This window comes from Pantherophis guttatus, chromosome 10 (genome assembly GCF_059756535.1).
Source record: "Pantherophis guttatus breed Tessera chromosome 10, ASM5975653v1, whole genome shotgun sequence".
In the NCBI taxonomy this organism is placed as follows: Eukaryota; Metazoa; Chordata; class Lepidosauria; order Squamata; family Colubridae; genus Pantherophis; species Pantherophis guttatus.
Window position 1 is genome coordinate 12,217,753 of NC_142072.1, and position 244,666 is coordinate 12,462,418.

Consider the following 244,666-nt stretch of genomic DNA (forward strand, 5'->3'; position numbering starts at 1 on the left):
AACTCGGGTGCAAGAAGAGAGAACTTTCTGCTAAGAAATAGTGAAGGAGTTAAATATAATTGCTCTGTTTGAACTGAACATAAAACATCAGTTCAGCTCTGAGGCTCAGTATTCCAGTTCTCCTCCAATTCGGTTGTAAATAATTTATTGCTTTAAGCCCGCTGCAGTTTTTCATGCTCTCCAAATCTGTCAGAATTATGGCTGGTTTTAACTTAGGCTACCTACTCCAAATGTGCCAACGTGAAACCAGGGTGTGTGAAGGTTTGTTTCAGCAAACTTAATCTTAACTTAAACCTAGGAGGCGGCCTGGATGCCATATCAAACACTGGCTAATCTAAAAAGAGACGTTTTGGAACTCCTCCTTATGACCGCATTGGAAGAGAGTAAGGATAGGACACGCAAATCCTCGATTCACTGACTGGGCTCATCCATGATTTACAAACTATAAGTGCCATGATTTACAAAACTACAATAAGGAAAACTCAAACAAGTCATTTTACAATCCACCGTGATGCATGAAACTGCTCCTTATGTTTTATTCCTTCCAGGCCAAACAACAGGTTGTCCTCGGCCTACAACCTTTCATTTAGTGACCATTCGAAGTTACAAGGGCACTGAAAAAGGCGACTTATGACCAGTGGTGGGCTGCAACCAGTTTAACAATCGGTTAAGTGCGCGGGTTTTGCATGCGCACATCTAACGTGCTTGCGCGCAGCATTCAAAATACAGCAATTTGAAGCTCAGCTGCTTACCTTCTAAGGCAACCCCAGTAAGAAGAACAGTGGAGGTGCGGAAATCAGCTGTGCCACGCAAATCAGCTGAGCCAGAAAGAAGGAAATTTAGGATAGGATAGGGCAGGTGCGGGTGAGCGGGGCCAGCTGATCGTTGGAACTACAGGTTCGCCTGAACCTGTCCAAACCAGCAGCAGCCCACCACTGGTTATGACCATTTTTCACATTTACGACCACTGCAGCATCCCTATGGTCAGGTGACACTTGGCAATTGGCTCAAATTTATGAAGGTTGCAGTGTCTTGGAGTCATGTGATCTACCTTTTGCAACCTTCTGAGAAGCAAATCAATGGGGAAGCCAGATCCACTCAACAACCGTGCCAGCAATTTAACAACCAGAGTGATTCATTTAATAAATTGTGGCAAGAAAGGTTGCAAAATGAGTCAAAACTCACTGAACGACTGTCTTGCTTAGGAAAGGAAAATTTGGCCTTAATTGTGGTTGTAAGTCGAGGACGACCTGTATGAAGACATGCGGAGATAGTCCAAACAGTTAGGGAATGGGAAGACTTTAGTAACAGGTTACTAGAAGCAAGAGTGATGGTAATCCAGTGGATTTCATCATGCTGGATTTTCGTAGCATACCAGCAGTGGTCACCACTTGCTGGTACGCTAAGGTTTTCTACAGAGTCTAGCCCAGTCAAATATCTACCATTTACATTTACTGAGAAACTGCAAATAATTCTGACTTCTACAACTCTACCATGGGGACAATCCATAGAGGGAGGGGGGATGCCATCATCATTTGGCCACTTTTACAGGTGAGGCAATAAAGTCCTCTGATTGTTTGGTATTTTCCTGAAAGGCAACTTGGAAAAAGAGACCCATGCTATCATGGATTGGTTTTCCTGTATACAAATCGTTACCTCTAAATATGAATCACTCTTACAACAAAACCTGGTTTGGTATTTCATACTTCATCCACACTAAATACATCATATGACACACATTTCAATTAACTCAAGAGACCAAACCGCTTTCAAAAGAATGGTCTTTAATGGCGAGACAGTATATCAAAGGGCTTAAACGGTGCCTTTCAGAGACGGCAACTCTAGTAATAAATCACTTTGAAAACAAAAAGCTCTCCACTCACTTTCAAGTCATCAGCAGTTTGGAGGGAGAATTCTTTGGCCTGCAGGTGGATAGAAGCGGGGGAGGGGGCACCCCAAAATACCAATGGAAATGCTCATGAGCTAAAACACGAATATCATCCCTGCACACTGATGAAACCCAGTAATCAACTATAAAGATTTTTGCAAAGTTTTGCAAATGCTTCTTTCTTTTTCAACCAAAAGCTGGAGGGACGAGTATGGAAAATCTAGAATTATTCTACAGAACCTGTTCGATTGCATAAATTAGGGGATGCTCAAAAGTATCCATTCATTTCAAATTCAAAACAGGTTCACATGGTCTGCCTCTGCAGCTGTCTTGAGCTCAAAACTGGCTTGATTTTTTGAGCATCAAAAGGATCCTCTTAAACTTCATGTTTAGGCCAGCTTGGGTTAAAACATTTTTATTGACAAATCCTAGGTATGAAATGAACGGTATTATAACTCAGATATTTACTCTGAAATAAATCTTAGGATGGGGGTGAAATTACCTCTAAAAAGAGGCTGTTCATAGCAATGAGATTTTGTTCAATTTTCCTAGTCTGAGATGATAAGGGCCAGCTAGTCAGGTCTCCTAAATCTCCTTATAGCACCACAATGTCGTGATTGACCCAAAAGTTGACTTTTAATGGGGCGATTTTAAGTGCTTCCGGTGAAGCACTTTCTTAAGGCTTTGCTAGGTCTGCCTAGAGTGCTCAGCACCATACAATTTGAGCCCTTATTGTGTTGAGTAGCTTGCTGTCAGGGAAGCTAACTCCATCTGGCCAACCGATGCACTCAGTTGGCCAACAAGAAATGCCCTAGAGACCCAGAAAATTACATGGCTGGCAAAAGAAAGGAAAAAAAGTGACGGGAACCAACTGCTCTCATTTATTTTTCCTGTATCACAAACTAAAAGCTTTTCAACACACGTCTTTAGTTGGCCTGTGATTAAATAGCCATAGCACTTAAGACTTCTATACCGCTCCACAATGCTTTACAGCCCTCTCTTTAACAGTGGTTTACAGAGTCAGCAAAATTGCCCCCAACAATCCGGGCCCTCGTTTTACCCACCTCGGAAGGATGGAAGGCTGAGTCAACCTTGAGCCTGGTGACAATCGAACTGCTGACAGCGGGCAGAATTAGCCCCGCAATACTGCATTCTAACCACTGTGCCACCACGGATCACATTAGGAAAATTAGCGAACCAGGCAAGCCGAGATCTGCTTCTGTATTTACAATAGATGCTCATTATGCAAAAGGGTCATGTCTTATCAAACAAGTTAGAGGTCACAACTTAGTGGCCTCTTAGGTATTTAGGATTACAAGCCTTAACAGACCCCCCTGCTACTGGCCATGCAAGCTAGAGCTCATGGGAGCTGAAGCCCAAAAGCAACTGGACGACGTATAAACTATGCCATGCTAAGATCAAAGTGAGGCTGCTGGTAGAAATATCCGGGATCTAGGCAAACTAGGTTCTCAATCAGGAAATGAAAAGAAGGAATTCAAGTAGAGCCTGCTAAATTCGAGAACAGGTATCACAAAGTTACAATGCATTGCATAGTGTGTTGGGTCTTCTGCTATTCCGTCTATGCTAGGAACATTGTGGCCCCAATAAGAGATCTCAGGATCCGCCTCCCCAAACTAAAACGCCCTCACAAGCAACATACCAATATATACAGTGGTTAACAACCAAGCCTCCTATCAGTGGATAAAAAATTCACTTCCATCTGCAGAGCGCTGAAGGAAGAGAGAACAGCATCAGAAGGAAAAATAACCACACCCTAATGATTAATGTTACCTCCGGGGATCTAGATTCCACCACAAATCATAGAATCCGTTGGCAAGGTAAAAAGAAATGCCCCTTCCGTTGTGTCTAAACGAAAAGGGAGGTGGAAACAGGGTGGGAAAAAAAGCTAAGAAAACAGAAAAACCCTGAGCGTTGTGGTGCATTTGATCTAGCCCACACACCCCCCCAAACGAAACCAGGCACAGTTAAAGCAATGAATGGATCAAAGACGTGAGCATGTCCAATAATGGCTCGTGTACACTTAACAATACTGAAAACCATTTGGTCCATAAAGAGCTGCATGGAAAGCCAACTGGGGAAGGAGGAAGGAAAAGGAACGATGCAGGAATTCAAAGCCTCGGTGGAGATGAAATACTGTTGTCCAGCAATTGCCACAAGAGATGATGATTGCTTCTTCAGTGCTGGACGGGATTAGCGGGGAATCTTCTGAAGTCAATACAAGCTAGTGACACTTCCTGTTGGTTCGATCTATTCTAGTTAATCCAGTAGTTAGATGTTTGTACCCCGTGAGATACCCCCTGACCTCCTTCAAAGTCTTGCTATAGATGCTGGATTCCAGTGCAAAACACAACAGCACCATCAATCCCGGACTTCAGCCCCAAAAGAGGTATCGGAAGCAGAAGTAAACAAAAGGGGGAGAAAAAGGTTGAAGACTTCCCGTGGAGTTTTTCAGTGAACTCTGCAATTCCAGGGGTTGGTTTGGTCTCTTTCATATCCACAACGTCAATGTTACCTTGACTTCGACGCACGCAAAACCAGCCAAAGAAACAAACAAACAAAAAAAGGCCTTAAAACATCCCATTTTCATAAATTCCTTAACACAACACAGAAAACGATATACCTCAGATTATTTAACCCATCCTGTGTTCGTCATCTATGCAAAACCCAATAGAGTCCATGGCTTTATCAAGCCAGCTTAATCAAAGGAATTCATTCAGGATTTATTTATTGTTTTCCTTCTTCTTCTTTTCCTGTTTGGGGGGAAATGAGAGAAGTATGCACAGAGTAAATTCAGAACATCTCAGAGAGTTCTGAACTGGTCCACTGGATAAACATTTGTGGATCTGTTGCAAGGCTGGTGAATAGGGAGGAAGTAGGGGCTGGCTTCACTTTGAAAAGCATTTCTACAGACTCCATACAGACTCTTCAAATAAACGCCGAGCACAGACTTTTATCGGAGTAAAGACTTCTTTTTAACAGTTGCACTTTAAAAATTGGTACGAACAAGGCAGAATTGCATGACACTGGCATGATTTATACGTGGCACCAGTTGGTTAGGCGGTTGGGCGGGCACTTTTTAAAACTGCTCTTTAAAAAAAAAAAAACTGGCTAAATATTCACCACTGCAAATCACGTAGATGTGAAATTTGGCTCTCCTACCTCACCAGGGGTTTGCATTGATTCAAAAAGTTGGGAGGATAAACTATGCAAAAAAAAAAAAAAAACCAAATTCAAAGAACTTAAAATTTCCTGCTTTCTTCGTTTAGTCCGAATATTTTTCCTACTTTATGAGGACTTCAAGGAATGCCGTTTTCAGTTTTTATGGTCTCTCATCTCGCAGAACCCCTGCTGGTTTTGAAATTACAGCTAGTCCTCGACTTACAAACGGTTCATTTAGTGACCATTTGAAGTTAACAAACAGCAGCACTGAAAAAAGTGAGTTATGACAGTTTTTCACTCTCGTGAATGCTGCAGCATTCCCCCCCCCCAGTCACCTGATCAAAAGTGAGATGCTTGGCAACTGGCTCTCATTTATGACAGTTGCGGTGTCCCAAGTCAACGGAGAAACATGGAAACGCCCATGTTAATAACTGCAGTGATTCACTTAACAAATGTGGCAAGAAAGGTCGTAAAATGGGGGGTGGGTGGGTGGGAGCCTCACTTAACAAATGTCTCACTGAGCCACAGAAATGTTGGGCTCCATCGTGGTCGTAAGTCGAGGACTATCTGTATCCAACCTCTTTGGAGAGCATCAAGTTAAGCAACACCGCCTTTCAGAGAGAGACGATCTAATCGGGACGAACCTAGCATGAAATCAGAAACAGAACTATAGCAGGTGCAGATGTAAGCACTTAACCTGGGCTGCTGGGAAGATCCTTGCCAGTGGCTTGCACCATTGCTAACGTCCTGGTTCAATACCAGTAGTGGGTTTCAAATCCCGTTGCTACCGGTTTGCTTGCGGGTGCGCTCGTGCGACACTTCTGCACATGCGCAGAGACGTCCGGGCGGGTGGGCAGATCCTCCCGCCACCGGTTTGCCCGATCTGGGGCGAACTGGTAGCAACCCACCAACACGCATCATGGGTTTCTCAGAGCTTGCTCGCCTACATGTGCACGGTGCAGAAGAGGCTCCAATGGAATCTAAATTGGAAATTAAAGATTTCTTTGTTCTCTGCACTAGTTTTCAGAAACGGAAATGGGTCCGATCCGGATTTTATTAATTATCATTTTTTTTGGTATAAGAAACTTGGGGCAATATTTTTTTTTTTTAAAAAAAGGAGAGACCTATTTCCAAATCTGAGGTTATGAGAGCCCATTTTCGAACCCCGAGATCCCAAGAGCAGAAGGAGAAAACAAAACAAAACGAAGATTCTTCGTCTCAGTTTACCAGCCAACATTTTGTTTAACCAGCCAACTTTCGTGGTGGGTTTAAAAAGCACCCTTTTTTTAAGGATTGTGTGCACATGGAATTTAAGCAGCAGTAGCGACATGGAATGTCAGCATTAAAGCAAGAATGGCTGCCAGAAAGAACAGATCCACACCATTCTCAGAACGTATTTTTTTTTTTTTACATTCAATATATTTCTATTTCCTTCCAATTTATTTTATTTTAATTTTATTTTTTTCTCTTAAAAGGGGCTAACCCTTCATATGTCTATGTGTCCCTTTTTTTAAAAAAAGTGCTTTTGTGGGTTGAATTTAGGGAGGCACCTGCTGAGATCGCCACTCTCTCTCCCTCCCCCTCCCCTCCCCTCCCCACCCTCCACCCCACTTTTTAGGGCAGGCAGAATTATTGTCACTGCCATGAATACCTCCCCAAAGTAAGTGCTAATTTCATCAACAATTCAAGGGTAAACACTTCTCCCCCCTCCCTACCCCCGAATCAGAACAGTCACAGCTGTCCTTAAAGCACATTTACAGGCAATCAGAATAATGCAAATAATAATAATAATAATAAAAATAAAAAAAGAACCATTATAAAATAACAAGCACTTCACCACATATTAAATAAAGCATGTAATAAATAGGGGTGGAGGGATTATAACTTCTGTACAGGGGGAGCGGATTTTTTCTTCTTCTTCCTTTTCTTTTTTCCTAATCAGTATGTATCTCTGAAAAGGCGTCGATTTTCCTAGAAGTTTTTCAGTGCATCCTTCGGGGGAAAAAAAGATTCTTGACTCTTTCCTGTCTGCATTTATCGGAGCCTGTTGGAACAGATGTGGTTATAATGGCAAATGAAGGGGGCATGGGTGATGGACTCCTTTTCAAGAGTAGTAAAACACTTGTAGCTTCAGTTTTGTATGTGTGTGTGTGTGTATGTGTGTGCGTGTCAGGCAACCACAACAAAAAAGGGGGCATTGATAAAGGCACAAGTAAATGTGAAAGTAAAATGGAGGGCGGGAGGATGATTTCTCTACACCAGAGAGATTTTTTTTTTCCTTTAACGACCGATTCTTCTAAAACCAACACAACAGCACTGGCCAAGGGTCTGTTGTCTAACATCTGAAAAGTGGTTGACAGGACCCAGCCAAGGGCTTAAGTATCTCCTGTATGGTTCTCCACTCGGCTTTGAGCTAAGCCGAAGCCTGCAGCATGTTCTAAGGATGGACTTCTTCTCCGATAGGCCCCTGCTTGTGGGGCCGGTTCTCCCGACAGGTTCCTTCTCCTGGTGGAGAGCCGGTGAGAGGACTGGCTGGATGAATGTTCCAACAAGCAGCCCATGCTGTTGCTTCGGTCCAGTGACTGCGTGGGGATGCTTGAAATAAAAGCGCAGGTGGATTTGAAAGTAGTGCACGAGCTGCCGCCGTATTTCTTCCCCTTCTCGGTGAAGGGTCCTTCTTCCCCATGAGCCAAAGGCTTTGGAGGACACTCCCCCTTTGAGCAGGAACTCATCATCGGGGAGGCCGTACAGCTCTCCTGCTCTCCTGAACTACACTTTTTTACCCTGTAACCCTTCTTGGAACATATTTGCTGAAGCTCGCTAGTCCTTGTTTTCTCTTCCATGCAGATGCCGCTCCGAAGCGGCGAGGCGGCTGACGAAGGAGGAGCTTCGTGTCTGTTTGGAGTTTCTTTGCCCCTGGCTTTCATTGGGCTGAATTCAGAAGTGCTACCACCGAGTTCAAAGTAGCTGGCCTGCAGGGACATCACTGATCCATGCCCCAAGCTGGGATGGGTGCTGGGTCTTGCCTGGACCATCTGGATGCCCCCAATGGGGATCATCGGGCAAGGGCTCCTGGGTAACTGCTGGGAGTGCAAAGGGAGGTGGCTGAAAATATGGTCTTCCACTCGATCCGGAGCATGAATGGGTACTTGGTGGAGCGACTGCAAAGGTCGGAAATAGAGATGTTGAATGATGCCTGGTGACACTGTTGGGTTCCTGGACTCTGTCTTCTGCAATGACAAAAGGCATACAGAAAGTCAACTCTTTAAGTTTGGAGCATACAGCTGTGGACACAAAACACTGCCTTACTTTAATAAGGAGTTCTTAATTTTTATTTTTTTTATTTTTTTTTTTTAAAAAAGATGACTCAAAGGAGTCAAATTAAAAGAACATATTCCATTGCAACTGGTCCATTGCAATGATGGAATTCACGTTTTTTTATTACCGGCGTGGCTTGGTGGGTGTGGCTTGGTGGGTATGCCAGGGTAAGGAGACTGCAAAGTCTCCATTCCCATCCCAGTTCAGAGGAAGAATACTGCAAAATCCCCATTCCCAACCCACTCTGGGGCCAGCCAGAGGTGGCATTTGCGGATTCTCAGAACTACTCAAAATTTTTGCTACCAGTTCTCCAGAACCTGTCAGAACCTGCTGAATAGCACCCCTGGTCCATTGCATCCTTCTCTCTTTCTTTGCTCTCTATTAAAACACAGCAAAACAAATATTTACACCTCAAAAGAACACATCATGAGAATGATACGTTCTGGATCTTAACCCAAGCAATATCCATTTCCAAGTTCTTGAACCCACCATTGGTAAAGCAAAGGTGTAAAAAAACAGGGATGGGCAATATAGGGATCTTCCATATGGCCAATGATGTGAGACAACAGATGTTGCAGTGGAGAAACATCTGGAGCACCAGATTTTTACCCATCTCTGAGCACAGCTTACCAGTTTAGGGTCTTCATGCAGCTCCGTATCTTTGTCAAAGGACCTGTGAGGTAGAGGCACTGAAGATGATATTCCATGTGGAGTTTTATGTAAGTTTTGTACTTTTTCATCTACTACCACTTGGCTATGAGAAGGCCTATCCTCTCTTCCTGGGGATGGATACCGTGAAGGTGGCTCTGAATAGCTCTGGGACAGCATTTTCTTCAGAGATAAGTATCTAGATGATGACATTTCCCTGTTTGGAGAGATGCATCTCACCGGAGAAACCCCTCTTGCTGGCGGAAGGTATAAGGAGGACGAGAGTTCTCTCTTTGAAGAAAAGTATCTGCTTGGTGAGATCTCAAGTCTTGGTGATGAATTACAGAGGACAAATGACTCTCTCAGAGCTTGGTGACTGGAGGGCATTTCTCCCGTGTAGGACAAACTTTTTGGTGAAGTTTCATTTTTGGTTAACAGATGCTTCCGAGCCAAGGACCGGTTGTTTCCACCGCTGCTAAGCCCAGAGTCCTTGCTTGGGGAACATTTCCTTCTAGGCATGAGATCTTTGGAGATAGACAAATCCATTGCTAAGAGCATCTGCGGTCTTCTCACAGATTCCTTCTCAGCTGACGTTGAGAGCGCACTGGAGGACAGAGCTGGTCGGTGAAGTCTTAACAAGCTGTGGCACACAGCAACTTCACAGCTGTCGGCTGACCATTTCATTTCAGGCTCTAAGGAGGCAGTCTGGGAACACCGAACGGTACTTTCATTGCCAGAGGAAACATCTTCCACTGTGGACAAGGTTGTCTTGGTGCCTTTCTCCTCAGAAGAGAAAGAACTTCTTGAAGAGTTCCCTGGAAGAGAAGTGTTCTTTGTTTCAGAAGGCTTTCCGAGTGATTCCTCTTGGTTTTCGTCTTCCTCCTCTTCCTCTTCCTCCTCCTCGTCCTCTTCTTCCTCATTGTCATCATCGTCATCAGACTCTTCCAAGTCTGAAAACTGGTGTTCGGGTAACTCAGATCCCTCCTGTCCTTCTGAATCTTGGAAGAGATCTTCAGTGGTTCCTAAAAGATGGAAGCAGAGCAAAACAATTTATCAGAAAAGGATACATAATACATGTACACATATTCATATGCACACACTAGCTGGAGGCCCATGCTTCGCTACAAAACTATGTGCTCGGTCTTGATAAATTGACACTTAAAGCCTGAAACTTAATATAGAACGTGTCTGCGTTAATGAGGAAGCACACTTCCAAGGAAATTAGAAATGTAAATGTCATTAAAAGTGCCGGTCCATCTCAGACTGTTTTCAGCACAATCTAAGGACTAAGATACTGCTTCTACCACTAATACAGATTTTACCTATAAAGGACACTTATTATTATGGGTTTTTCCCCATCTTCCCTTTCCCATTCATGTTAGGTGGAAGCAGAGAAAATAAACAGGTCTGGAGATAGTTCAAGGAGGATCAAATGAGGCTTTAATATACACAATTCAAAGCTTCCTACCTCCTGAAATACCATGGAAAATTGAGATAGAATTTTGTCAATTCTCAATCAATATGTAGCTTATAACAATGAAGTGTCTTGGCAGTTCACAACAAAAGGACCATTGAATTAAAATGGTCATGATGAGAGGCTAATGAAGTAAAATATTTATATATTACAACGAACATTCAATTGGTTGTATAAATTCCAGGGTGGATAAAAATCAATGATTTTTTTAAAAGAATCAAAAAAATCAGATTTTTTTTTTATTTAAATCGGATTTTTTTGATTTTTATTGAATTTATTTTAATAAAAAATTTTTGGGGTAAAAATCTGTCATAAGATAGTTTTCTATTTAAGATACATAAATAATTTAGTTTATTCAGCATGAAATGGACCTTAGTTATGTAGCATGAGGCTGTATATTCTGCAACACTGGGACTACCGGTGAGTCAACAGTGGGTCAAAGGAGTAGCAGAGATGACAGCTGCTCTTTAAAAATTATGATTTAAATCGAGTTGATTTAAATCAAGCCTTTTTACTAGTGATTTAAATCATGATTTAAATTGTGATTTAAATCAACTCGATTTAAATCAAATCCACCCTGATAAATTCCCATAAGCTATCTGAAACCGTTCCGTTTTCAATAGTCTCTGGAAAACTAGTAATTTGGGGGCAAATATGTTCTCCAATGAAAGAGTTAGTGGTAAAAGGAAAGCATTAAAGGCCATCAAAGAATAGGGCTGGATTAGGATTGAATCAGTATCCACCAAGAATTTTCAGATATTTTCTCTACTAGGAGTGTTATTCACTTCTTTTCATTCTTGGGGCATTTCACTTATTTATCTACATAACAGATGGATGATTTATGAGCCTGTCATTCTTTGGAACATTACTCCCCAACAGAAATAAATAATACATTACATGGAAGGCAAACTAAGCTGTTGTGGGAAGACCAATTGAATGGAGATATTTCAAAAACGGAGGTGTGTGGATGGAGGTAGGGAGGGGAGCAGGAATTAAATAGTTTTGATGAAGAAATATAGCAAATGGGTCAACATTTCTTTAAAGCAGGGGTGTCAAACTCAAGGCTGGGGGGGGCGGAATCTGGCCGGTGGGGTGCTTAGATCTGGCCCGCAGGCCCACCCTGGAAATAGTGAAGGACTGGCCCATGGTGGCTTTGCCAGCAAATATGGAGCTTGGGCGGGCTGCTTGGGTGGACCGCAGGCTCCATTTTCAGCTGCAACAGCCTCCTGCAGCCCTCTGCCACTGAAAATGGAGCTTGGAGAGGCCGCACGCAACACACCCAGACTCCGTTTTCAGCCATGACAGCCTCCTGCAGCCCTCTACCAGCAAAAATGGAGGCTTGATGAGTGACGTCGAGCTGGCCATGCCCACCCTGGCCACGCCGCCTGGCCACACACCAATATAGGTTAACCCTCCCGGCACCCCAACGTCAAACTCAACCCTGATGCAGGTCTCAGTGATATTGAGTCTGACACCCCTGCTTTAAAGGAATGAAACAGAATCCTAGGACTGGAAGAAACTTTAGAGGTCTTCTAATCTTCTAAGACATGATAGCAGTGTTCCAATATGTCAGGGGCTGCCACAAAGAAGGATGAGTCAAACTATTCTTCAAAGCACTTGAGGGTAGAACAAGAAGCAATGGGTGGAAACTAATCAAGGAGAGAAGCAACCTTGATTAGTTCTAACCTGAGAGTTAGAACAATTAATCAGTGGAACAACTTGCCTGCAGAAGTTGTGAATGCTTCAACACTGGAAATTTTTAAGAAGATGTTGGATAACCATTTGTCTGAAGTGGTGTAGGGTTTCCTGCCTGGGCAGGGGGCTGGACTAGAAGACCTCCAAGGTCCCTTCCAACTCTGTTATTCTATTTCTATTTCTAATCCAATCACTGCCCAAGCAGGGATCCTCAGACCATCCCAAACAATTGTTCATCTAACAGAGATGGAGCAACCATGACTTCAGGAGGGAGGTTTTTTCCACTGTCTCATGAAACCCATTCGTTCAAGTTTGGAGCTCTCTCTACAATGCATTGACTGGATGATCCTTGTGCTATACAAGTACTCCTCGACTTACAACGGTTCATTTAGTGGCTGTTCAAAAACACAAGGACAATGGGAAAAAGTGGCTTATGACTGTTTTTCACACTTACGACCGTTGCAGCATCCCCATGACCACATGATTAAAACTCAGATGCTCGGCAACTGACTCCTGTTTATGAAAGTTGCACTGTCCCGGGGTCATGCGATCACCTTTTAAAACCTTCTGACCAGCAAAGTCCATGGGGAAGCCAGATTCACTTAAACAACCAAGGGCCATATTTTCGGAGTATAAGACGCACCGGATTATAAAATGCACCTACCTTTTTTGGTGAGGAAAAGAAGAAAAAGAAATCTGCCTCTACCTCCCGGCAATTTTGCCTCCTTGCAGCAAACAGCAAATAGCCTGCTATACTTTCACTTTCGTTTTCAGCATAGCTTGATTAGCACAAGGGAAAAAAAAATCTGCTCCAGCAATTTACCTCTTTGCAGCAAGCAGCAGAGGCCCACACAAAACAGCTGAGAGCAAAACAGCTGAGAGTCGGGAGTCCGATCCAATCAACTTGTGCTAATCAGGCTGTGCTGAAGCTGAAAGGAGCTGTTTCTTCTTGCTGCTTGCTACAAGGAGGTAAATTCCTGGGAGGCAGAGGCCAAAGGGTGGGGGCCAGTGGGTGGGCGGGGCTACATTCAGTGTATAAAACACACCTAAATTTTCACCCCCTTTTAGGGGGGAAAAAAGGTGCGTCTTATACTTCTATATACGTCTTATACGTCTTATACGGTACCTCATGTGTGGCCAGAACTTGAAAGCAACATTTAATACAGCACCATTTGGTGACTAAAGTGGTCTGACTGAGATTGGCATATGTGGGCCTGATTGGGGAAGATTGCAGGGGTGATACAGAAATATAATTTTCCGTTATTTTATTCTATTTTATGTATTAAATTATTGTATTTTTATCCCATAATTATTGTATTTTAACCTGTTCTTATTTTAAATAGTTTTTACAGGACTTTATTGATAATATGTTGTGAGTTCCTGGCTCCAGCCTTCCCTGTCCTGTAGTTCTCTACAGCACCAGCCAGAGTCACAATTTCCAGCAAACCCTCGAGTGAACAGATCTGTCCTTCATTCCCTTTCTCTCCTCCTTTGAAAACTTAGAATTTATATATATATATATATGATGTCATGGTTTGGCCGGGGCCACCCAATGTCTCAAAATGCCCCTGAAAGCAACCCAAAGGTAATCCATCTAAAAGGCAAAGAACCATTCTGGGAAAGCTCCCTTGAAGCTCATCGGTTATTCTGAGTAAGTTAACAGACTCGAAAACTCCTCCGGCAATTTGATGCCAGAGCAGATGTCCATGGCTGACACATATGAGTGCACCTCCCTTGTGACTGACACAATACTGTTCCCTCGCCCTCCCTTGCCTGCATGTGCTTTCATCCCCAGGGGTGAAACTCTGGCAAGGCACCAATGCTTCCAAACACAGCTTTTGCCTGTTGCAAAGCAAAAAGAGGGAAAGACACACATCCACAGAGGTGGGGGGGAGAGGGAGAGAAGGGAGAGTGGGGGAGAGAGAGAGGGAGACAGAGAGAGACAGAGAGTACATATATACTGTGTGTGTATATACACACAATCTCTCTCTCTCTCTCTCTCTTTCTACTCATGTTTCCCCCAAAATAAAACCCTGTCTTATATTTTTTGAACCCTGAAATAAGCGTTTGGCCTTATTTTCGGGGAGGTCTTATTATTTTGGGGGACGTGGAGGAAGCCAGAGGAAATGGCAGGAACCAGCTGTGCATGTGTTTAAATCTTTTCAGGGAGGGCTTATTTTTTGGGGGGGGGCTTATTTTAGCGCATGCGCTCAAAAGCCTGATTGGGCTTATTATCTGGGGATGTCTTATTTTTGTGGAAACAGGGTATCTCTATCTCTCCCTCCCTCCCTCCCTCCTTCGTTCTTCTCCCAAGCAGACAGAACTTGGGGAAATGATGGCCCAAATTGATCTCTTGCAGATAACTGTTGAAATCTAACGAAAAGCCTTATGCAGCTCAAAAGCCACATTTGCCCCCCACTCTGTCTCAAATCGGGGTCGACAACTCTAAAAATATAAAAACAAAACCAGTGCTGTGGAGACGGAAGCTCTCCTAACGATGGCGGTGGAGGTTGTGTTCCACCAAGAGGCCATTTATCGAAGAAGAAGCCACACAAGCAGAAGTTCCCATCTACTTGTTAGAACAAGGAGTCCAATGTCCCCCCGCAGATCTGTATCTCTACTTAGCATCAAGAATGGTGTCTGGGGGGGAGGAGCAACCAAGACCCTTGAGATGATTCCCATCACAACTGTCATAATCTCACAGCTGTGGTCGTGCTTGGTGACTCTGGGCATGCGTGGGCACTCAATCCCAGCCATGTGGAGAACATCGAGGTTCCATTCCCCCAAAAGTACAGTCCAGTGGTTGAATTCAATTTTTTTTTATTACCGGTTCTGTGGGCGTGGCTTGGTGGGTGTGGCTTGGTGGGCATGGCAGGGGAAGGATACGGTAAAATTTCCATTCCCCCCCCCAACTCCAGGGGAAGGTTACTGCAAAATCCCCATTTCCTCCCAATTGGCTGGGACTTGGGAGGCAGAGAATAGATGGGGGCGGGGCCAGTCAGAATTTTTACTACCGGTTCTCCGAACTACTCAAAATTTCCACTACCGGTTCTCCAGAACTGGTCAGAACCTGCTGAAACCCACCTCTGATTCCCTCCCCACTCCAGGGGAAGAATACTGCAAAATCCCCATTCCCACCTTATTCCTGGGGGAAGGATACTGCAAAATCTCCATTCCTACCTCACTCTGGGGCCAGCCAGAGGTGGTATTTGCCGATTCTCTGAACTACTCAAAATTTCCGCTACCGGTTCGCTGAACTGCTCAAAATTTCTGCTACCGGTTCTTCTTGTCAGAACCTGCTGAATTTCACCCCTGGTCCAGTCCCAAATCTTTACCTTCCTCTGGTTCCAGCTCCCCCGGTGAAGACGCCAACACACCCATCTCCTGACATTTTTTGCTGTGGGCTTTTGACTTCATATGTTTAGTCAGATTCCCTGCAAATGAAAACAGAACAGGCACAAATGGTCAGCTGTTGTTTGCTAGCTACACGCAGCAACCGGTTAACGTCTATCGGCAAGCAATGCTTTACATTCCAAGGCCAGAAACAGAAAGCTGCTATACTCTTGATATCAAGCAGCTGCCCTGAGTGGCTAATTCATTCTCTGCTTCTCCCAGTTACTACAGAATTGCTTTTCACAACTGCTAGCTCTCATGCAAGGCAGGAAAAGCCAGCAGGCGCATGCTTTGCAAAAACAGGGAAAGCCCTACTCAAAACTCTTCCCTGCGACATGCAAAAGAGGCGGTAGGTACTGGATACTCATTGCCAGAGTGCGTAAAGCAGAGATGGCCACATCATGCCTAAGGGGTGCCAGGTGGCGGCAATTCTTAAGGTGACGATGATGGAATCCCCCAAATCAAATATATCCAAAAGCTCACAGATTTATTTATTTAAAAAAAAAACCACAGAATTATTACCTTTGGTTGCCTTTTTTGTCTGAAAAAAAACTACTGACGTAGGACATTAACACAATCGTAAATTCTGCTCCAGAAATTAGCAAAGAGAGAGATGTCAAAGGAGATCTGGGAGTGGAGTAAAATGAAGAAGAAGCCAAAGCTCTCCTAGGGTATGACTAAATTCTCATTTTTTAATTTAGGATAAGCTTTACGACGGCTCTTTCACCTCTTGCTTTATCCTTACAATTTTTTTAAAAAAAATTTTAAATGCACAGAGTTTGCATTCTGAAGTCTGTTTTTCAAGATCTCTGCTACCACGCCAGTAAAACCTCAGCCAATTTTTATATTCTCCCAACTTCTGGAAATCACTACTCAGATCATTTAACTCAACATCTTATTTATTTAGTTTTAAACAAGGAGTACTGTTGTCTTTTTTTCAATTGCCAAATCATGTCCAACTCTTCACGACTCCATAGTCCATAGCACGCAATCCTCCCCACCCTCCACTGTCTCCTGGAGTTTGCCCAAATTCATGTTTGTTGCATCAATAACCAGGGGTGGGCTGCTGGGGGTTCGCACTAAGATTCTATGCAGTTCAGAGAACCCCCAAATCCCACTCCTGGCTGGCCCCGCCCACCCTGACCCTCCCAGGAGTCCCCACGCGGCCTGTTGTGGATGCAGGTAAGTGCAGGGCATGCAGGGAGGCTCTGGGAGGGCAAAAATGGGCCTACGAGAAGTTCAGGAAGGCCAGAAACGGGCCTGTTTCTGGCCTCCAGAACCTGGGGAGGCCATTTTCGCCCTCCCAGAAGCTCAAGGAAAGCCTCCGGAGCCTGGGGAGGGCAAAAACGCCCCCCCTCCACCGTGATGCAGGAGGCCAACTAGGCCACACCCACCATGGCCACGCTCACCCGGCAACTGGGCAGAGAACCCCTTGCTAAAATTTTTGAAGCCCACCCCTGTCAATGACTATCTAACATCTCATCCTCTGTTGTCCCCTTCTCCTTTTGCTTTCCATCTTTCCCAACATCATAGTCTTTTCCAATGAATCCTCTCTTCTCCTTTGGTGGCCAAAATATTTGAGCTTCAACTTCAGTCTTTCCAAAGAACAATCAAGAGTTGATTTCCTTTAGGATCGACTAATTTGATCTCCTTACAGTTCAAGGGACTCTCAAGAGTCTTCTTCCAGCACAAAAAAAGAAAAAAGAAAAAAAAGAGTGCCTCCGTGCAAAGTTTGCTCATTTAACATTAAACCATGATCTGAACCCAACAGCAAGCAAATATGAAACAGAAAGAGGTTTTTATCTAGACAGAATTACCCTAGTTGTCTTGCATTTGAAAGCAAGATAGATTTGCTACAGACACACGGACTGCTTCCAAATATAGGCTATGCTTTTGGAATAATGTCTACGTGTCCAATAATAAATCAAAACAGGTCACTGCTCAGCTTCCAGGTGATCAGGTAAATGTGACTTTTGGGGCCCAGACTGGGGAATGTTGCAATAAAGCAGCAGAAGAACATGATGAGGGGCTGAGCTAATGAATCATTGGAAAACTTGATAAGAGCCACATGGCTCTATGCATTAAGGATCATTAAAAAAAAAACCAACCCCTTCAGTTTAAGTCTTTAAATTGCAGTTGTTGCTTAACCCAACCATGGAAGTTAGTTACAAGTCTCAGAGGATGAAAATTCAAAGGGATTGCATGATGTGCTTTTTGGAGATTGCAACAATGAGCGTTTACATCCTACTAGTCTTCGGTGAATATTTTTGCACTTCATAATGTTAAGGAAGGGAGAAATTCTGAAACATCCAAGCCGGAGAAACATGTGGGAATCTAACAGTAGCTTTATTATGAATCCTAGGAACCTGTATCCAACAGCAGATTGAGGAAATCAATTTTAATCAAGTCCTGAGTAACCAATTTCTCCACTGAAATCACCAGAAGTAAATGCCTATTCTCTCTTAAACAGCAACATAGAAAAGGTACAACAGCGGGGAAGACAGGGCTATGAAAGAGATGTAATTGGACTGGCACTGAAATCAAGCAAAATCATGTTTAATTTTTTGTTTAATCTGATTCCACCCATTTTTTTTTTGTCCTGATTCAATCCACATTAGGCAAGTACAGTGCACATAATCTTACTCAAAGGATTAGGGCAGCCTTTATCTTGAAAAATATTACGTATTCTTGAACTATAAGATTACAGAGACAAATAGCCATGAGGTCAATTGTTTCTTCTCTGAGCTACCTTACCTAGAGAAAAAAACATGTTTTTGAGCAGTAAATTTGTAAAAAACCATTGTTCCAATTATTTAATGTAGAAAGACTTGAACTTTCTGAATTAGAATAACTACTGGATTATCTATGTCCAAAAATAGGATTTCTTCAAATCAAAGGGTTTGAACGAGTCCTAGATACAACCTCAAAAGTTCTTTTTCTCACCAACAGCAAGCACTCTAGCATATATCAGACTCCCAAATTCCCTTTTAGGATTAGACTTATATTCATCAGGCTGCTTAGTCTTGACATACTTTTCAAACTCTAGATTATTGAGGAATTCTGGAGAATTTGAAAGTTTGCACCTTATTTCATGACTCCAAATTAATATAAACCGTGTTTTCCTGAAAATAAGGCCCTGTCTTATGTTTTTTTTTTGAACCCTGAAATAAGCGCTTGGCCTTATTTCCGGGGAGATCTTATTATTTTGGGGCATGTGGAGCCAGACGGGGCTCCTCTTGCCGTCTTACCTGATTTCTAGCTCTGTCTCCCTAACCCTAACCAGAGGAAATGGCGGGGACCAGCTGAGCATGTGTTTAAATATTTTTGGGGAGGGCTTATTTTCAGGGGGGGCTTATTTTCAGGGACGGCTTATTTTGGCGCATGTGCTCAAAAGTGTGATTGGGCTTATTATCAGGGGATGTCTTATTTGCAGGGAAACAGGGTGTTACCCTAATATAGAGGTTAGAATTTATCCAGATTAGTCCAGACTGTTCAGAACATGGACACGTGATAGTAAAAAGTTCAGAGTTCGAAATTGGTTAATTAGTTTGGACAGTGATTCCAGCTTTTGCTTATGGATCAATGTAATGGCATCAGACAAAACTCCTTTTTATATTCCTCTCCTTGTTCCTAATATGAAAGTGGTAATGAATAGAAGTTATTTTTGCTATAGTTACAATTATCTAATCAAGAAGAACCATAAAATAGTTGGCATATTACACCATCTAAAGAAGAATGAATTCTTAATAATTAAAAAAAGCAACATGATACATTGAGGTTTATTCATTGTGGAGGTATGTTTTCAATGAATTGTTACACTTCAGTCCCCAGAGGAGATACCTTCACATATATCATAATGTCTAATTATATCAAAGTGGGAACAATGGAAGAGTTATTAAATAATGGATTATATTATTCCCAATGTGAGTTAAATATTGGTACAAGTTTTCTTGTTAGTGCCCAAGTTTGATTTTGTCTAGTCTCCATTTCTTTTTCTTTCTTTCTTTCTTTCTTTCTTTCTTTCTTTCTTTCTTTCTTTCTTTCTTTCTTTCTTTCCTTCCTTCTCTTTCTTTCTTTCTTTCTTCCTTTCCTTTCCTTCCTTCCTTCCTTCCTTCCTTCCTTCCTTCCTTCCTATCACAATCCTCTTTATAATATTTGCAACTAAGTCATAGGGTATTAATGCTATAAATAAAGGATTTTGTTATCCAGGGGAAAAAAATTAAGGACAGAAATGAGAAGGTGAAACCATACCAACTGATCACAGCCCCACATCTGCTCATACATGACTAGAGATAGGAAGAAATGTCAGGTTTTCCATCTCTTCCAGTTACTCACTAAATGATAAATCAGTCCAGAAAGGGCTTTTCAGTTCTAAGGGATTTTTTTTATCCCACCTTTATTACTTTATAAGTAACTCAAGGTGGTGAACATATCTACTACTCCTTCCTCTTCCTATTTTCCCCACAATAACTCTGTTAGGTGGGTTGGGCTGAGAGAGAGCGAGTGGCCTGAAGCCCCTTAACCAGCATTCATGCCTGAGACAGGACTAGAATTCACTGTCTCCTGGTTTCTAAGCCAGCACCTTCACTACTACCCCAATCAGTTTGACAACATTTATTCTTTCTGGGTAGCCACAGAATTTGGCCATCCAAATCGAGCATAGCGAAATTTATGCCAAGATCATTAAGTGCAGCAGATCAAACAAAATAACATTGCGATGGCCTTCTTTACTACATATTTATGTATCTCTGTGTTTGCGTATCTGCATAATAGGCACTTTTAGGATCAAGCTCAGGTTTAATAATAAATTCTGTTTGCAACAAGCTACCAAAGCAGAAAGAAAAGGGAAAGGAAAAAAAATGGGGAAAAGGCCCGTTCACTATATGTGAATAATACAACCCAAACAAAATGGACTTTCCATTCTCATTTCCTTCAGTTGTAGAATGAAGTGTTGTTTTTCCTCAGCCCTGTAATTGGATTCTAAGTGGCTTAGATGGGCTCAAATAATTCGATGGCAGAGGATAAGCTTTTACTGGATCTTAAAACACACATGAATCGTATAGCTAATCTTTCCCCCACCTTTTAAGGTGAATATTTGAAATTGCTTAAATTCACTTCAAAGGCTACATCCCACTTATCCATTATAACAAGTGCACTGAAAAGTACCTCAGATTTGTTTGTGCAATAGAACTTGGTTTCTTTCTAGAAAGCAAGCACACAAGCAAGAAAACTCTGGGAAGGAGGGTATAATTCAGAGAGGGAAAAGCTTTTCCCAATGAACTGACTGAAGGTCAGACCTCTCCAGAAGCTGGGTTTCCTTTGCAGAAGGAATAAGTGCTATTCTACCTTGTGACACAATGACTAATATTGCTTACACTATTTGACCAGTATCTGAGATTTCTGAAGGACACAAATCTGACTGCAAATTATTTCCCAACTATCTCATTTTCCAAAAGCAGAATAGCATCAAGTTGAACAAGTCAAGTCCCATAACGCTCTTATTTAGATATCTTATCTTATCTTATCTTATCTTATCTTATCTTATCTTATCTTATCTTATCTTATCTTATCTTATCTTATCTTATCATAGAATAGAATAGAATAGAATAGAATAGAATAGAATAGAATAGAATAAGAGTTGGAAGGGACCTTGGAGGTCTTCTAGTCCAACCCCCTGCCCAGGCAGGAAACCCTACACCACTTCAGACAAATGGTTATCCAATATCTTCTTAAAAATTTCCAGTGTTGGAGCATTCACAACTTCTGGAGGCAAGTTGTTCCACTGATTAATTGTTCTAACTGTCAGGAAATTTCTCCTTAGTTCTAGGTTGTTTCTCTCCTTGATTAGTTTCCACCCATTGCTTCTTGTCCTGCTCTCAGGTGCTTTGGAGAATAGCTTGACTCCCTCTTCTTTGTGGTAACCCCTGAGATATTGGAACACTGCTATCAAGCTATCGTCACTCAAAAACTTTTGATAATACTACAGATACTAGGAACATTTTGCTAGTTCAAGCTTCAGGATAAAATCCCAGAAAAATTGTCAACAATCTTTTCTCCCAAGCTTATTACTTTCTCCAAAGTTAGATTATAATAAGTTTTACAAATCGACAAAGTTGGAACAGAATAGAAACAATGTTCTATCTCTGCTTTGATAGATTTCTGTTATGCAGTCATTTTTTTTATGTGCAGAAATGAGGACCTACATTTTTATCATACGAGCATTATGATGTTCCTTGAACCGAGACTCAACCCAGAAAAGATTCAGGGGACAGGTGAGTTGCAAATCTCCATCTGATCAAGAGAAATCAGAGCTTTCCTCTATGCCCTCCTTATATGAAAATGCAATCCTCCCTTCCACCTCAAATTCTGATTACTACAGTATAACCCTAGGGGGTTTCTATTATTTTTCAGCTACACAAGCAGCATGAAACTACAGTAATTGCCTTGAATTGTTTTAAAGATTGCTGCCATCATCCCCCAGGAATTAAATAAATGACTAGGTTCTGTCTGCATTTTTAGACACTATATTCTCGGCTAGGACAACAGTTTTTCCTTATGAAGTTGTCCAAGGTCCTGAAAATGCTGTAATTGTTTTTACTGTATATGTTCTGCACACTTGTGCTCTGTGAGGTTTAGACTTCTGGGCAGAGCCACAATAGATATTCAGGGACTTATACGAGCAGCTTCCAAGAAAAGCTTGCCAAATTTTAAGAGCTGATTTTTTCCCCCTGTCTCAGATTAAAACCCTAGAGAAGTGGGGGAGGGGGGATGGCTGACTTTCTGTATAACCTTGTATCTCCCCACATAGGACACACAAGCACGTTGATGTATGATGTACAAGAGGAAAAAGAATAAGGATGGAATCAGAAAAGATATTTTACTCCTCCTGTATGCTATCTGTATTCTTGCCAAGAGTTGTGGAAGGTAATGAAAAGGAATGGATGCTGGGGATTGAGAGGATTGAGAGCAAGACTTTTGAGATCATAGGTAGGTAGGTAGGTAGCAGTGGTGGGATTCAAACATTTTTACTACCGGTTCTGGGGCTTGGTGGGCGTGGCAAGGGAAGGTTACTGCAAAATCCCCATTCCCTCTGGATCAGCTGGGAGGTAGAGAATAGATGGGGGAGGGGCCAGTCAGAGGTGGTATTCACCAGTTCTCCGAACTACTCAAAATTTCCACTACCGGTTCTCCAGAACTGGTCAGAACCTGCTGAATATCACCTCTGGTAGGTAGGTAGGTAAAGAGGAAGTGGAGGAGGGGAGGAAGGAGGGAGAACCAAATTCCAAACGTCTAATTACTTTGGAAAAGAAGTTCAATTCTTTCTGATTTTCTTCAGGAAAAATACTTCTAAACTAAAGAGGCACATTCCCCCACGCCTATGTTTCATTGAACTGAACAACAAGCTCTATATACAGTAGTGGGCAAAATTGTGGAAAACCTTTTGGGAAAAGTATATTTTTGAGGTTTGATGGCTAATAACACCATTTTTTGTGGGGGGGGGGAGTTTCAAAGATGATCCTATTCTGCTGCTGGAATGGCCTGGGAATAGTCCAGACCTTAACCCAAGTGAACATCTATGGAACCGACTAAAGAAACTTGTTAGTCAGAAGCAGTGGTGAAATCCAAATTTTTGGATTCGGTTCTGTGGGCATGGCTTGGTGGGTGTGGCAGGGGAAAGATACTGCAAAATCTCCATTCCCACCCTACTCCAGGGGAAAGATATTGCAAAATCTCCATCCCCACCCCACTCTGGGGCCAGCCAGAGGTGGTATTTGCCGGGTCTTCCAACTACTCAAAATTTCTGCTACCGGTTCTCCGGACTGCTCAAAATTTCTGCTACCGGTTCTCTGGACTGCTCAACATTTCCCTATCGGTTCTCCAGAACCTGTCAGAACCTGCTGGATTTCACCCCTGGTCAGAAGCAACTCAGCAATAAAACCCAGTTAATAGAAGCAATGATTCAATCTTGGTTTCACATTATAACAGCTGCAGAACTAAAAGGCTTGGTTCACTCCATGGGAAGACGTTGTAAGGCCATAATTCATGCTAAAGGTTACCCAACTATTAACTGACATGGTGATCATTTTTGTATATCTCGTTTTTTCTATGTATTTCACTTTTCTTCTTTATACTGTAACTGCTATTCTAATAGCAAATCCTTCATAAAAGTTATTGCATTACATTCTTGATTAAATTATCTTTCTATTGATATATAATTTTATGGTACTATTGCAAAAAAAAAAAAGTGGTGTTATTAGCTAGTTTTAGAAAATACACTTTCCCCAAAAGATTTCCAAAATTTTGGCCACTGTATGTACCTCTCAGAATTCAGATGATGAACTCTAGACCAGAACTTACATTGTTTCACAATCATTCCATCCCACTTTTCAATTATATCAAAGAAGAGTTCCAAATACTTTTTCCATACCCATTCACTTGATCCTTCTGGGCAAGCATTGTATGCCAATTGAATATCTCTTTTCAAAGCCTTGGGAAGAGGTGGTTACCAGTTTTGCAACCTGTCACCTGTCAAACTAAGGCACTATGTGAATTCAAACACGGAGCTAATGCTTTGATGAAGACCCAACTGCGACTTTTGGTTCTAGAAACCAGAAATGAGAATCACCCAAGAGAGGCATTCGGAACCCTTGAATTTACACTTCAAATGGAAGCTGATTTCTCTTAAGCAAAATATGCATATTTCTCATAGCAGTTTCTGATATCCTAGGTAGAGGTTTCTATACTTGATCAAGGTTAGTACAGGCTAATTGACTAAAGAAATCTTTGGCAAAGCTACAGATCCCATGTAACACTGATGATTTTTGGGAATATTATCACTATGACTTGCAGAAACATCCATACCAGTTTAAGTTAAAGTGCCACTTCTCCAAATCTGACCACATGTTACCTTCTGCAAATTTCTCAACAACATAATGGCTGGTAGCTAAGTTCCCGTATGCCTGTAATTGATTCAAAGTAATTGATTCATGCAGCAAACGGGAACCTCATGAGCTATTTCCACTGAAAAAAGGGGGATATTTTGCTCTTAAGAATATTGCACACATATACTTCCAATTTACCCATACTAAAAGATAAAGGTTCCCCTCGCACATATATGCTAGTTGTTCCCGACTCTAGGGGGCGGTGCTCATCTCCGTTTCAAAGCCAAAGAGCCAGCGCTGTCCGAAGACGTCTCCGTGGTCATGTGGCCAGCATGACTCAATGCCAAAGGCACACGGAACGCTGTTACCTTCCCACCAAAGGTGGTCCCTATTTTTCTACTTGCATTTTTTACCTGCTTTCGAACTGCTAGGTTGGCAGAAGCTGGGACAAGGAATGGGAGCTCATCCCATTACGTGGCACTAGGGATTCAAACCGCTGAACTGCCGACCTTTCGATCGACAAGCTCAGCGTCTTAGCTGCTGAGCCACCGCGTCCTTCATACTACTATGTTCTTAAAAATAATTGTATATTTTACTTTAAGTCATCCCTCTTCCGATCACATTCAGCAATTTAAAAAAGCTGCAGCTTGCTCAGATTTCATATTATCTTGGTTTATAAACCTTCTGTCTGCAATTCAGTCATGCTTTCAGCATTATCTTTATTTCAAGAATTGAAACTATTTCTTATCTATCAAAAATGGGAAGCAATAAAGCTAACAGATCCAAAAGCTTAAAGAGATGCAGGGCAGGGAATAAGCGTTTTCAAGAACTGACAAACCCACAGATTTGGATTGGAAGTACGGTCCTTTGGGAGAATACAGGTAAGTTCTTGACTTACGACCAATAATTGAGCCCAAAATTTCTGTGGCTAAGTGAGACAGTTGTTAAGTAAGTTTTGCCCTATTTACAACCTTTTTTTTTTTTGCCACAGTTGTTAAGTAAATCACTGCAACTGTTAGTAACAAGGTTGTTAAGTGAATCTGGCTTCCCCATTGATTTTGCTTGTCAGATGGTCACAAAAGGGGATCACATGACAGTGCCGGGACACAGCAAAGGTCATAAGTATGAACCAGTTGCCAAGCATCTGAATTTTGACCACACGACCATGGGGATGCCACAACAGACATAAGTGTGAAAAATGTCCGTAAGTCACTGTTTTCAGTGCCATTGTAACTTCGAACGGTCACTAAATGAAAGGTTGTAAGTTAAGGACTCCCGGTATGTTTCTTTGATGTAAAATTGCCAATAAGAGTAGGTCAAGGATAAAAATGGATAGCATATGTTAGGTTTGAGAATGCAAGCACATAATGCTTAACAGACCTATAGAAATATGGCTCTGGATGGCTTTTCCCCTGTAACAAGATACTATTTGATTGCCTGTTCAATTAATGAATAATAATTAATAGATGCTCATTGTTCAAACATGCTTTCAGTGAAGGAACAAGGGTGATTTACAGTCGTGGCCAAAATTGTGGAAACCTTTTGGGAAAAGTGTATTTTTGAGGTTTGATGGCTAATAACACCACTTTTTTTTGGAGTTTCAAGATTATCCTATTCCACTGCTGGAATGGCCTGGGAATAGCCCAGACCTTGACCCAATTGAAAATCTATGGAGCCGACTAAAGAAACTTGTTAAGTCAGAAGCCACCCAGCAATAAAACCCAGTTAATAGAAGCAATCATTCAATCTTGGTTTCACATTATAACAGCTGCAGAACTAAAAGACTTGGTTCACTCCATGGAAGACTTTGTAAGGCCATAATTCATGCTAAAGGCTACCTAACTAAGGATTAATTGACATGGTGATAGTTTTTGTATATCTCATTTTTTCTACATATTTCACTTTTCTTCTTTATACTGTAACTGCTATTCCAATAGCAAATCCTTCATAAAAGTTATTGCATTACATACTTGATTAAATTATCTTTCCATTGATATATAATTTTATGGTACAACTCCAAAAAAAAAAAAAAAAGTGGTGTTATTAGCTAGTTTTAGAAAATACACTTTCCCCAAAAGGTTTCCACAATTTTGACCACTACTGTATGTCAAAATAGCTTCCTCTAGCTTGGCAGCCATTGGTTCTGATCTCCCTGGCCTCAAACGTTATACAGGTAGTTCTCAGCTTACAACAGTTCATTTAGTGGCCATTTTTCAGCACTGAAAAATGTGATTCATGACCGTTTTTCACAGTTCTGACCTTTGCAACATCCCCATGATCGTGTGGTCAAAATCCAGGAGCTTCGTCCCTGGTTCCTATTTATGACCGTTGCCGTATCCCAAGGTCCCTTTGGCGACCTTCCCACAAGCAAAGTCGATGGGGAAGAAGCCAGATTATTAGTAACAACCAGGTTTATTAATTTATTGACTGCAGTGATTCACGGAACCGAGGTGGCGCAGTGGTTAGAGTGCAGTACTGCAGGCTACTTCTGCTGATCACCGGCTGCCAGCAGTTTGGCAGATCGAATCTCACCAGGCTCAAGGTTGACTCAGCCTTCCATCCTTCCGAGGTCAGCAAAATGAGGACCCAGATTGTTGGGGGCAATAGACTGACTCTGTAAACCACTTAGAGAGGGCTGTAAAGCACTGTGAAGTGGTATATAAGTCTAAGTCTATATAAGTCTAACTCCTATTGCTATTTTCCTTCCTTCCTTCCTTCCTTCCTTCCTTCCTTCCTTCCTTCCTTCCTTCCTTCCTTCCTTCCTTCCTTCCTTCCTTCCTTCCCTCCCTCCCTCCCTCCCTCCCTCCCAGTGGTTAGAATGCTGTATTCCAGGCTAACTCTGCCGGCTGCCAGCAGTTCGATCCTGACCGGCTCAAGGTTGACTCAGCCTTCCATCCTTCCGAGGTGGGTAAAATGAGGACCCAGAGACCCAGATTGTTGGGGGCAACATGCTGACTCTGTAAACCACTTAGAGAGGGCTGTAAAGCACTATGAAGCAGTATATAAGTGCTAGTGCTAGTGATTCCCTTAACAACTGTGGCAAGAAAGGTCATAAAATGGGGCAAAAACCTAACAAATGTCTCATTTAACAAGAGAAATTTTGGGCTCAGTTATGGTCATAAGTCGAGGACTACATGTGCTAAAGGCATACTCCTGTGACCTGTTTACCCAGCGGATGACAGCTTTGCTTTTGGCGTCATGCTTCAGCCAACTTCAGCCACTTTGAGGTTCTAGAGGTCTTCTCCAAAGGAGCTTTAAGCCCCTGTCTGCTGCTGCCCCCGAAGGAATGTCAACCAGCAAGCCAATGCACTAGGAAGATGAGCTCAGAGCTGACTGGTGCTTACCTTTGGTTTTAAAAGCAAAGTTACAGTACTTGCAGACATAGGGCCTGACGTCTGTGTGCGTGCGAATGTGTTTCTTCAGCATGCTGGGTTTCTTGCAGCGAATTCCACACTCCTCACATACATACTTCCCTCGTCCACGGCCTCGCACATACACATACTCTTCGTTTGATTTGTACCTATGAGCAACAGGGTGTCATGGTAACAGAAGCAAAAGATTCCCACCTTAACATAGCAAAGTCTCCTTGAAAAGAAAAAATAGATAAGCATAGAACCAACACACAATCCCACTGCATTATTCATGGCTGCAGATTTAAAAAAATGCACTGAGGGAGAACCATGGGTGTGCGGGTGGAGTCCTCCAGAACCCAAAAGATGTAGATATTTCATTTATAGCCACAGCACTTCTACATCCTTTAATGGAGAATTATCAATCTTGGTGAAGAGTTTCCTTCTTTTTCCAATTCAAGGAAGCCAATGTTAGACAAGGAAGGCAGAAGGTCCCCCGCATATCCCATGCAGTTCATGTTAGGAAGATTACATTTTTTTATTTATTAGTTCAATTTATATGCCGCCTTTCTCCAGAGACTCAGGGCGGCTACATTAGCAAGAAGAGAACCATGAGTGGTATCCTAACTCCTCAGAGGAACCAAACGATTAAACACATTTAATAAAACAAGGGACTTCACTTTCCTGACAGTTTACAGAGATGAGGGGTCCTTGATGCTCTCTGAGCTGGCTTGTTTTCTTGCAGATGTTTCGTTATCCCAAACTAGGTAATCTCACCACTAGCGTTGATGATATTACCTAATTTGGGTCATGAAACGTCTACAAGAAAACAAGCCAGCTCAGAGAGCATCAAGGACCCCTGATTTCAACCCTGAGCTGCAAATATTCCCCTTTAATGTACAGAGAGTTCCATGCAAGGAAGGGATTTCCATGCCCGTCATACTAAGCTCAGATCTTCAGCCTTGTTTAATTAACAAGCACCCTCTTCCCAAACAAACAAACCCCTGAAATTTCTAATCATCTTCAGCCATGTGTCTCATGAATGCCTTTTACCGAAATCTAAACATTACAGAAAAAAGTTTGTGAATTGAAACCCTGTGGCCAGAAATTCATGTGGAACATGTCAGGGAAAGATATCCCCACTTTTAAACATTGTTAGCTTTTGGCTTAGCCTAGTAATAGGAGCTTCTCTTTCTCACTAGAGCAGTGGTCCCCAAACCTGGCAGCTTTAAGACTTGTGGACGTCAAGGAATAATAGCTTGGGAATCTGGGTCTGAAACATTCAAAGGTTTAAAAAAAATAACTCGGAAAGGGTCTAAAAGAGGAAAGTGAGAAAACTGAACAGAAGCTGAGCAATTCTATGGGCTAGTAATCTCAAGCATGCTCTACAGAGAAAGAAAGTAAAGAGAAATATCAGTTTTTAGTTTAATCGTAGTTCATTTACAACAAAAGATAATAAATCAGCGGGAAAGGCCAAGGATAAATCGAATATGTTGGAAAAATATTAGTAAAAGCCAGTTAACACTAATACATTTCAAGGAAGTCCAAGAACTGATGTGCCTACATACAGTACATCTACTAAATAATTCACTGAACAAGAACTTTTATATAATATACACCTGTACAACAGGGGTGGGTTCTACTTACCTTTACTACCGGTTCGCAACAGAAGTGCGTGCGCACTTCTCACTTTATTCTGCACTTCTGTACATGCACAGATTGTCCATGATGATGTCAGGTGTGCAGAGCCTCCCGCCACTTTTACTACCGGTTCGCAAGAACCGGACCGAACCGGGAACAACCCACCACTGCTGTACAAGAGGGAGGGAGGGAGAGCCAGAAACATCAAGAACCCTAGAATCAGGGGTGAAATTCAGCTGGTTCTATCCGGCTCTGGCAAACTGGTAGCGGCGGCTGTAGGAGGCTCCGCCCACCCACCCAGATGACATGACATCCCTTTTTTTTCGACTATTTCAGCCTCTGCGCATGCACAGGATACACACATTTGGGAACCGGCAGGGAAGGTAAGTGAATTTCACCCCTGCCTAGAATCCTATCTCTTAATTGTTCATTGCAACGCTGGAAAATGTTAATCTCTTTGAAGCAAAGCAAAAAAGAAGAAATGAAAGAGTCCTAACACCCCTCACTCTCTACCCAAGAATAAAATTGCAATAGGTATTTTTTTTTTGGTCATCAGAAAGAGATGTGGTTGGAAGCCACATCTTGCTTCTGTGGGCCAGCCACAGAAGGCATTCCAATAATGCAGAAAGCCATAGAGCAAGCACATGCCGCTTGTTCATTTTGACAAAACGAAGCAAGCAAGCTTTTGTTTTTTTCTAATTATCTTCTTAGTTTCTTCCCCTTCTCCCCTCCCCCCCCTTTTTTTCTTTATGTCATTTTACTGCTTTCCGTTTTTCTTCTGTATATAGTTTGGATAATTTAGACTGAAGCTTGTAGGCGCTCCATGGTTACAATGGCTACTGTTCACATAAAAGTCAGTAAAACTATCATTCGTCGGGCCCTAAAAACTCATCTCTTTCAGTTAGCCGGTCTCTCTTGATTTTATGATTTTATGGTTGATTTTAAATTTTGATATGGATTTTAAATTGATAAATTTTAAACTATGGGCCAAATTTAATTATTTTAAATCTATTTTTAATCGTACTTTATGTGTAAATGTTTTATTTTGGCTGTTCACCGCCCTGAGTCCGAAAGGAGAAGGGCGGTATAGAAATTTGAATAATAAATAAATAAATAAATAAATAAATAAAATTAAAAAACAAACAAAACCACAGATCCTGGGAAATCAAGGAACCCCAAAGGTTGACACCCTCATTTGCACCCAGTGGTGAAATGTAAAATTTGTTACTACCGGTTCTGTGGGTGTGGCTTGGTGGTGGTGGTGGTGGGTAATATGACTGAGTGGGCGTGGCCAACTTTTTATTTTTTTTTACTTTTAAAACCATTTTTTCTACAACCTCTTCAGCTGAAGAGGTGGTAAAAAAAATGCTTTTAAAAGCCTTTGACGATCCCAGCTGACTTGCCTGATCTGCAGAGGCTTTGTTTTTACTTTTAAAAGCATTTTTTCAGCCGAAGAGGTTGTAGGAAAAATGCTTTTAAAAATAAAATAAAAAGCCTCTGATAATTGTGTGGTTCAGCTGGGCATGGGGGTGGGGAGGGATTTTTGGTACCGGTTCTCTGAACCACCCGCCACCATCGCTGCCGGATTGGGCAATCCGGTCCGAACCGGGAGCACCCCCATTCCATTGCATAGCTATACTGTTGCACAGCTATATGTCAGACAGAGTGAACTGGACCTGATTATTTTTGCTAATGCAGACAATTTTTCTGGAGTAGCTATTAGCTCCAAAAAAAGGCGGGGGAGAGAAAGGAAATGGACTGCTGGGCAGGTTGGCTAACTCCAATGAAAAAGGCGTATTATTACTCTTTGCTGTCAGGTTCAGGTTAAAAATCCAAAGGAAAAGAATGTCACAATAGCCCCAATATTGACAACACTGACCGATCGAGTGGATTCCTGCAAAGCCACTCACTCATTCAAGTAGCTGATTTGAGAAATGAGGTCTACAAATATTGTACCTTTGCTTTTCCCCTATTTAAAACAAGGTGGGCCTAGAGAATCCCCCACACCCAACTTTTCACCGGGTTTTCCTTAGATCCAGCCATTCTCAAGCTATCGTTCTCCAAGGCAATTGCAAAGAAGTCATACACATGAAGACTGGGAACCCAGTCAGGGTCAGGGAATTTTGCCAAACTGTCTGTTCCCAGATGCTGCATTACACCCACATGCAAGATTGGAGCCACAAACAGCTGGGAAACTTGACAAAACAGGAAAGGAATCCCTTCCAGACCTTAAATACACACCAAAAGGACAGGGTTGCTGAATGAGCATTGAGAAAAGAATGATTCCCAGGTTAGTTATGGGGGGTGGGGAGAGGGGGAGGACATCTTTGGGGGGTCTGGCCAGCTCTCTATCCAAATCCTACTGGGGCTATGAAATTGTCTTTTGGAAGCTTGCCTACTGAGCAATGGAAAACGGGAGCCGAGAGCAAAGCAATGAAAAGAAATGGTTTCTCACAAAGAAGCAACAGATTTCAAAGAATTTGGCCCAAGAGAACTTGCCTGTTGGAGATATATCTCCTCCTCCTCCTCCTCCTCCTCCATCATCATCTCTTCCTCCACCACCATCATCATCATCTCCTCCATCATCATCATCTCCTCCTCCTCCTCCAAAATCAACATCATCTCCTCCTCCATCATCATCTCCTCCTCCTACTCCAAAATCATCATCATCTCCACCTCCAACCAAATTATCATCATCTCCTCCTCCTCCATCATCATCTCCTACTACTACTCCAAAATCATCTCCTCCTCCTCCAAAATTATCATCATCCCCTCCTCTTCCATCATCATCATCTCCTCCTCCTCCATCATCTCCTCCTCCTCTTCCATCATCTCCTCCTCCTCCTCCATCATCTCCTCCTACTACTCCAAAATCATCATCTCCTCCTACTACTCCAAAATCATCATCTCCTCCTCCTATTCCAAAATCATCATCTCCTCCTCCTCCATCATCATCTCCTCCTCCTCCATCATCTCCTCCTCCTACTCCAAAATCATCATCTCCTCCTCCTACTCCAAAATCGTCATCATTTCCTCCTCCTCCTCCATCATCATCATCTCCTCCTCCTTCATCTCCTCCTTCACCATCATCATCTCCTCCTCCTCCTCCTCCAAAATCAACATCATCTCCTCCTCCATCATCATCTCCTCCTCCATCATCACCTCCTCCTCCTCCATTATCATCATCATCATCTCCTCCTCCTATTCCTACTCCAAAATCATCATCTCCTCCTCCATCATTATCACCTCCTCCTCCTCCTCCATCATCACCTCCTTCTCCTCCTCCTCATCTCCTCCTCCTCCTCCTCCTTCTCCTCCAAAACTGACATGAAAGTGTTCCTTGTCCCAACTTGATATATTCACAACAATCTTGCAAAATAAATTAGGTCAAAAACGCATAGATGTGGTCCTTATGGCATTTTATGCATCAAGTGATAACCTCTGATTTGCCCAAAGCTTTAAATGCAGTAAACAAAATCTGGTCCTTCTATTGTTGTTTGTCCAATGCTGGGAAATTTGAACTGCTAGGATTTCCCCCTATCAAACAAGACTGTCTGCATTATTCTTCTGCTTAAACTATTTTTAACCTAAGAATGCTTTGTATTGCTTAATGTCAGTATACGTAATAGTGACAGGGAACTTATTAAGAGTAAAATGAATAATAAAAGATGAAGGAGGAGATGTTTTATAGTTGAGTTTAATTTCTGGAGATTATGAAGGTAGGTTGCGATTTCTTTCAGCTCGATGAGTTTTCCAACTTTTCAGTCTAGCTCACCATGCCATCAGAATTCTCTGGGCATGTATTATCCATGTACTAACCCAGCGTGACCCTGACTATGGAGATTCTCAATCATCCAGATCATGATTGTCCCAAAGGTCCTTTTTCAAAAGGCAACTGGGTTTTGTTTTTCTTTGAAGACATTTCGCTTCTCATCCAAGAAGCTTCTTCAGTTCTTCAGTCAGAACCAAAGAAGCTTCTTGGATGAGAAGCGAAGCGTCTTCAAGGAAAAACAAAATCCAGTTGCCTTTTGGAAAAAAAACACCTTTGGGACAGGCCTGACCCTGTTTAACTCTTGAGCTCAAGTGATGTTGGTCAGATGCTGCCACCTGTTGAGCCATAAACAGATTAAATCATAACAAATGCCAAATCAAGAAGAAAAAGAAAACTCATCTGAAATGCATCTATAAAGAACATTTCCTTTCTGAATAGGTCAATGAAGGTTCTCAGCCATCCAGGTAGAGTTGTCTGAAAATGGGAGTCATGGCAACTGGAACTTATTTTTGTTAATTTGAGATGTTTGGCGACTCATCCAAGCAGCTTCCCTCAGTCTGAGCAAGTTGGTTAAGCAGACTCGTCGCAATGGACCAAGCTCAGGGTTTCTTCCCCCAAAATGTGCGGCAATTTTCAGATTTCATTCTGAACTGAATTTAGGAGAAGTTGGTCGGTGTCTCTGCTGCTTCCAGATGCCCTCAAATGTAGGCAGTGGTGCAGCAGTGGGTTTCACATTTTGTTACCACCGGTTAGCCCCATGCGCGCATGCTCACTTTGTGTGCGTGCGCACCTTCTACGCATGTGCCTGGCCTTCCGTGCATGTGCTTTGCTTATGCACGTGCCTTCTGCACAGAAGTGGGTTTCAGCAGGTTCTGACCAGTTCTGGAGAACCGGTAGTGGAAATTCTGAGTAGTTCGGAGAACCAGTAAATACCGCCTCTGACTGGCCCTGCCCCCATCTATTCTCTGCCTCCCGAATCCCAACTGATTGGGAGGAAATGGGGATTTTGCAGTATCCTTCCCCTGGAGTGGGGTGGGAATGGAGATTTTGCAGTATCCTTCCCCTGGAGTGGAGCGGGAATGGAGATTTTGCAGTATCCTTCCCCTGGAGTGGGGCGGGAATGGAGATTTTGCAGTATCCTTCCCCTGGAGTGGGGCGGGAATGGAGATTTTACAGTATCCTTCCCCTGCCACGCCCACAAAGGCATGCCACGCCCACCAAGCCACACCCAAAGAACCGGTAGTAAAAAAAATTGAAATCCATCACTGACCTGGCCTCAAAAACGTATCTAAATAGGACAGCATAGAGCCGGGGCTGGTGGGAGGCACCCGTGATTTCTGCTACGGGTTCGGGTAAATTGGTCCGAACCGGCTGAATACCACCTCTGGCAGTGGGGATGATAAAGCAAATCCAAGGTGAGCATGGTAGTAAAATAGAAAGCCAGGTTGTTTCCAGAATCTCAGAGAAAAATGCATAACAGATGAAGTGTCTTATGAAAACGCATACACCAGTACAAAAGACTGCTAGCTTTCTTCCAAATCTTTTTTTTAAATTATTTTTTACATCCTATAATGAAAAGCTGTTGTCAGAAGGGATTTGCCTTGACAGAACCATCTGCATTTTAGATAGAAACCATACCAATGAACCTCTTGGATTGCACTCCAGATTTATCATCCGGATGTGACCCTTTGTGTTAACTGTTTTTCAGCAGCTCTGATGACCCAGGCCCAAAGAAGTGTGGTTGCACAGAGCTGACTAATTGCATAATCCTAACATTTTTGATCTGGCAGAGATAGACAAGTAGCTGTCACCCACAAGAACAGGAATGCTTGGGAATTAGCCGATATTTTACCATTGTTGCTAAGACACAAGATGTTACATAACGTCACCCAGGGGGGAAAAAAACCCAAACTCCAGCAGTTGCCACATCTCTCTTCTTCCCACTGAGACAACATTTGAGCATTTTGCATCAAATAACAAGCGAATGGCTCAGAAACTCATTTCTGAGTATTTCTAACAAACAAACTGCCTCTCAACTCAACAGTATTAGAAGCCACGCTCAACCAGGGCATAGCAATAGCACTTCAGATTTACATACCGCTTCACAGTACTTTATACCCCTCTGAGCGGTTTACAGAGTCAGCATATTGCCCCTAACAACCTGGGTCCTCATTTTAATGACCTTAGAAGGATGGAAGGCTGAGTCAATCTTGAGCTGATGAGGATCGAACTCCTGGCAGTGGGCAAAATTAGCCTGCAGTACTGCATTCTAACCACTGCGCTACCACGCTCATTGAGCAAGCATAGAAGGTCAATGGCTACCAATCTGCCTTCCATTGAGGACCTGTATACTGCACGAGTCAAAAAGAGGGCTGTGAAAGTATTTACAGATCCCTCGCATCCTGGACATAAATTGTTTCAACTCCTACCCTCAAAACAACACTATAGAGCACTGCACACCAGAACAACTAGACACAAGGACAGTTTTTCCCCCAATGCCATCACTCTGCTAAACAAATAATTCCCTCAACACTGTCAAACTATTCACTACTATTACTATTAATCTTCTCATCATTCCTATTACCCATCTCCTCCCACTTATGACGGTATGACTATGACTGATTGTTGCTTGTATCCTTACCATTTATATTGATACTGTTTCCTGATTGCTTATTTGTACCCTATGACTATCATTAAGGGTTGTACCTTATGATTCTTGACGAATGTATCTTTTCTTTTATGTACACTGAGAGCATATGCACCAAGACAAATTCTTTGTGTGCCCAATCAAACTTGGCCAATAAAAAATTCTATTCTATTCTATTCTATTCTAATTACAGCAGGAATTTGGTTAATTTGTAATTATTACCCGTTAAATACGGTTGCTATGTAAGCCAGGTGTGTGGAAAGCAATTAGGGGTTAACAATGTTAATGTTTTGTTAAACTATATCACCCAAATTTGAAGCATTTTAGTCTAAGAAGAACCAGATACATCATGAATGGACAGCTGCAAAAAAAATGGTGATTATGTACTCCTGGAAAAATGCTGGTCTCCCAGACTCTAAAAATTCATTTAACATCTGTCAGCTCTCAGCCGTAGAATTAGCTTTGTACCAAAGAAAAGACTAGGCTAGACAATACAATTCCATGTGGTTTAAGTTTGATTCATTCTTTAAAATGGAATCATAATGATGAAATATAAGAAAATTGTATTATTTTAATAGCCTGAGAAGGAATGGATGGATGATTGGATAGGTGAAATATGTATTCTGTCTTAATGGCCTTTTAAATATTTAGGATTAGAAATAAAGTAGTTTTATGGGTTTTTAGTTTAGGAGTTTTTAGTTTAGTTCAGGTTTTTTTAAGATTTTCTTTTGGTTGTGGAGTTTTTAAACATTTGTTTCCTATCCCTCACCTTTTGTGTATTTCAGATAGGATTTTTTTTTTTACTTTGCATTTTTTAAATATAATAGATTTCTTTTTTTAAGTGTACCATCTTTCCAAATATTTTAAATGGGACAGAGTCATATCCTCAGTAATTCAAATTCCCATTTGACATCTATGATTGTGTAGTTTTTCAGACTCAAGATTTTTGACTTTGGAATACCTTCAATTTCTTAGCCAAGACGAATGTGTATGTCAAGTTTCCAAAAACTACCCTAATTAATTCATGAGCCATGATCCAAACTTCAAAGGAAATATATTCATTTATTAGGAGCAACATTCCGGCAATACTCGGATGCAGTTAGGACTGATCCTACGTAGATTTACGTTCCCCTATGACCTTGTCTCTCCCCTCCTCTCTGGCCATGTCATAAATCACATTCTCCAATTAACCACTTTGGCTGTCTGTGAAACCTAACGCCCTTCTTCTGATTGCGCTCAGAAAGAATGTATGGAATTCACTTCAGTTCTCCCTCCCTCCTGCTCATGGCAACTTGAAAGCTTTGCAAGTTGACAGTGTATTTGTCTACAAACAAAAATAAGTATATTTAGCATAAAACACAGAAAATAAAAGAATCAAGACAAGAAGACCAGCCTGTCTTAAGCAGATCATCTATCGTAATTATACCCTAGGATTGTGATGGCGAACCTATGGCACGCATGCCACAGGTGACACACAGAGCCATATCAGTGGGCACGCAAGCTCAGCACCCGGCCAGCTGATTTTTGGGCCTTCTGGGCCCACTGGAAGTAGGGAAACAGGCCATTTCCAGCCTCCAGAGGGCCTCCAGGGGTGGGTGGGAAAGGCCGTTTTCCCTAGAAAGGCTCTGGAGCCTGGGGAGAGAGAGAAAAACGGGCCTACTGTGCCCACCGTGCCATCACGTGCCAGGAGCAGGGGGTCACGCACGCATGTGCAGGGTGCATAGAATTATGTATGGTCACATGTGCTCATGACTCCCCCTCCCCCCCCCCGCTCCTGGCACACGATGGCAAAAAGGTTAGCCATCACTGCCCTAGGAGGTTGGGGGTTATTATTTTATTATTTTCATTTTTTATTCTTTTTATTTCTTTTATATTGTGTATTCCACCTTGAGTTCCCACGTGCAAGTAGGTGACAATATAAATTGCCTGAATATATTAATTTCTAAATTTTCTAAATGAAAAAAGTAAATAAAATAAATTTCCTCATATCCTTTTTTCCCCCACTATCTAGTATAGTAAACCGAACGGCCCTTCTCATGCCCTTTTCCCAAAAGGTAAAATACATACAAGAAGCCTATTACAAACTGACAATATTTTAACAAATTAACAAAGTTGGAAGGGACCTTGGAGGTCTTCTAGTCCAACCCTCTGTTCAAGCAGGAAATCCAATACCATTTCCCTAACCCTAATCCTTCCCCCAAAATCCAGCCCTTGCTTATCAATGGAGACCGAGTGGAGCAAGTGGCCAGTTTAAGTTTCTGGGTGTTAACATAAAAGAGGACCTGCCCTGGGGCGCTCACATTGCAGCCCTGGTCAAAAGGGCCCAGCAGAGATTATACTACCTGAGACTTCTCAGGAAACAACAACTGAATGAAAAACTGCTGGTGACCTTCTACCTCTGCGCCATAGAGAGTATTTTAACTTACTGACCTGTGTATGGTTTCCCAATTGCACAGTGGCAGATAGGACAGCGCTCCAGAGGGTCAACGTCATTGCCCAGAGGATCATTGGTTGCCCTCTCCCCTCTTTGGAAGAGCTTTATAACTCCCGCTGCCTTAAGGAAGTTCAAAACTAAGAATGCACCTGTACCGTCTGAGATGAGAGCCATCTCATCCTGGGCACCCTTTTTTTGAACGATTACCTTCTGGCAGACTGTACAGGATAATAAAAACAAGGACAAATAGGCTGAAAAACAGCTTCTATCCCAGGGCAGTCACTATACTGAATTCTACGGTATAGTGCAATATCGGGCTTTCAATTTCAATTATATAGAATGTAAAGGATGTATGTTTGTGTTTTCATTTTTTATAGTTATAATGTACACTGAAGACAGCATTTAATTTCGTTGTACCATGTGCCATGACAATAAAGTAAACTAAACTAAACTAAACTAAAAGGTAAAATGTATTCTCTGCCAAGGAAGGAAACAACACCGTTTCCCAGTTAGCAATTCTTTTCTTCTTGTCCCATACAGTGTGTGGAATTGCACATCATACTAAGTCTTGCTTGTTTGTTAGATCAGCCAAAATAAGCAGGTTCACATACCTGCTGAGCGATAAATCATGATTTACAAAGGCTTGTCCAAAAGAAATCTAACAAACCACATTATTGCCTATGGTAGAGAAGTTAAACCCAGCAGTCATGATTTTCCACCAGCTGTGAAAGGAAGAAGTGGGAAGTCAAAGAAGCAGAACAATTAGAGCAGTGCTTCCTGAGTTCAACAAACTGCAGATGTGTGGACTTCAACTCCTAAATGCCTCCAGCCCGGAATGGGACTTTTCATCTCCTACCCTTGACTGTGCCTTCTTCTCCCCCAGTGTTTCTCCTCGGGCAATTCTCCTCTGACTTTTCTTCTCAGCTGACACGTCCCCACTCATTCGCCCTGGGCAATGGGCCATGGCCCTTCTGTCCCCACACACTTTGATGTGGCCAATTCACCGAAGGAGTATTCATCCTGGGTTTTTCGCTGCCCGGGACAGTTAGCCACCAACCAATTGGCTAGCTGCCAATAAATGGCTTTAGAAAAGCCAAACACTTGTTAGGAGAAGGAACAGGAGGGGGTGGAAACTCCCCTGTACCTGATCGTGCCTCCCTGATAAAGAACAAACTAACACTATCAGTACCGTACAAAGAAAATATCTATAAGATGGCATCTCCCACTGACATGGATCTCCAAAATGTTCCCCAATACATCTTCACTCTGCTGGAAATGCAAAGCACAAAAAGGGACATACTACCACATGTGGTGGTCATGTCCCAAAGCCAAACAATTCTGGAATAATATCAAAACCCAATTGGAACAAATAACAGCTCAAAAAGTACCACTAAGACCGGAAACATATTTATTAGGCATCTTTAAAGGTAATTATGATAGAGAAATAATATATTTGATCACACATATTTTGACTGCCTCAAGGATCACTTATGCACAAAATTGGAAGTTGGAAGAAGTCCCAACACAAGGTAGAATAATATCTAAAGTCATGGAATGTGCTGAGATGGACAGACTCACCAGGGAAATTCAAGGAAAGGAAGAATCTGACTACTACCTGGTTTGGCAAAGGTGGTATCAATGGTTAGAGGGAAAAAACAAAACCAAAAGAGGATCCTAAAAGAGTAAAACAAAATTCTGTACCAAATAAGATATAACAACGCATAATTAAATATTAAAAAATAATATCGTTATATAAGGCGAGAGGAAGGAATACATATCGAGGAATTTAGGTTATTGATGTCGGAGGAAATCAGACATTACATTTAGATGTTATTTATGTTATTAATGTCGTATTTGTCGCATTTGTATGTGTATGTGTATGTGTATTTTGTGTGTTTATATATGTAATAATAATAATAAAAAGAACGAACGGGAAGGGAAGAGCGAGGGGAGGAGCGGTAAGTATGCCAGCTTCATCCAAAGGGAAGGGGGGAGAGAGAGAGAAGGGAGACAAGAAGGGGGAAAAAAGGAAAGGAAGGAAGGAAGGAAGGAAGGAAGGAAGGAAGGAAGGAAGGAAGGAAGGAAGGAAGGAAGAGGGTGGGAAGGGAGAAAGAAAGAGAAAGACAAAAAGAGGGAAGGAAGGGAGAAAGAGGGAAGGGAAGGGAAAGTGAACAAGATAGGGAGAGAGAGAAAAAGGAGAGGAAGGAAGGACCACATACCCTGGCACTAGATGCAGCTTCAGAGGATGCTTTAAAACAGCCTGTCTGTCCACTGTTGAGCTTTCTGGAGTTGGATTTTATTTATTTGGAACTACCAAGGTTAGGCAACACTGACCTTGTTTTCTTGTTATTTGCTAAGAGCTGGTTCTTCTTCAAGGTTTTTTTTATAAAGCCTTATCCCTACTCCCAGACTTCTGAGATTCAAGCAGACTGTAGGTTCAGAATTCAATTCACTCTTTTAATATTATTATTACTGTAGTTGGTCACACTGCCAGCAGATATTTAGACTGGATTTGGCATTTTTATCCTCCTACCCAGTAATTTCTTATCAACAATTGTTAAAATCTGGAATGTTCTGATGCTTCTCTGTTTGAATTCTAAAGGCCAGAATATTTTGGCTTAGTTTTCTATTATATAGTTTATTTTGTGGTCCCACCAATTTTTGCTTGGAGTTGACCGGTATGTCTTGCAGCTATTCCAATGCACCACTTCTGCTACTTTGTCAAGCCGTTATTTGTAATCAGTATTTTAGCTGAATTCACTGTCACATGTGGAAAGTTTACAATAAATTTGCTTCTTTCCAGCTCTAGACAAACTATAATATTCTGTTAGACATATGAATAATGGTTTGCAAAGTTATGATTTGTTTCCCAGCTAAGACAGGGAATTTTACCTACCTGTTAAAACAGATATGCTCAGAAATGTCCCCTACCCAAATAAGCAAACAAACAATATAATTGAATTCATGACTTTTAGTGCAGAACAATTCAGGTATGTTCTGGGAATTAAAATATAATTTAAGTAGGTAGCTAGTTACAATAAGAAGCCAGATCATACAAGAAGCCAGTTACAAGCTGACAACATTTTAACAGAATAACAAAGTTGGAAGGGACCTTAGAGGTCTTCTAGTCCAACCCTCTGTTCAAGCAGGAAACCCTACACCATTTCAGACAAATGGTTATCCAACAACTTCTTTAAAACTTCCAGTGTTGGAGCATTCACAACTTCTGGAGGCAAGTCGTTCCACTGATTAATTGTTCTAACTGTCAGGAAATGTCTCCTTAGTTCTAGGTTGCTTCTCTCCTTGATTAATTTCCACCCATTGCTTCTTGTCCTGCCCTCAGGTGCTTTGGAGAGTAGCTTGACTCCCTCTTCTTTGTGGCAGGCCCTGAGATATTGGAACACTGCTATCAGGTCCTTCTTTTCATTAAACTAGACATACTCAATTCAATATTTTAAAGTATTATTCACAAACTTCCTGCTTCCAACTGCTCCTAATTGTGGCTACATGGAGGTGTTCACAATCCCCCTTTTTTTAAATGTGAAGCCCTTTTTTGTGGCCTCCATACATTCCTCTAATTACTACTATAGAAAACTAACGACATGAAGGTGGGAATATTTCTCAGTGGAGATTCCACCATTTGTAATGCAACTGATGTTGATTATACATGATCATCTCATTGTGTGACTTTGATGATCAGGGGTGGAATCAGTAGTGGGTTGCTCCCAGTTTGGGCCGGTTTGGGCGAGCCGGTAGTAGTGATGATGTGACATCAGTGAACCAGTTCTCTATGACTGTGAGCTGGGCCCTCTCGCCCGCCTCCGCGTTATACCTACCTTTATTTGTCGTTTTTTAGCTTAGCTGATAGGCATGGCAGAGTGGATTGCTGTGCCTCAGCTGGGCAGAAATCTAATGCGCTTTGTGACGATTGTGCGCAAAGCGCATGTGTGAAGAGAACCGGTGGTAACACTGGTTGGAACCTACCACTGGGTGGAATGCCTCAATGATGCCATCATATGAGAGGCTGATGTTCATATATTATGGAATGGTACATGCTCAGATGATTTGAAAAGGGGAAGTATGTATGGAATCAACAGATAAACACTACCCCTCACCATCACTAAAATCACTGTTCTTCTAACATTATTTAGGTCTGTGAGATTACCTAGATCCAGTATTTGTCACTACAGTTCTTTACACTATACATATTCTTCTCATAACTAAGAATCTTGGCTCAACTTGATCAAAGAAGAATGACGCAATAAGCTGCCTGATTGCTTCCATTTAATTCAGTTTAAGAAAAATATCCCCTCTATGCTTCGCTTGCCACGACAAGTCAGGATCGCTGCTTTATCTCTCAAACAAAATACAAAATTGGACAAAGATACCATTCTCAGCTGGTTTTTGTAGCAGAAGTTCTGATTCTAGTTCTTAAATCAGGATAAACTAAAAGAAATTTGACAGCTTGTTTAGATATGAAAGTCCACACAAGCACGAGTTTGGAATATGGGAGCAACTGGAAGAATCCATATTCATTGTAAGCTACAACTGTTGGATATCCTGACTTATTATGACATACAGACTCTTTTCCATGTCATTTAAATGAGTGAAGCAGTATCTCACACCATCTTATGCAGAAAATACAACCTTAAAAACAAAGCAATTGCACAGAATTTGAAACATCACTTTAAAAAAAAAAAAGCCATCTACAGGATCAATTTGGGTAAAAGCTCATAAATCATTGCTCATTTCTGTTTGTGTTGTGCCCTGCAGATTTGTATTGTCTGCTTATTTATGCTCAAGGCAACCTGCTCACTTTTCACCAATAGCAATGGGGGGGAAAAGGTAATAAAGCTATAAACTGAGCTTCTAATTTTATGTCTGTAGCTCCACATTTGGCTATTTTTATTAGGAACAGAAAGTTCTACCTAATCAAGTTGAAAAAAGAAAAAAAAAGAGAAGAGTGTTTAATTATACATATACCAATCTATGACTTTCTTAGCTGAGCCTATATTTACATACTTTTTAAAAAGCCCATCATATCAATGTGTCCTTCTAGATAAATAAATCTTGGGAAACATACAGACATCACATTTTATGTTTGGTCTTAAATAACCACAAAACTCCATCCACTGGCAATATTAAGACTTAACTCTGCAGTTTAGACTGTAAATTCATGGACAAAGGTGAACTCCTTTAAAAACTGCATAAGCAGATGCTAAGAAAAGGTCAACGCTGGCTAGTGAATAATATAAAGTAGAATAACATATTGAGCTACAATAGCATTTTTGTTAACCACCGTTATTAGATCAGCTTCAATAGCTGCTAAAGCCATCACCTTGACTACGAACACAATAACTAGATCTACATTGTCATAGTAAACCAAAAACCCACAACTGGTTTAGCAAGATATGAGAATCCTGCCACTGACAGAGAATAGTTTTCTATAAAGAAGAGCAGAAGGTGTAAAACAGTATCACTCAATATTAACTCAAAAGTGAGGAAACTGTGTTTCTCTAATCAACATTTCTCAGCCCTGGGAACTTTTAAGATGTGCAGACATCAACTCTCAGAATTCTGGCTGAGTGGAGAATTCTGAGAGTTGAAGTCTGTAGAGCTTAGAGTTGCTGAGGTTGAGAAACACTGCTCTAGACACTGTGAAACTCTCTCATTCCCATGATTCCTCACTATTGGGCAACCTTGCTGTGACTCTTGGGAGTTGTAGTTCAGTAAGATCCGGAAAGCCCCAGTTCTTTTACCACTGGGAATACCTTGCAGCTTTCATCCCTAAGTCAACCAGACTGGTTTTGCACTATTTCCTGAAGTTATTGTGGCTGTTGCTAATTCAGTATCTGAGATCAGAATGTCAGTATCCACTAGAGCAGTGATGGCAAACCTTTTTGGTGCTGAGTGCCCAAAACGCACATGCGTGCGCGTGAATGTGCATGCGTGCATGTGTACATCCCCAAAATGCAATGCGAGCACCCCCGTGCATGCACCCTGCCCACCCATGCCCATTTTTGGCTTCCAGGTTGGTGCAGGAGGCCTTCCAGGCCCAAAACGGGGTGCAGGGCACAGACACACGTATCCGCCCTGTCTCCCATGCATGTGTGGCAGAGACCGAAGGCCAGCTGGCTGGTGGGAGGCGTGCACACATGCACGGTGGAGCTGGGCTGGGGCGATGGCTGGCATGCCCGCAGAGAAGGCTCTGTGTGCCACTTGTGGCACCCGTGATGGTTTGCCATCACGGCACTAGAGGTTAAACTAGTTGGGGTTCTGATAAGAACCATCAGACAGTGGAGAACGAAAAGGAGAAAAATCCCTTCCATTTGATCTAATCTTTGACAAGGACTAAAACTTCTCTCTTCCGAGAATCCCAAACTTCAAACCAATGTTTTCACTTTGAAAGATTTCAAATTAAAAAATGCTTCATATCTCCCTTACTTTCTGCCTGATCAGAAACCCAAAGTGGAAATATGAGCAATTTTGGTGGCAAACTGCTACTGATACATTATGGCATCATTATAAGTTTGGGCTCATAATCTTGTATTGATGTCTGGAGCTTCGGCAGCTATATTAAATTTTTCAGGAGCAGTTCAGAGGTATCTCTTTGTATGCAAGTTAAACATCATGCAGCCACTGGAATAATCTTTTCTGAATGGTAAACTATCCACATCTGGGTAAGAAATCAGAAATAAAGCTTTCTGGATTTTATGGGAGAGGACAAGATCAAACTGTCAGAGGAAACAGCAAATGCAAACATATATACACCCTTACCCATAGAGAGAGAAAAAAATTCAGAACTAAACAAAAATAAACCCAATCAATTTAAAAAATCTTATGTGCTAATGTATTTTTTTCTTCCCTCATCTGCTATCAACTTTACAGCTATAATTAAAGGATAACCCCTTCTGGAAATCATAATCTCATGCAGGTCTGTATCCTAACCCTGTAGAAAACTCTAATTTATTAAGCATTATTGGTGGTCAAAGGTTTACAATAAAAGAACAATAAATTCCTCCTATGAGAGAGAAAAAGAGAGTAGGAAATACCTGTTACACATTGATATTAATGGTCTACACTTTTCAAAATACTTAATTGGTGAAATCTGAAAATCTAGGCAAACAGGCATGCACACTCATACAAGATATATATATATGCACATACACCCAAATACAAAATACATTTGCACGCAATGTCTATGGAGATTCTCAGTCATCTAGGTCCCAAAGGTGCTTTTTAAAAGGCAGCTGGACTTTCTTTCTTTGTTTTTTCTTGAAGACGTTTTGCTTCTCATCCAAGAAGCATCTTCAGTTCAGAACTAAAGAAGCTTCTTAGATGAGAAGCAAAATGACTTCAAGAAAAGCCCAGTTGCTTTTTGTCTGCACTCAGTTGGATCAAGTCACCTACCGCAGCGCTCATTCCAGACCTACACAGATAGTCTCTCCACAGGCTGAACAATCACCCAACTCTTCTAAGTATTTTGGGGAAGTAGGGGGGAGGGTTCTGGGTTTGAAAAATAATAGGGTTTGGCTGAACTGGCAAGAAGGTTTATAGACTTCCTAAAGGGCCCCCTGTTATTTTCTTTTTCCCATCATTTGAGCACCAACAGGTGCTCTCCATAGCTCCAATTATATGGCTGCAACAGATAAAATAATTAACATTAAAATTAAAGTAGGTTCCATTTCAACATTAAGCACCCCAATCTAGAGCATCAGATCTAAGCACAGGGGAAAAAAGAGCCTATATCTATGGAAAGAGGGCCACGGCTAGAAATTGGACTACAGGTAGTCTTCGACTTACAACAGTTCATTTAGTGCAGGGGTGGGTTCTAAATTTTTTTACTACTGGTTCTGTGGGCGTGGCTTATTTTGTGGGTATGGCTTGGAGGTCATGTGACTAGGTGGGCGTGGCTAGCTGGTCAGAGTCATTTCTGGAAGGTCCTCGCACTTACGACCAGTCCTCGCACTTACGACCCAGCTCATTTGTTTGCTTTTAACACTGATCAGCTGTAGGACGGCCCTTTGAAGCCCCGCGGCAAGAGTTTAAACAGTTTTTTTCCCTCTAGTCATCAGCTGGGACTCAGGAGGCAGCAATAGATTAGGGGTGGGACCAAATAAAAGGTAAGAATAACGTGGGGGGTGGGGGGGAGGGCGGGGGGGAGAACCAGTTTGGTGACGTCATATCGTCACCGCTACCGACTCGGCCGAACCGGACCAAACCAGGAGGAACCCACCACTGATTTAGTGACCATCCAAAGCTTACATCGGCATTGAAAGTGACGTATGACCGTTTTTCACACTTAAAGAGCGTTGCGGCATCTTCACAGCTCACAGGATCAACATTCAGATGGTTTGGCAACTGACTCATATTTATGACAGTTGCAGTGTCCCGGAGTCACGTGATCCTCTTTTGTGGCCCTCTGGCTAGCAAAGTCAATGGGGAAGCCAGATTCACTTAACAACGGTGTTACTGGCTTAACAACTGCAGCGATTGACTTAACCGCCGGGGCAAGAAAGGCCATAAAATCGGGCAAAACTCTGCTTAACAAATGTCTCGCTTAGCGCAACATAGATTTTGGGCTCCACTGTGGTCGTAAGTCAAGGACTATCTGTACTACATGTACAATATTATACACAGATGAGCAACAGACACATTTGCACAAGATTGTATGTACGTTATTTTGGACAGTCAGCCATAGGTGAAACTGAGGTGAGCCCTCGTGATCTATCTTTCTAAGCATCAAACTCTTATCCAACCTATTGAGATGCTTGAAACAACTCAACCCAACTCAAATCTTCCGGGAAAAAAAAAGTCAAATAATCCAGCTCCAATCAAGTCTTTTATTACTGCACGGGTAATATTTTAGAAAATGAGAAACATGTCTACTATCTATCTCTCTTGAAACATGAAGCTACTCACCTGGTTTATGAGTTGCTAGAGCCCAGGACCATAACGGTGATGACAGAAAGAGAGACGAAAGAGTAAAAACAACAACAACAACTAAGCCTAACTGGAGCTAATAAGGGACACCATGGCATTTTCCCCTACCAGTTGTTTTTAGAATCAAAGCTTCCCATCCATCAAACACTATGGAATATGAGAACAACATAAATACTCACCCTCCTTCAAAGATCTTGATCCTGGTTGGTTCTCCTCGCTTGGTTACAGGAATGTCATCTTCAGTTTTTCCTCTTTTATCCCTTTCCTTAATGGTTTGCATTGCATCTTTCTGGCCTTCATTAGGAAGGAGTGAGGAGGGCAGATGGACCTATCTCCCCAAAAAATCAAAGTAGTTTATTATTCTTTTTAAATAAAAAATGAAAAGGGGAGGGGGGATGGTTACTGATCACAAACATATTGCTTCAATCTCTTCCTGGGAAGTAAAGAGTGGACAGCTATTTCAGGCATGGACTGTACCAGTGGTGAAATCCAAATTTTTTTACTACCGGTTCTGTGGGGGTGGCTTGGTGGGCGTGATTTGGCTTGGTGGGTGTGGCAGGGGAAGGATACTGCAAAATCTCCATTCCCACCCCGCTCCAGGGGAAGGATAGTGCAAAATCCCCATTCCCTCCCCACTCCTGGGGGAAGGATATTGCAAAATCTCCATTCCCACCCCACTCCGGGGCCAGCCAGAGGTGGTTCTCCGAACTACTCACAATTTCTGCTACAGGTTCTCCAGAACCTGACAGAACCTGCTGGATTTCACCGCTAGGCTGCACTGAAATCAAATTTGGTACCTTCTCTTTTTAAGGTGACTTTAAATGTCTTAGTGTCTTTCAGTGAAACTGAAGTGCAATGAGTAGAGAATAGGTTGTGCCATAACTGCACTGTTGAGCTGTACTCCCAGGGTTCCAACCTTTGGTTACATTGTGGGCTGCTGTCAGTTGTGTTTCATCAATTTCTAAAGCAGGGGTTGGGAACCATGACACTTTTATGACTTGCGGACTTCAAGTCCCAGAATGCCTGAGCTCAGGAATTCTGGGAATTGAAGTCCACAAGTCCTAAAAGGGCCATGGTTCCCCACTCCTGTTGTAAAGGGACACGGGATGTCCATCTCTGCTAAAGGTTTTGGATGATCCATTCTGGAGCATAGAAATACCAATCATAAAATAAAATAAATAATAAAAAGGAAAAATCTAGTATTACTAGATGAGACAGGACAATTATTTATGTTTTGCCAAGAAGCAATGGTTGGAAACTAATCAAGGAGAGAAGCAACCTAGAACTAAGGAGAAATTTCCTGACAGTTAGAACAATTAATCAATGGAACAACTTGCTCCAGAGGTTGTGAATGTTCCAACACTGGAAATTTTTAAGAAGATGTTGGATCACCATTTGTCTGAAGTGGTGTAGGGTTTCCTGCCTAAGCAGGGGGTTGGAATAGAACAGGGCTCTCCAACCTTGGCAACTTTAAGACTTGTGGACTTCAACTCCCAGAATTCCTCAGCCAACAAAGCTGGCTGAGGAATTCTGGAAGTTGAAGTCCACAAGTCTTAAAAGTTGCCAAGGTTGGAGACCCCTGGACAAGAAGACCTCCAAGGTCCCTTCCAACTCTGTTTTCTGTTCTGTTCTGTTCTGCTCTGCTCTGCTCTGCTCTGCTCTGCTCTGCTCTGCTCTGCTCTGCTCTGCTCTGCTCTGCTCTGCTCTATTCTATTCTATTCTATTCTATTCTATTCTATTCTATTCTATTCTATTCTATTCTATTCTATTCTATTCTGTTCTATTTCTCAACCACATATAAAAGTAATTTGAAATCTCATGAACAACATTCCTGGAATTAATTACCCCTCATCTATGGATTTGGAACTAAATCCTCAGCAGCAGCGTATTCCAACTCCTAAGAATGGACAGAACCCAGTTATATGTTTTTTTAAATTGGATATGATTTCTCTATGGGAATAAAGGAGCAAGCTTGTCTCTCTTTTCAGAGCTTTCTTCCACGGGCCCTTAAAATCTACTTCAGAGGAACCCTCAGTCGCCAGAATGGATTTTGGAATTCTGCTAGGAATGAGAAGTGTTTTAGGTGAGGAAGGCACATGGGAGCGCAAAGTCCCATTGTGCTACCAAAAAGTCTGGTGGTGATGCTCCATTCCATCCATTATCATATAATCAGCCAATGAGAAGACAAAAAAAAGAAGAACAAACATGCAAACTGTGCCAAGGAATCTCAGTTTGATAATTGTTTTAACAGGATGGAGGAGGAAGGAGGTTATATGTGACTGGAACTACTTTCCAAAAACACGAATCTGGTTTTCATCTAATTTTTTTTTTTTTTTAAAGTCTGCTTTCAAGTTAAGCAGTCTGACTTGACAATCATCCCAGCATTATGCCAAAAGGCACCGTCTTTGTCCCTGCAGGTGTTTCTGAGTATGCAGCCTCCTTTTCATCTCAGGGCTGACTGCTTCGTGCTGTCTTCAGCCCAAAACACTAAAGCTTTTCTCCAGGGTAAACATGAGACGCTATGATTTTCATACAACTCTGTTAAGATGTTACGCTTACTCCTCTGCTAAACAACATGCAGTCTTTAAGCCAGACTCCACCATCCTACCTCAAAGCATTTTTAAGACCCTAAAAATCCCACCAAGCTCCTGTGATGAGATGTGCAATGAAAATATAATAACATTAAAACGATCTGCTCTTTCCTAAGGATGACTAAGAGTTGTATAGGTAAAGGTAAAAGTAAAGGTTCCCCTTGCACATATGTGCTAGTCGTTTCCGACTCTAGGGGGCGGTGCTCATCTCCATTGCGAAGCCGAAGAGCCAGCACTGTCCGAAGACATATCCATGGTCATGTGGCTGGCATGACTAAACGCCAAAGGCGCAGGGAACGCTGTTACCTTCCCACCAAAGGTGGTCCCTATTTTCCTACTTGCATTTTTTATGTGCTTTCGAACTGCTAGGTTGGCAGAAGCTGGGACAAGGAATGGGAGCTCACCCCGTTACGCGGCACTTGGGATTCGAACTGCTGGACTAAGACCTTTCGATCGACAAGCTCAGCATCTTAGCCACTGAGCCACCGTGTCCCTTAAGAGTTGTATACAGTACATAAAATAATGTAAAGCACCATACTTTTTACTTCTACTTCTTTTGACAGAAACCACTGCAACATTTTAATTTAGCAGCCTTCCAAGACTCATCACCAAAGATTGCCACATTCCAGACAAATGTAGTGAATCCCACTGCCCGAAGAACAAAACTATAATAATTTCCAAGTTTGATCAGACACGACTAATTTCAGGGCCAAACTCCCCCAATAACTGGGTTGTGTTTTTTGGTTTTTGGTTTTTTTTTTTTCATCGTTCTTTGCATGATTTCACTTTTTAGTGGAGCCCTCAACCACTTCAAGGTAGTTTCAATCAATGATCTGTCTGGCTTTGAATCGATTTAACTGCTAAAACATGTAATTGATTTTACATACTACACAAGAAAGTAAAGTTTTATGAAAAGTGTCCATGCTCATTTTGTATAAATTGCCATGTATTTGGCGCGCCAGTTTTAGGGAGCCTTCTATGACTTCTATTACCAACTATTCACAAGACCACTGTGTGATAGCTTGCCTCCCAATAAACGGAACAGGACAATTCCCTGTGGCCAATTCACCATCGCCAACTCTCTGTGGGACAATTGAACAATTCAATTTAATTATTTAAAGTAAATAAAAATTATTTTAATGTTTGTCACTTGCATTTCATTTTGTCCCTCCTTTTTCACCCTTTCATGATTCCATCCCACCATTTATCTTATATTAGTGTTAACTCTTGTCCTGCAGCAAGTTGGCCATGGTGAATTGTCATAGATGTCCCAATAAATGCATTGAACTGACTTCAGGAGCAGCTGCATATATTTTTCTCTGAGCTGGGAGAGACATTAACTTGTCCAATTTCATTGTGCGGAATAGTAAAACTCACTAGCTGAAACCTAGCAACTTACACAGAGGATGCTTCCACACACTGGTCACTCACAGTGTTGGGAATAGACAGCGTACAAATGTCTCAGCACTGTGATGCTTATTAGGAAGCAAGGCGTTTAATGCAATTTCCATGGCAAGGATCGATTCTACAACTTGATCTGCACAGCAAAGCCAATGAGGAGCTGCATCAGCAGCCCATCCCTTGGGCTGACCGCACATGATAAGGCTATAAAATGGATCAGGCTGGCCTTCCCCCCCAAAGCAGAACCTTTCAAAACTGTTGACTTTACTCCTGTGATGTTTCCTAATCATTGGCAAGTCTGAAAGTTGCAGCTCCAACATATTCAAAGGCACCAGACTGGGAAATGACAGTAGAAAGCAACCCTGTTGGAGAATCCAATACAGACAAGCGTGTCGTCTTTAACTATTTTGACACCAAGTTTATTTTAAGCCACGGAGTTGGGGTTTGAGAGCAATTTTCTCCAGCCTGGGGTCTTTCCAAATACATTGGGCTGAGAGCCTCCAAAACCTCTAGCCAGCCTTGCTTTTGGGAGCCAGTTCTAGCAGCCATGACCCAACTCAGCTGGATAACATGCTGAGCCAGTTCTTTGAAGCCTGGCAGCCATGCTGTCCAATCCTTAAACAAACAGATGAGGGCCAAAGGAAAAAGTGATTTTCCTTACCTCTGACATTTTGGGGTTCCTGGAACTTGAGGGTACAAGCCTCCCTGTCTCTGGACGTGGAGCAGTAGCCATGGTGTAGGTTTCTTTGCTCACCTTTTGCTTGGAGCGTAGGAGTGACAGGGCAGCTTTAGTAGATATACCGGGGAGGTTGGGATTATACAGACTAATGCACCAGCTGGCATACACCGAGGAACTGTGATCAACTTGCTGGCTGTGATTTGGTTTTGTGTAATTTAAATAGCACCAACTGACATTAGTAGTTGTGTGGAGACTGGGGAACAGAAGTACCTTCTTAACGTCTGCACTGTCCTGAGACTTCTTGGAGCTTTGAGCAACCTCTGAGGAACATGCTGAGCTCGGAGGACTTGCCACCAAGGCTTCGGCTGGTTCTTTCAAATCCTCCTCCTTCACTTTCTCGGGAGCATGCTTGCTGCTCCCAGGCTTCTTTCCAGCTGGCTGCTTACATTCCTTTCGGACTTCAAAGCTGGAGGCCTCAGACTGTGGCAAGACCAGGTTTAAGGCAGCCTGGCCTTTTGGGGATTCCGACTGTCCAGACAGTATATCAGGGAGTGTTTCTGCCTTGGCTGCAGTTCGATCACGTTTCTTCCCTTCCTCTATTGTACTGGATGCCATCGCTATTTCCAGCTTCTCTTCTGTCTCGGAGAACTCTTCTTCTTCTTCTTCTTCTTCCTTCACCCGTTTCTGCTGCTGTGTTTCCATGGTGAGCTCCAAACTCCCAGCTGGAGAAAGCATCCTCTTGCTTCCTCCAACGTTTGATGGGATCCCTTCGAGATCCAAGACGCTTTCAGACATGGGGCCCAGGGGAAAGTAGCCTTTCCTCTCCGACAGAGAAAATGGCAGCCGCAGGTACGGACTGTGGATCAAGGTCTTCTGCTCCTCTGTGATCATTTGTGCCAAATCAAGACCGACGCTGTGAACATTAGCAGTGCACACCAGAGTACCCTTGGTCTGATAGTCCTCAAATTTTGGCAGCAGGATTGAAGAGGCGCTACAGTGGGACTGAGTGACTAAGATTTGGGAAAGAGTGGTATACATTGCGCTTCCGTAGGATGGCATGTTCGCCTGAATGCGAACAGGGACAACCAGAGATACCACAGGCTCCGAACAGGCAGGGACCACCAACTGAGAAATGGAGATAGAAGCAGAGGGGCTACTTGGCCGCGTTAAAATATGCAACCGGCTCTCAGTGCCATAATCTATAGACGGGGAGAAGGTACGGCTTCCGATTTCAGGAGAGAGGCTGGATTTGAGATGGGGCAAGTGGGCACCAATGTCGCTTGGCAGCTGGAGAGCCAGCTGTGACTGAAGAGGCAGAAACAATGCAGACGGGAGTGGTGAGGATCCTGGGTAATGCAAGGGCAAGATTGATGGGCTCTGCCTGATGACGATATCGGCTGGGTGCGACAGCAGTGGAGGAGCAATGTGTAACTGGCCTGGATGAAGCAAAGCTTCTTGGAGAGGAAGTGCCGCGCTCTGAAATAAGGAATGAGGGACGTGAGGGATGGCATATTGAGTGGAGAAGATGTCTGCCATGGTCTGAGTGGAGAAAAGCTCAACTGAATGCTCCAGAGGTGGCAAAAGGTGCTGGAATGGTAAAAGAGAGATTTGTGGGCCCATATACTGTTTTTCATGGAGGGTTAAACGGGGGACAGGCGGATGGACCACTTGCAGAGCTTCAGTGTAGGGATATGTACATGAGGACTCGGGACAGTCTTTTGGCTGATCCTTGTCAGCTGGGTACCCTCTGTGAGAAGAGTAAGAAGAGGAGGAGGAGGAGGAGGAGGAGGGAGGCAGCTGTTGAGGGGGCAAGCTTGCGGCAGGAGACTGAGTTGAAGGTTGCACGGATTCCTCTGTCTCAGCTGCTCCTTTGGAGGCAGAATCTGGCTCATGCTCTGGATGCCTGGTGAGAGATGCCTGCCGGACCAAAAAGCATTTTCTCCTCTCCGGTGGAGCAGTTGTTGTTGTGGTTGGAGTTTGGGATGTAGAAGGAGACGAAGACAAGCTGCCGTAGTCAAAGGATTTGCTGCGAGTCTCTGACATTGGAGAGGAATGTGAGACATTGGGCGTCTGTTCAGAAGCAGACCTCCTCATTTCTCGGGAATGATGGTGATGGTGGTGGAGATGGGAACTCGGTACTGTCAACATGTGGGGGCCAGGGCCAAGGCCAAGGCCAAGAGGTTTACCATGGGACTCAGAGGACTGAGAAACAGTTTCCTCTCGCTCAAAGGAAGCTGAGTGACTAGAAGCGTGGGAGATACTGCTTTCCTGACTTGGGCTTCTGATGGACTCAAAGCTGGATTCTCCAGAAGACTGGGCCATTTCTGCTAGCCGTAGCCTCTTCTTTTTGGGTGGCAATTTCTCCGCAGGAAGTTGGGAGAGAGACTGGCTTCTCTGCGGCCATTGAAATGTCTCCATCTTTTCTGGCTCTTTTGGTGGAGGTTCTGGTTCCATTTCTGGCCGATCGGGTTCTTCAGTGACCAGAATCTCAGGGACTTGAATATTAGGTTGACGCACAAGCTTTGGCTGAAGGGAGTGAGTTGGTCGGCCAAGTTGGATTTCTGGTTGGGAGGCATAAGGCAAGAGTAGCTTTTCTTCTCCTTCTAAGCTACTCTGCTGTTCTATGGAATCGGACTTCTCAAAGGAACTCGTATGTTGGATGACCGAGATCTCCTTTGAGGTTGTTCTCCTCTCTTTGCCTTCTGGAGTAAATGGGGGGTTTGCAGTCCTAGGATGAAAACTTGTACTAACATCGGAAAGAGGCACAGATTGAGTGGGATCCACTGCTGGCTTCACAGACTTGGAAGTGAGGTTCAAGGCCACGTCACTGGATTTCAACCCAGTAAACTGAGTGGCTGGTCCACTTCTAGAAAAGGATGGTTCAGTCAACTCAAAAGCTGGTGGATCTTCATCATCACCAAGACTCTTTTCTTTCCTCCTCTTCCTCAGTGGAGTCAGTTCTAAACTAGTTCCCAGCTTGTAATGCATCACTTGTGGCCCTGGATCAGATTCCATCAACCCTTTCTCCATTTCGGACAAAGTATATGAACTGGAAGAATGAGGTTTGGAGATCTGAAGCTCTGAACAATAGTACTTCTTGTGGGCTTCATAATTATCTCTTTTCTTGTACCGAGCACCACAGATGTTGCACTCGTACATAAATCCTTTTGTTTTGGTACCCTTCCTTGACTTTTTGGTCAACTCACTCTCCTTGGTCTCTTGTTCTTCTGGAGGTCTGGAAAAGCTTTCTTTGCCTGCTATGCCAACCTCTTCTGAGCTGTACTCCATTCCCAATGGTAGCTCAATAGCTGGCTGCCGTTTTAGCATCCGGGGGTGGGAAGACATCGGACTGCGGCTTAAGACCTCTGATTCAGCAATGTGATCATCGAAAGAATAGCTACCTCTAAAGGAGTGAGAAGAACTCATAGTGCATACAGCTGAAGGCATAGAGTGGCTTCTTAGAAGAGGCACTGTCTCCGTGGCACTGTGGGATTGTTGGAACGATAACAAGGATGGTTCAGGCTTCATTTTTTCAACGTGGGATGTCAATGATTTTGATGGATCTGGTTGGCTACTGGAACCAGGTTTGATGTCCAGCTGAAATGATTCTCTGTAAGAGCCAGGCTTTGGAGATTCGATACTGCTCCGTCTAGACAAAGAACTCCTTCTCGGTTTAACGCTATCAATTTCACTAGTATCAACAACCGCCTCGTTGATAGTGATCAGCTTGGTGATATGTTCAATAACCTGTGTCCGAGGCACAGACAAAGGAACAGCACTCAACTTTTCTTCAGATGATACTGGGGGAAATTCTTGGGCGGTAGTTGTGGCCAACATAGCAGTCCGCTGGCCTATCCTCCCACATTTGCCAAAAATGATTTCTGCGTATGATTTCGCGTTAGTATTTGGTGGACTGATCTGTTGCTCTGCACTCTCTGATCTTGAGAAGTAGCCTGATTCGGTGCTTCCTTTACTGCCAGGACTAAGGAAAGCCTGTTCCTCAATAACTTTCTTCCTCTCACTTAGACGGAGGGCAAGCTTTTGTTTGATCGTGTGTGTTTCTTCTGATTTATGACTTTGGGCAAGGTCTGGTGATGGCTCTACAAAAGCACTGCTGTCGTCAAGGGATTGAGACAAGCTAGAATGGGGGAAAGAAGAGCTTTCTTGGCTTGAACCTTGACTTCCTGCCCCATACAACATGGTTTGCTTTCGCCTGGTTGATAGTTCCAACAAATGGCCTGGGGTGCTTCTGGTCTCCTCTTCAGAATCTGTGCTTTCTCCTTCTGTAGGCTCTTCAAATTCCTCCCCACCCATCTTCTCCACCTCCAAGCTGGAAGGGTACAATTCTGTAGCAGCCCCTGAAGATAACCCAGCTTTGATGCGATGGGCATGAGATTTTCGGTGCTTGTACAAGTTGCTTTTGGTTTTGAAGGAAAAGCCACAGGGAACACATGGGTAGGGTCTCTCACCCGTGTGGGATCGGATGTGTTTCTGGAGAACACTTGGTTTGGCACAAGGCCGGCTACAGTACTGGCAAATGTATTTGCCTGGCTTCTGTGGCTTCTTTTCCTTCTTGTGTCCTTCTTCAGATGGTTTCAGAGAAACCTGCAAACTACGAGGGATGTAGACCTTTTGAACGGGGGGCTTGTCTTCTTCAGTAGAAACCGAAGAGCAGGATGGCAAGATCTGACCATGACTGGAAGGGAGGGCAGAAGAAGGAAATGAGCTAGAAGGAACTGATCTTGCTGGATCGACAAGCTGCCAAGTAGGGCCTTCAAGAATGTGCTCTTGCTTTCGGGGAGTCCTGTATGCTGATGACAACGAGTGCTGTTGAAGTTGGGCCACATGGGATGGATGCTCGAAAGAGGAATGCTTGGGTTGAGCTTGTCCCACCTTCTCTTGAGCCGCCTCCTCCCTTGAAAAACGTTGCTGGAGTGCAACATCATGATGGGGAGATCCTGGCAGCAGAGCAGAGCTGCTTGGATAGGGAGTCATGGAGGAGACACTGCTTTGAAAAGCTTCTCCTTTCACGAGCCTCTTCCTTGGAGCCTCGTCCCCCTTTTTTGTGCTCCTCTTGCTTTGTTCAGGATCCATGGCCTTTGAAAGGGGGAGCAAGGTGGGGAGGGGTTGGAAATGCTATTTCAGGAAACTGTCACCAGGCTTCATTTACAGCAAAGGGAGGTCTTCCCTATAGCTTTCTGCTTGGCTTGCATCGGAGATGAAAGTAGAGCTGCCCAAGGGCCGCTGTCGATTCAAGATTTCAAAGTGTCACAAGTTGTTGTTTGATTCAAGGAGGGGAAGGGGGGAAATCCTGAAGTAATAGGGGGAAAGGAGGATGAGGATGGGGATGTGGGTCAACAGAGTTCACACTGGTAAAGCATGACAAACTACTTCAAAGCAGGAAAAACTGTCCAAAAGTTGCAGTCCAAATATTTTCCTTGCGAATTGTGCTGAAGCTTTAAACCGAGCCATTGCAGTGCCGTTTGACCGTGGCAAGTCTTCAAAGACAAGAAGCAGCCCAGGAAGTGCCTCCTGTTCTTTTCTCATGCAAACCTTTGTAACCTCGAGGCTCCTGGGTTCATCTTGCAACCATCCCTCTCTGTGTCTTTCCTTGGCTTGGGGAGGGGGGGGGGAAACATGCACGGCAGGCCACAGCTTTCTCTTTGTGAGCATGTGCGGTGCGATTCTCTCTTTTGTCTTCCTGCTCTTCCACTTTGATGTTCAGAGGCCTCGGAAGATGTTACCGCTCACCTTTCTGAAACGACAACAAAGAGAGGGACACATTCAATGACTGTCATTCCCAAGTCTCCTATTTTAAAGCTGTCAAAAAGGCAGAGATTTGAGTCCTTTTCAGGTAGCCAGCTGGACATGTGACAGACCAGACTTGGACAGGGGTGGGCTTCAAAAATTTTAGCAAGGGGTTCTCTGCCCGGTTGTTGGGTGGGCATGGCCATGGTGGGCATGGCCTAGTTGGCCTCCTGCACCACAGCGGGGGGGGGCATTTTTGCCCTCCCTGGGCTCCGGAGGCTTTCTTTGAGCCTCCGAGAGGGCGAAAATGGCCTCCCCAGGCTCCAGAGGCCCTCTGGAGGCTGGAAACGGGCCCATTTCCAGCCTTCCCAAACTTCTGGTAGGCCCGGTTTTCACCCTCCCTAAGCCTCCACATGCGCCCTGCACTTACCTGCATCCAAAACGGGCCACATGGGGACTCCTGGGAGGGGCGGGCAGGGCCAGCCAGGAGTGGGATTTGGGGTTCTCTGAACTGCACAGAATCTTAGCTAGAGGTTCTCCCAAACCCCTGCGAACCCCCAGCAGCCCACCCCTGGACTTGGGGGAGGGAAAGAGCTGCACAGAGAAGCCCACTCCTTTCTCTTCCTGACTTTCATGCATTCTGCTGGAGGCCTCCCCTCCTGGAGGAAATACAGTATATTCACATTTGCTTGGACTCAAGGACATCTCTCTGCCTGCATCCAGGACCTTGAAAAACCACACTCCCAGTCTGCGCAGAAGACTCTTCTCACATTCGTGCAAGCTCTACCACAATGTGGAGGTCAATAGAAATTAAAGAGTGGGGTTGAACACAAGACCTTGTTCTCTACTCTTGCTGTGGGAGATAGGTTGGCAGCTAGTTCCCAGGGCAGAATGCCAAAAACATCAACAATGAACAGCTAGCTACCTTGCACAAATCTGCAAAGAAAGGCTCAGTAAATGGGTGAAAAGGACAGAAGCTCTGGGTTTAAACTGCATGTGTTATTTGAAAGAATTGCACCTTCATTTTGTTAGAGAGCCATCAACTGTCTATATTTTAAAGATAATCCGCCAATGATTGGTCATTTTTAACCACCATCCATGATGGAGTTTTTTGCCAGTTTCGGCCATAAAACGCCCGTTCAGATAAATGGGTTTGTTTAATGACTATGGCATTCATATCATGACTGCTCTGAAAAAAAAAAAGCCAGAAATTTACTTCTGGTCGTGTGGATGTCCCGACTTGTGACCACAACAACTTACAACTGTAATTATGGTCATATGTTGAGGACTACCAGTATTTAGCCGTGTAAGTATCTAAAAATAATTCAGTCAAAATTTCAGCCAAATGTAAGCCAAGGGAGTCTGACATTTAACTGGAGCTTGATTCCTACAAAAGTAAGTTTTGAGGCATAGGACAGTGTGGGAATCCAATTCATGTAATTTCTTGCACTGGGGACAAAGACGAATAGGTGCACCTTCAAACTTGAAGGCATGATCCAAATTAGACAGAACAAAGCAGACTCGAAATCAGATTTTCTAACAATTTTTCTAAGGCAGCCATCCCCCAACCTTTCCAGATGAGCGCATGCATGCAGCTGCACCTGCGTGAGTGATGGGCACACACACTCGCACAAATGGAGTTTTGCGCACATGCACACTTGCCCGCTACTTGTGCAAACAGAGCTGTGCACACGTGCTCACCCGCTTCTTTTGCGGCCAGGTTCTGAACATGCCGCAGCCCGATATAGTAGAACACCTGTTCTAAGGTGTTCAAAAGCCAGGGTGAGTTGGGTTAACAAATGTTTAAATAGATAAGTGAAAATGTTATTTGTTTGAATTTAAAAAATAATAAAAACTTTTTGTTTTTTAAAAAAAAGCCAGGGTGAGTGTTGGGGTGACTGAAACTAGTAGCAAGAAGGATTTTCTTCTCTGGAAGAAGGGTAGCAAGCAACCATTAATTTCTCCTTGAACTTCAGCAATATAACCAGGGGCGGGCTTTAAACATTTTAGCGAGGGGTTCTCTGCCAAGTTGCTGGGTAGGTGTGGCCATGGTGGGCGTGGCCTAGTCAGCTTCCTGCACCACGATGGGAGGGAATGTTTTTGCCCTCCCCAAGCTCCGGAGGCTTTTTTTGAGCCTCCGGGAGGGCGAAAACGGCCTCCCCAGGCTCTGGAGGCCCTCTGGAGGTCAGAAACAGGCTGGTTTTCGGCCTTCCTGAACTTCTGGTAGGCCATTTTTTGCCCTCCCCGAGCCTCCATATGCGCCCTGCAATTACCTGCATCCAAAATGGGCCACGTGGGGACTCCTGGGAGGGGAGGGGTGGGAGGGGCCAGCCAGGAGTGGGATTTGGGGGTTCTCCAAACTTCACAGAATCTTAGCTAGAGATTCTCCTTGAGAACTCACCCGCAGCCCACCCCTGAATATAACTACTGCTCAGATCTCCCCCAGCTGTTCGCATTTTTAAAAGTTGTGCATGCTAGTTGCATTCATACAATTAGAACTCTATACCAAAGTCAGGAATTATCCCACTGAAACCAGTAAGTGACGTTCCTGGATATGCATGTTAAGTATCCAGTTCCTTGGCTGCAGTTTAAGTAGACATCCCGGAGTTCCATTGTTACTGATACATGTTGATGTTATTATTTAAAATAAAAGCACCCTAAACCAATAAACACAGCAGCAGATGTACTCCAGAAAGCATGTGTAGCCAAGATGACCCCAATTTGTACATGGTCACCATAACAACATATTGCATTTGATTTAACAAAATTAAACTCAATTTTTTTCCTCCTTGCAGCAGCTGCAAGCTGAGTGACTTAATAAGGTTTGGTACTTGCATTTATCAGGGAAAGAAAATGTGTTTGTCTGCTTAACATTAGAAATCTCGGCCAACAGAGGAAGAAGCTGATGTTCTTTGGGACTTGCATAAAGGAACACAAGGAGGGGAGGTGGGGGACTGAAAACTGCATGGAAGATCTCCAAAAACAGTAAGACGCAGAAAATGTCTCATCAAGTCTTACGATGCCAACCTTCTAGAGCCACTGCAGGCATAATCAGAAAGTCCTGCTTTTCGGGAACAAAGAAAGATGACTTCTCTTAAATCAAATTCTTGACGCACCAGCAGCCATTTCAGGTTTCGGTCTGCAGCATTTTCAAAACTTTCTGCTGATGCTGGCATTTAAAACCTGCCACTTCTGCAGCAAAAGTACTGTGCCGAGTATATCCCAAAGGTGTTTTTTTTGGGAGGCAACTGGATTTTCTTGTTTTTTTTTCTTCTTTTGAAGGTGTTTTACTTCTCATCCAAGAAGCTTCTTCAGCTCTGACTGGATGGTAGTGGGGAATGGAAGGATTTATATTCCTTGCAGGCAGCTGGTCATTTGCAATCCTTTTAGAGGGTTGTTGAAGCACTTGAGAGGTTTATCTGTGGGTCACTTGAATAGTACAGAATAACAGTGTTGGAAGGGACTTTGGAGGTCTTCTAGTCCAACTCCCTGCTTAGGCAGGAAACCCTACATCACTTCAGACAAATGGTTATCCAATATCTTCTTAAAAACTTCCAGTGTTGGAGCATTCACAACTTCTGGAGGTTCCATCAGTGGAACAACACAAGTTGTTCCACTGATTAATTGTTCTAACTGTCAGGAAATTTCTCTTTAGTTCTAGGTAGCTTATCTCCTTGATTAGTTTCCACCCATTGCTTCTTGTCCTGCCCTCAGGTGCTTTGGAGAATAGATTGACTTCCTCTTCTTTGTGGCAGCCCCTGAGATACTAGACATACCCAGTTCCTGCAACCGTTCTTCATATGTCCAGTCCCCTAATCATCTTGGTTGCTCTTCTCTGCACTCTTTCTACCGAACCAGTTGCAAGAACTGGCTGGCCCCCCCACCTCTCCTCGCCCCTCCCAACTGTCTCCATTTGGCCTGTTTTGGATGCCAGGTAAATTCAGTGCCCGCATAGAGGTTCTGGGAGGGCAAAAAGTGGGCCTCCCAAAAGTCTGGAAACGGGCCTATTTCCTGCCGCCAGAGGGCTTCCGGAGCCCAGGGGAGGCCATTTTCACCCTCTTGGAGGCTTGAGGAAAGCCTCCGGAGCCTGGGGAGGGTGAAAAACAGGTCTCCTGGAAGTTCCAAAAAGCCGTAAACGGGCCAGTTTCCTGCCTCCAGAGGGCCTCCAGAGCCTGAGGTTTTCAGCCTCCTGGAGGCTCAAGGAAAGCCTCCAGAGCTTGGGGAAGGCAAAAACATTCCCCTCCCCCCGCTGTGGTGCAGGAGTCTGAATAGGCCACACCCACCATGGCCACACCCACCCAGCACTGGGCAGAGAACCAGTTGCTAAAGTTTGTGAATCCCACCCCTGAGCACATCTCCCCCTTTTAACAGCAATGAAATAGGGGCGCCTTCTGATAGCACAAGAGAGCTTGCTTTTAGTTCAATGGCAAATCCGGCGGGGGGGGGGGAAGCACCCCAAAAGGCAGAGGGAAGACACCAAAACTTCTATCTCTGTCTCATCTGTGCAGACATCCCAGCCACATCACCTCTGGCCCTCAGCAACAGAAAGACTAATAATTGTATGCAGTACTCACTGTAAGGATTTGAATGCAAATGTCAGAGGTATAATTCAGGACAAGCAATGAATGATGTGAAAGACATGATACGCCCTCAGGCTGAGAAAGAGAGTGGGCAGGCACAATGGTAGAACAGATCGGCAAATCATCTAACCTTGATTTAAAGGCAAACTTCCTTTGTTCTGAAAATGATGGCTTCTAATCATTTCTCTGAGCAACTGCCAGTCGGTATGCTAGGATGTGGCATTTAGAAGCTCCATGGATAAATCTGTAAATCCATTCTCTCTACAGGAAAAAAAAACGACGACAACAACAAAAAGATTAGTGTACAGAAAAAGAGGGAAAAAATGACCCAAGTATCGAATAAATTTAACATTAAACATGTAGAATCCACCCCCACCCACCCCTGCTGGATGCTGCAAAAAAAAAAAAAAAAGATAAATTCTTCTACCCTTTACATACAAATACCCCTTTACCCCGAAAATAAGACCCAACCGGAAAATAAATCCTAGCATGATTTTTCAGGATGCTCGTAATATAAGCCCTACCCCCAAAATAAGCCCCAGTTAAGATTGTCAGCCAGATGGATGCATTTAGTACTGTATTTCCCCCAAAATAAGACCTAACCAGAAAATAAGCCCTAATGCATCTTTGGGAGCAAAAATTAATATAAGACCCGCTCTTATTTTTGGGAAAACACGGTAGCGATTTGTTGTTGGTAGTGCTGGGTGTATGCTTTTTCATTCATTTGTTTTTCTGTTTTTGTATTTTACTTTTTATGATGAAGCAAAATAAATATATTTTTTTGAAAAAAAATGGCAAAAGCCTGTGACAGGTTGCTTGCTTTTAACCAACGGCAGGCAGCTTGCCAAAGGCCAGCTTATGGGGCCTTTTGTCCCTTACGGCAGGGATCCCCAACCCCCAGGCCGTGGCCTGTTGAAAACTGGGCCGCAGAAGGGGTGTCCGAGCGCACGCAGGTCCATTTGTGCAAGCGGCGGATGCCGTGCCCGCCACTCGCGTAAATGAAGCCACACGCTCGCGTGGAACCATCCTCCCACCCCCTCATCCTGATCCACAAAGCCAGAAAGGTTAGAGGCCGTTGTCTTACGAGACCCCACATTTCCCTCACGTTGCTTGAATTATAAGTCCATCACACTTGAAAGGCCTCAGGCTGTGGATGACAAAAGCAGATTTTCTTTTGATCAGAACTGGTGGAATAGCACCCTGCTCCTAAAAGCCCATCATCTCAGCTTGTCATTTTTTTTCCCAGTGGAAAGGTACACTCTTCTTAACAAAGCACCAGTGCTATCACCAACCGTTTATAAAATGTGGTGCCGAATTTTCAAAGGACAGGTCTGAGGAATGCTGGCAACTGCAGGCATGAAGTTATACAGGTGTGACTTGCCTACAACATGCATGTTCTGTTCTTTGAATCCCACACATATTTCGGATAGAATGGCAAACATTCCCTTTGGCCTACCCTTCTTCTTTTGTTACTACAACTGTACTGTAAGCGTTTCCTTGCTATTCAGGTAGTTCTTGACTTACAATAGTTTGTTTAGTAACCGTTCGAAGTTAAAACAGCACTGAGCACATGACCATTTTTCACCCTTATAACTATTGCAGCATCCCCATGGTCATGTGATCAAAATTCAGGTGCTTGACAACTGACTAAATATGACAGTTGTGGTCAGCAGTGGGTTTCACATATTCCTACCACCTGTTCGCCATGCGCGGGCATGCTCACTTTGCATGTGCATGCCTTTGTTCGTGCGCCTTCCGCGCATGCACCCGGCCTCAAAAACGTGGCTAAATAGGATGGCATTACACCAGGGCAGGTGGGCAGGCCCACCCGCAGTTGCCGCTACCAGTTCTCCCAAACCGGTATGAACTGGCTGAATACCATCTCTGATTGTGGTGTCCCAAGGTCATGGGAACATATTTTGTAACCTTCAGACAAGCAAAGTCAATGGGGAAGCCAGATTCGCGTAACAACCATGTTACTAACTTAATAACTGCAGTGATTCACTTAACACCTGGGGCAAAAAGGTCATAAAATGGGGCAAAATTCATTTAACAGCCATCTTGCTTAGCAACAGAAATATTGGGCTCAATTGTGGTCGTATATCGAGGACTACCTGTATAAAGATCTGCCAATTTTTTTCCGCAGCCTTTGTTGCCTTTCTTGTTTGAGAAGGGTAAAGGGGTAAATACTATTGCTACCTCCTTACGATAAAAATAAACCCAGGTAGAAGGAATTGTGTGTCTGTGTGAGTGAAAGGCACAAACTTTTCAGTTTTTCCTTTGTTTTGGTTTCCCACTTATTAAGGAAATGCTATGTTTCTTCTTCAATTGATGAGAGAATTGAGCAAAAATGGACTTCATGTTTTTTACAAATAAGGGAATATGCATTGTGGTGTTGTTTTTTTTTTAATCCCAGTTAGATTGAGTGGGGACAATATGAAATACAAAGTGAAAATAATTCATCATCAACAGAGGAGTGGATTTTTTATGGATCACTTCTGGTCTTCCAAACGTGTTTTTCTAGACCACAATGTCCAAGACAATGTTGTCAATATTAGTCAGAAAAAATCACCTTTTTAGTGCCCTAACAAGTTTTTTGATAAAAGATCTAAAATTAGCTACTTTCGCTTCTGTAGGTTCTAATGGACTTATTCTGCATTAAAATAACCCTTCCCAAAATTTCTATCATCCATCTATCTATCTATCTATCTATCTATCTATCTATCTATCTATCTATCTATCTATCTATCTATCTATCATCTATCTATCTATCTATCTATCTATCTATCTATCTATCTATCTAATTTATATTTTGCTGATAAAGAAATAAAAGGAGACTAGTATAGATCTATTTCAAGCTTTTTAGCTTTCATCAGCTAGCTATACCCTTACTTGGATTCGAAAAGGGAGCAGAATATCCCCTCCCGTATGTTGGGGTAGACCAGGTGTCTGGGTAAACACTTAATCTTTCCCTTGGCTCAAGCTGATGAAGGGAGGAGAACTTGTGACTCAGAAGGTTAATTCAACTGCCTAACATGCAGGAAACCCAAGTTCGTAATCCAAGTAAGGGTATGAAAGCAAAAAAGCTTGAAATAGATCTATACTAGTCTCCCTTTATTTCTTTATCAGCAAAATATAAATTTGGTATAAAATGCTTTGTCGTGAATGCGGCTGCTTGAGGGCTCCTGGATTGGAGCTGAAAGGCAAAAGGGAGCAGAATGCCCCCTCCCACATATTGGGGTAGACCAGGTGTCTCAGTAAACATTTTTTATATCTATCTATCTATCTATCTATCTATCTATCTATCTATCTATCTATCTATCTATCTATCTATCTATCTATCTATCTATCTATTTGTTTGTTTTAAACTTTGGGCGTGTGAGAATGTTACCACTTCATCAGCAGTTCTACGTATATTGAAAGTAAAGAGAAAGGATGTTGGTAAAATACATTGAACAGATTAAGCATGTTTCAACGAACATTTCTACAGAACAAGAATCCTGATTTCCAACTTTAAGAGAAGTAGGATATGTGTGTGTATGTATGTGTGTTATACACACAGAGACAAATCCCAACACACACACCTGCTCCATCTAATGGCAAGGGAATGGGGAATACTTACAGCAAAATTGATCTTCAGTGGCTCTAATGGTGTTTGTGCTTCTTTTTTTAAAATGGTTTTTGCCCAGGGCTTAATTCAACCTGTAAAACAACAAAAAACAACATGCTCATCAGAGAAATGCATTTCAAATAAAAATAGCACTTAACAAGGTGAACAAGATCTGGAGCTCAAATTAAACACCTTACCCAGAAAGAAACACAAGACACAGCTTTGACGCTAAGAGTTGGCTTATTCCACATTATACTTTTTGGAATTCATAAAGACTCACTTTACCGTGCGGTCAGGATGACGGCTGCAAATTGGGTATGATGAAATTCATCCCATAAAATTTATGACTGAGACTCAATTTTGGCAGGAAGATTTGGATTTCCCGCGTATTTCTCTACATAGGTTGCCCGTGATAGGAGCAAACAGAGTGTTTTAACTGAGACACGTTCAGACCAAGAAAAATGTCTGACAAATTCAAGAGTAAATTGTATAACAGAATAACAGTATTACAAAGGGACCTTGGAGGTCTTCTAGTCCAACGCAGGAGACCCTATACCAGTGGTGGCGAACCTTTTACTCACCAAGTGCCAAACAGGTACACACTTTGCGTGCTTTGTGCATACGCGTGCCATCCGCACTAACACGCGGCTCCTCCCTGTGCCATCTGTGCATGTGGATGGCTTTTGCACGCTCCCATGCGCTGCATTCGCAACCACACCATCTGTGCATGCACACGGTTTTCGTGTGTGCAATGCACATGCGCAAATGCCATCTGTGCATGCACAAGCTGCATGCAAGTACTCTCATGTGCAAATGCAAGCATGCATGGGAGAGCTCCAAAGACCAGCTGGGTCCCCTGAATTGCACGCATGTGCACCGGAGGCCCAAACACCAGCTGGAGTATGCACGCTTGCGCAGCTGCAGGTGGAGTTGGGCGACAGCTCGCGTGCCCGGAAAGATGGCTCTGTATGCCACCTCGGGCACGTGTGCCATAAGTTCGCCATCACAGCCCTATACCATTTCAGGTGTGTGTGTGTGTGCATCCCAAACAAGAACTAGACATCATCTCCCTCTGAATTGGATCTTGAAACATCTTAATTCAGAGAATAAATAAATAAATAAATGCAAGTAGCTCATTTAAGAAACTTTGGCACTGGCAGCTGCAGAGGTCTCAAGAAGACACAAAAGGTGATTTGGGGTGCTGATGGCTCACGAGTATCTATCATTGCTTTTAAAGAATTGGAGTTCAGCTCCTGGAGATAAGCTATATACTATAGGTCCACACACTTTTCTTGTCAAGATACATAAGTGTTTTGCCACGGGCTTTTTTTTTTTCTTCAAAGTTGTCCAGGTGATAGGAGTGCTGCTAAGCCACACAAGATACAACCGAAAAAAGAGTACTATAAAATTCTGATTGCTTTGTGTAACGGATTAAAAAGAAAGCAATTTTGAAACAGCAAGTCAATTTGAAGCAGAAGGCAAGGAATAAAATCCAAAAAAAGTTTTTTGTGTTTTTTTTTAAAGTCTAAAACCACAAAAAGTCTTTAGGCACAAGGCAACTCTAGCTTTGCTCACTGTCTGGAAATCTTGGATGCCTGGAAATTTTATGTCCATTTAGCTGCCAGGAAAAAAAAAAGGGCATAAATTAAGAGGATTGTATATAAATTCCAGCTGAAGTGTCTTCTGTGCAGGCATCAAAGACTAGCTGAGCATGCAACATATTGATCCCTTGAGAGGAGAACAGGATCCCTGTTCAGAAGGAGAACTTCTTCCAATGCTTCTCACAGCACTATAATATGATCAAAATGCAGTCCTAAACATACTGAAGTTAGAACATAGAATAACAGAGTTGGAAAGGGCCTTGGAGGTCTTCTTTTTTTAAAAAAAAAAGTTTTATTGTTTTATTACTACACATTATGACAAACACATAACATACAACATATAAATATATCCTCTTTTTAACAAGTGCTTCTTCGTGGTCTGCTTTCCACTGTGACTTCCCCCCCTCCATGTCTCTCATATTATTTCATTTTCTTCATTGTCCCCTTTTTAACTGATTACAATGTATTTTCTAATCCTAATAGCCTTAATTTTATACATTTCTATATGTTTGTTTCAGATGCCTGAAGTATTAATGAAAAACCCATTAATACTTAACTTTTTTTCCCCTTAAAACAATTGGCTAATATATATATATATATATATTAGTGGATTGGGATTTCACTGAACTAGGGCTGCATAAAAATCTTGGTTTACGTAGGAAGAACCTGGCTAAAGAGAAATACACATAAAGGCCTACGAAAAGAAAAGAAAACATAAACATATAAATATATATTCGTTACATACATATTTTACATTTCATCTTCTCCCCTATTTGTGTTATTCTTTATTTCTGCTCTCAAGCCATTCGCACCATTTGTTCCAAACTGTATAGTAATCTGTCTCTTCTTTTTCTTTAATATCTTTTGTTAACTTGTCCATCTCCGCACATTCTAAAACTTTTTTTATCACTTCTTCCGGGCGCTTGGAGGTCTTCTAATTCAATCTCCTGCTTAACTAGGAGAGCCAGTACCATTTCAGTCAAATGGATGTCTAGGCTCTTCTTAAAAGTCTCCCGGTATAGAGCACCCACAACTTCTGAATTTATTGAAACCCATAGGGCTGTGATGGCAAACCTATGGCACATGTACCAGAGGTGGCACATAGAGCCCTCTCTGTGGGCACGCGCACCATCGCCAGCCGGTCTACGGGTTTCCACTGTTTTGGCATGCACGCTTGTACGCACACATTCCAGTTTGGACACTCGGTGCTGAAAAGGTTTGTCATCACTGCCATAGGACAATTCTGAACTGCCCTGCATGGAATGACTCCACGGTGCAAACTATAACATAATAAATTATCATTGCCTTGATATGAATTATTTGTTGAGTTGAGATACTTGATTAGTTAAGTAGTCAAGCTCTTCTCCAAAGCCCCTGAGGGCAGGACAAGAAGCAATGGGTGGAAACTGATCAAGGAGGGAAGCAACCTAGAACTAAGGAGAAATTTCCTGACAGTGAGAACAAGTAATGAGTGGAACAACTTGCCTCCAGAAGTTGTAAATGCTCCAACATGGTGTTTTTTTAAGAAGAGGCTGGATAACCATTTGTCTGAAGTGGTATAGGGTTTCCTACCTGAGCAGGGGGCTGGATTAGATCTAGAAGACCTCCAAGGACTTTTTCAACTCTGTTACTCTATTCTATTCTAATTTGAGTTAAAGACACTTGGCCTGAATGATTATAGACTAATTCAAGTGATTGTGATCATTTGCATTATTTTTAAGTCTACACTCACTGTAGCCTTCTGAAACAAGACCGGGCAATCTATAAACTGATCAAACTGAGCTGTCTCAAGGAAAGGGATCACATGGGAGACAAAGGAAGCAATGCAAAGATATGTTGAAAGCCTCCTTCAAGTCCCTGGCACAAGATCGATCGACATGGCACACGTTGATCCACCCAGGCTGCCAGGCATTTGAGGACAGAAGAACAACCATAGCATAAGAGAAGCGAACACTCCACAAAGCCAGAATTGCAAATGCTGCAACAATGGTGTCCACACATGTCTACCTGACATGTGGCAGAACATTTTGTGCCCATATAGACCAGCCACCTGCGGACACACCGTGGACAGTCCACAACCTGTTAAGATGTCAAGGTCCTCTTCAAACATGATGGACGAACATCATCATCATCATCATGTTTGAGTTAAAGACACTTGGCCTGAATGCTTAGACTAATTCAAGTGATTGTGATCATTTGCATTAATTATTTTTAAGTCCACACTCATTGTAGCCTTCTGAAACAAGACCAGGCAGTCTATAAGTGATCAAACTGACCATTTTTGAGTTGAAAATCATTCACATTTGAAACAGTTTAGCTATTGCTAGATGCAATCCATGTCTTTGCTTGAAAATGTGACCCCTTTTCCAAGAAAAAAAATCCATCCCATTAAACTAAGATGGTAAAGACTGTTTTGGGAATCCCATATGGGTTGGCATATTCATACAAAAGAAAATTATGATGTACCAATGAATCTGAAAACAATTTCTTGGTCCCCGCTCACATATACAACCAGGGGTGAAATTCAGCAGGTTCTGGAGAACCGGTAGCAGAAATTTTGAGTAGTTTGGAGAACCGGCAAATATCTCCTCTGGCTGGCCCCAGAGTCGGTGGGAATGAAGATTTTGCAGTATCCTTCCCCTGGAGTGGGGTGGGAATGGAGATTTTGCAGTATCCTTCCCTTGGAGTGGGGTGGGAATGGAGATTTTGCAGTATCCTTCCCCTGCCACGCCCACCAAGCCACGCCCACAGAACCGGTAGTAAAAAAAATTGAATTTCACCACTGTATACAATCATTTAAGTTTGGTTGGCAAGTCAGTTTTGTTCAGCAAGAAGCTCCTTCTGATATTCAATTTTTGAGACGTCAATAATGCTTTTGTGACCTCCAAGGAAAATAGAGTTTGCAGAAGAAAGCTATGCCAAAAGTGAGGATAAAAGCAATACACCCGATGCATTTAAAATTCATTTTCAGTCACCGAAACCTCTCACGTATGGTTGCATTAAGGGAAAGTGGGCAATCAATTAAAAGCCAGGGAAAATAAAACAGAAGAAGCACAATTCTTTTAAAGCGTTATGAAAATGGGACAAATCACCTCTCAAGGTGATATCCATTTAATGCCAATTTATCTAAAATAAATTTATAAGGAGGTATTAGTTCCTTTGCTTAATTTTTAAAAAAAAATAAAATGGAGCAAAAGTAGGCTGGAGTTTTGAAAATGTGAGATGCTACTGAACACAGAATACATTCAATAGTACCTAAAATAAGAAGCAAATCTTCTTATTTTACAAAGTTGTTTGGAGGGTTTTAAATTGCTTAGATGACATCCAATTCAACCCAATCCCTAGTGACTGAATGGAGAACATCTAACTCAACTAATATTAAGCCAAAGCAGAACATGGCTTGGCTTTGCCCCGTAAGCTTCATGACTGATTGGGGGATCTGAGCCATCTTGTTCCTTCACATTTTTCACCTAAGAGAATATCATATGGAGTCCTCTGATCCTCATAAAGCAAGGCAATCAATAGCTTGCAGTTTATAGTAATAGCATTTAGACTTATATACCGCTTCACAGTGCTTTCCAGCCCTCCCTAAGCGGTTGATAGAGTCAGCCTATTGCTCCCAACTATCTGGGTCCTCATTTTACCCACCTCGGAAGGATGGAAGGCTGAGTCAACCTTATAGTTTTTGGGGTTGCTTTGTCTGGCTGAGGAAGAGTGCAAATAAATAGATAGATAATAAAAATGGAATTAATAAATAATTTAAAACAAATCAATAACTAAATAACACCAGTAATATAATTAGCTGGGGTTCTTGGTACTAAATATGGTTTTCACTTTTGCTTTAGGTTACACCAGGCCCATTTAATGCTTTCCTGTCTCCCAAATTTAAAATATATAAATTTGCCACAGGTTATGCTTGGCGATATATATCCATAGCCTCTAAGCAAGATTTATGAAGGCAGGGAAGGAGGCTGGGGATGTGTAAAAGTTGTCTGTCTCTCTCTCATATTATATATACCAGTGATGGCTAACCTTTTTGCCATTGCGTGCCAAAAGTGGGGGAAGCGCGCGGGGGTCATGCGCCCGTGTGCCCCCACTCATAATTATATGTGCCCCACCCCCGCGCATATGTGCACGACCACCCCCACACTTCCCCTGCTTTTGGCACGTGATGGCCTGGTGGGCCCGTTTTTTGCCCTCCCCAGGCTCCAGAGCCTTTCTAGGAGCCTGGGGAGGGCGAAAACAGTCTTCCCCAGCCCCCGGAGGCCTGTTTGCTGACTTCCCGTGGGCCCAGAAGGCCCAAAAATCAGCTGGCCAGCGGGCACATGGGCGCCGGAGCTGAGCTCATGTACCCACCGATATAGCTCCATGTGCCACCTGTGGCATGCGTGCCATAGGTTCGCCATCACGGATATATGCTGTATGTATGTATGTATGTATGTAGAGGGGGAGGGGGAGGAGGGGGAGGAGGAGGAAGAAGACAGACAGACAAACAGACAGACACGGAGACCAACTCAAACATTTATATTAAATTAAACAAGGTGTCTTTTCTCTTTCCCCCCATCCCCAAAACAGACTTGGCAAGCCCTTTCTGCCACAACAGAAAACCTATATGGCAAATTTATTTATAGCACCAACTTTAAAATAAAAGCATGTGCTTCTCTATAATAACAGTATTTCTTTGTCTGCAATGGATCAAGAAAAGCAATGTTCTCACTCTTTGAGAAGCAAACAGCAATGACCCCACACAGTAGGCAGAGCTGCCCCAATTTTATTGCAAATTAACATGCCTTACCTGAAATCCTAAAGCATCAGAAGTTACATAAGAGCACAGGGGACTGTGTTTTACTGGCTGCTATTTCTGCAGCTTAACCAAGTCAGATACAGCTGCTGTAAAGCCCTCTCAGCTAAGTTAAGGCTTTGGTTTTCGTTTCCTTACAGTTCTGTATATTGTGTAAACCTAACAAATAGGTTACCGTAATTCAATCCTTCACCTCATTTTGAGCTTGAAATAGCTGTTTTGTCCAAATAGGCTGCCTCAGTCAAAGTGAGTTCAGAACTACTCTGTGTCAAGTCCACAATCCTCTTTTAAGCTCTAAATCCTTTACAAATAAGCTGAACAGTCCATCCGAAAATGCAAAATAGTTGTTCCAAATTCAGTCGGGGCACTCAAAATGATTTAGGTCTGATATATTTACATTCCCCTAGTTAACTCAGTAACTAGCTTAAGCATTGCAGGCAATAATTGAATCAGTTTGAAAGTCCATTTAGACAGGTAGTCTTTGATTTATAACCACAATTGACTCAAAAATTGCTGCGGCTAAGAAAGACAGTGACGTGAATGTTTGCCCCATTTTACACTTTTCTTGCCACAGTTGTTAAAATGAATCCCTGCAGTTGTTAAGTTAGCAAAACAGTTCAATTTTGATCACCTGATCATGGGGATGCTGCAATGGTCGTTAAGGGTGAAAAATGTCATAAGTTTTTTCAGTGCCATTGTAACTTCATTAAATGAACTCTTGTAAGTCAAGGACTATCTGTACTGTTAGGACTCCATTGTCACCTGCAGTCTGGAACTATTGAAAAGAAGTCTTAGTGGTCTTCTCTGTGACACCCCCTGAGCTCCTTGGACCATCGTTTCCTCTTCTGCTCATACTCATATTTCGGCCATAAACACTTCTCTTGTGCATGCAGTGGAGTACCCCAAGGCTCTGTTTTAGGCCCAGTACTCTTCAACATCTTCATCAATGACTTGGACGAGAGGATAGATGGGGAACTCATCAAATCTGCAGATGACACCAGGAATAGCCAACACTCCAGAAGATAGTTAAGATACAGAAGGATCTTGACAGACTTGAACATTGGGCGCTATCTAACAAAATGAAATTCAATGGTGAAAAAAGAAAGGTTCTACATTTAGGCAAGAAAAACAAAATGCACAGGTATCGTATATGTGGTACCTTGCTCAAGAGTAGAAACTGTGAGAGGGATCTTGGAGTCCTAGTGGACAACCATTTAAATATGAGCCAGCAGTGTGCACCAGCGGCCAAGAAAACCAACACAGTTCTAGGCTGCATAAAGAGAGGGATAGAATCAAGATCATGTGAAGTGTTAATACCACTTTATAATGCCTTGGTAAAGCCACACTTGGAATACTGCATTCAGTTTTGGTCACCACAATGTAAAAAAGATGTTGAGACTTCAGAAAGAGTGCAGAGAAGAGCAACAAAGAAGATTAGGGGACTGGAGGCTAAAACATATGAAGAACGGTTGCAGGAACTGGGTATGTCTAGTTTAGGGGAGACATGATAGCAGTGTTTTAATATCTCAGGGGCTGCCCCAAAGAAGAGGGAGTCAAGCTATTCTTCAAAACACCTGAGGGCAGGACAAGAAGCAACGGGTGGAAACTAATCAAGGAGAGAACCAACTTAGAACTAAAGAGCAATTTCATGACAGTTAGAACAATTAATCAGTGGGACAACTTGCCTCCAGAAGTTGTGAATTCTCCAACACTGGAAGTTTTTAAGAAGAGGTTGGATAACCATTTGTCTGAAGTGGTGTAGGGTTTCCTGCCTAGGCAGGGAGTTGGACTAGAAGACCTCCAAGGTACCTTCCAATTCTGTTATTCTAGTGAACTTCTAGTGCATGTCCCATTCATCACTTGGGCAATATTGGATGAACTTCACCTGCAGTTAATATTTACTAGACTTACTAGTTTTCTTTTCCTTTTCCATCCAAGTCCTCTATATTATTTAGGATATTAGACTCCCTTCAGGCATAGAGTGTCAATTCTCCCTATTAATACTTCCAATAAGAGCCAGATCTTGCCTGCAACTCTGGTTACTACTGGCAGGGTATAATTCATCAGTCTGACCAATTAGCTGCAGGTCAGGGTTAACTGCATAACTCCAATGGTCCATTAGTCAGAGAATGGCCTAAATAGCAGTTTAAATCTAAGAGCCCTGTGGTTCAATGATGAATCTGAGTCTTTATGCCACTTATGGGCGCATGGTGGCAAGAACCAGAGGAAGAATTTCTGGTCTAGCACAGTGCATCAATTTCAGAGTTAATGTCTGCCTTAAATATAGCGAAGGGGGTACACAATCCCAAGGCCTTTTGTTTTCTTGTGGAGGATAACTCCCAAGGAGATCAGCCAAGATATATCATCTGTAATTCATTAAAGATAACAGATCTTTTTCTACTACTCCACAGGGTGAATTTGATTTAAATCAATTTGATTTAAATCATGACTAAAATTGTGATTTAAATCACTAGTAAAAAGACTTGATTTAAATCAATTCGATTTAAATCATAATTTTTAAAGAACAACTGTCATATGTCCCGCAGCAGTTCCTCCTCTGACCTGCTGTTGACTCACGAACAGTCCCAATATTGCAGAATATACAGCCTCATGCTACATAACTAAACTCCATTTCATGCTGAATAAACTAAATTATTAATGCATCTTAAATAGAAAACTATCTTTAGATAAGATTTTTACACCAAAAGCATTTTGTTAAAATAAATTTGATAAAAATAAAAAAATTCCAATTTAAATATTTAAAAAATCTGATTTTTTAAAAAATCATCAATTTTTATCCACCCTGCTACTTCATCACTATCTTTACCATCCAATAAAATATTGGAGGTGTTTTCTGATCAACCCCGAACCTTCCTTAATATAGGTAAAATAAGGTTAGCCAAATGCCAGGGTCAACTGAAAAACAGATAAGCTCAAAAAACAAAACAAAAAAAAACCCAGTCAGTATTTGCTTGCAGTCGTATAGAACAGAACAGAACAGAACAGAACAGAACAGAACAGAACAGAACAGAATAGAATTCTTTATTGGCCAAGTGTGATTGGACACACAAAGGAATTTGTCTTTGGTGCATATGCTCTCAGTGTACATAAAAAGAAGATACATTTGTCAAGAATCGTAAGGTACAACACTTAATGATAGTCATAGGATACAAATAAGCAATCGAATCACACTAGGAAACAATATCAATATAAATTGTAAGGATACAAGCAACAAAGTTACAGTCATGCAGTCATAAATGGGAGGAGATGGGTGATAGGAACAATGTGAAAAGAATCCCTAGCAGTAGTAGTTAATAACAACAATCATGATGAAATGCAAACCAAATTCAGTGTGAATGAGCATTTGTTCTTATTCCCAGGACTTCCCCATATGGCATACAAATTTCATCTGCAGTTTACAGGGGTCTGTATCTTTGAATACTTCCAAACATGAGAAGTTCTAAGCCTACGGACAGGATAACCTACTAGAGTGAAGGAATCTGAGCCAAGTCAATGCATTCAGTTCTGTTTGTTTGAGTATTGGAAGGTGTGACATCCTCTATGCAGCCTGAATCGCTTGAAGTTATAGCCAAAGTAAGCAATGCGCCAGACAATGAGGTCATAATATCTTCCATGAAGGTCATGACATCATCTGTCAACAGTTTTATCTTTTGGAGCTTTTTTATTTCCTTACTCCTCCATTAACCGCTAGAGGGAGCAACCTCATTGCAAAAATTAAAAAGGGGGGGGGGAGGTGTTGAAAGCATGAGAGGACGGTCCCTTAATTTGGGGATAATTTCTCAAAGGTGGAAACTGCTCATCTTGCTAAAAGTCAATCAGATCACGATGCACTGTATTACTAATGCTTGCCAGTGAAGAAAAAAAAAGTGGAGAACGTACTTATATGGACCATCGATTACCAGTTAAATTACATTGTAGGAGGTGGAGCTGTTAGTCTGGGTGACTGGTAGCACCTTTTTCAGACTTTTACTATTAATTCATACTTACATTTTTATTTAAGGCATGAGCTTTCTATAAGATGCATTGAATGAAATGAATTGTAGCTCATGAAAGCTGAATGATAAATAAAAAGTCTGAAAAGATGCTATCAGATTCCTTCTGATCTTTAGTTGAATCATAGTCCCAAAGGTGCTTCCCTACCCACCCCCCCAAAAAAAACAACTGGACTTTTTTTGTTTTTCCTTGAAGACTTTTTGCTTCTCATTCAAGAAGCTTCTTCGGTTCAGTTCACTTCAGTTCTGAGTGAACTGAACCGAAGAAGCTTCTTGGATGAGAAGCAAAACATCTTCAAGGAAAAACAAAGAAAGTCCAGTTGCCTTTTGGTGGGGGCGGGGGGCAGGGGGAGGACCTTTGGGAAAACCACGACCTGGATATTTGAGAATCTCCATAGACATTCAGTTAAATCATACTTTTTTAAAAAAGTCAAATTAATTAAATGTTACTAGTTAGTCTTTTCTGATCTGATTCCCTCCAGATACGTTGGTATTGCAGTCCAATCCCAACATATTTAGAGGGTGTCTGATTTGGAAAAGTCTGATATGGATATTTGATTACTCCTGAATAATCAATAGCATTGGAGATTCTCCCCTCTCTTTTCAGAAAAGTGACTTCACTCACAAAACGACCTTTTCCTAAAACCCACCCATTATGTCTTCATTAATATGGTAACACCGTGTCTGCACTGAATCAACTTTGGAATGTAAAGTAGACATTTTCACAACCAGATGTGCCTCCATGTTAAAATGATATGCCTGTCTAGCACTAAAATTAGAATGTCAAAATTGGAAGACGACTAGGCATACATCTAATTGAAACTTTTCACCGAGGGTGTGATACAATATTCAGGAGAAGGATTAGTCTTCTCTATATGGAACCTTTCCTTCCTTCCTTCCTTCCTTCCTTCCTTCCTTCCTTCCTTCTGAAAAAAAAGTGCATTATCTAATAATGTGAGTTCCCACCTAAAGTCTTAATGCCTTGTGATCATCATACGTGATGGCAATTTTTAGAACCCACTTGAAGAGGTATTAAATGTATAACAATAGAAGAGGAATTATATGGAGTCAGTTCAAAGATCTATTCAAGACTTCCATTCTAGTCCCACAAAGGTCAACCAGCTACTTCTGTGAAGCTCATCAACAGGACGTCTATGGAAATTCTCAATCATCCAGATCATGGCTGTCCTAAAAGTCCTTTTTCAAAAGGCAAATGGACTTTCTGGACTATAAAGAGGAAGGAGAGGAGGAGGGAGAAAGTAGGAGAGGAGAGGAGGGAGGAAAGGAAAAGAAAGAAGAAGGAGAAGAAGGCTTGTTGTGAAATGAGGGAAAAGAAAGGGTAGAAGAGCAATCCCAAATGTAATTAAAATGCCTTATTTTTATGCTTTCTTTAAGAAAAAATATGTATATGTATGACCAATTATGTATAAAATGTACATTTACATTATGTGTATAAGAAATAAAACCAAAAAAAAAAAATTCAAAAAGAAAGAAAGGAAGGAAGGAAGGAAGGAAGGAAGGAAGGAAGGAAGGAAGGAAGGAAGGAAGGAAGGAAAAAGCACCTTTGGGCCCATCAACAGGACCTAAAGAGACTGAGCCCACCCAATGGTCTCCACTCCTGGGATTCAGAGGCTTATTTCCCACGGAATTCTTCAATTACGACCATGATTAACCACTGTTAGCCTTTTCTTCTGTTAGGAAATGGCTACTGTCTAACTAGTTGGTCAGGCAATATATAAACTATCAATACATGTTTGTCAAAAAGTATTATATTGCTTTAAGACTGTATTGCATCATCCTGTATCCTGACTGGCTAAGCTCTGTAGCCAATGTACTTAAGGGGAAGCCTGAATCATGGCTTGTGGACACAACACCATTTTATCTGCTTATTTGCTGTTACCTGTTCTCTCTGTATGATCACCGTTTGATCATTGCTACTTGTTGCTTTCTACTATTTAATGAATGTTTCAATACTGAACTTGTTCCTGTTTTGAGTTCATTCAATTTCCAAAGACATCAATTGGGCCCCCAACATTGAAAAGTTTTCTCCTTGCAGCATGGCATAGGACCTAGTTATCTTCGAGTCCGCCTTCTGCCACCGACGACCTCCCATCGACCCGTGCGCTCCCACAGAGAGGGCCTCCTCGGGGTGCCATCAGCCAAGCAATGCAGGCTGGTGACCCCCAGGGGGAGGGCCTTCTCTGTGGGGGCTCCCACCCTCTGGAATCAACTGCCCCCAGAGATAAGGAGAATCCAAGACCTTCGTGCCTTCCGCTGTTCCCTTAAAACTTTCCTTTTTCAACAAGCCGGGCTGGCCTAACAAATCCTTTTAAATGATTTTAAATGATTTTAAATTTGTTTGTCTTTTTAAATTTTGGGCCAAATTGAGATATTTCCTTTTAATCTGTTTCTTAATCTATGTATTATGTATTATGTGTTTATGTGTTTTTACTTGGCTGTACACCGCCCTGAGTCCCTAGGGAGAAGGGCGGTATATAAATTTGAAGTAAAATAAAATAAAAATAAATAACTAAATGGAATAAGCCTTTTGATACTGGAGCCTATAATGCAGTTAATTTAGCCATCTTTCTTTCTCCTTGTCTAAACCAGGAGTAGTGCTTTTTCACAGGAGAAGAAAGAAAGAGTGCGAGTGTGTGTGTGTGTGTGTGTGTGTGTAAAAACAGCTTTTCATGTTCCTGTTGGGTGCCACAGCAGTCAATTGCGATAAATCATTATAATATTGTCTAAAAAACACGCTTGCACAAGGCTCACTTCCTCTTTCTTACATTAGCCTCTCTAAAAGAGTACTTTTTCTAAAAGACCCAAAACACAGAATTAATATCATTGTCCCCACCATTCATTATTTTAACTTGCTGAGGATTTACAGCTCTGATTACAAATCTTAGAGCAGGGAATGTTTCCCTCAAGAGCAAAAGAGCTGAAGAAACTTCTTGGATGAGAAGCGAAACGTCTTCTAAGAAAATACCATAAATTGCCTCTTGAAAAAAACACCTTTGGGACAACCATGACCAGGGTGACTGAGAATCTCCATAGACCAGGGGTCAGCAACCTGTGGCTCTGGAGCCGCATGTGGCTCTTTCATCCCTCTGCTACGGCTCCCTGTCATTCAAAACATGCGTCACAACCGCCAATCTGCGACACCCGCCGGCACGTGATTTATTGAGCTTTTCGACCCCTTTTTTTTTTCAGAGTTCAAAATGTTTTTATGGCATGCAGAAATAAAAATTTGTCTTCTCTGTAGCAGTTCATTGATTATATAAATGCAACACATTATGGTTTTTTTATACATAGCATAAAGGTTAAAAACAATATATGCAGCATTATCTTCATTTTAGATGTCCAAGGGTTTTTGTGGCTCCCGGTGTTTTCTTTTCTGTGGGAAACGGGTCCAAATGGCTCTTTGAGTGTTTAAGGTTGCCGACAAAGACTGAGTATTTTCTCCTTCTGACAATTTTCTCCTTCAATGCCAGAAATCAGGATCACCCAAGAAAAATGCTAGCAGAAGACGCAGGACAACTCAAAAAGAAAAAAAAATGCATTGTTTCTTGATGGGATTTGCTGCCAGAAAGCACAAGATCTTGCCAGGTTAAGTTTCATGCAAGAGGGGTTAGACTGGGCTGGGTAAAAGAGTTGGAAGGGACCTTGGAGGTCATCTAGTCCAGGTTTCAGAGCTGAAGTTCAAAACCTTCTGTTGAAGAGTCTCACTGTTTATCAAAGGACAAGGCAACAAGGACAGTGGCAAATGAATCCACCATCTGTGTTTAGCCTAGCACTGGTATGCTGAGCCATATCTGGGAAGTTGATGCCCAGCATTCTTTGTTTCTTCTTTTAAAAAAATTAATGTCCGAATCAAGGATAAGGCTGTGCACAAGATTGGAAGTGTCCAAAAAAAAAAAAAAAAAGGCAGACTTCTGGAGTGGATCTGGGAGCTTGGATTGTATAGTGGGTTGTATCCTAGGCCCCTATGGAACACACAGATAGATCATTGTGGCATTGGCCATGTATGGTTCCAGGGGCCATTTATCTCCCTTCAGCTGACCTCTCAGAAAACTGAACATTTATTAATTTAAGCTTCTTGGTGATCACATTGCTAGATTTTTTAAAAAGTATTCCAGTTATTATACAAATAAATTATAAACGGACTCTATAGTCATATAACATATTCAGTCCATCCCAGTTTGACTGTTCTAAGATGGGTGCATAAATAATGCGGAGGGAAAATGCCTTTTTTGTCCTGCTGCCTTTGGATGACATTTTTTAAAGCAAAACCATGCCAACACTTGGTGAGTTAAAGTACAATAATGCAAGAAGAAATCAATGTAATACCGCAATGTTCATTGCAACGGCTTCTAGCAAAGAAAATAAGGTATTGGCTTAGTGAAGTCAGGACTACAACAGGAACACACAGAGAGAGAGAGGGAATGTGTGTGTGTATAGTCTCCCTTTATTTCTTTATCAGCAAATATAAATTTTAGATATATAAAAATAAAAAAGAGGGACATGGTGGCTCAGTGGCTAAGACGCTGAGCTTGTCGATCGAAAGGTCGGCAGTTCAGCGGTTTGAATCCATAGTGCCGCGTAACGGGGTGAGCACCCGTTACTTGTCCCAGCTACTGCCAACCTAGCAGTTCGAAAGCACGTAAAAAATGCAAGTAGAAAAATAGGGACCACCTTTGGTGGGAAGGTAATAGCGTTCCATGCGCCTTTGGCATTTAGTCATGCCGGCCGCATGACCACGGAGACGTCTTTGGACAGCGCTGGCTCTTCAGCTTTGAAACAGAGATGAGCACCACCCCCTAGAGTCGGGAACGACTGACACATATGTGCAAGGGGAACCTTTACCTTTACCTTACACACACACAGAGAGAGAGAGTATATATGTACTCTGTCTCTCTCTCTCTCTGTCTCTGTGTGTGTGTGAGAGAGAGAGGGAGGGAAAGAGAGAGAGGAGGAGGGAGGGAGGGTGGGAGAGAGAGAGAGAGAGAATGAATGGGATTCCAGAAATCATGGAAGGACACAGAACTCTTTCCCTTTATATATTCAACAACTTTCCAGCATTCGCTCCAACTGCCAGTCTTTAGCCAATAGAAAGCTCCTAAGACTGCAACAGTTCTAATCTAGAAGTACCAAACTGAGAAATTTCGATGATTTAATATAAATATTCTAAATAAATAAATAAATTCAGCTACTGATCTTCATCCCCTTTCCTTTAGCCCCGTATTGTTATTCTGCAAGGCAACCCAACCTGAATGCTATGGCAGAAATGGGATCAGGGAAAGCAGGCAGTGAGAGGCTAAGCCTTAAACTCAAAACCCCTCGTACCGGTTCAAATCTATAGGCCCAAGATGCTCTGGTGGGTCTTGAGCTAATCACTTCCTTAAGAGCCTTTGCTATTGCATTGGGTAAAATGGAAGGGTATGTTTGCTTCCCCAAACTTCTTGGCCAATGGCCATAATCAAAACATAACAGCCATTAATGTCTGTCCTGATGGATTATTACTCTATCCATGCTTATTAACATCCAAGACCTTCACAAGAGTTCAAAAATCCACTTCATCAGTGAGGTGAGTCCAACTGCATCTCTGAAACCTGAAATGCCTGAAAAGAATGCCTGCTAGGATAAACCCGGTTTGTCATAACAAGCCTGTGTCTTGGACTGAAAAATATATAAACTCACGCTCTATAACAGGGGTGTCAAACTCAATTTCATTGAGGGCTGCATCAGGGTTGTGTTTGTGGGGTGGGGACTGGCCGGGGTGTGTGTGTGTGTGTGCCTAGCTTGATGTCATTCATTGAGGCTGTGTTTTCGGCCGCAATGGCCCCCTGAAGCCCTCTGGCAGCAAAACGGAGCCTGGGGAGGCCACGCATGGCGCACACATGCTGTTTTTGGCCATGACAGCCTCCTGCAGCCCTCTGCCAGCATAATTGCAGCCCTCCCGAGCTCGCTGGCAGAAGCACCATGGGTCAGTCCTTCGCTGTTTCCAGGGTGGGCCCACGGGCCCTATCTAAACACCCCATGGACCAGATCCGGCCTTCAGGCTTTGAATCTGACAGCCCTGCTTTATAAGCTTGGGAACATATTTGCGTATATTTCTGCACCTAACGGATTCTCAAAAGGCTGAAGCCACACAACCTAGACCCTGCACCAGATCCTCTTTCCAAACTCCACCTGGTTGGAAAGAGGAGTCCTTAGGGGCTGCTTGACCATCATGGTAAAAATCTGAAGTGCTATTCAGCAGGTTCTGGAGAACCGGTAGCGGAAATTTTGAACAGTTCGGAGAACCGGCAAATACCACCTCTGGCTGGTCCCAGAGTGGGGTAGGAATGGAGATTTTGCAATATCCTTCCCCTGGAGTGGGGAGGGAATGGGGATTTTGCAGTATCCTTCCCTTGCCACGCCCACCAAGCCACACCAAGCCCACCAAGCCACGCCCACAGAACCAGTAATAAAAAAAAATTGGATTTCATCACTGGTAAAAATCCCTCCATCCCCCAAATCACACTCGCAAAGAGGCTCAAATGTGAACTCCAACAAGTTTGCATTTGACAACAGGAGAGCAAACGTGCCTCCAGTTCCAGACACTTTGTTCACTGTGCTATTCTTGAAAAGGAATGGGCATGAAATAGGAAGAAGTAAATATTTAGGGTCCTATAAAAAGCCTTCTCTGTATAATATTTACTTAAAACACAGGCACTGTCGTTTTTTTTCATTCTATAGCCAAGTACCCCAAGTGCAAACAGAGCCTGGGCTCCTGTAACATAAGCAAGTACCTTATAGCCGCTCGCTCTATCTCATCTAGCTTAAAGTGGTTGGGTCTGGCTGGCAGAAGCTTTCATGGTTACAGCAGGAGAAAAATCCTGGCGAGTTCGCCTTCACGGCAAGGACCAAAACCAGCACCATTGATTATATTTTAACTTCTATGGATTTACTACATGATACTGAAAATACTACATTTACTGCAAATGAGACTGAAAATTTTGAAGTCTTACGATAATGTCAGGGCTGCCTCTGTCCATTTCCTAGGAAAGAAAAATCCTTAGCTCCATAGATTTAGAGAAAAGTACTTTTATGAACCGAAAGCAATTAGCTCCAGGCAAGGTCGGAGACAAAGCACGCAAAAACAGCGCTTAGAAAATGATCATTTACCACTGTGTATACACATGAAGGGATATGATGGCTCAGTGGCTAAGACGCTGAGCTTGTCGATCGAAAGGTCGGCAGTTCAGTGGTTCAAATCCCTAGTGCCGTGTAATGGGGTGCGCTCCCGTTACTTGTCCCAGCTTCTGCCAACCTAGCAGTTCGAAAGCACATAAAAAATGCAAGTAGAAAAATAGTGGGAAGGTAACAGCGTTCCATGCACCTTTGGCATTTAGTCATGCCGGCCACATGACCACAGAGACATCTTCGGACAGCGCTGGCTCTTCGGCTTTGAAACGGAGATGAGCACCGTCCCTTAGAGTCGGGAACGACTAGCACAGATGTGCAAGGGGAACCTTTACCTTTACCTTTTATATACATGAAGCCCCTTTATCTGGCAGATGACCAATTTACTCCTGCAATTTCTCCAGCAGGCCTATACAAGATGTCGGGTCAAATGGACCCAACAACTTGACCAAAAGGTGAGGACAATCTAAACTATCAGAGCACAACTTTTAAAAAAACCATTCAGCCTTTACATATATCAGCCAACCCTACTCAAGATTTACATGTGAACATGCTTAACCTGTTTGTAAATCTTTTCCACCACCTTATCTTTCAAACTGGAGGAACCTAAGGCTGAATTGGAGACTTGCTGCATACAAACCATCCATCTATGGTTCCTTCTGAAAGAGGAAGTCAAAACCTAGCCCAACGTTATTATCACTGACTGCTAGCAAGAAGTGGCGCTTTTAAAGATGTCACACTTTTGTTTTAGCCTGGGCTGTGGGTGGTTGAGGTTGAGATTTTTCCATCCCCACCACATGCGGTCTTCTACTACTCTCTGATTTTCCCCACTTGTCCTCAACAGGTTTCTCTCTCCTTTGCTGCACTCTCCTCTTGGCCACGGCTGAAGACCTGCTTCTACTGATAGAACAAAATCAGGAGACAGATTCACTTCAGACTTCAAGGCACAAAGTTTTGACTTCTGTCCAACACACAGCACATGCATCCTTCAAATCTGGTTCTTACGCAGCAATAAAACCCCACTGAAATTATGTTGGGGTCCTGCCAATCCAACATCAGCCTTTCAAAACAGATGTTAATTTCACCAGGGCTGGGGGTTGGGGGGGTTTCGCATGTTAAACAGTTCAAGTCCACCCGGAACCATGGAAGCCTTTGGCCTAATCTTCCTCTCCAGAGAGTGGCTAGGAAGCTAAAATGAAAGGACATCCCCATGCTGCCTTTAATTCCTGAAAGAAAGGCTGCATGTAAATTAAATGAATGAATTAAAGAATGAATGAATGAATTGAAACAATGAAAAGAGGGATAGAAACGCAGTAAATAACATCAACATCAAAGGGGCTTTTGTGGCTGCTTGCTCTAATAAATGGTGCCTTCTTTGACGAGTAACGCTTTCTGGGATTTTCAGACACGCGGAAGGCATCCTGAGAAAGGCCAACTTGTGAAGTCAAAATATGGCAGCAGTGTAATCATAATGCCCATGTTGTACGTTTTGCAGCTTTTTAGGCATTCTGTGTCAATCTGCCCAAGACGAGGGATGAGAGAAGAATTAATGTAACGTATCTATGAAAGTCTCAAAGCAAAACATTTAGTTTCCTCTCCTTATTTAACTGCTTCCTGTCCCAGTCAGTGCAGATTAGTGAAACACTTTAAGACGGCAGCATTTCTGTTACCTTAGACCCTGTATAGATAGATAGAAGGTAGAATTCTTTATTGGCCAAGTGCGATTGGACACACAAGGAATTTGTCTTTGGTGCATATGCTCTCAGTGTACATAAAAAGAAAAAAATACATTCGTCAAGAATCATAAGGTACAACACTTAATGATAGTCACCGGGTACAAATAAGCAATCAAATCATACTAGGAAACAATCAATATGCACATATATGTGTAGCTAGCTAGACAGACAGACGGATAAGAAATTAATTGCAACCCAAAACACATAACACACACTAAATAAGATTTCTGTAGATTTTATCAAGTCCCGCAAAATGGTTTTGGATTATAAATTTCAGAGAGTGTATCACTTCCTCCTCTTCCTTCCTTAATACTTCCCCATTTTAGGTGTTTCTACTCACATTGCGTTCTCAGCATAATAATCAGCGGTGAAGTATATGGCATATCCTTGATTAATGAGAAACAGTGTTGTGATGATGCTGACCCTAAGAACAACCATTTTGATATTTTGGATTTTCTTTTAGATGCAACTTTCATTTGTAGACTTTTATGGGATGTTCTCAGTTTTTAACCCCTTTTTAGGCCCAGCTCAGTGAGTTAAGTTAGCTCAGTGGCTAAAATGCTGAGCTTGTCAATCAGTAGGTTGGCAGTTCAGCCGTTCAAATCCCTAGTGCCGTGTAACGGGGTGAGCTCCCGTGACTTGTCCCAGCTTCTGCCAACCTAGCAGTTCGAAAGCACGTAAAAAATGCAAGTAGAAAAATAGGGACCACCTTTGGTGGGAAGGTAACAGTGTTCCCTGTGCCTTTGGCATTGAGTCATGCTGGCCACATGACCAGGGAGACGTCTTCGGACAGCGCTGGCTCTTTGGCTTTGAAACGGAGATGAGCACCGCCCCCTAGAGTCAAGAACGACTAGCACATATGTGCGAGGGGAACCTTTACCTTTACCTTTATCTTGGACTAAATTATTTTCATATGTTGGGGAGCTGATGAATAATCTGAAATTTCACAAAGGGATCCATAAACTGAAGAGTTTGGGGGCTCCTGACTTAAACATTCCTACATACCAACATTGACAGCAGGGGTCACCTTCAAAGCCTTAACTACTTCTGGAGCCCCTCCAACAATCCTCACCATACTATCATATTTAACATGACTGAAGGGATAAATGATTAAATACATGAGACGTAATTGTTGGAACTATACATAGAACAGGATTCTGCAGTGCTCCGGAGCTCAAAGCCAAAAGGAATTTGGCTTTGTCAAGTGTGGTTGTTGCACTTGACAAAGAAAACAAACTGGAAATGACAGCCTGATACTTTTGCTAATGGGTTCACTTCTACCTGGGTTCATCCATAATAACTCAAGGATTCTTTTTTTTTTTTAACAAGCAAAAAATGTGGCATTTTGGATAGCAGACACAGATACTGTAGTTCCTGACACATGCAAACACAGGAAAGGTAAGTGAGTAGCAGGTCCTATTTTAGCATTCATCACTCATTCATCTTCAAGACAGAGACACGTGCCTCTCCCCTATAAGGACCGTGTGTTATACCCACACCTCCAAAGCAGGTAAGCACCCACATGCACACACACAGACCTCCCCAATAGGGAAAAAAAGATAAGTCCCTGTTTTGCACATTTCATGGTATGTACTAAAAACAGGAAGATTTACTCAATTCTTCCTATATCTGCACATCGCATTGAAATGCTAATGCTGCTGCAAGATTCCATGTGGATGCTGGCACTTTCTCCAGCATTTTTTATAAACCTTTCCTAAACTCCGCTAATTAATCAATTAAAGCATATGTCATCATCCAGGAGGACAGCATACTCCTACATGCTCCAAAGCACAACTCACACTTTCCATTGGTAAGCAAATTCTGGTCATCATCTTTACTGCCTACCCATGAAAGACAAGGCTTCAAGATCTCACATAGGTGGCTTAATCTAATAATATGATGATTGTCTCTAATCTTCATCTATGACAGTTGATTTACAAGGGTCTAAACCAAACTGGTTTCCTTGTAAGCTCCTCTGAATCTCCAGACTGGACCAGCATATAAACTGGATTGAGGTGGCCATCTAAATATCTAGGGTCACAGTTCCAGAGAGTGTTCATTGCCAAGAAGACTCAACAAACAACAGAATTCCTGAAGATAATGTTTCCTTGGTAGTGGGATTCTCAGGCGGCTTTCTCTCCCATGATCTCAATTCCACCTTCAGTCGAGTTCTATTGTGGTGTGGATGAATCCATCATCAATCTGGAACTGTGCTGCCTGCAATCCGATCTAAGCTGTCAGAGTATATTCATAGGCTAGAATAGGCAACAAGGTCAGCCAATGAGCATTGTTTGGAAACTGAAACTGGAAGGAGCCTGGGCGTGGCTCTGCAAGATCCGAGTCTGCTGCTGGAACTAAAACTAGTCTGCACTCTGAACTGAAACTGTTCTCTCCTCTGCTGTTGGTATTGTATATTTACTTCATGTGTTATATTGTATATAATTGTATAATATTGTATGTAAGAGAAGTTAATGAATCCTGCTGAATCGGTTACCAGTTGTGTGTGCTTTCTGGATTTGATTTCTGCAACAAACTCTGACCTAAGCATAGTACACAAAATTAACTGCTACAACGTCCTACCTGCCAACGACTTCTTCAGTTTCAACCACAATAATACACGGGCAAACGATCGATACAAACTCAAGGTAAACCGCTCCAAACTCGATTGCAGAAAATACGACTTCAGCAACAGAGTGGTCAAGGCCTGGAATGCTCTACCTGACTCCGTTGTTACGGAGGTGGATTTCAACAGGTTCTGACCAGTTCTGGAAAACTGGTAGCGGAAATTTTGAGTAGTTCAGAGAACCAGTAGTAAAAATTCTGTCTGGCCCTGCCCCCACCTATTCCCTGCCTCCCAAGTCCCAGCTGATCGGGAGGAAATGGGGATTTTGCAGTAACCTTCCCCTGCCACACCCACCAAGCCATGCCCACCAAGCCACATCCACAGAACCGGTAGTAAAAATTTTTGAAACCCACCACTGCTCAAACCCCCATAGCTTCAATCTTAAACTGACTGCCATGGACCTCCCCCCATTCCGAAGAGGTCCGTAAAGGGGGAGTGCATAAGCGCACCACCGTGCCTACCATCCCTGTCTTACTGTCCCATTTATCTGTATTCATTTCCTTCGTTCACGTCCATGTCCATATTTATACCTGCTATCTTGTACATGTTTGACAAACTAATAAATAACTAATAAATAACTTTAAGTGAAATAACTATCTCAGAATGTAGGCAGGAAAGCGGCGGGAGGAGGAGGAGAAGGAGAAGGAGAAGGAGAAGGAGGAGGAGGAGGAGGAGGAGGAGGAGGAGGAGGAGGAGGAGGGCAGGAAAAGGATCAACTAACGTATACCTCTCCGCTCACAAGTTTTTTCCTTGAAAGTAAAACTGTTTTACCTGTTTCAGATTTTCCTTTCAAAACCCACCTCCAGGTTTTCGGGTCACGTCAAACAACAATTATCCCTTATCCCCAAGTTTAAAACGAAACCTTGAGCAAAGGAGACAGCCAACTCAGGACAAATCAACTCATTCAAGCTGGTTTCACACATGATCCTCCTGCTGATGCTCTGGTTCTCCCTTCTGTGACAATATGCCACATGCAGCGTCAATCAAGACCATACAGTGGCATTTATGCATGCTGTTCTTCATTTCGCAAAGAAGCAAAAAATAGTGAAACTCGGGAGCTAAAAATAAGAACTTCCTGTGCGTACTATGTTAGTCAATGTAACTTAAATTTGGGGGTGGGTGGGGAAGGCTAACTAGTTTTTTGCCCAATCAGTGTTTAAAGAGGACTATCTGAAGCTTTGGAAGAAACAGCCAAGAGGAGGAAGTGTCAGCAGGAGGAGGAAAGAGGGTCAAGATTTACTGAGCCCAGGAAGACATCAGGAAAAGCACTGAAAGCGAAAAGAGAAGAACTCAAAACCTTTGTGACAAGTAGATTCAGGTTGATTGTTGGAGGGAAAAAGAAATGCAAACATCGGAAAAAAGAAGGAAAGCAGGGGTGCTATTCAGAAGGTTCTGACAGGTTCTGGAGAACTGGTTGCAGAAATTTTGAGTTGTTTGGAGAACCGGCAAATGTCACCTCTGGCTGGCCCCAGAGTGGGGTGGGAATGGAGTTTTTGCAATATCCTTCCCCCAGGAGTGGGGAGGGAATGGGAATTTTGCAATATCCTTTCCCCAAGAGTGGGGAGGGAATGGGGATTTTGCAGTATCTTTCCCCTGGAGTGAGGTGGGAATTGAGGTTCTGCAGTATCCTTCCCCTGGAGTGGGGAGGGAATGGAGATTTTGCAGTATCCTTCCCCTGCCACGCCCAACAAGCCACACCACACCCACCAAGTCACACCAACAGAACTGGTAGTAAAAAAAAAATTTGGATTTCACCACTGGGCCATTGGCATCATCTTGATATGGCTCCATATATACGCAACACCCATCACATCAGAAACGCCCTATGTATTTTTCAAGTTACAAAACTGATCACGAGCATCAGGAAAAAAAGGCAGATGTTGGCCTATAGTTTCCATTCATGCATGGGTCCAGAAAGTGAAAGAAAGCACACTAACATTTCTTCCCTTCTCCTGGTTCTCCTTCATAAAGGTTTTTGAGAAGACTCTTCCCAGCTCTACTTCTCAGTCTACTTAGTAACAAGGTTTTCAGATTGGCTTCCAACTGATTTCCCTGGTTTTATTAGTCTGTAGATATTGCTTTGCAACATTGCTTGCAGGAGTATACAGTATTATACCTGTGTGCAGCTGTCTGGGTAAGCATTATGTTGAAAACAGGATGGGTTTGTATCTTGCAATCCTCTTTGGAGTTTGTTAAGAGAAGAGGCTGTATATAAACAGCCAGTGAATAAATAACATTTGTCTACCAGTTCCTTTATCGTCTTGATTTTTCCCCCCCTTTGGAATCTATTTTTGAGTTTCTCAAGTTTAGAAAAACCATAAATGCATCCCACGTACATTTTATTTGTTTTATTCAATTTGCACAAATTCTCAAAAGAATGCAATTCTATGCTCATATTACCTCCAGTTCTTTGACCTACAATATATCCTTAGTTGTATCATCTCTAGCTCCACTTTTGTTTCCTACCAGGAATTCTGTCATCTGTGTAAAAGGCACTTTATTTTGCCACAAAGATTTGTGCAGCAGTGGTAAAACATTTTCCCTTCAAGAAATGAAAAACTAATCTGTATTTAAAAGAAAAAATAGGTAAATCACTAAATAAGGGAAAGATTAACAGAACATATTCAAAGGTGCATAAATTATTTGGACATTACCCAAACAAATACTCTTTGTCAGACCCTAAAAATTAATCCTAATGCCATAGGAAAGAGAGAGACAGTATACAGAAGTGTGCAAAACTTATTTTGATCACAGAGGAAAAGTGCACATATTTACATATCTAAATCCAAAAACACAAATTTGAAGGAAATTTCCCCCCAAAAAGCAATTTCAAATTAAACAAAAGATCTAATCAAAAGGACAGCTCCTAAAATGCACTACATCCACTTACATACTGTACCGAAGGATTTCAGAAATGCAATTTGATGACTATCAAACAAAATTTAGCTACTCTGTAAGTTATCTCAGATTCCTTTACCCACAAGAAGGAAATTTACATAGAAAATCTTAGATACGACCACAGACGTTTTTTTGATAAAAGTGTAGTTATAATAAGAGTTGTGCCTTTATAAAATATGCAGTTCCCAAGCCATGGAACAAAAGCACCAGGGATTTTGCTAAATCTGTTCTCTAAGAGTAGAGTGGGAGGTGATGCTAGCATTAATTCTCTGCAGTATTCAGGAATAGAGGGTGACCTGAGATACCTCAGCCCAGTGTTTCTCAAACTCAGCAACTTTGAGATGTGTGGACTCCAACTCTTAGAATTTCCCAACAAGTTTGTAAACACTGTGACAGAGCTAAGAAAGCTATACAACAATACAGGAAGACAACAAGAAGAGCGTAACAGATCTGGCCCCATCAAAAGGGAAAGGCTGCTAACTCAACTTCTCGGCTGATGGGTAGCATGTAAGTTAGCAGCCACCAGTCTTATAAAGTAGGATTTTCCCACGCCGGTACCCTCCACACTTGCTGAACAATTACACCACGTATTCCCAGCTGTCAAGTTTGAAGGTTGAGATTTTTTGACTTTATGCTCGTAGTTTCTGAGCATACCACGATGCTATAAATACTAAGCCGGGAAGATCAAAGGCTGGGTTCACACAATCATACGAAGCCTTGTTTCTATCTAGTTTAGTATACTGTCCGTTCCCAGCCATTCTGTGGCTGATAAACCACAGTTTGTGGCTTAGTCTGCTTTGCAGAGCTAACGGTGATCAACTATGATTAATGAAACCGTGGTTTGCCCGAGAAGATGTACAATCTAGCCCTATGTATAAGGTAGCGTCCTTTTTGCTTCACATGGAATGCTGCTTTGTTAAGATGACCAACAAGGTCCTGTGCTGCAGCCTGATGCTGTAACACAACTAGCATTGTTGGAGCTTTCTAGGTTTTATAATCAAGTATTCACTTCTGCCTGCTTGGTGGTTATTCCCTTTTATGCTAAGCCGCATTTTATCTCAAGGTGCTTTGCTAGAGCAGGGAGCAGAGAAAAACGTTATGGAGAGCATTGGGGTTTCTGTCCCAAATTTGCTAGCTCCATCTTATCCAACCTCCTATTTGTCCAGAAGCCCATCAGATGCCTTCAAGAAAACTACTGTAACACAAGAAGGAAGGCAATAGCTTCCTAGAGAGTTTTCTCAATCTTGGCAATGAATGGTAAGATGTCTGAAATTCCCAGAATTCCTCAAGCAACCTCCTGGCTGAATTCTGGGAGTTGAAGTCCATGCATCCTAAAGTTGCCACGGTTGAGAAACATTGGCCTACTGTAACACTAATCCACTGAAACAAATCCTGCTGCTAAGGAAGTGCAAGCTAAGCACAGTAGGATTCTTCACTAAATTGGCCCTTGTTTGCTATTAACAAGCTTAATTATTGCAGTTTGCTCATAACACAGTTGCCTTTCTCTTGTTCCTGTACATGTCTTGATAGAAACATGCAACAGTAAGGCACTGACAGCTAGAAAGAAGAAATCTGGGCAAAGACCTGTGTCTTCTTAGCTAGAGGTTATCCACTAATGGCCTCCTCGGACACCTGTCATTAGCAGCGGTCCCCGATGAGCCTTCCTCCCTGAATTTGACTCATCCCTGTTTTACCTGCTTCCTTTGTGTCCTACTTTAATTAAAGGCTTCATGGAGATGTAGACTTCCTTTTTTTTTTTCCTGCCTTGAATCTACTATCAATTCTATTTCACCAATGCTCTGGAACATTGCGAGTTCAAATCTCACCAGGCTCAAGGTTGACTCAGCCTTCCATCCTTCCAAAATGAGGACCCAGATTGTGGGGGCAATAAGCTGACTTTGTATAAAAAAAGAACACCGCTTGTGGGGGGGGGCAAAGCCCTACTAAGCAGGTATATACAAAAGTATGAAGGCTATTGCTTAACACATTGTAAACCGTCCTGAGTCTCTGGAGAAGGGAGGCATATAAATCGAATCAATCAATAAACAAACAAACAAACAGGGGTCTCCAAAGTTGACAACTTTAAGACTTGTAGACTTCAACTCCCAGAATTCAACATGGCTGGCTGAGGAATTCTGGGAGTTGATGTCCACCAGCCTTAAAGTTGCCAAGTTTAAGACTGAAAAGAGTGTTTTTCTCTTCTTTTTTTAATCTCCTTTCCCTACTCTCTAGAAATCCTCTCTATAAATTTAGTAAGGCATTCAGACAGACACCAATTCTCCCAGTCCTCTTTCTGCATGAAGAGATAATCTACCACAAAAGCCCAAGAAGATACTGACGTTTTTCAAATTGTGCAACAAGCAAAGCAGACAAGGGAGGAATGGCTGTCCAGTGAGTAACAACAGATTTCTTCCTACATGTGGCTTAAGGGGATCCTGAGATCCAATAATAGAAAAAAGAACAAGACCGAGACATGAGACAGCATTAAAAAAAAAAAAAAAAAAAACAGCCGGCAGGGTTCCGCATTTCCTAGTTTCCAAGCAAGGGACATCTTAATTTTGCAAGCAGTTTACCCACCCAGTTTCCTCCCAGCTGGGAACTGCCTGTTAGGCCTCTGGCTATACATTATAAATCACCTCAAGAGCTGACATCACTTCCAGGTGAGCCAATTCCAGTTATGGGCAGTTTTAAGCCTCAATAATAGGGAAGGTTATGTATGGGATGAGGAGAAGAATGGAGCCATGAAATAGTTTTGTTTACTTTACTTTATTGTCATTGCACATGGTACGAAATTAAATGCCGTCTTCAGTGTACATTATAACTATAAAAATAAAAACACAAACATACATCCTTTACATTCTATATAATTGAAATTGAAAACCCGCTATTGCACTATACCATAGAATTCAATATGGTTATTGCCCTGGGATACAAGCTGTTTTTCAGCCTGCTTGTCCTTTTTATTATCCTGTACTGTCTACCAGATGATAATAGTTCAAAAAAAGGGTGCCCAGGATGAGATGGATCTTTAAGAATGTTTTGAACTTTCTTAAGGCAGCAGGAGCTATAAAGCTCTTCCAAAGAGGAGAGAGGGCAACCAACGATCCTCTGGGCAATGACATTGACCCTCTGGACTGCTGTCCTATCTGCCACTGTGCAATTGTGCAAAATAGCAATAGCACTGAGACTTATATACTACTCCATAGTGCTTTGCAGCCCTCTTTAAGTGGTTTACAGAGTCAGCGTATTGCCCCCAACAATCTGGGTCCTCATTTTACCCACCTCGGAAGGATGGAAGGCTGAGTCAACCTTGAGCCAGTGAGAATCGAACTGCCGCCAGTCAGCAGAATTAGCCTACAATACTGCATTCTAACCACTGCACAGCCCTTATCTTATGAATGCCTACTACGGGGTGGAAGATATAATACACCCTTAACTCCACCAGCTTTGATACTAAACTCCTCGTCTGTTTATGGAGATTCTCCATCATCCAGGTCATGGTTGACTCAAAGGTGCTTTTTCAAAAGGCAACTGGATTTTCTTTAGGTTTTTTTCTTGCGGAAGACATTTTGCTTCTCTTCCAAGAAGCTTCTTCAGTTCTGACTGGACAATATGTGTGTGTGTGTGTAAGGATTATAAACGTCTTCCTCAAGGGGGAAAAAAAACCCTTTTGGAAAGGCAACTTTCGTATTTTTTACCATGCAGCTTGAAACTTACTCAACTGTTTTACAGTCCAGTTCAAGCAGCAAAGCTCATGGTATTAATTTCCCCTAAGAAGGACTGAATAGCTCAAATTATTACAGCTCATTTAGCAAGACTTACAGCCTTTAAAAAAACATAACTAATTAGAAGCCACGCTCAACTGCTACTTTCTCAGCCTTCCTCTGCAACCCAATGCCCAGATGGGCTGCATGCATTAGAAAAATCCGACTGATTTAAACACAACTTGTTTTCGAGGAACCACACTGAAGACCATGGTAGGAAAAAAAAAACAAACAACCTGAACCAATTACAGAAAATTAGAACAAATGAAGATTTTGGTGTACACTTTCCCACCTGGTCTAACTAAGATTTAGTTAGCTGGGCACAACTAGTTCTTCCTTCATGAATGGAAATTATGGTGGACGTTATTATGCAAGCTGTTTAAAAGCACCAGGCTACAGAAGGCAAAACTACAGAATTATTCCCCCAAAGTGTTACTACTATCACTTTAATAACTGTTCAGCCTTCACTCAAATGCATTCTACCGCTGAATCTGGAGGTTCCTAAATATCCACTACAAAGCTCTGAATCACCTATCTCTTGAATCACTTATAAAGCAACCAGACTCCAGAAATCTATCTAAAAAATGGCACATCGGTACAATACCATACTTTTTTGTGTGTGCGTACACAGGAAAAGCAGGGCCAAGTTAAGTTGTGGCTGAGTAGGCACCAGCCTAGGGGTATAAAAGCTTAAAGGGCATCAACACCCTCTCCTGCCAAATCATTGTAAAAATACAAACCTTTAAATGGGTGGGAGATGGTGCCATCAGTCAATGTGGCTTGGGGGTGCCACACAGCCCTGGGGGGGGAGGCATCAGGTAAAATGATTATTTGAAACGTGATGTCAATTGATTGCACTTTGATGAAGTTACATTCTAGTCATATAAGAAACATTAACTATCTCCTGCTGTGCAGTTTTCACTTAATAACTGTCTCCTTTAGCAACCGTTACGATGGTGATAAAAACTAACTTTGCAACCAGTCCTTGCATGTAACCTTGCAACCTTCACAAGTCTGTAAAGCATGGAAAGCTGAAATCAGATCGTAAGCACAACTGCTGTTTCACTTAGCAACTGCTTCATTTAATGATCAAGTTGCCGGTCCCGGTTATGGTGGCTAAAGATGGGCTACCATTATTCTAAAGGCAGACCTTGGTAGTCGTTTAGCTCTATCCCATCCTGAACCTACTCAGCCCAGAGCTGACCTTGGCAGTTCTCAACAGCTAAGCAGGGTCAGAACCAAGGCCATTAGGAAATCCCAGCGCGTGGACTAGCATATAAGGTGGTAATTGAAAAACATTACAGAAGACGGAGACTGTTTGCCCCAACTGAGCACACAAGAAACAGATTTTACCTTTCGTATTTACCCCACGTAACAAACCTGTGAACAGCATCTTAAGATCTCGGGCCCTTCAAACTCTGCTCAAAACCTCAAGCAAACGGGATTCCTGTAAGTCTCCAGGCCCACAACTTGCTTAGAACTTTTCTCCCAACTTTGGTGGGAAATCCTCTCTTTGCAATCCTACATTCTCTGCCTGCTCCCTCCGACCCAGAGCTAATTTCAGAGGCACGCAAGTGCAGCCCAAGATTCAGAAATGTCTTTTATTTCCACACTATAAGCCCCTACCACCATCACACACACCCCCACCTCACCAGGCTCAAGGTTGACTCAGCCTTCCATCCTTTCTAAGGTAGGTAAATTGAGGACCCAGTTTGTGGGGGCAATAAGATGACTTTGTATAAATATACAAAAGTATGAAGGCTATTGCTTAACGCACTGTAAGCCACCCTGAGTCTCCGGAGAAGGGCGGCATATAAATCAAATTAAAAAAAAAAAAAAAAAAAACAGACAGGAGGCAGGAGTTGCTTGGTAGCCTTAGAGGCAAGAGAGTGGCAAATCATACCAAAAACGTACCAATAACACCGCCAATAAGGAAACCCGTTCAGATAGGTCACTGACCTGCCTACCCACTTGTCCCTGTCTTACATCTCTCCCCAAAAACATCTGGAAAACCTCACCCATCTTACCAGAAAGCAAAGCAGAGTCGGACATCCCCGGGACTTATTTTCGGAGAAACCTGCAGCAGGGCTTCCCTTGCTCAATCACCCCTGCGCTGCTTCTCCGCAACCACCCTGTCCTCGGGAGCCCCATCGGCCCGAGCCCCACTCATTCCAGATCTCCCGGGAAGCTCCCCAGACAGATGATGTCTTCCCTCTGCTTGGCACGCCAAGCTCGAAGTAATTCCCCGCTCTCCTTACTCCGGAGGTTAATTCCCCAGCGAGTAGGTTTCGGTTTAGTGGGCGGGTGGGGAGGGGGGCGGCGAGAGGCATCCTCGCACTCCGCCCAGGCGAGAGAGAGAGAGAAGAAGGAGAGAAGGAGAGAGAGAGAGAGAGAGAGACTCCAAGTGCGCTCTCCAGCGCTGGCTCCCGGCCTTCAGCTGGCCGCCGATCAAGAGCTACCAAGCCCGGCTTAATAATTACCCGACGGAGCATTTCTGCAGCCAGCCAAAGTCCCGCTCGCTCAGGACTGCCAAGTGACCTCATCCAAAGGGGGAGAAGACATGCCCGAGGCTTACAACTGGACGAAGTTCGCCTGGGGAGGAGGAGGAGGAGGAGGACGGGAGGGGGGGTGTCCTCTCCTCTCCCGCCCCGCCCCGCCGCCCTTCGCCCAGCTGACCGCAGCCTACAGCTGGTCACGGGCGAGAATAGCCTGGCGCGGCTGCCTTCGCCACTCACGTGGCACCAGGCGCAGAGGACGGCCGAGAGAGCTCCCTTACCCCCGCAAGGGCTCCGCGGCCACACGCTCCTCGCGCCGCCGCCGCTGCCGCGACTCGTTTCGCTGCGGGAGAAATCGGAAGCTCGCAAGAAGATTCGGGGTCGGGGAGACTCTGCTTTGGCGAGCGGCGTCCTCCTCCGCCCCCCCCAACCAACCCAAAAAAAAAAAGATTTTTTAAAGCTCCTTATTTGGGCAGTGATGTCAAGGGAAGTTGCTCAGGCGGCGCCGCCCACTTTTTTCCCCCTCCTTCCCTCCCTCTCCTCCCCCCCTCCCTCTTCCCCCCCCCCACCGCTACACATTGTTTCCACCTGGCCGGCAGACGAACCGCCGGGTCAGGGGCTTCGCCAAGTCCGCCTCTGCGCCTTGCGCAAAGCGCCTTTACGCGCGCCAGCACCGGCCCGCGGAGCCGACGGGCAAGGGGAATTCCAGGACGGTGGGGCGGGGGGAGCTGGGGAAGGAGCCCGGCCGCTTGACGCCGATCCTCGGGCAGGTTCTTTTCACGGGCAAGTCCCGCTCAACGAAGGGAGTCTTGGCTGGGTTGGGTGACAGCCGGGCGGAGCGGGCAAAGGCGCTGGTAAAAAAAAAAAGCCCACTCCTGCCTTTTGCTAGCATGAAGAAACGCACGTGGACCGACAATAACAAAGCGACGGCCGACTCAGCCTGCAGAAAATCTCTAGGCGGTCGCTAAGAGCCACCCCCGACTTCGTGCTTCATCCTCAATCCAACGACGGAAAAATTCGACTCTCAAAATGCCCTTTTTTCTTTTCTTTCTTTCTTTTCTCCTTCCTTCCTTTTTGTTTTTTCTTTCTTTCCTTTCTTTTTCTTTTCTTTCTATCCCTCCCTTTTTTTCTCTTCCTCCCTCCCTCCCTCCCTCCTTCCTTCATTTTCTTTCTTTCCTTTCTCTTTCTTTCCCTCCCTCCTTCTTTTTCTTTTTCTCTTCCTCCCTCCCTCCCTCCCTCCCTCCTTCATTTTCTTTTTCCTTTCTCTTTTTTTCTTTCCCTCCCTCCTTTTTTTCTTTCTCTTCCTCCCTCCCTCCGTCCTTCCTCCCTTCCTTCCTTCTTATTTTCTTTTACTTCTTTCCTTTCCCTTTCTTTTCTTTCTCTCCCTCCCTTTTTCTCTCCCTTCCTCCCTCCCTTCTCCGTCCATCTTTCTTTCTTTCTCCTTCTCTCCCTCTCTTTCTTTCTTTCGCGTAAGGCATATCCTACACGGACTACCCCTCGCCCCTTTCTGTTCGCTTTACGACTCTCAAACCCCCGCGGCGGATTGGCCTCCGGGGGATTGTCCGGCAGGCCGCCTGGAGAAGCGCTTAGTATGCGCTCAGGGAAACACGACCTCGGCCGCGCAACCAGCAGAGAAAAACCTGAGGGAAGCGCCCTCGCCGAGAAGGCCCGGGGGAAACCTAAGCCAGCCCCGGCCTAGCCAGGCGGCGGCTGCGGCGGCGGCTGGGGGTTGCCTGGCGACGCGTCGAGAGGGAGGGGGGCGCCGGCTTCCAGCCCGTGTGCCGCTCAATTCCAAATCCAAGGTTTACAAGAGAGGGAGACGGAGCGCTCTTGAAAAGGGAAGGCCCGAAGCGGGCTGGGCTTTCTGAGAGTCATAGCGGGGGAGGACAACGACGAAGGCACGCGGCCGTGTCCGTCTCTCCACACACACACACACACACCCGCTCGCCCTTCCTCGCCCTTTGGCTGCTGCTTCTCAGGCCCACCCCGCTCTGCTATCTATCGCCGACGGCTGCTTTTGCGGCCAGGTCCACTTCCTCGTCGGCTGAACCACTTGCTCGCCTCGGTCTCGGCCCATTGAGTAAGCGCGGCCCACGGGCCTCTTGCCCCCGCAAGGCAGGCAGGCAGGCTGACTAAATACCTGCTTGAGTCATTTCCCTTTCACCTGCCCCTCGACCCGCCCGGCCGCCCCGACGTTTTCCTCCCGTCAAAGAGGCAGCGGAACATAATCTGATCTCTTCGGCTGCTTTCCAGGGGATTCTTCTCTTCCTTACTAGTATCTCTCTCTTCCCACTTATTACTATAACCATGTTTCTTGTATCTTTCAATTCATATTATTTTTAATTAGTTTCCTAGTACAATTTGATAGCTTATTGGTAACTCTATCACTAAGTATTGTATCTTTTTATTCTTGATGAATGTATTTTATTCTCCTTATGTACACCGAGAGCATCTGCACCAAAGACAAATTCCTTGTGTGTCCAATCACACTTGGCCAATAAAGAATTCTATTCTGTTCTATTCTATTCTATTCTATTCTATTCTATTCTATTCTATTCTATTATTTATTCAGCATGAAACGGAGCTTAGTTACGTAGCATGAGGCTGTATATTCTGCAATATTGGGACTGTCAGTGAGTCAACAGCAGGTCAGAGGAGGAGCTGCTACAGGACAGAGATGACAGTTGCTCTTTAAAAATTATGATTTAAATCGAGTTGATTTTAATCAAGCCTTTTTACTAGTGATTTAAATTGTGATTTAAATCGACTTGATTTAAATCTTTTCCCCTGGGGAAAAAGAGAGCACAAATATATCTGATTAACTTCCCCTGAAACCAGCAATGAACAGGGGGAATCCAGCATTCATTTTTTTCCCCAAAATTTTTTTTTCCTTTTTCTGCAAACACACACACACACACACACACAACCTGAGAAAGCAATGCTGTGGTCAGGCTGAGCCAGTGGTTGGTCTGACGCTATGGTATTGAGGTAGAAGGGATATCTCTTGTGGCCGAGGAATGTCTGGCAAAACGCAGCGTATTCAAAGGGAAGGAGAGGCCTCAGGAACTATTCACACCCAACCGCGTCATGGGACGGCTGCCAGCTGAAAACACACAGTTCCCGTTTCTAAGTCTGTCTTGTGCAGCCCAGACCGACCGCCAGTGCCAAAGGTTTGCCAGCTTATGACTGTCGCTGCTGCTAAGCTAACCTCCACAACTGAGCCCAACGTTTCTCTGTTGCTAACTGAGAAATTTGTTTTTTAAGTGAGCTGTGCCCCATTATACGACTTTTCTCGCCGCATTTGTTAAGCGAATCACTGCCGTCCTTAAATTAGTCACACGGTTGTTATTTATTTTATTTATTTATTTTATTTTATTCGGCTTATATGCCGCCCTATCTCACAATGGACTCAGGGCGGCTCACAACAATAAAACACAAGCCACAATAAAAATAAAGACTAAAATCTAAAAAAATTAAAATTAACCCATTAAAACCCTAAAACCCCGTCATCAGACCAGGTCAAGGGATTTGAAAAGCCAAGTTTTTAATTCCCGGCGGAAGGTGCGAAGGTCAGGCACTAGTCGGAGCTCCAAGGGGAGTTAAGTGAACCTGGTTTCCCCCCCACCCCCATTGGCTTTGCTTGTCAGAAGGTCGCAAAAGGGGATCACATGACACGGCAACTGTCATAAATGTGAGTCGGTTGTCAAGCATCCAAATGTAAACCACGGAACCATGGGGAGGCTGCAACGGTCACAAGTGTGAAAAATGGTCATGTAAGTCACTTTTTTCAGAGCCGGCGTAACTTTTGAACCATCACTAAATGAACTGTTGTAAGATGAGGACTACCTGTACTTTAAACAGGAGGTTGAGAGGCTTTCTCTGCTGTGACAGGGCAGAGGATCTGAAGGCGCCACCTTTTCCATAAATCAAAACTGAGAAAGTAGGCCATTTGCCACTTGGACTTGATTTTGAAAATGGACCATATCAACCTTCTTTGCTGAATGGGGAGCTGTGGCAACCAAGATGCTTAACGTGAGATGAGTGATAGTACCGTTGCTATGAATACGCTGGATTCAAAGTAATGCTTCCAAACACAGGCCTGGAGACCGAGTTCACGCATCACGTAACAGAACTGAGCAATTCTCGTGGTCAAGAGACCAGGTATAAGCAATCCAGCCAGTAGCAAATTTCTATTACAAGCAGAAACATAACCCTGTAAAAGGTAAAGATAAAGGTTCCCCCTCGCACGTATGTGCTAGTTGTTCCCGACTCTAGGGGGCAGTGCTCATCTCCGTTTCTAAGCCGAAGAGCCAGCGCTGTCTGAAGACGTCTCCGTGGTCATGTGGCCGACATGACCAAATGCCAAAGGCGCATGGAACGCTGTTAACTTCCCACCAAAGGTGGTCCCTATTTTTCTACTTGCATTTTTTACCTGCTTTCGAACTGCTAGGTTGGCAGAAGCTGGGACAAGTAATGGGAGCTCACTCCCGTTACATGGCACTAGGGATTCGAACCGCTGAACTGCCGACCTTTTGATCGACAAGCTTAGCGTCTTAGCCACTGAGCCACCGCATCCCTCATAAACCTGTAGAAGGCTGTAATATGTCAAAAATTCAAACAATCCTAACACAGCTAGAATTGTTTACTTGCCTATTTGACTGACTGACTGAATATCAATGCTCGTTCCTCTGATTATCCCCATAACAACCCTTGAGAGAGGATTGGGTTTACTGACCCAAAGTCATGCTGCCAGGCTCTGTGCCGAAGGGTTGACTAGAACTCACAGCCGCCTTGTTTTATTGACACCGACAAAAATAGAGCCTTTGTTAATAGCACACCCATGTTCACCTCCACAAACATTTAAGGTCACAGGCCTACCACATATCTGATGAGTCCCTGCATCCTATTTATTTATTTATTTATTTATTTATTTATTTATTTATTTATTTATTTATTTATTTGATTTATATGCCGCCCTTCTCCGGAGACTCAGGGCGGCTTACAATGCGTTAAGCAATAGCCTTCATACTTTTGTATATACCTGCTTAGTAGGGCTTTTGGAGCCCCCTAAGCGGTGTTCTTTTTTATACAAAGTCAGCTTATTGCCCTCACAAACCGGGTCCTCATTTTACCTACCTCGAAATGATGGAAGGCTGAGTCAACCCTGAGCCTGGTGAGATTTGAACTTGCAGTAATTGCAGGCAGCTGGTGTTACTTAACAGCACTATAGTCTGCTGCGTATAAAAAAAGATTCCACTGTTTTCCCCTTCGTGGTCACTTCACAGGCATATGTCGTGACAATAATTTCTCTTTTCCTCCCCCATTTATTTTCACCCTACAGGTAATCCTCGACTTACAACTATTTGTTTAGTGACCAAAGTTACAACAGCACAGTAGGAGACCAGGCTGAGCCCGAGGGTGGGGTCAAATGAGTCCTCAGTTTAGAGTCACTGCATCTGACCAGCACTGAAATATGACTTAGAACCAGTCCTTGCAGTTATGACCATCACAGCATCCACACATTTATGTCATCAAAATTAAGGCACTTAGAATATATTTGTGGTAGTTGTAGCATCCCGAGGTCATTTGATTGCCATTTGAGATCTTCCAGGCTGGCTTTTGACAAACAAGGGGGAGCCAGATTTACTTGACAGTTGCATTATTCACTTAACAACTGGAGTAATTTGTTTAACAATTGTGGCCAAAAAAAAAAAGACTGTAAAAACGGGCATGAGTCACTGAATGACTGCCTTGCTTCGCAACAGAAATTCTGGTCCCAATTGGTCTGACGCTATGATATTGAGGTCATAACACGAGGACTACCTGTAATCCTGTAAAATAGTCATGGATGAGATTATTGCCTTATAGATGTCTACAGAGATTCTCTCTCATCCAGGTCACGATTGTCCCGAAAGTGCTTTTCCAAAAGGAAATTCTCCATCATTCAATCAGAACTGAAGAAGCTTTTTTGGATGAGAAGTGAAACATCTTCAAGCAAAACAAAGGAAGTCCAGTTGCCTTTTGAAAAAAACACCTTTGGGCATCGCCTTAGGAGTGATTGGAGATTTCAGTATAAATCCACCTAGTTCAAACATTACAGCCTCTATGCTTTGCTTCCACCCTCGTGATTTCTAGCATCCAGCCAAAATGTAATGTAATGAAATGATGAAACACCTGCTTTTACTATTGATATTTTGGTACAGCAATAGCTGGATGTTTGTGAAAAGTATTACGAATCCCTAGTATGCAAACGTCTTATGCTAACTTTGATGTATCACGAAAGATGTCTTGTACTTATGGGAATACTGCATATTCCAACTTGCATTCCCAAAATTCGGGAACCATTCATTCAAGTTCCATAGAACTAAAAAAGCGTTTGCTACGGCATATTGTTCCGTCACTATCACTTCCCCACGTGTGTGGTGTAGGCGTACATGTGAATGTGTATGTATGTTTATGTATGCCACCCTTCTCCAACCTGGCACCTCCAGATTTTGTCAGCCTCCAGGTTGACTCAGCCTTAGAAACTGGGAACGAGGCATAGTTTCAGAAGTACAAGGACCACATTTTTATTCCAAATAACACAGACTCCAAGAAAGACTTCAGAAGTTTAAGTTCTCACGAAGTTGCAATGTTTGAACATCTGGTGCTGTTAAATCATTGTCCCTGATTTTCCTTTTCTTCCAGTTACCTCTTGTTGCATAATCCAATTAGGAATACTCTTCTGCATGAATGCCTGTAAACCCTCACAAATTGATAGTTCACCCCATATTCCCTTGGCGATGGGTTGACTTACCAAATCAGAGCTGTTTCTTCCTTCTTTCCTCCCTCCCTCCTTCTCTCTTTCTCTCCTGCTCCAGCATCCCAAGGGATATATCTATGCAGAGACTAACTACTTCTATGCACAAGCATCTCCATGGATACATAAAAACCTTTGTGGTAATCTCTGAAACTCTTGGTGGCACTTTTTTTCCCCCCCATTAGCAGCAACACTTAACAAGGTAACTGTTCGAGTTACTCCTAAGAAAACAACCATGTACCCCCACACACCCACGCACACACACTTGACAGTATCTTCAGCATGAACCACGTTCCTTTCTGAAATCACTGTGGAAGAAACAGGTAGAGACAGAAAACAGCTCAGGTGCTACAACACGGCAGCGTGAGGACAGAAGACATAACTACGTTCCCTGCAGCCAATAACACTGCTGCTCATGCCCTTCAAAACATCTGGAACAATGAGGGTACTGCAGTGCTGATGGGGGGGTACAGGTAGTTCTCGACTTACAACAGTTCATTTAGTGACCATTCAAACCAGTGGTGAAATGTAAAATTTGTTACTACTGGTTTTGTGGCCATGGCGGGGGGGGGGGGGTAATGTGACTGGGTGAGCATGGCCAACTTTTTTTTTTTTTTTTTTTACTTTTAAAAGCATTTTAAAAGTGCCTACGTACGCACTGGATATTATTTCTTCCAATTGTGTTCAGGCTGACTTGGGAAGACAAAGCTTTTAGAAAACCCGTGAATTACGGTGGCCATAATTCGATCTCATAACAACATTAAGGTAAAGGTAAAAGTTCCCCTCGCACATATGTGCTAGTTGTTTCCGACTCTAGGAGGCGATGCTCATCTCCGTTTCAAAGCCAAAGAGCCAGCGCTGTCCGAAGATGTCTCCGTGGTCATGTGGCCGGCGTGACTCAATGCCAAAGATGCACGGAACGCTGTTACCTTCCCACCAAAGGTGGTCCCTATTTTTCTACTTGCATTTTTTACGTGCTTTCGAACTGCTAGGTTGGCAGAAGCTGGGACAAGTTAACGGGAGCTCACCCCCGTTACGCGGCACTAGGGATTCGAACCGCTGAACTGCTGACCTTTCAATCGACAAGGTCAGCGTCTTAGCCACTGAGCCACCGCATCCCTAACAATGTTAAAAGACAAGGTTATTCAGGTTTGAAATTGAAATGCTGTGGCGTCTTCTTTTTTAAAATAAAATAACTTTTTTTTTTTATTGTAGAGAAAGGGATTACAAAGTCACAAGAGTCGAGCTCTAGCCATGCTCCAGCCTCTCTGGGGAGCTTTAAAAAAAGATGCTGAACTTTACCACCGACTGAAAAACGCACAGCCACTCTATCAGGCCTATGTAGGCACTAAATATAAGGACATGTCCCTGAAAGGGCTGTTTGTTTCTTTCTAGACATATGTGCATACATATCTTCAAAATAGACCTCATCTTTCCCTCTGTATCCCGGCTATGTTCAGAAATGGATAACTATTTTGCTCCAAGACCACAGACGCATATGAATGCCATGTATGTATAGCATACATTATAAATAGCAGTATTTAGAATTGCTGCGAAGAGTTATTGCAAGCTACAGCTTTATACTTTCATTCTTCTTTTTTCTACTTTTCTTCTATTTTTATTGCACTTTCAGCATTTTTGCTAATTTCTCTTTTTTTCATTTTCTCTCTTCCAATTTAGTGTTTTATTAAGAATACTCTATCAGGGCGCTGATTAATCCCACTCTGCTTTTGGGTAATTGCACCTTGATTTAGGGACGTGGATCGTGGCATTCTCCTTGTGCATACTTTTGTAAGAAAATAAACCCCGAAGATATTTTTTCTAAGGAAAAACTCATTTATTTGTTATAAAGAAAATAAAACATCTGACTATCTAAAATAATTACATTTTGGCAACGTTCCTGCCGGCTACCTCTCAGCAGCCGGACTTCTTGGCAAGAGAAGAAAGAAAAGTGTGAAGTAGAAAGAAAGGAATGCGGACATGCGTAGTTAGCTTACTGATAAGAAGTTTGGCAAGCTACGGAAAATCTTAAAAGTCCAAAAATATGAGCTCACCTGGTAAATACAAAAACGCAGTGACATGCTCATGATGTATCCTTTATATGAAGAAGGCAGGTCATTATTGTACTCAATCTAGTTTGCTACTAGTCTACTTCCTAACAGAGAAACTTCCTAAGAGTGAGGACAATTAACCAGTGGAACAGCTTGACTCCAGAAATCGTGGGCACTCCATCATTGGATGTTTTTAAGAAGAGTCTAGACCAGGGGTGTCAAACTCAAGGCCTGCGGGCCGGATCCAGCCAGGAGGGTGCTTAGATCTGCCCTGTGGGGCTGGCCTGGAAACAGTGAAGGACTGGTCTGCGGTGGCTCTGCCACTGAAAAACAGAGCTCGGGAGAGCTACGTGCGTCTCTACCAAGTTCCGTTTTCGCTGGCAGTGTTGCAGGAAGCCGTTCCAGCCAAAAATGGAGCTCGGGAGTCCATTTTCCGTGGCAGAGTGCTCGGGCCACCACACATGCCCCCTGACACGAGTGATGTCAAGCTGGCCACACCCATCCTGGCCACACACACAACGCCGAGGTCAAACAACCCTGATGCGGCACTCAATGAAATAGAGTTTGACACCCCTAGTCTAGGCAGTCACTTACGGTGTCTGAAATAGTATAGGTCCGGGATGGCGAATCTATGGCACGGGTGCCAGAAGTGGCATGCAGAGCCCTCTCTGTGGGCACGCGTGCCATCGCCAGCTGTTCTTCTGCTTTCCAGCATGGATATACGTGCTGGCCAGCTGATCTTTGCATGTGCCAGAGCCCCAGAAACCCAAACCCCAGGTGGCCAGCACGCAGCTGGTCTTCAGGTTTCCGGGGCTCCAGCACATGCCAGCTGGCCAGAACGCATGCGAATGCAGGAAACCAGAAGATCAGGTGGCCGGCGTGTGCATGCACACTAGCGAGCTGGTCTCTGAGTTTCCGGGGCTCTGGCACGCGCGCATATGCACACGTGTACGTTCCAGTTTGGGCACTCGGTGCTGAAAAGGTTTGCCATTACTGGTATAGGTTCTCCTCCTTGAGCAGGGGGCTGGACTAGAAGACCTCCAAGGTCCCTTCCAGTTCATTCATTCTTTTTTTTTTTAAATAGTTTTTATTGAACATTTTCCAACTTTAAAAAACACAAGTACAAAAGAAAAAAGGGGGAAAAACCAAAAAACAAATACAAATACAAACAAATAAAAAACACAAGCAACACAACAGTGTAATATAATTTTACAGCTTTCCGTATCAACATGTATATTCTGCTTATGTAGTTCACTATTCAATATTCGCCTTCTCATAGATTTTAACAATTCTAGTAATAGTATAATAATGATATTATAATAATATAATACATTCTGATTATACGTATATACATTTATCTTTATATTATATTCAATGGTTTTTGAACTGTTATTTCTTATTTGGACTTCTATTCTCTAGCCACTTGTACAGACTACTCCAAGTTTTATACTTGGAGTAGTCTGTACTTCAAGTACTTGGACTCTTCTCTTTCTTTTAACTCCATGGTCATCCTGTCCATTTCAGCACATTCAAATATCTTCCTAATTACCATCAGTTCATTCATTCTCTTCTACTCCAGCTTGTACCTCCAAAACCTGAACTCTGATCCCAAGAGGTTTACTCAATACTACTTTATATGTCGTAAAAGGCAACTGAAGCCAAAGATAAATTGCACAGCCATCTCATTAACTATACATTATTTTAAGCCCATTTCACTTTTGTTAAATTCGGGGTGAGGTGATGTTTTGGGATGCAGCTCCATCTCTACATGTATTTTGCCCAGTTTCGCTGCACCATGAAGAAATGCAATGGACTGAGACTCTTTTCGTACAGCAATTTGTGTCCAAATTCTGATAACTTGAACCTTTGTCAGCTCTAAAAACTGTGGCAAAAACACTCCATAAACAAGTCACAACTAGCCCAGGGGTGAAATGCTACCGGTTCATTCCGATTCAGGCGAACCGGTAGTGGCGGCAGGTGGTTTGGCGAACTGGTAGCGGCGGCAGCACGAGGCTCCGCCCACCCACCCGGATATCATTACTTCCTGGTTTTAACCAGGAAGTAACCTGTTTTGACAGGTTACAGAGGGTCCAAAATCGGACATGAAGATGGGACGTGTGCATGGCGTGCGCACTTCCGAACCGGTAGGGAAGGTAAGTAGATTTCACCCTGAACTAGCCCTTGACATACACACACATACACACACGCACGCACATTATAAGGAGCACACTGTCATTTTCAAAAATCAGTGACATGGCCAGCAAGACATTTTAAATACCCCAAAGAGAAAATATATACTTCGTACTGTCCACCTCAATAAAGCAATGCTGTTCACTATTGGCGTTATAATCCCAAACCAGCTAGCTTTGATTTTAAGGATTTACTACTGAATAAATATGTGTCATGGACTGGAATTAGCTGCAGTAATTCTTCCTGACCAAGAGATTTGAGGCCTTATAATACTAAACTTCCAAAACAGATGCAGTTAACATAGCTCAGCAAATGAGTCAGCTAAAGCCACACAGAGACTCAATTTCTGACACTCACTCCCAACTTATTCATGTCCTCGTCATCTCTGATTGAAATTATTGTGATTTGCACTACAAGGCTGTGGGAGCTTCATGTGCTTCTGGGTGTAATTCAGCATGCTGGTTACTACTTTTAAATCCCTTTATGATTTAGAGCCTGGCTATCTACAAGACCAATTTTCAGAGAAATAAATCTCCCAACCTTATCCAGGAACCAGGAAAATCATCTCAGGAGCAGTGGTGAAATTCAATTTTTTTACTACCAGTTCTGTGGATGTGGCTTGGTGGGCGTGGCTTGGTGGGTGTGGCAGGGAAAGGATATTGCAAAATCTCCATCCCCACCTCACTCCAGGGGAAGGATACTGCAAAATCCCCATACCCTCCCCACTCCTGTGGGAAGGATACTGCAAAATCTCTATTCCCTCCCTCCACTCCTGGGGGAGGGATATTGCAATATCCCCATTCCCTCCGCACTCCTGGGGGAAGGATACTGCAAAATCTCCATTCCCACCCCACTCTGGAGCCAGCCAGAGTTGGTATTTGCTGGTTCTCCGAACTACTCAAAATTTTCACTACCAGTTCTCCAGAACCTGTCAGAACCTGCTGGATTTCACCCCTGCTCAGGAACCCTCCTAAAAAGTTTGATAGGAGAAGATCCAATGAGGAACATTGTCTCCAGAGGTTCTCCTCCTGCAGAACACCTTAACCCTCATTTTACAGCCTTTAAGAAAGTTGGAAATATTTTGCTTTTCTGGGGGATTGGTTCTGGATAGGTAGTCCTCGACTTACAACAGTTCATTTAGTGACTGTTCAAAGTTACAACAGCACTGAAAAAAGTGACTTATGACCATCTTTCACACTACCATTGCAGCATCCCCATGGCCATGTGATTAATATTCAGATGCTTAGCAACTGAGTCATATTTATGACGAATGCAGTGTTCTGGAGTCCTTAAGATTACCTTTTGCAAAATTCTGAAAAGCAAAGTCAATGGGAGAAAGGTGGTAAATTGGGATAAAAGCAGGAGTGAAATCCAGCAGGTTCTGACAGGTTCTGGAGAACCGGTAGTGGAAATTTTGAGTAGTTCAGAGAACCGGCAAATACCACCTCTGGCTGGCCCCAGAGTGGGCTGGGAATGGAGATTTTGCAATATCCTTCCCCCAGGAGTGGGGAGGGAATGGGGATTTTGCAGTATCCTTCCCCTGGAGTGGGGTGGGAATGGAGATTTTGCAGTATCCTTCCCCTGCCACACCCACCAAGCCACATCAAGCCACGGCCACAGAACCAGTAGTAAAAAAATTTGAATTCCACCACTGGATAAAATTCACTTAACAGCTATCTCACTTAGCAACAGATATTTTGGGCTCAGTTGTGATTATAAGTTGTGGACTACCTCCTCTAACTTCCTGTAGGACAAAAGCAGGATGAGCTAGAAGGCAGAGTTAAACATGTCATCAGTTTGGAGTCACAAGAGAGCTAAGTCCAGCTCCCCCAAGAATTCCATTAATCTTTATCTAGCACCAATTTAGTTTTGACCATTAGATTCTTGTACAAAAGTAAATTATAAACTCTTCTCTGGTTTGAACTCCACAAATACTTCAGGTTATTTGCATTTGACACCCTCTGACCAAACATCTAGGGCAGAAGTTCTCATACTTGACATGACGATTAGGGGAATTCTGGGAACCTAAGCCCACGGACCTTAAAACTGCCAAAGTTGAGGGGAAACTAGTTAAAAGGAAACAGGGTCTTCCTTCACAGGCAATGGTTTGTCCAGTAGGGAAGAGAACTGAGTGCAATTCAGAAGCTACAGTTTTATTCCATCGCCCTCCTCAGATGGCCACGTTTGCTGAATTGCCCTCTGACAAACAAGGGCAGGGCTGGCCAGTGAAAACACAGGCCAGTGGAAACCTTCCTGAAAGGAAATGATGCGTGTGTTTTAATGTGCCACCTGCTTATACATTTCACACTGGAGCTACAATGTGTGTGGGTACGTAGGCAAGTATATAAATATATAAAACACAGCCTCCTCGAAGCTGTAGGAACACTACTGAGCTTGTTCTTAGAACCTGCCAAAATTACAACTCTATGGAGATCAGGTATATTTTAAGGCAGGATGCATTTTCCTCCCAACCCCAACTTTTATTTAAAAAAAAAGAATTTTGAGTTAATAAATGCTGTATTCATCAGAGGCTGATCTCTTCAATGAATGTTCTAATTTTTTTATTTTTTGCCTAAATTAATTCAGCAAGATATACTCAGGATTTAGATGAGAATAGATAGTTTCATCATTTTTTTGTATAGCAATTTTGTTAAACGTTACAATTCAAAAGATAAAATCTAACACATACTAAAAAATATAGAAAGTACAGAAAAGAAAAAAAGAAAAAACCTACTAATGAAAATGAAAAGAAATATACAAAGAAGTGACTTATCCTTTTATGATAACAACTATAATTTTAAGAAATTATCAGTTTCTCTTAAAATATAACTAATGATCTCTTAATCTATAAACAAATCCTTAAAGTCTTTTCATTCAATCCTGATCAGCAAAAGCCCATTAAGGGTTTCTGAAGATGACAACATATCTATTTTGACTTTGATCAAATAACCCCTGTTTATATTCCTTCATTTTAATGATCTTGATCTTTAATCCCTTCAAATAATGTCCTAGAATTTTATTTCTTTTCATTTTATCTTTGTTCTTTCTTGTAAAATTCTTCGAAGCTTTAATGAGTCTTTTTTGTAAAGCCAATGTAGGAAAATTATCCAAGTCACTCTTTTGATTTATTTGCAAACCCGTTTTAATTAAGACATCAGCCAGTTTCATTGGTATATACTACATAGCATCTTAAAGAATTCAAAGCAAATGCACTTTCCCACAGAAGGATTATTTTAATTAATTCCAAACTCTAATTTCAAATCCATCTGGACTCTTAGTCAGTGTGTAACTTTCCAGAATGAATATTCTAATCACCCTTTTGCTGTTTATTTAAAAAAAAAAAGTTAAGTCCTTAAACTTGTATTGAAAGATTGAAGGAAAATCACCCAGAGTTATAAATTTACCAATCTAAAAGTTCCTAATAGCTCAAAAAGAATTAACAAGCAATTTCCAAAAGTGATTAGAAAAAAAGGTATGTGAACTCAGTGCCCATAAAGGCTGACCATAGTTTGAGCGAAGATGGCTAACCCTCATCTCCCAGAGCTGTTTTGCAATCTCCTCAGGAGGAGAAATTGCCCGGGGCACTTGTGAGCAATCTCAAGTCGTCTCCTTGTCGAGAGAGGAATGAAGAAGAGCCAATCTACTACTAACTACCGTATTTTTCAGAGTATAAGACGCTCTGGAGTATAAGACACACATTATTTTTTGGGGAGGAAAACAAGAAAAAAAATTCTGCCTCTGCCTACCAGCATCCATTGATATTCATCTGGCTACCATCCTTGCAGCAAACAGCCTTGTAAGCTTCAGCATAAACAGCTGATTGGCAGTTGGATTGGCCTCCGATCAGCTGTTCCAGGCTGCAGGGATTGCCAGAGCCCATCGCTGCCTCTGCACATCGCATTTTCGGCCTCCATGCATTGCGTTTTCAGCCTCTGCATGCCCCATTTTTGGCCTCTGTGCATCACATTTTCGGCTGGTTCCAGGTGGCAGGGATCACCGCCGCCACCAATCCCTGCCGCCTGGAACCAGCCAAAAATGCGATGCACAGAGGCCAAAAATGGGGCATGCAGAGGCTGAAAACACAACACGCAGAGGCGGTGATCGGCAGCAATGTGCTGTGGCGATTCCCGCATCCTGGAACAGATCTAAACTGGGGCGTATGGAGCCCAAAAACGTGTCGCACAGAGGCCAAAAATGGCTGAAGGGGGGGGGCGGTGGGTGGGCGGGGCTTTGGCAACATTCGGTGTATAAGACGCACTGCAATTTTCGCCCACTTTTTTTGTGGGGGGAGTGCGTCTTATACTCCGAAAAGTACGGTATTCATTCTGCTGCAACAGAGCAATCTTCAGTTTGCCATTTCTTGCCCGGAAGGAATATTCTAGAATTAGTGCCCAATACACTTGTTAAAAGCTGAGAGGAAAGTGATTTATCCAGATTGATGATAATGCCACAAGCATAACTCACAGCTCATGACACAGCACCAACATTCAGTCCTCCACTGACATTTCAAGACACATGTTTTCTATGCATCTGGACATACCCTCTTCAGATTCTTCACAAACCTCAGATGCTCTTGTAGTTGCTTGCTGCTCCTAGAGCGGAGTCAACATCTCTAGCACCAATTAGGTTGACATAAAGAAGGATTTTCTTCAGCCATAGTTTTATTGAAAAGGTTATCATGGTCTACTTCGCAGAGAATGTTAACCCACTGATAGGGCGTGTTCAATTTTTCAGCTTTCAATTTCCAAACATTAGGAAAGTCAAAAGTTGTGACATGCCTTGGGGACCGTAAAGATATTTTGGTTACTTTAATATGATTTAGATGTGCTTGGTAATTACATAAATATAACTTTTTAACATTTTGTTTGTTTCAGTGTGCTGAGCCAAAAACACAAAGCCGATAGGATGACTTTGTGATCCTTAGTTGATGACGATCAGATGGTCAAGTTCACACGTGAACTCCAAAAAATGCTTCGGCACACAAACACAGCAGTTCTCTGCAACATAATTTCAGACATTGCAACTGCCTACCTGACACTTATTAAAAAGGGGGTTCAGATCAGGGGTGAAATGCTCCCAGTTCGGACCGGATCACCGAATCCACTAGTGATGGAGGCGGGTGGTTCGAAGAACCGGTAGCAAAAATCCCTGCCCCCCCCCAATGCCCAGCTGAGCTGCGCAATCATCAGAGACTTTTTTTTTTTTACTTTTAAAAGCATTTTTTCTACAACCTCTTTGGCCGAAAAATATGCTTTTAAAAGTAAAAAAAAAAAAAGCTTCTGATGATCGCGTGGCTCAGCTGGGATCGTCAGAGGCTTTTAAAAGCATTTTTTTACAACAGAAGTTGGCCGCGTCCACCTAGTCACATTACACCACCCCCCCACCAAGCCACGCCCACAGAACCAGTAGTAACAAATTTTACATTTCACCACTGGTTCAGATGTTTCCTCAAACCCCAACAACAAAGATCTTCTATATGTTACCTTTTTTTGCAGTTAAATGTCTATGGAGATTCTCAGTCATCCAGGTCATGGTTGTCCCAAATGTGCTTTTTCAAAAGGCAACTGGGTTTTCTTTGTTTTTCCTTGAAGATGTTTCACTTCTTATCCAAGAAGCTTCAGTTCTCATCCAAGAAGCTTCTTCTTCAGAACTGAAGAAGCTTCTTGGATGAGATGCAAAACGTCTTCAAGGAAAAACAAAGAAAGTTCAGTGACTTGTCCTCCCTACCATACATATTTCAGGGATGAAAAATCTGTGGCACTCCACAACTGTATTGGGGGTTCCATGTGTATCCTTTAAATTTAGGATCTCATCTCTAAACAAAATCACTAGATTCATTTCCCATTGTACCTTTCCTTTCTCTTAAAGACAGCCATGACCCATGAAAAGAATATTTGATTAAGAGGCCTCTCACCTTTGAAAATCCACCTTCAGCTTCCTCTTCATTGATTTCCGCAATGCTCTGCCAAGTGGTGAGCAAGAGGAAGTTGATCCAGAAACATGAATCTGGTGGAGAAATGAGAAATATAATTGGAATGGGGGAACAAAGCTTGCTTGTTTTCCTTGATACGTTGGTGACGCTTGTCTACCTTTGTAAGTAAAACACTTTCTTAAGAAGCAGAGTCAATTTATTTTCTGGAACCTTTCTATAAAAGAGCAAAAACAATGACAGACAAAGGTGACACTAAATGGTATTGTTATTTTTAAAAAAACAGAGCTTAACATTCAAATCCATTGTCTATGGAGATTCTCAGTCATCCAGGTCATGGTGCTTTTTTTCAAGAAGCAACTGGACTTTCTGGTTTTTTCTTTGAAGGGGTTTCGCTTCTCATCCAAGAAGCTTCTTCAGCTCTGACTGGATGGTGGGGAATGAGCTGAACTGCCGACCTTTCAATCGACTTTACTAGTTTACTTTTTTTTTTTTAATTTGATTTATATGCCGCCCTTCTCCAGAGACTCAGGGCAGCTTACAATGCGTTAAGCAATAGCCTTCATACTTTTGTATATTTATACAAAGTCAGCTTATTGCCCCCACAATCTGGGTCCTCAATTTATCTACCTTAGAAAGGATGGAAGGCTGAGTCAACCTTGAGCCTGGTGAGATTTGAACTTACAGTAATTGCAGACAGCTGGTGTTAATCACAATGCTGTCAGTCTGCTGAGCCACCAGGCCCAAGTAAACTGGGAGTAAACTGCACTAAATGCAGTGGGGTTTACCCCCGAGTAAAAGATCCCCAGGCCACGTGAGTCACACCAAGTTTCCTATCGAGACCGCTGAGCTTCATGCTGTGATGCTCAGCATTTGCCCTGGAAGATCGGGTGTCACTCTGAAAAGCCGTCATACATCACAGGCGTGAGATTAGAAGTGATGACATTACATTGGCTCAGAAGCTAAAACGGCCCAGAAGGCAATGCCTGGGTCGGCTGAGACAGCAAATGTTAGGGTAAGACAAGTATTCCAAAATGATGAGCCAAGAGCATCACAGCATGAGGCACAGTTGTAAAATCCTGACAAGCTCTTTTCGCTCAGTCACATTTAAAAAAAAAACAATCCCATCTAAGTAGACACAATATGAAGGACTCGCAGCTGGGATCTCCGACGTGTTAAGTATCCATGTTTCTCAACTTTGGTGACTCGGAAGAGGTGTGGACTTCAACTCCCAGAATTCCCCAGCTTGCATGAATTCTGGGAGTTGAAGTCTACACTTCTGCAAGTCACCAAGGTTGAGAAACACTGTTAAGTATCTTTCAGCTCAGTTGCTCTACACCAGGAGTGTCAAACTCAAGGCCCGCGGGGTGCTTAAGCCCAGTCTACAGGGCTGGCTTGGAAATATCAAAGGACCGGCCTGTGGTGTCTCTGCCGGCCAAAACGGGCTGGGTGTGGCCCCCACGCAGCCCGTTTTCGGCCTCCCCGGCCTCCTGCAGCACTGTGCCAGCCAGCCAAAAAACGGGCCATGTGGAGGCCTCAGGAGATCTCCATGCAGCCCGTTTTTGGCTGGCAAAGTGCTGCTGGAGGCTGGGGAGGCCGAAAAGGAGGCATCCCGTTTTGGCCAGTAAAGTGCTACAGGAGGCATCATTCCATCTCCACCCACCCACCGGCCCGTGGAGGAGAACTACAATGCTGATCCAGCCCTCGAAGAAATCCAGTTTGACACCCCTGCTCTACACCCATCTGTGTCCCCCAAAAGAAACATTTCCAGCACGGCAAGCGGCAAGGATCAAGCTTCTTCTCCAAACAAACCAACTCTGAAGTGGCTCTATTTTCAGCACACAGAACTATCTCTCACTTTTTACAACACTCCAAACATTTATTTATACTGGAGTACTGGCAAATGAAAAGAATGTTCTATTCTAGTCATTCTGAGCTCGGTGGCTGCCCCTGGAAATTGCCATCTGTGTTTAATGGCGCCCACGTTTCCCCACGCATAACGCTGCAGAGCTATTGGACCACCTGACTACTCCTGGCAACTACAGGTAGCCCTTGACTTACGACCTTTCATTTAATGACAGTTCGATGTTACAGCGGCACTGAAAAAAAAGAGACCACGGGGATGCTGCAATGGTCATGATCACACAACCATGAACACGTGGCCATGTGGATGCTGAAATAGCCATGATCACATGACCACGATCACATGGCCATGGGGATGCTGCAACGGTCATGATCACATGACCATGACCACATGGCCATTGGGATGCTGCAACAGTCATGATCACATGACCACGATCACGTGGCCATGGGGTTGCTGCAACGGTCTTGATCACACGATCACGTGGCCATGGGGATGCTGCAATGATCATGATCACACGACCATGATCACGTGGCCATGGGGATGCTGAAATAGCCATGATCACATGACCACGATCACATGACCATGGGGATGCTGCAACGGTCATGATCACATGACCACGGTCACATTTCCTGTTCCATCAAGATGGCCTGGCCTAAATCTTCTCCCCTTTTTAAATGAAAATTTTTCAATGTAAATTTTAATTTGTTTTAAATTATGGGGTATTTTAAATTCAGCCAAATTATTTAATTCGTTTTTAATTCATTTTAAATTTTTGTATTTATATGTTTTATCTCGTGGCTGTTCACCGCCCTGAGTCCTTCGGGAGAAGGGCGGTATAGAAATTTAATAAAATAAATAAATAAATAAATGGGGTTGCTGCAATGGTCTTGATCACATGACCACGATCACATGGCCACGGGGATGCTGCAACAGTCATAAGTGTAAAAAAATTGTGATAAGTCACTTTTTTCAGTGCCATTGTAACTTCGAAACATTGCTAGGTGAATGGTTGTATGTCGAGGTTTACAAATAATTAGAGTCAATTCAAAATCCAAAGTGATTTCAGTGCAGTAACACAATTGCCCCCATCTAGCTGATCACCTTCCGTCACATAAAACAGCCATGTAGTGGCCGCCTTTAAAGGCACCTTAAGCACCACAAGAGTCCTGAACGGCAAAGTTATGAACCCCAGTTTTCGGTTTTTAAAAGATCAATATGAGGACCTTTCATCAGGCGTAGGGGGGAAGAAGCAGAGCATGAAGATGGCGGTGGAACTTCATGGCTCAATGACCTCCAACTGTGAGGAGTCTAGACAGCTTGAATCGTTTTGAGAATTATTAATCACATCTCACTCTTTTCCAAAAGTCTGCATCAAATTGGATTCTTAGATTCTTTCTCTTTTTTTAAAAACATATACTCAGTTTTATTATACTGTATCATAGGTCATATACCATATACTGTATCATATCATATTATTTCCTGAACAATGATGCCTGGAACCCCCTTTTTTTAAAAAAAAAATACATGATAGCTTGGTTTTCCCTCCCCCATCTTTCAATCATAGCTTGAAACATGCTGAAAACACTTCAGAAATTGTGACAACTGACAAGTTTGTTCTCAGAGAGTATCTGGTTGCTGTGATCATTCCCCATAACATTCAGCCTTTCAGATTCTAGCTCCCCTACAGCAAGAGAAGTAGTTGTGATTTAAAATTGAGTAGCTTCTGGTGAAATCATAATTTCCTTCCTTTCTTCCTCTTTCTCTCCTTCCTTCCTTTCCCACCATTCCTTCCTTCCTCTTCCTTCCTCTCCTTCTTTCCTTTCCCACCGTTCCTTTCTTCCTTCCTCTTCCTTCCTCTCCTTCCTTCCTTTCCCACCGTTCCTTCCTTCCTTCCTCTTCCTTCCTCTCCTTCCTTCCTTTCCTTCCATTCCTTCTTCCTTTCCTTTTTTCTCATTCTTCTTTCTTTTATCTCATTCCTACCTTTCTCTCCCTTCCTCCCTTTCTTTCTCATCTTCCTTCCTTTCTTTATCTCCTTCCTTCATTTCCCACCATTCCTTCCTTCCTTCCTTCCTTTCTCGTTCTGTTTCTCTCCTTCCTTCCTTTCCCTCTATTCCTTCCTGTCTTTCTCTTATCCTTTCTTTTCTTTCTCATCCTTCCTTCCTCTTTCTTTCTCCCTCCCTCCCTCCCTCCCTCCCTTTCTTTCTCTCGTTTCTTCATTTCCTACCATTCTTTCCTCTTCCTCGTTATTGTTCTTTCTCTTCTTCCTTCCTTTCCCTCCATTCTTTCCTGCCTTTTTCTCACCCTTTCTTCTTTTCTTTCTCTCCTACCTTCCTCTCCCTTCCTCCCTCCCTCTCTTCCTTTCTCTTCCTTGCCTGCCTTCCTTCCTTCCTTCCTTCTTTCCTTCCTTCCTTCCTCCCACCCACTATGAGTTTACAGTCTGATAATTGTAGGGTGATAGAAGGAAGAGGGAGAGGAAATTGCACATGTGCAGACATGCACACGTGCGCGCGTACACACACACACACACACACACACATTTCATTCACTACAGAATCCCTCCTGCATGGAAGTGTGGTCATGCCAGGCATCCGAAGGCCAGATGGAGCCTTAGAAACTCCTCCATGGATGTGTCTCTCCCTCTCATCCCCCCCTCCCCCTCCATGGCCTTCCTTTGAGGATAACGAATCCCAGCAATTTTTATTTTTATTTTTTTGCCGAGCCATTTGCAGAAGGAATCAAAAGCCGTTGATTTGCTTGTTGGATAACAGCAGAACTTTGCCGCCTCTCAAACTGGAAGAGGCGAAGCATTAAATAAATAAATAAATAAATAAATAAATAAATAAATAAATAAATAAATAAATAAATAAATAAATAAATAAATAAATAAATAAACCTCTTATGGTCGTTATGGCAACGAAGAATTCTATATTTAAAATCAGGTTTTCACTGGCAAGGAGAGCTGGCGCTAGCGGAAAATCAACGCTTTTCCTGGGCTACTGTGCCCCGATGTTCTTTTAGAGCCCCTGGAAATGGACGGCAAGGAGAACGATGATGTGGGGGGGGGCTCTCCAAACTGACACCGTGGTTGGGGGTCGGGGGTCAACCTCACACGACAGGAGAATGATTTTGCTTTCTTCGACATGCCTCCCCTCCTTGCACCTACACCCCCACCACGGCCCTCATCCAGGCTGCTAACAGAACATTACCTCAGCTGGGTAACACAAAAGGTACAATGCCCGCCTCAAACAGATGGCGGGATGGAAAAAAGCACGGCAGCTTTCTGTCTGACAGCTCGAAGGCGGTGCGGGGTGGTGGTGGTGGAGGAGAGGCTGGGGAGGGCGCAGGCAGCTCCCCTGGCTGCAAGGCCAGTTCAGCCAAGGCCACTGGCTGAAACAGGTGGCCAAGGGCGCCGGTTCAGACGTCCGGGAGCCAAGTTGTCAATCTGTGGATTTGACCAAAAGCTCCATTTGCTTACGCATCTACGGGGGGGGGGGACTAGAACTGTTGCAGATCCCGCTGCGAGGACAGATGGATGGGGAAAAAAAATTCACCCAAGGCTGTAGATGCAGAAGTAGTTCTTACATCGATGTCCTGCCTTTTTCTCTACTGGACTCAAGGCTTTGTTTTAAAAAAGGTGAGCCTCCAGATTAGCCCCACGGCCAAGAGGAAGTTATGAAACTAAAGCCACCCAGGACATCGTGAGAGATGAACCCGAGTAAGCACGGCGGCCTAGTGGTTAAGGTTTGTTGACCGGAAGGTGGACAATTTGAAACCCAAGCACTGCATTGGGTCTAGAACAACTTGGCACGGCCAACTCACCACGAGACAAGGGTTACACTAATATCAAAGAAATGAGAATAGAATAGAATAGAATAGAATAGAATAGAATAGAATAGAATAGAATAGAATAGAATAGAATAGAATAGAATAGAATAGCAGAGTTGGAAGGGACCTTGGAGGTCTTCTAGTCCAACCCCCTGCTTAGGCAGGACACCCTTACACCACTTCAGACAAATGGTTATCCAACCTCGTCTTAAAAGCTTCCAGTTTTGAAGCATTCACAACTTCTGGAGGCAAATGGTTCCATTCATTAATTGTTCTCACTGTCAGGAAATCTCTCCTTAGTTCTAGGTTGCTTCTCTCTTTGATTAGTTTCCACCCATTGCTTCTTGTCCTGCCCTCAGGAGCTTTGGAGAATAGCTAGACTCCCTTTTCTTTGTGGCAACCCCTGAGATACCGGAACACTGCTATCATGTTTCCCCTAGTCCTTCTTTTCATTAAACTAGACATACCCAGTTCCTGCAACCGTTCTTCATATGTTTTAGCCTCCAGTCCCCTCATCATCTTTGTTGCTCTTCTCTGCACTCTTTCTAGAGAATCATTAACGAAATGGTGCAAAAGGAGAGACAAGAATTAAAATATTTTTTTAAATTATTTTAAATACTTCAATTGAATTGTTGAATTGTCCCGCAGCAAGTTGAATCCATATTAATGACACTTCAGCCATCATGCAAGGAGCTGAACCCCAAAAGAGCATCATTTTATAGTCTTCTGATAAAAAGCTTATTTGGGAATGAAGAAGGCAGAACAATAGAATTTGGGATTCTTAGAAAATGTATTTGTTGCAAATAATTGAACCTGCTCTTTCAAAGGTGGGGAAAGTATGGTTTTCACTGGTTACAGTACCTTTATTCAACTTCATGACCCATGTATGGCAAGCATACATTTTGTGATGCTTAATGAATAACAGGAAAAGGTCAGCAAATTGGGTTATTTTGGTCCAGGACTTTTTTAAAGGGTCTATTTTTGTCTCCCTGTGAATCTCAAACCACCCTCTAATTTTTAAGACTCTGTTTCGCTGCAAAAAGTTGAGAACCGCTAAACAAGAAAACAAGCAGGAGTTTTGCTCCTGCTACTTATGTGAGTTGCTGGCACTTCAAAAGATAGTCACCACTTTAAATGCATTTTGGCTGAAATAAATTCAAGAGTTGATTATCGTGTACCTTAATCAAGGAACTTCCAAAGAGAAAAGCATATCCCCTAATAACACTGGCAGTGCAAGCTGTGGCATATAAACAGGGAGCATACCCACACTCATTAGTGCTGATGGTATTACCTAGCTGGGTAATGAAGTGTCTATTTGCAAGCAAACAACAATGTTCCAAGAGCACCAAGACTCCACAGGAGTCCTGAGCTACTTATATTTTCTTCTATTATTCCCTAACCTGGTCTTTCAATGGTGCACCATCACTACTGTACCTTTCCAATAGCATTATTAAAAACCTTGCTAAAGAATCCAATAATTTCATTGTCTTCCTGAATGTCAGGAGAAATGACACCTTATGAACCTCTTTTGTTGTTGTTAATTGCGAAGTCGTGTCCGACCCATCGCGACCCCATGGACAACGTTCCTCCAGGCTTTCCTGTCCTCTACCATCTTCTGGAGTCCATTTAAGCTCATGCCTACTGCTTCAGTGACTCCATCCAGCCATCTCGTTCTCTGTCGTCCCCTTCTTCTTTTGCCCTCAATCTTTCCCAGCATTAGGCTCTTCTCCAGTGAGTCCTCCCTTCTCATTAGGTGGCCAAAGGATTTGAGTTTCATCTTCAAGATCTGGCCTTCTAAAGAGCAGTCAGGGTTGATCTCCTCTAGGACTGACCAGTTTGATTGCCTTGTAGTCCAAGGGACTCACAGGAGCATTCTCCAGCACCATGAATCTCTAGAGAGAAGCTATTCCAAAGAAATGGGGCCATAACTGAGAAGCATTGACTCCTGCCACCCTCAAGTTTCTCACTATGGGGAAACTTCATGATGCCCACTCATGACTCGATGGGTTGGTTTCATTTCAGGGACGAAGCCCTACTAAACCTGAAGACCAAGCCCTGTGGGGATTTATAGGTCAAAACCAGCACATTGATATGTATCCTGAACATTATTTCTAAGCAATGTTCTAACATGTGCTATATGAGAACTGCAATTTTCCTTTACCGTCAGGTTGGTCACTGCCTTTTGTATCAATTACAGCTTCTCGGTAGTCTTCAAGGTCAGCCTTATGTAGAGAATATTGCAATAGGCTTTCCAAGAGATGACTAGAAAATGCGTTACTATCATTAGGACTTCTTTCTCCAGGAAGAGCTACAGTTGGTGCATCAATTGAAATTGGGGACAGTCTCCCCTAGCCAGTCTTATCTTGGAGAAGCCACAGAGTTCAGGAAGACCCTCAAAGCACAGATCTGCTCCTTCAGAGGAATTCCTATCATCCAAATGACCACTGGAGCAATATTGCAGATAAACAGCAATTGTAAGATGCTGGGATTCAACCTTTTTTTTTTTAATCTCCATCCAGATTCCTAAAGCCGCCAAGCACCAGGTTCCAATTTATAGTGCATCTCTAACTGAGATTATAGACTTAAGTGTATCTGACTCCACATCCTCTCTCCCTTTATGTGAATCTTGATGGCCTCTTCCAACACCTTCACATAAATGTTAAGAATGTCAGAAATGCTAAAAAGCTGAGGAGAGGGAGAAGAACCATGTAGCTCCTTTATGTGAGCAACAAAAAGGTGACTTTTCTTCCTGGCTCCAGCAACCAAATGATCTCTAGATTGAGTAGGGAATTGAGGATTATTTTGGGTTCAGCTCTACCTGACACCATTCCATCCCACATGTCTATAGAGCAGTGATGGTGAACCTTTTCAGCACCGAGTGCCCAAACTGGAAAGCATACGTGTGCATGTGCGTGCATGCGCCAGAGCCCCAGAAACTCAGAGACCAGCTGGCTGGTGTGCATGCATGTACCGGCCACCTGATCTTCTGGTTTCTGGCATGCGCATGCGTGCCGGCCAGCTGGTTGCACCAGAGCCCCGGAAACCTGAAGATCAGCTGTGCACTGGTCACCTGGTCTTTGGGTTTCTGGGCTCCAGCATGTGCAAAGATCCAGCTGGCCAGTGCACATGTGCACGCTGGAAACCAGTAGAGCAGCTGGCGACGGCGTGCATGCCCAGAGAGAGGGCTTTGCGTGCCACCTCTGGCACCTGTGCCATAGGTTCGACATCACGGCTATAGAGATTCTTAGTCACCAGGTCATAGTTGTCCAGGTCAACACAGTCCTTTCAGCAGTTCCAAGAAGGTTTCACACCCATCTGCACTGTGCAAGTGACCCTGATAAACCTTGGATAAACCTCCAACTGGCCTCAACGACCAGATGACTGCAAGAAATATTGCTTAATGCATTGTAAGCTGCCCTGAGTCTCCGGAGAAGGGCGGCATATAAATCAAATAAAAATAAATAAATAAATAATATATATATATATATATAAATCCTTCCATTCCCCACCATTCAGTCAGAACTGAAGAAGTTTCTTGGATGAGAAGCAAAACTTCTTCAAGGGAAAACCAAGAAAGTCCAGCTGCTTTTTTTTAAAAAAAAAAAAAATACCTTCGGAATCTTCTCAATGTTACATTCCTGAGAAGTGGGTCAACTCAAATATCTCATTTTTAATAAACCTGGAATCCGAGAAACGTGGAAGCTTCAGCCTTGACAGCTTTTCCATATTTTTGGAAGAGCCCTCAGAATCTAGAAATAAAAGTTTGACTTTCATTGAAAGAAAAGGGAGGAAATCAAGAAGGGAGCGTGGGTGGAGTCGCAGCTGTCTTTGAGATGAACGCAGACCAGATTTGCTCTGGGGTCCGAGTCAGCCTTGCCTCCTCCCTTCCCTCGTTCTGCAATTAAAAGCAGGAGAACCATTATTGCTATTTATTATCCTACGGCTGAACTATTAAAGGGGTATTGTGTTGGGGGAAAAAAATTGCAGCTCTATGGTAAGTTGTTTTGAGTGACAGCTGAAGTTTAATAAATGTCATTCTCCGAGAGGGCTAGATTCAAACCAGAGCTTTAAATAGACCTGTCACAGAGACTCTTACATGTGTCAGAACTGAGATATCTATGCATTTCCTTCTCTTCCCCCCACCCACACCCCCAACTCAACATTTCAGTTAAGAAACGCTTACGAGAAGTTGGAAACTACCACTAGTTGATGTTTTCTTATAGTTAATTAGAATGCTCAATCTGAATGTACTTATGATTGGAGTTCTAACACCGTAAATTTATTTCTCAGCTGAATATGATAAATACATTTATGTAACTTTAAATTTGTTTTTATCCCACCTTTATTATTTTGATAAGTACCTCAAGGTGCAAAGATACCTCATGGTCCTTCCTCCTCCCTTTTTCCCCACAATGCAAACCCTGTGAGGTGTGCTGGGCTGAGAGAAACTGACTGGCCCCAAATCACCCATGCCAAAGGTAGGACTAGAACTCACAGTCTACTGGTGATTGGTCCAAAGTCACCCAGCTGACTTTCATATCTAAGGTGGGATTAGACTCAGGAGTGGGATTCAGCCAGTTCGGACCAGTTCGGGAGAACCGGATGTTAATTTTAATCTGGTTCGCCAAATCAGCTGTTGCAAGGACTGGCTGACGCCACCCACGACGCCCCTCCCCTCCCAGGAGTCTCCACGCAGCCCATTTTGGATGCAATTTTCTTGCAATTTTAAAACTGAATTAGCAAAATAAACATTAAAAGGAACATCAGCGAATCATGGTTTACTGAATTAACTCACTGCTTGCACTTGCTCAACAAAATGTGATTTGAGGTTCAGTTTGTCGTAGAAACTTAGTTGTTAGCTTGCTGGACAAATTAGGCCACCACACTAACTGTAACATGGTCTGTTCATTAAGCACAGCTTGTTAGATGAATACATCAGTTGTGTTTTGTTAATCCACCTATAGGAGTTAGCATGTTATTTGAATTTAGCCACTTAAGTCTATGTTAAATATACTTGCTGGACTAAACCATAAAGTAGACATCCTAATATGTTATACAAAACCACAGGAATGAGCATGTCTGGAAAAAGAATCTGGATAAATACTTAAGCAGAATATAGAATAATCAGTAGCTAGAGAGGAGAGACTGGGTTACAAGGTTCCTGCAAATCCCAACCACATATAAAATGCAGAACCCAACAGACATGAGTTGAAACATGCAATGAATTCAGTGTCAGCACCTTGGACAGAGACACAAGTATTGAATATGGGAGTTTACCTCTTCAAGTCTTGGCTTAGAACCTACTGAACCTAGTTAAGATCCTAGAACCGTGATGGCGAACCTATGGCGTGCATGCCACAAGTGGCACGCAGAGCCCTCTCTGCCAGCACGCCGGCTGTCACCCCGGCCCAGCTCCACCGTGCATGCATGCGTGCCTTCTGGCGGCCAGCTGGTCTTCGGGTCTCTGCCGTGCATGCACGGGGATGGGGCGCATGCGAGGGATGCGTGCGTGCATGCGCAGGGGATGCATGCATACATGCACAGGGGTGCAGGAGGCTTTTCAGGCCCAAAATGGGGGATGGGGCGGCCTTGCACTGTGCCCCCACGCCCCTATTTGGGCCTGGAAAGCCTCCTGCACCAACCTGGAAGTCAAAACGGGGCATGGGGAGTCTGGGGTGCATGCATGGGAGACACACATGCATGCACAGGTCTGGGATGCATGTACAGGGGGGCACTCACATTGCATTTTGGGGACCGATTTGTGAAAGAAACACATAACTGCAATGTTCAAAGGGGTACATGGTTCATGGTATAAAAATGCTCCGCAGTACAAGAAGCTAGATTTAGCACAAGATGCAGTAAACATGGAATGTAACTCCCTTGGAAACAGAGAGGAAGATCTTTACAATCTGCAATCCCTTTGAAAAGTATTTCCTAAAATGATCATTAGATTCCCAAGAGGAGAGCCACATTGGTACAATGATTAATGTATCAGTCTAGAAACCAAGAGACACTGAATTCTAGTCTCATTTTAGGCCCAAATCCACCTATAGGATATAAACCCAATCTGGGTCAGTCACACACACACACTCACTCCTCCTTCTCCTCCTTCCTAGCATATTCCCACAGATGCAGGGTCCACTGTTTAGATCATTGAATGCCACTTTGCATGGTCAGCTGCATCTCCAGGGCGCAGGGCCCGCGGATTGCATATCTTTGTTGATGGTGTCTTACCATCTCTGTTTTGGATGCCCACAAGGTCACTGGCCATTGGCTTCTAGTTGGTAGGCAGTCTTGGCCATGGTGGACATGTCTCTGCTCTCTGGACATGTCCATACCAGCGGAGCCGGCCTTCTCTCATCTTCTCTATAATCGGTGCCACACCAAAATGTTGTCGAATGGTGTCATTTGTGATGTGGTCAAGAAGGGAGATGCCCGCTATCCAACGGAGCATTTGCATTTCCATGGCATGGAGATAACTTTCAGTCCCTGTTGTTGCTGCCCAGCATTCAGTGCCATACAGTGCAACAGGGCAGATGGTTGTGTTGTAAATCTTAGATTTAAGACGGGTTGGCATTCGTCTGTCACATAATACACAGGTGAGTTCTCGCCAATGCATCCAGGCTGCATTCACCCTTGCTCGCACCTCACTGGTCACTCACTCTCTCTCAGCCCTAGAAAATAGGTAATGGCAAACCACTTCTAAAATCTTGCCAAAAAAAACCCCCTGTTCAGGCAGTTAAAAGCAGTCAGCACTGACTAGAAGACAAATCATCATCAGATTTTCTATATCTCCCATGAATAGAAAAAAGCTGGATCCGGAATCCGGGCTGTAACAATCATTTATTTTCTCACCAACATGTACAGATGGGAATGAATCTCTTGTAAGGAGGGGAAGTACAGATGTAGCACGAAACCGCCAACACACACACAAAAAAGAACTAAGAACTAAGTTTCCAGTCTCCAGTGGCTTCAACTGCTTAGAACCACTTGTTCTTTGTACACATCTCTGCTCTTTTTAATTTGTGTAATTCCATTCAGGATTTTGACTCTCCTTGTTATGTTTTATCAAGGCAGCTTGAGAAATATCAGCAGTTCTACTCAATTGGGCTACAACTCTACATGACATTATCTCAGGTTTCATATTTGTAAAAAAAAAAACATTTTCTCCTCCGTAACTTACATGGAAGTAATGTTCATTTCTGCCTACATCTATTAAACTGCAAATAATTCTTTGTTCTGAGTATTAAGGAGGTTTTTTTTAAATGAAAAACACAAGAAAAAGCTCAGTGACAGGAGGTTGAAGGAAGTCTCTGCTATTCACCAGCCACCCACATGCTATCTTAATTCATCAGGAGACAAAGGCAGTTCTTTGTTTTACAGCCCCATCTCTGCCATTCATTCATAGTGAGCTATCGCTCCAAATAACCAGAGTTCTACTTATGGTGGGAGAGAAAGAGGTTTAATAAGGCCTCAGAATGCCTATCAGGAAAAATGATAGGAAGATAAACCTGGTTTGGTTCTGCAACCCAACAAGACAGACACAGACTTCAGAGGATAATTAGAACTGCAGAAAAAACAATTACCACCAACCTGCCTTCCATTGAGGACCTGTATACTGCACGAGTCAAAAAGAGGGCTGTGAAAATATTTACAGACCTTTCACATCCTGGACTTAAACTGTTTCAACTCCTACCCTCAAAACGACACTATAGAGCACTGCACAACAAGACAAGTAGACACAAGAACATTTTTTTCCCGAAGACAGAGACAGTCTTCTTGCTGCAAGAAATGCAGAGGTACAACATTACTAGTCTGCTTTACTATTACTGTTAATTTTCTCATCGTTCCTATCACCCATCTCCTCCCAAGGGAGGGTCTTCTCCAGCACCACAGTTCAAAGCCTTCAATTGGAATCTATAGCTAGTCCTCATTTAGCAACCACAAGTGGGGCCAATAACTCAGTCATTAAACAAAACAGTCACTAACTAAAATCACTGTGCTTTTGATCTTAACTTCAGCTTTGGGACAGTTATAAATGCGAGGATTGATGCAAAGTTATTTTTTCATCACCACTGTAACTGCGAACAGTTGCTAAACGAGGCAGTTACTTAACAAGGACACTCCGTACTTTGGATTTTTACTACTCAATTCCTGTCTTCTCCTAGACTGGCAGGCAGCAGCAGCAAAAAAGAAAAAAGAAAAGAATCTGAAAGCTCTGAGTGAATGACTGGTAAAGTACATGAAATCAGGCTGTGTGATTAAAATGTTCTTAATGAACATTTTACCGGAGGTGTTTTTTCAGATTATTATTCTATATTTAAATGTTCTTGGATACATTCGATGCAGAGTCCTCTCCCCCCTCCCTCCAGGTGCCAATTCAATTACACAGCAATACAAGTACAAGCTTTCCTTATTTGTTTGTTCAACAGTATCTTGTCCAACGTTTTATGCACGACTTTATTACTAAGCCTAGTAAGATATACTGATTGGTTCCACGTGTCTATGGAGATTCTCAGTCATCCAAGTCATGGTTCTCCCAAAGGTGCTTTTTCAAGAGGCAACTGGATTTTCTGGTTTTTCTTTGAAGACGTTTTGCTTCTCAACCAAGAAGCTTCTTCAGAACTGGTTCTGGATTTTTGGGGTTGAAAACAGTGATGAAATCCAATTTGTTTTACTACTGGTTCTGTGGCCATGGCTTGGTGGGCGTGGTGTGGTGTGGCTTGGTGGGCATGGCAGCGGAAGGATACTGCAAAATCTCCATTCCTTCCCCACTCCTGGGGGAAAGATACTGCAAAATCCCCATTCCCTCCCCACTCCTGGGGGAAGGATATTGCAAAATCTCCATTCCCACCCCACTCCGGGGCCAGCAAGAGGTGGTATTTGCCAGTTCTCCGAACTGCTCAAAATTTCCGCTACCGGTTCTCCAGAACCTGTCAGAACCTGCTGGATTTCACCCCTGGTTGAAAGTCCTGTAACTATTTGGCACACGTTTGGTCTTGCATTACAATTTTCATGCGTTTCCCTCCTCAGAATAGCAAAGATATTCATCCTGATAGATTCCTTGAATGTAATGGACTAGTCAGACCATTTCCTGTATATACTGTAAAAACACGACAGGGCAGCCAGCGGCAAAGATAACAATCAACAAAACCAACACTGTTATTATTTTTTTCTAATACTGAGCATGGGAAATGCTGATAATTACATAGCCCAAACAAGATAATACAAGGAACGTATGAGCACTCTCTGCAAAGCCGTCAGTTTTAAATAAGTACAAAATATTACAAAGACAAAAACAGTTAAAACAAGCATCTACTTATTTCACGTCTGAGCAGCTAACTTAAAATGAAGTTTATTGAGTGGCAAAGCTGGCAGAAACTTGAAAAGGAGTTGGGAAACTGGAACTTGGGACTCCCAATCAGAACATCCTTTTTAAAATTGGAGATTTATTTGTAAAATACAAGATATGAGAATTCTGTTCTTATTTGACCCACATTGATTATTATTTTTTTCTAAAACTGAAGAATTTACTTCTTCTTTCTGATTGTTTATATACGAACAGTTAAAGGTAAAGGTAAAGGTTCCCCTTGCACATATGTGCTAGTCGTTCCCGACTCTAGGGGGCGGTGCTCATCTCCCTTTTAAAGCCAAAGAGCCAGCGCTGTCCGAAGACGTCATGTGGCCAGCATGACTAAATGCCAAAGGCGCATGGAACACTGTTACCTTCCCACCAAAGGTGGTCCCTATTTTTCTACTTGCATTTTTTACGTCCTTTCAAACTGCTAGGTTGGCAGAAGCTGGGACAAGTTACGGGAGCTCACCCCGTTACGCGGCACTAGGGATTCAAACCGCTGAACTGCTGACCTTTCGATCAACAAACTCAGCGTCTTAGCCACTGAGCCAACGCATCCCTATACAAACAGTTAAGATTCAACTATTAGGAAAATGCAAGATTATACAGTGCAGATTAACATATTTGCTTTTCCATGTAACAATCTACCATTTTTTTGCTCCCAAGCTTTCTCAACACCTGCCCAGGGCTTTTGGGCACACAATGCCAACTCATAACCCATGCCTATTAAGAGATGCTGGAGGACTCATGAATTTTATTCTGAAACCCCAGCACACAAGGAGGGATTAAAGTGCCAAAAGGGAAATTGGCAGGAAGGAAAAATACGAAGTAATCTGACAAACCGCAAGTCGTAGTGGGCTGGAAATTTGGACTGATTGCAGCTTAGCAGAAAACAATAATTTTGAATGTCAACAATGGAATTGAAATATCTAGTTGTGTAAATATACTCAGTGAGGACAACCCTTTCCTGAGGAATAATATAGCCAGTTATAAAGGGAACTGTGGGAAGGATATTTGATTTTCAATCCAAACTCCATATCAACCAGAATAATTGCTTATTTGCATCCTGGGGCATTGTCAGATTTGGATGTTTGCATTTGGTTATGTTTTGAAACTTATTGCTGATGATAGTAGACGCATTGCTGGCTCAATAGTAATAACTGCGAGAGGGATCTTAAGAATCCTAATGGGCAATCACTTAAATATGAGCCAGCCGTGTGCTGCAGCTGCCAAAAAAGCCAATGCAATCCTAGGCTGCCTTAGCAGAGGGATAGAATCAAGACCTCTTGATGTGTTAACACCACTTTATAATGCCTTGGTAAGGCCACACTTCGAATACTGCATGCAGTTTTGGTCACCACAATATAAAAAAGATGTTGAGACTCAAGAAAGAGTACAGAGAAGAGCAACAAAGATGATTAGGGGGTTGGAGGGTAAAATTTATGAAGAATGGCTGCAGGAATTGGGTACATCTAATTTAGCAATAGCACTGAGAATGATATATACCTTCACAGTGCTTTACAGCCCTCTCTAAGAGGTTTACAGAGTCAGCATCTTGCCCCCAACAATCTGGGTCCTCATTTTACCGACCTTGGAAGGATGGAAGGTTGAGTCAACCTTGAGCCGGTGAGAATTGAACCCCTGGCAGTCAGCAGAATTAGCTGCCAGGTGTAGAATAGCAGTACTGCATTCTAACCACTGCCCCACCATGGCTCTTTCTTTTAATGAAAAGAAGGACTAGAGGTGACATGACAGCAGTGTTCCAATATTTGAGATGCTGCCACAAGGAAGAGAGGGTCAATCTATTTTCCAAAGCACCTGAGGGCAGGACAAGAAGCAATGGGTGGAAACTAATCAAGGAGAGAAGCAACCTAGAACTAAGGAGAAATTTCCTGGCAATGAGAACAATCAATCTGTGGAACGACATGCCTCCAGAAGTTGTGGGTGCTCCAACACTGGAAGTTTTTAAGAAGATGTTGGACAACCATTTGTCTGACATGGTATAAGGTTTCCCATTTGTGCAGAGGTTTGGACTAGAAGACCTCCAAAGTCCTTTCCAACTCTGTTATTCTGTTATTATTTTCTATTGCACATATCAACATCTTACCTGTCAACGACTACTTTAGTTTCAACTGCAATAATACACAGGCAAACAATGGATACAAACTCAAGGTAAACTGCTCCAAACTCGATTGCAGAAAATATGACTTCAGCAATAGAGTGGTCAATGCCTGGAATGCTCTACCTGACTCCGTTGTTACTTCCTCAAATCCCCATAGCTTCAACCTTAAACTGTCTACCATGGACCTCACCCCATTCCTAAGAGGTCCGTAAAGGGGGCATGCATAAGCAAACCAGCGTGCCTTCTTATTCTTATTTCTTATTTTGAATTTGTATGCCTTCCATCCCTGTCCTACTGTCCCCATTTATTCATACTCATTTCATGTGCTCATGTCCATGTTTATACTTACATCTGCTATCTCATACATGTTTGACAAACTAAATAAAATAAATAAATATCTTTGACCATATGCAGTTTCCTTGGCTAGTTTTAAGCTACTAAAATGAAAATGGAAATCTTCAGCGATATACCATTGTGAGAGTCAACACAAATATGTGAAGCCAAGGAGGCTGTAAGTGAGATAATTGTGTAATGATAGACATATCCTTCAAGCACTTTACAATAACGATAAAAGTTGTTATAAAAACCCTACTCATGGAAATTTCAGAGAGATGTTTTTCTCTTCTGTAAGGATGGAAAAGGCATAAGCAGTTATTTTCCATCAAATTGATTAAAAATAATTGGAGGAAAAAATGCCAACCAAGTTTGCCAACATCTCTGACACACACCAATTTTATCTTCTTGGTGAAGACCTGGCCCAAAATATAGCCGGAGAAAGTAAAATGAGGTCATATAAGCGAATTCGTCTCTCACTTTTCCTCAGAGGTTAAAGTTGCTTACCACATCTTAGAAGAATGCCATCACATCCTGATGATTAATTTGGGTTATCCAAATAGCGATCATCCAATTTGAGCACCACACGCTATCTGTTCGGTGTCTCATCTTTACCATGTAAGAATTAAAGGCGAGTCAACTTAAATGAGCACTCAGGGCAGACTTTTCAATCTAGATCACATCTGTCCCGATTACAAACCTTCAATGCAGGCCAAATGACTTCCTTCTTCTCAGGTGCAAAATCTTTGAAGTCGGGAGATGAGTTTGCCTGGGAGTCTTTGTGTAAATAAACGGTCTACCAATAAATGCATATCTTGATAGAGAATGCTGCCAGTATGAACTGCTATCAAGTATTTTGATGTGAACAACAAAACATCTCATAGCTTCCTGGCATCAGGTCATATCTCTACCAACATCTTAGCTGAGTGACTAAGAAACAAAAAATACATGAGTTGATGAGTAAGCAAGAGAACAACTCCTATTTTCTGCAACGGAAGATGACCATATCACAGAGGAAGAAGAGGCAGTTGAAGTAGGAAAATATCCCTATTGAAAAAAAAAATAGCCGCAGAAGACAATTGGATGGCCTACCCACTCCACTTGGAAAGATATGTTCCACATTCCCTCTCTCGCTTAGCCTCTATGGCAGTGGTGAAATGCAGGTGGTTCTATCCGGCTCGGACAAACTGGTAGAGCCGGTGGAGGGAGGCTCCGCCCACCCGCCTGGACGTCATCACGTCCCGTTTTTGACGCTCTGCGCATGAGCAGAAGGCCCTGCGTATGCACAGAGGTGTTGCATGCGAGTGAAGCGCAAGCACTCTCATTTACGAACTGGTAGCGAAGGTAAGTGGATTCCACCCCTGCTCTATGGTCATCTAAAACAGGTCATCTCCAACCTTGGCAACTTTACGAGTTGTGGACTTCAACTCCCAGAATTCCTCTGGGAGGAATGCTGGCTGAGGAATTCTGGGAGTTGAAGTCCACAAGTCGTAAAGTTGCCAAGGTTGGAGATCCCTGATCTAAAATAAAATATTTCATCAGGCTGCCTCTGAAGGAAAAAAAAAACAGGAGGCAGAAAGCTGTGCTATTTTTTTCAAGGAAAGGGCAGTCAAGCTCTCCTTTTTTTTTTTTTTTTCTGGGCACAATTTTTGGAATGATTCACACTGCATCATTCCCGTGGGCGTTTATTATCACTACCATTGGAGTATGGTGGCTCAAATGGTCGGAACGCTGGGAAGGGGGTTAGCAAGACCGCGCTGGAGACCCGAGAGCTGCCATGGGGCAGGATTGAGCTCCCATCCTTCACTTCAGCTCCTGCCAGGGACATGAAAGGAGCCCCAACTAGGCGTCCCCATGGTAACGGTGCTGTCACCAGCTAATCCTTTCAACCCGGAAGTGCTTGGTGTTTCTGACACGAGTGCAGCATTACTACCATTAGCAGTAAGGAGGAGGGCAATTGAAGGAAACAGAAAAAAGCAAGGATAGGTATTAAAGCTTAATGTCAGAAATAATACAGGGTCTGTGTGTGCACCTTGATAAACAAAACCTACAGAAGATCCAACCTCCACTGAATTTCACCTGTCAATTGGTCAAGTAGCATTTTCAGGAAAGAGTTAACTTTGACTCACTTAGTCTCAAATCAATGCCCACGTTGACTCTCCCAAGGGCTCAGTCTAGATCAGGGGTCCCCAACCTGTGGGCTGAGAAGGGTTCTGCAACTGGGCCATGGAAACAGCCAGCGAGCGAGCATGCATCCTCCCTTGTGCAAGCAGCAGGCGAGTGCATGCGTGCTCCATTGACGCAGGAGGCATGCAAATATTTGGGTCATGAAACCTCTGCAAGAAAACAACCACGCTTGCTCAGAGAGCACCAAGGACCTTCCTAACACCATCACCTTTATACCTGGAGAAAAAAAATTGTAATGACATTCAACCAACCAAGTTTCAAACCTGTGGTTTAACCTCAATTTTGGTTATGGCCCGTCAGCGGCCTGTGCAGCTAGTAGCTGATTCCGACAGCGAGGAGGCTGGTGTGGTGCTGCGCTAGCAGCCTGTGCAGCTGGCACTCGAGTCGGACAATGAGGAGGCTGGAGAAGTTGTGGTGCCAGAGGCGGGGATTCAGCCAGGGCCTTCAGAACCTCCAGAAGCTCCCATAAGTGAAGAGGAAGAAGAGGAGGAGCCTTTTCTCGATGCACGGGCACGCAGACCTGCCAAACGGCAGGAGTGGCTCCTCAGGAGGAGGTCTCCTCGAGAGTAAGGCTTGGGGCTAATTGGCCACTCCCTTAGCCTATTTAAGGATGGCTGATGACTGAGGCAATTTGCAGGGAACAACTTCGTTCACTCTCCTTCGCATCTGGATCTTAGTTCTTTTATCAGTGTCCTGCAAATTGCTTCTGGGCTTTCTGCCAATCCTAGTAAGATTACGATTATTTATCCTTTGGATTCTTGTAGGCTGTTAGGAAAGTTAATTAACAGCCTTTGTTTGAAAAAGACTGATTTAATTTAGTAAATTAATTTAATTTAGTTTGTACAGACTTTGTGTGTGCTGCGTTCTTTCGGGTCCGTAGCTGGGGCAGAACAATTTTATTGAGATAGCCTTCTTAAAGGAGAATTTCTATCACCCACCATGGTGGAATGCATCTCTTTGCCTGCTGGGAACCCCACACCGTATTTAGAAGAGCAATCACAATTTATTTCCTAGGTGCTGTGAGCTGCAACCACTGATAGAGCAGAAGGCCAAAGATCTGCAATGCTTTTGATCTGAAATCAATTGGGATTAGGTCATTGACCTTTAAAAGAAGAACAGGGAGATCCATAATCCACGCTACCCACTGAGACCATTTAGCAGGCTTTAAAATCAATGGCATCAGACTAGTTTAGGGAGAAACATGCTGGCTGGCATAGAATATGGATGGTGTGTGTGAAATGACGCAATGTTCAGGGACTCATTCCAGACGGTGCTTCGTGAAGTTGAGATGATTGAGGCATCTGAAACGTGGTTCAGGAGGAGGGCTGAAGTAGGGGGAACAGTGGGGGGAACTGGGAAGATGGGTGAACCAGAGGGAAGAAATATCGAGCCATTAAAAGCACGTGAATGAGGATTTTGCTATAAGTAATCCTTGACTTGCCTGACTAGGTGGCTCAGTGGCTAAGACACTGAGCTTGTCAATCAGAAAGGTCGGCAGTTCGGCCATTCGAATCCCTAGTACAGGTCTCCTGCGTGAGCAGGGGGTTGGACTAGATGACCTCCAAGGTGCCTTCCAACTCTGTTGCTGTTACTGACTTATCACCATTCATTTCGCAACCGTCAAATGGTTCAATGGGGCTCAGGGGCTAAGATGTTGAGCTTGTCAATCGAAAGGTTGGCAATTCAGCGGTTCGAATCCCTAGTGCCGCATAATGGAGTGAGCTCCTGTTACCTGTCCCAGCTTCTGCCAACCTAGCAATTCAAAAGCACATAAAAAATGCAAGTAGAAAAATAGGGACCGCCTTTGGTGGGAAGGTCACAGCATTCTGTGCGCCTTTGGCGTTTAGTCATAATGGCCACATGACCACGGAGACGTCTTCGGACAGTGCTGGCTTTTCGTCTTTGAAACCGAGATGAGCACCGCCCCCTAGAGTCGGGAACAATTAGCACATATGTGCGAGGGGAACCTTTACCTTTACCTTTATACCATTGTCCCCTTCCATTATCTTTTTTTTTTAAATTTCCAGTTTGCCTATAATTTTGGGATGTCCCGCTAGGCTCATGTAGGGTATTCCTAGGCTGATATGGTTTAGCTTTGGAGCATATAAAAGATTGACTGCCGTCATCTTGAATTTTCAACAATAAATGATTCTACAACCACAGCCATTGATGGAGCAGAAACATTCTCCTCTCTTGATTCATTTATTGGGCTTCGTTACTACTTGATTCATTTATTGGGCTTTTTTCTTTTTATAGCCTTGATCTGGCCAGCATCGTGCTTTATAGATCAACGTATCATCAATACAGATTCTCAAAAGTAACTCTCAGCAACAAATAAGACTGTCTTATCCTTGTTATCTGGCAGTTACCCAACCTTTGTTAATTTTCAAACCAAGTAACTTTTGGTCTAAGCATTTCAAAATATAGGAGAACATTTACTTTGGGTTTTTTTGATAGATTACATTCCATTTTTCTCGAATGAGGAATTTATATAGATATTCATGAGACTCGAGATGGTGTTCAGATGAAACAAGATGCCCATATTCACCTCCCACCTGTTCTATCTAATTTTTCATTTTAGATTCTTTCAATTTAAGACAATGAATGCTAGGTAAAATTGACACGCTGGAAGTCTCAAAGGTGCTTTATTCAAAAGGTAACCAGACTGGTTTTTTAAGAGGAGGAGGAGGGGAGGGGGAGGGGGAGGGGGAGGGGGAGGGAGGAGGAGGAGAAGAAGAAGAGGAAGAAGAAGAACAAGAAGAAGGAGGAGGAGGAGGAGGAGGAGGAGGAGGAGGAGGAGAAGAAGAAGAAGAGGAAGAGGAGGAGGAGGAGGTGGAGGAGGAAGAAGAAGAAGTAGTAGTAGTAATAGTAGTAGTAGTTGTTGTTTCTTGGAGCGAAACGTCTTCTTCTTCTTCCTCAAAAAACAGTCCAGTTGACTTTTGAAAAAAGCAGCAATGAAAAAAAAAGCAGCTATGACCTGGATGACTGACAATCTCCGTAGACGTGCTGGAAGGCAAACTGCCAGCCTCTTGCATTATTTCCCAAAATGTCTCTGAATTCCACATGGGTCCCACAAGCCTTCTTAGATACTCAAACTGATACTGAAGATATGACATCATATCTTCACCGCTACCGGCTCGGCCGAACCAGGCCAAACCAGGAGGAACCCACCACTGGAACTGTTCCACAATGCAACTCAGCTTACTGGTCATGCTAACTGCCATGAGCTGCAGATACAATATTCTGATTCCCTGAGATCTGAGTATTATTTCAAGGATACTGAATTATACCCACTGAATTATATCCAATTATATCCAAGGAAAATAAGTTGTGAAAGGCTGTCTTAACTCTGGATACATTTTGGGGATCCTCTCCAGAAAAGTCTATACCAGTGTACATTTCAATGCACACTCCAAAACATTTGGTGAGTTCTGTATGTGTGGGAGATTGAAACTTAAAGCTTATCGTTATAAAAATCCAGATGCAACCAATTGCTTATAAGCGCTAAATGGCTCTTTGATTTTAATACCTTCCATGGAGAGAGGTCCATATAGTTCCTCCTTACTGTTACCTACCTACTCAGGTAGGTTGGATTGGAAATAATTAACAGCCACACAAGAATTCAGGCGCTTCCGATAAATGCTGTCTGAAGAAAAGCTAAGAAACTATTACGAAAGAATTCCAGCAACTAGTGAGTATTAAAAGTGTGCCTAATATATAGTGAATTCAATTTTCAATTTTGGCACCTCTTTCTCCTGTCTGAGCTATGCAATAGGCTGGCCTGCTTTTTGGGGGTGGGGGACGGGGGGGGGAGTGAGGCCTGGTTTCCATCTTTCATTTATTTTGGTAATGGCCAGATTGGATATTAAGTTGTTTTCCCTCTGATTGTGTGAAAAGTAACCCCTATACCTACGATTTTTTTGGCAATTTTTCAGACTTGCAGTATGAATTCTTAAAATCACATGAAAAAGCCTCTGTGGATTTTGCTGCTTGATTTTCAATCTAAAGCCAGACAGTTGGTGCAAAGTTTACTCTATTCTCTGTTTTTAAATGATTTGTGGCTTCCTAATGGCTGGTATCAATTGTTAATTCTGCTGCAATTCTGGTAGGCATTTGTCTGGATTGAGATATTAGGCTCTTCTGATCTAATCAAGATAAAATACTTTGTGTCAGTTTGTAAGAAATTATGAGCTGGGATAGCCATAACAAGTCAGTCAATGGAAAGGGGCGTGCAGAAGTGCACCAGTGTGCCTACCATCCCTGTCCTAATATTCCTTTTTACTTACTCTTTTCATGTATTCAAATTATGATTATACTTTTACCTGTTATCTTATCTATGCTTGACAAATAAACTTATGACTTATGACTAACTGTTTGGTGACTAAGAAACAGGATCTGTTGTGAGCCAGAGGAGACGGCTCGGAGCCTGGGCATAGCTTAGCTTGATTGAACTGTGTAGGTAGGTAGGTAGGTAGGTAGGTAGGCAGGCAGGCAGGCAGGCAGGCAGGCAGGCAGGCAGGCAGGCAGATTATTATTGCTCCTGTGATTATACTGATTCTGTGCTTCTGGATTCTGAGTTCTGGTTCTGGCTTCTGCTGCATGGATATTGTATACCTGCATCATGCTTTATATTACTGTATATAAAGAAGTTTCTTTTATACATGAATCCTGCTGAATTTATTTCTGTGCTGGTTGGATTGCTGCAAACTCTAACACTTTGACATTAGTATATCAAATTCAGGGTGGATTTGATTTAAATCATAATTTTTAAAGAGCAACTGTCTTCTCTGTCCCGCAGCGGCTCCTCCTCTGACCCACTGTTGACTCACCGACAGTCCCAATATTGCAGAATATACAGCCTCATGCTACGTAACTAAGCTCCATTTTCATGCTGAATAAACTAAATTATTAATGCATCTTAAACAGAATAATTTTACGAAAAGAGTCCTCCACGCCTCTACTCACAATAGAATTCCCTATGCCACCAGGCTTAAAATTTTGAGCTTGGACAATCTGAAATTGCACCGCCTGCAGTCCAATTTAAGCATAGTACACAAAATTGTCTGCTACAACATCTTGCCTGTCAATGACTTCTTCAGTTTTAACCATAATAGTACACGGGCAAACAAGGAGCCTGGATAGCTCTGCAGACAAGGCACTGTAATTTAACACCAGCTGTCTGCAATTAAAGTAAGTTCGAATCTTGCCAGGCTCAAGGTCGACTCAGCCTTCCATCCTTTCTAAGGTAGGTAAATTGAGGACCCAGTTTGTGGGGGCAATAAGCTGACTTTGTATAAAATATACAAAAGTATGAAGGCTATTGCTTAACGCACTGTAAGCCGCCCTGAGTCTCCGGAGAAGGGCAGCATATAAATCAAATTAAAAAAAAAAATCGATACAAACTCAAGGTAAACCGCTTCAAACTCGATTGCAGAAAATACGACTTCAGCAACAGAGTGGTCAATGCCTGGAATGCTCTACCCAACTCCGTTGTTACAGCCTCAAAACCCTCACAGTTTCAGCTTCAAACTGTTTACCATGGACCCCTTCCTAAGAGGTCCGTAAGGGGGCATGCATAAGCGCACCAGCGTGCCTACCGTCTCTGTCTTACTGTCCCCATTTATTTGTATTTACTTCTTTATGTTTATGTTCATACCTGTACTTGTCATCTTGTACATGTTTGACAAACAAATATATAAATAATAAATAAAATAAAATAAATAGAAAAATATCTTTAGATAGATTTTTACTCCAAAAGCATTTTATTAAAATAAATTTGATAAAAATAAAAAAAATCTGATTTAAATAAAAAAGATCTGATTTTAATTTTTAAAATTTAAAATTTTTATTTTATCCCCCCTGATCATCCATCGACCATCCATCGATTTTTATCCACCCTGATCAAATTATTTCTCAAGGCAGCATTCCCCAACCCAAGTCCTTCTTGATGCATACAAGTAGGTATCAACTGTCTGTCTTCTCTAGTCAACATGATCATTGTTGAGATTTCTGGAAGCTGAAGTCTACCCATCTGAAGGTACATTGACCAAGATGGGACATGGCTAGCACAATGGATGTGTGTTATTTTCTCCACACTAGGATCCCTGTGGGTTTCCCCACTTGAAGCAAGGAGAATTAAGAATGGAAGGTAAGAAATATGGTGTAAGGCCTCCCCTGTCTTCAGGAGCAATGATAGCGCAGTGGTTGGAATGCAATATTGCAGGCTAATTCACTGCCCACTGCCAGGAGTTCAATTCTCAACGGCTCAAAGTTGACTCAACCTACCATCCTTCCATGGTCAGTAAAAATGAGGACCCAGATTATTGGGGGCAATATGCTGACTCTTTAAACCACTTAGAGAGGGCTGTAAAAGCACTGTGGAGCAGTCTATAAATCTAAGTGCTATTGCTATAATGCTAGGAGCATCGCACATTGAGTCCAACCTTGATTTCACAGCAAGCTTTATTCTCCTTTCATCTAGACTTCAAACTTCAGCAGACTCAAAAACATACAATGAAATACGTTGCCAAAGGAAGTAACATCAGGTTTTTACCTGATGCCACAACCCTTAAAGAAACCAGACTTCCATCACTCTTTCCGACACAAACTGATATAGCAAGAGCCAAAACTGGATGAGATTTAAATTTCCACTTTCAAGTTTTGACCGGTGCATTCACAAAGCAAAAAAAAAAAAAAAAGGCCTATTTGGGGAAAATGCAAAACAAGCTGAATGAGTCTGACTTAATGACGTGTCAAGGGAGGAAAGGAAAAGGAAGTTGAGGTGGCTAAAATTAGAAAAGCATTTGTGCTCCCAAAGGAGCCTGGCTGTAGCCCACGCATTTTACCACAAGTAGGTGCTGGGCTATATATAACTTTGGTTAAGAAATATTTAACTAAAGATGAGACATAGAAAGCCCCAGCAGGATATGGTCATAGAAAAAAAAAAAAGGGGGGGGGCAAGAGGAAAAAACCTTAAAGGTGGAGAACGTATTATATCTGAACAGACATTCCTTGAAACAAAACTGAGAGTCGGAGGCCGTGGAACAAAAGGTCAGTTGCTAAGAAGGGGCTGATGAAAGCCTACATCCAAATAGAGATAAATATAGTTTTGGACATAGAGCCATGATGGCGAACCTATGGCACGCGTGCCAAAAGTGGCACGCAGAGCCATCTCTCCAGGCACGCAAAGCCGTTGCCCATTGCTATTCTGGATTCCGGTGCGCCGGCCAGCTGGTCTTCATGCGTGCGGGAGCGCCAGAAATTGGAAAAGCAGCCGCCCAGTGTGCATCCGTACGCCGGGAAGATTATCTTCTGGTTTATGGCACGCACATGCATACCGGCAGCTGGTCTTCACGTCCACATGTGCACCAGAAACTGGAAGACCAGGTGGCCGGCGTTCATGGTGTCCTGGAAACCAGAAGATCATTTTCCCGGCACGTGCATGTTTCTGGTTTCTGGTGGGCGCATGTGCACCAGCCGCCTGGTCTTTGTGTTCGCATGCGCACCAGGAAACTGGAAGACCAGGTGGCTGGTACGCATGCACGCAACGGAAACCGGAAGATCATCTTCCCGGCATGTGCCCGCTCCCGTTTTGGCACTCGGTGCCAAAAAGATTCGCCAACACTGACATAGGATTTTACAATCAGCCAGATTGAACAGTTTGGTCACGTCTCCTGATTGATGATAAAATCCCAGAATCAATTGCAAATTTACCACAGATGCCCTAGTTTGAACCTAAGGGTCTATAATGAAGGATTATCTCCTCTCTCTCTCCCTCCCTCCCTCCCTCTCTCTCTCTCTCTTTTCTAATTTCTTCAGGTAAAGGGGCATATAAAATGTGCTAAAAGGCTAGAAGATTGCATGCATAGCAATAGAACTTATATCCCACTTTACAGTGCTTTACAACCCTCTCTAAGCGGTTTACAGAGTCAGCCTATTGCCTCCAACAATCTGAGTTCTCATTTTACCCACCTCGGATGGATGGAAGGTGGAGTCAACCTGGAGCCTGGTGGGATTTGAACTGACAAACTGCAGGCAGCCAGCAGGCAGCAGAAGTAGCCTGCAGTACTGCGTTCTAACCACTGCGCCACCGCGGCTCATAGAACCTCTCTACCCTGCTGCACAAAATGGTTCTTCTCTGTAAATTGTGTACAATACTGGATCTAATTCAAATGCAGAACATCTGATCCTGGTCAGCCAACGTTTTACATCCAGCACTTTCTCTGAGATGTGCCTCCAGTCATTATTCTGCAAATTTGTTCTATTTTATATGGATCTCGCAAGCCTGCAGTTTCTCCAACTCTAGAGAAAATGCTGTAGCTGTCAATCATGGGTGACCCAAGCCTTGCATATATCAAGGCTCTCCAAAACATCCCAAATTAAATATGATCAGGAAAGTCCAAAAAGGCCAGCAAGATGGTAGCCAGGATCATACAATTAAAACTCCAAAGTTTATTTATATGTATTCCAGATTCTACACATATATGAAAAGGGGGCAGGCTTTGATCACCCCAACTCACCCCATCATCATGCCTTTTCTGACTTCCCATGGATGCCCCAAATATGACATACAAAACAATGAAATATGTGATGCTGTAGCACGCTATTCTCTTTATTTTAAATTAAACCTAATGTTCCCTCTTTCCTTCCCCCAATCATTTTTAGGTTTCAGTTCCTAGCAGGCCACACAAAAGCCAAACGAGAGACTTCCTTTAGAAACGTTGCACAGTCATGCAGCTTATATTGTTCGGGTTTTATTAGTACAAACTTCATTAAAAATTAAATGTCGGCCTGCCTGAACAAACCTGCACATTTTGCAACATTCACTATCAAAAGATGTTCCAGACTAGAAGAAATCAGGACCCTCCACGCTAAAGGTTGTCATGGCAAGGAAGGAAACCAGGAATAACAGGAACCAAGAATAACAAGGACGTTGTAGCCTTGGGTTCAATATTGTACCATTTTTAAATTGATCAACTCACTTCCATCCAATCTTTGAAAATTAATCCAGTTGCATAACAGTGAGGACGGCTGAAGCAAGGACAGAAATAGTGAGATGCAACCTCTCCAACAATTTTGAACTCTGATCTTAGCTCAGGGATACAACCCGCGATTTGATTTGATTTTCAGGAGTTCCCAAATTCAACTGCCAAAACATAATTGGGTAGTCACTAATGCAGCATATCTCAGCTTGAGGAACTTTTAAAATGTATGGAATTCTGTGAGTTGAAGTCCACTCATCTTAAAGTAGCTGGGGTTGGGAAACACTGCATTAATAGAATACCTTCACTCCAGGACCTTGAAGGACTGAAGTGAGTTACACAGAAAATACTGGATCAGGTAGAGCAGGGATGTCAAACTCAAGGCTCACGGGCTGGATCCGGCCAGCGGGGTGCTTAAATCTGGCCTGAGGGGCCGGCCTGGAAAGATCAAAGGATCAGCCTGCAATGCCTCTGCCGGCCAAAACGGGCTGCGCAGAGGCCTCGCGGCCTGTTTTTGGCCAGCAGAGTGCTGCTGGAGGCTGGGGAGGCTGAAAATGAGGCACCTGGGGGGCCACGTGTGGTCCCCCGCACCTCATTTTGGCCAGCAGGGTGCTGCAGGAAGCATCCATCCCATTGCCCCCCCCCGCCCCCCCGGCCCGCAGAGAACTACAATGCTGATCTGGCTCCCTAAGAAATCCAATTTGACACCCCTGACGTTGAGTACTCCCTTGAACCTGAAATAAAATGGCTTCCTGCATTGTTTTTAGTTGCTTTTTTTCTTTTTAAAAAAAACCTGCTGAGTGTATTTTACAATTTATATCAGCCTTTTAAAAAGAGCGTTTTTTTTTATAGTGTACTCTTCAAAAATCTATGTACATATTCCATGCATAAGCCAATGTGAAATAAATCATTTTTTTAAAAAAAACCCCAAAAGTGGACTTCTTATAATTCTCATAATTATTCTGAGATAGCATTGAAGCCTGACAGATACACTAAGGATATTGTTGTAGTTAAAAATACCTATTACTATGACTAACAAAAGAAGCCATCATTTTTCATTCAGCCACATTTCTAGAGCGCAGTAGAATACAGAAATTCAAGAAATTGTGCAACTTCCTTATCCCTGTGAACAGACAGTATTCATTTGCACAAACTATCCGTTTGTTCAGTTTTCATTCTGATCAGTAGCTATTAAGGTTACACAACCAGAAATAGGGGGGGGGGGTTGTTTGTTTTCATTTATTTATATTCTGCCTTTAATATTTTTTAAAAAATAAGGTGTGAATATGCCTAATACTCTTTCCTTCTCCTATTTTCCCCACAACAACCCTGTGAGGTGGGCTGAGAAAAAGGAACTGGCTAAAATGTTTTCATACATAAGGTGGGACTAGAACTCAAGAGTCTCCTGGTGATTGGCCCAAAATCACCCAACCAGCAATAGTGGATAAACCATTATTCAATCGTCTTTTGCCACTACTTCTTGTTACTGAAGATGTTAGCTGAACTGAAGTGTAATGGTAAAACATGCCTGAGACAGGTTGAGGGTGCTAGTAAATGAATACATACACACCACAAGGATATTCGTATTTCAGGACTTTGTTTTTCTTACCCTGCTCCTAATTATATACATCTGCAATGAACGAGCCAAGTCAGCTCTTAAACCCCAAGTAATTATCTAGTGGTTACGGCAGATATTTTTGGATGAGAAGTTAATTTCCCCAAACAGCAAGAGAAGTTCCTTGTCCTCAGATATCAAATCACACCGTTAATCAACTTGTGCAGAAATCATGTTATTGATTATATTTCTTTGCCTTGGCTTGCGATTCAACTGCCTTCTTTTTTTCTAAAATCCTTCCGTGATGGATCTCTCTTTACGCCACTGAGGATAAATTAAAAGAGATATGTTCCTCAGAATTGTCTCTTGCAAAAGTTTAGAGAAACAAAAAGAAACAGAAGTAATAATAAAAAAGGATTTCTACTTTATTCTCAGGGTGCTTAAGTGTGTGGGTTTTTTTAAAATTCAGGGCTAATATTGTTGACTAGGGGTGATATGAAAGAAATTCAGGGGCTGCCACAAAGAAGAGGGGGTCAACTTAGTCTCCAAAGCACCTGAAGGCAGGACAAGAAGCAATGGATGGAAACTAATCAAGGAGAGAAGCAGCCTAAAACTAAGGAGAAATTTCCTGACAGTGAGAAAGCGCAGGGGTCAGTGTTGTGGCCCGCCAGCAGCCTGCGCGGATTGTGGCTGATCCTGACAACGAGGAGGCTGGTGTGGTGTCGCGCCAGCAGCCTGTGCAGCCAGGGCTCGAGTAATAGCTTGCATTTGAAAAAGACTGTGTTTGTAGTAAACGGAGTTGTTCGGAGTTTTGTGTGTGCTACATTTCTTGGGTTCCATAGCTGGGGCAGAACAGTCAGCAACCTGCGGCTCTGGAGCCGCATGTGGCTCTTTCACCCCTCTGTTGCGGCTCCCTGTCACTCAAAATATGTGTCACAACCGCCAATGTGCAACACCCACCGGCATGCAATTTATTGAGCTTTTCAACCCCCGGTAGATAAATCCAAGAAAAGTTTCAGAAGAAAACAGAACATTTAATTTAACTACATATGCTAGTTTTGTGGCCGCTCAAGAAATAGTCAGGCACAGGAAGGGTTTTGTAGCTCCCAGTGTTTTCTTTTCTGTGGGAAATGGGTCCAAATGGCTCTTTGAGTGTTTAAGGTTGCAGACCCCTGAACTAGCAGAACCACTTGTCTTCAGAAGTTTTGGGTTTTTAAGAAGAGATTGGACAATCATTTGTCAACCTTCCTGACTTCCCAAACTTTGCAATCAGAAAAGGCCTACTGGAGTTCCATCATGGATTGTAGGGATCCAGGGATGCAGTAAAAACCCAAATGAGAGGTCTCTACCTTCCATCAGGCAAATCCAATCATTGAACCACACTAACTAAAAAAAAGTACAAGATTGTTACATCGGTTCAGAACTATTTCACCACAATCTCTTCTTCTCTTTTGAAGGAACTTCAAAAGCAAGTTCTTTTTTCACCAAGCTGGATGAGAATTGGAAGGAATAAAATGTAAAAAAAAAAAAGGACACTATGACCTCTTGGCCCAAAACATGGAACTATCAGAGTAACCAGTTAGGCTTCCTGAGGACATTTTGCCCAACATTATTGTAATCTTAAACTGGCCCCAGGCAACAGGTATAGGTGACTCATCTTAAGGAGCAGAAACACTTTGGTTAGTACCAAACCATCTTCTAAATCAGCTTATGGGCATTCATTCATTCATTTTTATTAATTTTACAACAACAACACAACACAACATACAAAACACAAACACACAATATGTGTTTCCTTTTACGTATCAGTTTCGTTCCTCTTACTTTCTACTTTCTACATTCCCCATTTTTCTCATCCTTTATTATCTTTATCTTTATCGTCCCTTTATTTCTAGTTTTTTTTTTCATTTACAATATTTTACACATTTGTCACATCATTTATTCACTTTTACTTTCCCTAATCTCGAGCCAATTATATCACTTAGTCCATATACTTGATAATAAAAAAAATGGGCATGCATTTAAAATGGACTGGCAACCTGCTAAAGTCCAAAATATCTTTTTGCCAGCTGGCAACTTGGAAAGCGTAAAATGATACTTGAAACTAGAAACATCACTCCTCTGTCCCAAGCAAACATACCAAATACAAACCAGAAGAGAAAAGCTGTTTTACTTGGGCTAAAAGCCTTCATTTGTGAACCTCAGGATTGAATTGCAGAAACTGGGGTGGAGTGGAAGGATTCTTTAGAGTGGAAAAAGAACTCCAAAACAAATGTGTCAAGGACATAATTTAAAAATAATCACATCAATGATAATAATTTGCAAATAATTGCATCGATGATAATAAGACAATTGCATGCCAAATGGCAACACTTTTTAAGATGAGTAGACTTCAATACCCAGAATTCCCCAGACAGTTACTCCTCTCAGTTTTGAGCCACATGACCAGGAAGCGGGGAAGGTTTAGAATGAAGAAGTTGCCAACATTCCAAGCTGATGTCCAACTGCCCATTCCCATAGGATGTAATTTTGGGGGTGGGGGGGTGTTCCTTCTGGAATTTGTTTTCTCACCCCTCCCATCTGATCCAGCAATATTCCTATATTTTTGCCAGCTTGTTCTCCACTACACCAAATTTGGTCCCCTTCTCTTATGTTGTGGAAGAGTCAGATAGACAATCTGCCTTCCAGCTTCCCTACTCATAGGTGTGTAACCTTCGGTGGAAGAAAGGGAAAAAGCTCATGACCCAGAGCCCTATGAATGGGGAGGGGGGGACCCATAATAAGCAAGGCTCTCTTGTTGGTGTTTTGCTATGGACATGCCCAATGAGCACAATTGCACAGAGGCAGTTGTGCCTAGATAGTTTCCTAGTCTCTAAGTCATGGATGTCAAACTCAAGGCCCGAGGGCCAGATCCAGCCCGTGGGGTACTTAGATCTGGCCCACAGGACGACCGCCCTGGAAACAGCGAAGGACTGACTGTGCTTCTGCCAGTGAAATGAGCTCCATTTTTGCTGGCAGAGGGTTACAGGAGGCCATGGCAGCTGAAAACGGAGCTCGGGAGCCCATTTTCATTGGCAGAGTTTGGGCCTCCACAGGCATCCCCGACACGCATGACGTTGAGCTGGCCATGCCCACCCTGGCTCCCCGAGGACAAACACAACCCTGATGCAGCCCTCAATGAAATCGTGTTTGACACCCCTGCTCTAAGTGTTTCCAATCAAAGACCTTAAATTTAACCTTAATCCAGAGACTAGGAATCCCATTCTTTGTTGTTCAGTTGCTAAATTGTGTCCGACTCCTCGTGACCTCATGGACCACTCTACACCAGACCCTGTGACCCCCACTGTCTCCCAGAGTCCATCCAAACTCATGCCCTCTGCTTCAATGACACTCTCTAACCATCTCATCCTCTGCTGTCCCCTTCTCCTTTGGCGCCTTCAATAGTCCCAATCTTTTTGAAGGTGAAAATCTGGGCACAAAACCCCAACTCATGAAGGTTTTTTCCCCCCTTTCTTTCCTTCCCCACATTTCAGTGAGATGGGATTCTAAAAAAAAGTCTGCTTCCTCTTAGCTAGCAGAGAGCCAAAGAAGTGTTCTTTCTTCATCCTTCCCCTCTCACAAGAGTTGCCAGACCCAGCAGCAAAGTCTTGATTAGGCCAATATTCTCTCTTTTTTTTTTTTACTTTTAGTCCCTTTCTCTCTTTCCCGCTCTCTGAAAGTTCAAGGCAGCCCATGAGGTATGTCCCCACCTTATTGTCTTTCCAACATCTCTCAAAAATAAGAGTGGGATGGAAGCAGGGCTGGGCTGCTGGGGGTTCGCAGGGGTTTGGGAGAACCTCTAGCTAAGATTCTGTGCAATTCAGAGAACCCCCAAATCCCACTCCTGGCTGGCCCCACCCACCCCTCCGCTCCCAGGAGTCCCCACGTGGCCCGTTTTGGATTCAGGTAAGTGCAGGGCATGTACAGAGGCTCGAGAAAGGTAAAAACGGACCTACTGGAAGTTCGGGAAGGCCAGAAATGGGCCCCTTTCTGGCCTCAAGAGGGCCTCCGGAGCCTGGGGAGGCCATTTTTGCCCTCCCGGAGGCTTGAGAAAAGCCTCCGGAGCCTGCAATTTCTGCAGGTTCAAATCTTACCAGGCTCAAGGTCGACTCAGCCTTCCATCCTTTCTAAGGTAGGTTAAATGAGGACCCAGTTTGTGGGGGCAATAAGCTGACTTTGTATAAAATATACAAAAGTATGAAGGCTATTGCTTAACGCATTGTAAGCCGCCCTGAGTCTCCGGAGAAGGGCGGCATATAAATCAAATTAAAAAAAAAAAAACACTCCCCCCACTGTGGTGCAGGAGGCCGACTAAGCCACACCCACCATGGCCACGCCCACCCAGCAACCGGGCAGAGAACCCCTTGCTAAAATTTTTGAAGCCCACCCCTGGATGAAAGACAGTTATCAATCCTCAAAGATCACGATTTTTCCCCCCAAGATAACCTCTACAGATATCTCCAGAAAACTTGACCAAGCATTGCCAATAAACTTTTGCTATTGCTACATATATTCACAGGTATTTTTTTCTTCCAAGATCAGAATTGGCTGAGAAATGTGCTTTGCCCCTCTCTGTCAGCCTTGCCAATCACTTAGGTGGGCCTGTTCTAATGTGTGCTATATGTAAGAACTGCAAAGAAATATGTCCCTGCAAATCGAATGCAAACATATAAGCCCTTGAGTCTTAGTTCAAGAATTTCATTGCTACACCACATGAGCTTTGAAATTAGTGTCGGTTGTTTGAGATAGGCCAAGTTAGAAAATCCACACTGGATGGGTTACAGGAATAACCCTCTATTGTTGCAGGGATAACAGAATTTTGAAAGCCTGAGAGAGTTTCCCTTTGCCCCTTCTAATGCCGAACAGAATTAAGGCAGGGTTATTTGGAGTTTCTTTCTCATGCTTTCCCTTTTTTCAGGACTAGGGGTTCCCCCTTCCCCATCTCTATTCATGGCTCCTGCATTCTTCATAGAATAGAATAGAATAGAATAGAATAGAATAGAATAGAATAGAATAGAATAGAATAGAATAGAATAGAATAGAATAGAATAGAATAGAATAGAATAGAATAGAATAGAATAGAATAGAATAAACAGGATTCCTTGAAAAGTGTTCTTGCAGATTAAGGGACAAATGGTGTCTAGTATAGAGGAATGCAGAAATAGCTTTTGATGAAAAAGCACTACTATTAATCTTCTCATCGTTTCCACCACCCATCTTCTTCCACTTATGACTGTAACTTTGTTGCTTGTATCCTTACGATTTATATTGACATTGTTTCCTGATTGCTTATTTGTACCCTATGACTATCATTAAGTATTGTACCTTATGATTCTTGATGAACGTATCTTTTCCTTTATGTACACTGAGAGCATATGCACCAAAGACAAATTCCTTGTGTGTCCAATCACACTTGGCCAATAAAAAATTCTATTCTATTCTGTGAGCACTGACAAAATGCTCTTAAAATCTCAAAAGTATCTACTGGCCCCAAAGCTTGCTTATACCATCTATACAGTGTTGAGAGGATGTAATTAAGATATCTACTTTGGCCTCTTGATTGATGCAAGAAATTTACCTCCCCCAACAAATATCACTCCAGCTAAATGTCTATGGAGATTCTCAGTCATCAGGGTCGTGTGCTTTATTTTCAAGAGGCAACTGGACTTTCTGGTTTTTCTTTGAAGACGTTTCGCTTCTCATCCAAGAAGCTTTTTCAGCTCTGACTGGATGGTGGGGAATGGAAGGATTTATACTCCTTGCAGACAGCTGGTCATTTGCATTCTAACCAGAGGGGGTTAGAATGACCCCCTCATTCTATCTATGACATCATCTATCTCCAATCTACAACATAGTCCTTTCAACAGTTCCAGGAAGGCTCCGCACCAATTTGCACCACTCAGGTGACCCTGATGACCAGAGGTGGGTTTCAGCAGGTTCTGACCAGTTCTGGAGAACCAGTAGCAGAAATTTTGAGTAGTTCGGACAACCGGTAGTAAAATTTCTGACTGGCCCAGCCCCCATCTATTCTCTGCCTCCTGAGTCCCAGCTGATCGGGAGGAAATGGGGATTTTGCGGTAACCTTCCCCAGCCATGCCCACCCAGCCATGCCACGCCCACCCAGCCATGCCACGCCCACCCACCCAGCCATGCCATGCCCACCAAGCCACGCCCACAGAACCAGTAGTAAAAAAATTTGAAACCCACCACTGCTGATGCCATAGATAAACCTTCAGGTGACCTTAGAGAGCTGCTAAAAGAATGCAAAATGACCAGCTGTCTGCAAGGAGTATAAATCCTTCCATTCCGCACCATCCAGTCAGAGCTGAAGAAGCTTTTTGGATGAGAAGTGAAACATCTTCAAAGAAAAACCAGAAATATCCTTTGAGCTCTTCTTAAAGACAGAACGAAGGAAGGGTTCTAGATAACATGTTCTCCATTGAGCTGATTATTCATTAGGTGTATAGCTTCAGGAAATATACATTTCAGAGATGGGTCTTTTTCCATGGACCAAATTTAGGACGGATCTGTCTGTTCTTCTGGCAAACTCTAGGAAGGCCCGTACAACACTGAGTGGCTAGCTCTCGTGTCACTTACGAGCCTACCACCTTCTCTTTCCCCAGGAGGATCCTTGCGCTAATTGCAAGGTGAAAATATACAACAGAAACACAGAGGTGGGGAAGGCGTTGATCTTTCAGCTCCTGTTAGGGCACCTATCTAATTAGCTCTAGCTGGAATGACCAAGGATCAAGTTAATGAGAGCTGTAATGCAAGCAATACCCGGAAGGTCAGAGGTTCCTGACCCAATCCCTAATCAAGGGGAATGGATCACAGAGGCAAATCCCCAAACACTTCCCATTAGGTCTACAGCTGATTAGAACCAGGTTTTCCCAAATAAAAGGCCAAACCGGGTCACTCAAAAGATTTGAGTTGTTTCTGGCTTGAATTATATCATAAATGGGTTTTAATATTTGAAGTATTTTTTTCCTGATTGGTCCAATGCTTCAGTTTTTCTACTGCTTACATTCCAGGGTGGATTTGATTTAAATCAAGTCGATTTAAATCATGATTTAAATCACTACCCTGTTTCCCTGAAAATAAGACATCCCCTGAGCCCAATCCGGCTTTTGAGCGCATGCGCTAAAATAAGCCTCCCCGAAAATATTTAAACGCAGAGCTGGAAATCAGGTAAGACAGCAAGAGGAGCCCCATCTTGCTCCACACACCCCAAAATTTTAGGGCTGGTTTTTTAAAATTTTGAATATGAATTTTAAATTGGAAATGTTTTAAATTATGGGCCAGATCTTATTTAATTATTTTAAACTTATTTTAACTTTTGTATATAAATGCTTTTATTTTTGGCTGTTCACTGCCCTGAGTCCGAAAGGAGAAGGGCGGTATAGAAATTCGAACAAATAAATAAATAAATAAATAAATAAATAAATAAATAAATAAATAAATAAATAAATAAATAAATAAATAAATAAATAAATAAATAAATAAATAAATAAATAAATAAATAAATAAATAAGACCACCCTGAAAATAAGGCCAAGCGCTTATTTCGGGGTTAAAAAAAATTAAGACAGGGTCTTATTTTCGGGGAAACACGGTAGTAAAATTTTTTAATTTTAATTTTAATTTTTAAAGAGCAACTGTCATCTCTGTCCTGCAGCAGCTCCTCCTCTGACCCGCTGTTGACTCACCGACAATCCCAATATTGCAGAATATACAGGTTCATGTGTCATAACTAAGCTCCATTTCATGCTGAATAAACTAAATTATTAATGTATCTTAAATAGAAACTATCTTTAGATAGCTTTTTACTCCAAAAGCATTTTATTAAAATAAATTTGATAAAAAATTTTAAAAAATCCAATTTAAATTAAAAAAAATCCGATTTAAATTAAAAAAAACCTGATTTTTTAAATTATTTTTTTTAAATCATCGATTTTTATCCACCCTGTTACATTCTGTCAATCATGCCCTTTGTCCTTGCTGTATCTCGTTAAATGCAACCATGGGATTCAGTTGCTTCAGTTTGAAAAGGATGACTCAGTGTCGCCCATCAGCCTTAAGGAGTACCCACTGCAACACGGAAATTTTTGAAGTACTATCTTTTACAAAGAATTTTCAAAAAAAATCCCCGTATCTATCCTTCTCTTTCCCTCCATGCCATAAGGGAAACATCAACTGAAGGAGGTGATATCAACGCAAAACACTGACAGAATGGAAATGGTTAACCGATATTTCCCCCTCCTACTCTTCTTCCACCAAGACTCAGACCGTTCCAAGCTGTGGGATTTACAAAAGTACATACAGACATACGCACATATGCCAGTATCCCAAGCATCATAAATCCACAAAGTTTCCTTAAGACGGATGAATTGATTCATTTTGTATTACCGTAAAAACTAACCGCATGGCTAGGTGTACGCCAAAACCTACGTTACCCAAAAGGCATCACGCTAACAAATCAAGCTTCTCATGTTATACACTAATAGTGCCTTGCAAGTAAGATTTGTAACTGATGCACAGAGTGTGATTGAAGCATGCACTGCAAACAAAAGTAGAGCAATCGTCCATCTCTTTTCCCAGGACTGCTCACTGTGATGATATTTCAACCAGCTCATCGTGAAAATATAATAAAGGTTTGGCTTTTCCATTTGCCTGTTGCTTTCTTCCTTTTTCAATCTGATCTCTTAGACTCTACAGCAGGGGTATCAAACTCATGGCCTGCGATGTAGTCGGATCCAGTCCATGGGGCCGCCTTGGAAAATGTAAGCAGCTGGGCCGTGTCATTTTGGCCCAGTCTACCAGTGTCGCTTCAGCCTGGTCTACCCAATGCAAAGAGGAAACATTGGACCAGCATCGCTTCGGCCCGGTCTACCCAATGCAAAGAGGAAACATTGGGCCAGCGTGGCTTTGGCCCACTCTACGCAATGCAAAGAGGAAACATGCCAGCATTTTGGGGAATGGTGTCAAGTCGGCCATGCCCAGTGAGTGGTCACACCCACTCAATTGGCCTCACCCACCCACCCAATCAGCCATGCCCGCCCAGACCTCCGAGGTCAACCACAGCCCTGATGCCTCCCTCAATGAAATTGAGTTTGACATCCCTGCTCTACAGTGTTTCTCATCGTTGGCAACTTTATGATGTATGGACTTCAACTCCCAGAATTCCCCAGTTAGTTGCTCCACACTCTGTTCTGGGCCACATGATCAGGGGGGACGGGGTTAAAACAGAGAAATTGCCAACATTGCAAGCTGCTGTCCAGCTGGCCATCCCGATAGGGATGTAATGGAGGAACCCCCCCCCAAATTAGTTAATTTTCTGGGAGTTGAACTCCACTCATTTTAAAAGTTGTTGTAGTTGAGAAGCACTGCCTTATGTCCTTATGTCCTTAACTTACAAAGGATTTTAAATGCATTGGCAGCTGTCTCTCATCACAGAGGATGAGACGGAACAGGGCAGCCCATTCCGTCAAGCCTCCGTCCCTTGGCCCTTCCCCAGCCCCAATCCTTTCCATTCCAATTAAACTCTTATAATGGCTATAATGGCTGGTTTGTGTAAATCGTATCTGTGTGTGTACATAGAAAGACACAAAGACACACATCAACTTACACTAAGGGGGTCAAACTCGCGGCCCACCGCCTGGATGTACTGAGAATTAGATTAAGAAATTAGAAATAGGGGGAATATTGTTATACATATTTTTGCATAACACATTTAAAGTGAATGTTAGCGATTAAGATTAGATTTTGAAAAAGGATGTTACTAGATATGCCTAAGAATAATGTTATGACTATTAGAAGGATGTAACCAATATTGAATAATTGAAAAATGAAGGAATATGTGCTGATATAAATATGTATAACATTAGACCAAGTAAGTTTGACTAATGTAGAAATTTTTTACTTGTATTAATATTTGGTTTTGTAACAAAATGAATGGCACTCAGAGACCACACTGTCCGTGCAATGATATTGATGATATTGATGTATGTTTAAAAATAAAACTTTACCCCAAAAAATAATTACGCATTTATGTGTACTTCTGTATGTGTGTACATATATCGTGTTTCCCTGAAAATAAGACCCTGTCTTATATATTTTGAACCCCGAAATAAGCGCTTGGCCTTATTTTGGGGGCAGTCTTATTATTTTGGGGTGCATGGAGCAGGATGGGGTTCCTCTTGGTGTCTTACCTGATTTCCACCTCTGCGTTTAAATATTCTCAGGGAGGGCTTATTTTTGGGGGGAGGCTTATTTTAGTGCATGCGCTCAAAAGCCCGATTGGGCTTATTATCAGGGGATGTCTTATTTTTGGGGAAACAGGGTTATGTGCATCCATACTTACACACACACACACACACACACGGAGAGATGGGGGGAGGGGGGAGGAAGGGAGGGGGGTTAGAATACTCAGGGAGAAACATCTGTAATTGCTGGTTTGTGTAGACATGCTATAATTGCGGGTGTGTGTGGGTCACCCAATGTAATTGCTGTCTGAAAACCTAGAATAGAAACTTCCCCAGCAGCCCCCAAGCAATCTGCACCTGACCGACGTAAACAAACGGGCCCCACAGCACAGCCAAGAGGATTTTCCCTCCGTCCCTCCAACAGGAATGCCAGGGCACTTCGCCCCTCACTATGGGCATCGATGCTCTTAACTGTACTCCTCCCAGTAACTTGTCCCAGGCTGGTTTTTCCTTCTATTCCCAAGCGGCTTTTCTCTTGGCACAGACAGATGGAATTGGATCTGGCTGACGTCAGGCCGAAAAAGAATGACCTCAGTGACACACGTTGGGCTTCTTATACAAGAAAAAAAAAAATCTCATCATCCTGGCTCAGTGCAAAGTTCTCTCACGAAGTTGTTAAAATTCTGGCCGATCATATAAAAAGTTCTTTTTTTTTAATTTGTAGGAAAATTACACATATTAATAACAGCCGACATGCCTGCCCTATGCTGCTCATTGGATCTTTTGCCACAAGGACAGTATGCAATCAAGTCAAGCCTTTATTACAGACATAAACTAGCAGCAGGCATGTGTTTGTAAGATTCCTCATAATTCCTTCCTTCCTTCCTTCCTTCCTTCCTTCATTCATTCATTCATTCATTGTTTTCCCCAGAGCCACTAGTCTGTAAGGCAATCAGGCTAGAAGATAATACGGAGGATCCCAGATCTGCGCACCTTCCGCGGCGCTCTTAAGACCTTTTTATTCCACCAGGGGGCCTGGCCTAATCTTTTCCCTCTTTTTAATTATGCAAATTTTAATCAGTTTTTAAATGATTGGGGTGTTTTAATCTGTCTGAGCCAAATAGTTTAATTCAATTTTACTTTTTTTAAAAAAAAAATTGTATCTATGTATTTTTACTGTTTGGCTGTTCACCGCCCTGAGTCCTTCGGGAATAGGGCGGTATATAAATCAAATAAAGTAAGTAAGTAAGTAAGTAACAGAATAATAGAGCTGGATTGGACCTTGGAGATCTTCTAGTCCAGGGATCTGCAACCTTAAACACTCGAAGAGCCATTTGGACCCATTTCCCACAGAAAAGAAAACACCGGGAGCCACAAAACCCTTCCCGTCCCTGACTATGTCTTGAGCAGCCACAAAACTAGCATATGTAGTTGAATTAAACGTTCTATTTTCTTCTGAAACTTTTCTTTTGTTGGATTTATCCATGGTTGGCCTACCGGGGGTTGAAAAGCTCAATAAATAGTGCACCGGCGGCTGTCGCACTTTGGCGGTTGTGATGCATATTTTGAGTGACAGGGAGCTGCAGCAGAGGGGTGAAAGAGCCACATGTGGCTCCAGAGCCACAGGTTGTTGACCCCTCTTCTAGTCCAGGGGTCTCCAACACCTGCTGGCTGAAGAATGCTGGGAGTTGGAAGACCACAAGTCGTAAAGTTGCCAAGGTTGGAGACCCCTGTTCTAGTCCAACTCCTGCTCAAGCAGGACACCCTATACCAGACAAATGGATGTCCATTCTCTTCTTAAACATCTCCAATGATGGAGCATCCACAACTTGTGGGTCACAAAAGACTGGCCGCAAGAAACCCAGTGAGCTTTTCATGGCCGAGGGAGTTAACCTGGTCTCTCTTGTTCCAATCCAACATCTTCATCACTACTCTACCATGTCTCTTGACTGAGTGGGAGGGAGTGGTCCTCAGTCCACCAGGAGCTTCCATGGCTAAGGATGATCTCCTAGAACATATCTCTATGATGGCAGTCCGACTTCCTTCACCACTGCACTACCCTGGTTCATGGGCTGAGAGAGAGGGACAGGCCTAAAATCATCTAGGAAGAATCCATGGATGGATGAAATCGAGAACTTGTGTCTTCCTAGTTCAGCGCCTTCTCCACTGAATCATCCTGGATGTTGGAACTTGGATCTCCCCATTCGGAGTCCAACACCTCAGCCATTACTTCATGCTCACGTGTGGGTGTGTGGGTGTGGGTGTATTTAGGTGTATCTCCACACATATATACATATACACACACACACACAATTGTGTTCCCATTTTTTGATGCCCATAGTTGTTTTTGAACTGTTGACATAAAGCTTCCAGAGATATACTTAGAAATGTACATTTGCATCTGGGGTACTTTGGAAAACATATGGTTGCTGTAGAGGAAAAATGAAAAGTGATGGGACTGTTTTGGCTGCCCATAAATCAAGAAGATCAAATGGAGCAGACAAGGAAGCTCAGAATAACTTGTGGCTTTGGCTTGGTTGAACCCAGCAGTGTTTTCCGAGGTGACAGGAAGAAACGCACGGGTACTATTTCTCCGAAAATCCTCTTTTCCATTTCCCCCCTCTTATTTTCTTTTAAAGGATGGAAGGGAGGAGCTGCAAAAGTAACGAAGAAGTCTAGAGAAGGCACCAAAATTAATGAGGAAGTCTAGGAAAGGCGGTAGAATAATCAGAACCTCGGAGTAGCTGTTGGTTATTATTTCTCTTCCCCCCCCCTTTTTTTTTTTCTATTTTCGATGCTGGTTACGTGGTTTCCTGTTTATTGCAAAATATGTGGGCTTCTGAATGTTGCACCTGTGGTAAATTCCATTCACTACACCCTTCCTGTCTGCAAGTGGGCACCTACAGCCGTCCCCTCGCCCCCGTCAGTATGCATATTTCTAGTAGGTTTCTTTGAACTTACTCAACAACTTCCCCAACTTGGAGATAACTGAAGTGACTTATAAGCGCCACTCAAAGTGTGTGTGTGTGTGTGTGTGTGTGTGTGTGTGTGTGTGTGTTTTGTCTGTGTTATGTGTGTGCTTGCTAAAGGATTTATGCTCTGGCCTGGATGCTTTCCTTCTCTGCATTTACAACAGGGTGTAAAACCTTAGCATTTCATTACTCTGCTCATTTCGCTTGCTGTAACAAAGCCATTAAAACTGTTTTGGTTTTTTTGTGTGAATCATTTGGGTTTTTTATAAACAGTCCCATTTATCTTTAACGTTTTTTCTTTTTCTTTAACCTAGCTTATTTTCTGCAGGCTTTGATAGCTCCTTTCCCCTCCCCTCCCCTTTCCTAAGAGCAACTCTGAAGGGGCCTTCTGGCTCCACCATGCCACTTAAATGCTACCCAATGGATAACTGCCAGCCAACTCTAGTTTTTTTGCCTGTGTACTTAGGGAGAAAATAGCTGAAATAAGCTTAAGAATTTCATCCGATCAGAAGATTCTTAAAAGTGAATATAAAGATAAAACCAGAGGCTTTTCTTTTGGGTTTAACAGAAAAAGATCTGGGGGGAAAAATTGGGATTTTGATGTTATATATGTTGATGGCAGCAAGATTATTTTAGGAATGGAATGGAATGGAATGGAATGGAATGGAATGGAATGGAATAGAATAGAATAGAATAGAATAGAATAGAATAGAATAGAATAGAATAGAATAGAATAGAATAGAATAGAATAGAATAGAATAGAATTTTTTATTGGCCAAGTGTGATTGGACACACAAGGAATTTGTCTTTGGTGCATATGCTCTCAGTGTACATAAAGGAAAAGATACATTCATCAAGAATCCTAAGGTACAACACTTAATGATAGTCATAGGGAACAAATAAGCAATCAGGAAATAATATCAATATAAATCGTAAGGATACAAGCAACAAAAATGGAAGGACACTTAGATTCCTACAATGGATGAATGGCTATAAATGTTGATGGAGTTAGCAGAGATGGCCAAATTGACCCCTCTGATTAAAGAAAAGAACACAAGCAACTTTGTTGCTACTTGGAAACCACTTTTGGACTTTTTGCTTGGGGTGGGGGGTAAAATATGAAAGTTTGATTTTGCGTTTTGCCAATTAGATAGGTTTTTTGTTGTTGTAGAAATGGCTGGTTGGTATTCTTACACCAAAGTAAGAAGTTGAGGGTTTCATTCTATTTTCTTATTCTACAACATCAAAAGGAGTTGGAAGTCAACAGTTTTCCTTTCTTCTTTCCCCTACACTTTTCCCTTCCCTTTTTCCTCCCTTATTTTCCTATTATTTTCTTTTGTATTTTTGTATTTTACATTAAAAGCAAAAAAAATGCTTTTAAAAGAAAACAAAAGTCTCTGACAATCAGACAACTCAGCTGGGATTGTCAGTCTTTTAAAAGCATTTGGCCACGCCCACCCAGTCACATTACACACACACACACACCAAGCCACACCCACAGAACCCATAGTAACACATTTTACATTTCACCACTGGTGGGATCCTGCTGGTTTAACAACCAGTTCGGTGATCGCACGCTTCGCGCGCATGCACAGTTTTACAAAAACTTACCTTCCGCATTACTTCTGGGGAATAACACAGCTGAAGCGCGACAATCCGCTCTGCCGTGCGAATCAGCTGAGAAGATATAGGTCAGTAAAGCACAGGGGCGGGGGGGGCGGGCCCACCTGATTTTCTGAGTGAACCGGTTCTCTGCCAGCTGATTGTCAAAGCTCCCGGTTCACCCAAACCAGTCCGAACCAGTAGAATCCCACCCCTGACTACCATCCCATCCAGAATTGGGTCATTCAAAGTCAACAAATACCCTACAGCCATGATGGTGAACCTATGGCATGGGTGCCACAGGTGGCACGCAGAGCCATATCAGTGGGCACATGAGCATTGCCGTAGCTCAGCTCCAGCGCACATGCATGCACTGGCCAGCTGATTTTTGGGTCTTCCGGTCCCACCAGAAGTTGGGAAATGGACTGTTTCTGGCCTCCAGAGGGTCTCCGGGGAGGTGGTGAAGGCTGTTTTCGTCCTCCCCATGCTCCTAGAAAGTCTCTGGAGTCTGGGGAGGATGAAAAACAGGCCTACTGGGCCCACCGGGCCATCACGTGTTAAAAGCGGGGGCATGGGGGGGCACACATATGCACGGGGGCGGGGCGCATTGAATTATGGATATGGGCACGCACGTGGGCGACCTCCCCGTGCTCCCTCCGTTTTTGGCACGTGACGGCAAAAAGTTAGCCACCACTGCCGAACAATATCTCTCTATTTTGGTACAACATGGGTGCTATGTCAAAACTAAAATATCATCCAAAATAAATCAATCAACAAAGGAAGAGGAGGAGGAGGAGGAGGAAAAGGAAGAGGAAGTAGATTTTTCTTTGTCTCTGGACAGTCTCTACTGTAACTGTATTGTGACAATGAGATTACAGAACGTTCAAAAATAAATTCACAGAAGAGGAGAACATGTTCAGCATGAATGCAGCACCGTTTGCTGAGAAACTTCCCATCTGCTTCACGCTAGACAGGCAAATAGTTATTTCTATAGAAATGCGAAATCTGGCTTCTGCTGCCAAGTTGGGAGTGAATCAACTCTGGGTGCCCTAAGGCCAAAGTGATTTGCAGGCGATCTGGGACAACAGGAAGGGAATCAAGGAAGACATTAAAGAAGAAACCTAGCAACTGCCAAGTATAAAGGGCAAGCCCTATTTATAGTAAAATGAAGGTTCAGGTATTTTTGCCTCTGTCTCCCACTAACTTGGGTCGTGTTTTGGGGTGGGAGGGCTGTTGGCCAACTGTGCCTTGTTATGGGAATGAATCCATCAAGTCTCAGCTTGTTCACAATCGGATCTTGACAGCACTTCTGAAATGGGAACCGTTTAGTTTAGTGGAGAAAGTCCTAGAGGGCGACACAGCTACAGCCAAAGTTTAAATCCTCAATTAAACTTGGAGTTCAGAATTACAGAGTTGGAATGGACCTCAGAGGTCTTCTAGTCCAACTCCCTGCTCAAGCAAGAGACTCTATACCAGGAGTGTCAAACTCAGTTTCATTGAGGGCCACATCAGGGTTGTGTTTGACCTTGAGAGGCCAGGGTGGGTGGGGCCAGGGTGGGTGTGGATAGCTAGACACCACTCGTGTTGGGGGTGCCTATGGTAGCCCGAGCACTCTGCCGCGAAAACGGGCTCCTGAGCTGTTTTTGGCTGCGACGGCCTCCTGCAACCTTCTGCCAATGAAAATGGAGCTCAGGAGGGATGCCTGCAGCCCTCCCGAGCTCCGTTTTCACTGGCAGAGGTACCGCAGGCCGGTCCTTTGCTGTTTCAAGGGCAGCCCCACGGGCCAGATCTAAGCACCCCGTGACCTGGATCTGGGCCCCGGGCCTTGAGTTTGACACCTCTGCTCTATATCATTCCAGACAAGTGTCTGTCTAGTCGCTTCCTAAAAGCCTGATGGAGTTCCCACAACTTCTGAAGGCAAGCCGTTCCTCTGGTGAATTGTTCTCAATTTTGGAATTTTTTCCTTCGTTCTCAGTCGGTTCTCTCCTTAATTAATTTCCATCCATTCTTTCTTGCCTTTGATGCTTTGGAAAATAGGTTGATCCCATCTTCTTTATGGCAGCCCCTCAAATGCTGGAACAATGTTCTCATGTCACCCCCTTACTCCTTCTCTTCACTAGACTAGACATACCCAGTTCCTGCAACCGTTCTTCATAAATTTTCACCTCCAGCCCTCTAATCATCTTTGTTGCTCTTTCTTGCACTCTTTCCTGAATCTCAAAATCTTTTTTTAACATATGGTGACCAAAACTGGATGCAGTATTCTAAGTCTTTTCTCTAATGAGATGTCCAGGAGAGAAGTATTTTGAAAATCGAGCGCTCTATTCGATTTTATTTTATTTTTATATAGAATTGTTAGAATGTTATTAATATTATTTATAAATAATCTCCTTTTGTGATCTACTTCCTCTTGTGCATTGTTTTTTTGGCCTCTAGCCATTAATTAATTAAGTTAAATTAAGACTTTAGACTGACTGGGGTGGATTAATGATGCATATGATCTGTTTAGGTATATATATCTGCATTTGATACATAGCAAGACAGCAAGAAATTTGTCATTTTGTGCTTCTCCCTCCCCAAACTATTTGTCAGAAGAGAAAGGAAAAATCTATACTTGACTTGCAGTAGCTGGAAGTTCATATGGGATATATGTCTACATTTAATTATTTTTCAGCAAAAGGACAAGAAAACTGACTTTCAAGCCATCATCTGAGTTTTATTTATAGGACACTTTTCAAGATTTCGGGGTGAGCTCCCGTTATTTGTCCCAGCTTCTGCCAACCTAGCAGTTTGAAAGCACATAAAAAATGCAAGTAGAAAAATAGGGGCCACCTTTGGTGGGAAGGTAACAGTGTTCCGTGCGCTTTAGGCGTTTAGTCATGCCAGCCACATGACCATGGAGACGTCTTCGGACAGCGCTGGCTCTTCGGCTTTGAAATGGAGTTGAGCACTGCCCCCTAGAGTCAGGAATGACTAGCACATATCTGCGAGGGGAAACTTTACCTTTACTTTACCTCCTTCCTGCTTTCTTTTAACCTCCTTTTACACTGTCATAACTCTGCTCCTGTTAATTTGTGTAATAAAATAGTAAAACATATACAATCAATAATAAAACTCAATAGCTTAAGACCATCGATGAGCATGTTTTTTGTAGCCCGGTTAACACAATGACAAGAGAACTGGAGCAAGCAACATTTTTGTCCTGCTGTCCTTTAGATAAGCTTTAAAAACTTGGCTAAATCTCAACTAATCTCAGCGGCCAGGACAGTTTGTGACCCTGCTTGATTACTGATGGGTAGCTGTTGTTTGCATATTTCCCCAGCATTTCTGTACTTTGGTTGTGTTTTCTTAAAAGGGTTTTCACTCTGTATGCTGCTTTTTGTCTTTTGATTTGGCAGGCTTATAAATTTAAATAAATAAAATTATCAGCACTATAATCACCAGTAGCCATGATGCATTATACCACAGGCTACTTATTATAATCAGTGTGTATGGCTTGGACAAGAACTAATTTTGAGTTGAAAATCTCTTTTTTTTTCCCCCTTCTCTCTCTCTCCCCTCTCCGCTCCCCCCTCTACCCCCCCTCTCTCTCCCTCTTTCCCTGTAAAGGTAAAGGTTCCCCTCGCACATATGTGCTAGTCGTTCCTGACTCTAGGGGGCGGTGCTCATCTCCGTTTCAAAGCCGAAGAGCCAGCGCTGTCTGAAGATGTCTCTGTGGTCATGTGGCCGGCATGACTAAACGCCAATGGCACATGGAACGCCATTACCTTCCCACCAAAGGTGGTCCCTATTTTCCCCCCTCCAAAAGAGGGTGAAAATGTTGGTCCATCTTATACACCGAATACAGCCATTTTTGGCCTCCTGAAGTCCCGCCCCACACATCCCATTTTTCGTAAAGGCGCGCAGAGGCTTTGGGAGGCCTGCAGAGTGCTCCAGGGGGCCAGGGAGGGCAAAACTTTGTTTTTCCTTGCTTACTTCTTCGAAATCTTGGTGTGTCTAATACACCAGTGCGTCTTATAGTCCGAAAAATAAGGTATTTGATACACAATGCACCCAGTGAAAGAACGCACTAGCAAACGTATAGGAGGGTCTCTTTGCTAAGTACAAAGGCGGTGAAAGAAAATGAAAGCATTGCATATAGAGAAATTCAAGAGATAATATTAACTGCCCTAATTCCAAAGCCATGATTTGCAAAACCAATGACATCACAGGCCTGGGCATGGCTTGGTCAGCAATTATTAATGCAGCCCACAGAACAAAAGTTATTCTCAATTATTTTTGAATGCTGTTTTTTTAGGTTTTTCCCAAGAACTGACTCACGACCAGTAAAGATTTATTCCACAAATTTATCTCTTGCCAAAATCTCCCTGACTTGGAAGTATATATCATTCACCAGGAATGTTTCATGGTATCATTTGCCCTTCAAAATCAAAGATGCACCTGGCAAGGACAGAACATTATTATATCAGGTGACATCAGAACATTTTAGGGCTCATTAATTTTTGAAGAAGAAGAAAAAATGGAATTTTTGGTGGCATGCAGGCTTCTTACACAATATACATACATACCCTTTTCAAGGAAAGAAACATTATACTATTACTGAGTACAATTTACTAAATAGTTACTTACTTAAGATAAAGGTAAAGGTTCCCCTTGCACATATGTGCTAGTCATTCCCGACTCTAGGGGGCAGTGCTCATCTCCGTTTCAAAGCCAAAGAGCCAGCGCTATCTGAAGATGTCTCCGTGGTAATGTGGCCGGCATGACTAAACGCCAAAGGCGCACGGAATGCTGTTACCTTCCCACCAAAGGTGGTCCCTATTTTTCTACTTGCATTTTTTATGTTCTTTGGAACTGCTAGGTTGGCAGAAGCTGGGACAAGTAACGGGAGCTCACCCCGTTACACGGCACTAGGGATTCGAACCGCTGAACTGCTGACCTTTCGATCGACAAGCTCAGCATCTTAACCATTGAGCCACCACATCCCGTTAGTTACTTACTTAAGAAGTAGCAAAACAAAAAAAAAAGTTAAAAGATAAAGACACTCTAGTTTTTGCCGCTTACTTTAGCTCTCCATTTATTCCTATCTTGCACATTATCTTTCCCTCAACCCATGTCCCTATACCAAAGAGTACAGAGCGCCAGTTTGGTCTAACAGTTAAGATACCAGGCTAGAAAGCGGGAGACCATGAGTTCAAGTCCTGCTTTAGCCATGAAAGCCAGCTGGGTGACTTTGGTCCAGTCCTGTTGTTGTGGGGAAAATAGGAGATGGAAAGTGTGTTGGATATGTTCACCATTATATTTTGATGTTTATTGTACACTGCTAAAGAGTCCTTTGAGGGAGATGGGAGGTTTAGAAATGTGGAATGTAAATAATAGTAACAAATTTTAAAAAGTATAAAGAGATGATATTTTTGAAAGCAATGCCAATAAAGATCCTACTTAGGAAGCCTCTCCTTGAATCTGTTTTATATTACCAGTGCTCCACCAAGAAAGGCTTTTACACGCCTTCATTTGCAAATTATGCTTCCGTCATATCTTGAAGGGAGATTTTGTGAGTACCCTGTTGGAAGCATCTCTCCTCCTGTGTTGTGGCTGGTCAAGAAAACGACATGACTCACCATATCCTCCACTGCATCTATAACGATGAGATCAGAGCCAAGATACTAAAGGTGTTGTTGTTAGTCCCGAAGTCACGTCTGACCCATCGCGACCTCATGGACAATGTTCCTCCAGGCCTTCCTGTCCTCTACCATCCTCTGGAGTCCACTTAAGCTCACGCCTACTGCTTCAGTGACTCCATCCAGCCACCTCGTTCTCTGTCGTCCCTTTCTTCTTTTGCCCTCAATCTTTCCCAGCATTAAGTTCTTCTCCAGTGAGTCCTTCCTTCTCATTAGGTGGCCAAAATATTTGAGTTTCATCTTCAGGATCCGGCCTTCTAAAGTACAGTCAGGGTTGATCTCCTCTAGGACTTTGATCGCCTTAAGTCCAAGGACTCGCAGGAGTCTCCTTCAGCACCATAGTTCAAAGGCCTCAATTCTTTGGCACTCAGCCTTCCTTATGGGCCAACTTTCACAGCCATACACTGCAACTGGGAAAACCATAGCCTTGACTATATGCACCTTTGTTGGCAGGGTGATGTCTCCTTTTTAGTATGCTGTCTAGATTTGCGATAGCTTTCCTCCCCAGGAGCAAGCGTCTTTTAATTTCTTAGTTACTAAAGGTAGGCGAACTCAATAATTAATTTAACAACTGAATTATCTTTTTGCAAATAGTTTTCCAGTTTTAAATTGTCGGGGTTGCTACTTTTGCTTGGTTGTCATTTAAACTTAGGAAAAAACCACTCGTTTTTAATTATAGCCTGGTTTTATCCAATTCTCTTCTATCTAGCACTCTTTTTATCTTCATCTTATTTTACTGTTCATTTTATTATATTTTATGCTATGCTACATGTTAAGGATTTCCTAACACTACATTGTAATGAGCCGTAGTTACAAAAAGAAACTTATTTACTTATTTCTATATAAATTCCCATCTCCTAATCAAAATATGCTACATTGTAATGAGCTGTGGTTACAAAAAGAAACTTTTTTACTTACATATACATTCATTCTCCAAACCAAGATACTTCTGCCCTCCCCACAAGCATTTCTTATACTTTATCCAGAAACACATTAAACAACCAAGGGGAACTTACACAAACCTTGCCTTACTTATGACTCATTGCTGAACCACTTGCTAAGCATTTTATTTATTCTCACATATTCCTTATGCCCATCACACATCAAGTCATCTTATTTAACTAGTAATTGTCAGCACTTCAAGCTGCATTTACTCTAGTGCTGACATAAGAAGGAGAAGCGGAGGCGTCTGGAAAGGGACGTTTGACTTTTCACCTACTTATTTTCCCTGGAGATAATATCCCCTAGGAGATGGACGGGAGGGGGGAAATTCCTTTGAGCTGGAGCAGTACATTAGGGGTAGAGTGACTTGGAAGATGGCCAATGAATGCAGAGGAGTGGGGAAAGGAAAAGGAGGGTTTTGGGTCAAGAAGTCAGTGTTGGCTATGATGGAGTCAGAGTTAGAATGTCGTGCTTAATAAATGGAAGTTTTTCATCAAAGACTTTGTTTGAAATGCAATTTATTTGAGACGACCTCGAAACTTGACAGTAATCCTCAACGCCACACTCATGCAAAATGTGTCAAGCCTATTCTCTTCATCATATATTTTCTCTAAATCACAATGCAGAATGTCTTCCTTCCACTTCTACAGTCCACAAATCATACTTTTTTTTTTTTTTTTTTTTGGTGCTTCCTTTAAAATATACTAGATGGCTGAGAGCCTAGGTGAACGTGCTACCTTTTCAGGTCAAATTATTTTTCTAGGAATCTAGAGGGCTCTCTAGCTTCACATCTCTTTTTTTCCACCTCTCTGACTTCCCATGAAAATTCACTTGTAAAGGAAGAAATGGTTCAGGAAATCAGAAGGCAGCTTATAGCACCCATCTGGACAGTTCAACTCTCATGGATGATCTAATTCAGGGGTCTCCAAACTTCGACACTTTAAGACTTGTAGAATTCAACTCCCAGAAGTCTAGGAGTTGAAGTCCACAAGTCTTAAAAGTTGCCAAGTTTGGAGACCCCTGATATAATTGGTTTAACATTATGGTTTTCCTTCACATTGCAGAGAATTTGAATAGATGAACTTTGGGGGTTCCTTCCAACACGACCATTCTCTAACTCTATGTTTTCTTAAAAGCATTAAAGATGAGTTGAGACCAGGTGTAGCCTTGTTGTATAAGCTGCTGCAACAATCCAGACATTAACATTCTTGAAGCTGGCCAATGCATCTCTCTATTCAACAGCATGGAACAGGGAACAGGATTAATCCATAGACTACCTGTGTTTCCCCAAAAATAAGACCCTGTCTTATATTTTTTTGAACCCCGAAATAAGCACTTGGCCTTATTTTCAGGGAGGTCTTATTATTTTGGGGCACGTGGAACAGGATGTGGCTCCTCTTGCCGTCTTACCTGATTTCCAGCTCAGCATTTAAATATTTTCAGGGAGCGCTTATTTTTGGGGGGAGGCTTATTTTAGCACATGAGCTCAAAAGCCCAATTGGGCTTATTATCAGGGGATGTCTTATTTTCAGGGAAATAGGGTAGATTCATTTATCTCAATAAGCCAAGATTAGATAATGTGGTGCCATGAGGACCAATGTGCCTTTATAAACCTCTCTTGATGCCTGTCAAATCACACTTTACAGAAGGAAGGAAGGAAGGAAGGAAGGAAGGAAGGAAGGAAGGAAGGAAGGAAGGAAGGAAGGAAGGAAGGAAGGAAGGAAGAAAGAAAGAAAGAAAGAAAGAAAGAAAGAAAGAAAGAAAGAAAGAAAGAAAGAAAGAAAAGAGTTTCAATTAAAAATACATAAATAGGAAATTGGAGCATGCAAAGGATACAACCACACCTCTCACATTATATTTATTTGCAACAAAGCCACTGTTTTTACACTGGGATGGTACACAGCACCTTTATCTTTTCCTGAATGCCTTAAAATGTTTCACTAACTAGATCTCTAGTCTTGCAGATGAATGTATCTTTCATCCTCTCTTCCATGTTCCTAATCCTGATAAAATTATTCAATAATTTGATTAGTCTTGCAAAAGTTATAAAACCTATTACAACAGAAATGTCTTCAAAATTAAAAGTGCCCATCGTGATCTTTCGCATATAAAATTGTGCTTCAGATCATATTCATCCCCTCTCTCACTTTTAAAATTCACTTTTGATATTACAGCAATGCAAACTATAAACACACACACACACACAGCCATCACGACTATCCAGGCAGGAAGGTAGAGCTATGGGTTTGATCCCGGCAAGTAAAATTGCAACTGAATGTACATACACTTTTAGAGCAGGGGTGTCAAACTCGATTTCATTAAGGGCTGCATCAGGGTTATGTTTGACTTTGGGGGGCCAGGCTGGATGTGGCCAGCTCGATGTCACTTGTGTCGGGGGCGCCTGTGGTGGCCTGAGCACTCTGCCAGTGAAAAAGGGCTCCCTAGCTCTGTTTTCGGCTGCGAAGGCTTCCTTCAACCCTCTGCCAGTGAAAACAGAGCTCAGGAGGTCCACCCGCGGCCCTTGCGAACTCTGTTTTCTGCTGCAATAGCCTCCTGCACCTTTCTGCCAGTGAAAATGGAGGTGGCCCTCCCGAGCTCCGCTGGCAGAGGCAACGCGGGCCAGTCTTTTGCTGTTTCCAGGGCAGCCGTGCAGGTCAGATCTAAGCATCCTGCGGGCCCCTGCTTTAGAGTCAGCTCTGCTGAATGAAACTGGATTTAGTCCTGACTGAAAACACTTAGATTTGGATTCTTGGCTCTCTGTTGAAAATCAATGGGTCACGGTAGTGGAAACTCCATCTTCAAAGACAGATTCATTACAGTTAACAGTAAGGTGAATAGGAGGAGGTAGTACCGTATTTTTCAGACTATAAGATGCACTTCCCCCCCCCCCAAAAAAGTGGGTGGAAATGTCTGTGCATCTTATAGACCAAATACGGCCCTGATTTTGGCCTCCCAAACCCCCCCCACCCCCCATTGCATTTCATTTTTTGCCAAAAACGGGCCCATTTTTGGTGAAAATGGGACATGCAGAAGGTTTGGGAGGCCTGCAGAGTGCTCCTGGGGACCAGGGAGGGCAAAAGGTGGACGCGCGGAGCCCAAAAACTATTTTTTTTTCTTGTTTTCCTCTTCGAAATCTAGGTGCATCTTATGTTCCGGTGCATCTTATAGTCTGAAAAATACAGTAATTATGTATTGTAACAACATATATTTAAGAGCTGCTATTTAGATAGAATTTTATCCTTCTGATGATGTGCTGAACATTTAAACATCTGGCTTAGAAGACAAACAGATGAATATACCTTATGTGGCATTCTGACTGACCATCTCAGTATCTCCTCAAAACACAACAATGTAGAAGCACCATGAAATCTTGGGTCCCAATGTAGCTGGGCTGTCCAGGCTGATGCAAAAAAATTGACCTATCATGAAAATGCACGTCAAGGGAAAGGAGACCCCATCTTATTCCTGGCAGAAAATGTATTTGAGGGGGAGCCCAGTACTAAATCATAGGGTTGGGACTGTGCCTTCAAATTAGTTTTGACTCTGTGTGACAGCTGCAGTTTTCTTGGTAAGATTCCAGAAGTGGTTTGCCATTGCCTCCTTCCGAGGGCTGAGAGAAAGTAACTGACCCAGGATCACCCAGCTGGCTTTGTGCCAAAGGCAGAACTAGAACTCACAGTCTCCCAGTTTCTGGCCTTGTACCTTAACCACTACACCATACATGATGCATAGACAACTTATTTAAGACTGGACTTTCATGCAGCAGAATGCAACTTATTGAAAGTCAGCTTTGACATGTTTTGGGGGTTTTTTCCTATGTTTTTATATATTCTTTTGTTTTCAATTTTGTTAGCTGCTTTAAGTGCTCCGCAGAGCAGGAAGCAGAGACTAAACCAGATAGATGGACTAAATAAACTTGGAGGATTGGGGGGAAAGGGGAAAGATCACAGAAATCAATAAAAGTCCAAATCCTGGAATATGTGATCTCAAAGACTAGACCAACCAAACATCAAACAGATGTAATGCCAAAGGAAGCTCATTTCCAGAGATGAATTAATTAGTTTTCCACTGTTGTGGTATGAGTTTCTAATACGGCCAGATTTTAAAAAGGCCTTTTCTTTCCTTGCCTGAATATTCACCAAGGCAAACAAAGTTTCATCAGCAAATTTGTTGAGAGATAAAACACAATATTCTAACTGAGAGATCAAATCAGGGAAAAAAAATAATTAAGATAAAATAACTCAAGCGGTTCCATCGTTCTAGTGAGTGGTAGCAAATATCTGTTTTTTCCTGCATTTGTATCTGAATATTCCTTGACATAAGTAAATACCTGACGTCTTGTAGACATTTCTTCAAAATAAACATCCTTTCAGCTTAAGCACCACCTGTTTCCACTGTGGCCAGGAAGCTTGGAGACCACATTTGCACAAAAGACAACAACAAAAATAAAAATAAAATTACATACAATCTGGACGTATCGGGAGTAAAATAAAGCCACAAAACTGTGACCGCTCAAAAGACCACAGCACCTCCATCAAATTGCAGAGTGAAAAAAGGGAATGATCGTTCATTAACTGTATTTAATATAATTCAATGTAAATGTCATCAAGTTTACTTTTATCCCGACTTCCAGGGAAGAAATAGTGAACCAAAGATGACTCCACCCAATTGCAGCAGAATGAAGAGCTGGCAAGTAGAACTAGCTTTTTGCAATTCCTCTCTGGATAAGGAAAGGACTTGAGATCCCCCCACAAGTGCTCCGTACAATTGTTCCTTGCAAAGAAACGAGAATACAGTGGTCTCCAGAAGGTTTAGAGTTCTGGGAGATGAGGAAATAGTCACTTTGCTCAAACTATAGCTAGATTCTAAACATGAAGTCTTATAAGGTTATAATCGATTCCCGTCTATTGGGTGTAAAACATACAGAACTGGACTTTGGATGGATTTTTCTACACTGGTCTTGGGCTGGGTCTGAAAGAAACTAATTTCAATCTCCTTTTCTGACAATACGTCAAGGTGGCTTGATGGTGCCCTACTTTTCTTCCTCCAGATGAAAAATTTCACATGACATGTTTTCTTGCAGGGGTTTCCCCTTACTTTCAGAAGGAAGATGGAAATGACTCACCAGACTTCAACCCTACCACTAAAGGCTTTGTAGCTCCCCTCTTGGGTGAGAAGACGATTCTGCCCTTCTCTCTTGATCTTGCAACGCCTCCGAACCCTGCACTGGTTTCAAGGGTATTTGGAGCCCTCTAGTGTGGCAGGAATTCCTGTCCTCATTGTCAAAGTTTCTCATCCTTTGGTAGACTTTGTAGAAAGTCTGCAAAGCTGTGTTCATAGAGGGTGACAAAAAGTAAAACTAGAAATCTAGCATCATCTTTTCTGACTAACAAATATCAAAAGGCATAAACTTTCTTGGGGGGCAGCTCACTTCCATCAGAGGCATGGAGTGATTAGAATCAGACTTATGCCTTTTAATAACATTTTACTTACAGATAGTCCTCGACTTATGACCGCAATTGGGCCCAAAACCTTAGTTGCTAACTGAGACAATTGTTAGGTGAGTTTTGCTTCATTTTATGATGTTACTTGACATAGCTGTTAAGTGAATCATTGCAGTTGCTACGTTGGCAACATGGTTGTTAAGTGAATCTGGCTTCTCCATTGACTTTGCTTGCCAGAAGGTCACAAAAGATGATCACATGACACCGGCACACTGCAACCGTCATAAATACATGCCGGTGGCTGAATTTTGATCATGTGGCTATGGGGATACTGTACCAGTTGTAAGTGTGAAAAACTGCTACGTCCCTTTTTTCAGTGCCACTATAACTTTGAACAGTCATTAAATGAATGGTTGTAAGTCAAGGACTACTTGTACTTAGAAAAGGTGCTACTAGACTCCTGTCTCTCCCCACTCCACCCCCAATTCTCTGGTGTATTTATTTTTATTTTTATAACTTTCTGCTTTCCCCCCCCCCCATTATAGAGTAGAGTAGAGTAGAGTAGAGTAGAGTAGAGTAGAGTAGAGTAGAGTAGAGTAGAATAGAATAGAATAGAATAGAATAGAATAGAATAGAATAGAATAGAATAGAATAGAATAGAATAGAATAGAATTTTTTATTGGCCAAGTATGATTGGACACACAAATAATTTGTCTTGGTGCATATGCTCTCAGTGTGCATAAAATAAAAGATAAGCTCATCAAGAATCATAAGGTACAACTCTTAATGATAGTCATAGGGAACAAATAAGCATATTGTATATTGGTCTGTATTCAGATGAAGAGTAAATACATATGCATTTGTGTATCTTGAAGAACCTTTGACCAACAAGGTGATACATAAAAGTAATACATGCCTGCAACCAACTTAATTTCCCAAGTAGCAATCTTTATATAAACAAGAATGACCACAACTGTGCACAAAACAGGTAAATATCAGGGTAGAGGAATTATGTCAAGGGACACAGAAATTTAAAAAGCTTTTAGGACAGAAATTTCAACAGAGAAACCTTCAAATCAGCATAATGGAAAGCTAAGCATATTCACCTGTCAGCATCCATTGGAAGAGAAGAAAACATAGGAAACTAATGCAAAGCTGACAGTTCATGTTCTAAGAGCAGAGGTCAAATCTCAGCTCTTCAGAACCTTGGAGAGCTCCCTGTAAACTCAGAGGTTGGTCTAATTGGGTCCAAAGAACTTAAGGGTACATTTAAACAGTAGAGGTATCAAAACTTCCTTTTCAGGCATTGAGCTCTATCTCACTATGGCATGGTCACTGCCAAATTACATTTTCAAATTGCCTGCATTTTTTGAAAGACCATCAAAAGTTATGTGCGACCCAAGAATTTGGGACTTTATTTACTTATTTGTTAAATGTATATACCACCCCTCTCACCTATAACTCTACCCAAGATTTTAAATCTTTTTATTTAATTTTGGACTCTCAGACATCATTTAAGAGACTTGAATACCTCCTGCCACCCCTACCCAATTTTATATTCTCCAATTCAGCCTTAGGTAAATTTGCAAGATTAATCAAGAAATTAAAAGGCCAAGCTTTGTTGTATGTTCTGTTTGGAGACCAAATTAGAATACTTTGCAAGCAAGCATCAAAAAGAATTTCTAGCAGATGAAGATGAAAGAAACGATGGATTAACCAGTCCTCTACCCTGTCATACTGAACTGAAAAAAAGGACAAATCCCATAAACTTAATACTAATATTATTTTTCTGAAGAGTTCATAGCAGAAGTGTCCTAGCCATGAGCTACATGCAGCAGCTTCGTTACTTTTCTGATTTCCAAAATAGATTAAATCAAAATCCTGGGAGCCTTTTATTTATTTCTTTTTTACATTAAGTAGAGGTTTTTTTAGAAAGGTTGAAATGCTTCCAAATATCCCCCAAATTTTAAAAACTCAGTATCTCAAAATGCCTGTCCCGCATTTGTTGGTGTCAGAGCATCTCCAAGTTAACTTTTGCAATCTCCATGCAAAATATTTCAAAAGGAAATCTAGTCCTCAGGTTGAGGAAAACTTCTCATCTTGCTATAACACTAAAGAGCAGGAAAAAGCAGAAAAGCATATTTCCATTTTGCTCTCAGTGTGTCTAGTTGGAATGACTGAGAATTGCCACATTTCAGAAGAAGAATGTATTACTCTCCTTCTTCTTCAGATTTCCAAGATACAGTCCAGCAATTGGCTTTAGAAATCTTGACTAAACAACACAACACATGGACTACAATCAATTCAAAAGGAAAAATTGTTAGAATTGTTAGACTAACAGAGTTGGAAGGGGCCTTGGAGGTCTTCTAGTCCAACCCCCTGCTTAGGCAGGAAACCCTACACCACTTCAGACAAATGGCTATCCAATCTCTTCTTAAAAACTTCCAGTGTTGGAGCATTCACAACTTCTGGAGGCAAGTTGTTCCACCGATTAATTGTTCTAACTGTCTAGAAATTTCTCCTTAGTTCTAAGCTGCTTCTCTCCTTAATTAATTTCCATCCATTGCTTCTTGTCCTGCCCTCAGGCGCTTTGGAGAATAGCTTGACTCCCTCTTCTTTGGGGCAGCCCCTGAGATATTGCAACACTGCTTTCATGTCTCCCCTAGTCTTTCTTTTCATTAAACTAGACATACCCAGTTCCTGCAAGCATTCTTCATATGTTTTAGCCTCCAGTCCCCTAATCATCTTTGCAATCGGCTCTTCTCTGCAATGGCTATGTTGGAAATAAAAGCAGGGGAGAGTTATTTTATTTATTTGTACCCTTCTCTCTCTTTTTGCTGCTTTTAAGGGCCTTCAAAATTGATTTGGTGCAAGGCAATCGTCTTTTTCCTTTTTTTCCCCTTACTCGGGAATCCTTTTGCTGTACAATTAATCTGATTCACTTAAGTGAGACAAATACTCTTGCCGAATAATAGGAAGTTTTGCCATTTTTGCCGTACAAAATAGTGAGCCCACTGGAAGCATCCAGAAACATTTTTTGTTATATTTAATGTTCTCTCCGCCTATCACTAGAGGAATCCAGATGTGGTTAATTTGGCTTCTGCTGTTACAATTGCTGCCCGTGTGTACAACTTAAACTCAAAGGGTTTCTTGGCAAACCCAACACATAGTAAGAAGTTTCTGGCATCTTTCTTATAAGGAAGACACCGTTCTTTTAAAATTCCTCCTCTCAATTCTCAAACATGCATATCTGCACTTATGGTTAAGCCTGAAAAATTATGACAATATACAAGTAGTCAGTCATCTTACAACCACTGTTTTAATGACCAATTGAAGTTACAACACCACTGAAAAAAGAGACTTATGACCACTTTTCACACTTATGACTGTTGCAGCACCCCCATGGTCATGTGATCAAAATTCGGATGCTTGGCTATTGGTTCATACTTAGGATGGTTGCAGTATCCCAGGCAGGGGTGAAATCCAGAAGGTTCTGACAGGTTCTGGAGAACCGGTAGCGGAAATTTTGAGTAGTTCAGAGAACCGGCAAATACCACCTCTGGCTTGCCCCAGAGTGGGGTGGGAATGGAGATTTTGCAATATCCTTCCCCCAGGAGTGGGGAGGGAATGGAGATTTTGCAATATCCTTCCCCCAGGAATGGGGAGGGAATGGAGATTTTGCAGTATCCTTCTCCTGCCATGCCCACCAAGCCACACCACGCCCACCAAGCCACGCCCACAGAACTGGTAATAAAAAAAAATTGGATTTCACCACTGATCCCAGGGTAATGTGATGACTGTCAGGGTTCCAAGTAATAAATCCATAGCAAGCAAGACCCCAAGGCATGTAGATTCCTCAAAGAATACTTTTATTTGGAATTATCATATTGGCACATATCTGGTGTTAACCGACTCTAAGGTCTCCCACAGTTTTCACCTAATTAAAAGTAAAAGATTTCCCGCTTTCTCAAAACAATCAATCACATGGTCCAATCACCGAAAGGGCTGGCAGCCGGGTGACATCACTGGGCCGTCTTCCAACCAGGTATGATAACGTCCTTGGTTCCCAAGAGAAAATACGTTGTTTGGGTTATATGTTCCTCTCTATCTCAATTCGCCCCTCCCTATCCCTCAGCTCCAGTATGGCAACACTGAAGCGGTCAAAGATGGCTTCAGTCAGGTCAGCTTCAGGGTTGACAATGACCTTTCGCCACCGTCTGACAAGCAAAGTCAACGGGGAAGCCAGATTCACTGAACAACCATGTTACTCACTTAACAACCACAGTGATTCATTTAACAACTGTGACAAGAAAGTCATAAACATGGGGCAAAACTTAACAGATGTCCCACTTGGCAACATAAATTTTGGCCTCAACTGTGGTCCTAAGTCAAGGACCACCTCTACACGTGGATCAAGAACCATGAAAAAGGGAGTTGCAACTTATGCTGATTCACTGACAATGTCCTGGAAACATTTCTGACCCATCTTATGCAACTTCCTGGATGTCTTGGCATTGAGCACTATTTTCTTTTTAATGAACTAAATTCTAGTGAATTAGGGAAAATCCTCCAATTAAACTCCAAGCGCAAAACATAGATATTGGCCTTTTTTCCCCCCCAGCACTTACAAGAAGAAGGAAATCTGGTGCCCTCTAGTATGTTTTGGAAGTCAATCTTTACAGCTTGGTGCGGAAGGAGTTGACATGTAAAACATCTGGAAGGCGTACATCATCGGCTTGCCTGCTTTGTCCCCAAAACTTTTAACTGCAGTTTCTCAGCAGTGCCTTTCAGTCCATGCGTCATCCTTTCTGGAGTGGGAGAATCTGTTTATTCACTTCCACTTTTCAGACTAGTTCCATTTTAGCATGGAAGCAGTTCAGAATGAAAGGAACAGAACAAACACCGCAAAGAAGAGAAATGATGGAGAGTGGGGCTGTAATAATTTTAAAGAACTGTGCTCAGGTGGAAAATTGGCAGTTCTGCCTACACTTTCAACTGCAATAAATAACAAACATCCTGTAAGAAAGCAAATAGATACGCATCTATTTTGGTGCTTTATTATGACATCATTTCCCAGACTGCTTCACAATGGGACTGAGTAAACCGCTCGTCATTCCTGCCACGCATTCCAAGACATTTTGACAAAGTGTACAATCCGGTAAAAAATAATATAGAAAAGTATTTTTTTTCCTCCCAATGCATAAAACCCTCCTTTATCCACTGAACGTACTGCTGAAAACATCACTCTCGTGATCTCAAAGTTAAATCTTTTTGTTTCATAGGGCACGCTCTCAAGTTTTTAAATGGCAAGGGAAACCCATATAAATTAGTTATGAACAATTACTACTACATTATACCTGCAACTAATGAGAAATAATGTTATGAAAATAACCTAGAGAGAAAGCCGTTAACCAAATGATTTTTTTTTAATAAAATGGTTGAGTATCCTAAGAAAAAGGGGTTAAAGAGGCCATTTATGACAAAATTGAGCAGGCCTCTCTCAACAGAGGTGGGGAGGGATACAACATCATCTATCTCCAATCTACAACGCAGTCCTTCCAGCAGTTCCAAGAACACTCTACATCCATTTGCACCACTCAGGTGACCCCGATGACATAGATAAACCTCCAGGTGACTTTAACGACCCACTACAATAATGCAAACTGCCCAAAGAGCTGCTGATCCAGTTCTACAGAGGAATTATTGAGTCTGTCATCTGTACCTCTATAACTGTCTGGTTTGGCTCTGCAACCCAACAAGACAGACACAGACTTCAGAGGATAATTAGAACTGCAGAAAAAACCATTGCTACCAACCTGCCTTCCACTGAGGACCTGTATACTGCACGAGTCAAAAAGAGGGCTGTGAAAATATCTACAGGCCCCTCGCATCCTGGACATAAACTGTTCCAACTTCTATCCTCAGCGTACCCTTCTACGCTATAGGGCACTGCACACCAAAACAACTAGACACAAGAACAGTTTTTTCCTGAATGCCACCACTCTGCTAAACAAATAATTCCCTCAACACTGTCAACCTATTTACTAAGTCTGCACTACTAATCTTCTCATCGTTCCTATCACCCATCACCTCCCACTTATGACTGTATGACTGAAACCTTGTTGCTAGTATCCTTAAGATTTTTATCGACTGTTTCCCTATGACTATCATTAAGTGTTGTACCTTATGATTCTTGATAAATGGGTCTTTTCTTTTATGTACACTGAGAGCCTATGCACCAAGACAAATTCCTTGTGTGTCCAATCACACTTGGCCAATAAAGAATTCTATTCTACTCTACTCTACTCTACTCTACTCTACTCTACTCTACTCTACTCTACTCTACTCTATTTTAATGTCCAGCTGTCTGCAAGGAGTATAAATCCTTCCATTCCCCACCATCCAGTCAAAGATGAAGAAGCTTCTTTAATGAGAAGTGAAACATTTTCAAAGAAAATCTAGAAAGTCCAGTTGCCTCTTGAAAAAAGCACCTTTGGGACAACCATGACCTGGATGACTGAGAATCTCCACAGATATCATAAGAATTATTTTGCTGCATAAGCTTCAAGGAACAGTGTGATTTCAAACATTTCTCCAAAGAGTTTTAAAGTTTTCCTTGCAATGCTTTTATCACTCAAGATGTCAAAATGCATAAGAGGAAAATTAAACTCAAAACCATGAAAAGGCAACCTGATACCTTTTAGCTACGCTGACCCATGACCTATCGAGTGATGCTCTCCAGAAATGTTGGCTTCAATTGCCACAGCCTGTTGTTATTGGACATTCTTGAACAGACATTCCGAGAGAAAGCCCAAAACTTTTCGAGGGCAAGTTCAAGAATCCAATTTTCAGTTCCACTCCAACCCGAGTTAAGAACAGTGCAAAACTACTCTATACAATAGTTTTAACTATTACAGGTAGTCCTTGACGTATAATCACAATTTAGCCCCAAATTTTCATTGCTAAGCAAGACAATTGTGAAGTGAGTTTTGTCCCATTTTATAACCTTCCTTACTACAGTTATAGGGATGCAGTGGCTCAGTGGCTAAGATGCTGAACTTGTCGATCGAAAGGTCGGCGGTTCAGTGGTTCGAATCCCTAGCACCATGTAATGGAGTGAACTCCCGTTACTTGTCCCAGATTCTGCCAACCTAGCAGTTCGAAAGCACATTCCCAGGGAAGGGAAGGGAAGGGAAGGGAAGGGAAGGGAAGGGAAGGGAAGGGAAGGGAAGAGGAGAGGAGAGGAGAGGAGAGGGAATGGAATGGAATGGAATGGAATGGAATGGAATGGAATGGAATGGAATGGAATGGAATAGAATAGAATAGAATAGAATAGAATAGAATAGAATAGAATAGAATAGTTGGGAGGGACCTCAGAGGTCTTCTAGTCCAACCCCCTGCTTAGGCAGGAAACCCTACATCACTTCAGACAAATGGTTATCCAACATCTTCTTAAAAACGTCCAGTGTTGGAGCATTCACAACTTCTGGAGGCAAGTTGTTCCACTGATTAATTGTTCTAACGTAACTTCTTGGACCCCAGGCTAGCTGTAATAAAGAGCATGAATGAAACTAAACATATGGGGGGGGGACACGTCTTACACACAACCTAAATCCAGAGTAGTTCACCTTACCCTTGAAGCAGTAAGATCCAAAAAAAAAAGCACGTGGTCAAGCAGTTACTTCAGTCTCTAATAATCACTCTGCTTTTGCTCCTTCAAGAAACCAACCAAATTCCGAATTATGTAACATAGACCGTCCAAAACAATCCCTCTCCTTCTCCCCTCCCCCACTCCCCATATCCGGACAGGGAAAAATAACAACAACTTAGAGCATGCTGAAGGATTGCAAAATGGAACTCGCTGAAGAACTTCCAAAGTTGATTTGCGACTGTGATGACATATCCCAAGACATAAAATCCACTTCATGTTTTCCCTCAAATGTTCTTGCTTTCCTGGCATTTGCATCTTGCATAAATAGGAGCTGTGCGCCACTGTGGTGTGGAAACACTGCTGCGAGAGAAAGGGAGGCCATACAGTTCCCACATGCTCAGCGCATGTGTTTTTCCACAGACAACTGTTTTACATGTGCCCAGTTGCACATTGGCAGAGTGATAATTAGTGGCAGACTACATGATGAATATTTCATTCTCTTTCTTCTTCCACACCCTTAAAGGGCTGTGTCAATTAAGGACAAACTCCTGAACATCTAGGAATAACTAGAAGGCACTCGTGGGGGGGGGAGAGAGACCATTTGAAGACCAGCAACAGCATTTAACCCGTCTCTTGTTAATTCCTCTTGCAGACAACGAAAGAGTGGCAAACACTGCATTGGAAAGCAGGTCACCATGCTGAGATCTGAGAGAAGAACAACAGCAGGCCATCTGGCCTGCTTAGGTAATGGCGTTGCGAGTCCTTATAATACAGTTTAAGCCCATGATTTTGCCATATTGCCTCAAGCTTTTGTCAAAGGGAGACATCTGGATGGGATCCTAAAGAATCACACGTTCCTTTCCACGCTGTCCTCGTGATTTTTGAGCAAGCAGCCCCTCTTTCCACGAAAAGCACGCTGAACTTTACAAAACAAGAGCCAACATTCCTCAATTAGCTGGAGAACATCAGCATGGGAGAAGAAGAAAAAAAATGGCGATCAAAACTTTGGGCCTCACAAGATAACTATAACATAGGGTTGGCTTTGAAGCTTGCCCAAGAACTTCAGCTTGTTCAGCCTTCCAAAACCTCTCCACTGGAGCTCATTCCCCTGCCAACACCACCATGGTCCTTTCTTTCTTTCTCAATTTAATTTTAAAGTATTTCAAGAATAAAATAAATGACTGCACGATGGACATAAGAAGAAACTTCAATGGCCTGCTTCTGATCCCATCGGCCAAAGAGTTTCAACTGATGGGGTCCAGGAGAAGAGCCTTTTCTGCTGTGTGGCCCCACCTACTGGAATATTCTCCCATTGGAGATGAGGTTCACATAACCCCACACATTTCTGGCCTTCCAGAAGAACATAAAATGGAGGTCTACCACTTGGCCTACGGCCCCAACAGGGACTTTGCTACATCCCTTTTTGCGACCTTCTGACAAGCAAAGTCAATAAGGAAGCCAGATTCACTTAACAACCTTATTACTGACTTTAACATTTGCAGTGATTCACTTAGCAACTTTGGAAGAAAGGTGATAAGATTGGGCAAAACTCACTTTCAAATGTCTCACTTAGCAACAGAAATGTTGGGCTCAATTGTGGTCATAGGTTGAGGACTACCTATACCTGCTACTGTAAACCCTAGACATCCCATGACTGTTTGAGGGGCTGCCACAGAGAGGAGGGGGGTCAAGCTATTTTCAAAGCACCTGAAGGTCAGACAAGGAATAATGGATCGAAACTGAACAAGGAGAGATTCAACCTGGAAAATGAGGAGAAATTTTCTGAAAGTGAGAGCAATCAACCCATGGAACAGAAGTTCCCTTCAGAAGTTGTGGGAGCTTCATCATTGGAGGCTTTCAAGGAGAGAGTGGACTGCCATCTGTCAGAAATGGTGTAGGGTCTCCTGCTTGGGCGGGGGGTTGGACTAGATGACCTACAAGGTCCCTTCCAACTCTGTTAATCTGTTATCTGTTTGCTTTGGGGATCCTCTTGAAGGAGAACAACAACCGGAAAGGTCTTGAACGAGATTTGGGGTTAGAGAAAAGCTGCTACGCAAGTGTCCCAAATTTCCCCTGAAAAACATGGAGGTTGTGGCATTAAATAATGAAAACCGAAACCGTTTGCAAGCCTCTTTTAGAATGGTAACACAAACTATTTTTTTCTCCCTTTATTGTGGAGTGGGAGCAATTTAAACTAGCAGCATATGAGGCAAAAGCATAAATAATGCATCTGTTTATTCAGAAACTCTCCCAAACCTTAAGTTTGTGTGTTATTCACCACTATCTTCACTATTCCCAAGTAAACGATTGTAAACCTGGAGAATCTTCCTTCTGAAACACGCATTTGCCTGGCAAGCTTTTGAAATACTGCTTATGTCCTGCTTAAAGTGAACTCAAACCTCTGCTTGTGTTTTATTAGACTCATCTCAAGCTCAATCCATTTTCCCCTTTGGCTAAAAAAAAAAATGGCTTATCGTATGATTTATTTGGTGATGACTTAGCATACTGTGTAAACACAATCACTGTGGTTTGTAAACCATGGTTTATGGCATAGAAAGGCAGCCCAGACCTCCTTTGAGATCAGCAGGCTCTGTTTCATTTAGAGGCAGTCCTCGACTTATGATCACAACTGAGCCAAAGATTCCCCTTGCTCAGCAACACAGTTGTTAAATGAGTGCTGCCCCATTTTACGACCTTTCTTACCACCGTTGTTAAGTGAATCACTGCGGTTCTGGAGTTAGTAACATGATTTATTTATTTATTTATTTATTTATTTATTTATTAATCAAATTTCTATACCGCCCTACTCCCGAAGGACTCCCGAAGGTTGTTAAGTGAATCTGGCTTCCCTATTGACTTTGTTTGTCACAAGAGGGGATCATGTGACCCTGGGATCCCGCAGCTGTCATAATTACATGCCAATTGCCAAGCATCCAAATTTTGATCACGTGATCTTGGGGATGCTGTAAATGTGAAAAATGGTCATAAGTCATAGGCTTTTTCAGTGCCATTGTCATTTCAGTCATTAAATCGATGCTTGCAAGTCAAGGACTACTTGTATCTATTGTTTAAGACTTTTTTCATGTAAAAAATTAAACCAAAACCAGATGTGATGGTCCTAGCCTCAGAGTTACAAGAATGTTTTCAGATTCAATAAATATATCTCTTCTTAAGCAGGTAAAAGGGGACGCGGTGGCTCAGTGACTAAGAGGCTCAGCTTGTTGATCAAAAGGTTGGCAGTTCAGCAGTTCGAATCCCTAGTGCCGTGTAACGGGGTGAGCTCCCGTTACTTGTCCCAGCTTCTGCCAACCTAGCAGTTCAAAATCACGTAAAAAAATGCAAGTAGAAAAATAGGGACCACCTTTGGTGGGAAGGTAACAGCGTTCTGTGCGCCTTTGGCGTTGAGTCATGCCGGCCACATGACCACGGAGACGTCTTCGGACAGCACTGGCTCTTCGACTTTGAAACGGAGATGAGCACCGCCCCCTAGAGTTGGGAACAACTAGCACATATGTACGAGGAGAACCTTTACCTTTTTTAAAGCAGATAAAAAGGGCTTCATCAGTTTATGCCAAATGGGTACAATCCATCAATACAGCCATTTTTATGACCTACCCCATGTTTCTTCCTTGTATTTCCTCACACATTCTTGGCTTTTCTGTGCTTCCCCTCTTCCCAGCTGTTTCTCCTTGGAACAACTTTGGGCTGATGGTCTAAACCAGGGGTGTCAAATTTAAGGCCCACAGGCCGGATCCAGCCCACAGGATGCTTAGGTCTGGCCAACGGGGCTGCCCGGGAAACAGCGAAGGACCAGCCCGCAGTGCCTCTGTCAGCAAAAACGGAGCTCCGTTTTCGCTGGCAGAGGGTTGCAGGAGGCTGTCCCAGCCAAAAACGGAGATCGGGAGCCCATTTTCGATGACAGAGTGCTCGGGGCCCCCATAGGCAACCATAACACAAGTGACGACAAGCTGGCCACACCCATCCTGGCCACACACCCCAGCCCCCCTCTCAGGTCAAACACAACCCTGATGCGGCCCTCAATGAAATCGAGTTTGACACCCTTGGTCTAAACAAATGAATTGAAATTGTGTGCACTGAGCAAAAATCCATATTTCAACTCAGACACAGACTACCTGAATGCAGCTATTCTGTGCACGGAACGATTGCTGCACAAACCAGGTTGTGCAACCTCTGTTTTTCTTGTCACTACTCCTCCATGAGGATGACCTCAGCAGCTCCAGCAGAATCTACGGTACAAATCCTCTAAAACCCCAGATAAGTAGCTTGCTCTTCCCAATTCAACTCTCGTCAGCCCGGGTCACCCAGGCCAATGACAGAGGATTGTAGGCGTTATAGTCATCAGAAATGGACTGGTTTCCTAATCCTGTTCTTAAAATACAAGCAAGAGAACAGACAGCATGGAAATTACTGAGCACCAGAAGAGATTAGTAACCAGTTTTCTTTTTAGCAACTTTCAGCAGAAGACCTTTAAAGGAAGTAAAACAACAAACAGGATGTCCCAAAGGTGCTTTTTTTCCTTGAAGATGTTTCACTTCTCATCCAAGAAGCTTCTTCAGAGCTGAAGAGCACCCACAACTTCTGGAGCTGAAGAAGCTTCTTGGATGAGAAGAGAAACGTCTTCATGGAAAAACCAGAAAGCCCCAAACCTCCAAAATAGTGGCCCTCAGAAAACAATGGAGAATATCTTCCTTAATTAGGTTGGTTTCCTACATTTCTTTCACATAACTAAAGGCACCTGCAGCTTCTCAGTTGTCCAAGAAATTCTGAATATTGCACCAATTTGTTGAAAGCACAAGGGCAACCCTTGCACTATGCACCAAGACTATTCCTAAAAGAAAGCTCCGCTGAACTATATTTTTCAAGAAAATAATGATCAAAGCTATTCATCTCCTTCTCCAACCTTTTCCCTTCCCATCAAAAGAAGGAGAGGATAGTCTAACAATCTAAGGAAGAGAAGGACTAGGGATGGTATGATAGCAGTCTTCCAGTACTTGAGAGGCTATCACAGAGAAGAAGGGATCAATCCAGAGGTAGTATTCAGCCGGTTCGGACAAGTTCAGGTGAACTGGTAGCGGCAACTGCAAGTGGACCCGACCACTCACCCCAGCGTAAAGACATCCTATTCAGTCACATTTTCGAGGCTGGGCACATGCGCAGCAGGCACACGAGTGAGCAAAGCACATGCATGGAAGGCCAGGCACGTGCGCAGAAGGCGCACGCGCGAAGCAAGCATGTGCACGTGTGGCAAACTAGTGGCAAGAATATGTGAAACCCACCGCTGGATCTATCTATCCTGCAAAGAACCTGAGGACAGAACAAGAAGTAATGGGTGGAAGATCACTAGAGAGATCCAACTTAGAACTAAGGAGAAATTTCCTGACTGTGAGAACAATTAATCAGTGGAACAACTTACAATACCTCCAGAAGTTGTGGGTGCACCATCACTGGAGGTTTTCAAGAAGGGACTGGACAGACATTTGCCCAGAAGGGTACAAGGTCTCCTGCTTGAGCAGGGAGCTGGACTACAAGACCTCCAAGGTCCCTTCCAACCAGAGGTGAAATCCAGCAGGTTCTGACAGGTTCTGGAGAACCGGTAGTGGAAATTTAGAGTAGTTTGGAGAACCAGCAAATACCACCTCTGGCTAGCCCCAGTGGGATGGGAATGGAGATTTTGCAATATCTTTCTCCCAGGAGTGGGGAGGGAATGGGGATTTTGCAGTATCCTTCCCCTGGAGTGGGATGGGAATGGAGATTTTGCAGTATCCTTCTCCTGCCATGCCCACCAAGCCACGCCCACAAGCCACACCCACAGAACCGGTAGTAAAAAAAAAATTGGATTTCATCACTGCTTCCAACCCTATTATTTTATGTGCTATATAAGATTCCTTGGCTGAATTCACATATCACACCTTGCTATAATAATTTTATCCATGGGTTTCCTGAAGAAGCCACAGTACTGTAGCTTTATTCATCCATTACAAGAATCCATAAATCATAATCTACAAATTATAATTGTTGGGTTTGTACATTATGTCATGCTAAGACCAGAATAACTGACATCATACAAGAAGAAAAATGAGTTCAATTATAAACCACATGTTAAGATTCAAAATACAAGATACATCTTTCAGGATCTTCACAGACTCTTTTGTATCTGTCAGTCAGTATTTCCATAATCAGATCAAGACACACACTAAATAACTACTTAATCCAATATTTCAGTCTAGATTTCCTGAGACATTCCATATAGCAAAAGAAAAGTGGGGGAGGAATCATATTAGCACAAATCTCTTAGATACAGATTTTATCTGGTTATGTATTTCTCCTTTTGTGAATGATTCCAATTTTAAAAATAGGGCTACCAAATCACTAGCAATAAATATAAATACAGTATCTCCCACCCAGATTAGGGGGTACACTCTAAATCTGCCTATCTCACCCACCACATAACATCCCAGTTTACCAGATGCTGTTTTATGGTTTTCTTTTAAAAGCAAAACCTGCTGTTCTTGCAATAAAAAAAATCTCCTTGTTGCATCTAACGTTCTCCAGTGGCTTTAAATCTTTACATTAAACTCACATAAGTAGCCAAGATAAAGATAGAAAAAAAGGGGAGAGACGGCAATAGAAAGATAGAGGAACAAATATTCCAACTTTTAAAGCAAATCTGAGCAAATCTCTGCTGACGCTTCCTTTTGCGGATTTCTGAAAATATGAGAGGATCTGTGTACTGGTAAAAATTCATTTTAGCAGATTGTTACCATTACAATCTGTAGCAGATTTATTTTACTTCTTAATCCAAACAGATCAGTTATAAAATCTTACTGAACCACAAAACATTCCCTTTTTCCCTGAAAATAAGACCCAACTGGAAAATAAGCCCTAGCATGATTTTTCAGGATGCTTGTAATATAAGCCCTACTCCCAAAATAAGCCCCAGTTAAGATCGTCAGCAGACGGAGGCGTTTAGTACTGTATTTTCCACAAAATAAGACCTAACTGGAAAATAAGTCATAATGCATCTTTTGGAGCAAAAATTAATATAAGACCCGGTCTTATTTTGGGGAAAACACAGTATTTACATGCCTTTCTGGGGTAAACCAGTATGGGCCTCTTCAAACATCATCTAGGGCAGTGTCCCCCAACCCTTTAAGCAGCAGGGACCAATTCCATGGTAAAAAAAAAATATCCTTTTTTTAAAAAAATATTTATACATTTTTTCTTCTTTAAAATACATAAATGCTTATTAAAAATTGTAAACTGTAAAAAGTCAATAAAACAATTTTTTTAAAAAATGCTTATTAAACAGTGTATTGTATGGACCAATTTACTTATACAAGATATTAATAAAATACTAGTAATGATAATAATAATCATAACAATAATATTGTTTGCTTATATATAATAAAATTCTTACATCATTTACTTATACTTATCAGTAATCTTTCATCCTCTAATTTCCACCTCTTTTGTCTAACAGTTGATAAAACATATCCCATATTGAAAAATAGTCTGTTTCTTCCTTATCTTTTGTTATTAATATTAATCTATCCATCTCTGCACAGTCTAATATTTGGTAAAAAAAAGAATTTCCACAGACTAGGGGTCATCGTTTCACATGCTACCCATGCTCGCTTTTGTGACCCAATTTCTAACAGGCCGTGGCCCAGTACCCGTCCACGGCCTTGGGGTTGGGGACCCCTAATCTAAGAGGTGGGCATCAGCAAATGTCTTCTGGAGTATCCAGACCTCAAGAGGTAAATCAATACAATACCCATGGGCACAAAAGGCCAAACCTTTTTTTGGCATTTAATTTATTTTAGCTTCTTTTAATTAAGCAAATTAATGGGTTGCTGTCATATTACAAATAAAAGCATCAGCAATTCTTTATGACTTGCAAGAATGCTTCGGAGCACCATGTAAGCAATCTTTGAAAATAGAACAGGTACTACTGTCCAACCCAGAACTTCGTTTGAAACTCTGTCCGTCTGTATTATCCAGCTGTTGGAATGTACCAGAATGAATTAGGGCAGGGGTGCCAAACTCAATTTCATTGAGGCCCACATCAGGGCTGTGATTGACCTAGGGGGGCCGGGGTGGGCGATTGGTGACTGGGTAGGCATGGCCAGCTTGACACTACTCCCCAAACTGCTGGCATGTTTCCTCTTTGCACTGGGTAGACCGGGTCAAAGCCACGCTGGCCCAATCTTTCCCCTTCACACTCCGTAGACCAGGACGGCCCCGCAGGCCGGATCCAACCACGGGCTTTGAATTTTACACCCCTGCTCTATATTAACCTTTATTTCTAAAGGGGGATTATGGGAGCGACGGGGCGCTCCCATGTGACACCTCTCCTGCGTGAGCTGCACTGGCTCCCGGTGGTCTTCCGGGTGCGCTTCAAGATGTTGGTGACCACCTTTAAAGCGCTCCATGGCTTAGGGCCAGTACGCTCGCACAGAGAGGGCCTCCTCAGGGTGCCGTCCGCCAGACAGTGTCGGCTGGCGACCCCCAGGGGGAGAGCCTTCTCTGTGGCGGCGCCCGCCCTCTGGAACAACCTCCCCCCAGAGATACGTACAATACCAGACCTCCGGACTTTTCGTCGGGCCCTGAAAACTTATTTATTTCACCTAACCAGGCTGGCTTGATCTCACTGTTTTGGTTAAATTTAATTGATTTTAATTGGGTTGTTTTAAATTGCGGCCGAAAATATTTAATTATTTTTAAATTGTTTTTAAATTTTGTATGTTCTGTTTTATTCTGGCTGTTCACCGCCCTGAGTTCTGCTGGAGAAGGGCGGTATACAAATTAAAACAAACAAACGAATAAATAAATAAATAAATTTCTGCGTGCAGAAACAGCTTTATGTCAATCTACGGCTCCCGTAGGCGTAAGTTTTGCCATTGGTTGCTTTCCTGCAACACCCCTGAATTAGGGCATCTGTCCACATTTATTTTAAATAACTCAGAATATATATTTTCATCCCCATTATTCATTTGTTTAAATTAGGCATGTTTGTCATGGTTACTTTAATCTGGCTCTTAATGAACAGCTGATAAACAACTTTTTGGACATCAAACACCTACAACATATTTCATTTTTTTAAAAATTGCTAAGTATATCACACCTGCAAGCTTCCAAGTATTAATGCTACATCTTTGGTTGATGCAAAAAAAAAATTGCTTTAAAAGCACTACTCTTGTGTATTTGTTCCTCCTCAACAGAGAGAAGGAAGGTCTCCAGGGTCGTGTTTCTTCAGAAGGAAAAAAGAAAATCTTTTCACGCATTGATGACCTGCTGAGTTTAAAAGTTTTCAGGCCTTTAAAAAAAAAATTAAAAATCTAAAATAACAGCTCTGAATACCACGTTGAAATACTGAGAAATATCACTGAGAAGAAACAAGGTCTACTGTATTTTTCTATTAAGAATACTAATGCTATCACGAAAACAAAAAATCTTATCACAATGGATAACAATACCGTGTTTCCCCAAAAATAAGACCTCCCTGGATAATAAGCCCAATCGGGCTTTTGAGTGCATGCGCCAAAATAAGCCCTCCACGAAAATATTTAAATGCATGTGCAGCCAGTCCCCGCCCTTTCTTCTGGTTAGGGTTAGAGAGACAGAGCTGGAAATCAGGTAAGATGGCAAGAGGAGCCCCATCTTACTTCACGTATCCCAAAATAATAAGACCTCCCCAAAAATAAGGCCAAGCACTTATTTCAGGGTTCAAAAAAATATAAGCCAGGGTCTTATTTTCGGGGAAACATGGTAATTCACAATCAAAGTCAGTATTTTGCATTGCATAGTGAGTCCTGCATACATTTACAGACCATGTTGTATTGAGTACAGATAGTCCTCGACTTACAACAGTTCATTTAGTGATCATTCAAAGTTACAACAGCACTGAAAAAAGTGACTGATGACCGTTTTTCACAGTTACGTCCTTTCCAGCATCCCCATGATCATGTGATCAAAATTCAGATGCTTGGCAACTGGTTCATATTTATGACCGTTGCTGCGTCCCGAGGTCATTAGCTCACCTTTGGTGACTTTCTGATAAATAAAATCAACGGGAAACCAGATTCACTTAACAACCGGGTTACTAACTTATCAACTGCAGTGATTCACTTAACTGAGGCAAGAAAGGTCACTTAACAACTGGGGCAAAATTCACTTAACAAATGTTTCACTTAACAACAGAAATGTTGGGCTCAATTGTGGTTGTAAGTCGAGGACTACCTGTATCAATCAACCATAATTGAGCCTAGAATTATAATCGTAAGTCTATGTGTACATTAAACCAGTGATCAAGTAACTGGACTTTATACCATTTTTTTTACAGCAGTCGTTAAGTGAATCAATTATACCCAATGAGCATTTTTTTTTCCAAAAACTGGAAGTAAATGCCAGAAACCAGTGAAGAAAATTGAAAATTGCAATAAACGGCAAGGAGAGAGAGAGAGAAAGAGAGAAAGAGAGGGAGGGAGGGAAGGGAGGAGAGAGAGAGAGAGAGTTTTAACTTCAAAACTGGGTCATAAGTAACTTTGAACAATCATTAAACATCCGGTGATAAATTGAGAACTACCTTGTACAGCACAGGGAAGATCAAGAGTCAAAATATCTCCTGAACAGAATGACAGAGTTGGAAGGGACATTGGAGATCTTCTAGTCAAACTCCCGGCTCAAGCAAGAGACCCTATACCAGTGATGGCTAACCTTTTTGCCATCATGTGCCAAAAGCTGGGGGAGCGCAGAGGGGTCGCACGCACGCATGCCCACATCCATAATTCTATGCACCCTGCCCCCCCCCATGCTCCCCCCCCACTTTTGGCACGTGATGGCCCGGTAGGCCCGTTTTTCACTCTCCCCAGGCTCCAGAGCCTTTCTAGGAGCCTGGGGAGGGCGAAAACACCCTTCCCCACCCACCCAGAGGCCCTCCAGAGTCAAGAAACAGCGTGTTTCCTGACTTCCGGTGGACCCAGAAGGCCTGAAAATCAGCTGGCCGGCACACGCATGCGTGCCGGAGCTGAGCTCGCGTGCCCACTGATATGGCTCCACGTGCCACTTGCGGCACCCGTGCCATAGGTTCGCCATCACGGCCCTATACCATTTCAGACTAATGGCTGTCCAATCTCTTCTTAAAAACCTCCAGTGTTGGAGCATTTACAACTTCTGGAGGCAAGTCATTCCACTGATTCATTGTTCCAACTATCAGGAAATTTTTCCATAGTTCTAGGTTGCTTCTCTCCTTGATTAGTTTCCACCCATCGCTTCTTGTCTTGCCTTCAGGTGCTTTGGAAAATAGGTTGACCTATTTCTTCTTTGTGGCAACCCCTTAGATATTGAAACACTGCTGCCATATCACCCCTAATCTTTCTTTTCAAGGATGACATGATAGCAGTGTTCCAGTCTCTACAATAAGCTGGCTCTCCAGAAGCATCTGCCCTTGACTCAACCTTCTTGCAAGTCAACAATCAAGATGGCAAATAGCAGCAGCAGCAGACACCACAACATCCACAAAACCTTCTCTTTATCTCAGGCTTGTTGACTTGTCTCCAGTTCAGGTCACAAGTGGTCTGAACACGTGCTGAAAGAGTTAGCGAGCAATTAAAAGGATGGGGGTTTTTTTAATGTGTTTTTTTTTTTCATATTAAAATCCACATCTGCCTCCTAAATCCAAATTCTTCCAAAGATGATTCTTTTTTTTTTTTTTTTTGGCTAAACTCCAACCATGTGCCACTTTCTGTCATCTCAAAAGGCCTTCGGGGTTAAAAAAATTTAAACTCTTTTGTCAGAACCGTGGGTGCCACAATTAAAGTACAATTAAAACAAAAGCAGATTGGATTTGTGCTCCGTTATTGTACATGTATTCAGTTATGTTTGCAGAACATGGCTAGCCATAAATTCACCATGCAGATTTGATCCATGGAACACACTAGGCCCGTGAGGGCGAATCAATGGCACACGTGCCCAAAGAGGAATGAGCGTCACTCATTCCTCTTCCGGGTTTCTGGCATTCATGTGCGCGCAACGATCAGCTGGCCTTCACATGTACGGCAGTGCCAGAAACTGGAAGATCAGCCAGCCGGCTGATGTTGCGCACGCATGCACACCAGTAACCAGAAGACTAGCTGGCTGGTGCACATGCGTGCACCAGAAACCAGAAGTTCATATCCTGGTGTGCACATGCCCACTGGGCAGCTCCTCTTAGCACACCAGCCGTGCCGTCGATGCCTGCATGCAGCCCCAGGACATCCACCCCCTTGCCAGCCAGGAGCGCTACCGACAGTCACTCCCTTGCGCCTGCCTGCCTGCCTCACCACCGCCGCCAGGAAAGGCCCTGAAGCAGGCAGGCAGGCAGGTGCAGGGGAGCGACTGGCCGGAAGAAGCAGCCTGGCCCAAAATGAGGCATGGGGAAGGGAGGGGCACATGCGCGGGGGAGTGCTTGCATTGCATTTTGGGGTTCGGGCATGCACGCATGCATTCGTGCGTCCGCGCGCTTTGAGCACTCAGCACCAAAAAGGTTTACCATCACTGCACTAGGCTAAATGGTGGTTGGTTTTAATTTGCAGTCTGTGAGCTTCACAAAAAGACTAGTTTGTACGTGTCTAATAAAAGCCACGTGTCAGGATAGCAACGTGAAAACGGATGTGCTTACACTATTTTCCAGACCTAAAAATGCAAGTTTATGAGTAAAACCTTGGAGGGATCACCTCTCCCCGACTGCATCAATCTATCCGTCAGATCCAGCAAGAGGCCATGCTACACGTCTCATTTACTTAAGTGCCACTTTCCTCCTGGGGAAACCACACCCCTGTCAACATTGGCATGGCAAGCCACTGTACATAAACAGGAAGAAAACCCTGAATCCACTCACCTTGATGATGTCAAGTAATGAAAGATCCACAAGTAAACAACCAAGCTCAGACAGCATCAAGAACTCCAGTTCAACCCTGAGCTACAGATATTCTCTTGTGGGAAAACAAGAGAAGGGAGTGCTACTTAGGTCACCTTGAGCTCCTCTCCAAAAGGCAGTGTGATAAATATTTAAAATAAACAAACTATAAAAAACCAGTGAGGTTGCAACCTTATGCATACTTTTTCCAAGAAGCAGACCCAAATAATTAGACCATGCGCTAAACCCACTGTGTTTGCTAACCTTCAATGGCCAAACAAATAGGCCAAACCGTAATTTATTATCATGGACTGGTTCACAAAACTTATTAAAATAATAGCTGGATTGATTCCCTGCACAGCATTGGACCCCAAACCTCTCCAGTCCTGTTTTAACCTAATCTGCTGTAGAAAGTTAGCGCCCACCCCTTCTAGAAGAATGAAATGTTTTGAGAAATATTTATATTTCCCCTAAAAGAGAAATGGAAATCTTAAGGGAGACAGAAACTCAGCCCCAGTTCCCTGCTCCCAGCAAATATTTTGGTGCACATTAAGAAAGACTGGGCCAGCCTATCTACAAGACAAAAGACCTCCAGCTCCAGGGTGATGGGATTAGGGCGTTGGGATTAAGACATGACCCCCACCCCAGGACATTATAGGAGTATCTAGCAGCAGGGCTCACTGCATTGCAAAATTTCCTAAGGACGTTGCATCAGCCCAAAGTTCAACCAAACTTGGTTCAGACAAACATGATCTCACATGGCCCCATGGGAGTCTGACTACAGCCAATAGAATACATTTCTTGCACAGGAACAGGAAGTTCAAGTTCAAAGCCCAAGAGAGGGTATAAATAACCCTCTCTTTCAACTCCAGGTGTTCAGCTACGCCAGGACCTCAAACCCATGTGGTCCTGTTCATCAATAAACCATCTTTCCAATCAGCCTCCATGTTTCCAGTGTCTTTCTCCCCACTTGGAACTGAGCCAGATGGATATTTCTTCCGAGACTGCCATCCAGGGGAGAACCAACCACTGGGGTTTGTTTCCAAAAGAATCTGCCAGATACAGCACTTCAAAAAGAGCCTTGGTAGTACAGTTGTCTAAGGCACCCTGTTATTAAGCTGGTTATTAAGACCAGCTGCCTGCAATTACTGCAGATTCGAATCTCGCCAAGGCTCAAGGTTGACTCAGCCTTCCATCCTTTCCAAGGTAGGTAAATTGAGGACCCAGTTTGTGGGGGCAATAAGCTGACTTTGTATAAAATATACAAAAGGATGAAGGCTATTGCTGAGCACATTGTAAGCTGCCCTGAGTCTTCGGAGAAGGGCGGCATATAAATCAAATTTTAAAAAAAAATCCATTCAAAGCAACAATGACCCTGGCAGACAAGACCAGAACTAAAGTCAAGGGCAACAACGCAGGGAACTCCAGCGTTTTTCAGGAAATATACATAGTCATTCTAAGTAATACCCCTGTGCAATAAGTTGGCTGCCAAGAAGGAAGCCAAAGAAATTGAGAAGCGCAGGAAGATTCCTGTAAAAGAGACCAAAGCCTTGTGTGGCCTAGCCTTTGTCAGCAATGACAAACATCTCCTCGTGGAAAGCCTGTGCATACAAGAGCAGGGCTCAAAACAATGCTTGTATTGTCTGGCAGAGGAAATGTGAAAGCCACAGATAGGCACTCCCTCGCATTTGTTTTTCATCGCATTGCACCCTTTCCAGGCAGCTTCCGATGATCCACTGTTGAAAGCATCCTAAGAAAGAACCACAAGCCCAGCTGTCTTGTAACGCAGGACAGGCCCCTAGTGACTCATTTGGACTGTGGCCTCACCTCCCATCACCCACAGGATGCCTTCTGGTTCTTACCAAAGGCCGCCCTCCTCCTCTTTAGAAAATAGAAGAGATCCTCCCTTTGTTACATCTTCCCCCAGAACGTGGCTTCTTTGAAGACCAACAGCAAGCACAACATCTGGCATCCATGTTGCCCAAGTTCCACTGGGTTTCTTCCTACTTTGGACCACATTGTCAGCTTCCCTCTCTAGCCCTTGAAGAAGGTTACTCTACAAACTTTCTCCCTTGCCTCTCTAGGCCTTGAAGATGGTTACTCTACAACCTTTCTCCCTTGCCTCTCTAGGCCTTGAAGATGGTTACTCTACAACCTTTCTCCCTTGCCTCTCTAGGCCTTGAAGATGGTTACTCTACAACCTTTCTCCCTTGCCTCTCTAGGCCTTGAAGATGGTTACTCTACAACCTTTCTCCCTTGCCTCTCTAGCCCTTGAAGAAGGTTGCTCTACAAACTTTCTCCCTAGCCTCTCTAGGCCTTGAAGAAAGTTGCTCTATAACCTTTCTCCCTTGCCTCTCTAGGCCTTGAAGATGGTTACTCTACAACCTTTCTCCCTTGCCTCTCTAGGCCTTGAAGATGGTTACTCTACAACCTTTCTCCCTTGCCTCTCTAGGCCTTGAAGATGGTTACTCTACAACCTTTCTCCCTTGCCTCTCTAGGCCTTGAAGAAAGTTGCCCTACAACCTTTCTCCCCACTGTGGGCTTCATTCTCTTGACAGTAACCTAGACAAATAATCCTGTCAAAGGCAAATGAGTTTAGGCAAGCAAACAATAAGGGCCAGAGACAAAAACAGTGGCTCTTATCTCTGCTGCGGCAGAAATTCTTGGTCTTCCAAAGTTTGCAGGGCATCTAGAGTGCTTCTGCAATATCAGCAGTCCAGCCTTGAGGGTATTTCATTGAGACCCTGTCACTCACAGTCAGGGATACATTATGTATTATATGGGAAATTGTTTTGAGAAAGTCACATAGAAAATCCTCCCCCACTCCCATGCAGGACAATTGCCTGATTACCAAGGACATCCCATTACCCCGAGCAACTGACAAGCAGGCCTCCATTCCCTATCATTTATGCCTATCTACATCAGCACACGATATTCACCCAGGAGAGCTTTAAAAATCCTTTGAACAAGCTCCTTTTCTCACTACACAACTCTTGAATGAATGAGTCACGACGTGCCAACCTCCATCAGACTTCAAGGTCTCAGTGTACCAGACATCACGTGACTACAGTCTGAAGAATTACCGTGCAGCACAAACGGCGTCCACTAACATTAAAACCGCCTTCATGCCATGCTTTCTAGTCATCAAAACCTAGAAATAAGAGAACAGGGCTTTGGGGCTCAGGCGGAGTGGGCAATAACGCAAAATCTTTTATTGTGGTATACTGGACGATTGGATGGCATCATGGAATACTAGGGACAAGCAGACAGCAGAAGCTGCAACATAACCAGCGCCTGGCCAGTTCTGCAATTTGTCAACTTGCCTAAGCAAGCCAGAAGGCTCTTTTGTTCTCTTCCTGATAATGAAACTCCTCCAGTGCCAAAGATAGGGCAGAAAAGCAAAGCTGCAGTCTGGCCCTGAGGACTCAATATGTTTCCCTGGGGATGGCCAGAAAGAAGTGGAGAAAAACAGAAGAATAGCAGCCTATTTGCTAAAATCTAGCAACTTACAGGGAGATCCTACCTGTCAAGACAGGACAGCAGCAACCCTTCAAGGAGGAACTGAATTGAGTGCTAATATATATTTTCTAAAAAAGTAGAAAGGGACATGGTGGCTCAGTGGCTAGGACGCTGAGCTTGTCAATCGAAAGGTCGGCAGTTCAACAGTTCGAATCCCTAGTGCCACGTAACGGGCTGGGCTCCTGTTACTTGTCCCAGCTTCTGCCAACCTAGCAGTTCGAAAGCAGGTAAAAAATGCAAGTAGAAAAATAGGGACCAACTTTGGTGGGAAGGTAACAGTATTCTGTGTGCCTTTGGCGTTTAGTCATGTCGGCCACATGACCACGGAGACGTCTTTGGACAGCGCTGGCTCTTCAGCTTAGAAACTGAAATGAGCACTGCCCCCTAGAGTCGGGAACGACTAGCACACATGTGTGAGGGGAGCCTTTACTTTTATGTAAAAAGGACCATGACAATACAGATAGTCCTCGACTTCTAACAGTTCATTTAGTTGTAACTGTTCTTTTGGTTCCCACAAGAAAAGAATAGGACAGTAGTGCAAGATGGGTTGGATCCCGTCAGAAGAAAAAAAAAAATGGATCCAAGTAGAGAGGAACTCACAAACTTGTGAATTCAATGGCTGTTGCCCAGTGGGCGATTGTATTTTTATCCTGTGGCTTTCTGTGTTCCTAAACTTCTTCCAAGAGAAACAACACACACGGCCAAAGGACTGTTTATTTTTAAGGGATATAACAATTTTCCTAAGGGTGAAATTCAGGGGCTACAGGGAGCAGGAGAGGAGGTAAGTCTATTCTGCTGTATCACCCACAGGAAAATTTCCTCCCTCTCCTCCACTCTAAATAAATATTTAAAACAAACTGATTAATGAATTCTTTTGTCTTGTAAATGTCTGTTCTTCACCAGAACTCTCTTGGTCTTAAACACATGTTCAGTAGGATGAAGAGCAATGGTAGATCAGTGGGGGGGGGGAAAGAGAATGTTTTTAAAAAAGTATTCTTCCCAAAAACTTCACAAAAGCAGGTCTATCAAAAAGGAACAGCCATGTCCATCCAAACAGAAAATCACCAGCCTGTAAGCTAGATGATGGTTGTATTTATACTAAATCATGGTTTGGTTAAACCATAATTGGCTGAGTTCATAATACATGCTAAGACACAAACCCATAATTATTATCAAGCCCCAGGGAAATCAAAGGAGATCCAGGCAGTTCAACTGGGTATAAAGATTTATTGAAAGCTCCAGCTCTCTATAAGAATCTGAACTACTACTGGTCAAAGCAATTTGGCGGTAGATAAGGAATTCATGGTGGGCTGGACTTAGATCTCTTGTGGGTGCAAAGACACTCATGACTGATGATGCATTTGACCCCTCTCTTGAACTCAGCCTGGTCATCTTCTACATGTATGATTCAGTGGATTGTGTGAACTTGACTGACATAATGCATTAAGCACACTTAAGGGATTTTCCTCCCATGAACCAAAGCATAGACCATTCTTAAGATAGCAGTGTAGACTTATATACCGCTTCACAGTGCTTTACAGCCCTCTCTAGGTGGTTTACAGAATCAGCATGTTGCCCCCAATAATTTGGGTCCTCATTTTACCGATCTCGGAAGGATGGAAGGCTGAGTCAATCTTGGGCCGCTTAGGATCGAACTGCTGGCAGTTGGCAGAACTAGCCTGAAATACTGCATTCTAACCACTGCGCCACCACCAAGATGATGCCAAGGTTTAAACTTTTTGCCCACCTTTTGCAAACACACACACACACACACACAGAGAGAGCAAGAAAAAAGAGTTCTACTCCAACCACATCAAAGGACAAAAAAATAACATTCATCCTATTCCTCAGATCAAATGGGCTACCCATGCAAGGAAAAAAATCCATGTTCCTAACATAGCATATTGTATTGCAACTGCATTCTGCGAATCAAGCCTGTCTCAAATGTACACGCACACAGAATGAGCTTGTTTAACTTGCAGACTCTCAAAGAGAAGTCTGCCCACCAGCTATCCACCACAGCCTGTCAAATTGCAGACATGACCACTGTCTGATGTCTTCCAAATGGCCATCTTGGGACTACACTCCCAGCATTCCCAACATCGAGATCTACAGACCATCCTGTTTAGCAAGGCCAGAATATACAATCAAGATTAGAATAGATCATCAAGTATAGTTGGGATAACCAATGTATCTGTAACTTTTCAGAGGAACCTTGGAAAGAGGTCTTTTTGAGGTCACACCAGCCTTCTGACTTCACCATGCCACCCTGTTCACTGTCCTGGCTGCCAAGAAGCAAAACCCTTTTTTTTCTCAACAACAGACCACTGACCATGACTGTATATCCATGAGGCCTGAAGCTGAGCCACAATCCAGACGCTTAGCACCACAAGGGTAGATGCTAAGGACTTGACCTTCTTCCCTGCTTGGATCAATTTCTCTTTCTTTTCCTCAAGGCAGCTTCTCTTCCTTGAATTGCCATGGTAAACCCAAAAATATGGGTTGCCCCATGATGAGCCACAGTGGCGCAGTGGTTAGTGTGCAGTACTGCAGGCTACTTCTGCTGACAGTTGGCTGCCTGCAATTTGGCAGTTCAAATCTCACCAGGCTTAAGGTTGACTCAGCCTTCCAGCCTTCCGAGGTGGGTAAAATGAGGATTCAGATTGTTGGGGGGGGGGCATAGGCTGACTCTGTAAACTGCTTAGAGAGGGCTGTAAAGCACTGTAAGACAGTATATAAGTCTAAGTGCTATTGCTATTGCTAAAATATGTTTCTTTCAAACAATATATTTTAGCAGAAGATTGACTGCCACTTTCCTGCTCTCTAGGGCCAAATAAACTATAGAGCAGAGGTGTCGAACTTGCGTCGTCATGTGACGTATCGGGGCTTTTTTTCCCCTTCGCTAAACCAGGCATGAGTGTGGCCAGCATATGACACATCCAGCCCGCAGGCCGCAAGTTTGACAGCCCTGCTACAGAAGGAAAGCTGTGGTGGCGCAGTGGTTAGAATGCAGTACTGCAGGCTACTTCTGCTGACTGCCGGCTGCCTGCAATTTGCAGCTCAAGTCTCACTGGCTCAAGGTCAACTCAGCCTTCCATCCTTCCCAGGTCGGTAAAATGAGGACCCAGATTGTTGGGGGCAATATGCTGATTCTGTAAACCGCTTAGAGAGGGCTGTAAAGCACTGTGAAGCAGTATATAAGTCTAAGTGCCATTGCTATTGATTCTCTCCTCTTACAAGGCAAGGAACAAAAACAGTCTTAAAAACATCAACAACCATCTTTCACAAAGTCCAGGACAAACCCCAATAATGTTGCTTGCATAAAAACCCCAGCAGGCCCAAGAAGGCCCAGCAGGCTCAAGGGGCAAACAAATCCCCCTCCCCCAAATTCCAAATGCTGTTTAGAGGAAAGCTGAGTCCCAACACCAACCCTGCCCTGTTGCATCCCAGTTGTGAAGCTTTACTGATCACAGCTTCTGCTGCCAGTCACTCTGCTCCTTCCTTCTGCCAGCCGACTGATGTTCCCAAGACACCTTTTCCGCTAGCCATAGGGGACCGAGCTCCACCGCAGGCAACGGGTCAGCGAGCAGGACGCTTTGATGCAGAGGATGCAAAAAGCAGGAAACTAGTCAACCGGTCAAGCCGCTTGCACAATGTAAGGGTCATGCTGTTCCGGGACACAAGAGTCTATGGCTCACCTAACTGCTTGGTGGCTCATGGCCCACAGATCAAAGTCGGCTTATGAATGCAAATTTCCTCTTCCCCCCTCCCCCCCACCTCCCAACCAACCTCCTTTGGTATTTATGCAGCCCGCTGCTGCCCTGGCAACAGGTTAGCCACAATGACAACAAAACAGGCCGAAGGAGAGTCTCCCACCTCTTTCGGCGCCGCCGTTCCAAGCATTGCGCAAAGCACCAAGGAATAGCAGTCTTGTGAAAATGGACTGGAACTTCAGCCGACTGGGATGAAAAGAAACTGTGCACTGCAGATTACAAGGCACAGTGAGTTCATCACGATGATGTAATAGGCGAACGACAAGGCTGATCGCTCTGGGTTCACATACCGTGCAAATGAAAAGTTTGTTTGAATTGGGGTTTACTGAGCAAAGCACAACTGACACGTTAAGCAGTTTATGAGACACAAAGGCCGGATCCATACAACATATGAAGCTAAAACCAATCAAGTTGCATGGTAGCTTAATGATGCCGTTTGTGCTTTCCAAAAACATAGGGTGTTCCTACAATCTCCGTGTTCTACCAATTTGGACAAACCGTACTATCGCTGTACCCTGTGTTGGTTCCTGATTTCTTGCTCCTGACAACATAATTTAAATGTCTTTCTCTTTCAGGTCATCCTTAATCCAGAAGTCAGCAACCAACATTTAGCTATCTTCATATTCATGACTAAAATCAAGGTCTTTTTCCAAAAGTCAACAAAGAACCTTCCAAACCCAATAAGGACCAAATGCAGTAAAGCAGTATTCCAATATCTGAAGGGCTGCCACAAAAGAAGAGGGGGTCAACTTATTATCCAAAGTACCTGAAGGCAGGACAAAAAGCAATGGGTGGAAACTAACCAAGGAGAGAAGCCACCTAGAACTAAGGAGAAAATTCCTAATGGTTAGAGAGCAATCAAGCAATGGAATAGCTTGCCTTTAGAAGTTGTGGCTGCTCCATCACTGGAAGCTTTCAAAAAGAGACTGGACAAGCATTTGTCTGAAATGATATAGGGCAGTGATGGCTAACCTTTTTGCCATCACGTGCCAGGAGGAGTGGGGTGGGGGGGGTGCTCACACCCATAATTCTATGCACTCCACCCCCGCGCATGACCCCCCTCCCCCCCTCTCCTGGCACACGATGGCCCGGTAGGCTCCAGATCCTCTCTATGAGTCTGGGGAGGGCGAAAACAGCCTTCCCCACCCTGTTAGAGGCCCTCCGGAGGCCAGAAACGGCCCGTTTCCCAACTTCCAGTTGGACAGGAAGTGACGTTTTTTGTTGTCCCCAGCCTCCAGAGACTCCTAGAAAGGATCTGGAGCCAGGTGAGACAGAAAAACGGGCCTTCCCCACCCCCACAGGCCCTCCGGAGGCAGGAAACAGCCTGTTTCCCTACTTCTGGTGGGCCCAGAAGACCCGAAAATCAGATGGCCAGTGAGCGCATGCATACCGGAGCTGAGCTCACGTGCCCAGTGATATGGCTTCATGTGCCACCTGTGGCACGAGTGTCATAGGTTTGCCATCACCAGTATAGGGTCTCCTGCTTGAGTAGTGGGTTGGACTAGAACACTGAGGTCCCTTCCAATTCTGTTATTCTGACTTCTTTCCATCTGGCTCAGTTTCAGAAACACAAAGATTCTGGAACAAACTGCATAGGCATTGTCCCATACTGTGGCAGGAACTATAAATATCAAAGCAATGGTATTTCTAAATAAGATGCTTGTTACTTAAGTGTAATTCAGAATGGAATCTACTATTCTAATTTGCAAGCTGCTTTACGCTGTCGGGAATTATTATTATTATCTACTCCAGCATGCTGGCTGGGGAATCCTGGGCACTGAAGTTCAGAAGTTCTTAAAAGTTGCTAAAGTTAAGAAACACTGTTCTGCGCATTCAGTATTGTCTACATCTGGAATCCTCTACATGGTTTTTAGCCACAATTTCCATCAGCCCCCAACATTGGCAAGACTGACTGGAACACGCAGTCCCAAATATCTGGTGGATACTACATTGTTTGTCAAGATTTACACTAAAAAGCAGCAGCAGCAGCAGCAACAACTCCAAGAGCAGAAACAGAATTCTTTTGCTATCATTTATTTCTATTCCCCAAACCTCTGGCTTTCCAGAGCAGAGATGTTTACAACTCATGGCCCCCAAATGACATTGCCAAACCTCTCAAAAATAAGCTAACAAAAATATTTTTTTAATGTGGGAGAAGGCGAAATTTATTAAACATAAGACTGGAAAAGTAAGTATTTTTGCTGGATTTAATTTTGATGGATTGCAAATGAGATCGGATCTCCTATTTGTCCTGATTTCACCCACTATTGGTCATAGTGTGGCCCACACCATTACAGGTTAAAATGCAGCTGCAATGTTCAGAAAAGTTTATTTTTTATAAACTTTTATTTATTATTTATTTTTCACACTTCTAGACCACCTCACTCCCTCAGAGAGGGACTCTGGAGTGTGTCCATTTAATATATAGTCCTCAAATAGATACATATCAGTTACTGTGTTTCCCTGAAAATAAGACCCTGTCTTATGTTTTTTTGAACCCAGAAATAAGCGCTTGGCCTTATTTTCGGGGAGGTCTTATTATTTTGGGGTGTGTGGAACAAGACGGGGCTCCTCTTGCCATCTTACCTGATTTCCAGCTCTGTCTCCCTAACCCTAACCAAAGGAAATGGCGGGGACCGGCTATGCATGTGGGGAGGGCTTATTTTCGGGGAGGGCTTATTTTCGGGGAGGGCTTATTTTAGTGCATGCACTCAAAAGCCCAATTGGGTTTATTATCAGGGGTTGTCTTATTTTCAGGGAAACAGGGTATTAAACTGATAGGAACAAGATACAGCTGTTGTTTGATGGGAGTTATGGTTTGTCACACAGTCAGCCAAATGTTCAGTCTGGATTTGGCATTTTTATCCACTTTGAGTCCTTCCCAAGGACTTCGGATGGCCGAGGTAGATATGTTAAAAGCAACATCACTGGATGTAAGCTGTTCCAAGTAAAGCTGCCTTTTGCAATTGACCGAGGTTGATTTTTGTCAGTGCCGATGTGCTGTTATTATCACTATTATTATTATTGTTTTATCTGTAAATTGCATAGAGCCCTCTAAGGTTGAGGAGATGGGTCCAAATTGCAGTTTAAATGAATAAATAATCCCGGGGAAAGACGTCGCTGCTTTCATGAGTTGTAGACAAGTACTCTACAAACTCCTTGTACCCTTTGAAGCACCTTTTTGCCCTGGAGTCCAAAGCAGGAGTCTCCAACCTTGGCAACTTTAAGCCAGCTTTGCTGGCTAGAGAATTCTGGGAGTTGAAGTCTGCCAGGCTTAAAGTTGGCAAGGTTGGAGACCCCTGGTCCAAAGCACTGCATGGAGTATCCCTTCAAGATAGACCAGGGAAGGAATCTGAAAATGTTAGCCTGCAGACCACATGCTGCACCACCGGAGACCGATGGCCCTTTCCCCGCACTGTTGTAATGATATGTATCAGCCAAAAGACCAACAAGGGAAATGGAAGCGAGTATTAACACTAATATGTCCTTTTGTTGCCAAGATCTTTACTGGAAAGTAAATTCTGCTGAACCCGCTCCCAAATAAATAAGCTTATGACTAAAGCACTAGAAATTACACACAAGGATTAAGACGAAATGAAAAACTGTTGTCGGCAAATTATTGCCAGCTTTTCTTGCTGCTCATTGATTGATTCTTTTCAGAGGTAGTGAAAAAAAAAGTGAATGGAAATTTCCAAACTTTTACAGTACTTCTGTATCGCAATGATATGGCTGCTGCAACCACCATCTAGTTACAAGAAGCCTGTCCAAAACCTTTGCAATATCTCAAATGCAAAATGGGCCAAAGGAAAAGTAGCAAGTCCCTGCCATATTTTTAAAATTTCTTGAAGAACAGTTTCTCTAGTTTTTTTTACGATTCTTTAATCCCTTAATTTGGGGTGGAGTCGGGGCGACTAAATGGCGCTGAGCATTTACTGGCCAGATGCCCTTCCTGATGCCTATTTAGAGTTTGCAGCAGATATTTTCTCTTGGAACCCTGATAGAGAAACATCTATCGTCGCTGCCTGGGATTGAACTCTCAACCTTCCGAGTGGGAGGCGAGCGTCTTCACCTCTAGGCTACTGCGCCGCTCATTTCTTGAAGAACAACACCATGACAAAAAGCAACCATATGTATCTTCATTAATTAAATGTGTGTAAGCTACCATGTTTAAAACACTCTCCCTCCCCCCTTCCCCGCCAAAGAACAGACTTTTGAGGCAAGCATCTTCTTAGAAAAAGGCCCTCAGCATCCTTTTTTCACTTGCCAACTTCGGCTTAAGTATCTGGAAATAATTTTCAGAATAAGAACACTTGAAGTTTAGGTTTAAAATCTGGGGCAACCCAATTAATGTAGCAAATGTTTTTTTGGGATCAATTCACGACACAATCAAAGCTCTACCTGTGAGCCATCACAGGCATCTTTAAAAGGCAGCTTTCTGCATTTTTGATCTTTTCTGGGTCTGAACGTCTTTCTTTTTCTTTTCTTCTTTTTGGATGCAGACAGATGCTTTTCTGCAACTGTACATGCTTGACTCAGCTCTGCTGTTGTCAACTCCTAACTGAAAATATATGTCTGCAGTCAACAGCAACCAACCATCTGCCTCCTCCATCCAGCTGTGTAAATGGGCTTTGACTTTTCAAAAAAAAAAAACCCTTTGCTCTGAACCCACAGAGTAAACAGCCTTTTTGGGAATGCCTTCCTTTCTTTTGTGTTTTGAATTCAAATTATTCCGTTCCCTAATAATAAACCCATTTTGTATTCAACGTGTGCTCTAAATTTCTACCTGGAAAAGCTTTTAGCTAGCAGCGAGCACATTGATGAAACTAGACAAAATATAAAATAGCAGCAAACACGCTGAAGCAAACTTCATACATTCTGCTTGGATCTGACGGCTTCTACCCTTAACTGGATAGTCCTAATTCCCCAATTCTACCCATAGGGGATGCTATGTTGACTCAGCCTTCCATCCTTCCGAGATGGGTAAAATGAGGAGCCAAATTGTTGGGGGCAATAGGCTGGCTCTGTAAAACCCGCTTAGAGAGGGCTATAAAGCACTGTGAAGCGGTATATACCGTAAGTCTAAGTCAGGGGTCAGCAACCTGCGGCTCTGGAGCTGCATATGGCTCTTTCACCCCTCTGCTGCAGCTCCGTCACTCAAAATATGCATCCCAACCGCCAATTTGCGACACCCGCCGGCACGCAATTTATTGAGCTTTTCAACCCCCGGGAGGCCAACCATGGATAAATCCAAGAAAAGAAAAGTTTCAGAAGAAAACAGAACGTTTAATTCAACTACATATGCTAGTTTTGTGGCCGCTCAAGAAATAGTCAGGCAAGGGAAGGGTTTTTGTGGCTCCCGGTGTTTTCTTTTCTGTGGGAAATGGGTCCAAATGGCTCTTTGAGTGTTTAAGGTTCCAGACCCCTGGTGTAAGTCCTATTGCTATTGCTAACCAAGGCCAGGATTTAGCACAATAGGCAAAGCAAGCCATTTTCTGCATTTTGCATCAGGAGCAGAATTTAGGAAAAGTCCCTTCAGGAGATCCAGATGCCGCAACAGATAAGCTAATCAGAAATGTGGCTTTTCCCTCTGGTGGGGTTTTCCATTGACTCTTAAGAGGAGAGGGCAGCCTCCCATTTTTTGTCTTCGGCCTCTGTGTTTTTTCTCTTTCTGAGGCTGGCTGAAAGCGAGGTACAGGCCAGGCCTCCAGCCAACAGCAACTGGCCTGGAATCTAGAGAATTTGGACAGCAAGCTAAGATCCCTAGAGCTGGTTGCAATATGGATTCTGTTTCATTTCATAGCCTGGGATCTGGAGTATGTGAATTTGCTCTGCCGTGGGTATTGATATGAGTTTTTGGCACCAGAGTAACAGCAAGCGTTGATCTTCTGGTGACTAAGATCAACCTCTTTAAAAAAAAACATTGTTCATTCTTTCTCCCCATTTATTTACATATTTGTAACCTGTCTTTATTATTTTTACAAATAACCCAAGGCAGCGAACATATCCAACATGCCTTCCTCCTCCTATTTTCTCCACAACAACAACGTGAGATAAGTTGGGCTGAGAGAAAGTAACCAGTCTAAAGTCACCCAACCAGCTGGCTAAGGTAGGACTTGAACTCATGGTCTGCTGCTTTCTAGCCTGATGCATTAACCCACTAAACCCAACTGACTCTCTCTCTCTCAATTTTAAACAGGGCAGCTTATGCAGATTTAATTAATGAAAATGCATGTGATTCTTTTTTTTTTGTCATGATATTGTTTTTTAACAAATCTTGGGTGTTCTTTTTTTAAAATATGGCAGGGACTTGCTATTTTTTTTTTCTTGCCTGTTCTTTATTTGAGATATTACAAAGGTTTTGGACACCTTATGAAAAGGATGCTGGTTGCATCAGCCATACCACTAAGGTACACAAGTATTGTAAAAGTCTGGCAATCTAAGTCTATATATAAAACAAAGCTCTAGAATCAGATCTCTTAGATAGACCTAATGGTGCTCATTCTAGGACCGTGATGGCGAATCTATGGCTGGCGGCCCCCAGGGGGAGAGCCTTCTCTGTGGGGGCACCCGCCCTGTGGAACGAGCTGCCTCCGGGAATACGACTGATCCCGGACCTCTGGACCTTCCATAAGGCCCTGAAGACTTATTTATTTCACCAAGCCGGCCTAGCCTAAATGGTTCTTAATTGGGATTTTAACATTTTATAGACTTGGGGGTTTTAAATTGGGAAGCCAATGATTTAATTCTTTTTAATTATCTTAACTTTTGTATTGTATGTATTTTTAATTTTGGCTGTTCACCGCCCTGAGTCCCTTCTGGGAGAAGGGCGGTATACAAATTAAATTAATAAATAAATAATAAAATAAATAAATGGCACACAGAGCCATCTCTCTGGGCACGCCAGCTGTCGCCCGGTGCTCTTTCGGGTTCCGGTCTTCGTGTGTGCGGGAGTGCTGAAAACCAGAAGAGCAGCTCCCTGGAGTACATGTGTGCACCGGTAAGCTGAGCTTCTGGTTTCTGGCACACACATGCATGCCAGCCAGCTGTTCTTTTCACACTCATGCATGCCAGAAACTGGAAGACCAGGTAACCAGCCCGCATGCGTACACCGGAAACCAGAAGCTCAGCTTCCCAGCGTGCACATGTGAGCCAGGGAACTGCTCTTCCGGTTTCCAGCACTCCTGCATCCATGCACTGGGGAGCTGCTCTTCTGGTTTCCGGTGCTCCCCCACACGCGTGCGCTCCCGTTTCGGCACTCGGTGCCAAAAAGATCAGCCAACACTGTTCTAGGACAAGGGTCTAAATTTTCCATACCTGCCTCCTGCCAGGTTAGGCTATTGAAGAGGTCTCTCTTCCCTGGTAAACCAGTGACACAGAGGACTTCTGTAGATTAAAGTGGTCGGTAGCATCATACTTTGCCAACTGTCCTCAGAAGCTTCAGGGAGAGAACCACAACTATGGGAGGAAGGCTTTGGAGACTCCTAGTACAAATACTAGTCATGGCCCAATCTCCATACCCTAGATCAGAGGTGTCAAACTCAAGGCCAGGTCCAGTCCATGGGGTGCTTAGATCTGGCCCACTGGGCCGGCCTGCAGTACCTCTGCCAGCGGAAACGGAGCTTATGAGGGTTGCATGCTGCCCTCTGTTTTCTCTGGCAGAGGGTTGCAGGAGACCATCACAACTGAAAACGGAGCTCAGGAGCCTGTTTTCGCTGGCAAAGCGCTCGGGTCTCCACAGGTGCCCCCCGACACGAGTGATGTCGAGCTGGCCACGTCCACCCTGGCCTCCCAAAGTCAAACACAAACCTGATGCGGACCTCAATGAAATCGAGTTTGACAGCCCTGTCGTAGATATCTACTGAGCCCCTCATTATAAGGTTGACTGCTCTTCTAGTTCTTAAGGAAAGATGGTTTCAAGCACTAGAATTAGCCAACTTGCCCAATGGAAGTTGATCGGTCGTTGTGAAAAATTAAACACATGTTACAGCTTAGACACAAACCTTATCTAAAAGCTTTAGCTCTGTTTAAGGTGCTTAGAAAACTCTAAGCTTTTATATTTGTGACAAGCTGTTTAACTGATCTATGGATTTAAGGTTGGCTTAAGCAGCTTAAAGAGCTTCAGGGCTTGGATATGATTTAATATGCTAAAATATGATCTTCTCCCTTTCCCTCCCCCCTCCCCCCCCAAAAAAACCTCTCCAAAGTTTAGGAGGAGAAAAATACCTCAAAGCAAGCAAGTGAATTTCGAGAACAACCAAACTTGACGTGATGTATCAAACTCATGTATTCATTAATATATAGTGGTCCACAACTGGTTTGGTTCATTACCAAGCCACAACAAAAACTAAGTTTACAGAGCAAAATAGATGTGTGTGTATTACACAAACCCAAGATCCAACTAAGTACAGCATGGTTCAGTAGTATGTAAACCCAGTTCACGTTCAAATACGCACACTACAATAACTCACAGTCTGCCTAATTTTCACTTAACTGTATTTCTAAATGGCAGCTTATAGCTAATGTATGAAGATGGGGCCTGGTGGCGCAGCTGGCTAATAGCCTGTTATTAACATTCAGCTGCCTGCAATTACTACACGTTCGAATCTCCCCAGGCTCAAGGTTGACTCAGCCTTCCATCCTTTCTAAGGTAGGTAAATTGAGGACCCAGTTTGTGGGGGCAATAAGCTGACTTTGTATAAATATACAAAAGGATGAAGGCTATTGCTTAACGCACTGTAAGCCGCCCTGAGTCTCCGGAGAAGGGCGGCATATAAATCAAATTAAAAAAAAAAAAAGATGAGGAGTGGGAAGAAGACTTCTAGATCTTGGATTCTTAAAAAAAAAAAGAAAACAGTATTATAAGCATTGTGGTGGAGGTCTTTTACCTGATCTACACTAATGACTGCAAAAAGGAAATGTGTCCTAGAATTATGCCCAATGTCAGAAATAGCAAAGCACATATTTGTGTGGCTTTGAGACTTTCTAATTGCAGAGTCTGTTGAAACTGGATGAGCCAAGAAGTCTTCCCTTCACATTTCAGCCCAAATTTCTTGACTAACCAATGTAGCCCAGCAATAAAGCTATGGCAGAAAGAGAAGGAGAACTGGTCTACAAGGCTTATTGGATGAAATGGAGCTAATCACTATCTGTTAGCCTAATCTATTTCACACTGCCAAGAGAGGAATTTTGTACATCACCAAGGTGAACTGTTGTTCTCCTTTTTCTGTAATAATAAGAAATCATTATTTATTTTAAATCTTCTCATCCATCAGGGCAATTCAAAGCTCTTTCAATTGGCATCGCATTAAAAATGCTAAACATTTATAGTGTAATTAAAGAAACTCAATTAGTAAGGATTAGTTTTCAAACTTTCAGAATCGCATTCCGGTTACAGTGTTAAGAAAGGCCAACCTGTCATTTTCCTTGCCCAAGGAGGAAAACTCAATGTTTGTGATCAATTGATAGAAGCTACACAGCAGATTTTTTTTTAAAAAAAACAACAATATATATATATGTGTGTGTGTGTGTGTGTGTATAAATATACAAACATTATCTATGTATCTATATCTATCTATCTCTATCTCTCTCTCTATCTCTATCTATCTATCTATCTATCTGTATCTCTCTCTCTGTCTATCTATCTCTATATGTATATGTATATGTATAAATACACAAACGTAATCTATGTATCTATCTATATACCTCTCTCTCTCTGTCTATCTCTATATGTATATGTATAAATACACAAACATTATCTATCTATCTGTATCTCTCTCTTTCTGTCTATCTATCTATCTCTATATGTATATGTATAAATATACAAACATTATCTATCTATCTATCTATCTACCTACCTACCTACCTACCTACCTATCTACCTACCTATCATCCATCTCTTCAACATCTTCATGAAAGCTAGCATCATTTTATGAAAACTATGGACCAGACTGTTGAGAAGAGTTCCTTAACATAGCTACAGTACATCAATCAAGATTATAATTTTGCAAGGAAAATGCTTCTGTGCACCTAATTAACTACCTGGGTAATTTACAGCTAAGGATTTAGTAACCTGCAATTCAGCCAAAAACAATTACTCAACTTTTGATGGTTAGGCACCAACACCAGTATTGCTGCCAGCAGTTTCTTGCTGGAAATAAGGCCAGGTGTTTTTTTTATACCATGCAATTCCATTACATGTATTACTTCTGCTGTTCTGAGCCCCCCGTTTTCCTCTAACCTAGTGATCCCAGATGCCTGACACCACCCTTATACTGGAAACAATGGCTATTTTTGTTTCTATGACTTGATAGCTGAAGGATGAAGTAGAATCTGGACCTTTCCACTCCTAAATCCAACATCTTAATCACTACACCGCACAAGCTCACAATTACAATCCAATGCATAAAAGGCATTTACTCAACAGCAAGGGCTCTGGGAGTCCTTGATCTCATCAAAACAACACTAATAATTCTACCAAAATTATCCTGATTATGTCTTGCAGTTACAAGCAAAAAATCCAGGGGTGGGCTTTAAAAACATTAGCAAGGGGTTCTCTGCCCAGTTGTTGGGTAGGCATGGCCATGGTGGGCGTGGCCTAGTCTGCCTCCTGCACCATGGCGGGAAGGGTGTTTTTGCCCTCCCCGGGCTCCAGAGGTTTTCCTCGAGCCTCCGGGAGGCTGGAAATGGGCCCGTTTCCGGCCTTCCCGAACTTCCAGGAGGCCTGTTTTTTGCACTCCCTGAGCCTCTGCGCGTGCCCTGCACTTACCTGCATCCAAAACAGGCCGCGTGAGGACTCCTGAGGGGAGGGACGGGTGGGAGGGGCCAGCCAGGAGTGGGATTTGGGGGTTCTCCACACTGCACAGAATCTTAGCTAGAGGTTCTCCCAAAGCCCCATGAACCCCCAGCAGCCCACCCCTGAAAAAGATCGCAGAAGTTGCCAAGAGTACTGATATTGTAATGCATTAAAACACACTTGCGGTAACTACGTACACTAGGCTAATCTGCTTATAAATGTATTAGGTAAAATCACATACACAATACATACAAAATTTTGACCTAATAATTTGCAAGTAGCTGACCAAACAGAGGAAACATTTCCAACTGAGAAATGAGTGGATGGAAATGAGAGTGACAATATTTGTTCATCCCTATCTTTTAGGGAGAGCAAAGGTTTAATAATCTTTTCCTTTTCTAACAAATTCAAAATAAAGCAGGAGAATAAGCTCTGTCGCGTATTTTCTAGCACATCTGGGAAAGTTTGATGACCATGTCTCAGTTGGTAAGTACAAACAATAGTAAACAACCTTGATATTTATTCACTCATTCAATCACTCAATTTCTATCTCAATCCAAATGACTCTGGGCAGTGAAGATGATCGCCACAATTAAAATCATAAACACACAAAAATAGTTACAACGTTCCACTAGAGCTAGGTTTACACTTCACATTAAGCTACAAAGGGATTGGTTTCCTTTCAGTTTGGCTGGTTGTGTGAACTCAACTACTGTTGTTTAACTTAGTATGAGATATGAACCTAGCCAAATGTCATTTGTTAAAGAAACTGCAAATAAGCAAACCATGCCATAGAATAACACATATGAATCATGTTATATTCCTCCTTCACTATCAACATTCAACATCCATATGTTATATCAATATACGTAAAAGATTTGAATTAAGAGATATAGGTATGGGGGGGGAGGAAATGGATAGATTATGAGTTGAAATTGCTAAATTAGGATTTATTATATAGTTTTACAGCTGAAAGTTGCTTTGAATGTTGCTTTGAAATGTATAGTATAAGGGGGATATTGTTAGAAGGATAGATTATGAGTTGAATAGATGAAATTGCTAAATTAGAATTTATTATATAATTTTACAGTTGAATGTTGTTTTTGAAATGTATAGTATAAGGGGGATATAATAATATTGTTAGAAAGAAAGGGTTAGTATATGGGGGGTGGTACAAAAGGATGGTAAAGTGTTATATAATCTGTTATTAATTTGGGTTTTATTTTGGAGAAGCCACAGGGAGGGGAGGGGGAGGGGGGGTTAGGGTGGAGGGGGGGAAAGGGGGAAAAATTTGTATTTGAAAAACTTTTTCAATTAAAAAAAAAAACATTCAACATCCAAAGCAAACTTAGAAAGTTCTTCTAATTCCTAAAAGTAGTTTTTGAGGGATAGGAAGTATCACTTTTTTTTCTATGCTATATAATTCTATGCTATATAATTAGCTAATCCATAACATTGGGAGCAGATAAAACTTAATTATTCTTTCAAAGACTAATATAAACACTGAGCCATGCATACTGTGGATAGCAACTGCATCTCTAGGCCAGAGTTTCTCAACCTCTACTACAACTATTAAAAAGTTGTTATTCCGATTCCCAGAATTCCCAAGCATGCTCGCCCACACATCTTAAAAGTTAAAGAGGTCGAGAAACATTGCTCGAGACCTTTAGCAACCAAGAACAAGATCCAAGCTTAGAAATCAGCATATTTTCCCTCTCGTCATTCTTCCATTACATAACAGGGCAGTAAAGAATCAAGATGTACTAAGCCAAAAAAATAAAATAAAATAAAATAAAATCACAGTTACTACTTTCTTCCAAATCTGTCATGACATGTTTGCTTTTGTTAGCAAGCTGCATTCCAAGCAAACGAAAAGCACTGGGAATTTTGCTCTTTTCTTTTCTTTTCTTTTTTTTTTTTGAGTGTTCCTGAAAGAAGTGGGTTTCCTGGGATACGCTTGAATTAAGGCAACATTCCTCACATTTTTTGGTGTGTTTGTCTTAATTGCTCAAGAGGTCACTTCCTCCTCAAATCCACCCTGAAAAGCTGACATTCCCAATTGAGGCTTGGAAATTTAAAAATGGGAAACAAAAATAAATGCACATGTCTGGCATCAGGGAAGGCAATCAAGAACTGAAGGTCAAATGAGGTTCTGTTCCTCCATATATTTGTTTCTTTGAAGGATGTGCAAATTTGGACTTTTCCAGTGGATCTATCATGTTATCTTGAACCCAATAAGCATTAACATAGAACCGTGATGGCGAACCTATGGCAGGCGTGCTACAGGTGGCACGCAGAGTCCTCTCTGCGGACACGCCAGCCAGCTGTCGCTCCAGCCCAGCTCCAGCATGCATGTGCGTGTGCCTCCCGCCAGCCAGCTGGTCTTCAGGTCTCTACCACACATGTGGGGGGGGGCAGTGTGCATGTGGGGGATGTGCATGCGCATGTGCAGAGGAGCAGGGTGCATGCAGGGGGGTGCAAGTTGGTGCAGGAGGCTTTCCAGGCCCAAAACAGGGCTCAGTTTTGGGCCTGGAAAGCCTCGTGCACCACCTGAAAGGCAAAATGGGGCGCAGGGGGTCCAGGGCGCATGCACGAGGGTGGGGGTGGGGTACATGTGCGGGGGATGCACACATATGCATGGGGAACGTGCACACATGTATGGGGCAGGGTGCATGCGTAGGGGGGCACTCGCATTGCATTTTGGGGGTTCAGGCATGCGCATGTGTGCACGCTTTGGCATTCAGCAACAAAACGGTTAACCATCACTGATACAGAACATAGAATAACAAGGTTGGAAAGGAGTTTGCAGGTCTTCTACTCCAAGCCCCTGCTCCAGCAAGAGACACACTCTGGGCAACTGGTTGTCCAACCTCTTCTTAAAAACCTCCAGTGATGGAGCACCCACTGTTCCACTGATTGACTGTTCTCACCACCAGAAAATGTCTCCTTAGTTCTAGGTTGCATCTACAATACCCTTCTCTTGTCAGTTTTGGATGAAGACAGAAGTGGGCAACCCTCCAACCTGCTGGCCAGATATGACCTACACTGCCATGATTTTGTGACTTTCTCCTCCCCTTCAGGAACCTGTGAAGATCATTTATTTATTTATTATTACATTTTTGTCTCGCCTTTATTGCTTTATTAGTAACTCAAGATGGCAAGCACGCATAATGCTTCCTCCTCCTCCTATTTTCACCCACGACAACAGCCCTCTGAGACAGAGGGACTGGCCAATAGTCACCCAGCCAGTTTTCCTGCCTGAGAAGGGACTAGAACTCACACAGCCTCCTGCTTTCTAAGCCAGCACCTTAACCACTACACCAAAATGGCATCCTGCCACTAAAGACACCAACTCTCCAATTTATGATGCAGCAACTGGCCTAGTTATGAAGAATATCTATTTATAAGGTCACTAGAAGTCAAAAATGACTCGATGGCACGTAACCAAATCAACCGTCCTGGGATTTATTTATTTTTTAAGGAAACAAAAGGAAATATGAATATTTTTACTTGAAAACAAAATTCCAACACTCAAAAAACACGGATAATGTAAGATAGCAGGCACAGCACAGAAGCTGGATGGCAAAGCCAAGTCTCCTTTGCACAAACGCATATGTCAATCCCAAGTTTGCATACATGCAAATGGCAATAAAAAATACATGCCAATACAGACTAAGACAAACGGTTTTCTTCCACATTTGAGTACAGCCCAAATGAGACAAGATCTGCCTTGTACTGCCTCCTCTAACCAGATGCGTGCAAGATGTACCTGTTTATCGTATCCATCTTTTCTTCAACAGTATTAAGACACTATGGTGGCTTCAGCAATAGCAATGGCACTTAGACTTATATACCGCTTTACAGTGCTTTTACAGCCCTCTCTAAGCGGTTTACAGAGTCAGCCTATTGCCCCCAACAATTTGGGTCCTCATTTTACCGACCTTGGAAGGATGGAAAGCTGAGTCAATCTTGAGCCTGGTCAAATTGGAACTGCCAAATTGCAGGCAGTCAGCAGAAGTAGCCTGCAGTACTGCATTCTAACCACTGTGCCACTGTGGCAGCACTTCTTTAAACGGGATGATCCACTGGAAGAACCTGAACTGGAAGAAATAAGTCTTGAAGAGCGACTTCTGATAATCCTCAACTTACAACCAGTCCTTCAGCAACCATTTGAAGTTACAGTGGCACTGAAAAAAGGGACTTACAACCTCCCACTTACAACCATTGCAGCATTCCCACAGTTCACATGATCAAAATTTGGGTGCTTGGCAAACGGCATGTATTTAAGGACCTCCCCAGCCAGCTTCCAACGAAGTCAACGACAGAAGCCAGACTTACTTAGTAACAACCATGGCCAAAAAAAAAAAAAAAAAAAGTCATACAAAAGGATGTGACGGACTTAACAAACTCCTCACGTAGCCACGGAAAGTCTGGTCCCAATTGTGATTGTAAGTCAAGGACTACACCTGTACGCTTTTTAACTCAAAACGGGATCCAAAATATTTGGGGCAAGCTAGTGGAAAAATGAGAACTTCTCCAGATCTAAGCAATTTGAATATCACACAGTCTGTCCTGGCAAGGAACCGAGATGCTTGGGAATTGAGGCTTCCTCTTGAAGTTCATCGTGTTTTGGGACACAACAAGCCAGCAAATCTTCCTGACCCAACCCAGCCAAAAGTTTATTGCTATCGAACTCCAAGACACACAAAAATGCAGCCTGCCATATTGTGCAACCGTGCTCAAGTTCACATTTTCCCAATGCTTCAGGGAACAGAATGGAGGCCCAAAGAGCGGCGAGCAAAATCACTGTAATTCTATGAAATATAACAACAATAAAAAGAAATCCCAGCCGGGGGCCCAATCCACCTCCAACTGAGTCCAGACTCCCGTTGTTTGGTGAACAAAGAGCATCACTAAAGTTCCCTTTCCTTGTTTCACCGATTGTCCTAAGCTACAGGATGGTTGGTTTCTTTCTTTTTTTTAAAAAAAAAAAGTTTTTTATTTTGAATAAATTAAAACAAGACACAAACACACAACATTTATATACATATCACTTTTTCCTACAGCTACTTCAAAGTGATCCTTTCTTGCTATTTACATCTATTTACACATATTTTAACTTTGTCTTATTCAACAATTGTTTTCCATCTTTCTTTATTTCGTCTACATTGTACCTTGATCTTCAACATTTTCCCCCCCCTCCCCTTTATTCCTCTTTCTCATTTTTCCTATTCTCCAACCATTCATACCATCTACACCACACTTTGTAATATTCTGTATCCTCTTTCCCATTGAGTTCTTTTGTTAATTTGTCCATCTCTGCGCATTCTAAAATTTTTCTAATTCAATCTTCTTCTTATGGTGGATTTTCCTTCTTCCAATTTTGCGCAGAGACTATGCAGGCTGCCGAGCTCCGTTTTTGGCTGCAACGGCCTCTGCAACCCTGTGTCAGCGAAAATGGAGCTTGGGAGGGCTGCCTGTGGCCCTTGTGAGCTCCGTTTTCGGCTGCGATGGCCTCCTGCAACCCTCTGCAGGCAAAAATGGAACTTGGGAGGGCCGCGGCCAAGCTCCATTTTCACTGGCAGAGGCGCCACAGGCTGGTCTTTCACTGTTTTCAGGGCAGATCTAAGCACCCTGCGATGAGTTTGACACCCCTGAATTATAACCATGAATTATTTATTTATTTATTACATGTATTTATATGCCGCCATTCTCCCGAAGGACTCAGGGCGGCGAACACAAGTTAAGAAACAAGTACAATAAAATCATAATTTAATCCAAAAAATTAATTAATAGTAAATAATAAAACCCGGAATCAGAGTCAGCTTATTTGTTTGAAAAGCCAAGTCTTCAAGTCCCGGCGGAAGGAACGGAGATCAGGAGCCATCCGGAGCTCAGTAGGTAATTCATTCCAGAGAGTGGGAGCACCCACAGAGAACGCCCTACCCCTGGGCACAGCAAGGTGACACTGGCTCGCCATCGGAACCCTGAGGAGAGCGGCCCTATGTGAGCGAACAGGACGGTGAGAGGCAAGCAGGAGGAGGTCATGCAAATATCCCGGACCTAAGTCAATTATAGCTTATATACAAGTCATCTATGGCTTGTTAAAGTATGGACTGCTTATCCATCTGTGTTTTAATTCATCATATGAAACCACCCAATAAAGCCAGTGGATGTTCAATGCACGGCTACTTACCGTGTTTCCCCGAAAATAAGACATCTCCTGATAATAAGCCCAATCGGGCTTTTGAGCGCATGCACTAAAATAAGCCCCTCCCCCAAAATAAGCCCTGCCTGAAAATAAGCCCTCCCTGAAAATGTTTAAATGCATGCATAGCTGGTCCCTGACATTTCCTCTGGTTAGGGTTAGGGAGACAGAGTTGGAAATCAGGTAAGACGGCAAGAGGAGCCCCGTCTTGCTCCACGCGCCCCAAAATAATAAGACCTCCCCGAAAATAAGGCCAAGGGCTTATCTTAGGGTTCACACAAATATAAGAAAGGGTCTTATTTTCGGGAAAACTCAGTAGCAATCACCCTTAATAGGAACCTTCTGATTGTTACATTATAATAGGGAGCTCCAATCCCTTGGAGCTAATTCTGCCTGTTGCTGCCATCTGCGATTCTTTGCCAGGGTCCAGCTATCTTTAAACAGTTGCACGACACACTGAAATACTAGCAAATATAAGCGACTACACTGCCACATTTACCTCCGCCATGCAAAACTCCAGGCACGGAACCAAGCTGCTTATTTATGAGATGCATCTGCCATGCAAAATGCAAATTTCCATGCATGAAACACAGCTGATTAACCATGAGATGTATGACATCATACTGGCTCCTGGGTTGAGAAAGAGGGAACGATCCCAAAGTTCGCCAGCAATCTTCTGTAGCTGAAGTTGGGGGGGTGGGTCAGAACCTGGATCTTTCTGCTTCTTGTCTAGCACTTTCACCAGTAGATCACAAAGATTCTTGGTCCAGAGAGAGACATTAGTCCAATGATCTCCGGAGAACTTCAGTGGCTGAAGGGAGACCAGAAGCTGGAGTCTTAGTTCAGCAGCATGTTCCTTGCAACAGAATGATGGATTTGGGGTTGAAACAAAAGAACTGGCCACATTACAGGTGATCCTCAACTTACAACCCTTTATTTAGCGACCATTCGAAGTTGCAACAGCACTGAAAAAAGTGGGTTATGACCGTTTCTCACACTTATGACTGTTGTTGCGGCATCCCCATGTTCATGTGATCAAAATTCAGACGCTTGGCAACTGGCTCATATTTTTGATGGTTATGGTGTCCCAAGGTCATGCAGAAGCCAGGTTCTTTTAACAACCGTGTTACTAACGACTGCAGTGATTCACTTAACAACTGTGGCAAGAAAGGTCATAAAATGAGACAAAAATCACTTAGCCACTGTCTTGCTTTAGCAACAGAGATGTTGGGCTTAGTTGGGGTTGTAAGTCAAGGACTGCCTGTATCTCATGAGCTTTCCTTTGATCTTGACTCTCTCTCCCAGGCCCTAAATGGCTTCACCAGCCATATGAATCACGACTCATATAATTCAACATTTCAGAATTGTAGTTATCTTCACGTGGAACTGATTATTTTTCCTGGGCTAAGGAGGCACTAGAACTCACAGCCTCCTGGTTTCTAGACTGGAACCTTAACCACTAGAACAGTGTTTCTCAACCTTGGTAGCTTGAAGATGGGTGGACTTCAACTCCCAGAATCCCCCAGCCAGCGCTGCTGGCTGGGGGATTCTGGGAGTTAAAGTCCACCCATCTTCAAGCTTCCAAGGTTGAGAAACACTGCACTAGAACAAACTGACTCTAGAAGTAAACCTAAATCATGGCAGTGTAATGAAAATTACACATTGTTTGGAAACAAAAACAGTTGTGAAACCTACCGTAAGAATGTCTTCAATGTGTTATTTGTCAGACAACACTGTCCACTGAGAGAGAGCAGGAAGCCAAAATTCTTATCCTTGTTCTATTGGCTACATAGATTAACATACAATTTTTAAAAGAAGGAGGAGTTAGTAGTTGCCTAACTCTAATTAGACAATGTTTTTTTTTCCCCCTTAAGGGCTTGACACACATTCATTTCCTGTTTGGAGGGAGAAGGGAAGCAGCAATTATAAAATTTGAGAGACTCTGCCATAAAGGGAATTTTAAAATTAAAATATTCCCCCAAAGAAGAGGTTTGTTTAAACGCCGGCCTTGGAATTTCACTGAATATGACTGCCCTTAAAATCATTCACTAAGCAGCATTAGAGCATCAGCAATCACACCCTGATTGGCTGTGAAAATTTCACACTGTTGAACATCTCTCTCTTCCCCACTGTTAACAAGCAGTTTCTTATCTCTAAAGGCATCAATACAGCAATTACAAACACTGCTAACCATTGCTGGATATCTTGGTCACTGAAACATTCCAGCCAGAGACAAGCTGTAACCCAACCGAATAGCACATTTTCAAGTAAACAGCATAAAATCCATCATCAATAATTTGTGCAAAAGCATATTCTGTTACTACAAGGGGCCAGCCTGTTCCTGGTAACACCAGACACCTCGGCAAAGAGAAAATTTATACTGTATGAGCAGTGGTCCATTTCAACAAAAACATGTTAATACAAACTCTTTTTACTAAGTATTCTAATGGATGACAGTGATATTAAACAGGAGGATACTTTTGAAATGCCCAGCAGCTGAATACAGCTTGCAAAACTCCTAATGCCATCATGAAAAATGCACACACAACCCCATTTATTTTTCCATTCCCTGAACTAGTTGTAAGAATTAGTAGACTCTGCTCTTAACTTAATCCAAAATTGATCAGCTAACCTTTTTTTTTTTAATTTGATTTATATGCCGCCCTTCTCCGGAGACTCAGGGCGGCTTACAGTGCGTTAAGCAATAGCCTTCATACTTTTGTATATTTATACAAAGTCAGCTTATTGCCCCCACAAACTGGGTCCTCAATTTACCTACCTTAGAAAGGATGGAAGGCTGAGTCAACCTTGAGCCTGGTGAGATTCGAACTTACAGTAATTGCAGACAGCTGGTGTTAATCACAATGCTATCAGTCTGCTGAGCCACCAGGCAAGTTAACTGGTCTTAACTTGAACCTCAATTTGCTCCATCAAGCCAAAGGTTGTTTCAGGAAACAGAATTAGCAACAGGTACATAAACTGCAGGTGAACAACGGAACGAGACCTTGAAATACAATTAAAATATTTCAAATTACTGGCAGAAAGCTCAGTTTAGCAATACTTGCCAATCCTTCTCCGCTTTCTTCTCGTTCAACTTTTGCACTGCTACCCAGGGTAGCTCTTGTGCCAAGAACTTGACTAGTGCTCCTCATTACCAGAAGCATGGGAGGAAAAAAATGCTGGAACCTGACCAACTCAATCACATGTCTTTTTTTTTTTTTTTTTGAAAGATCCAGGTTAGGAAGACACAAACGCTTATGTTTTGGAATCTAAAGAAATACGAGACCTCCTATATAAGGTGTTTCCATTTGCCAGGAAGCTTTCCAATGTGGGTGGGGGGGATGGGACCCATAGAATTTCCTATTAAGGAGAATCTCCTTAATTCACTAAATGACAGCTCAACCCTAAAGTTACATCTGCCTTGCTATTTGTTATGCAATCAAGAGGCCAATTATCACCCCAAAAATGGCCCAGGCCAGATTGTATACTAGGGAGTCCTTAAGACTTTTATTTTTATTTCCCCTCTTTTCCCTCCACACAGAGAACAACACTCTGCAGTCAGTCTGCTACAATCAGAGCACTGCCACTGTCTTAAACCCCAACAGAAGAACCTCAGCACAGATGGCTAAAGATAGGCAGAAGGCAGGTATGACAAGCGATGAAGTTGCTAAGCAAAAAGATTTCCAGGCAGTAGCTAGAGATCGTTCATTTGCAAATTCCAGTAAGATGCTGGAATTTGCCTAAACCCCCCACACACACCCTTTCTCCCCCCCCCACAACCAAGAGAGTAAATACTCTACTGTTCTCCAAAACCTAAATGCCATTTAAATGTCCGTCATCTGCCATATGTGGAAAAGCTGCAATTGCTAAAAAAAAATAATAAAAAATAAATAAATCAGGTAAGCCCGCTGAGGCACAGAATACATGCTTTGCTGGGCATCTGATGTGCAGAGCCATCTATCAGGAGCCGATGATGCCATGCTTTCAGGCTAACCATATTCTGCGGCAACACACACAGCCTTTAAAGAAAAGGGGGGGGAGGATGCAAAACTAGAGGGAAATGCCACTGCTCCATTCAGCTCCTCGCATCCAATGGAAATCAAACCTTAGCTCTCTTCCAAGAAGCAGACCAGAGGTTTTACTTCCCCTCCTCTCCACACGGATACCCCCCCATCCCCCCCCACCCCAGATATACAAAGGCCTCTTCTCCGATCAATTGACTAAGGGGAGGGGGGAGAAATAGATTAAAATTCTAGATGCACCCACCCTCTGACGACGCTAAGGCCATGTGTCTCTCTTTCTGGCGACTTGAATCAGAAACAAGCATCATCGCAAGAGGTTGGCAAATGTTATTTTTACCCGTTCTCCCTCTCCCCCTCCTCCTCCTCCTCCCCCTCCCTTTTCCATCAGGCACAACTCACAAGGTATCTGGAACCCAGGCTAAGTTTAAAAGCAAGAAAAGATCCAGATGCAAGAGGTCTGGTATCTAAGGGGCTTAGTTAAAAGGCCTGCACATCTTTCTCCGGAGCACCTTGTCCGTCCGTGCCCCCCCCCACCCCATTTCCACCCCACACAGGCCTTTCAGAAGAAGCTCAAAGCTGCAGGAGGCAACGGAAGGGTTAACCTCCACCAATTGACACCCGCAAAGGTTACTTCAGGCCCTGAGAGCAAAAGCTGGATCCTATCAGCTGTGCTGCACAGCCCACTCAAGGGAATAGCTGCTTCTCTCTCTCTCTCTCTCTCTCTCTCTCTACAGGCCACCCCAGAACAGCCCCTCCTGCAGGACACCCCCAGATGCAGGAACCCATTCCCAAGTGACCCCCCACACACACACACACAACACACACACTTCTCCGCTACCAAAAATGGAATCTACCCCACCCCCACCCCTCCCCCGGGATCCTTCCCCAGCAGAAAACAGCCACTGCAACGTGCCAACACTTTTGAGAAGGGCACAGCCTCACACAGGAGGGCAGGCAGAATAAACAGGAAAACACCTCTGGCTTCCATTGCCTTACTTACCTTTGCCGTCTAGCTTGCAACAGCCAAGCCTCCTCTGGCATTCTTTCCACTTGCTTTTCCTTTTGGCGGGGGAGGGGGGAGATGGGGGGGGGAGAAGGAATTGGCTGCCTGGTTTCCTCCTCCTGGAGGAGGTGAGGTTCCTTCCAGCGATCGGGCGATGGGATCTCTCTTCGCCAACACCTGTTTTGGGCGGGGGGGGGCAGGGGGGGCAGGGGGGGCTCGATCGGAGAAGAGCCTTATTGTCAGTTGGCTCAGGAGGCGAACAGACGGGTCATTCCGGGTGGCCGTATCAGAGCCGATGCCCCCCCAAATCAAGGCGGGGGTGAGGTGGGGGTGGGGGGAATCCTGGGGGGGAGGGAGGAGGGGGGGCTGGCATCTACAGCCATAACAACCACAAGGGCCCAGCTTGCTTCATAAAGGGGAGATCTCGCAGTTTTGTGAGCATGCTCCACAGCTGGAAATCGAGCCTTCCGCTTGTTTTTATTCTTCGGGATCAAAAAAAAATAAAAATAAAAATAAAAAAATAAAAATAAATCACCCGAGCCCGGGAGAGGAAGCAAAGAAAGGCGGCAACGCAGCCGCCGAAAGCCTCTTCCTGACGCTGCTGGACAGCAGGGAATCAAATCCAGCCCGGAACAGCCGCAGCATAATCGGGATCGGCCGCTTGCTCCCGTTGTTGTTGTTGTTGTTGATGGTGGTGGTGGTGATGATGATGATTTTTTTTTTTAATGTATAAAAATAACTAATGATTGCAACTGTCTTGCTTATCCGGATGTTATTCTAGAGATGATGGGCACCAATCACAATAAGAACAGCCAGCCTCTTTGCACTCTTTTCTCTTCTCCCTCCCCGCCCCCCCCCCTTTCCCTTCCACCCGCTTTCTGTGCTATTTAGGCCTTTGAGACGTGGTTGGAAGCCTTTTAAAGCTACAGTACGACGGCTTGGCAGGAGGGAGGGAGGGGGTCTGCTTTAAAGGGGAGGGAGGGGAGGGGAGGGCCGGCTTGGGAAGAGCCACAAGCCAGCGGGCGCCACTAAGGGCTCCGTGGGTGGTGAGGGGGGGGAGGGAGGAGCCACCGCTCAGCCCCGCCCCTTGGGAAGGCAGAAATCCAACACGATGCCCAGGCGCGTTTTCTTGCCCGAGCTGGGCGCTTCCCGGATCGCGGGCACTGGGTTTTGTTTGCATCCGCCGTCCCTTCTCTTGACCGCTCCACCAGCACCCTTTCCTCGCCACGCGGCTTTTGCAACTCGATCCTGCCACAACAAGCCTTCCCACACACACACACACACACACACACACACACAGGGTGCATTAACCCGTTTTCTGGCTTGGCACCAGATCCAGAAGCACAAAACGCAACAGCGGGGCAGGAGGGAGGGGGGTGGACAGGGGGTTCCACGTTTTTTTTTTAAGCCATTAAAACAATGTAACGGAATCCGAAGGAAGCCGCAAAGGTTTGTTAAGACGATCCGGGCAAGCGTGTCGTGTGATCGCAAAAACCCTGATCTCTCGAGGGAGGGAGGGAGGGAGGGGGGGGGGGCAGGTGGATGGGATTTGCTTTCCCGGAATCACAGGCTGGAAGGGAAGCAAGGTGGAACCAGGCAACTTGTTAGCTCGGGAGTCATTCCCACGCGCGGTGGAAGGCAGGGGTTCCACAAACACGGGGATCCTGCGGGGCTTGAAAGGTTAACACCGGTTCGCGCTACTCGCAGGCGCCTCAATTCCCTTTTAAAAAGTCGATATTGTGAAGCGTGTGCAGCAAAATGTTAACACATACCCAGGCACAGCTGTTTATTTACCCCTGGCCCACGGCATTTAACGTAGCATACTTCCAAGCAAAAAACATGCTAGAGACACAGAAGGATCCGTTTCTATAGATCTTCAAGATGCTAAGTAAGGACCCTTAGCAAGGAGAAAAGTAACTCACGGCGGACGGAGCAACTTCTAAAGCAGACGAAGTTCAGACCAGCCATGGCCACCCCACTACCTGCATACTCTCCCTAAAGTGCATTAGAATAGAATAACAGAGTTGGAAGGGACCTTGGAGGTCGTCTAGTCCAACCCCCTGCTTAGGCAAGAAACATTACACTTTGCTTCCGAATAAACACCCATATTCGATACAGTCATATAGTACCCTAAGCCTCTCATTTCCAAAAAGGAAGTCCTGCCGCGTTTTATTTGCAAAAGATCTCATCCGCGATTACCGTTTTTTTCTCCCGACGCGTCCTTTTTCTTTCTTTTTCTTTTCTTTTTTTTTTGGCCGACAGCGCACGTCCTCTCAAAAAATAACCCAACATTCAGAAACGAGACAGAAAAAATACAACATTCAGCGGGGTCACCGGCAGCTCACCAGCCGCCGGACTGAGAACTAGCGCCTTGAGAACAGTTTTAGCCCGAAGTTGGTTCCACACACGACTTTAAGCGGTCGGACTCGACTCCGCAGCCCCTCGCTGGGAACCCGTCCGTCTTCCACGGCCCGTGAGGCAAGAAGGGCTTCGTGTGAGCCCCTCGCGGGGACGCGCGACGTGATGGAAACATCCCACCCACCCTTCTGCCCCCACTTTTCTCCAGGATGGCCCCAAGATCAGATCTCCAAAGCCCAGTTTGGGGAAGGGTTCTTTCTTTCTTTCTTTCTTTCTTTCTTTCTTTCTTTCTTTCTTTCTTTCTTTCTTTCTTTCTTTCTTTCTTTCTTTCTTTCTTTCTTTCCTTCCTTCCTTCCTTCCTTCCTTCCTTCCTTCCTTCTTTCCCACCTACCTACCTTCCTCTTTGTTTTGGCATTTCTCCTGACTATGATACTATTTTCTCTTTCTCTTCTCCTTCCCTTTTCTTTCTTTCTTTCTTTCTTTCTTTCTTTCTTTTTCTTTCTTTCTTTCTCTCTTTCTTTCTTTCCTCCCTCCCGCCCTCCCTCCTTCTCTTTCTTTCTCTTTCTTTCTCTTTCTTTCTCTTTCCTTCCTTCCTTCCTCCCTCCCTCCCTCCCTCCTTTTCTTTCTTTTCTTTTCTTTTCTTCTTTCCTTTCCTGACTAGGTGGCTGAATGGCTAAAACGCTGAGCTTGTCGATCAGAAAGGTCGGCGGTTCGAATCCCTAGTACAGGTCTCCCGAGTGAGCAGGGGAGAGGTAGACTGGATGACCTCCAAGGTCCCTTCCAACTCTGTTACTGTTAACTTCTTTCTTGCCTTTACAACCCAAAAGCCCGCTACTCACCGCATCCAAAAAAAGTGGTGGGGGGGAGTCTCGGAGAAGCGACTCGCAACGCCGGGGCGTCCGACGTTGGTTTCCCTCCGTTCAGAGACGACGGAGACGCAGCGAAGCTCCGAAATCCACGGGCCGGTCCAGAGGGGGTGGGGTGGGGGGGAAGGAGGAGCTGGACTGGAGCCGCGCTTCTCCGGCCGCGGATCCGCGAAGCACCGACTCAGCGCTCCAGGATAAGGCCGGGCAAGGAGGACGAGCCCACCAGGCGCTCGGCCGCCGGGGAAACCTGAGCGAAGTTGCCGGAGGAAACCCGCCGCCGCTGCTGCTGCTCCCGCTGCCGCTGCCGCCGCCGCCGCCGCCTCGTCTCCAGGGCGGGCGCCTCAGGAGGGCAGCCGCGTCGTCCTCCCCGCCGGGAGCCGCCGAGCCATTGGCGAAGAGGAGACATCCTACATCGAGAGGCCGCTTCAGCTACCGCCCCTTCCCCGGTGCCGTTTCAACGCAGCCCCTCCCGGGAGCTTTGGCCGGGACGAGAGCGAGAGGGCTCCTGAGCGCGTGCAGAGCGCGCGGGCGACCTGAAGGAGCGCTTCCCTTCGAGCCTCAGCGCCGGGGAGCTACAGCAAGCCCGTTGGACGGCTTGGGAGAAAAAAAAAATCTACCGAATATATATAAATATATATATATATAGTTTTTTTGGGGGGGGGGAGCCGAGACAAAGCCGCCTCAGGGCGTGTGCAGAGTGCCACCCCTTGCAGGGCTCGAACTCCCACAGCGCTGCAGGGCGAAAGCCCCGCCCCTTTGGAACGCCGAGCCAAGCCCAGCTGCTCAAGGGCTGCGCCGCGCTCGCTTTGGCTGGGGCTGCCAAGCCGGGCGAGGGGAGGGGGGGGCGATGGAGCGGCTCCGGCTCAGTCCTGGCTCTCCCGCCTCCTACAAGGGAAGAGAAAGCAGTGAGGGGGGGGGAGAGAGAGAGAGAGGGAGAGAGGGAGAGATTATCCTATTTTGCGTCTCGTTGCTCCGGCGAGCCCGGCTGCGAACACCAATTGGCTGGCCGCTTGCAAACCGGAAATGTCACCAGCTCTGGGCTCGGCTGCTGCCCAGAGCGCCCTGAGCTCAGCAAAATTTTGGCACCGGCGCTCCGCCTCTGGCTCTCACACGGCACCCCCCCCCCCTCCTCCTCTTCTCCATACACACTGGGTGGCGATGGGAGAGAGAGAGAGAGAGAGAGAATGAGAGAGAGGGGGGGAGGGAGTTTCACTTGTCTTTCGCTCAGGGTCAGCTTGGCTGGCTGGCTGGCTGGCTTAGTCCAAACAAGGAAGGAGCTTATCCAAGCGGAGAGGTGGCCACAGCTGCGGGGGAGACAAGGGGGGAGGCTTTGAAAGAGGAGAGGGGGGGCAATCGAGACCCTTCCAACAGCAGCACCCCCTCCCTCCTTCGCAAGGACTGTGTTTGGGCTTTGGCCCTGATCCAGGAATCGCCAGTGAATAAAGGACTACCATCCTGAGGGGCAAAACTTGGGAAGTTGGATTTGTTCCCGGTTTAGGTGAAAGCTGCTTTTACTTTTAGTTTAGTTTAGTTTAGTTTAGGGAATAGGGATGAATAGAATAGGATAGGATAGAATAGAGTAGAGTAGAATAGAATAGAATAGAATAGAATAGAATAGAATAGAATAGAATAGAATAGAATAGAATAGAATAGAATAGAATAGAATAAGAGAAGGGATAGAACAGAATAGAATAGAATAGAATAGGAGAAGGGATAGAATAGAATAGAATAGAATAGAATAGAATAGAATAGGAGAAGGGATAGAATAGAGTAGAGTAGAGTAGAGTAGAATAGAACAGAACAGAACAGAACAGAACAGAACAGAACAGAACAGAACAGAACAGAACAGAATAGAATAGAATAGAATAGAATAGAATAGAATAGAATAGAATAGAATAGAATAGAATTCTTTATTGGCCAAGTGTGATTGGACACACAAGGAACTCTGCTTTAGTTTAGATAAGACCACACCTGGAATACTGCATCCAGTTTAGGACACCACATTACAAAAAAGATGTTGAGACTCTGGAAGAAGTACAGAGAAGTGCGACTAAGATGATTAAAGGCCTGGAGGCTAAAACATATGAAGAACGATTGCAGGAATTGGGTTTGGCTAGTCTAAAGAAAAGAAGGACTGGGGGGTGTGACATGATAGCAGTATGCCAGTATTTGGGGGGAGGGGGGTGCCACAAAGAAAAGGGGGTCAACTTATTTTCCAAAGCACCCGAGGGCAGAACAGGAAAAAAACGGATGAAAACTAATCAAGGAGAGAAGCAACCTGGAATTGAGGAGAAACTTCCTAACAGTGAGGACAATTAACCAATGGAACAGGTTGCTTCATCACTGGAGGTTTTTAAGAAGAGACTGGACAGTCACTTGTCTGAAATGATATAGGATCTCCTGCTTGAACGGGGGCTGGACTAGAAGATCTCCAAGGTCCCTTCCGGCCTGATTTTGATTCTGATTCTGCATTCACTAAGCCAAGGGTGTCCAGCCTTTGCAACTGTAAAGACCTGTGAACTTCAATTCCCAGCATTCCCCAGGCAGGCAGCCAGCCATAAAGTTGCCAAAGTTGGATACCCCTGGCTTAAACCATGATATGAGTTGGGTTGGGCTGAATGTGTTGAGAAACCCCCTCCCCACACAGGTAAGCGAGCACCCCAAAGCTTAGCTTCAGAGATAAGTTCTCCCCCCTATTAATGCTACCTCTTAACTGATCTCAAAAGTCTGAGGAGTGTGAAGCCCAGTTGGTACTTGAACTGGAGAATAATGATTGATGGTTGATGGTGCAATCAAACTTCCACCTGTTTTCAGTTGCATTATTGTGGGTGCTAGTTTGACTTTTTTTTTTCTTTTAATACACCTGGTAGACACCTCAGAATGTTTGAAAGATCCTGCAGTTTGCACCTTGGACCATGATTGGAGGAAAACATTTCAGGTCTTTTGCTAAAAACACCCATTAACTAAGTAACTTCCTTACAGGCTTCTGAAACTGGGACAGGCAGCTCTATTAAGGTATGAGATCTTAGAGGGGAATGAGGATGTTATAACTGGTAAAAGAAGAGAGAGGCAAAAGAGAGACACAACTGTCAACAGAATGAATGCAGCCAGTGGTGAAATCCAAATTTTTTTTTACTACCGGTTCTGTGGGCGTGGCGTGGTGGGCATGGTGCGGCTTGGTGGGCGTGGCAGGGGAAGGATACTGCAAAATCTCCATTCCCACCCCACTCCAGAGGAAAGATACTGCACAATCCCCATTCCCTCCCCACTCCTGGGGGAAGGACATTGCATAATCTCCATTCCCACCCCACTCTGCAACCAGCCAGAGATGGTATTTGCCGGTTCTCCGAACTACTCAAAATTTCCGCTACCGGTTTTCCAGAACCTGTCAGAACCTGCTGGATTTCACCCCTGAATGCAGCCTTCCAAATTCTCACCCAAGTTGAGGCAAAAAAAAAAAAATTGAAATAAAACAGTTAACTTGAAGAAAGTCTAATAAATCCCAAGGGAAAACCATGCACAAAAGCATCTTGCTTAATGAACACATTCCATAGGTCGGTCAGATTTAATTTTGGAGTCTTTGGTGAAATCTACCCTATTTTTAACATTGGTTTGTGAAGCGTTGAGCAAGTTCCTGAAATGGACGTGAAGCAATCTGTGAACCTAATCCTAATTTGCACCATAGGTTTGGATTCTCATTTCTGAGTCCATCCTGGGTTTCACAACCAGCCTTTCCCACTGCTTCATTTCCCTAAGTCCGTGATGGCGAACCTATGGCACACGGGCCACAGGTGACATGCGGAGCCATATCTACGGGTACACGAGCAATTGCCCTAGCTCAACTCCAGCGTGCATGTGTGCGCCAGCCAGCTGATTTTTGGCTGGCCCCGCCCACGGCACCCCTCCCCTCCCAGGAGTCTCAACACGGCCCGTTTTGGATGCCAGGTAAGTACAGGGCTCGCACAGAGGCCCTGGGAGGGCGTTTTTGACCTCTGGGGAGGTGGGGGAGGCCATTTTTGCCCTCCCCAGGCACCAAGACAGCCTCTGGAGCCTGGGGAGGGCCCAAAATGGGGTGCAGCGGGGAGTCACGCACGCATGCGCAGGGGATGGGGCATTGAATTATGGGTGTGGGGACACATGCACATGACCCCCCCACGCTCCCCCCCACACTTTTGGCACGCGACGGCAAAAAGGTTAGCCATCACTGCCCGAAGTCATTTTACAAACACCAAATGCCTGATTCTTGGCAGACTTGAGAGTAACAAGAAAGAGAATCTGGGGCAGAAGACTCCGAACAGTGATACTGTTGAAGAGGGACCTTCCAGCCTACAACAGCCTGGATACACACCACAAAGAACACCAAAACACAGGTTGGGACTTATGGAGCAGCCTGCTATGTGAACTCAACAATTGTGGTTTTCACAGCCTACTTATGGCCAACTGCTGTAAATCCAGCCAGTTGTGATTGAATGCATATATCAAGGACATGTGATCAGGGGTGGGCTGCTGGGGGTTCGCAGGGGTTTGGGAGAACCTCTAGCTAAGATTCTGTGCAGTTCAGAGAAACCCCAAATCCCACTCCTGGCTGGCCCCGCCCACCCTGTCACTGCGTTTTTTTGTATTTGCCAGCTGTGCTTGAACTCTAAGACTTACCGTAGCTGATCAGAGCTCTTATATCTAAGCTAACTGCGCATGTCCACATTCTTTCACTTTCTTTCTAACTTTCTTTGTTCACCTGCCAAGAGGTACGGCAGGAACGCTGCCAAGATGTAATTAATTAGCTAGTAAGATGTTTTTACTTCTTTATAATAAAATGTGTTTATTAGAATATAACTCGGTTTTATTTTCTTAAAGTATACTTCAAGGAAAGGCCACGATCCATTCTCTAATCAAGGTGCAATTACCCAAAAGCAGAATGGGATTAATTGCCACCCTGACACACCCCACCCCTCCCTATCAAAGCCTTCCAGAAGCTTGAAAAAACTTGGTTTTTCAAAAGACTTTGTGGTCTAAATCTTGCAATGCTGCCGGTGCCAAGAATGGAACTCCCATTATATGTTACTCTTTTTTTTTTTCATATCATAGATATTTTTATTTACTATTTATTTTACTGTGTTGCACTGGTTTGTTTATACCACTTTGTGCTAAGCTAGAATTTTGGGTTGCTTTTAACAATGCCTAATTGACTTCAGGCCCGTACAGATGGATTCATACATGCTACTAAGACATGAGCCAGATTTAGAAACAATTTGGATAAAACTTATCCAGGTGAGCAGAAATTCCAGGAGCTGATAGCTAATTCCAGATAGTTTCTGGAAGAAAAGATATGACTCCATCAGAGTTTTATTGTTCTGAAAGGTTACCTATGAAATAGTCCTTGGACAATTCCACTGTTTTGGGTGGACACAATCCAACATTGTACATGGAAATACACTCCCTAAAGTCTGTGTGCCTGCACAGATACACTCCCATTTCCTGAGTTTTTGGATGCTTGATTAACAAAGCACAAACACTTGAGAGATGATATGTAAGGCAGTGGTGGGATTCAAAAATTTTTATTACCGGTTCTGTGGGTGTGGCTTGGTGGGCGTGGCAGGGGAAGGATACTGTAAAATCTCCATTTCCACCCCACTCCAGGGGAAGGATACTGTAAAATCCCCATTTCCTCCCGATCAGCTGGGACTCGGGAGGCAGAGAATAGATGGGGGCAAGGCCAGTCAGAGGTGGTATATATCAGTTCTCTGAACTACTCATAATTTCCTCTACCGGTTCTCTAGAACTGGTCAGAACCTGCTGAAACCCACCTCTGATGTAAGGCCAGGGCAGTGAACAGCTTATCCAGGAGTTTCAGCTATTTAGAGCAAAGGTCAAAAAGAGCTTGAATATTCTCTGCCTTGCCAATCCAGTAGACGTTATCAGATTCCACAATACAAGAAGCTGCTTGATAAATGTCATTTAGCTTATTGGTCTCAGCTATGAGAGTTCTCTTCCAAATTGACAAAGCAGCTGCCAGAGATCTTTTACCTGGAAGTACCAAGGTTTGTGCTTGGGAGTGTTTGCATCTGCAAACAAATCTGCCTTCCCGGGAAGTCGGCGCCTTCTGCAAACAGCTGCTGATCATCTGATCCCTTTAACTGCTTTTGTTCACATGATCCACTGTTTGAAATTCTCCACCCCTTCCCCCCAAGCCAAAAAGAAGGTACATGTTTCGGGTCTGTCTCTTCTAGGAAGATCAGGCATGCCTTGGCCAGGAATCTGTGGCTCTTGGCCAAGTGTGATTCTGTTTTGATTTTAGAATAGAATAGAATAGAATAGAATAGAATAGAATAGAATAGAATAGAATAGAATAGAATAGAATAGAATAGAACAGAACAGAACAGAACAGAACAGAACAGAACAGAACAGAACAGAACAGAACAGAATTCTTTATTGGCCAAACAATAAATTGGACATACAAGGAATTTGTCTTTGGTCTCAGTGTACATAAAATGACAAGATACATTCGTCAAGAATCATAAGGTACAACACAGTGATAGTCAAGATTACTAAAAAGCTATCAAATAGTACTAGGAAACATAAAAACAATATAAATTGAAAGATACAAGCAACGTGGTTATAGTAATAAGTGGGAAGAAATAGATACTAGTAAGGAAGAGAAGAATAATAGTAATATAGTCTTAGTAAATTATTTGACAGTGTTGTGAGAATTAGTTGTTTAGCAGAATGATAATGTTCGGGAAAAAACTGTCCTTGTGTCTAGTTGTTCTGGTGTGCAGTACTCTATAGCATCATTTTGAGGGTAGGAGTTGAAACAGTTTATGTCCAGGATGCGAGGGGTCTGTAAATATTTTCACAGCCCTCTTTTTGACTCGTGCAGTATACAGGTCCTCAACGGAAGGCAGGTTGGTAGTAATTTGTTTTTTTCTGCAGTTCTAATTATCCATTGATAATAGTAGAAAATTAATAAAACTTTATTTAAAAAAGAAAGAAAGTTGACACTGAAGCTTCTTTCAGTTTGAACTTGGTCTGACAAGTGCCAACGCTCAGCAGACCTGGGTAGGTGTAAATGGTCTAATTCTTTTTTGATTCTTCCAAAATTGCCAAAAGTAGGTAATTACTGAGATTAAATTAACAAAGAGTTGCCACTTTCCTCCCCTGGGTACCCACTAAAGAAAGTTTGTTCAACATAACAGTAGGGATCTTTTCAAACTCCTCTCTGAAGCCTGCAAAATCTCAAGCCGCTAGGATGCAATTTAACCACCATAATTCACCATGGAACTCCGTCCCCCTGACACACTCTGAGGTTCGTGTTTGCAACTGAGCTATAACAAGCAAAATGCTTCAAGGCCTGTAATCAGTTACGAGAAAAACAACACTAAAAATTAAAAGCAAAACTACTTTAGCATCCAGGGAGGCAATAAGGCATTGTGATTAAATAGTACAGGGCACAAGCCGGATCAAGCTAGAAATAAAATGTTATTACAGAATATAGAAACCGTTTTTTTCCACTAGGAAGTCTGAGCGACCGCATTCTCATTTTCTTAGGGCAATTCTTGGGAAGCCTCAAGGAGAAAATTTCAGCCTTAAGAAGTTTGTCAATTGATCTTTATTTATTGATTAGCCCTTGGGCCATATCAAAGTACGGCGCTCCAGAAACAATTATTACAAAAGTTTGGTAGAAACAATTGAAATTGAAATTGGAATAGGAATACAACACGATTTAAAATGAAACTAGAGTAAAATACGATCTAGAATAAAATCAGAATAAAACACAATAATTTGAGATATAAATTAAATATAATTAAAATTATATTACAATGTCACCCCTGCATCTACCCAATCAGTCTTAAAACCACTATTAGAATTACATTATTAAGTCAAATGATCTTTCCTGCAATCTACCACATTCTGCTGCAAAGAAGTTTGTCAGATGTGTCAAATCAGGTAACAATGTTGCTAAGGGTAGAAAGTTTCAAAAATTATAAACTTTCTTTCCAAAAGAAATTCAAATGAATTTAGGGGGAAAAAAATACTTCAATATAATGAAGGAAGAATGTTACCCTTCCTTCCCTGTAATATAAAGATTGTAAAATATATTTGGGACTAAAATGGTTTTCCTAGAACTGTACTGATTTCTGAATAATTGTGCAATATTCTGGTGTGCCTTCAGTCTATTTTTTAAAGATTACAATACTTACATACTGTAGAGATTCTGTCATCCAGGTCATGGTTGAATCAAAGGTGCTTTTTCAGGCAGCAATTGGACTTTCTTGTTTTTTTCTTTTGAAGATGTTTCGCTTCTCATTCAAGAAGCTTCTTCAGCTCTGACAAATAGTGGGGAATGGAAGGATTTATATTCCTTGCAGATAGCTGGTACAGTATTTTTCGGAGTATAAGATGCACCTTTTTCCCCAAAAAAAGAAGGTGAAAATCTAGGTGCGTCTTATACTCCGAATGTAGCCCCATCCAGCTTCTCAAATGGAGGTTTAAGAGGCTGAAAAAAGCATCAGAAACAAAGCTTTAGGGGAAAAAAACAACAACCTCCAAACAGAGCTTCAGAGGCTTTTTTTTCTGAAACACTGTTTCAGAGGCTTTCAGAGGCAGGAAAAAAAGTTTTCCCTGAAATGGAGTTTCAGAAGTTTCAGAGGCAGGAAAAGAAGCAAGGCACAGAGCTCACAACCAACGAACCTGTTGCTAAAATTCATCTCTGGAAACAGCTGACTGGGGATATTCCAGGAGGCCGATCCACCCGCCAATCAACTTTTTTCTTATTTTCCTCTCCAAAAACTAAGGTGCGTTTTATACTCCGAAAAATACTGTAATTTCTTTGAGAGGGTTGTTGAAGCACTTGAAGGTTTATCTGTGTCCTCAGGGTCACCTGAGTAGTGCTCCTGATTCCTGTAGTGTGCAATTTTTCTTTCCTCTGGAAATCCATTCCTACTCCCACACCATTCAAGGTGTTCATCCCAAATTGTATAGCTAAGAGTCTGTAGAGCTTCTCAGCCATCTAGGTCGTCTTTGAGACAACCATAAATATAAATCCTTCCATTCCCCACTATTTTGTTAGAGTTGAAGAAGCTTCTTGGATGAGATGCGAAACGTCTTCAAAACAAAAAACAAGTCTGGTTGCCTCCTGAATAAGCACCTTTGGTGTTAGGAAATGGTTATTGCCTAATTGGTTGGCCAGGAAATATATAAGCCAACATTGTATCTTTGTATTATGTGAATGTATTTTGTAGCTTTAAGAACTGTGCTGAGTCATTCTACATCCTGATTGGCTGAGCTCTGTAGCCAATGTATTTAAGGAGAGCTAAATTATGGTTAGTGTGGACACTACACCATTTTTACCTGCTGCTACGCTGTAACTCTTTTTGATCTCTCTATATGGTCAATTGTTTGATCATGATTATTTATTTACTGCTTTCTGATATTTATTGAACTGTTTTTATATTGTTCCTGATTGTTCCTTGTATTTTTCTGCAAACTGGTAAGCAGATTTTATATCCCTGGATTGATCTTATATTGCACTTTATATGGCTAAGACTTGGATTGTTAAAGGACTATGATTTTGCTTTTCCCTAAAAGTAAAATACTATAAAACCCAGTTTGTCTGTATGTTATTCACAATTACTCTCAAAACGTTTCTGTGCGTAAAACTCTAACAGTACTCTGCTTTATAAACCACAACTTCAGGTGTAACTCAACAATATCCTTAACATTTGGGATACATACATACATATAAGTGCACACACATGCATGCACACACGCACACAAACACACATATATACATATCATTTTAGCCATCGTCTATCCACTGCAGGATAAAGGCCTCGTCCGCATGTTTCCAACCAATACGGTCCTGAGCTTTCTTTTGCCAATTGGGCCCACAAAATTTGCTGATGTTATCAATCCATCTTGTTTTAGGTCTCTTTCATGGACCCTTTTTATCAAGTGGGATCCATTCTATGACTGCCTTGGTCCACCTGCCAACAGTTCTTGCTATGTGACCAGCCCATTTCCATTTCAATTATTTTCTTCTCTTGATGGTATCATATATTTTTGTTTGTTCTCTAATCTATGTGGAGGTCTTTCTAGATTGTCTTTTAAGGCCGAGCATGTATCTTTCCACATATATACATATATAACACACAAACAAAAATTCAACTTCCAGTCATTCCATATAAATATATATTTCTGTTGCCATCAGCCTTCTTCAATTCAGCAGTATAACTTGGGGTAGAGGTGGCTGGTGCTGAAGGGATAAAATACTTGAGATCATATCTTGCATTAAGCTGTAACTTTTCACAATGACCACAGCTGATGGGGGTTTCACCATAAAACAAACCATTAAAGTTGGTTTGATGTATAGATTCATGCCCTACATGAAGTCAAAACCCATTTAGCCATGTTAGTGGCCAAAAGCTAAGATCAAACTAAAGAAGCTAAATTATAAATTAGTGCAAGATAAATAGCAAGCTGCGGTTTAGTGAATGGGGATTTTATTTTTATTCATCTAAGGCAGGACTGGGCTTCAAAAATTTTAGCAAGGGATTGTCTGCCTGGTTGCTGATGGGTGTAACCATGGTGGGTGTGGCCTAGTTGGCCTCTTGCACCATGGCAGGGGAGGGATTTGCCCTCCCTGGGCTTCGGAGGCTTTCTTCGAGCATCTGGGAGGGCGAAAACGGCCTCCCCAGGCTCCAGGGAGCATCCTGGGAGCAAAAATGGGCTGTACTGCCCTCCCCACTGCACCCTGTTTTGGGCCTAGGAGGCCTCCCTGCACTTACCTGTGAACCAAAATGGAGCATGTTGGGACTCCTGGAAGGGGCAGGGAGGGGAGGGGCCAGGCAGCAATTTAACTACTGGTTCGCCCGAACCGACTGAATCCCACCACTGCATGCGAGGTTTCATTGCCCCTCTTTTATTCAAAAATTTTTTACACAAGCAGAATGCAATATTGCAACTGTAATCTTCTCCCTGCTTCTTGCTTTCTCCTTCTCCTCCTCTTCCTCTTCTTCTCCTTTTCCAGGAAAAGACAGTGACTGGAAAGGGAACGCCAAAACCTTTGCACGTATTTGGATTGGAAGACCCTGGAGACCCCAATCTGGAAACACCTCCAGAAAAGCTGGCCCAAGTCCTTCTCAGGCATATTTCAAAGAGGGCTCATGTTCCTTTCCTTTTGTCTCCCTCACCCACCCGCACCAAAGGGCAGGACTCCAGCACAGAGCAAAGAAAGACCAAAACATGTCTTGGCATGAGAATCCCGTTTTCCCTTCCTGCATTTGAAACAGCCTTGTGGGATTTTCCCGCAGGAACCCCTGAATGGGGTGCTTTGCTTGTAGAATGCAAAATAAGCCTTTGGCATCTGCATTCGACATTCCTGCTTTCTAAAGTCGTATTATTTGGCTTTATCTCTGGGCCATACTTGCAAAGAGAGAAAGAAGAGAGAAGTGAGGCGGGGGAGAGGGAGAGAGGGAGGAAGAGAGAGAGAGAGAGAGGGAGGGAGGGAGGGAGGGAGAGAGAGAGAGAGAGAGAGAGAGAGAGAGAGAGAGAGAGAGAGAGAGAGAGAACATATATTTTCCTCTTTTTTCCATTTCCTCTTTTTTTCTCTTCTTTTTTTTTAAATCAAAACCTCACTCCTATTCCAACCTCATGCAATCTTTTGGCTGGATCAGGAGCTGCAGATGTGAGTTCCACATATTTCCAAATAAGAAAGAAGACACAAGAAGAGGAACCCAGCTGAGTCAGACCAAAGACTTCTTCTCTCCAGCATCCTGTTTCACACAGTGGCCAGAGAAAACCCAAAAGCAGGATGTGAAAGTCATCATCTACTTGGGAGTATTTGCTCTCCAGCAACTGGTATTTAAAAAACATCCTGCACCGTGCAGCCTGCTCTTGACCCTGGAAATTCCTTTACTAAACAGTAGCTCACTATCCTAGGTAAGTATCCTGCTTGAGCTAGGTTTGTTAACTATACCACATGCAATTAGGTAAGGTCACACATGAATGGCTAGTCTTAAACCAGATGCGCTCAGTTTTCTTTTCAGGCAGTAAAGACACTGGATGATGGTTCGAAAAGGGATGATAGGAAAAGATAAATCAGTTTCCGCTGACAGTTTGTATTGAATTAAAATGAAATGTAATTAATTGAATACAACTGATATGTTCATTTCCTCTCTGGATGACGTGAAGAGTTGCACTTCGATAGTGATTATGGAAGTGACTCTGAGGGGCCACATGCCTTAAATTAAGGGTCTGTACCGCAAACCATGATTTCCAAATAATTGCCTACTACGCTAAATAGTATGCTAAATAGGAATATCACATTATGAACCTAGTGGTCTCTTTCTTGTTTAAAGGTGTAATTTTAAGTGACAAAAAATGGGATTCAACTTTTTATTGCTCCCTTTTCAAACAATTTTTTTTGTACTACCGGTTCTGTGGGCGTGGTGTGGCTTGGTGGGCATGGCAGGGGAAGAACTCCATCCCTCATGATATTAATGCAATACAATTCTTCCTATGTTGCTCTCTTTTTGACTAGCAAGTTATTAAGGTCATGCTCTTATTTATTGACATCGAAGATAGAGGCGCTCTACTTGCCATGACTCACCCAGACTTCCTCCAGTTGATCAACAGATTTTTATATACCATCAAAGGCTGTGGGATAGGGCGACAGAAAGATTGCAATGACCATGGAAAAGCTATGCCAAGAGTGATTCTGTTTTTGTGGGGCCTTTTGTGGGGTCTTCTTGATCAGCAATGGGCAGTTGGCAGAGTTTGTTTAGTTTCAAGAAGAGTCAGATCTATTTGAGGCAACGTCTACGTCTATCTCTTTGAGGTTAACCAACTTGCTCAATTAATTCAGTGGGGAACTAGAATGGTATGCTAAATCCTTGGAATTGGTTTAAGCAGGTCATGGAATCAGCACCCAGGCAGAAATCAGAAAAGACAGGGATTTGGGGGCCCTGAAGAGGAAGAAGGTGTTAGCTAGCGAAGAGTGATATTGTAGTTGGTTGATGATAACTACCAATTTGGAGTGTTTTATAAGCTGTTTTGACAAGTTCATGAAGGAGAAGATTAATATATGGCTAGATTATATATAGCTACTCACTCGGTTTAGAAGCAGAGACCTGATTTGTACAAGATGCATGACTGAGTCAAGGATAATCCTAGGACATCCTGCAAACCAGACACTCCGGCATTACCCCTCCAAATCCCCTGAGTACCAAGATTAATTATGGGATAATTCACCTTACCTAGGCTTCCTGGTATTATCTGCAGTCAGGGGGGAAAAAAGAAAGTTAACTCTAGGTTAATACTCCCAGCCTCTAAATAATTGCAGCCTTAAAACAAAATCTGTGATAAACGAAGAAGAGGAAGAAATCCAAAACTTAGCTTCCAAATTTGATGCTGCTGGGATGGGAGAACCAACAGATCCGGGAGGATGCTGGTGGAAAGCCCAAAGAGGCAAAGACAAGTCAAGAGTCCCACAGTTTCTGTCTTCTCATAAATATGACAATCTTAACATAATCTGTCAAACAACAATATGTTACATGAAGGACTGAAAAATGATAAGACGCGATAACCCTTAATGGATTTTGCTGATTAAAATGGAGTGATAAAGCCTTAAAGATTTGATTAGAGAGAATGAGGTGAGATATTGGATGAAGAGGTGATGGGTTTTTTTTTTTTTTAAGAGAGCTGTTAATTGAACTGTTAGTGTTGATTATATTTTCTGGAGAAGAAGGGGAGTTTCTTTGTTCTTTTTTTTTTTTTAATTTGACTTATATGCCGCCCTTCTCCGGAGACTCAGGGCGGCTTACAATGCGCTAAGCAATAGCCTTCATCCTTTTGTATATTTATACAAAGTCAGCTTATTGCCCCCACAACTGGGTCCTCAATTTACCTACCTTAGAAAGGATGGAAGGCTGAGTCAACCTTGAGCCTTGGCGACATTCGAACCTGCAGTAATTGCAGGCAGCTGGTCTTAATAACCAGCTTAATAACAGGGTGCCTTAGACCACTGTACTACCAAGGCTCTTTTGCACTTGTTTGTTTTTAAATCATATTTTTACCTTATATAGCATGTATTACAGTAGTGGGTTTCACTTACCTTCGCTAACCGGTTCGGAACTGTGAGCATGTGCAAATCCTCCCACAGCTGCCGCTACCAATTCGCCCAAACCAGGGTGAACCAGTAGAAACCCACCACTGCTGTATTTTATTTGTGTAACAATCTTTAACAAAATTATTACTCCAAAAAAAAATTTGATAAGGACAAAATCCATCTATGCATGGCTGAGCAATATTTTAGTGGCTAAGGATCGTGCAGCATTTTCCAGCTGAACTTCTGCCTGTCCCACTTGATAGAGATAGAGATAAACTACATTCATGCTTCTCCAGCTCAAAACAGAAGAAAATCATGCTTTTCATTTTCAGCAATTATTCCTAAAGGGTGCTCTCCCGGGTACAAAAATGGGTAAAGATAATCCATGGCCCTTTAGCTTCAGCTTCTCCTTCTCTCCTTCGTTCAGTCACCATCCACACAACTGCAGTTTTGTTTTGTTTTTTGCATACGAGCAACTAAAGGGAAAGGAGCACAGAGAAAATGGTGTCCTCACACCTGATTTCCACCACCAAATCACCACCATTTAAATACACATTAAGCCACAATCAGCTTTAGCACACTAAGGTCCATTTCATTCCTTCTCTAAATTTCAGAAAACCTTGTGACACAGGAACAGCATTTCAGTTGCAAAGGCGGAACCATTTTTAGTAATAGCAACAGCATTTAAGACTTATATGCCACTTCACATTGCTTTACAGCCCTCTCTAAGCGGTTTACAGAGACAGCATATTTCCCTCAACAATCTGGCTCCTCGTTTTACCGACCTCGGAAGGATGGAAGGCTGAGTCAACCTTGAGCGGGTCAGGATCTAACTCCTGGCAATCGGCAGAATTAGCCTGCAATGCTGCATTCTAACCACTGTGCCACCACAGCTCAGAGAATTTAGAGGCAGAGGATGCCATAAATCAGTGAATTCAGCCAAAACATCATCATCATCATCATCATAGCCTTTATTGTCATTGTACATAATCTATACAACGAAATTGGTTTAGCCTGTACTGGTGCAATCCATAACAGAAAATACAAGACAACATGAATAGTATAGAGAATTATCCTTATACAAGTAATTGGGAGGAAAAAACTAGTCATATGTTTCCATATGTACGTGGAATGATTGTGATTGTTAGGAGCCCATGGGTAGAAGCTGTTTTTACACCTGTTTGTCCAGCTGGCTATACTTCGATGTATTCTGCCTGATGGTAAATGTGAAAAAAGATCTGGCCAGGGTATGAATCATTCCTAATTAATTAACCTAAACTAAAATTAAACTATCATCAACAGTATAGCACCAGTCGTTATTGGCATATGATCCAAAAGGGATCGGTCCTGAATGGGATTCCCAAGTGTGGAAATGAGTTCCAAGCACTATTCTCGCTGTCTCATGTTGCTTCTTTAAACAAAGCAAAATTAAGAGATAAAATTATGCTGCAAACAAAGGAACACCAAGTTCACTTTCTAACAGCATACAAATACTACCTAGCTATTTTGAATTAGTAATCTGATCAACAGCCCAGTTATGAAATAGCATAGAATGACAATTTCAATCAGAGACAAAACACCTCCACAAAACATGAATAAATAATTCATTTTGGCTACACAACTGATAAACCCAAGAGTCAAATTGACATTGGGAATAAAACAAAAAAAGTAAAAAAAAAAAAAAAAGTAACATCCACCTCCTTCATTTATCATCACGTTAACATTCGTCTCTCATCATTTCACCAATTATAGTATGATCTGATTAGTTTCCAGCGTAATCTGATTGAAGTCTAGTCTATACCGTAGGTGAAACTAAAAACACAAATCAGGAGAGCAAGAGTATTACCAGCAAGGCTAGATTTTTCAGGCCAAAAGTTGCATGGATTCATGCAACGCACTAAGCCATTCTTAGCTGACCAAAGGTTACTGAAGGAACTGCAAGTGGCTAGCTTCACACACAGTAGATATTAAACCATGATCTGTGTAAGAACAGACAAAAAGTTTTTTTCTCTCCCAGTCTAGCCCCATCTCATTTACTTGACCAATATATGGAGCTGCCATCCACCATATATTTCTGTCTCCAGTGAAGAGTAACTCAACTGTAGGATTATGCCTGTAGGGTAAATAGGATGTTATGAACCTGCTACCCTCCTGCAACATGATCCTGTCACTCATTTAACTCTGTCTAAATGTTGTAATTCCTTCAGTGTCACTGGACTGAATTCTTGTGCTTCTCAGTCTTAGCAACTTTAGTAGCCAAAATTGTGGAAACCTTTTGGGAAAAGAGTATTTTCTAAAGCTAGCTAATAACACCACTTTTTTTTTTTTGGAGTAGTACCATAAAATTATATCTCAAAGGAAAGATAATTTAATCAAGAACATAATGCAATAACTTTTATGAAGGATTTGTTATTAGAATAGCAATTACAGTATAAAGAAGAAAAGTAAAACACGTAAAAAAAAATGAGATATACAAAAATGATCACCATAGAAAAAACGAGGTATACAAAAATTATCACGTCAGTTAATACTTAGTTGGGTAACCTTTAGCATGAATTATGGCCTTACAACGTCTTCCCATGGAGTGAACCAAGCCTTTTAGTTCTGCAGCTGTTCTAATGTGAAACCAAGATTGAATGATGGCTTCTACTAACTGGGTTTTATTGCTGGGTCGCTTCTGACTAACAAGTTTCTTTAGTCGGCTCCAGTGGTGGGTTGCCCCCGGTTCGGACCGGTTTGCATGAACCGGTAGTAAAACTGGCAGAAGGCCCCGCCCACCACTCCAGATGTCATCATCAGCGATCTGCGCCATGCGCAGAAGCTTCTGTGTATGCGCAGAAGGCGTGCGCACACACGATCCTGTTGCAAACTGGTAGTAAAGATAAATAGAACCCAACCCTGGTTGGCTCCATAGATTTTCCATTGGGTTAAGGTCTGGGCTATTCCCAGGCCATTCCAGCAGTGGAATATGATTATCTTGAAACTCCCCCCCCCAAAAAAAGTGGTGTTATTAGCCATCAAACCTCAAAAATACACTTTTCCGAAAAGATTTCCACAATTTTGGCCACTACTGTGTGTGTGGACTTCAATTCCCAGAATTCATTAAACCAAGGACCGGAAAAACATACTGACTAAACTGTAGTGTCTTTTTGGTTTAATCAATTAAAAGTGTCTATGATCCAAAATATCTTTCAGGATCTATAATAACAATTACTGCAGCAATAGAAAAAAAAAAGTGGCTGTCATTTTTGTGGGTTACTTTTTCTCAATGCTTTTTTTCCCCTTGTAAGTCAATAGGTATTGATGTATCTTCGGTGCTACAAATTAGTACCTTGTTGAAGGTAGTAAGTAAATCTCTCCAGCACTTTTTTCTGACAATACTTAACTCAATTTGACCAAAAAAAAAAAGGTCCTTTTGAAATGTCTTTCAATGGAGAAGACAATTTCAGTGTCCTGAAAGAAAAAAAAAATGAAAGGTTTCCGTTTAATATTACTGCAAATACAAAAGCACCTGGGAGAGCTGCAACCTGGAAAATGGTCAGGATAAAAGGATTCAGACAACCCATTCCAAGCTCTGATCAAATCAGAGCTATCATACTAGCAGCTGCAAATTGAGAGCCAGCTTGGTCTAGTCTATAGTTTAATACCTCAAGCTAGAAACCAGGAGACTGTGAGTTCTAGTACCGCCTCAGGCATGAAAGCCAGCTGGGTGTATTTGGGCCAGTTGGTCAATTCCTGTTGCAACCAATTGATAGACACTCACTTGGGGGTGGGGGTGGGGGTGGGAAAGGCACCAGAGGTAGGTTTCAGCATGTTCTGACCAGTTCTGGAGAACCGGCGGCAGAAATTTTGAGTAGTTCAGAGAACCGGTAGTAAAAATTCTGACTGGCCCCACCCCCATCTATTCTCTGCCTCCCCGAGTCCCAGCTGATTGGGAGGAAATAGGGATTTTGCAGTAACCTTCCCCTGGATTGGGGAGGGAATGGAGTTTTTATAGTATCCTCCCCCTGCCCCACCCACCAAGCCACGCCCACCAAGCCACACCCACAGAACTGGTAGTAAAAAAAAATTGAAACCCACCACTGAAAGGCATACCTTGAAATTGTGGAAAAACACTAGGAAGAAAATTCTAGCAGCTGCAAAAAAGAAAACCAACAATCAACACTGTCTTGTATCTTTGACCAGTTTGACTTTGAAACCTATTTGCTGAGGAGTTAAAGAGTTTCATGGCAGAAAAAGAACATTCTAACTTGGGTAACATTTCGAAGTATTTTATTTTAATGGCAGTTGTGGGCTGGGTGACTGCCAAGACTTGGCAAGCAAAGTTAAAATAACAAAAATTACAGATCAAGTGTATCAAAATTACAGATCAAAACACCTAGACAGTATTCCAAACACTGGCATCAAGTTTTGCAAACAAATGCCAAGGGGAAAAAAGTTATACCCCCCTGGTACTTAATATTAGTTGGCAGTCAGAAGACCAACTGGTAACAACGCACAGATCTTCCGCGTCTAACATCTTAAATGCTCAATGCAGGCCCCCATTACTATGGAAGAGACAGGCAGGAAATGGTATATCGTCCTCCTTCGGGCTCTACCAGCCAGGATACCTATTTTGAATGTTTCTCCCATTATCAAAACAAGCAAGCAAAAAGTCCACAACACAAAAAGACATCAGGGAGACAGCTAGGAAAAAGCATTAGATGCTCCTATTCTTCCTGATACATTATGTATCCTTGGACAAACAATATTTTACTTGTCAAATTTGCAGAGACGGCAACAATAGAGAATTTAGTTATATCACAACTTCCCCATCAAATTAGTTATATATGTATGTGTGCCAGTGGTGAAATTCAAATCTTTTTACTACCAGTTCTGTAGGCGTGGTTTGGTGGGCGTGGGGTGGCGTGGTAGGCATGGCTTGGTGGGTGTGGCAGGAGAAGGATACTGCAAAATCTCCATTCCTACCCAACTCCAGGGGGAAAGATACTGCAAAATCTCCACTCCAAGCCTACTCCAGGAGGAAGAGTACTGCAAAATCTCCATTCCCACCCCACTGCAGGGGGAAGGATATTGCAAAATCTCCATTCCCTCCCCACTATGGGACCAGCCAGAGGTGGTATTTGCCGAACTATTCAAAATTTCCGCTACCGGTTCTCCAGAACCTGTCAGACCCTGCTGAATAGCACCCCTGATGTGTCTGTGTACACGTATCTAATGTTATATGTACCTACCCAGACATAACTTCCCCTTACTTTAATGGGATTTTCCCCATACGAACTCTTTCTGCCTGGCCTTTCACTCAGGTGGAGGCAGATGTGAGGTCCAGCTGTTTGGCAGAAGACATTCTAAAATAAGCCTGGAGCACGAAATCCAAGCTCCCAATTTGTTTACTGAAATTGGCAAACAAACCATTGAGTGCGGGGGGGCGGGGGGGTCAGAATCGGTTTGGTGATGTCATATCGTCACCGCTACCAGCTCAGGAGAACTGGGCCGAACCGGGAGGAACCCCCCACTGCTCTGAATGCACAAGTGAGAATATGATGGCCAGAGAAACCAAGAATCAGCCTTGGGGATTAGAGAATAATCAGTAAGATTGATCTCGCCTGCACATTTTGATGAGAAAGTCAGTTAGAGAATGGAGAGAGAGAGAAGTTTTCGAAATCCAAAGTTACTGTGGTTGTCTGCATTTTGGATCGATGCCCGTGCAAGCAATGGGATTTGTCCAAAGCTCCAAAAACAGGAGGAGAAAAAATATTGGCAGCAGAGTTTGTTTCTTCTCCTTCAACCAAGAGCTTGCACTGCGGGAAAAAAAGTGGCAAGACTTTCTATTTAAGTCTATATTTTAAAGTATCCATTGTCAACAGTACCTTTAAACCCCCCTTTTTAAAAAAAACACCTCTGGTGCTTGTTACTAAATATAATAATTTACTCAAATCCTTATCTTCATTCCTTTTACAAAGCATTTACACATTTTGTAAAAAAAATAAATAAAAAAACAACCCTGGGAATACACAAAAGCGCACTTTTGCACTTGCCAAGCGACCACATGAATGTAAAGACTTTAATTTGCAAAGGGACACGTTTCGATTTTCCAACTTTCTTGATGCCAAAAGTTTCAAATGACTTCTCTGCCTCTTTGCTTCCTGGTTTGATAATGGCTGTTGGGCCTCTTCAAAAACATGTTCTCGTTTAAGCCAGAGGTCTCCAACCGTGGCAACTTTATGACTTGTGGACTTCAACTCCCAGAATTCCTCAGCCAGCTTTGCTGGGAGTTGAAGTCCACAAGTCTTAAAGTTGCCAAGGTTGGAGACCCCTGCAATAGAAGGTACAAGGCAGGCAGGAAGGCAGGCAGGAAGGCAGGCAGGCAGATAGAGCTGCTCACCGATGAG

The 244,666-nt window shown here is 43.0% G+C and overlaps 1 protein-coding gene across 2 annotated transcripts; it reads right to left on the reverse strand.

Moving 5' to 3' along the window:
• Positions 1-6,990: 6,990 nt before the first annotated feature.
• On the reverse strand, positions 6,991-221,019 carry HIVEP3 (HIVEP zinc finger 3). Of its 2 annotated transcripts, none has more exons than XM_087876606.1 (10): positions 220,944-221,019; positions 113,945-114,036; positions 65,887-65,966; positions 62,395-62,525; positions 52,207-57,691; positions 47,445-47,593; positions 27,823-27,998; positions 15,539-15,637; positions 9,017-10,056; positions 6,991-8,298 (listed from the first exon to the last, which is right to left on the reverse strand). In XM_087876606.1, exons 5-10 carry the CDS (start codon positions 57,028-57,030, stop codon positions 7,444-7,446), a joined length of 7,143 nt encoding a protein of 2,380 aa, XP_087732732.1. In that variant the 5' UTR covers positions 57,031-57,691; positions 62,395-62,525; positions 65,887-65,966; positions 113,945-114,036; positions 220,944-221,019; the 3' UTR covers positions 6,991-7,443. The 2 variants fall into 2 exon arrangements, with proteins under 2 accessions (XP_087732732.1, XP_034269613.2); XM_034413722.3 differs by having other exon boundaries at positions 51,919-57,691.
• Positions 221,020-244,666: the final 23,647 nt, after the last annotated feature.

Coding starts and splice junctions, on each gene's coding strand:
- HIVEP3 (XM_034413722.3), bottom strand. CDS start 57,030: ATGGATCCTGAACAAAGCAAGAGGAGCACAAAAAAGGGGGACGAGGCT. Junction 15,638..27,822: donor CTTTGCTTTTAAAACCAAAG/GTAAGCACCAGT, acceptor TTTCATTTGCAG/GGAATCTGACTAAACATATG. Junction 8,299..9,016: donor TGCATGAAGACCCTAAACTG/GTAAGCTGTGCT, acceptor TTGTCATTGCAG/AAGACAGAGTCCAGGAACCC.